At 41.1% G+C, this 288358-nt stretch overlaps 7 protein-coding genes, 1 non-coding gene and 1 pseudogene across 15 annotated transcripts in view; 5 read left to right on the forward strand and 4 right to left on the reverse strand.

Moving 5' to 3' along the window:
- BBS9 (Bardet-Biedl syndrome 9) overlaps positions 1-27541 on the reverse strand; it is a 448772-nt gene extending 421231 nt beyond the window's left edge. Inside the window, exons 1-4 of one of the 3 annotated variants that reach the window (XM_032401801.1) lie at positions 26791-27541; positions 14073-14193; positions 5983-6133; positions 3086-3150 (exon numbers count right to left, since the gene is read on the reverse strand). In XM_032401801.1, the coding sequence (XP_032257692.1) occupies positions 3086-3150; positions 5983-6133; positions 14073-14184 (328 nt within the window). In that variant the 5' untranslated portion in view covers positions 14185-14193; positions 26791-27541. Of the gene's footprint in view, positions 1-1305; positions 1422-3085; positions 3151-5982; positions 6134-14072; positions 14194-26790 lie in introns of those variants that run through there. The other 2 variants (XM_032401802.1, XM_032401803.1) reach the window with 2 other exon arrangements.
- A 4584-nt stretch (positions 27542-32125) lies between these two features.
- LOC116630887 (retinitis pigmentosa 9 protein) lies at positions 32126-48857 on the forward strand. Its single transcript, XM_032401813.1, has 6 exons — positions 32126-32295; positions 41366-41396; positions 42649-42778; positions 45231-45322; positions 47448-47509; positions 48205-48857. Exons 1-6 carry the CDS (start codon positions 32144-32146, stop codon positions 48401-48403), a joined length of 666 nt encoding a protein of 221 aa, XP_032257704.1. The 5' UTR covers positions 32126-32143; the 3' UTR covers positions 48404-48857.
- A 36072-nt stretch (positions 48858-84929) lies between these two features.
- On the forward strand, positions 84930-135343 carry NT5C3A (5'-nucleotidase, cytosolic IIIA). Of its 3 annotated transcripts, none has more exons than XM_032401812.1 (10): positions 85073-85149; positions 119335-119389; positions 125588-125686; positions 126783-126852; positions 127721-127767; positions 128449-128534; positions 129979-130068; positions 131301-131463; positions 132206-132406; positions 132928-135343. In XM_032401812.1, the coding sequence occupies exons 2-10, from the start codon at positions 119354-119356 to the stop codon at positions 133027-133029; spliced, it is 894 nt and encodes a 297-aa protein (XP_032257703.1). In that variant the 5' UTR covers positions 85073-85149; positions 119335-119353; the 3' UTR covers positions 133030-135343. The 3 variants fall into 3 exon arrangements, with proteins under 3 accessions (XP_032257701.1, XP_032257703.1, XP_032257702.1); XM_032401811.1 differs by lacking the exon at positions 85073-85149 and adding an exon at positions 114551-114959 and having other exon boundaries at positions 132928-135342; XM_032401810.1 differs by lacking the exon at positions 119335-119389 and having other exon boundaries at positions 84930-85149.
- Positions 93868-93970, reverse strand: LOC116631224. Its single transcript, XR_004299154.1, has one exon. It is a non-coding gene; the product is annotated as a U6 spliceosomal RNA (small nuclear RNA).
- Positions 135344-139447: 4104 nt separating the features above from the next.
- Positions 139448-177633, reverse strand: FKBP9 (FKBP prolyl isomerase 9). Its single transcript, XM_032401809.1, has 10 exons — positions 177267-177633; positions 165814-165959; positions 165188-165377; positions 164373-164518; positions 160707-160896; positions 153923-154068; positions 149531-149717; positions 145508-145653; positions 143178-143341; positions 139448-140806 (listed from the first exon to the last, which is right to left on the reverse strand). Exons 1-10 carry the CDS (start codon positions 177494-177496, stop codon positions 140630-140632), a joined length of 1722 nt encoding a protein of 573 aa, XP_032257700.1. The 5' UTR covers positions 177497-177633; the 3' UTR covers positions 139448-140629.
- Positions 177634-181904: 4271 nt separating this feature from the next.
- LOC116630633 lies at positions 181905-182818 on the forward strand (annotated as a pseudogene).
- Positions 182819-188276: 5458 nt separating this feature from the next.
- LOC116630888 (retinitis pigmentosa 9 protein-like) lies at positions 188277-203079 on the forward strand. Its single transcript, XM_032401814.1, has 6 exons — positions 188277-188446; positions 192619-192649; positions 193807-193936; positions 198910-199001; positions 202088-202149; positions 202868-203079. The coding sequence occupies exons 1-6, from the start codon at positions 188295-188297 to the stop codon at positions 203061-203063; spliced, it is 663 nt and encodes a 220-aa protein (XP_032257705.1). The 5' UTR covers positions 188277-188294; the 3' UTR covers positions 203064-203079.
- Positions 203080-207676: 4597 nt separating this feature from the next.
- KBTBD2 (kelch repeat and BTB domain containing 2) lies at positions 207677-262551 on the forward strand. 4 transcript variants are annotated; one of them, XM_032401807.1, is made up of 5 exons: positions 239547-239597; positions 239879-240103; positions 251320-251832; positions 255219-255384; positions 257823-262551. In XM_032401807.1, the coding sequence occupies exons 3-5, from the start codon at positions 251663-251665 to the stop codon at positions 259356-259358; spliced, it is 1872 nt and encodes a 623-aa protein (XP_032257698.1). In that variant the 5' UTR covers positions 239547-239597; positions 239879-240103; positions 251320-251662; the 3' UTR covers positions 259359-262551. The 4 variants fall into 4 exon arrangements, with proteins under 4 accessions (XP_032257696.1, XP_032257695.1, XP_032257698.1 ...); XM_032401805.1 differs by lacking the exons at positions 239547-239597; positions 239879-240103 and adding an exon at positions 207677-207720; XM_032401804.1 differs by lacking the exons at positions 239547-239597; positions 239879-240103 and adding an exon at positions 221421-221499.
- A 17257-nt stretch (positions 262552-279808) lies between these two features.
- AVL9 (AVL9 cell migration associated) overlaps positions 279809-288358 on the reverse strand; it is a 63983-nt gene continuing 55433 nt past the window's right edge. The window contains exon 16 of the mRNA XM_032401815.1: positions 279809-286176. Coding sequence (XP_032257706.1) covers positions 286061-286176 — 116 coding nt within the window. The 3' untranslated portion in view covers positions 279809-286060. The remainder of the gene's footprint in view (positions 286177-288358) is intronic.

The following is a 288358-nucleotide window of genomic DNA, read 5'->3' on the forward strand; positions in this document are numbered from 1 at the left end:
TAAAATCTTAAAAAATATATATATATGAAGTTTCATCAATTAGAAAGTAAAATGAATATTAGAACATTGATGCTATTGGCCTTATTTAAACACGATTTGATTTAAACAAAAAATTCTCTGGAAAAATCAAAGGTCCCTTGACAACAGTTTTTGGTGCAATTTTAGATAACTGTAGAGAAATCTAATGAAGTTAAATGAAATAAAAACCATTACAGAGTAAATTAAAAGGTTCATTGTGTTAAATAACCAAATTAGATTATATAAGCCTATCAAAAGTAAAGAACCACATCTTTTTGCCCACTCACAGCAAACATTAAAATTCTATAAATATGTCAAATTCTTAGCAAATGCTTGCTGAAGTACATAATTTTTGGAAAAGAATATTTAAGAGAATATAATCAGTATGGCTTACGCTCACACATCTGTAACCATTTACTCAAAAACTGAAGCCCATCAGAAAGGAATCTGAAATGCCATGTGATGCTTTTCCTTTAGGTATGATAAGGTGGGCTAACTTCATTTCAGCAACACCTTGCTATTTCTCTATATTAAGCATGCAATTGATAATATATCACCCACCAAAAAGAGGTCAGCACAGCAGCCTGACTATGAAGGGTTGTTTGGTGTGTCCAGGAGGTCTCCTCTAGTATGCCTCAAATCTTTTTTTAGAAGCACACAGCATAAAAAGAAACCAAAACATATTTGGGGAGGGAGCAGTCAGAGGTAAGAATGTCAAGTTCAGCTAACACTTTCATCTGTTGACACCAGCGGTTTTACTTAAACTAAAAAATGTTTACGCTTGCCCTGTTACAGTAAAAGCTAGGTAAAAGTTCAGTCTGGAACCTCTAGAAACATATTCAAGAGAACAAAAATATTAACTTCCCTGCTTCTCAATTCAAGCCAAGCCAGAAAAAATATACAAATTGTCAGCCTCCAAATATCATAAGAGGCTGAAGAAAGGAGAGACAGAATAGGGAAGTGAGGTGGGACATAAGGGACTGTAGTTTAGAGAACTCTTCATACCCAGAGAATACAAAGCTTGCAAATGAATACAAAGAATAAAAGAGCAATAAAATCACCATTCCCATGACAAATAACTTTCATTTTCAACACTAATTTGAAGGAAAATACCAACGTCCCATAAACAAGTTGTGACCAAACATGCCAGTTTCTTTCAGCAGGTCTTTTTGATAAACATACACTTTATCACTAATCTATTATGCCCTATGCCCCAGGGAAACCCTAGAGGTTTCTGTCTTTCTGGGCCATCATTCAAATGGGACCAGGGAAGGCCAAGAGTCTTACCTAATTTCTAGTTTGTAGGATTCTTCCCTCTCCTGCCCTCTTAGAACCTCCAGAAGGGACCAATTCTCCAAGAAGTTTTCAGGGGTAACTGTGCACAAGTTCCCCTCCTCCATGTCCTGTGAAACCCAGTTAATAGTATCACCTCACAGTTAACAGCCTTATGATGGAAAACAGGAACAACTAGATGCATGCAGGAAAGTAGCCTATATCACATCTTCTCCATTTATTCTGGAACACTAAATATTTGCCCTATCACTAGGAAAAGCAACATCTTTTACCATGAAACCAGTGGGAGTGTTTACCAATGACAGAGAGGTACTATGTCGGGCTTCTGACTTATAAATGGAAAAGTGAAAAAGAAAATGATAGTGGTAACAAAGGAAAAAAAAAGAAGGAAGAATAAAAATAACACACAGTAATAAAGAGCCACTACCAAATGCCTCAGCACTACCCAAAAATTAGTTCACTCACACAGTCAACATATGCCTACCATATACCATAGGCCAGGTTACCAAGCCTGCCTTCAAAACCTAACAGAACTTCACCCCCAAAAAGAGACTACTTAAGAATATCCAGCTCAGGGGCACCTAGGTTGCTGAGCTGGTTGAGCGTCCGACTCTTGCTCAGCTCAGGTCTTGATCTCAGGGTCATGAGTTCAAGCGCCGCATTGGGCTCCACACTGGGTTGAGGGTATATAAATATACACATATAAATACAGTAAAGACAAATCATTACTCAGACTGAAAGCAAAATACAAAGAAAGCCCAAATAAGAGAATGAGTATGAAAAATTCAAATCCTAGAAGCTAATATTTATAGCAAACTCCAAAGAACACCTCTTGTATAAGGAACAGATCCCCAAACAATTAGCTTTATTGTACCCATAAAAAAATTTCCCCAATATTGACATCCATGAAAATAACTCTCTCAGCTTGAACTAAAATTTATCTAATTACTACAAAATTTTTTAAGTTACCTTTTATATTTAATAAGGATCAAAATGCTGAAACCAAACTATAATTAACTGCTATACTGGTACCTACAGAACAATGTCAGAGAATGACAAGTGCCTTAAGGCAGGCTGAGTAAAAACAACCAAAAGCCAAGAAATTTGAACTGTAAAGAGAAAACGCTTAAGGTTCATCAAAGAAAAAGTACTTTAAACCACCATGACTCTCAGCATCTAATGAATTTTGTTGTTGCTATTAAACATTTCTTAAAACCCAAGTATCCTGGATAAAAGGCACAGCGTAAGGAATATAGTCAATGGTAATGTAATAGCGTTGTATGGTGACTGATGGTAGCCACACTTATGGTGAGCACAGCATAATGTATAGAGAAGTGGAATCACTATGCTGTACACCTGAAACTAATGTAATATCGTGTGTCAGCTATGCTTTAATAAAAAATAAATAAAAATTTTTTAAAACACTCAAGTATCCTAAGTATACAGAATTGGCCACTATTAGTCACAGACAATCCTGGACACAATTCCTCCAGAATCTCCAAGAAGGAGATTACAAGGAATCCTCTACTAGAAATTTAAATATGCATATAAATAGCAAACCAAAAAAAAAAAAAAAAATGTAATAGCCTAAGTACCTGAAAAAATAAATGAACAAGGGAAAATGTTAACCAAGATAAGAAAATCTTCAACCAAATGTTTTGTGTGTTCTCTAGCAAGTGAACATAAGTGAGTATCTATTCTTACATAACATTAAGAGTTTTTATATTAAGGTTTTTTTAATATAAATTTTACATTAGAAAAAAACGTTTCTTACCTGAGATAGAATAGACACAAAGTTTTCTAGAATGCAACACAGCCAAATGAAGCATTTCAGTACCTCTGAAAAATGGGAAAAGTTTTAAGTTTAAATATCAATTTCAGATGTAACAAAAAAAATTATAAAATATTTTTAAAAGAGATTATAACCACAACATACCATCAGTAAACTAAAAGTTTACTACATAACATTCAAAACTGAAAAATAAATGTAACAACACCCACCCACTTTGACAATCCCAGAGGCTCAAGGACTCTGCCTCAAGGAACTAACTGCCTGAAGTCACTGGAGCCTCCCAGGAGAAGTCACATCTAAGGCTGCTTCATGAGGGCTCTCCCGTAATACAGAGATCCAAGTTCTGGCCCTGTCTCTCTGGGTAATTAACCTATGACCTTGGGCAAGTTACTTAATCTCTCTGAGCCTGTTTCCCCCTCCGGAAAATAAGAGGTTTCAATTAAATGAAATAAAATCATGGGACAGCACCTTGTAAAGTATAAAGCACCACAGAATGCTAATCATTATTAGTAAATGGCATATGTCACTTCCAGCTCAGAAATTTTATTAAAGGCACTGAAAAGATTTCAGTTTGGACTAAACTGCCACTATCACCAATACACTTCTCAGCCCCTAACAAGTGGTTTCCAAGACATAACACAGTCTAGAAATCCTAAGTCCAGTCTTCAAGATCAGGTCAGTGGATAGAAATGAGTAAATGGTGTAAATGGCTGTGGTCTGCTGCAGAGTAGGGCCAGACTAGAGGAAGTAACTACTACTCAGTTCTGGGCATGTGGCCAAATCTCTACATTTTTTCAAGAAAACCCAGAAAGCAGGGATTTTATGTGAAATTTCCAGTTCTTAAATACTGGCAACTCTTTTAAATTTAAAACACATCTGCAAGCAGTCCTCCAGTGTACAACATCTGATACAGACTCTGTTTGTTCTAAACTAGAAAGACGATAAATGAAATCCGAAGACCTGGATTGGGGTCCTGACTGTGCACCTTGGTGTCTGTGTAATCATTTAACCTTTCAGAGTGTTAATCTCTCATTTACAAAATAAGAATTATATTAGATAATACCTGCAAAACATCGTTATAATGAATGTAAAAGCTCACCATTCACTCTACTACCAGAAAATGCAAATATATATACAACTATCACATACACAATACTGACTTCAAAAAAATTTTATTGCCCTGCACACTCAAAACAATTTTTCTATCATGCACAGGAAAAGACCATTATGTCGTAGAAAGATAACAGAGTATGGAGTCAGATAGACCTAGGTCTAAATCCTGGCTGTGTGACCTAAAGCTCTGAGCTCTAGCTAGTTTCCTTCTCTTTAAATACAGATCACATCTTATAGATAAGATTAATGAGATAGTACTAGTTAGTTAATACTAGTACACTATCCACTCATTAATGTTAACCCCCTCCCTTCCAACAAGTGACCACATAGATAAAAGCTATACTTAGGACTACTGAACAGAATGATCGTGACAGCACCTCACTCTTTTAAAAAATGAAAAGATAGGGTGCCTGGGCGGCTCAGTTGGTTAAGCGACTACCTTCGGCTCAGGTCATGATCCTGGAGTCCCGGGATCGAGTCCCGCATCGGGCTCCCTGCTCAGAGGGGGGTCTGCTTCTCCCTCTGACCCTCTTCCCTCTCGTGCTCTCTCTCATTCTCTCTCAAATAAATAAAATCTTTAAAAAAATAATGAAAAGATAAAAATGCTTTTTTTAGAGGCAAGAATCCTTCTGTCTCCTTACTTTATAAATCTATCATGCCTAATATATGCTAGGCATACAACAGGCACCTAATCATCATCTACTTTTAGATGGAGTAGATATTTACCAACCACGTCAGACACAAAATCTCTCTGATCCAGCCTATCACAGTGCATCAAAGTCCTACCTCATGCCCTGCCTATAGCATCCATGAAACACCTTCCCATCAGAATAAAACATCACTAGAAGGGGGTTAATGTTCAAGAATTGCTGTTCAGGTTTTTCTAGCAAGAGTCAAGGCCCTGAATAAATGGTAACTGTGGCCAGTAAATTATGACAAACAAATGTAAAGAGTCAAAATCCAGAGCTCAGGGTACTCCCAGACTTAGGAAGGCAAAAGGAACTTTAAAAAAAAAAAAGGTAAGGAATAATAAGACCACCTCTATCTATATAACTTTTCACAATACATACTTTTATAATGATTAAGAAACACAGGCTCAATTTTAAGACAATTCATGTATGAAAATAAGATAAAATCAGCAGTATCATCAGGAAATAAAAAGCAGACATATTACACAAAATGCAAAGTAATAAACAGCTTCCTAAAATAAATTAGTTTTAAAAATAAAGTACTTTGAAACAAAGCTCTTGTAAAAGTTAGACTTACTTCGTGGATTGAGCTGGCTTCTTTTAAGAAACTAAGGACCTTTCTACACCAAATAAGTGCAGTAATTCATTTTAAAGCTTAAAAGTAATTTGTCAAATACCATAACTGCTACTTTGTCTAATTATTTAAACAGACATTTATATAACCTAGGCAATTAGTGCTTTAAGTAAGTGAATACTTTCTATTTCTTTATTTATTTTAAATAAATAAAGCTTTTAAAAGCTTATCTCTTTTCCTTTAAACTTCTGATAAACTTCTGGCATGTTAGGTCTGTTACCATAAAAAAAGTCCTAAATTATTCTCATAAATCGGCAGGTTTCCATATAAAAATGTATATATATTCACCCAGTACATGAGGAACACCCAGGTAACAGTAATCAGAAAATATATTTAACTCATGGATAATCCTTTTTTTATTTAAGCGTCCACAAAAATGACATAGTCAGGGAATGACATCCTCCAAGTAAGATAAAATGTCAGAATTAAGGAGCTATACTTACGAAACAAACTTCCCTACTTCCACTTGCAATATTGGATCTCGTAGATGCACTTCTAGAAGCAAATCTTCAGCTTGAGTTCCATCTCCTGTTTTTACAGGATGGGGGTTAAAGATTCTTAGGTATCCCATAAAGCTACCCACAATTATTTTATCTGTAGAGAGATGTTTTTAAAAGATATAAGAAGAAACAAACATTAGCAACAAAATGTCTTTGGAAATAAACTTTCTAATGTCTAAAAGAAAAATTTAAAAATTAAAACAATCAAGTCTTGCTTCATATACAAAGGCTAATCTGCCAGCGGATGACATAATTAAAATGAACTTATTTTAATGACATAGCTTTTCAAAAACAACTTTTTTTATATCACCAATATTCAAGCATACTAATATATTACGTGTTTTTCCTTTTTTTTTTTTAAAGATTTTATTTATTTATTTGAGAGAGAGAGAATGAGAGAGAGAGAGAGAGAGCACATGAGAGGGGAAGGATCAGAGGGAGAAGCAGACTCCCCACCAAGCAGGGAGCCTGATGCGGGACTCGATCCAGGGACTCCAGGATCATGACCTGAGCCGAAGGCAGTCGCTTAACCAACTGAGCCACCCAGGTGCCCCTATTACGTGTTTTTCCTAAGCCTTGCTTTGGTGTCAGTAGTTATAATTTAACTCAGTCAAAGCAAGTCCTTTCACAAAAGACTAGTATAAGGTTGTACACTGATTTCATCATAGAGTGTCAACTCTACAGCTGTCAAAATCATTGTATTAAAAAGAATTCTGAGCCCTCACTAGACAGAATGCTCTGATGAACAATGTCTGTACTTGGACACAAGAGGGGGAAAGGGTAAGATAGGTGTTGTGGGTTGAATTGTGTCCCCCACGCCAAAAAAAGATATGCTGAAATCTTAACCCCCAGTATCCGTGACTTTATTTGGAAAGAGGGTCTTCACAGATGTAATCAAGTTAAGATGAGGTCACACTCAATTAGGTGTGCGATAAAACTCTCTTATAAGAATAGAAAGCGGGGTGGGGGGTCAGCCTGGGTGGTGCAGTCAGTTGAGTGTCCAACTCTTGGTTTTGGCTCAGGTCATGATCTCAGGGTGGTAGAATCCAGCTCCCAGTCGGGCACCGCACTCAGTGCAGAGTCTGCTTGAGACCTTCTCCCTCTCCCTCTGTCCCTCCTCTCTGCGCTCGCTCTTTCTCTCTCTCTCTCTCAAATAAATAAAATCTTAAAAAAAAAAAAAGAAAGGAAGAAGGAAGGGAGGAAGGGAGGGAGGGAGGGAGGGAGGGGGGTGGGAGGGAGGAGAATGCCATGTGAAGACATTTAAGGAGAAGATGATCATGTGGCAATGGAGACAGTGATTAGAGTGATAAATCCACAAGCCAAAGAATGCCTGGGACTACCAGAAGCTGGAAGAGGCAAAGAGGGATCCTAGAGGCTTCAGGGGTAGGATGGCCCTGCCGACACCTTGATTTTGGACTTCTAGCCTCTAAAAACTGTCAGAGAATAAATTTCTGTTGCTTTAAGCCACTCGATTTGTGGTACTTTGTTATGGCAGCCTTAGGAAACTAATACTTTAGGTGTCAGTTTTGAAATTGCTGTATTAGTATAGAATATTGACTTTTTTCCATCTGCTTAGAAGTAGGAGTTCTACATACTTATTTGCTGAGAGCTTATCGCATGCCAACCAATGGTCTATGTAACTTTTATGTATTAACTCATTAAATCCTCATAAGAACCATATGAGAGAGGTACTATCCTAAGAATTTCAATCCTGAATAGAGACACCAGGAATCTGCTGCTAGATGATCTGACGGCAGACCCCAGGAGTTCTATACAGTCTCTAGAGCCATGCTGTTCCATCCCCTACGAAGGTTTGGCCAATTAAACTCTTCCTGCATTTGGGAGATCTATGCCACTCTCACTCCAATCCCTCTTTTATTTATATTTATCAGAGTTGGAAATTGGCAGAGAATAAACTGCAGGTACCAATTCCTGCAGGAATATTTGGAAATTGGTTCTTGAGTTGAGCTGGGACACAAAGCAGTAAGACTATAGGCAGGGTTAAATAACAATAAAATTGTACACGGTGACAGATGGTTAATCAAGTTAACCCTCCAGGCAAATGGGACCCTGTGCCCACTGCAGGTGACACTCTGGTGGACTGGATAGCTGCTGCCCTAGGCCAACTGAACAGGAAGGAGGAATGCCAAACCATATATAAGATGGCTTTTCTAAGAGCACTGGATAATTTAAAATAAGAGAATGATAAGTTTAAACCTCAAAATTTCCATCTCAGGGTAAAGAATAAAATTCAGGGTCCTTGGGACTCTGCAGAAAGAATTTCTTTCTTCTTATATCCATGAGGCTTAACCACTAAGAAGCTAATTCAGGGACTGATTCTGTAGGTTTTAAATTACACTAACAAATGAGTATGCATAAAAGCAAAGACATTCATCACAAAGAATGGGATTACAATGTTACATAATGAGGTTACTAGCAAAGTCTAGAAGGCTTGGATATACTTAAACCTCCAAACTTTTCTAAAACACTCCTCACTGAGCTTCCTATGTATCCCACCACGCCCTAATCCCTATTTCACTTACTAAATAACCAAGATTCAACTTCAACACAGCCCTTTCTTCAGAGATAAGAGGAAGCCAGGATGGCGAAGTCCACATGGTGACAATTTAACCCCTAGAATCAAAATGTGTATGTATGAGTATTTAAATAGTAGAACTTTTGGGGCGCCTGGGTGGCTCAGTCATTAAGCGTTTGCCTTCGGCTCAGGTCATGATCCCAGGGTCCTGGGATCGAGCCCAGCATCGGACTCCCTGCTCCATGGGAAGCCTGCTTCTCCCTCTCCCACTCCCCCTGCTTGTGTTCCCTCTCTTGCTGTGTCTCTCTCTGTCAAATAAATAAATAAAATCTTAAAAAAAAATAGTAGAACTTTTATAGTAACCAGATCTCAGGTAACTGTCTAATTCTCACGGATTTTAAGCTATGATTAATGGGATCCCCAGGAATGAAATGAATGACTCATTAAGACCCTTTTTTTCCCAGTGGTTCATTTTTGTTGTTGTTGTTAGAGTAGTATTCAATTTTAAGAAGGTCCTATAATGTGTTTATCAAACTCAAGCCTTTTTTGAAATCTATAACCAAAAATATTACAGGTCCCTGAAAAAGACTAACTCAAGCCACCACATAGACAGTCATGGCATCTCACCCATTTCCACACTGAAGTCAATTTACAGACTCAGAGTCCCTTGAATAAAGACAATACAGTGCACAGATGTTGCTGTAACACCACACATGTCTAATATAAAGTTTCCTCAGATCCTTCTCTACAGGACAAGTAGTTATTTATCCAGGTACACTGAGGAAAGGGAAATACCCAAACTTTGTGAGAATACTGAATATTGGCTCTGAGTTACTACTAATTCGGGAAGCCTAGAAATATACTGTTGTTGCTAATTATGGAGACTCAGTGATAAATGAATTTTTTAACTTAGTTCACCCAGTGGGAGAGCAAAGCCAGCCTATGATTTCTCACCCAGTTTCTGAGAGTTTAAAGGAAATGTATTTTCACAGAAAATAGTAGAACATCCTTTTGGTTCCCTAACATGTACATGAAGGATATTATATGGGGAGAGCTATATGGAAGCCAATGGAACTCTATCTCCCCATCAGGGAGAAAAATCAAAATCAATACCATGGGTAGGGGTGCCTGGGTGGTTCAGTTGGTCCGACTCTTGGTTTCAGCTCAGGTCTTGATCTCCAGGTTGTGAGTTCAAGCCCTGTGTTGGGCTCCACGCTGGGCATGGAGCCTACTTAAATACATACATGCATACATACATACACACACACATACATACCACTGCTAGGCCTGATTTGGGGTAGTTTTCAAAATTCGATGCCAAAAAGCGTTAATATGCATATGTGGTGATTCCTACCACATCACTGTTTAATAACCAAATCTGTCAATATTCAAGTTTAATGGGTCTTATAGAGAGAGTTAGGGTTGATCAGTGTAACTTAAAAGGGTAACCCCAAATTCTTCTATTATTCCACATCTTGTCTTTCTTGGAGCCAACTAATACAATCCATCTACTTGAATACAGTTTTAGATCTTAATAATGCATTTCTCCTTTCTAAACAGAAAGAGTTTGCTTTCACAGGACAGGAATAGGCATATATCTTTAAATGTACTGCCACAATCCAATCTGCAGAAACCAGGACTACCTCATCATCATCTCTTAAGAGCCAAATGATGCCGAAAGAAATATGAGTGAAGCCCAGGGATCTCCAAGGATCCTCCCCCACACTGTCTGGATCAGTAGTAAATGAAACTACTACAGTCCTCTTTAGGCAAGCATTAATGTACTACATCCCTCAGGAATACAGGCCTAGACCAATTCTCTGGTCCCTCCATCTCCACTCAAGACCAAGAGCCCTAACCAGACGGAAGGTAGTAAAAAAAAAAAAAAAAAGTAAGTAGCATAGTTACACAGCCCAGTAACCAGATACAAAACAGAAGGTATCCCTCCAATATGACTTCTTTAAGTTACCATACAATTTTTTCTACTCCTCCATCTTAATTTTAAAATTTTTCCTTCTCTCCCTCAGCTATTATATATAAGTTTGGATACAGATTGTATATACCACTGAGTCTAGAGGCAGCAGAATATTGGAACGTGATCATGACTAAATGACAAGGGAAAGGGATATCACCCAAAGATCCTGGACTTGCAGAGCTGGGGCTCCCTGAAAGTGCCTCTGAAGCAGCAGGTGTGCGTGGTTCTTATCTCCCAATGCAGATGAGTAACAGCACGTGCTTGTGGAGCTGTACAAGGGACAGTTGCCCCTTGTGAGACATAAATGCTGAGTAGCTAAAAGATAAACGTAGTAGCTATTTTTCAGTCAGCTTTATGTGTTTTCCACTTAGGATTCTTGTAGTAAACTCTCCTCCAGGCCACAGGCTGGCATGGAATCTAAACTGCACCACTCAGACTCTCCTACTCACTCCCACTTCTTACTATCTGTCTCTCCCACGAATCTGAATCTTAAATTGAGAAGAACAGGAAAGTAAGTACCACTTTAAATTCATGGAGTCTAATTTCAACTGGGATCTCAAGATTAGTAAGGAATCCTTCTATATATCAAGTTGGCTTTGCCTAAAACAATTTCAAGATGCCTAATACCACCTTTCCTCTCTGATCACTCCAAAGAAAAGTAGGGGTCATTATTGTCTCAACTTCCCAAACTGACCTGCAAATTTCTCTTCATCTGTATCTATTCTTACCCTCTTGCCTTCTGTCACGGTGAAAAAAAAGTTCTCACACCTTCCATCTGCACACCTGATCCCATCTCTGACTGTCTTCTCTGGATCCCTGCTCTATTTTTTTTTAAGATTTTATTTTTAAATAACCTCTATACCCAACATGGGGCTCAAACCTACAACCCTGGGATAAAGAGTCACATGCTCCACCAACCAAGCCAGTCAGATGCCCCATCCCTGCTTTAATATATCCTCTATGCTATACATTGAATTTTTCCCACTTCTCTTTACCCTACATTACTGCCAGTCATCATCCTCCATGCTTCCTTTCACAGCTAAGTTTCTTTAAAGGGCCATAAACACTCAGTCTTCCCTACCTCCTACTCCTTCAGTCACTGCAAATCTAGATTTTGTTACCATTGTGCCCACTCATCCACCCTCACGGAGAACACTAATGAATGACTTGTTGCTAAATGGCATGGAAACTTCAGTCTTCGTGTCACTAAACCTTGCCTCCCAGGTACCAGCCCAACTAGTTCTGCCTCTCTGCCTGCCTTTCTCAGAATCTATTACTGTCTACCCTTCCCAAACCTCCCCCTTTAATGCTTGTATTCTTCAGGTTATGGTCTTAAGATTCTTTCCATCTTATTCCACTTTCTTTCCCCGTGCATTTTCACACATTCTCAGGGCTTCAAATACAACCAGTATATGGCTCACTTCAAAATCACTACCACTGGGGGGGGGGAGGGCGGGGGGGCGGGGGGCGCCCGGGTGGCTCAGTCGTTAAGTGTCTGCCTTCAGCTTGGGTCATGATTCCGGGGTCCTGGGATCAAGCCCCATGTCAGGCTCCTTGCTCAGCGGGAAGCCTGCTTCTCCCTCTCCCGCTCCCCCTGCTTGTATTCCCTCTCTCACTATGTCTCTCTCTGTCAAACAAATAAATAAAATCTTAAGAAAAAAAATGTCTAAAAAAAAAATCACTACCACTGGGGCACCTGGGTGCCTCAGTCAGTTAAGCGACTCTTGATTTTGACTCAGGTCAAGATCTCAGGATCATGAGATAGAACCCCACATCGGGCTCTGTGTTAGGCATGGAGCCTGCTTAAGATTTTCTCTCTCCCTCTCCCCCCGCCCCCATCCCCTGCTCCATGTGCACTCTCTAAAAAAATAAAATTAAATTAAAATAAAATAAAATATCGCTACCTCTATTCTGCCTACTAGACATTCCTATCTCAAATAGAGCATGTCCCAAACTGCTCTCATTTACCTTCCATTCTATAAGATCAATGGGAATTATTCTTAAACTGTTATGTGTCATCCTTCAACTTTGGAGCTTATCAAAAATGCAGACACCTAAGCCCACCCTTCCAATCCACCTACCTTTGGGAAATATGGCCTTATAGGAGCTATAAATCTGAGATAGAAAATCTTCATATATAACAATCACCCCAGAATATGATGATACTGCACGGTGGTCCAAGCTTTGAGAAATGATAGGCGATATTTTTTCTATGTGGGACACACATATGAAGTGATTTTTGTATAGTACCCTTGGGAAAATAGAGGAAGTTTCTCACAGCTGGCCACAAATTGGGAGGAAGCAAACCGGTAACTGGTAACCCATTGCTGGCACCCCAGTGAAGAGCTCTAATAGAAATGATGAGTGAACAGTAAGCTATACAGACAATCAATCAGGATAGTTTCTAACCAAACTGAGCTTTAGATAGTTTGGACAAAAATGGGTTTGAAATTGTTCTCTTTGGCATATATTTTTATAGCCTAAGTATTCTGTATTGCCAAATAATAAGGGAATCATAAGTTTTAACAAACAGGCAGGAGACAAAGCTGATAATCTTTGAGGAACCTCTCAGGACACCCTCTGAGTAGAAGACCTTCCCATCTCCTATCAGTGGGAGGGCAGGGCCCAGATTTTCCTTAGAAACAATTTAGGTGCTCAGTACAGCTTAGTACCTCCCATTCTTCTTTGCCAATATAATTTTCTCCTTTCACCTTGCCACCAAGATTCTACTGTTTTTGTTATACACAAGAGAAATAAAATAAAGAAAATGTAAGGAGACAATATTCATACACATTGAATGAAAGAATGATTGTAAGTTTTCTTTTTAAGAGGCCAACGACTATCCGGATTACAAAAAAGAAAAGAAGAAGCTCATGACTATAAATCATTAAAACCAAATATAAGTTTCAAATAGCAATGATACAGAACTACAATGTTTTAGAGACCACTTCAAAAAATATGAAGATGCAAAGAGAAGCAAATATATAAGACAGAATGCTATTTCTAGTATCATAATATGAAAATGAAAGTAATGATTTAATAATTGTTTTCTATCAACAAATAGAGCTAGAATAACTTTTCCATTCTGGTATGAATGGCTTTCAGATTTAAAATTTTTTAAAAATATTATTTTCCTTGAAAATAATTTCTAAAAATACTTCAAAATTAAAAATATTTTAGTAGCTCTACCTAATTTTGCAAAAAAATGAAAACAAATTTTGCAACAAATGAAAACAAATTAAACATTGCCTTGTAATATTTTTCCAGTTCCAAGTCATATGACAGAATCAACGCGAACCAGAAAAACACAAAGAGCGAAACAGAAGTAAGAACTATATTTATCAGTCTGCTACCTAAATATTATAAGGAAAACTACCTTCAAAATTAGGGCATAATTATGACAGTTCACTTAAGTTCTATAAGTACACTTTAAAGTGAATAAGTATACTTTAAAAAACGAAGTCATTTTTATTTTATGTCTGTAAAGCTTTCCTCCAAGAGGCATGGCCATAAGTTGCTTACCTTGTCCATTTCCAGTATTGTCAATGTCAGCCAAACACAAACAGCCTTGATCAAATTCTTCTTTTTCTCCCAGAACAGTAGACCACCAATCACGGGCTTTAAATAAAGACATTTTCGTTCACTATAAAAAGAAAGCATTTATTTATAGTAAAAATCTACTTCACACCATGAATTATAAATCAATTATCTCTTAAAGCATAGCAAATTAAACTTGGACAATGTTAAGAAAAACATTTCTGAATTTAAATTTAATTCTTTATATTTTGCAGAAATGTGTGAAACCACAAATCCAAACAACTGGAAACACGATCAGATATTTTGCAAAGCCATTGGAGAGTCAGTCTGAAAAATTTTATACATAAATGTTGGGCCAATTCTTTCTTCTGGAACATTTGGTAGAGAATGACACAAAGTATCAAAAAATATTCTTTGGAGGATCAAGATTCAAATTCTAACAGCACTAATTAGTACATAATTCCTTAGCAAAATACCTGATTTTCCTTCATTTTGGTCTTTGGAAAGACCACAGCATCTCTTGTCACAATGGATTGCTGAGAAGAGCAAATGAGTTCAAATGACTAACACTGGAACTGATACATTACAGGTACTCAAAAAGCATTCACACACTTTCCCCATTCTAACTGTAGAAAGGCAAAGTGGAAGAGGGAAATTCACACCAAAACACAACCAGGAAAACTGAGTGTACAGGCATTTATACCACTATATCACTAACCACCTGTGACTCAGGCAACCCATAAAATCTCCCTCTACTTTGATTCCTCATCTAGAATGAGGATATGCCAGCCACATCTACCATTGATATTGATATAGTAAATGTGAAAGCCCATTGGACTTCTTGAATTACAACACAAACATCACACACCCTGGGATTCTATGGAAGTTCATTTATCCAACATAAATGAGCCTTTTCTTCATGCTACACTGCTTTAAATAATTGTTAGGAAATGCAGTCAATTTTCCTTATTCAAAGACATTCCATTCTATAAGGCTGCAGCAAACCTTAGCAAATACTGAACTTAGCAAATACTGAACTACTTCTCCTAGGGAAAATAGAAAGTTAGGCTCCTGTGAGCCTCTAGTCACAATATTTTCATGAACCAATCAATACATAACTTTGTTTTTTATGTGTCTCTGTTTAAAGATACTTTATTTAATATACTGTTGATTCACGAACATTCAAGCTCAACAGTCAACAACACTATAACTCTTACTTGAAGGAAGCTTATCTGATACATATATTTCTCTATAAGGTACATAGCAACCTTCTCACACTTAGGAACATTAGACAGCCCTTCACCACTACATTTGGGGACCTTTTTAAGCAACAAAAATTTAAAAAAACAAATAAATAAACCAAAACCACAGAGATGTAGAAAACACGGCACTAAGTAGACCATGAAAAGGATACTTGTATATAATATAAGAGCTGAAACAAGTAGGCAGTTACTGTGGATGACATCTGCTGGAATATGTGCGTCAAGTGACTCAAATTTTTTGCCACTCTGTGCATGATTATGAATGACCCAAAAGCACCATGAGTATTGATTTTGGTATTACAAATAAATTTTAGCAAATAGGTAAACTCACAACTAGGGAATCTGCAAATAATGAGGATCAACTATACATTTAAAAAAATGTAGGGCACCTGAGTGGCTCGGTTGGTTAAGCGTCTGCCTTCGGTTCAGGTCATGATCCCAGGGTCCTGGGATAGAGCCCCACATTGGGCTCCCCTGCTCTGTGGGGAGCCTGCTTCTCCCTCTCCCTCTGCCTGCCACTCCCCCTGCCTGTGCTCTCTCTCTCTCTCTCTCTCTCTGTCAAATACATAAATAAAATCTTTAAAAATAAATTAAAATTAAAATTTAAAAATGTAAATCAATCTGCTTCTTAAAGTAGGCCTTCCACATAGGCTAATCACAGAAAGCAAGACCACTTGCTTTCATTAAGTTGGCCAAGAAATTAGCTGAGAATCATGTGGTGGTGAAAACTGTAGACTCTGGAGAAGGTCAGTGTGAATTTGAATCCGTGTTCCATACAAACCATGAAATCAGTGGAGGGTTACTAAAAGTCAGCTTCCTCATCTATAAAATAATGAAAGATGTTGTGAGGAATAAATAAGAATGCAGTAGAGGCAACCTATGGAATGGAAGAAAATATCTACAAATTATATATCTAATAAAGGGTTAATATACAGAATACATAACGAACTCATACATGTCAACAAAAAAAAATTTTTTTTTAATTTTTTTTATTGTTATGTTAATAACAAAAAAAAATTTTTAATGGGCAAAGGACTTGAACAGACATTTCACCAAAGAAGATATATAAATGGCCAAAATGCATGTGAAACAATGTTCAACATCACTAATTATTAGGGAAATGCAAATCACAAACATAATGAAATACCACCTCACACCCACTAGGGCTACTACAAACAAACAAAAAACCCAGAAAATAACAAGTGTTGGCAAGGATGTGATGTAACTGGAACCCTTGTGCACTGATGGTGAAAATCTAAAAGAGTGCAACCGCTATGGAAACTATATGGTGGTTCCTCAAAAAATTAAAAATACAAATTACCAGGGCTCCTGGGTGGCTCAGTCAGTTAAGCATCTGACTGTTGATTTCAGCTCAGGTCATGACCTCAAGGATGTGAGACAGAGCCCCATGTTGGGCTACGTGCTGAGCATGGAGCCTGCTTAAGATTCTCTCTCTCCCTCTCCTCTACCCATCTCCCCTGCGATCTCTCCCTCTAAAAAAATAAAAATATAAAATAAAAAACAAATAAATAGATAAATAAATAAATAAAAATATAAAAATATAAATTACCATATGATCCACCCATTCCACTTCTGGGTATATATTCAAAGGAAATGAAAACAAGAATTCAAAGAGATATGTACACCCATGTTCATAACAGCACTATTCACAATATCTAAAAGGCAGAGGCAACCCAAGTGTCCATCAATGAATGACTGGATAAACAAAATGTGGTATATACATACAAGGGAGCTCTGACACATGGAACAACATGGATGAACCTTGAGAACATTATGTTAAGTGAAATAAACCAGTCACAAAGACAAATACGGCATGATTCCACTTATATGAGGTATCTAGAGTAGCCAAATTAATAGAGTAGAATGGTGGTTGCCAGGTTTGGAGTGAGAAAGAAGTGGAGAGCTTTTGTTTAATGGGTATAGAGATTCAGTTTTGTAAGGTGAAGAGTTCTGGAGACTGGTTGCACAAAAATGTGAATGTACTTAACACTACTGAACTGTACACTTAAAAATGGTTAAGATGGTAATTTTATGTTATGTATATGTATGTTATATGTATATGTATATGGTAATGTTATGTATACATATGCATTTTATGTTATGTATGTTATGTATATGTATATATGTTATCACAATTCAAAATCAAAAATAAAAACTTTTAGTTTGAAAAAAAGGAACATGGTATTATTAGCACAATACTTCCTACATATAAGCACTCAATAAACCTTAGCCATTGTTATGGTTTTTACCTTTTTATGATATTTTTTTTTAAAACCTACATTGAAGAAAAGAAACAAATGTCCTTCAATGTGTGAATAAACAAACTATGGTAAATCCTTACCATAGAATAAAACTCAGCAATTTTTTTTAAATGAAATAACAACAACAAGGATGGATCTCAAGGGTATTATGCTGAGTGAAAAAAAAGCCCAACCCCCAAAGATCACATATTAAATAATTCCATTTCCATAACATTTTCAAAATGAAAAAATTAAACTGATGGAAAACAGATCAGTGATTGCCAGCGTTGGGGGGGCGGTGAATTTAATGGGCTAGGAGAAGGGAAATTCTTTGGGATGATGGAAAAGTTCTGTACCCTGATTTTAGTGGTGGTTTCATGGGATAAATTTTAATTTCTTTGAGCTATATTCCAAGATGAAAAGTGTATATAATATAAAACATAGTGAAATCTAAGATTTTTTAAAGTAATATTTATAGTTTAGTTATAGTATTATACTAACATCAATTTAGTAGTTTGATAATTGTTCTGCTACCACTGGGAAATCATTACTTTTACAATTTCTATGTGAGTATATTATTTCAGATGATAAGTTTAAAGAAACAAACAATAGGAAAAAAAGAAAAAAGAAAATTCCATCCAAGGCCTCTCTTTCCACTAAAAAAGAAATTAGTCAGATAAAGGCAAAGTGTTGATGGAAGTGAAGGGAAAAAAACATAGGAGGTAAAAAAGCTTATAATGAGTTTTAACATATGTGGGAGAGTTTCTGAAAAACATCTGCATCACTTGTTATTACTAATGCCATTATATAACCATACAGATTGCCAGATGACTAAACTTCAAACCTGGCAGCAAGTATACAAAAAATGTAATAAACACTTTATTACACTTTTACTAGATTTTTTTTATTTGAGAGGGAACTAATAGTACTTAATAAGCGCCACATAGTCTCATTATATACTCCAGATATATATGGAAAGTTGTTATACACCTATATACTATTAGACTACAATATAAAGATACATCATTCTCTTGCAGCCCAGAGCAGAATATTACCCAAATTCAATACCACTCAAAGACTCACTTGGAGGACTCACAGCACTCATCATATAGTTATTATCATGGCCATGATTTATTACAGTGAAAGAATAAAAAGCATAATCCAAAAAGGGAAAAGGTGCATGAGGCTGGGCTGTGGGGGGCTGGGGGGCAGAGTTCTGGAGGAAATCAGACACAAGCTTCCAAGGTAGAAAAACGGGGCTCTGGGGTCAGAGGCCAGGAAAAAAAAGAAAAGAAAACTGAACAGGGGCATCCAATGATACCAAAGGAAAACCAGGAGTGTGCCATCTGGAAGGAAATAGGAAAAAAAAGGTGTATCTAGAAAAAGAGAGTGGCCAGCTCTATGAAATGCTGCTGATATGTCACAAAGAATGAAAGCTTGGGGTCAAAACTCCATTTGGAGACACAGTCAAAAATAGAAATCAACAGGCTAACCAACAATTATGGGATCCTTTGTACACATTCTGCATCAGCCAGTTTAAAAGGAGTCTCAAGGAGAGAAAATAGGAAGAGAAGATCTGTTCAACATCCAAAGGGGTATCTTTCCCCTCATGTAGGCAGAAGAGAAAACCTCATGGGACCTGCCTAGAGAACATATTAAACACCCAAGTAATGGTCACAAAGAAGAGTTTTTTCCATCAATGCTATTAAATAATATATAAAAAATCAAAGTGAGTATAAACACACATGACTGCATCAGGTGAAAATAGCTATTATGTGAAAATGGCCTCAAAAATCTTTGTTAATGAGCAAATTTTTTCAGCTTGCTAAAATAAAAAAGAAAAACCCTCCAATATGAAAAACTAACTCTCCAACATTGTCTGTAAATGGAAATGTCATCAAGCACTAATTTTTCAAAGACTTCAATCATAAAATTTAAGACCTATTCCTATTGACAAAATAACACAGGCAACATTTAGTTCCTTCCTGCTTCTCCTGCTCTCGGTTTCTCCTTAGTCACCCTCCACTTCATTAGCTGCTGAAAGCTCTCCTTTCCTACATTGTTTAGCTCCTTGCTACCCAAAGTGTAGTCCATGGACCAGCATCAGCATCACCCAAGACCTTATGATACAAAACCTCAGCCCCACCTCAAACAATATCCCCAGGTGATTCACATGTACCTTAATGTATAAAAAGCACCAGTTTAACTGATACCTGATAGCCAAAGTAGATGTTTTCTTATAGCATGGCTCTACTTTCCCACTTCCTTTTTCCTGGGACCTGTGCCACCTGTTACCTTTCCAAGCTTGAAAAAGAGACTTTAACATTAACAGTTAGAAGGTACCTAATAATCAGTTAGTCCTCTCCTTCTGTAAGAGAGACCCAGAGAGGTTAGTTACATGATTCCCCTGAGTCACACAGCTAATGGCAGAAACTTGCTTCTGCGTACCCTCTCCCTGGTCTCTAGCTTCTTGTCTTGTTAGACTGCCACTGCCTGCAATTTAATATCAAGAAAAAATGAAAAAGCATGAGTCAGTAGAGTGGGGAGTCTGCTTCTCCCTCTTCCTCTGCCACTCCCCCTACTCATGCTCTCTCTCTCTCTCTCTCAAATTAATAAATAAAATCTTTAGGGGCGCCTGGGTGGCTCAGTCGTTGGGCGTCTGTCTTCGGCTCAGGTCATCATCCCGGGGTCCTGGGATCAAGCCCCACATCAGGTTCCCCGCTCTGCGGGAGGCCTGCTTCTCCCTCTCCTACTACCCCGCTTGTGTTCCCTCTCTCGCTGTGTCTCTCTCTGTCAAATAAATAAATAAAATCTTTAAATAAATAAATAAATAAAATCTTTAAAAAAAAATTCTCTTAGCACACAGCAGTTGTGTTCCTAATAAACTTGTATATAATAACTTTTTAACTTACTCTTAAAAGTTTTACAAACACTAGAGTACTTTGATATCTAATGGAACTCTGACCAAATCTTTTGATAATATATGTCTCCCATAACCATTATGCTATGAAATTTAAAATTTCAGAGGATTTCACTTTCAGAATGACATGTGAGAAGCTCCATGGACCCACTCCCCAGCAAAACTGGTGAAAATTATTTTTTAAAACAACCATTTAAAGTCTCTGGAAATTGTCCTAAGAGTATATAGAAAATAAAGAAACATAAAAAATCTACTAAGACTCAGTAAGAAAATTAAGAGTCTGTAGTATTTAAAAAACCAATAATCACTCCTTCTCTCCTCACTCCTAGCTCAAAACAAGATAGAAACTCCACTCCAGACTGGTACAGCCAAGAACAGAGAGGCACCCTCTCCCCACAGCCCCCGATCAGAGAATTATCTTCCCTGGAGGAGCAGGACCTCAGCATTATTTATCTTGATTCCAGCTATCTGTGGCTGACTAAAGATGAAAAAATCTAAATCAAACAACTACCCACAAAAAAGACCAGGCTCAGATGGTGAATTCTACCAAACACAAAAAAATTAAGACCAATTCTTCACAAACTACTCCAAGAAATAAAAGAGGAGGGAATACTTCCCAACTCATTCTATAAGGCTAGTGTTACATTGATACCAAAATTAAGCAAACACAAGAAAACTACAGACCAATATCTCTAATAAATATGGATGCAAAATCCTCAGCAAAACACTAGCAAAATGAATCAAGCAACATATAAAAAGAACTAGGTACCATGACCAAGTGGGATTTAACCCCAGGAATGCAAGGTTAGTTTAACATCCAAAAATGAATTAAAATACTACACCATATCAATAAAGCAAAAATTAAAAACCACCTTATCATCTCAACTCAGGAAAAGCATCTGACAAAATAAAATCCAACACTCTTCCACTATAAAAACACTTAAAACATTAGGAAATAAAAGGGAACTTCCTCAAACTGATAAAGAACATCTCTATGCAAAGCCCATGGCTTATACCATACTTAATGATGAATGACTAGATGCTCTTTCCCTAAGATCAGACACAAGAATAGGATGTCCATATTCACGACTTTTAGTCAACATTGTACTGGAGGTTTTAGGTCAGGCAATTAGGTAAGAAAAAGAACTAAAAGGCTCCCAGACTGGAAAGGAAGAAGTATAACTATCTTTACTTGCAGATGACATGATCTGGTGTATAGAAAATCCTAAGAAATTCAGTGAAAAACTATTAGAGCTAATAAACAAGTTAAGTAAGGTTGAAGGACACAAAAGAATTAACATACAAAAATCAATTGCATTTCTATGCATTTGCAATGAACAATCCAAAAAAATGAAACTTAAAAAAACAACTGCATTTACAATAGCATCCAAAAGAATAAAATACCTAGGAGTAAATTTAACAAAAGCAGCTGAAAACTATAAAACACAGTCAAAAGAATTAAAGATCTAAATAAACAGGAAGACATCCCATGTCCATGGATATGAAGCCAGAACATTATTAAGATGCAATACTTCCCAAATTGATCTACAGATTCAGTGCAATCCTTATCAGATTCCCATATGGCTTCTTTGAACAAATTGACAAGCTTATTCTGAAATTCATATAGAATTGCCAGCAACTGGGCGCCTGGGTGGCTCAGTTGGTTAAGCGACTGCCTTCGGCTCAGGTCATGATCCTGGAGCCCCGGGATTGAGTCTCGCATCAGGCTCCCTGCTCAGCGGGGAGTCTGCTTCTGCCTCTGACCCTACCCCTCTCATGTGCTCTCTCTCTCATTCTCTCTCTCAAATAAATAAAATCTTAAAAAAAAAAAAAAAAAAAAAGAATTGCCAGCAACTGGGGCACCTAAGTGGCTCAGTCGGTTAAGCGTCTGACTCTTGATTTCAGCTCAGGTCATAATCTCAGGGTCATGAGATCCAGCCCTGCATGGGGGCTCCACACTCAGCCAGGATCTGCTAGAGATTCTCTCTCCCTCTCCCCTCCCCCTGATGTGCGTGCACTCATGCACCCTCTCTCTCTCTCTCTCTCAAATAAATAATTAAATAAACTTCAAAAAAAGAAGAATAAGAAGTGCCAGCAACTCAGAACAGCCAAAACAATCTTAAAAAAGAAGAACAAAGTTGGAGAATTTTCCCATTTCAAAACCTAATTACAAAACAATAGTATTCAGGACAGTATGGTACTGGCATAAGGACAGACATACAGATAAATGGAAAAGAATGGAGAGTCCAGAAATAAATTTATACACCTATGGTAAATGACTTTCAACAAAGATGCTAAGACCATTCAATGAGAAGTTGCAACAAATGGTTCTAGGACAATTAAATAGCCACATGAGAAAGAATGAAGTTAGACCCTTACCTCAAACCATATAAAAAAAACTAACTCAAAATGGATCAAAGACTTTTATGTATGCTAATGCATAGCTAAAACTATAAAACTCTTAGAAGACTTATTAGAAGAAAACTTAAAAGTAAATCTTGATATTAGATATTGTGATAGATTCTTAAACTTGACACCAAAAGCATAAGTAACAAAAGAAAAAATAAAGGGACTTCACCAAAATTTAAAACTTTCGCTTCAAACAACACTAAGAAAGTGAAAAAGACCCACAGAATGGGAGAAAATATTGCAAATCGTATCTCTGATAAAAGACACATCTGGGGGCACCTAGGTGGCTCAACTCGTTGAGCGTCTGCCTTCGGCTCAGGTCATGATCTCAGGGTCCTGGGATCGAGCCCCTCATGGGGCTCCCTGCTCAGTGGGGAGCCTGCTTCTCCCTCTCCCTCTGCCTCTCCCCCAGCTTATTCTCTCTCTCTCTTTCTCTCTCTCTCTCAAATAAATAAAATATTTAAATATATATATATATGTAACATACAAAGAACTCTTATGACTCAATAATACACAGACAGAAACCCAATTTAAAAATGGGCAAAGGATCTGAATATATATTTCTCCAAGTCAGATATACAAGTGGCTGATAAACACATGAAAAGATGTTCAGCATCATTAGCCAACAGGGAAATGAAAATCAAAACTACAATGAGATACCACCTTATACCCACTATGATGAAACAAGTTTGGGCAAAGATGTGGAAAAATCAACATGCTCATACACTGCTGGTGGTAATGTAAAATGGTACAACCACTTTGGAAAGTGATCTGGCAACTCCTCAAACAATTAAACATAGAGTAATCATATGATCCAGCAATTCCAGTCCAAGGTTGCAAGAGAAATGAAAACATATGTCCACATAAAAACTTATACAGGAACATTTATAGCAGCATTATTCATAATATTCAAAAGGTAAAAATGATCCAAACAAAAGGTAGAAATGATCCAAATGTCTATCAACTGATGAATATATAAACACAATGTTGGCATATCCATAAAACGGAATATTATTCAACAATAAAAAAAAGAAGTACTGATATAAAGGAAAATAATAGCTAAGAGTTACTAATCATTCACTAAGTCCCAGGCAGTGCTCTAAGTGCTTTGCAAGTACTCTATTTTAATCTTCAAAACAGAACTACAAAGTAAAAGGTAGGTACTATTACTCAGGTATCCCTGAATACAGAGAGGTTAAGAAACCTGCCCAAGTGGTCACAACTAGTAAGTAGTAGAAGTAGCATCCCAAAGCAGGCTGTCTACTCCAGAACCCTAAACATTCAGTGAAGCCACCCCACAAAGACTAAAAAGATATACTCTGTTGGTATTAATTGTAATCACTGCAAGCTCAAACTGCAAGAAAGTATTTCATACACCTAAATAAATTTTTTGTTAAGATTTTGTTTATTTATTTGAGAGAGAGAGCAGGAGGAGTGGGGAACAGAGGGAGAATCAGACTCCCCATTGAGCAGGGAGCCCCACGAGGGGCTCGATCCCAGTACCCTGGGATCATGACCTGAGCCCAAAGCAGATGCTTAACTGACTGAGCCACCCAGGCGCCCCGACCTAATTAATTTTTTTAAGGATGACTAGAAAACAACAATGTGAAGGTTTTAAAGGGTCCATACCTATAACCACAAAAGATTGATTTCTTATGCTTCATTAGAATAATAAATAGAAGAAAACCTCTTTATCCCCTAACTCCAGAAATACTCTTCCATACTTGACACTTTCTTGTTTTTAATACTTAACATATATACATTATCTTCCATATCAAAATTTACTCAGATTTAGTTCTCATTTAAGATATGGATGTTTTAACACCCCATTGGCCTAGTCCTACAATATGGAAGGATGACTAGAAGAATTGCTGCAACAAAAATAACCCCAAGAATCCTGTGGAAAGAAAATGTGGGGGTGCCTGGGTTGCTCAGTCGGTTAAGCATCTGATCTTGACTTGGGCTCAGGGTTGTGATCTCAGGGTTGTGAGATTGAGCCCCAGGTTTGGTTGCACACTGGGCGTGGAGCCTGCTTAAAATTCTCTCTCCTTCTCTTAAAAAAAAAAAAAAAAGAGAGAGAGAGAATATTTGGATTAGAAGGTAGATCCTGGAATTAGGAGGCTAAGCTGCTGACACTGTTGTTGTTCATATTTGCAGTTTTACTTTCTCCAGGTCATGCTAGTCCTGACTCAAATTTTGGAAAGTAGGTCATCCAGGGCAAGAAAAGTGACAAGTATATGTAGAATTAGAAGAATGTTGCTTTTGAAGACAATATTATAAGGAATCAGTATTGAAATTTTCAATAAAAGACACAGAAGACAAAAGAGCACAGGAGAGGGAGTTAAACAGACCTGGGTTCTCTTTTCCATTTCACACCTCAGCAGAGTGACTTGAAACAAGTCCCTCACCTTCTAATCTCCTAATGGTTCTGGGGGGTGGGAAGATAAAATGGCCTAACACATGTAACTGCTTAACCATAGGATGTACTCAATAAATGTCAGATAAATGTCAGTAGTAACCTAGTAGTAGTAATAGAAGTGGTGGTGGTGGAATGTATTCTGAGCAATGCCAATCTGAACCTCTGGACTGAATATTTAAATGCAACATTTAAAAAATGGGGCACCTGGGTGCCTCAGATGGTTAAGTGTCTGCCTTTGGCTCAGGTCATGATCCCAGGGTCCTGGGATCGAGTCCTGCATCAGGCTCCCTGCTCCTTGGGGAGCCTGTTTCTCCCTCTGCCTCTGCCTCTCTCTCTCTCATCAATAAATAAATAAAATCTTTTAAAAAATAAAAAATAAAAAATGACAGTAATCTTTCACTGAAATGTTAATCAACAGGGATGTTTTATAATAACATCATGTGTTTCAATAATTTTTGAGAAATATTTGAGTCTTTATTCTGAGGGATGAGACTTGCTACATACATCAAAAGATGTAAAACATTAACAACTACTATATACTATTGATACTGGATTTTTCCCCTTCAGTGAATGTTTTCATCAAGAACTTGTACCATAAACATAAGTGTGTGGTTGTAATTTAAGAGCAATTACACACAATTACACAAAACTAAAAATTCCTTAAACTCAAACAGCTTATAAATTATTTGCAAGTTTTTTTTAATTCTCCTAAATAAGGATTTAGTCTATTCACAAAAAAATATATATATATCAGCAATTATTCTCTTTATGTATTTCTAACAAGTTAGAAAATCTATGCCGCTCTAAATGCTGGACAACTTTAGTGAAGACCGATAGTTTTCCTCCTAGCATCTTCAAGTTGTGTATGTGTGTGACGTGGTTTCATGTTTAAAGGAAAAGTGAGGTGGCAAAAAACAAAAACAAAAACAAAACTATGAATTTCTCCATTGAAGTCAATTGTAGGACTTAATTAGGGAAAGGAGATGCTGATAAACATCAGCTCAGTTCATCTAAACTGCTGTGGTCTGCAATACAGAGAGAGAAGGAGAAGCAGTAATCCTATTGCAAGAATTAGAGGGTATTAGTGCATGCATCCTACTGCAATCGTGGGCTGAGAATTGCTTTGACCATTTGCTCACAAGACCTGTTGAAGAGTCATGGGAGGAGGATGCTTGTGCACCACGTGACATTTCTGAATGGAATCTTTAAAAATTCTTATCACCCTTTCTTAAAAATGTTCATAAGATTCCACACACTTTGTGCACCTAGTTGCGTTCTGTTCGATTTTTAATGCAAACATCCTTCCTAAGAAACCTATCATCCAATATCCCCCAAAACCATTCCATGGCATCAGAGGATCAATCTTGCCCACAAAACAAAACACAGAAAGGGCATTCACGCTCCCAATGTTTAATTCCAGACATACGCTTACCTGATGCCGAATCAGGTGGGTCCTGCCCCACCTTTCCTCGAACTCTCCGCAGATTTCCCTTTAAGTACGCCTGCCAGGGTCCCAGGGCTGCAACGACGAGAGCAAGAATGGAGGGTGCAGAGCAAAGCAACCCCTCGCTTCACTACTCCCTGTCGTTCCCCTGCTCCAACTTGTTCCACGTCCCAGATAGAAAGAGCCTCACCAGGGAGCACCACCAGCTCCACAGAGTTGGAGCGACACCCACAAGGAGTAAACCTGCATCCCTTCTGTGTCAACCCCGCAGACACGCAGGGGAAACGGCATCAATCCCTTGGAAGAGACCAGGCAGGCCAGAACAACGGCAAGTCCTGCTTCTCACAAAGAGGAGGAAATGGTGAGGGAGGCAGTCAGTGGGATGTAGCAGATAGAGGACAGCAACGGCGGAAGGGACAACTCCCTACTCCCGCCTAACTCCAAGCCATCTTCGCCCTGTTGTCATAGCACTTTACAACGAACGCCGCTGCGCAAGTCGGATGGCTGAGCTCCGATGCCTTCTGGGGGCTGTAGTCCAGAGTGGCCGAGGAGGGTGGAAAGTGGAAGACTTTTTCTGCTTGGCCTGGCTGGAATCAGATTTCTAAAGGAGGGGGCTGGAGTGAACCACTCCCTGGTCCTTATTAGCACAGAGATAATTAATACCATTCCCTTTCCGGTCCTTGGACAGTTCCTCAGATGTAGGCTCCGAGGAATATCCGCCTCCTGCCTCCGCTGTGGACGCAGGCCACACCCCTCCCACGCCTACCCGTCCCGCGTGTCAGCGCGTGGGGTGGAGCTTCCCGCGGGGGCGGGGCTTGCGCAGGAGGGGCGGAGCGTCTGGGCTTTTCCGCGGGCTCGCGCGTCGCAGACTCCCGGAGCAGTTATTTTCCCCGATCTCAGGCGCAAGAGGCCCCGTATGTGAACCAGGCGGTGGTGGCCAGGGTGGCCTCAGTAGGGAGCGCCAGTGTGGGAGCTCCCGTGGCGGGGGTGGTGCTGGCCCAGTATACATTCACCTTGAAGAGGAAGACGTGGGGAAGACAAACATCGTGGAGGCGGTGGAGCATTTAAACAATTTCCAGGTGCTTATTTTTTCCTAGGAGAAACAGTGCTGCCGTGAGGTTATTTATACGTGGCTTCTGATCCCATGCGCAACGGCTCTCTTTAGCATATACCTTAGAGTGGATTACCTGGTATATAGATATATAAATGTTCAACTTTACAACTGAACATAATAATAAGGCCAGTTTTTTTTTTTATCTTTGTTTTCAAAAGCAAAGGGGTGCCCTTAGAATAAAAAGGGTTTTTTAAATAATAGAATAAAATAGTGTATGAAAATAATAATGTGAAAATTACCTTGAGGGCGCCTGGGTGGCTCAGTTGGTTAAGCAGCTGACTCTAGATCTCAGGTCAGGTCTTGATCTCAGTATCATGAATGAGTTCAAGTCCTATGTTGGCCTCTGCGCTGGGCATGGAACCTACTTAAAAAGAAAAAGAAAAAATTATCTTGAACTACTAATTTATATTTCAACCCGCTAAGATATGTAACTGCTTAATTTAAAAAAAAAAAATACATATTCCCTGTGACAGGAGAAGCTTCTGAAAGCTTGATATCCAAATTCAACCTATTTCAGTGACAGCTTGGGACAGTGCGAAGAATAGTATTTGCTGGGAAACCTAAGGTAATTTATAATTTCTGGCATGAAAAGTTTATTTTCAACAGCTGGTGCCATATTCCTCTTAATGAGTGTGATCGTTTACAAAAATAGCTGTAGTTTTTTTTTTCCATCTTTGTGTGCCCATTTCTTTACAATGTGATTTTGCAGCTCTACCCTTAAATCTGAATTTGACCTGCTTGGTCAATGAAACATTAGTAAATATGATGCAAGCAAAGCTTCAAAAAGTGCTTCTCCCTCTCATGCTTCTCTTGAAAATACTGCAACCACTTCTATGTGAATGACCTGTAGAAGCTTGCTGAATGATGAGAAACATGTTGTCAGGTCATCTCCACTGCCCCTCTAGACACATGAGTGAGGTCATTCTAGACCAACCAAACCCAGCAGAGCCACCAGCTAACTGCAGAGATCCATCTAGCCACGCCAAAGCAGAACTGCCCACCCAACAAATGTTATTTCTTTTAAACCTCATGCATATTAGACACATAAAGGACTATACCCATCATCAAGGCCAATTATTTATTGAGCCAGGCACACAATAAATATATGTGCCAGGCACTATATGAAGCATGTTGGATCATTTAACATTCAGAACACAGCTGTCAATTATTTTTTGCTTTAACTCATAGGACAAAATTAATTTGGAAAGATAATACCTAACTTATTTGCGTATGATGCCCTCTGATATTTCTACTTTCTATTCTTTCCTTTTTTGTTTCATAGTTTACAATGTTGCTGTTGATTTCACAATTCCCTCAGTTGATTTCACAATCCTCTAATGACTCTTGACCCAAAATTTGAACAACGTGAACGTAGCATTTATCAGTCCAAATAAATATTTCTAGAATGAATGAAATGTCATAAAGGCAGATTTGGCACATTAACAGCTGCAGAATATGTGTAGCATCACATAGTGTGGAACCATATGGTAGCTAGAGAAATGTTTAAAATTCAAATATGACTTCTTCCAACTTTATTTTCTTCATTACCTTCCTACCACACTTATTTTGAGATCCAGGTCCTTCACAAGGTCTACAAGATCCTGGACAATCTTGTCCGGTCTGCCTCTCCAGCCTCATTTCGTGGCTCTTCTCCTTTCTCCCCAGGCTCCAGCCCCACACTGACCTTCTCTCTCATTTCTTCTGTACATGAAGCCCCTTTTCCACAGGCTGTTCTGCCTCTTGGGATACTTTCCTTTGCTCCACCAGCTCCTACTCATCCTTTAAGCCTCTGCTTGTATTTCCCTTCCCCCTGGGAAGGCTTCCTGGACCACCACTAGAATAAGTACCCCCATATATCTTCATAGAACTGATCATAACTGAAGTTTTAATATATGGGTAATTGTCAGTTCAACATTTTTCTTATATAAGCTCCACAAAGGTAGAGACTGGTTTCTCCCCTGCACTCAAAACATATTCACATAGCAGGTCTAATTCAGTGTTGGATGAATGAATAAATGAATGTTTTTGAAATTTTTATTAAATCTTTCCTTTATAACCTTACATCTTCTGGCTCTCCCCAGAGTTCAGACGACTCTATGGTGCATACCAGAGATAAATCTGAGTGGCTTACACCAACCAAATGACTGGCATTGTTCCTTCTCTCCTGGGGTGGCTTTTCTGCTGGCCAAGCTTGGGTGCCTGATGCCTATGACCATTAGTGGGTGGGTTCTTGCTCAGGAGACTACATGGGCCCTGAAACTATCAGGATCCAGGAACGCTCACCTCAAACATGGACTAGACGTGCTCAAATATGTGGAACTGCACCAGGAGTGGGGACTTGCACACAAGCTGGGACCAAGGACTTCACCATTCATAAACTGAGCTATTGAGTATCCTCACCTCTCATGTGTGAGAACTGTAAGAGGTTGTTCTAAAGTGTAAGAAGGAAACCTTATGTTTCTAAATAATGAATTATCCTACCATTATATTCCTTTAGTATCAGGACATCCAGGTTGATTTTTTTTTTTTTTTAAGATTTTATTTATTTATTTGACAGAGAGAGAGACAGCAAGAGAGGGAACACAAGCAGGAGGAGTGGGAGAGGGAGAAGCAGGCTTCCCGCTAAGCAGAGAACCCGATCTGGGGCTCGATCCCAGGACCCTGCTGAAGACAGACGCTTAACGACTGAGCCACCCAGGCACCCCCCAGGTTGATTTTAAACACTAACTTTGAGGGGCACATGGATGGCTCAGTTGATTAGGCATCCGCTTGATTTTGGCTCGGGTCATGATCCCAGGGTCCTGGGATGGAGCTCTGCATTAGTGGGGAGTCTGCTTCTGCCTCTCCCCCTCCCTCTGGTCCTACATCCACCCCCACCCCCCTGCTCATGCTGTCTCTCTTGCTTTCAAATAAATAAATAATCTTAATAAAAAAAAAAAACTAACTTTGCAATCAAACATTGTTTCTGACAGAGTTCTTTAGTCACAGATAACAGAATCCATTCTAGCTGGTTAAACAAAAACTAGTTCCAAGGAAATCAGGTAGTTCATCAAACCTCTGGGAGACCCAGAAAACCAGACTTGAACACCTCACAGCCAGGGTATTTATGGGGCACTTACTGGTTCAGGTAACTTGCATCAACTGCTGGATTGGTTTATGCACCAGTTCTCCCTCCAGGGGGAGAACCTGATTTCCAAGCTCTGGGACATACCAGTGTAATACTGTGTTTCTGTTCATAGACCTTGTGCATTCCTTCATTTAGATTTTCTCTAATAAATATGAAGGAGCTCCTCATATATTTTAAGTATTAACCATATTGAATGCCGCATTTGAGGGGAATAGTCCCTGTGCTGTTACTTTTACTTCGTTTGTGCTTTCTTCCATTATGTTAAAGCTAAAACAGTGATCATAACTTCACATATCAGATATAGTTACAAAATGCAACCTAGTTAAGCACTTTAACAATTCGCGGCCTGGCTCCACAACTTCTACTTCTGCATCCTCGGGCATGTTATTTAACTCTCTCCGCCTCCTTCTTATGTATAAAATAAGGGTAATACATACGCGTAATAACAGCACTTAGTAAGTTTTTAACGATTAAATCAATTTTTCTTGCGGGCTTAGCTCAATAACGAGCACATAAAAAGCGCTCAGTGTCTATAGCTTTCAGTCTAGCACCCAAACCTTGTCTAGATACACTGCAGGCTGACTACGTTTTAACGACGTTCTGGAAAAAGAGAATTTCTCTGGGGTGTCTTGCTTTCTTCAAAGCTGGGTGAATCCGAGCACCAGGTAGCAGCAGCCCGCGTCTAGCCAGGGGGGCCACAAAGCCGCCGCGCACGGGTCCCCAGGCCTCCCAGGGGAGGGGCGCGCGCGGGGGGGGCGGGGCTCCCCGGCTGTCCCGCAGGTCTCCCCCACCCCCACCCCGCCCCGCTCGCGGCCGCCGCCAGGGGGCGCGCTCCGATCCCGGCCGGCCTGGTGGCGGGGCCACGGCGCTCTGAGCGCGGACTTGGGGCCACGACGCGGGAGGCGGCGGGGAGGCCTGGCGGGAGGCGGGGACCAGGAGGCCTCGGCGGGGACAGCGGGCCGGGCCGGGCCGGGCCCGGGCGGGCGGCGGGAGGGGGCGCTGCGGGGCCGGCCGGCCGCGGCGCGGAGGAAGTGCCGTCTTCCCGCCGCCTCAGCCGCCTCAGGCACGCCGCGGGGGCCGCCTCAGCCGCGCGGGCCGCGATGTCTTCCCGGCCGGGGCGCGACGACGCGGAGGCCGGGGGCGTGCGGCGGCAGCGGGAGCCGGCCGAGCAGGAGCTGCAGCGGCGCCGGGAGCAGAAGCGGCGGCGGCACGACGCGCAGCAGCTGCAGCAGCTCAAGCACCTGGAGTCCTTGTGAGTCCGCGCCGCTCCCGCTCCTCCGCCAGGCGCGGGGTCTCGCGGGGGCGCGGGAGGCTGGGTCCCCGGGGACCCGTGCGGCCCTGGCACCTGGACTTCCAGTCGCGCCTCCCCGGGGAGGGAAGGGCCGTTGCCCCAGCGCGCCGAGCGGCCTGGGCCGGCAAGGAAGCTCGGGCTTTATTCCCCCCGCCCGAGGTCGGCGTGCGGCCGGGGCTCTGCTTGGCGCTGAGGACCGTGCGGCACTTAGTAGGCGCTCGGTGGGGATTTGGGGACTGAACACGCGGCAGGTGCAGTGAGCGCCGCCGTCCTGCCCTTTCAGGGTTGTCGGCTGACAGGGACCCCGGGAGCCGGATAAAACCCCCATTCTCTTCATCCACTGCTAGGAAGGGAAGAGAACACGCCCTCCCCTACCGTTAGTGCGCTGGGGAGGGGAGGGCTGGAGAATGGGGTGAGGGACTTGTCCTAAAGATCCCAAAGGTGGAAGAGAGTGGAGACTTGTTTAGTCCTGAGGGTTGGTGGTGTGGTGGTGGTTGTTTACCAGCGTGAAGGGTGGGGGCTACAAGGAGGCCAATTCCAGCTCAACAAAAAGAATTAGGACCAGAGTCTCCTGTGGTTGCTGGTCAGCATGGCCTGCCTTAACGGGGCCCCCTGTGCCCCCAGCTCCAGCGGGTTCGGGGAGAGAGCCCAGAACCCGCGGGAGGAGGGCAGGTTGTAAAGGAGATTGCAACATCAGGTGGGAGGTGGATTCATGACCTTCCAGTTCTTTTCTGTGATTCTCTCTTTCTGTAATTAGCTTTAGAAGGCAACCTTGTAAGTTTGGTGCTCACGGAGTTCTTCCGTACATACTTCGTTTCTATTTCAGGCACTTGCATTACCTAAGCTAAGATGATGATGTAAGGAAACGTCCTCAAAGGATTCAGATTCTTTATAATTAACCTGGGAGCTTTGACACAAAATGCATTGCACTGTTGGAGGCTGGCCTCCTCTTTTCAGTGTGACCCTTGAGCTGAATTTCAACTCAGTAAGGCAGTCGTTTCAGGATACAGGTGCTGCATTGCTAGCACCCACAGTCCTGGCCCCTTTGGGCCCTCTGTGGCCCTGTCCTGTGCAATGCAGATGTTCAAATATCTTTCTCTAGATAAGCCTGAGCTTCGCAGAGCCCAGTCTGATCCTCAGTATCTTTAACTGTGGGATACCAGATAGTGGTTAACACTATACATTTATTTTGTAGCTCACAAAGCACTCATAGACATCAGAGAGATTATAACCTCCTTTTGCAGATGAGGAAATGCAGGTTCAGCAGTTAAGTAACCTGATCAAGGATACATTGACCTGTAAACTAGCAAAACTAAAGAGGTGTCTGATTCCCAAACCAGTTGGATTTTTCCACTTCAGGGATTTAAACTTTCTGGGCTGCTGACATATTTGGTTTGGCTAATTCAGGGACTTGTTTGCTTTTAAATCAGAATTTTTATTTTTAGAGTAATACTTTAAACATCAAATAGTACCAAGAGACTAATTTCAAAAAATAGTGGTTCACATCCCTGTTCTATAGTCAACCACACACTCCCTGCAACCCTCCCTCCAACCAAGTTTACAATAAGGAAACCGTTTTTTCTTCTGGGACTTAACTACTTATTCCCAATTATATGTTTATGCTGCTTTTTTAGATTGAACAATAGACATTACCTATATGTATGTCACATACATGAGGGTTTAGTTCTCTTTCCCTACCCTTCTTGCATCCATCCTTCCAGTATAGCTCCATGATAATTTTTGTTAAATCAATAGTTGGTATTAGCATTATTATAACTATTCAGTATTGTTCACTTTTGAGCCAAAGGGTGTTCTGTGATTTGTTTTGCTTTCTAGCACAATTGTTGTTTTTCATCTAGTTAATAAGCACCTCAATTTTTTTCATTTGCTTGAATTTACTATTACCTGCTGCTAATTTTATCTGAAAGACTCTAAAAGCTGAGAGTACTTTTTCTACTTGTTCCTACATATCAGACAGTCTTATAAATTTGTTTGTTTTTAAAACCAAAAATCTTCCTTCTGTTCTCCTCCAGTACATTCTGGTTACTTTCTAGACCTGGTGTACAACTGCCTTCGTCACTCTCCTGTCTTGGATCCCATTTCTGGACCCTGTGTCTTCTCTTTCTCTCTTTATCTCATTTTGTTTAAGTATATTATGTAACTTCCTATAAAAAGTGCATTGGGGTGGGGTCCCTGGGTGGCTCAGTTGGTTAAGTGTCTGCCTTCGGCTCAGGTCATGATCCTGGAGTCCTGGGATCAAGTCCCACATTGGGCTCCTTGCTTGGCGGGGGGGGGGGGGGGAGCCTGCTTCCCCCTCTGCTTGCTGCTCCCCCTGAAATCAAGAGTCAGTTGCTTAACCAACTGAGCCACCCAGCTGCCCCCTTGCAGTTTCATGATGTGAACTTTTTCTCACCAGATTTCATATTTTTTTTAATTTTCTCAATACTTCGTGGGTATTTAATATTCATATATGATCTGTGTTTTAATTTCCTTCCCTCCATTTTGTTTTTTCGTACTCTTAGACTTCTGTGATCCTCTTTTCATTCTACTTTCTAAAAGATTTATCTTCCAATCTTCCCACCATTGCACTTTTAAGTTTTAATTTTTAACTTTGAAGAGCTTCTTGGCCTGAGAATTCTTTTTTTCATAATATCCTATTGTTTCCTCAGTAACAAATCTGTCATCTTTGAGGATACTCATTTTTTTTTCATTTGCTTTCTTCTTTGTTGTCTATTTCTTCTTTGCCTTTTCTTGTGATTTCTTTCACTTAGAGGTTTTTTCCTAATGTGCGGGGATCCTTGGATCTTCCCCATTAAGAGTGAGGCATTATAAAGCTATTTTGAAGGGAGCAGTTGAGAGAGAGAGAATGCAAAGTTGCTGGTTTATTGACTGGTAAGTCTCACTGTAGGGATATCAGACTGCAATGAAAAGGAAGGCAAATAACTAAGTTGTCCAGCCAGCCATGTAAAATGGGAAGCCCCATAGTGGGTTTTCACAAATTGAATTCAAATTCTTTTACCCCCTGGTTGCCCTCATTAGGTCCCCTCACACTCCTCTGGTCAGTTTCTTATACTTGACCTTACCTTTTCTTACCTTTTGACCATACCTGCCAGGACCCCAGAGGCATCTGAATCTTTCACCCTGTGCTCTAACCATGCTCCAACCCTATTCAAGTGTCCCTTGTCTGCTGGACATGACAGAATGGAGATTCTGTATATATGTGGCATTTTCATCTCTGCCTTCCACCCCATAGGAGCAAGCTGTGGGAACAACTGGAATTGACTATGCTTACACGAAGCACTCTTCCAAAAGAAATCCTATGCCAACACTCAGAAATACAAGAGTATTTTTAAGCACTTGGCAAAATAAAGATTTCTTTCCCCATGCCCAGTTGGGAAGATAAGTTTTTCCTCTCTTATCTAAATTTAGTCTTTATACTGCTCAGAGAAACTTATTACAATGTGAATGATATAATAGCAAGGCTTCACAGATGGTACAAAGTAATGGGCCTCCACCAACTTTTTTTTTTTTTTTTTAATTCTAAGGATTAACTACAAAAAGTGCACACTTCTCAACTGTCACAGCGCAGAAACCAACTACACAATAAACACACTCCCATTCTAGGTCTGGTTGGGTTTTGTTTGTTTGTTTAAGTAATCTCTACACCCAGCGTGGGTCTCGAACTCACAACCCTGAGATCAAGAGTCACATGCTCTACCTCCTGAGCCAGCCAGGCACCCCCCAGATATGTTATATTTAATAGTTAAATAATTTTAATAGTTAACTATTACTTTAGACTTTGAGAAATATCTTTTTTAACATGTTACATAAACTAAAGAATTGTCAAGCCCTCGGAAAAAACACCAACCATGTTCCTTTAAATTTGGAGAAACAGTTGTAAAATGGACTTTTTAGGAAAGTCCATTGCTATTTTTTTTTTAAGATTTTATTTATTTATTTGACAGAGAGGTAGCGAGAGCAGGAACACAAGCAGTGGGAGTGGGAGAGGGAGAAGCAGGCTTCCTGCCGAGCAGGAAGCCCAATGTGGGGCTCGATCCCAGGACCCCGGGATCATGACCTGAGCCGAAGGCAGACGCTTAACGACTGAGCCACCCAGGTGCCCCAGTCCATTGCTATTAATAACAGATTTCAAAATGTGTAGTCAGGGGGCACCTGGGTGGCTCAGTCGGTTAAGCGGCTGCCTTCGGCTCAGGTCATGATCCTGGGGTCCTGGGATCGAGCCCCACGTCCGGCTCCCTGCTCAGCGGAGAGCCTGCTTCTCCCTCTCCCTCTGCCTGCCACTCTGCCTACTTGTGCTCTCTCTCTATCTCTCTGTCAAATAAATAAATAAAATCTTAAAAAAAAAAAAAAAATGTGTAGTCCTCATCACATTCCTTTTCCACTTAGGCAAAAGTTTTTACATATTTTTCAGGAAGTGGATTTTAGTTTGGCCATATATTATTTGTACTCCTCCTGTGGCAAAAGAAAGTATTGTTGGATTATTGGGTATTTATGAAGATGTTACCTCCTCCCTTCCAAGTTCCCTTAAGTCCCAATCCATAAAGGATAACATTAATGTTTCTAATGAATGGCTGCTGGTGGACTGTATCACCTTCATAATATAGGCAAATTTCCATTATTCTTGCTAAGAGAGGCCTAGGCATTTGGCATGCCACGGCTTTCTACCTGAAAATAGTGGAAGTATTTGCTCTGGAAATATCATATCTAAAAAGTTAATTCTGTTTATACCCAAAACAACTTCAGGGACTAAGTTCTCCTCTGTCCCTTTAGAAAAACTCTGGATTAATGATGGCGAGGATGAGAGTGGAGAAGCCTCCATCACCATCCTTATTTGGAAGCATCCAGAGATGAAGCTAAAGGGAGTTTTCTTTTCTGTAACGATTCATGGCATTTCTCATCCTTCCTCTGCTAGAAAGGAAAAAAACACTCCTGTTTTTCTTTTCTACACTCATACTACACTCAGAGCACTACTCTAACTGTGTGGGACTTTTCCAACACCACCAAGAAATTCTCCTGTTCTCAGAGGACACCAAGCACATGTCTTACAGATCTAATTCTGACATTGTCCACCTGGAGTCAGCATCAGAATCCACAGGTTAAGGGCTCAGTCTCACAGGACTGCCCCTCCACATGCTTTAGATGCGTCCCAAGGCCAGGTTGCTACCAACCTATTGTCTGTACAGCAGAGGTTTCCCCAGCACCACCCTCCTCTGGTTTGGTTAATTTGCTAGAGCAGCTCATAGAACTCAGGAAAACATTTTATTTACTTGATTATTGATTTATTATAAAAGGTTATAGCTCAGAACAGCCAGATGGAAGAGATACATAGAGTAAGATGTGTGGGAAAGGGCATGGAGCTTCCATGTCCTCTCCAGATACACCACACCTCCACGTGTTCAACCTTGAAGGTCTCTGAAATCCATTTTTGGGTTTTTGGTTTTTGTGGGTTTTTTTTAAGATTTTATTTATTTGACAGATCAAGAAAGAGAGAGAGCACAAGCAGGGGGAGCAGAGGAGGGAGAAGCGTGCTCCCCACTGAGCAAGGAGCCTGATGTGGGACTCGATCCCAGGAGCTTGGGATCATGACCGGAGCCAAAGGAAGTCATTTAACCGACTGAGCCACCCAGGCGCCCCAGTTTTTTGTTGGTTTTTTTTTTAAGATTTTATTTATTTGAGAGCAAGAGAGTGAGAGAGAGAGCAGGAGCAGGGAGGAGGAGAAGCAGGCTCCCTGCTGAGCAGGGAGCCCTACCTAGGGCTCGATCCCAGGACCTTGGGATCATGACCCGAGGCGAAGGCAGACGCTTAACCGACTGAGCCACCCAGGCGCCCTGGGGTTTGTTGTTGTTGTTGTTGTTGTTGTTGTTGTTGTTGTTGTTTTATAGAGGCTTCATTACATAGGCATGATTGATTAATCAGTGGCCATTGGTGATTAATTCAATCTCCCTGGAGGTATGGCTGAAAGTTCCAACCCTCTAATCACAGAATTGGTTCCCCTGGCAACCAGTCCTCATCTTTAGGAGCTTTGCAAAAGTGATCTCATTAACATAAACAGTTTGGTTGAAAGGGGCTTGTTATGAATAACAAACTTTTCACCTTTATAGCTCTGGACTTATTTCAGGACCTGGAACAAAACTAAATATTATAAGAAAAGATGCTCCTATGGCCTTTGTATAGGAAATTACAAGGTTTTAAGAGCTGAGTGTCAGAACAGTGAAGACCAAATACATATTTCTTACTATAAGTTGCAATATCACATCCACTAAAGTTGTTTTCTTTCACATCTTAAGAGAAGGGCCAAAGGAAAGGCATTCCACTTTTCCCTTGGTCAGTTCTCCCTAACCCTGTAACCTCCAATACTTAATCTGTCCTGAAGGGTCTTTAAAGCATAAGAAGAGAGTCAGGATAAAGAAAACATTAAATCATTAAGTGTTTCTATACTTTGCAGCCGTTCTGAAGTATTAAAATGAGTTCTTCCCTGGAGGTTTACAAGGTTAAGGCACAGATCTGAGCTAAAATGCTAATGTATTTCTCCTTATAGAAGAGGAGGACAAATCCCTTTAAGAGTTTGAGACACTGAGTACACAGACACCCAGCCTCAGAATTTGCTTCCTGTCTCTCAGGCTTTTGGGTCTCTCTCAGTTCAGTCCCTGGCTAGAAATAAGGAGGGCCTAGCCAGTCTGGTGCCTGGGTGCTGCTGAGCACAGACAGGGGACATTTTCTGCTTTAACAAAGTGATTCCTGGTCTGCAAACCAGATGATGGAGGTTTATCCTTGCTAAAATTCATGATTAAAAACCCTGTAGCTCTGTTTCCCATTAACTTGGTGAATGTCAGGGCGTGGCTCAGATGCTGACTCCTAGCTTACATTCCCCTCACAGACTCCTTAGAATTATCTGCCACCACATGGATGTTCCCAGCATCAACAACCAAATGTGTATGCATTTAATATGGGCACACACTCAATCCAACCCCTGCCTCAGAGAGGGCATGAGGTCATTGTCCTTGTTACTACCTCCCTCTAGCCTCATAGTATTTTGCTTTAGGTTGAGGAGGGCATTGTCAAAACAGAGGGAAGTATGGTATATAAATTTTATTGCAATAAATAAGTGGGTAATTGAGCAATGTGGGGGGGGGAATTTTAGAGAAAACTGGATTTAGAACAGTATTTGTGCTCAAATCAAATTGTACTCAAGCTCTGAATTTAAAGTGTTCCTAGAGTCTTCTGTTTTCTAGTGACAAACATAGTGCTAGAATAATTACTGGATTCAGCTAGACATGTACTAACAGTCATGTACAAGTGAGCACATGGGCTCTGGCTGTGCGCCCTTGCACAATTTATTTAACCCATGACTAGTTATTAATACAAGAAATGCATTGCTGACTTAGAACAGTGGTTGCAGCTCAATGAAAGAACTCTAGATGTCACGAGATCTGGGTAATAGTCCCAATTCAGCCTCTTAATTGGTATAGCTTCCAGTTATTGGAATCAGTGAGGAAAAATGTTGGAACTGATGTTGGAGAAAAAAGACGTCAGAGTCCCTGGCGTGCCCTACCTTATTCTGAGATAGTAACATGATAATTTAATATCTATAATAAGGCATATTTTATGAGCCGCACAAGAGAATGGGGATAGACTTGGCTGAATGCTGATGTACCATGTACATGGGGGGAAAAGGCAGTGATTCCCACAGCCAGATATGGAAAAGGAGTGTCTGAGTCCCATGGCCTAGAAAGGCAGTAAGCCCAGCTGGGGATGGTGTCTGTGGGAAGTCCACTGCCGAGTCTCTGCCCACCTCCACTTAGGAGCAGCCAGCAAATCCCTGTAAAGCTGCAGATCTATCAAAAGATATGAAGACTGGGTTGGGATGGCCAGGCACTTTTGCTGGTCCACATCTTGGCCTTTGTGATGCTAGTGCTCCAGTCCTGAGCGGCCTCATGAGGCTGCTGAGAGCAATGACTTGCTTTCAGCAGAAGGAGCAGAAGCCAGCATTGTGAAGTGCCTTTTCCAGAGATGGAAGAGATGTTTGCTGTGACATACTCACCAATGAGGAAATTGAGGCTTGGAAGGGTTAAATAACTTGTCCAAAGTACACAGCAGTGAGAATGAATCAGAAGTCAAACCAAATTTTTTATACCTGTGTTAAAGAACAAAAATTCAACCTAGTAGATTTGAAGATCTGATTGGCTTTATTAATTGATTCATGAATCCAGCAGCATCCCATCTAGCAAGTAGAGAGATGCTCTAAGGAGTTGCACAAAATGGAAGATTTCTGTAAGGAGGGTGGTAAATGAAGTTATTAGCAAAAGAAAAGAAAGGATTGTTCCAGGCCAGGTCACTTTCCCTTAGGAAGAGCAGGGAGTCTTATCATGTAGATTACCTCATCTTTTGAGGGAGGATTGAGGGGGCCCATATGACAGATTAGTTTTCTATGCCCTTAGTTCTCTCTTCTGATACTTAGCACTATACCTGGCATAATTGTTGTCTGGATACTTGTGTAACGAGTAAGTTCTCAAGTCGAACCTTCAGTATTTCCTGAGAATTAAGTTTAGTTTCCCCTATTGTACCTGTTCTTTCTTTTTTTAGGAGAAAAATATCAAGTTGGATAAGAATAAGCAGAATCCCTGCTGAGTACAGAGCCCCACATGGGACTCAATCCCAGGACCCTGAGATCATGACCTGAGTCAAAATCAAGAGTCGGGCACTTAACCCACTGAACCCCCCAGTGCCCCTCTGGCTTTCTCTTCTTCAACAATAAAATCCTTGTGCTTAGACACAAAGTTAATTATTACCTCAGTGAATTTCAGTTCTAGATCTCCACAGGATGTGGTGTAGCATCAGTTTATTTATATGGGATCTCTGACTGCTGGGCATATTTTATTAACTGCTTTAGATATAATGTAGTTTTGAGGTTTTACTAAAAATATCCTTTTTATTTTGGTCTGCAGTGCTCACTAAAATGTGTTACGTTCCTGTTAACATGATCGATGATGTTTTTTCTTTTCCTTTCTAGTTATGAAAAACCTCCTCCTGGGCTTATCAAGGTCAGTGTGAAGTTTGTGCCTTTGGTCATTCTCTTAGACATATTTGACTCAGTGCTCAGACTCAGTTACTTGTTATAAAAACCTGTTGCATAAGGTTTTGGACGCCCTTTTATGGTAACCCTGCCTCTCCCTGCAGATGCCAGTCAGTTCATACACTTTGGGCTTTCTGTGTCCAGCCTGTGCCTTTGTAGAAATGTAATCAGCCGTGTGTCTGTTCCCTAAGAAATGGTGGCAGCCCCACATGTTCATCAGCGATCAGTCCCCTTCTCCCGCCCTCTCTCTCTTGCTGTGGCTGCATCTTCTCACAGATGTGCCGCTTCTCTGACTTGGTGCTGGTTTCCTGAGTATCATCAGCTCAGAGAACTGATCTCTGAATCCTTTTTGTTACTGAAATATTACCGAAGAGTGAACTCCAAAGGCAGCTATGGTCTCTGTGGATGACCCCTGCCTTTGGAGTCAGAAGCCCTGGAGCCCTACTTCAGAGAACAGTAGTCTCTGAGGAGACTGGAAGGTCCTCTAGTCCAGCCCCTGGTTCAGGACACCCCCCTAACCACCCCCGCCCCCCCACCCCCCCACCCCTGCTCTGCGGCAGCACCTGGCCCTAGAGTCTAGTATCTCTGTGGGAGGGAGACTTAAAGGGCTCAGTGGAGGCCAGGACAGCTTTCTGCTTGCTCACATTCAATGAAAAGATTACAAACCTTTCATTCCTGGGAACTGAAAACAATCAGACGGTAAAAATAATAATAATAATACCTTAAATATGTAATGAAGTTATTTGGTGGTGAAAGCACACTTCATAAATACAGCAGGTGCGAGATTGTAAAACATGACAGTGGTCTCCAAGAGATAATAATCTTTTTTAATTTAACATGTTATTTTTATTATTTCAGGAAATCTTGTTTAATTCTGTACTTTGCTTCATTCCACAAGGCTTTTAAGGTAGCAGAAAAGTTTGTATCTGAATCTAATTTTTGTGATCTAGAATCAGGATTTGGAGCTCACAAATCATTCCTAAGTAATATTTCTCTCAGAGTAGCTATGACATTTTCATAATATGGTTCTTCTGGTACATTTATTTGTGGTTTTTCTGTCAGGTGTAATTTGTCTTTCTTTCTAGTACTTGAGAGGGTAACTTAGGAGGACATGGCGTGTCCAGCCCATGAGAAAGGCAGGCAGGGCTGTGTCCTGAAGCAGGTGGGAGAGAATGCCGTGCTTTTTTGCCATGTTGTGGACACGTTGTTTCCTTTTTTAGGAAGATGAGACTAAGCCAGAAGACTGTATACCAGATGTACCAGGCAACGAACATGCCAGGGAATTTCTGGCTCACGCACCAACGAAAGGACTCTGGATGCCACTGGGGAAAGAAGTCAAAGTTATGCAGTGTGAGCACGGGAGAGTCGCAAGTAACACTCCTCCATACACGCAAGTTATATACCACGATTTACAAAGCGTGTTTACTTCCTTTTTTTTTAATTTGTTCTCACCGCAGCCCTGTTAAGTCAAGGCAGAATCTCTGTTTCATAGTTAAGGAAGCTGACCCGCATATGTTAGTGAGTGGTCCGAGGTAAGAGGTAGAGAGGAGCTTTGACTCCAGGGCTTCTGACTCCAAAGGCAGGGGTCATCCACAGAGACCATAGCTGCCTTTGGAGTTCACTCTTCGGTAATATTTCAGTAACAAAAAGGATATTCCGTTGTAGAAATGCCATGATGGACAAGGAATGCATTGGAGGGCAGGTCCCTTTGGGTCTTGCATCCTTCGCCCCCCATCAGTGGTGGTAAGGTTTCATCCATGTAACCTGGGAGGAGCTGTGGGTCCAGAACAGGATGCTGTGCATGCACACCCCCACCCCACCCCGGCCGCAACACCTTCATCCAGCTTAATTGGTACTTGGTATTTGCAGAAAGGGTACTGCTGCCTTTTAAAGACATTTGTACAAAGATTTTTCATGCAGGTAATTAAAATAGCAGTTCCTAGTCCCTTTCCCCCATTCGCCTCACCCTAAAGGTAACCATGTAAACCTCTCTTAAGAAGATTATTTTGGGGGCACCTGGCTGGCTCAGTCGGAGGAGTATGCAACTCTTGATCTGGGGGTCATGAGTTGGAGCCCGACATGGGATGTAGAGATTACTTAAATAAAATTTAAAAAAAATTTTTTTTGAAGTTTATCTCCATGTATCTAAATAACAGGGTTATATTCCTGCCTCTTGATTTTTCAGGTTTCTTCATTGTCTGTTGACTTTTTACTGTGGGAAAAGTTTCAGCTCTTTTTTTGTGCCTCAGCCACACCTCATACATACTCTATCTCCCATTTTCTCAATACATTATATCATAATTTAGTTAAATAAATCTTTTGTGTATATTTAATTATGATTATTTTCAGAATTGAATCGTGTACTAAACCAATTGCATTTCCTTTCATACATCCTGCATAATGTTTTGTTTGCCCTGCAATTAATAGTTGTCTTTTTGTTGTTCTTGTTTTTGCTTTTTTCTGTGTACTGATTTCTAATTCAGCTCCTTCAGATGCTTGAGGTATTCTATTAGTTTTTTTCCTCCTAAAGAGAGTTGTTCCCCCTGCTATCACCCAGGGACCTTCCTTCACTATTCACTCTTTGGTTTCCCTTAACATCCCTCTTGTGTTTGATCTCCTATTTGCCATATCTTGCATCTTTTTTGTTACATTCTCTTGCTGTGGTAGAGCACATTCTCCAGTAGCTGAGAAGTGGGTTTATGGGAGATAACATTTTCAAGACTGTATTCTTCTGGAAACATCTCTATATTTTTAATTTGCTATTTAGTTAGAATTTTGTTAAAAACAAACTTCCTTCAGAATTTTGAAGGCACTGCTCCATTGCCTTCTCATCTGTAGAACTGCTGTTGACAAGTCCAAAGCAATTAAGATTGTGGATGCTTTGATGTAACCTGCTTTGTTGTTGCTGTCTTTTTTTATTCTTCCTTCCTAGAAGCTTATGAGATCATCTTATTCCCAGTGTTCTGAAATTTCACAAATTGTTTCATTGATTATTTCCTCCCCTCAGTGTTTGCAATTCTGTTATTCAGATGAAGGACTTCTTAGATTGATTTTCTAATTTCTGATCTTTTCTCTCCTGTTCTTGTTTTCTGCTCTCTAATATATTCCATCAACATAGCTTCCAATCCTTCGATTAAGTTTTTTATTTCAATTCCAAAAGCTTTTTTCTTTCATGATTTTTTAATTCTTTAGTTGTTGCAAAATGTTCTCTAAGGATGCTAATTTTTTCTTCTCCCTAATGTTTTTATTTCTTCCAAATTGTTTTCTATTTATTTTTTCACCTTTTTATTTATGAAGAGGCTTTCAGGTGACTTAAAGAACAGAAATATATTGTCTCACAGTTTTGGAGGCTATCAGTCTGAAATCAGGGTGTGAGCAGGGTTGGCTTCTTCTGAGGACTGTGAGGGAAGAATCTGTCCCAGGCCTCTCCAAAGATCCTTTCTCGCAATGAGGTCACATTCTGAGGTACAAAGGGTTAGGAGCAACACTGGGACGAGACAGGGTAGAGGGGGCAACACTGTTCAAGCCATAACACACTATTTAAAAAAAATCACACTTTGATTTTTGCACAGGATTACTTAGTAACTACTTGGCTTATTTGGAAAACCCAAGATTAAAGGATGCTTGAGGAAGCTATTGATTTCTGTTTTCTGGTGTCTTACATGGTTCATCCACTAATTGCATTTGCTTTGGAAATTGAAATCTAATGAAGAATATCTTTAGTATGATCTACTGATACTTTATCTTGATTAAATAAAACTACATCATCTTACAGAAATATATCCCTTTTCTTTGTTTTTAGGTTGGCGTTGTAAACGGTATGGTCACCGAACAGGCGACAAAGAATGCCCTTTCTTTATCAAAGGCAACCAAAAGTTAGAACAGTTCAGAGTAGTAAGTAAAACCCAGAGTTTCAATTTACATTTGCCAGAGGTGGTGAATGTCAGTGACTCAGGCACTGACCAGTGAAATGGAGGTTAACATGAAATACATTCCCAGGGCCTTTTGGCCAAAGTATCTGGTATTAACTCTGTTAAACTGAATTTGTGTGACAGATTAGCTCATTAGTAAAAAATTAACTTTTATTAAAGTGTTATTTGCTTATGCCTTGGGAACACTGATTTCTTTTTCTGAAAGACATTGTTATATATTCAATCACTTTTTACTTATATTTTAAAAAATCTTGTTTCATAACTAAAATCAGCGTTCTAGTTCCCAGTCTTTATGTAAAGATTAAATATCTATTATAAACTAGATATGTATGTATAAATGATATATCCTCTTTGCATAACCAGTAAGATAGATGTCATTTCCCCACTTTATTTTCACAGTCACCTCCCAGGGTTGTTAACTCACCATTCAGTCACTGTTTCAGTCAGCTTAACTATGTTGTTATCAGAGAGATTGGCACTATCACCATATATCAAACCGGGGTCCACAAACATTTGCCAGGACTTTAAGACATTTTTAAAAATTTGGAGAGAATTGGGGTGTCTGGGTGGCTCAGTCGTTAAGCGTCTGCCTTCGGCTCAGGTCATGATCCCAGGGTCCTGGGATAGAGTCCCACATCGGGCTCCCTGCTCAGTGGGAAGCCTGCTTCTCCCTCTGCCTCTGCTACTCCCCCTGCTTGTGTTCCCTCTCTCGCTGTCTCTCTCTCTCTCTGTCAAAATAAATAAAATCTTTAAAAAAAAAAATGTGGAGAAAATATTCTGGATAAATCAATGCTACCTGGAATGGCAATTTTACAGTATCTAATCTACAGATAAATTGGTGATAACTCTCAAAAAAAATGAACAAATTCATGTATTTTTAATTCAGAAACCTAAATTCTAAGAATAGATCCCAAGGCTATAACAAAAATCAATATATACAATTTTTTATGAATATATAAGGAATTATTCAGAATTACATCTGTGACTGAAAATGAGACTAAAGAAAATAGGAAACAACTTCAATGGCCAGCATACCAGCATAAGGACTGTGACATAGAAGTCATATAGCTTTTAAGAATTATGTTTGGGAGGGTGCCTGGTGGCTCAGTCGTTGAGCGTCTGCCTTCGGCTCAGGTCATGATCCCAGGGTCCTGGGATCGAGTCCCGCATCAGGCTCCCTGCTCGGCGGGAAGCCTGCTTCTCCCTCTCCCATTCCCCCTGCTTGTGTTCCCTCTCTCGCTGTGTATCTCTCTGTCAAATAAATAAATAAAATCTTTAAAAAAAAAAAAAAGAATTATGTTTGGGAAAATGTTCATGAAAACCTAAGTGAAAAAAAGAACAGAATTATATATATAATGATTATAATATTTTTTAAATTATGAATAATGAGTGGAAGAACCACATTAAGATGTTAGCAGTAGATATCTCTGGCGGGTAAATTTTTAACTTTTTTATCTTTAATATGTAAAATTTTTACTAAACATTTTTAAAGATAATTCACATACCATAAAATCCAGTCTATGTGTAGCCATATTCTTTGTAAGTACTTTTAAATTATACAAATATTTCGAGAATACATTTGCTTTATTTTAACAAAATTGACATGTTACAGTAAGGCTTTTCACAGTTGATTTTTTAAGTCCAATACTGCCTCTCTCCAGAGCGAACATGCATTATGTAGCTTGATGAGGACACTTCCATGCTTCTTTCTGGGCACATACATATGTTTTTGTGCACCTATACATGAGTCATTCTTACATACCATTTTCCAACTTGTTTTAATATCTCTTGATCATCTGTCCAAAGAGAATTACCTCAATATTTCTAACCTTGAGTAATATTTAATAATGATTCTGCCATGTTTGATATCCTTAAAAAGGCTATTCAAATTGTATAATTGGAAAATCTTTTTTTTTGTAGCTTCTGTGAGTTTGAAGTGATGGTGACCCTGAGCAAGGATTAGAACATGTTAAATATAAAATTACACCAAACAGGAAAAAAACTGGTTTCAGTGAAATATGGATTTAATTTTTATTTAACTGATAGTGCATGGGCCTAACTCAACCTTAACCTTTCTCATTCTCAAGGCACATGAAGATCCCATGTATGACATCATACGAGAGAATAAAAGACATGAAAAGGATGTAAGGTGAGATGGTCCTGGTGATAACGATACCCTTTTAAAGTCTGAAATTATATAAAGTTGGAAACACCCATTCCAGTATTAGATGAGTGGTCTGGTAACTATGGTACTTCAATTGTGAGCTATTTGGAAGGCAGGACTCATCACAGGAAAGGCCAGTGGGTGGGGAACGGGCAGGCCAGCCTCATTCCACTTGGGTTAGCAGTGGGCTTGGTCCTGCCTGCTCACACCCTGATGGATGATTGCTTAGTTTATCTTTAAGGATCTGAGCTATTATTAAAAATTATTCTTAAGCATGAATAAAGATAGGATGAAGAAAGCAGAGGTTTTTTCTCAAACTGGTTCCACGGAGTTCTAATTGTTAAGGAGGTAGATTACCTAGTATGAACTTGGGTGGTTGTGGGTGGTTGGGGAGGTGATGGAGAGGCAGCATCTATTCGAAGTTATGTAGTAAGGACTGGAGAAACATGCAGAAATACTTCGGACAGTGAAAAGAGTACAGAATGGCTTGTACACTGGGTACAGTCCTGTCAAAGAGGCATGGGTGTGGACAAGAATAGGGAAAACATGCAGAAATAAAAATAAGTACTATCTTAAGTAAGGTGGTTATTCATGATGTTTTTTACCCTCACTGCTGCTCTTATGTCATTTTTATCTACCTTTGTTGTTAAATATGGTTCTTTGGTTAATCTTCTGTTTAGGATACAGCAGTTGAAACAGTTACTGGAGGATTCTACCTCCGATGAGGATGGAAGCAGCTCCAGTTCCTCGGAATGTAAAGAGAAACACAAGAAAAAGAAGAAGAAAGAAAAGCATAAGAAAAGGAAGAAAGAAAAGAAGAAGAAGAAGAAACGAAAGCATAAGTCTTCCAAGTCGAATGAGAGTTCAGACTCAGACTGACAACAACTTGACTTGTTCAACATTCTCTTCTCCCAAATCAGACACTGTGGCCAAAGACCAGAGGATGTGGAATCGGGGAGGACTAGGAGAGAGCCGCCTAGAGAGCAGGGTATTTGGTGTCACGTGTGTGAATTCTCACCTGCCTTCCAGCAAAGATGTGATCCCAGGAGGGTGAGTTGTACCTTCCCAGGCACTAGCTCTGGACAGCGGCTGATTTCAGGCAGAAAAGCTTTGTTCAGTGTCGTCCTCCCGCTGACCCCTACAGTTTGTGATTCCTTCGAGCTGCCTTTGCCAGGGTGGCCCGACCGAGGGAATGAGTCTCTGAGGAAGCTCCAGGTGCTGCTGCAGCCTTCCCCTCCCCAGGGCGCTACTTAATTCCCAGAGACTTCAGGTTCAACTTTTCTCTGTTGTCGAGGATAATAAAAGCTCATGATTTATTTTTTTAATGTATTTCTTTTTTATTTCTGAATAATACATGCATGTGCTCCAAATTTAAAAGGTACACAGGGTTGAATCATGAAAATTCTTCCTTCTTCCTTTCTCCCCTAGCTGCCCATATCCCTTCCCCAGTGGCTACCGGTTTTACCAGGTTCTTGTTTGGTCTTCCAGAAATATTTTATATATCACAATAAATACAGGCTTTTTTTTTTTTTTTTTTAAACAAATGCCGTAAACACTGATACGAACATTGGGAGTTTTTTTAACAGCATAAAACAGATTATTTTAATATCAAGTACATTTAGCATTGTTGCAGCAAAAGGTGTGTGTTTATAATCACCTGAGATGGTTTGTTAATATAAAAGCAATGAAAAATTTTGTGTGGCTACACTGTATTTCACTTGCTTGGATTTTACTGCCTGAGTCCCAAGATTTTTCCCAGAGTCATTGACTCAGAAAATTTTTAAGAATATAGGGGAGGGGCGCCTGGGTGGCTCAGTCATTAAGCATCTGCCTTCGGCTCAGGTCATGATCCCGGGGTCCTGGGATCAAGCCCCGCATCGGGCTCCCTGCTCCGCGGGAAGCCTGCTTCTCCCTCTCCCACTTCCCCTGCTTGTGTTCCCTCTCTCGCTGTGTCTCTTTCTGTCAAATAAATAAATAAAATCTTTTAAAAAATATAGGGGAATTATTATATGGGGTCAGCTACCCACGTCCCAAAATACATCCCTCACTTCCTTCATCTTCCTATTGATTAAACACAGCCCACCTGTGCTCCTCTGTCTTTGTGCCACAGCCCATCAATGTGGTGCCTGCAGCTGAGCGAGAGTAAGTCTTGATCTTGACTGAACCATATAGAGATAGATCATCCTCACAGGTGTCCCTCCCTCTTCAGCAGGGGTATTCCTGTTTTCAGGGCCTCAGTAACTCTTCTCCCATTTCTGTCCTCTTTCCCTGGGGGTTGAATTCCCACCCCCCGGCTTTAAAGAACAGCCAATCCAGTCCCAGAATGGACCCATCTCCTGCTAATCAATAAATGCTCCCAGTCTTGGCCTTGGAATAGTAGTACCTGAGTAACACATTGGTACAGAATGGAATCGGCAGGCTGAGGTTTGTGTTTTCTGAAAATTCTAAGGCCAGTTAATTCAGGTGTCCTTTACATTTATCCTCAGCATCCTAGGTCAGCATGCAAAACATGGGCCATTTGACCTCTCCTGTAGGTCTCAGTGTTTCCTACTCATCTCATAACTCTTCTAGAAATTTCTTACTGTCCTTCTGGAATCTTATTCATGATAAAAGTATTCTTAAATGATATGAAAGTCTGCATCAATGATTCTCAAATCTTTGGGGCATCAATATCAACTACAGTGCTTGTTAAAACAGAGATTCCTGTGCTCCCAGACTTCCAGAATTTCTAATTCAGTAGGTTTGTGGTGAACCTGGGAATTTTCCTAACAAGTCCCCAAACGATGCTAACATTGTTGGTCTGAGAACCACACTTGGAGAACCACTGCTCTGTATCTTTAGCCTCTTAATGGAGCCTTCTTCCACTTCCTGCTTTAACTAGAAATCTGTCCATCTCCTCCAACCCTTGCAAGGTAACTACTGTCCCTACTCCCTCACTCTGGTTTTCTTTATCTTTTGTTTCTGGCTTGATCCCAGAGTCCCATTACTTAAGCCTGTCATCTCCCTTGACCTGTGGTCCTTTTGCCCTGCTTTCTCAGAAAAACCTCAAACCACTTCTGCATCTATAACCAGACACTAGAGAAAAATCACAGGGCACCTGTGTGGCTCAGTCAGTTGAGCAACCAACTCTTGGTTTCTGCTCAGGTCATGGTCTCAGGGTCATGAGATCAAGCCCCGTGTTGGGCTCCATGCTCAGACGTGGAATCTGCTTGGGATTCTCTCTCCCTCTGCCCCTGCCCCCACTTGTACATGCTCTCTCTAAAAAAAAATAAAATCTTTAAAAGAAAAATCACACAGCCATATAGATTGGCATCCCCACAAATTCATCATCTCCAAACTCTACTGAGCCCATAAAGCTGACTAGCAAACCAAAAGTTTGTTAGTCACCTACTCAAACCTTCATTCTCATACATCTCCTCTCGAGTGAAGCATTTTCCACTCCTATTCAGGAAGTCATTACAAGCCCTCAGGCCTCCCTTCACCAAGACATCCTACCAATCAATCATCATAGTCGTCGCAGACAGAATTCTAAAATGGCCCCAAGATTTCCTGCTAATCTCGAGGACTGTTAATATGATGAATTTTACTTTCGTGATTAGATTATTTTATAAGCACAAGGAAAGGGAAATTATCTGGATGTTCCTAATGAAATCAGAACAGCCAGAGTTTTTCTCTGGCTGGGAGCAATATAGGAACTCAGATTCTAGGCCTGTGAAACATTCCTTGTGCCATTGCTGACTTAAAGATGACAGGGCTACAAGGGGCTACAAGGTGAGGAATGCAGCAGACTCTAATTACTACAGCAAACCCTAGTTAGAGGCCCCTGACCCACACCAGCAACGAAACAGGGAACTTTGTCCTACAGCCAAAGGGAACTTAATTTTGCAAACCTCAACGACCTTGGATGCAGAATCTTTACCCAGGGCCTCCAGATAGGAGCCCAACCCTGCTGACATCTTGATTTGGGTCTTGTGGGACACTAAGCAGAAAACCCAATTGAGCCTGCCCAGATTTATGATCTATAGAACTGTAAGATAATAAATGTTTTAAGCCATTAAGTTTGTGGTAATTTGTTATGCAGAAACAGAAAACTAACACAATGGTTTAATCAGGTTTCTCTTCCTGTCAGGCCAATCTCCACCTGTGCCCTGGACCCCAACTCTCAGCCAGCAGTGGAGGGCAGTGATTAAGAGCACTGGCTCTGGAGGATCCACACTGCCTGGTTTTGAAATCCAGCTGCACCATTCGTGAGCTATCAGATTGTGCAAGTTGCCTGACCTCTCTGTGCTGCCATTTCCTTGACAGATAATATTTACCTCATAGAATCATCGAGAATTAAGTGTCTTGATAGTTGTAAAACATCTAGAACACAGTTTGGAACATTTCAATTGCTAAATGAACGTTAGTTGCTCCTGCTCTTACTTATGCTATCATCATTATCTGTTCCTGCTTCCTCAGGGATATTCCTCCTTTCATTATCCCACTGCACTCTCTTTTGCCACTGGCATTTAAAAACTGTTTTGAAATTATAAAAGTAGGGGCACCTGGCTGGCTGAGTCAGTAGAACATGCGACTCTTGATCCCAGGGTTGTGAGTTCAAGCCACATGTTGGGCATGGAGCCTTCTTAAAAAAAATTTTTGTTTCAGTAAAATTTTAAAATACATGATCATAAAAAGTTCCCAATTCAGAGCCATTACAGAGTAAAAAGTGAAAGGAAAATCTACTTTAAATGGTTTTATAGAGCCGTCAAGATCTTTTAAAAAATACATTACCAGTTTTTTTAATTAGTTTGACATAACTGAAAAACACTATGAATACTATTCTATGACTTCATCTCCCTTACTCTATCTTGGCAGTCTTACTGCTTACTATAAGCTTTAAATGGCCACAAAATCCTTGGTGGGAATGTGCTACTTAACCATTTAACCATTCTTCTTTGTGCAATTCAGTTGTTTCTTATTTATCCTTCTGTGGAATGGTGATTTATGAAAAATATGTATTTGGTTGTTGTGGAGGGAGAATGTTCTCTGTCCTTCAAGGTCCTTCTAGCTGGACTAAGAATCAAATTGACATGAAACAATAACAAGAGAAAATCAAAGTTTCCTACGTATGAAATTCCAAAGACAGTGAAGCAATAAGACGCTTATATGAGCTAAGGACAGGAGTAGGGGACTGAGCAAGACACTAGCAGGGAGAGGAGAGATGCTTGGAAAACAAAGCCTGCCCTATTATGCAAATAAGTATCTTAGATAAAGAGGAATCTGTTAATAGCGCTCTTCCTGGTACAGGCAGGCAGTTGAGGGGGAGATAAAGAGCTTTTCCTCAATCGGCTGGGTTTTGATTGCTTTTAACTCAACATTCATGTCAAAGTGACCCATTTGAAGCAACCTGCCCTTGGCCCCCTACATGGTCATTCAGATGACCAAAATATATTTCTCGTATACGTTTGGTCTTTATCCACAGTTTCTGGATCACATCTCCCCAAAACACTTGGAATTTCATGACTGAGGAGAGCAATGGGAGAATTTTTTTTTTTTTTTAATATTTGGTCTCCTGTTCCCGGTTCCTGAAATCACTTCAGAGCCATAAAGGCAAAATGGGTGTTTTGTTACTCATAACAAGCCCCTTTCCACCACAACTGGGTTTATGTTAATGAGGTGAATTTTGGAAAACACCTAAGGATGTATAGCATCAGGAATTTTCAGTCCCACACCCCTGATTTCAGGGGAGGGTAAAAGGGCCGGAGAGTGAATGAATCACCAATAGGCAATCATGCCCATGTAATATGGAGCCTCTAGTATATTTGGAGAGCTTCCAGAAGGGTGAACACATGGAAGTCTTGGAAGAGTGGCACACCAGAACGGGCATAGAAGCTCCTCACCCCTCCCCACATACAAGCATCTGTTATGTCTGGCTGTTCCGGAGTTACATCCTTTTATAGTAAGTAAAATGTGTGTGTTCTCTGAGCTGCTCTAAGCAAATTAATCAAACCCAAAGCAGGGGGCATTGGAACATTCAACCTAGTCTATCAGAATCATAAGTGATAACCTGGGCTTTTGAGTGGCATTTGAAGAGGGGTGGGGCAATCTTGTAGGACTGAGCCCCTTACCTGTGGAATTTGATACTCTCTCCAGGTATTTAGTATCAGAATTAAGTTAAATTGTAGGACACCCTGCTGGTGTCCTGAGAATTCCCACACACACGTTGGAATTGGTTCCAAAATCTTCCATCTTCCCACACTGTAATGAAAACCTATGAGTAAATATCTTACTGTACATGTGTGCGTATTTCAAAAGAATAGCTCTTTAATAGTGGAATTACATATTTTAATTTTCACATATACTACCAAATTGCCCTCCAAGAAAGTCTATATCAATTTTCACAACCTCTTACCTTGTTTAAAGGGGTCCATTTCCCTGCCCAAGAGCAACTAATAACCTCAAGATTCTTTCATCCCTTTAAAAAACAAAATCCTCCCTTGATCCCATATCTGTCTAGCTCTTTCCTCTCCTTTATAGCAGGAATTTTGTTTTGTTTTGGGTTTTTCTTTTAAGATTTTTTTTTAAAGATTTATTTTGGTGGGGGGAATGAGTCGGGGGCGGGGGGCAGAGGGAGAGAACCTTCAAGCAGACTCCCTGCCAAGCGTGGAGCCCGACTTGGGGCTCAATCCCATGAGTCACAAGATCATGACCTGAGGAAAAACCAAGCGTCAGACATTCAATCCACTAAACCACCTAGGAGCCCCTTAAAGATTTTATTTTTAAAGATTTTTTTTTTTTTTATTTGACGGAGAGAGACACAGCGAGAGAGGGAACACAAGCAGGGGGAGCCGGAGAGGGAGAAGCAGGCTTCCCGCTGAGCAGGGAGCCCGATGTGGGACTCGATCCCAGGATACTGGGATCATGACCTGAGCCGAAGGCAGACGCTTAACGACCAAGCCACCCAGGCACCCCAAAGATTTTATTTTTAAAGTAATCTCTATACCCAACGTGGGGCTCAAACTTACAACCCCAAGATCAAGCACTGCATGTTCTACCCACTAAGCCAGCCAGACACCCCTACAGCAGGGTTTTTGAACCTTGGCCCTTTTATTTCAGGGGCTAAATCTTACTTGTGGGGGTCTCTTCTGTGCATTGTAGGATATTCAGCATCATCCCTAGCCTCTACCCACTAGATGCCACTAGCACCACCACTCCTCACTTGTGACAACCAAAAATATCTACATACAAAGGAATAAAACTGGAACCTTATCTTATACCACACACAAAAATCAACTCAAAATGGAGTAAATATTTAAATGTTAAGACCTGAGGGGCACCTGGCTGACTCAGCTGGTAGAGCATGTGACGCTTGATCTCAGGGTCATGAGTTCAAGCCCCATATTGGTCATAGAGTTTACTTAAAAAAAAATAATAGTAATAATAAAAAATAGATAGATAATGTTAAGACCTGAAGCTACAAAACTCCTATAAGAAAACATAGGAAAAAGCTTCTTGACATTAGTCTTGACACTGAGGTCTTGGCTATGACACCAACACATCAAACTAAGAAAGCTTTTGCACAGCAAAGGAACAATCAAAATGAAAAGGCAACCTATTGAATGGGAGAAAATATTTACAAGCCATATCTCTGATAAAGGGTTATTATACAAAATATATAAAGAACTCCTACAACTCAATAGCAAGAAAACAAGCTGATTTTAAAAATAGACAAAGGAATTGAACAGACATTTCTCCAAAGAATAACCATCAAGTACCTTAAAAAAAATAACTGATGAGGGAAATGAAATGCAAATCAAAAGCACAATAAGATATCATCTCATACTTGTTAGGATAGCTATTATGAAAAAAAGATAATGAAAGTTGGTGAGGATGTGATGAAAAGAGAACCCTTGTACACTGTTGGTGGCAATGTAAATAGGTGAAGTTGCTACCAAAAACAGTATGGCAGTTCCTCAAAAACTTAAAAATAGAATTACTTTTTTTACTAACCCCAAGTCTAAGTATATATCCAAAGGTATTAGAATCAGGATCTTAAAGAGGTACTGCACTCCCATGTTTACTGCAGCATGATTCACAATAGCCAAGACATGCAGACAATGAAAATGTCCATCAACAGATAAATGGGTAAACACAATGTAATATTATTTAGCCATAAAAGAGAGGGAAGTCCTACAGTTTGTGACAACACGGATGAAAGAGAAGGACTTTATGCTCACTGAAATAAGCCAGACACAGAGGACAAATACTACATGACACCACCTGAATCTAAAATAGTCAAACCTGGGCGCCTGGGTGGCTCAGTTGGTTAGGCGACTGCCTTTGGCTCAGGTCATGATCCTGGAGTCCCAGGATCGAGTCCCACATCAGGCTCCCTGCTCAGCGGGGTGTCTGCTTCTCCCTCTGACCCTCCCCGCTCTCATGCTTTCTATCTCATTCTCTCTCTCAAATTAAAAAAAAAAAAAAAAAAATCTTAAAATAAAATAAAATAGTCAAACCCACAGAAACAAGAGGGTAGAATGGTGGTTCCCAGGGGCTAGGGTGAGGGGGAAACAAGAAGGTATCAAAGAGTAAAACGTTTTACTTATATAAGATAAATAAATCCTAGAAATTGACTTTATAGCATGGTGCCAACAATTAATAATACTATATCATATACTTAATATTTTATGAAGGAAGATCTTACGTCCTCTATATATAATTTTATATAGAGTTTTACATATATATAAATATATAGAGAGAGTTTTATATATATATATAGAGAGAGAGAGAGGGAGGGAGAGAGGGAAAGAGAGAGCATGCATGCATGCAGGAACAAACGTTTAAAGGTTTATGGCATAGATTGTGGGGAATATTTTCACAGGTATATACTTATCTCCAAACTCATCAAGTTGTATACCAATGTGCAGCAATCATACCTCAATAAAATGGCTTAATAATAAGATAAATAAAATGTATGGAAACAGCCTCAGTTGGGGGTCACTACTTGAGCAGTTTCTTGAAAGAATTACCTATACAGTTGACCCTTGACAGCATGGGTTTGAATTCTGTGGGTTCACTTATACGCAGATTTTTTTTCTACAAATACAGTAAATGTATTTTCTCTTATGATTTTCTTAACACTTTTTCTTTAACTTACTTTATTGTAAGAATACAGTATATAATACAACATACGAAATACGTGTTAACCAATTATGTTACCTGTTTAGGCTTCCAGTCAACAGTAGGCTATTAGAAATTTGGGGGTGGGGGAGTCAAGTTATACTCAGATTTTTACACAGGATGGCTTTCCTCTATGCCCACACAGAGCACTCTGTTCTCTCTTGCTCTTTTATAAGAACAGTTCTTTTGAATCAGGCACCCAGTCTTATGGTCTCATTTAACTTTAATTACTCCTTTAAAGTCCTATTCTCCGAATGTAGTCACACTGGGTGCTAGGACTTCAACGTATGAAGCTTGGGGCATAATTCAGTCCATAACATCTCTGGAAGTGCTCTTGCTAGGACCACCAGTATTGCCATTATCAAATCTAACAAATCCTTTCTAGTCCTTTCTTTTTTTAGCATTTGACACTGTTGACCACTTTTTCATGAAAGATCCTTAGCAACTGGATTTCATGACACCCTTTCAGATGCTCTAACCAAACTATCTCATTAGCTGCTCCTGCTTACCCTCCAGTGTAACTCTTGGTTTCAGTCCTTTAAATAGGAATGCTTCTCACAGTTCTGACTTAGACCTTCTCTTCACTCTTCTGTTCTCAGTGATGCTTATGGCTTAAAGTATCAATACTCTGATGATGACAGCCCTGAACATTCTCGAGAGCCCTAGACTTATTCACTTCGATGTCTGTGGACATTCCACCATTCTATCGGCTTTCAAGCAAGATACCTTCAGCATTTTTTTACTCTAAAGATGGTGCCAACAGTCACCTCAATTCTGAATCAGAGCCTAGCCCAATCCCAGAATCTCTCAGCTGCTCCTCCTGTGTGCTTCTCAATACCAAGGCACCTAGCACACTCTCAAGTGACTATTTCCTTGCCTGACTGCCCACTAATCTGGTAACTTCTTGAGGGCTCAGACTATGCTCCCTGTTATATCCTCAGCCTCCAAAACACTGAATGACATATTAGTGTTCAATACAATTTTACTGAATGGATAGATTCTCCATTGGAAGTACCAGTGCATACCAGTGGATACCATACTGCACCGCTTGTGTCCACCCACTCATGAACCGCAGGCCCAACCCCACACGTGGTGTTAGATGGAGGAGGGACAGTAAATTACCCCTCCAATTGAGAAGGTACTTTGAAACCAGAAAACAAAGCAAGCAACTCCCTACAGTTTACAATTTTATTTAGGGTAACTCACTGACAGGGGATCAGATGGTTTACAATCCAGGCATCCACACAACTATTCTCCATAAAGTCCAGAACCTTAGTCCCCAGATTTTATAGAGCAAGGGGATACAGAGGACATTGTGATGAGGTCAAAGGCTCTAACACACATGTAGCAGAACTCAGAACGCAATCTGTATGTGGTGGGGTGGGGGTGGGCATAGAAAACTGTTATCTCTAGTAGTTATTTAAAAAATTAACTACATAGGGGCACCTGGGTGGCTTAGCTGGTTAAACGTCTGCCTTTGGCTCAGGTCATGATCCCAGGGTCCTGGGATCGAGTCCTGCATCAGGCTCCCTGCTCAGCGGGGAGCCTGCTTCTCCCTCTCCCGCTCCCGCTCCCCCAGCTTGTGGTCGTGCGTGCTCTCTCTCTGTCCAAATAAATAAAATCTTTTTTTAAAAAATTAACTACATAATGGGGATATACCATAGAAGATATAGCAATTATCATTAGCACAAAAAATGTACACCATGGTTCAAAGGTGCGACAAGTACGCTGCTTCATGTGTCAGGTCATGAAAATGAAAACAGTACATTGGGTACAAGCAGATAACCTTCTCCAGCCATAGGTTACATAGGATACAGGCCAGAACTGGAGTTAAAGCAGTCCTGAGCTGGGAATAATGCAAAGTCATACATCTTTATGTAAAACCGGCTTTGTAATACTGTCTTCCTTGCCTCCACAGCATTGCTATCACATTTTACATTTCACTTTGCTATCTACAGAAGTATTAGGTTAATATAAGGAGTTACAAATACAGGAAGTATATGTTCACACAGTTTAACATAGAGACAACACTGGCTGGTCCCATGCATATACTCATATATGCCTCCAGAGAGGCATTGTTGGTCACACAACAATAAAATCCCACATCTGAATGCTACCATGCCTTTTTCTTTCAAATATAGGGAGCCTTCAGCCACATATAAATCTTTTTGGTACCTAGTCAGATTTAAACTCTACCATTTATTGAGACACTGTTGATTACAAGTTGACCATCTAGGTCTTAGGTTTTAAAAGCATAAAAAAATGGTTTCCCTGGGGCGCCTGAATGGCAGTTGGTTAAGTGTCTGCCTTTGGCTCAGGTCATGATCCCAGGGTCCTGGGATCGAGCCCCGCATCAGGCTCCCTGCTCAGCGGGAAGCCTGCTTCTCCCTCTCTCATTCCCCCTGCTTGCGTTCCCTCTCTCACTGTCTCTCTGTCAAATAAATAAATAAAATCTTTAAAAAAAAAAAATTGTTTCCCTAAAGTTTCCTTTGTTTCAAGGAGTACAATGGGTGGAACTACAGAAGACACTACGACAGACTACTCCTGGATGGATCCATCAGTGAACCTACTCTATGCCTGGTTTCCATTTATACAAAATGAGTAAGGTACCTTCACCATTCCCAGAGTAGTTCCTATTTATGGGGAATCCTTCATCTCTATTCCATCCTCAACTCCACCATCCTTTTCGCCATATTTAAAGGTCCCTGGAGATTATAAGACAGTAATACACCTGGCAGAAGTATTCATGAATGACCCAGCTCTACTGGTGGCATTACCAGTGATGTGGCCATTTTGAGACGGGAAAAAATGCTTGAGAATCACACAACCATGCAATTGACTTTATTTGCGGTTTTATACCTTTTAATTCCAAAGGTTTTGCAATGTCACATTTTCTTTTTGTTGGTATAATCACTTTATTAGTTCAAATCAAGGGACTTTAAGCCATCATGATGATATACTATTTAGCTCTTCTATTATGTAGCTGGAACTCAGCAATTTCTTTCCTATGAAATAACAGTGGAATACTACATTTCCTTAAATTGATTGTATAACAGACTCAAGATCTACAGAGAATCATTACTAATGTCATTAGTTTCCATCTTTAGGAGAAGGTTGAAGGTCATGACATTTTTGCCTTGGTTATCGCACTTCCCTTTATAATCACTGCAAGGCAGGATGGCCTTTAAAAGGCCAGGAACTGCTTACTCCCTGATACTCCAGGCCTAGAGGTTGAAGGTGGGGCAGGGATACTTAATGCCAAAACTCAGTCTGAAGGCGAGCCTGTCATGCTACTAAGCCCCTTAAGGGAGACCCTGAACTTCCAGTACCCAGCTCTACCACCTCTAAACTGGGACACTTTAAGTGAAGCCACCAGGATAACTTACAAAACCCCATATAACACACAAGACTACCATTAACAGCCCTGGGAATTAAATGTGGAAAATCAGCATAAAAATGACATTCCACAGGACTGAAAGGCTTTGGCTCCAATCTACTTGTAAGCGAGGATCTATAGATCTACAGGTCTATAACGAAGTCAGAATGCTGCCATTTTTCACTGCCCACAAGCAGTGTTAGTTTTGGAGGGCAGAACACACACTGAGTAGGAAACCCCAAACAAAGCCCTAAAAGCCAATCATGAGACAACCAAATTGGACACAGGGTAGATACCAATCTCTGTACCTGCTGTACAAGTACAGAGCATCTGCCTCGATCTGTTCGAAACTTTGTAAGGTACCTCGGTTTTCCATCTCTCACAGTTACCTGAGGGAAGAAGGGACTCATGCATTAAATTACCCAAGTTGCTTAAAAACAAAAGGGAAAACAGAAATCCAAAAAACATCTTTCAAAGAAAACCACGTCTTTCAAGAAAAATCTATCATTCAAGATACTATTCTGTATGATTCTACAGTCCAGAAAAAAAATCATTTGAAAAAAACAATAATAAGGCACAATCTAGACAATTCAGCCTGAAAATTACAATCTTAACCATGTAACCAAGAGTAAATTGAAGTTATTTTCTTCACAGGGCCGTGAGAGGATGGAAAAAACATCCTATACACTGATGGGAAATGACAGCAGAGGCAAATGAGACTTTGAGAAGACTAAATGTAAGATGGACAGTGTTTTAGTTTAGAAACTAAGACTGGAACTTAATTAAATTTCCTCGGGGACCCTTATGCATCCTATTCATCACTTACCCACTTCATTTCATTTTTGCACCCCAGGTATAATCATCACCCAGGGTCTACTTTGGGCCCTTCCCACTCATTTGAGCCCCCTCCCTAAACATACGGTGGTCTAAACTCAAGCTTCAACCAGGTGTGCAAGATCCTGCTAGTCCAGCCGACAACCACACAGTAAAGCAAAACAATTTCCCTTCCCAAATTTACTTTTCCACGGATGTTATCATTTTCTATAGGTATTCAAGTTCAAACCCTAGCCTTTTTTTCTTTTTCTTTTTTTTTTAAGATTTTATTTATTTACTTGACAGAGACACAGCGAGAGAGGGAACACAAGCAGGGGAAGTAGGAGAGGGAGAAGCAGGCTTCCCGCTGAGCAGGGAGCCCGATGCGGGGCTCGATCCCAGAACCCTGGGATCATGACCTGAGCCGAAGGCAGACACTTAACCACTGAGCCACCCAGGCGCACCCCCCAGCCTTTTTTTCTTAAAGAGTCAATTTTGTTAATGAATTCTCTGAGATGTATATCTTTTACTCCCATGTGAGTTAGGACCTTCATCACTTTATATCCAATGTTCAGTTAAACTGACTTTATACAGGGGTTTCAGCCATACAGACAGGCTTCAAATTCCTCCTACACTCTACCACCAGCTAAAGATGCCTAGAACACATTTCTTCCTGCCTTTCTCTATTCAGTTTTCTTTTGGCGCCTCCTTATTGCCTACAGGACAAAAATCTAAAAAGGAAAATTTCTACTATTTTAGCCTATTCTGCTCAGACCCACTTTCCCAACTCATTACAGGTCTCCCCTCTGGCTGGCTGTTCTCAGGCTCAATCCCTGGAACACACTTGACCTGCCCTGGCTGCCCATTTGAGCCCATGCTACTCTCTCCATTCTCACTCCAAACCACAGCCCCCAAATTTGTATCAAAATTCACCGCCTCCACATGGACTGCCCTTTCTCAGCAACTCCATCTAGATCTATGTCCATGACTCTTTTCTCTCTCAGCCCCCCTGTCCTTTACCACCACCCAGCTCTCCATCATCTCCTACAGCTCTTTGTTTCAAATTACATTAGTTTCCTAGAATGCAGGACCTCAAACCTGGGATCTCTGCCAATCCTACAAACATGGGCACCTACAGTTGTTGAAGAATGTACTTTCAAAATGGAGAAATACTATTGATCTATGATTGCCTTTGCATCCAGGACCCAGGATGGAACCACCACAGACAACCACACAGGACGAGCCCGTTAGTCACTTACATTCCCAGGCCTTGTGAGAGGCTCTCTTGGACTCCAGTCCCTCCTGCATGGCCATGGTATGTTCCCCTCGGAACCTGCCATTCTGTCCTGTCATTTCGCATACCATGGGGATGCTCTCGTATTCTCCAAGCTTTAACCTGTACTTATTTCTGGTGGGCCACACAATAAGTTGGGGAGGGAGAGAGCACTCAGGTGGCAGCCTGATGATCCTGCCAGCCTCACGATAAATCCTTCCTTTGGAAGATGTCACAGGGCCCAGTGGACTAACTTCTTCAAAGAGGCATTCTGTCTCATACATTTCATCTTCAGCTTCCTCTTCCAACTCACAGTCTTCTGAATCCTTGGGAAGTACAGTGTTCAAGGCAGCATTTTTCTTCAATAAGTAGACTGTGTTCCCACTTGAGAAGTTGCTCAGGGATTTCTGCTTCCTGCCTTTCACAGTTTTTTTAATCTTTGCACACTTTTTGAAGTTCTCATGATCCTCCTCCTCAATCTCATCATTCATGGTCATTTCTTCTTCATCTGTTTTCAACTTCCCATTCCTGATGGTCTTCCATGATCCCTTAGTTTTGCAGTCTGGTGATGATTCTTCATCTTTGCAAGGCATTTGCTCAGGGGATTTCTCCAGCTCTGCATCCTGCCACCAGCTCCTATCACACTGAATCCCTTCATCCACCCCCCTGCTGTTCATCTGGGCCAACCAGGCAGGGCGAGGAACATACTTTGAATAGCTGTCCCTCTACCACCTCATCCAGTTCCCCACACCTGACTGCCTCTTCTTCTGTTGGCTTTCTGCTTTCTGGTGAGGACTCAGGGGATTTCCCGTGCTCTGCATCCTGCCAATGGCTCATATCACATTGAATGCCTTCAGTGACCTGGCTGAACTGGGCCAGGGAGGTAGGGGGAAGGACATAATTCTCAGGGTAGCTGTTGCTCTCTACCACTTCACCTTCGTCCACTTTCACAGGGAAGCCAGGGCCCCCACTACCATTGTCTGGCATGCTTTCCCCAAAGCTAATGGGACTCCGGGATTTGGACTCTAGGCTCAGGTCCTCAACGGCTTTATTGCTGGAACAGACTGGCCTTTCCTGCTGGAGCTTATTGCCATCTCCAGAAGACTGGCACAGATTGGAGTTCAGGGTATCCTGGACTTCATCTTTGTCTTTCGCTTCATCTGGAGAGGACAGGAATTGGGGAACAGCTGCATAGCCTTTTTCTTTACCCAAGTTCATGTCCATGATGGAGCCCAACTTTACCACCTCATCACATCTTACATCATGACACTGCTCCGACCAGATAGTGCTTTCTTCATCGTTACACGCAATGCCATCTGCACCCTCGTGACGGTTACGAAGCACACTTGTACTCTCACGAGAACTCTGTGACATCCCACCGTGCTGCACCATGATGTCTGGCATGGCTTTACCATAAGCTAGGTCATACAAACAGACAGTTTCCTTCAAAGTCTCCCAGAACTGTGTTACAGGGGATCCTCTGCTCTGTTCTAGCCTCATTTTCCCTTTCCCAGATGCATAGTTTATTTGAGGTGATGTTCTATACACGGTGCTAGGAGAAGGGCTCTCACCATGTAGCTGCTGCTTCTGGGCAACAGATGAAAAAGCCCCATCTGCTGGTTCAGGAATGTTGTCAGTTTCTGTGTCAATATTAGAAGTCGGGATACTGGTCACCATACCACCTTCTGAGTGGGTGTCTTGTTTCTGAGTCCTGTTTTCAGCCTGATGAGGTCCAGTCTGAGTCTCTTTCGTCTTCGTTTTCTTTCCATAGCCACTACACTGATGGAACTGTGCTGTGTTACAGAACACAGGTCTTCAGTTAAGCGCAGTGGGCAACGGGGACTGAGGGATGAGGAAGCCAGGAGACTCACTGAGTACCACTGAATATGGAAAATACAGACTTCCATTTCTGAAACCTAGGAAGAGAACACAGTAATTAGCCACTCGGTGTCCCGCAGCCAGTCACAACATTCAGCCGGTACGCAGTCACGTGGCCACACCGATTGGTAAAATACGCAGTTTCTTCCATGCCAGTTGGTAGCTACGGGCCCCCACTTCTCCCTGGATATCCTCAGGATCTGAACGGTGGGACCTCCAGAATCCTCCTTCACCACGAGAGCAAGCATCTGTCTGATGGGCTGGTTGCCAGGCCATCAGATAGTCAGCATATTATGAATCACCCCTACTTAGTAGTGACTCAGAGAGACCTAGCACCCCCCAAGCATAATTCAGGATTGTTGTGGCTGAGGAAAGAATATTTGTGTCAGCGCTTATAGAGCAAAGAACAAAAGTACAAGCCTTTCTAAACCTGTTCATTCCGCACTATTCATTCACAGACACAGCTTCCCGTTTCCCAGTCTTCAGAAGTAAACAGTGCAGTGGTGCCAATAACGTCAGACACATTTCCGTCACACAAATTCACGTGGGGAAAGACATTGGATGTCGTACGACCTATTTATACAACTGACAAAGATAAAACTTTTAAGTATATAAAAGCAATAGTTATACTGAGATCGGTGTCAGTAAGCAACTTACTCAATATGGTGAGGTTGATCTTATGAACTCAATTTCACTGTTGGATTGCACCAAAACGCCTCTTGGACCTGGCTAAGGTATTTATACATACAAGCTCATGGATTTTTTCCTTCACTGAAAGGATGCAGACAAGTCTCAGCTTGGAGTTCAACATTGTCTACAGAGGTTAGAAGTCAACAGAATGAAGTTCGTGTAACTACAGAGACAGATAACTTCCCACCATACATGTTGTACTATATCACACAGTGGAACAAAATACCTTAATAGCAGGTCCCTGTCACTAAAATCCACCGCAGGACCCTATCAGGCAACCGCTACAAAAACACGGGTGTTGAGGTTTTCCACCCCCCAATCAGCAATATCTATGGCTACTCTAATGCCTTCCCCCTTCTGCAACCTTGCAAAGGACTTTAAGTCATCTCCCACGTTTTTACCTCAGTAACTCCTACTAATTTCCTTGACCCATCTCCTTGATGTATCATAGGTTAGTGATCCACACCACTACTAGAATTATCTTTCTGACCCAATTCTGATCCCTCACTCCAGAGACAGATCTGAAGGGCTTGTCACTGCCAGTGAGGAAATGAGGAACAAGGACTACATTCCTTAGGATGCCAAAAGGCCCTCATTATCTGATTTGTCACTCTATCATCTCACTCTCCCACTAAGCCTGTAGGCTCTAGCCATATGTGGGTTCCCCCTCAGGGCAACTACTCTTCACTTTTCTGGGACATCCTCTTTCCATACTCCCTTCCAAATGCCACCAAAATCTTTAAGAAAAAAAAAGAAGGAAAGGATAAAAAAAAAAAAATCCCACCATTTGTGACAACAGATGGACCTTGAAGGCATTTTCTTAAGAGAAATCAGTTGGACAGAGAAAGATAAATGCTATATCTCACTTAATGCATAAATTGAGCCCTCTATTTCAATTGCACAGCACTGTGTACTGCATATGTAATTAACATTAAAAGGTAGTAGACACCAGATTCTGGATGTGTAAGAAGCTTGGAAGTCACTTACTCCAAACAAAATAAAAAACCTGAACTGAAAAAAAAAAAAATCAAGAACTCTTTTCAGATCCTTCGCAGCACTAGGTTAGAGGGCAAAGTGCTACCTCCAATGTTGGCGAGATATGTGACTGTAGACAAGCACAATTTACAGGAACACAAATCCAAGAGATAAAAATTCTATGGGAACTAGTTGTAGGGTAGGGAAACCTGAACTGTTATTGACAAATTGCAGGCTCAGGGTCAACACATCTGACAGTTCAAAACTGCAAGGGGAACCTTTGCTTTTTTGAGTTTTATCTTCAATAGCTCAACCCGTTCTCACAGTAAATCTAGGAGAAAAATGCCCTGTGCTTCCCACAGGGAGAGTGGAAACAAGGAGGCATTGTGATATATGCCAGGAAAACTATTTTTGGCAAGGCCATACCTCAGAACAAGCTAGTTAACTAGAGCCTAACTGATGGTGGGGTGGGTAGGCAAATACTTATCTCAAACCAACCCTAACCACCCTTCCCTACCCAATGGGAGGAGGAAAGTTAAGTAGATGTGTAGTTCACAGTCCAAAGGCACAATCTCACTAAAAGACTGAGACCTAAAACTATAGTCCTTCAATAACCATAGGACTATGATCCCTGTCCCACCTCCACAACTTAACACATTACTAAAGGCCTACTTAAAGCAATTCCTTTTATCCAGTACAGAATGCCTGGCAATCAAGAAAACATTACAAGATATACAAAAGCCAAAACCTGTGTTAACAAAAAATTCACTTTAAATATGAAGACGGGGGTGCCTGGGTGAAGCGTCTGCCTTCAGCTCAGGTCATAATTCCAGGGTCCTGGGATCGAGCCCCACATCGGGCTCCCTGCTCTGTGGGGAGCCTGCTTCTCCCTGCTTGTGTTCTTGCACTCTCTCTCTCTGTCAAATAAATAAAATCTTTAAAAATAAATAAAATTTAATAAATAAATATGAAGACAGGAAGGCTGCCTGGGTGGCTCAGTCGGTTAAGCATCCGACTCGTGATTTCAGCTCAGGTCATGATCTCAGGGTCATGGGATTGAATCCCATGTTAGGCTCCCTGCTCAGCGTGGAGTCTGCTTGAGATTCTCTCTTTCTCTCTGTCTCCCTCTGCCCCTCCCCCCCAAATAAATAAATAAATCTTTAAAAATGAATAAATATGAAGACAGGAATGAAATAAATGCATGGAGAAAGATGTACTATGCTAATACTAATCAAAAGAAAGTGGACATGTTTTATTTCTTTCAGACAGAGCAGACTTCAGAGCAAGGGAAATGATCAGGGATAAAAAGTGGCATTACATGAAACATCAATTCTTCACTGAAACATAACAATCCCTAAAGTGTATGCCCTTAACAGAGGGTGAAACTATGGGAGGCAAAAAGTGATAGAACTGCAAGGAGAAATAAAATGATCCACTATTACCATTGGGAGACCTTAACACTCCTCTATCAGGACAGGACAGATGCAGTGGGTAAAAAAAGCAGCAAAGACAATCAAACACAACACCACCCTCAACCAACTAGAAATAACTGACATCCACACAGACTACTTCATCCAACAGAATACATATCTCCTCACACCCACATGGAACATTCACCAAGACAGACTATATTGTGGACCATAAAACACTTTTACAAATTAAAAAGCATATTAATCATACAGGGTCTGCACTTAACCTATAACTGAATATAGAAAACAAAGATCACTGTAAAATCCCAAATACTTGGAGATTAAATACACTACTAAGAAACACTGAATCAATGAAGAAATCTGAGAAGTTCTAAATATTTGGAACTAAGTGAAAATACAATTTGTCAAAATTTGTTGGATGGCACGAAGGCAGTGTTTTTAATTTAAAGCTTTGTAAAGATCTAAAAATCAATTATCTAGCCTCTAACTTAGGAAAGATAAAAGAAATACTATGAACTCTGTTCCAAGATTCCATAACCTAGACAAAATCGACCAATTCCTGGAAAGGCAAAGTTTGCCAGATTCACACAAGTAGTAATGGACATTCGCATATGCCTATACCTATTAAGTTAATCTATTAAGGCCTATATCTATTGTATCAATAACTGATTACCTTCCAGAACAGAAAGCGCCAGGCTCACTGGTGAAATCTACCAAACACATGAGAAATTACAAATAGATCTACAGGATAGAATAGAGAGCTAACACAGAAACCTACATAAAGGTGCTCAACCAATGTTTGACAAAGGAGCAAAGAGAATACAATGGAGCAAAGATAGTCCTCTCAATAAATTGTCCTGGAACAACAGGACATACACGTGGAAGAAGTGATTCTAGACACAGACCTTACAACAAACACCCTTCACAAAAATTAACTCAAAATGGACCACAGACCTCCATGTAAAACGTGGAAACCGTAAGACCTAGAAGATAACACGAGAGAAAACCTAGATGACCTTAGGGATACTGACGACTTAGCTACAATACCAATCCATAATCCATGTAAGAATTGACAAACTGGACTTTATTTTTTTTTTTAACATTTTATTTATTCATTTGACAGAGAGACAGCGAGAGAGGGAACACAAGCTGGAGGAGTGTGAGAGGGAGAAGCAGGCTTCCCCCTGAGCAGGGAGCCTGACGCGGGGCTCGATCCCAGGACTCCGGGATCATGACCCGAGCCAAAGGCAGACACTTAACGACTGAGCCACCCAGGCGCCCCTGGACTTTTTTTTTAATCCCCAACCCCACCACCCCAAGCTGGACTTCTTTAAAATCAAAATCGGCAAAAGACACTGTCAAGTGAAAAGACAAACTACAGACTGGGAGAAAATATTTGTAAAATACATCTGATAAAGGACTGTTATCTAAAACATCCAAAACACTCTTAATACCAAGAAAACAAAACCCCAAATAATAGGCCAGACCTTAAGAGACACCTTAAAGATATACAGATGGCAAATAAACATGAAAATATGCTCCACAATGTCACCATGGAAATGCAAACTAAATTAATGAGATACCACTACATAGGTATTAGAATGGCTAAAGTCCTAAACACTAACACTAAATGCTGGTGAAGATGGGGATCAACAGCAACTCATTCACTGCTGTTGGGAATGCAAAATGATACAGTTACTTTGGAAGGTTTGCTGTTTTCTTCCAAAACCAAAAATACCCTTGCCAAAACCTGAAAAAAACCAAGCTAGCCTTCAGTAGTTGAGAGGATATCTAGTGTCATAAAACCAGATGATGAAATGTTCAGCAGTAAAAACAAATGATTTGCAAAATTATGAAAAGACAAGAAGAAATCTTAAATGCCCATCATGCGAAAGAAGCCAATCTGGAAAACCTACACGCTATATGATTCCAATATAACTTTCAGAAATAAGCAAAGCTATGGAGATAATAAAAAGATTAGTGGCTGCCAAGGGTCAGGGAGGATGGAATCATTAATAGGCAGAGGAAAAAAGATGCTATTACCAACTGGGAGCAATGACCAACTGGGAGCAATGACCAACTGGGTGGCTCGGGTGGTGGCATTGGACTCTTGGTTTTGGCTCAGGTCATGATCTCAGGGTCATGGGATCGAGCTCCGCATCCAGCTGTTAGCTTAGTGTGGAGCTCAGCACTTGAGATTCTCTGCCTCTGCCCCTCCACTCCCTGCCTGCCGCACTCCTTGTCACACCTAGTTTTCTACCTGGAAAACAAGCTGCTTAAGGTACACAACATGTTTTATCTACAAGAGGGTAGCAAAAGAGTAGATTTAACAATCTTTACTAGAGGTGAGAAGGGTGAATCACCCCATGGATCCTCCTGCCCTGCCTATAGCCCCCTCCCACCCCATAATGCATGAAATCCTAGAGGTCTACCTCCCAAACATTTTAAGACTCATCATTCTTCTCCCAAAGTACTTTTTTGACCTCACCATGACAGCTTTTAGAATTTTTAGGCCTTGCTGAAAAAATAGGACTAGGAGCTCTAAGGTACATCTACCAGACTGGTCTCATAACATAAAATTTTGGTTTGACTCCTGTGTAACTCTGGGCAAGTCCGGGACTCTGAGCCTCTGTTCCCTCATTTGTGAAACACAGCAATGTTCCCTAGCTCATGGGGTTGTTGAGGTCAAATGAGAGAGCCTACTTCCAGTATTTGGCAGAGTAAGTGGCATATAGGTAGAATTCAACTTTACCTATTAAGGTGAACTTCAAACACTGCCCCTGTGTGCTGCCATAATCTCTTTTGTGTCAGGACAGGGTGAGGAAAGGGAAGTCGTGGATTAAGGTATTGCTTTAGGGGGAGGGTCCCTAACCCCATGAACTTCTCAGAATTCTTACCTGCACCAGGAACAGAGAATGGATTATAGGTGGGATTCTGGTACCAGGGACTCGGGTAAGGCTGCTGGCCCACGGCATGCACATAAAAAAAGGGTCTGGCGTTACCACCTTCAAAATGTGCGTTGTTTTCTGAAGAGCAGTTCATTTTCTAGGCTGAAAAACAGGTGTTCATATTTAGGAAAGGGCAGTGGCGCTCAGCGCTGCCATGAAGGGAGAAATCGTCCTAGTTCCCTTTCAGAACCCCAAGTCTGGGTGGCAGGGTCCTCACCTTCTCTTCCCGCTCGCTGGGATCGGGGACACAGGGCTGCACTGCACTGCGCACCTGGGCAGCGCTGCCCATGGGCGGGGCCGTATCCTGCCAGAGCAAGTCTCGGCTCCCCGAGCCGCAGCAGCAGCCCCAAAGGAAGACTGAGGCCTGGGAGGCCAAGAGGGAAGCTGTGCGGCGCCTGGAGCGCGTCGGGCTACGCCCAGGAGCTCCACTCGAGGGCGGTGGCTTGGGCCCGGCCTGCAGGCACTGGTCCCCGGCCTGGCCGGCGTGCCTATCCCGCCCCTTCCCGGGTCTGGAGGAGCCCATCCCCTGGGCCCAGTGTCTCCTGACCCACGGCTCACACCTCGCCCCCGTCCCACAAGCCAGTCTACTCCGCTCCCTCGGGACCCGCATCCCCGCACCCCCGCCTGCTCCAAACCTACCTCGGCGACCCGGAGAGTCTCTGGCACCTGGTGCCCTGGCTCCCGCCCTTACATACCCCGGCTAGCACGTGCTGCCTGCCTGTTGCGCAGGCGCCGCCCTCCCGCAGATGGCCGGTGCATGCGCTCTGGACGAGGCCCGCAGCCGGGCTGCTCTGTCCCGAGGCACCTGGAGAAGCTCGAGAGTTTCCCACACCATGCTGGCTCCAGTGCGTGGACGCCCAGGTGTCGGTGCTTCCAGAGGACCGGTCAGTCCCTGCGCCCCCCGCTCTCCCAGACTGTCCCTTCCATTTGAGTGTGTTCAGTTAGGACAGCCTATGTTCCCTCCTCTGAGCTCCTGGTGTCCTTCCTTCCTCGGGCCTAACGCCTCTGACACTTAGGAAGAGGAGCTGACTGAGGACAAGGGGAGAGGAAGGAGGAGGCCAGCCTGGACGGTGCAGGCGTGAGAGGAGGCGACTCACAAAGGAGGGGCGCTCCAGCCTGCTTCCCGCTGAGGCGAGTAAAAAGCAGGGGTGCAGAGGCTCTGGCAGTCAGGGCGCCATTTGGGGCGAGTGAGGGCCAGGGGGCCTGGGGAAGTCGTCTGTGAGCGGGTAGGTAGGCAGTTTGAGGGAGAAGCTGGCGCGCACGGACTCCGCTTTTCTTTTGCACGTGGGAGAAAGGAAAGACTTCTGGGAGAGTAGTTCCCGGGAGTCGTGGGGTGGGAAGGAGGATTGTGAATTTTTTGTTTTGTTTTTTAAAGAGAGAGATTTCGGTAGCTTTATGGCCAGAATGGACAGACGGGGAGATGTTACCTATAGTGGAGAGAGAAGGGATGTTAGGAAGATGTTCTGAGGAAGCACAGGGCAAGGTTAGCTAAACCTGGCTGCAATGCTCTGCCTTGGACAGAAGTTACTGGGATAGGAGGGAAATGAGGTCCTCAAGGCAGGGATTTCAGTGCTTCAGCATCGAATGACCTTGATTTTTTCAATGGAGGGCAGGAATAAGACTTGCAGGGAGCACTGAAAATTTGGAATGGGTGTCCACATTATTTGGGGGAAATTGTGTTTGACGGAATTTGCCATGGGTGAAACAGAATAAAGATTTTCTTTCACATAAAGAACTCTGCAGGTAGACTGCCTGAGTCTGGTTTGGTGGCACCTTGGCATCACAAAGTACCCAATCTCTTCCTTCTTCAACTTGCCTCATGATCCAAGATGCCTGTTGCAAGCACAAAGCAAGGGAAGGGGCTGGGAAAGGATTTAAAAAAAGAGAGCAGAAGGGCGCACAGCAACTTCTGCTCTGTGATCAGTCTTGTTCTTAAGGAGTTATACTAGAAAACCCATGCAATATCAGATTATAATCTCATTGGTTACCCATAGCTGAAAGGAAGTTTGGGAGCTCTTCTCTTTTAGTAGGGTGTCACTTGGAGTAAGATGGGATGCTGTGACTAAGAAAGAGGGGAGAATCGGTGTTAATTGGGCAAATAACTGTTACATTGCTTTAGTTAATGAAAGAAGCAGTATTTTCCCACTTCCCTTTACTTATATAAAGCCCAATCATTCCCTTCACAGCTAATTTTCTTCATAAAAGGTCATAAAGACTCAGTCTTCCCCACCTCCCACTCCTTCAGTCACTGCAAATCTAGATTTTGTTACCATTGTGCCCACTCATCCACCCTCACCAAGGACACTAATGAACCACTTGCTGTTAAATGGCATGGAAACTTCAGTCCTCATGTCACTAAACCTTGCCTCCCAGGTACCAGCCCAACTGGTTCTACATCCTGTCTGCTTGCCCTTCTTTTTTTTTTTTTTTTCCTGCTCGCCCTTCTTAAAATCTTTTACTGGCTTCTCTTCCAAAATTTCTCTCTTTAATGTTCATATTCTCCATGTTGTGGTCCTTAGGTTTATTCTCTCTCATTCCACTTTCCCTCTCTGTATTTTCACCCATTCTCAGGGCTTCAAATACAGCATATTGCTCACTCCTAAATCTCGATCTCCATTGTATCTATCACATTTATATCCCAACAGAAGACTTTTGTTGTCGTTAGGGCATGCACAAACGATGATTTCTGTTCACAACCTTGGGCGAAAGCAACATCCCAGTGTACTGTTAACCTCCACATCTGGCATAGCATTTGGGAAGCTCTATTAGATGTGTGTGGATAGACAATATGTGATCTAGAGAATAAGTTTTCAACCCAGCCAATCAGGTGGAGTTGTTGTAGGTTTGAACTTATTCTCTGGCAGTGTTTTTGTGGTATAACTACTTTATGTTGCCAAATAGTTGAGGAACCATAATATTTAACAATATTTAGGTCTGGGAGCAGGGTACACAATCCTTGAGAAACCCCAAAGTATACTCTCTGAATAGAAGGCCTTTCTACCTTCTCTTGGTGGGACCTCCGGGTCCAGATTATCCTTAGAAATAATGTATTAGGTATTCAGTGCAGTTTAATCTCTCCTACTCTTCTTTCCCTATATAATTTTCTTTTTTCAGTTTTTCCCCTAGATTCTGCTGTTTTCATTATAGGCAAGAGAAATGGTTAAAGAAAAATGGACTGTTTGTATATACATTCAACAATAGAGGTGTTTTTATCACTTTGCTTTTTTAGTAGCCAAAGAGTTACCTGGATTCAACTAACTACTTTGATCGTTTGGGGGGGGGGGGGGGGCTTATGCCTATAAATTATTAAAAGCAAATGCAAAATTTAAATAACAGTGATATGGAACTAAAATATTTTAAAGATCATTTAAAAACATACAAGGATGCAAAGAAGGTGTTATGGCTGAGTTGTGTCCTCTTAAAATTCATATGTTGAAGTCAAACCCCCAGGAGATCACAATGTGACTATATTTAGAGATAGGGCACTTAATGAGGTAATTAAGGTAAAATGAGATCATTTGGGTGGGCCTTTATCCAGTATAACTGGTGGTCCTATAAGAAGATGAAATTAAAGACTCAGACATTTGCAGGCAGAAAGACAATGTGAGGACGTGCTGTGAAGGCAGCAGGTCATGAAGAGGCCATGGAAGAAACCACACCTGCCAAAACTATGATCACACCAGAACTATGAAAAAGTAAATTACTATTATTTAAACCACTCAGCCTATAGTATTCATTATGGCAGCCCTAGCAAACTAATGCAGAAGCAATTAATATAAGAATAGGATAGTGTGTTGTGTGTGTTGTTTTCAGTACCATAATATGAAAAAAGAAACAACTCTTATAGCCAACAAATAAGCCAGCATAATTCATGCATTCTGGTACAACTGGCTTTCATTTCCAACAAAAAGGAATATGATTATTCTTGTACATTATTATTAAATATAACATTTCTTAATTCAGAATATTCCTACTAGCTCCACCTCCACCAAATGTAGGTTTTTAGGAAATTAAGCAAAACCTCAAATTTTTCTTTGAATTCCAACAAATTAATATGTAAGAAGCAACACAAACCTATACCTCTCTCTAGAGAAGGGTAAGGTCCCTAGATAACTACAAGGTGGAAGCTGGTCACCAGAAAGACCAAAAAAGATAGGATGGTTTGAACTTTAAATTCCCTTCTTTACCTTCCCAGAGGGGAAGGTTGCTGAAGATTGAGTGTGGGAAAAAACAAACAAAACAAAACAAACTTGAATGAGGAGATTGAGAGAGATTTGTGTATCCCCTTTCTACTAAATTTGACTCTCTTTGTAACAAGCAAGAGAAATGGAATGAAGAAAAATGGGCTATTTGTATACATACTGATGTGATGGGAAGATGATACACCAAGAGAGGTCCTGGATACTCTGTGCCATCCCCAAGCCGCATACCTTTCTTAGACATGTCTTCCATATGGCTGTGTCCTTTATAGTAAACTGGTTAATATGTTTAAAGTTCTTTATTGAGATCCGTGAGTTCTAGTGAATTTGCGAACCTGAGGAGGAGGTGATGGGAACCCCCCCAAATTGGTAGTTGGCTGGGCAGAAGTTTGGTGGCCTGGCCACCCCATTTGAAGCTGGCATCTAAAGTGGGGGCAGTCTTCTGGGGTCTGTACTAACTCTGGGTGATGTCAGAATTGAATTGTCCAATTGAACGTAGCTGGTGCCAGAGAATTGGTTGTTGTTTCAAAAACATACATTTGGTGTTAAAAACGGTGAGATTCACTAGAACTTCCTTTGCTTAGGTAAACCTATGGTTTGGGAAGAGAATGCATAAAAAGGCAGTGATGAACAATCTTTGATTCCTGACTGACCACATGGTCACCCGTGGTATGGAGCAGCAGCTGTCCTACTAAACTAAAAGGTAACAGTGGGAGTTAGAGATGGACTCAATTCCCAGGGAGTTGGTTCACTTGATGCATAAGGAAATGCAGACTAATAAGAAACATGTGAAATATATAACATCTTGGCTGTTGTCAGTTGTAATAGCTGAAATGAAAATAAAAGAGAGTACTGGATTGGACCTTGATGCTGGACCAAGCTCAAATATTGATTAGTCCCAGCTTAATCCATAGCCTCAAAGCCACCCCCAAAGAGAATAATTATTCTGTGACAACAGAAATTACTTCTAAAACCTCTGGTCACCAGAAAGTAGTGCACAGTGGAGGAGGGCAAAACCAGGAACTTATTGAAACCAGGGGGTTCCAAGTTCTGAAAGTGATGGAAATTGACAAGTGGATTCCTTTTGTGCTTGCTTGTGGTGGCCATCTGGGTGGATTCAATGAGTGGATGTTGAGGGGACTGCAGCAATGCAGAGATGGACTGAATGTAGACATATTTCTTTGCACCCTCTGAGGTATGAAATGTCAATAAGAACTGTCTGCCAACCAAGAGTCAGAGACTGCAGATAGCTGTGTGTCGGATTCCCAGTGGGAAGGCCTTAAGCATGGCTGGCAAGTCAGACTGGTGCCAGTAGCCCCAGGGGGCTACAAATGGGTCTTGATAGCAATGGACATTGTATCAGGGCTGGACTTTTCTTTCCCAGTATTCAAAACAAACACATCAGAGTACTTAAAGAGAATCTGAACAGAGGATATTACACCAAATTTGGACCACTGAATCATATTCCTCAGACCAAGGAAAATACTTTACAGCCCATAATGTCTAAAATGGGCAAAGAGAGGGGCACCTGATTGGCTCAGTCAGGAGAGCATGTGACCCTTGATCTTGGGGTTCTGAGTTCAAGCCCTACGTTGGGCATAGAGCTTACTTACTAAACAAAGAATGAATGAATGAATGAATGAATAAATAAGTAAATAAATAGCAAAGAAATACCCTCCTCAGTAATACATTGATAGAGAATTGGAAAAAGCAATTGAAACATTGGTTGTCTAAATCAGTGGGTATGGGGGCGCCTGGGTGGCTCAGTCGTTGAGCGTCTGCCTTCGGCTCAGGTCATGATCCCAGAGTCCTGGGATTGAGCCCCACATCAGGCTCCCTGCTCCGCAGGAAGCCTGCTTCTCCCTCTCCCACTCCCCCTGCTTGTGTTCCCTCTCTGGCTGTCTTTCTCTCTGTCAAATAAATAAATCCTTTAAAAAAAAAAAAAAAAAAAAAAAACTTTAAAAAAATAAATAAATAAATAAATCAGTGGGTATGAAGGAAGGTAGGCATGAAACACTGGCTTACACACCTTCATGAGTATGTACTTAACTCAAGATGAAGGGGGAGTGTCCCTACTAGACAGATTCCTTTGTTTTTCTGGTAGATCTGGCTATGAGCTTCCGAGGGAGGTTGCTGGTATGACTATGCAATTCTTCCCAAGGAGAGGGAACTCTGATATGAAGTATATACTTTTCTTTCTTCCCCATACCACCTCAACCTTTCTCTTCCTACCTAATGCAGTAGTAACAGGACCAGGGCTGCAACCACAAGTGCTGAAAGCAAGGATAATTCCTCAGCAAGGGACTGTAACTGTATTTTTAAATTATTATGTCTGAATTCCTTAAGGGCCTGACAGGGGAGGATTTCACTCTGTCTGGCAAAATTGAGGTTAACAGTGAATCCAGCTATATTACCTAGTGGTAAAATGGCCCACTAGTTCTGTACCTATGTAACCCTACCTGTTACCAAAACCCAAGTTCAGCTGCCCTTTGCTCAAAAAGCCAATACTCAAGAGACTAGTTTTGATTGGAAAGGAATATGAGCTTTATTCAGGAGGCTGGCCACTTGGAGAGAAGGCAGACTCTGAGGTTTCTGCCCAGCCTAGAGATTTTTTAAAGGGGTTTGGGTCAGTTAATCAGTTAAGGGAGTGCAGTAGTCTGTAACATTTCTCGGGGCACACTACAGATGCCAGCTACAGATTTTATCTCGGTCCTTGGAGGTTATACAAGGGGGGTCTGGTTTCCTAGGTGCCTAGGGGCGTTGTGCAAAAGGGTCTGGTTCCTTGGCGCCCAGGAGTGGTGCAACAGGGTCTGGTGACATGCAGAAGAGCTCTTTCCAGCTCATTCTTTCCTAGGAAAGAATGCATGATCTGTAGATATACAAAGAAGGGTTAATCAATCATGTGGTCTAAGGGTGCTTGCTAAAGCTTGAAGACTAATAGCTTGGGCTGGAGGGGCTGAGGCAGCTTCATACCCTATGTGAATGGGAATGGACTGATGGGGAAATACCTACTAAACTAGTATTGTTGCCTGCAATACAGATCAGGACAGTGACCCAATCTAACACTCCTTCAGAAGGTGGAAAAGTTTAGGTATAAATGGAGAGAAGGGGGAATAGCAGCTGAGGATAAAGGGATGAGTAAACAGGTTGTGTAATGAGGGAAATCCAATATTATGTTAATACCTGGAAAGAGGCTCAGAATAAAAGATAACCTTGTCTCTTAGTTCCATTATAAATACTAGTTGCCTAAAAGGATGAAGCCATTTCTAGTCTTATAACACTTAAGATCTAAAAAGCAAGCCTACAAATCTGAGAAGCCTCACCCTGGGAGATATTTTCATATGAAAAGATAATGGACTGGACTAATTATTAATTATTGAATGGGACTTTAGTTATGTGTCAGTATCTTAACTCTTTTTTGTTAGAGATCCATGGCCTGTGGTATAAGAAAAACATACATGTGGTCTCTGACTCTGGTTTCTGGCACAGAGCTCCTAAATATTCTAGTTATTTCCTTAGTGAAAAGAGTATCTTTTGTAATTCATAACAAGCCCCTTTGAACCACACAAAAATTTATGCTAATAAAGTGACTCAAAATCCAAACCTCTAGATAGTACAGATGAAAGCTGGTCACCAGAAAGACCAAATTGGTAAAATTAGAGGGTTGGAACTACATCTCCAGCCCCACTTCTTCTTCCCTCCCACCCCTCAGCCTCCAGGGAGGGAAGAAGAAGTGGGGCTGGAGATGTAGTTCAATAAATGATTCAACCTGACACTATTTATCAACTACCCAATGAATGCAAAAAAAAAAAAAAAGGGAAGGAAAGAAAGAAAGAAAGAAACCAAATGTCCTTCGATGTGTAATGGGTAAATGGTGAAACTTGTACATCCGTACCATGGAATACAAATCAGCCCTGGAAAAGATGAAGTACACAGAACTTATATGGATCCTAAGGACATTATGCTGAATATATCAGTGATTTCCAGGGGTTAGTTTTGGGTAAGGATGTGACTATAAAGTGGTCATACAAGGCAACTTGTTTGAGATGGTGTTTGAATCCTGTTCCTGGATCCTGTTCTGTATACTAATCCTGATGGTGATTTCATCTGACAAAATTTTTTAGAACTATATACCAACAACAAAAGAAAGTGCTTGTGAAAATGGATGAGATCCAAGTAAGATGTATAATTGCTTTCTATATTTTACCAATGTCAATTTACTTTGTAATTGTGCTGTGGCTATAAGATATAGTTGTAAGATAGTATCACTGGGGGAAGCCTGAGTGAAAGGCACATCGGGAGCACCTGGGTGGCTCAGTAGGTTGGGCATCTGACTTTTGATTTCAGCTTAGATCATGATCTCAGGGTGGTGAGATAGAGCCCCACATCTGGCTCCATGCTCAGTGGGAAGTCTGCTTCTCTCCCTCTCTCTCCTGCTCCCTCTGTCCCTCTCCTCCACCCCTGCTTGGCCTCTCTCCCTCCCTTAAAAAAAAAAGTCTGAAAAAAATGAAGGCACATGGGAGTCCTATGTACTATTTTTGCAACTTCTATGGGAGTCTAAAATTATTTCAAAATGAAAATTAAAAATATATATGTAAAGAAAAAAATGAAGGAAGTTTTTACTTCCAAGATACTTCCAGCCAATGTCTTTTCTTTATGCTAGGAAGAAAGAAATTAGTCAGATTTAAAAAAAAAAAGTCTTGGTGGAACTGAAGAAAATAATATATAGCAAATAAATAAATGTGTAATGAATATTAACATTTATGGGAGAGTTTCTGAAAAACATTTGCATCACTCATTATTGCTAATTGTGTTAATAACCATGTAAACCAGCAGATGATTAAATTTCAAATCTGGCAGTGACTTTTTTTTTTTAAGATTTTATTTATTTGAGAGAGAGAGAGAGAGTAGCGAGAGAGAGAGAACACAAGCCAGGGGGAGAGGCAGAGGGAGAAGCAGGCTCCCCACTGAGCAGGGAGCCCGACGCAGGGCTCGATCCCAGGACCCTGGGATCATGACCTGAGCCGAAGGCAGATGCTTAACCAACTGAGCCACCCAGGAACCCCCAGCAGTGACTCTTTTTTTTTTTTTTTTAAAGATTTTATTTATTTATTTGACAGAGAGAGACACAGCGAGAGAGGGAACACAAGCAGGAGGAGTGGGAGAGGGAGAAGCAGGCTTCCCACAGAGCAGGGAGCCCGATGCGGGGCTCGATCCAAGGACCCTGGGATCATGACCTGAGCCGAAGGCAGACGCTCAACGACTGAGCCACCCAGGCGCCCCCCCAGCAGTGACTCTTAAACAAATGCAGTAAACACTTAAAATGCACCTTTATTGATTTTTTTTAATTTGAGAGAGAAGTAACAGTATTTAATAAATGGCCCATATTCTCATTTATGTTCTCAGATGCATAGAAATATTGTAATATGTGATATTATTGGACCACCCACATCATTCCCTTGAAGCCCAGATCAGAATGTTCCCCAAATTTCCAACCTGAAATATCACCTAGGTCACTCTGAATCTTCTGATGACCCAGAATCAGTGTTGATATTCTCATGTTTTCCCTGGACCTGCTTCAAATCAACTGCGTTCTTTTAGTATAATTTAAAACTGAAATAGAATTACCAAACCCATTCCAAACAATGTTCAAGAATCTTGCAGCAACCAAACTTCCAGTTCAAATGTATTCCATGACATTAGCCAGGGTAGATACAAAGAATCCTAATTAATGAAACCATTACTAAAAAGTAAGACAAGGCAGAAATTAGTGGAACTCAAAAAAAAAAAAAAAAAAGGAGGCATGGGAGATGAAATGTTAAGTCAACGTTCCTATTTATTCTATTTATATCATTATCCATATTCCATCAGGCTACCAAATTACTCTTTTGGTGTACAGTTAACTTACTTTTCTTACATTCAGATGTAAGAAACTAATTCTCTAACCCAATGAAAGACTACAATGGTAATTATAGAAACCACAAAATTTCATTTGTGAAAAGATTTCATTCCATTAATTTCCTTTCCTAAGAAATTGGTAGATTTAAAAATCACAACGGGTCCTTGGCTGCTTCAATCAGTAGAGCAAGTGACTTGATCTCAAGGTCATGAGTTCAAGCCCCATGTTGGGCATAGAGCTTACTTAATTAAAAAAAAATAAAACTTTAAAATATATCACAGCATAGATTTCCCTTTTGGCTTCAAGATGCAACTGATAGTATATCTGAATCACCTTATTGAAGGCTTCTGAATATGTTTGTCTTCAACAGGATTAATAAAGATCATTTGATTTAAACAAAGCAAACACACAAAACATTTTCCTTTTGTACACAGGAGTTGTGTTAATAAAAAGCTTATATATAATTAATTTTCTTAATCTTGGTCTTATAATCAGCTAAATTAATCTAAACTGCTGTGACAAGCAGGGGAAGTGGCATCAATCCCTTGCAAGAGACCCACAAAGTAGAGGGAAATAGAAGCAATAATCCTATTGCAAGAAGGAATTATGAAGTATTGGTATATCCAACTTCAATCATAGGCTGGAATTTGCTTTACCATTTGCTGGGGACCTACTGAAGTGTAGGTCACAGGGAAGGATGCTCAAGCACCACATGACATTGCTGAATGGAATACTTTAAAATTTTTGTCATCTTTTTCTCAGATATATTCACAGGTTCTCACATATATTGTGCTCGTATTAAAACGAACAAAAAAGCTAACGTTAGCTTTTTTTTAGAATTTTTTTAGAATTTTTTTTCCTTCCTAAGAAACTGATCACTCTATATCCCCAAAATCATTTTATGGCATCAGAGGATCAATCTTGTCCACAAAACAAGACACAGAAAGGGCATTCACATACCTGATAGTTTATTCCAGACTTGTTTTCTTACCAGATGCCTAATAAGGTGGGCCCTACTTTATATTTCTAAGAACCACCCCCTCCACAAATTTTCCTTTAAGAATTCCTGCTCGGGTCCCAGGGCTGGAACAACAGGATCAAGAATGGAGGGTGAGAGAAAAGCAACCCCTAGCTTCACTACTACCTCCCGTTTGTTCTCTTCTTCCAACTAGTTCCATATCCCAGGCAAAAAGGGAGTTTCACCAGGCAGCACCACCAACTCCAAAGAGCTTCTCTGGATCCCTTCTGTGTTATCCCTAGAGAAAAGCAAGGGAAATGTCATCAATCCCTTGCAAGAGACAAGACCGGTGAGAACAAGTCCTGATGCTTACAAAGAGGAGGAAATGATGTGGAGATTTTGGGCCAGTTGTATGTCTCTTTTTTTTTTTTTTTAAGATTTTATTTATTTGAGAGAGAGAGAGAACGAGCAGTGGGGAGGGGCAGAGGGAGAGAGAGAAAGAGTGAGAAGCAGACTCCCCGCTGAGCAGGAAGCCTGATGCTGGGCTCTATCGGGAGTCGGAGATCATGACCTGAGCCAGAGGCAGACACCTAACCGACTGAGCCACCCAGGCGCCCCCATTTGTATGTCTTCTTTGGAGAAATGTCTGTTCATGTCTTCTGCCCATTTCTTGATTGGATTTTTTGTTTTTTGGGTATTGAGTTTGATAAGTTCTTCATAGATCTTGGATACTAGCCCTTTATCTGATATGTCATTTGTCAATATCTTCTCCCATTCCGTGGGTTGCCTTTTAGTTTTGCTGACTGTTTCCTTTGCTGTGCAGAAGTTTTTATCTTGAGGAAGTCCCAATAATTCATTTTTGCTTTTGTTTCCCTTGCCTTTGGAGACGTGTCTAGCAAGAAGTTGCTGAGGCCAAGGTCGTTGCTGCCTGTATTCTCTAGAATTTTGATGGATACCTGTCTCACATTTAGGTCTTTCATCCATTTTGAGTGTATCTGTTTATGGTGTAAGAAGATGGTCCAGTTTCATTCTTCTACATGTGGGTGTCCAATTTTCCCAGCACCATTTATTGAAGAGACTGTCCTTTTTCCATTGGATATTCTTCCCTGCTTTGTTGAAGATTAGTTGGCATCAGGGAAATACAAATCAAAACCAGAATGAGATACCACCTCACACCAGTCAGAATGGCTAAAATTAATAAGACAGGAAACAACAAGTGTTGGTGAGGATACGGAGAAGGGGGAACCCTCTTATGCTGTTGGTGGGGATGAACGTTGGTACAGCCACTCTGGAAAACAGTACGGAGGTTCCTCAAGTTAAAAATAGAGCTACCCTACAACCCAGCAATTGCTCTACTAGGTATTTACTCCAAAGATACAAATGTAGTAACCCGAAGGGGCACCTGCACCCCAGTGTCCGTAACAGCAATGTCCACAATAGCCAAACTGTGGAAAGAGCTGAGATATCCATTGACAGATGAATGGATAAAGATGTGGTGTGTGTATACAATGGAATATTACTCAGCCATCAGAAAGGATGAATACTCACCATTTACATCAATGTGGATGGAACTTTAGGGTATTATGCTGAGCGAAATATGTCAATCATAGAAAGACAATTATCATATTGTTTCACTCATGTGGAATATAAGAAACAGAGCAGAAGATCATAGGGAAAATGAGGGAAGACTGAATGGGAAGTCATCAGAGAGGAAGACAAACCATGAGAGACTCTTAACTATAGGAAACAAACTGAGGGTTGCTGGAGGGGAGGTGGGTGGGGGGATGGGGTAATTGGGTGATGGGCATTAAGGAGGGCACGTGATGTGATGAGCACTGGGTATTATATCCAACTGATAAATTATTGAACACTACATCTAAAAGTAATGATGTACTATATGTTGGCTAATTGAATTTAAATAATAAAGAGGAGGAAATGATAGAATAGGCAGTGAGTGGGATATAGCAGAAAAAGGACAGCAGTGGTGAAAGGAACACTGCCTAACTTCATCTTTACCCTTTTGTCATAGCACTTTTTAAAAAAAATTGTGGTATAAAACACATAAAATTTACCAACTTAACCATTTTTAAATGTACAGTACTATTAACTATAGACACATGGTTGTGTAACAGATCTTTAGAACTTTTTCATCTTGCAAAACTAAAACTCAATACTCAATTGAACAACTTCCCCTCTTCCTCTTCCCCCAACTCTCACAACTACCATTCTACTTTCTAAGAGTTTGACTATCTCATGTAAGTAGAATAATGGAAGTATTTGTCTTTTTGTGACTAGCTTATTTCACTTAGCATAATGTGCCCAAGAATCATTAGTGTTGTCAAATACTGCAGAATTTCCTTCTTTTTAAAGGCTGAATAGTATTCCATTCGATGTATATACCACATTTTCTTTATTCATTCATTTGTTGATGGACATTTCAGTTATATCACATTTTGGCTATTATGAATAGTGCTGCAGTGAACATGGAAGTGCTGATATCTTTGAGTACCTGCTTTCAGTTCTTTTGGATATATACCAACATTGCTGGACCATATGGTAAATCTATTTTTAATTTTTGAGGAATTTCTATAGTTTTCTGTTATAGCTGTACCAAATTACGTTTCCAACAACAGTGCCGAAGAGTTTCTATTCCTTCACATCCTCACCAACACTTGTAATTTTTTTTTAATGCCAATAAAGGAAGTTTTATTGTTTAATATTCCCAAAAGGAGTGTATGCCATATCATACAGGGCTTGATCAGGAGGCAGAGAAGTAAAGGAGAAAAGGAGAAAGCTTAGCCCAGAGCCTGCATTATAGTTTTTTTTTTTCTTTTTTATTTTTTATTATGTTAATCACCATACATTACATCATTAGTTTTTGATGTAGTGTTCCATGATTCATTGTTTGCATATAACACCCAGTGCTCCATGCAGTATGTGCCCTCTTTAATACCCATCACCAGGCTAACCCATCCCCCCACCCCTCCCCTCTAGAACCCTCAGTTTGTTTTTCAGTCCATAGTCTCTCATGTTTCGTCTCCCCTTCCGATTTTACCCCCTTCAATCTTCCCTTCCTGCTATCTTCTTCTAATTTTTTTTTTTAAACATATAATGTATTATTTGTTTCAGAGGTACAGGTCGGTGATTCATGTGATTTTTTAAATAATGGTTAGCCTAATGTGTGTGAAGTGGTATCTCATTGTAGTTTTAATTTGCATTTTCCTGATGGTTATTGATGTTGAGCATCTTCTTAGTCTTTTGCCCATTTTTTAAATTGGGGTGTCTTTTTGTTGTTGAGTTGTAGGAGTTCTTTAGGTAATTTGGATAGTAACCCCTTATCAGATATATGGTTTGCAAATATTTTCTCACATTCTGTAAGTGGCCTTTTTACTGTTGGTTGTTTCTTTTGCTGCGCAGCAGTTTGTCATAGCACATACTACTGCTAACGCCTTCTGGGGGCTGTAGTCCAGAGTGGCTGAGGAGGGTGGAAGGCGGAAGACGGAAGACTTTTTCTGCTTGGGTCTGGTTGGAATCAAATTTCTACTGTAGAGAGCTGGAGTGAACCACTCCCTGGTCCTCATCAGCACAGAGATAATTGATACCATTCCCTTTTGGGTCCTTGGACAGTTCCTCAGAGGTAGGCTCCGAGGAAGACCAGCCCCACACCCTCCTCTGCTGCGGACGCAGGCCACGCCCCCCGCCTTCCTTTCCCGCGTGTCAGTGCGTGGGGTGGGGCTTTCTGTGGGGCGGGGCTTGTGCCGGAGGGGCGGGGCGGAGGCGGGGCTCCTGCAGAGCGGCCGCGGGGCAGGGCGTCCAGGCTTATCTGTGGACTGCAGCAGTCCAGCCACCTCTTCTTTGGCGGCCGGGAGGCGCAAGCACCCCATTCATGGACCGGGCTGCTGTGGCGAGGATGGGGGCGGTGGCGAGCGCCAGTGTGTGCGTCCTGGTGGCGGGGGTGGTGCTGGCCCAGTACATATTCACCTTGAAGAGGAAGACAGGGCGGAAGACCAAGATCATCGAGATGGTGAGTGCAGGGCGCCTCGTGCCCGAGCGCTTGATGGGCCGCAGGGCGTTCCATCCGCCTTTACCTTCCCATGCGGGTGCTGCTGGAATGCAAAGGATATACTGGGGACCCGTTCACCCCGCGAGCAGCAACATTGCGGGCCGGTGACCTGGTCTGGACCGTCCATGGTGTCACCCTCTGTCTTTTGTTATGACTTCATTTGAAACAGAAAGACAGCAAGTAGGTGATTCGGAAACCAGGCACCTCCTACAGCAAAACCGTTTCTCAAGAAGTAAACGGAACGTTCGAGACTGGATTGCTACCTAGTTCCTGCAGCCAAACGGTTGTGACTAATCCAATTCGGACAGAGTTGTTTCTGCAACCTGGCTAGAATGAGCTAGATTATGAAAAGGTGTAACTTCTCAGTGGTTGAAAGAATGCCAATTAACCCGGTTGGCGTTCAGAATAGTTTATTTTGTATTTGAATGTTATTTCTTCTTGTCTCAAACTGCCAGGAAGTATCTTTGTGTTCGTTTTTCCCCCAAACCTCTTGCATAACAGTATTTTAGAAATTTATTTCCAATTTTACTGTAAGAAAGAGTGTTTCAAGAATCCTACTTAAGGTATATGATAAGCAATATTTGCTACAAAGTTGGGGATGTTTTTAATTTTGTTTTAGTTTGGTTTTAGTTGTTTTAGTTTAGCTTTTTGTTTTTGTTTTTTAATTAAAATCCACTCATAAAGACTAGTTACTCATGGAGTTGCATTCTAATGTTCCTCCTGGAATGCATAAGCTAATGTTTACTCCTGATAATGTGCTACACACGTGAACATTTGGGGTCAAATATTTATGAAAAATAAGTTGACAGTCTACCACCATACTAAATAATATCATTTTAGGTTCATATACTTAGAATACTCAGCCTCAATTATGTTTTCATTGATCAAAGACACTATCCTCTTGGTTGCTGTTGGCGCCAGGTTCAATACAGAAATACTTTCCCATAACTAATAGTAAAAGAAATGTTAACTCCCATGTGTCATGCCAATAATATTCATAGGTTTTGTTTATTGCTAGAATTAAATTATTCTTAGATTATTATTTTTTTCTCCACTTCTGTGGGTATAGCTGCAAATGTTTTTATCTCAGAAATTTCATTTTGTTTATGTTGCTGTCTTGCTTAGAGAACTTTGTTGGCTTCCTTTTGCCCCAAACCAAAAATTTATAATCTGTATGTGTGGGGGGGAACCAACTAATTGCCATACCTTCCAGCGTGTACTTAAACTGTGGGTTGGTCTGTTAATATCACTTTTCTAAACCAAGTAGAGTTAATAAAATCCCACAGTGATAACATCCCAAAAACAGTTTGCCATCTTTGTGAAAAATAATGAAAGCCCATCAGGCAGGCCAACTTTACTTATTTGTAGTATAGAAATCAGTCAATCTTTACATATATATATGTATACATAATGTTATATTATTCAGATTGTGATATATGTGCAGCCTGCTAGTAGCTTTTAAAAGGAAAAAGATGAAAGAGCTTTACGTTTTTATTTATTTTTATTTTTTAAGATTTATTTATTTATTTTAGAGCGTGGGGAGGGACAGAGGGAGAGGGAGAGAGAGTATTAAGCAGACTTCACACTGAGCATGGAGCCCAGGTTGGGGCTAGATCTCAGGACCCTGAGATCACAACCTGAGCCAAAACCAAGAGACAGGGCTCAACCAACTGTGCCACCCAGGCACCCCGAGCTTTATGTTTTTAGCTTGTAATTTTAATAGGCTGCTTCTTCAAATGGGATAAGCATTTGATTGGGAGTCTGAAGATTTGGGTTCAAATCCTGGTTTTATCTCTTTTAATAACCGTGTGTTAGTGGTCATGTTTTGCCCATCCCCCCCCTTTCTCCAAACCCCCACCTTGGAGAATATGTACAAACCTGTGAATGTCCAGTGGACATAGGTTAAACTGGTGACAAGTAATGGAACCAAGAGTAACTCCCTAAGCAAGATGGGCCTATTCACACTGGCGAGGTAAACAAATGACTTCTGGCACTGGGCTTAGATTATGCACTACTTTAAAAGTTTTGAATTAAAAGACACAGAAGTGTGGCTGGTGGGCTGTGCATGCTACAGGTGAAATGTCCCGTAGGCAGCAAGATAAATATACAGAGGAAGCCTGTCAGAAGACATGGCTTAAGATTTTTAGAGCTCAGAGGCACCTGGGTGGCTCAGTTGGTTGAGTGACGGACTTTTGGTTTCCTCTCCAATCATGATCTCAGGGCCTTGGGATTGAGCCCCTCAGCAGGCTCATGCTCAGTGGGGAGTCTGCTTGAGATTCTCTCCCTTTGCCCCTCACCCCCTTCACGTGCTCCCCCTCTCTTAAATAAATAAATAAATCTTTAAAAAAAAAGGTGTTTAGAGTTCAGAGATAAGCCATTTTTCATAGTCAATATACTGCATTCTTAAATTTTTATTTTAGAACAATTTTAAATTAACAACATAATTAAGCAAATAAGTAGAGTCCCAGCCAGTTTCTCCTATTACTAACATTTCATGTTAGTATGGTACATTTGTTGAAATTAATGAATAAATATTCATACATTTTTAAATATCCCTACTTTGTTCAGATTTCCTTTGTTTTTACCTAATGTCCTTCTCTGTCCTAGAATTCCATCCAGAATACCACATACATTTAGTCATCATGTGTCCTTATTTCATCTTGGCTGTGACAGTTTCTCAGATTTTTTTTGTTTGTTGTATCTGTGATACCATAAGAAATATATATTTGGTGTTTGTCCCAGGTTCCTGCCACACAGCTCCTAAAACACTTGGAGTCTGGGAAGTGTTAACAGTGTCTTTTGTATGCTAATGAGGTGGACTGGTAGCTGGGGACCCCAACATGGCTTCAAGATGTGGGTTGGTTGCCATAAAGATCAAGGCATGATTAGAGGATTAGAACTTTCAGCATGCCCCCCCACTTCCTTTGGAGAAGGGCTGGAGTTCAAGCTGATCACCTAGTCAATAATTTATTTGATCAATCTTACCTACATAACAGACCTCCATAAAGACCTCTAAAGGAGAACTTTCAGGTTTGTGAATACCTTGAGGTGTGGATAGGGTGGTGTGTTCTAGAGAGGACATGGAGGTTCTCCACCCCTTCTTCTATATCTTGCCCTATGCTTCTCTTCCATTTGGCTGTTCTGAATTGTATTCTTTGTATGAAACCTGTCATAGTACGTAAAGCGCTCTCCGGAGTTCTGTGTTATTCTTGCAGATTATGGGACCTGAGGAGGGGGTTGTGGGAATCCCCAAATTTATAACTGGTCCATCTGAAGTATGGGTGACAACCTGGGGCTTGTGAATGGCGTTGGAGAACAGACTTGTGGACTGAGTCCTTACCTCATGGGATCAGCGACTAACTCTAGATAGTGTCAGAATTGTATTGAATTATACAAAGAGTTGGAGCATGGTTGGTGTGAGTTGTGAGAAATGTGTAAAAAAAAAAAAGTTAAATATAGAACATTTAGTAATATCTGGCTCATAGTAACTGCTTATTAAATAGTAGTTGTAATTATTCTATCAAAACACAGACTATCAGCCACTCTCATATCCTACAATCATTTTTCCTTATGAACACTAGTAGGGCATAATTTTTAACCAGTGGTATTATTTTCTCTCAACTTTCTCTCTCCTAAGCCTTCATTGTAAAAACTACTCTATTTATCCTCAGTTAAGGATGGCTTGCAGTTTTTGTAAACTGGACCAAAAAGATCAAGATTGCCAAACGTGTATAGAAGTTGATACACGTACAGTAGAATTTTGCACAAATGAAATTAATATTTGAGATGAACTGTATTTGGGAATGAATTTCCCCAACCTCTCTTAGATTCTTGCAAGTTTCAGGTCCTTCCTCATTGCTGTTGACCATCACTTATCACTTGCTATTCAGTTTAACTCACCATTCTAATCAAACGTGCCTGCTCAGATAGGACTTGTTCCCTCTGTGGCCTTTTTAGTTACTCTTGCTAAAAAAGATTCTGGAACAAAGCTTGAGCACTTATTGCTAGTTTCCTGCCTGACAGAGAAACCCACTCCAACACAAAATTTAGGCTTTGAAGAATGAGGTTCTGAAGGAGGGAAATGTAATCATATATATAGTCTCATACAATTATATTGAGTGATAATGACAACTTTAGTGTTTTTTTACTTGGTTGATTTTTATGCATGGACATTGCTTCAATATTTTATTCTATTCAGACAGCATTTATCTACTTTCAAATTAATTTAGCCAAATATAAAAGCGTTAACAATACAGATCTTCCTTGATTTACAATGGGGTTATGTCCTTATAAACCCATCATTAAGTTGAAAATATGGTAATCTGTAACGCATTTCATACACTTACCAAACATCATAGCTTAGCCCAGCCTACCTTAAATGTGCTCAGAACACTTACATTGGCTTACAGTTGGGCAAAATCATCTAACAAAAAGCCTATTTTATAATCAAGTGTTGAATAATATAATTTATTGACTGTACCGAAAGTGAAAAACAGAATAGTTGTATGGTACAGAATGGGTGTCAGTGTAATGGTTGTTTATTCTCGTGATTGGGTGATTGACCGGGAGCTAAGGCCGCTGCCAGTGCCCAGCATCAGAAGAGAATATTGTACCGTACATTGCTAGCCCAGGAAAAGATAAAAATTCAAAGTATAGTTTCTAGTAATTGCATGTCACTTTCTCATCATCGTAAAGTCAGAGAATTACAAGTCAAACCATCATAAGTTAGGGCCATCTAATAAAAATGTAGGGAAATAGTAGGAACTGTAATTTTTCCTCATAAAAGAAAAACACAGTGCTTGAAACTAAATAAAGCTAAGTGTTAGTGATTAAAAAACAGCGTGTACAAATTTAAGTACAAATGTGGCTTCTAAAGAGGAGAATTAAAAAATATATGTGGTCAACCATCAGGGCATTAGGACAGCACCAGTGAAACTCCTTTCTAGGGGCACCTGGGTGGCTCAGTCGTTAAGCGTCTGCCTTCGGCTCAGGTCATGATCCCAGGGTCCTGGATCAAGCCCCGCATTGGGCTCCCTGCTCAGTGGGGAGCCTGCTTCTCCCTCTGCCACTCCCCCTGCTTGTATTCCCTCTCTTGCTGTGTCTCTCTCTGTCAAATAAAATCTTAAAAAAAAAACAAAAAAAAAAACTCCTTTCTATTTTCTGGATACAAGATGCAGTCACTTTTAAAAAGGAAATTATTTTAAAATAAAAACATTTTATTTTTTTATTTTTTTTTATTTTTAAAGATTTTATTTATTTATTTGACAGAGACACAGAGAGGGAACACAAGCAGTGGGAGTGGGAGAGGGAGAAGCAGGCTTCCCGCAGAGCAGGGAGCCCGATGTGGGGCTCCATCCCAGGACCCTGAGATCATGACCTGAGCCGAAGGCAGACGCTTAACGACTGAGCCACCCAGGCGCCCAAAATAAAAACATTTTAAGTGTGTGTGTATATATGTTTATACACACATATGCTGTTTATAAGAATTTGTCTTATTCTTTCTGGACTATATTAGGAGAAAACTTGCAAGGTTTTTTAAATTTATAAATGAATGCTAGCTTTCCTGTCCTACAGTTATTGGCCACAGAACTTCTCTCCAAGAATCTCAGTTTCCCCCACTGTTCCTCTTTAGTCATCATCCTTGTTAGATAGGTTAGCCAAAAGTGTGGGTTTTATTTGTTTTTATTAAATTTTGCGTTTGGCTCTTCAAATCTACATTGATCTCTTAGTACAGTAACTTAGATTTTCATGTTCTAGTTACGAATCCAGAAATTTTATTTAGTATCTTTTAGGACAGAAAATGTAATGCCCTTAATATATTGATAAAAAATCACCAACTTTTCCAGTTATCAAAATCCCATATGTTTGTTTGTTTTTTAGATTTTATTTATTTATTTGACAGAGAGAGAGAGATAGCAAGAGCAGGAACACAAGCAGGGGGAGTGGGAGAGGGAGAAGCAGGCTTCCTACCGAGCAGGGAGCCCGATGCGGGGCTCGATCCCAGGACCCTGGGATCATGACGTGAGCCGAAGGCAGACGCTTAACGACTGAGCCACCCAGGCGCTCCAAAATCCCATATGTTTAATTTGTGCTTTTGAAGTTGTTTTAGAAAGCAGGCAATATATTTTATTTTTTAATCCAAGGTATTAAAAGATTGAAAACTGACTTTTAAATTTAAGGCCCATCTATGTATGTCACTCTTCTGTTTGCTGTTAAATTAAGTTGAAAATAGACCTTTCTCCGGGGAGTTTAAAAACTTAAATAAATTATGTTCTTGGAAGAAAATGGCTTCATTTAATTAGACTATTTAGTAAACAGAGCTGGCTGAGAAAAACAAACATTTCTAGCCTCACATAGAGAACTAGAATTACAATCTTGAAGCTAGAGAAAGATTAAAGGTCTTATTATGAAAAATGGAGTTTAACTTGATTTCTGTGATCTCTTCTAAAAATGTGATTAGTATGTGGAGTCCCCATGAGGCACGGGATGTAAATAGAACACAACTTTTTTTTTTTTTCTTGTTTCCCCTTTCAAATTTATTCAGTGGTGGTAATCTTTCTTGCTGCTGGTAAAAATTCTGGTAGGCCTGTGACTTTTTGCTCACTCTCAAACTGTAAAAGACAGTCTTTTTTTTTTTTTTTTTTAGATTTTATTTATTTATTTGACGGAGAGAGACACAGCAAGAGAGGGAACACAAGCAAGGGGAGTGGGAGAGGGAGAAGAAGGCTCCAGGCTGAGCAGGGAGCCTGATGTGGGACTCGATCCCAGGACCCTGGGATCATGACCTGAGCCAAAGGCAGACGCTTAATGACTGAGCCACCCAGGCGCCAAAGACAATCACAAGCAGTCAATCTCATTTCTGTAAATACCAGTGCCTAGTCATATATTACGCATGATTTCAATATTAATTCTGTAGTGAGACTTCTAGATGGACATTACTAGTACCCACCAATATTTTTAGCTCTTCTCTCCTTCTTGTATTTGGGCAAGCTTTGCTATTCTGGCCAATAGACTGTCTGGAGATGGTATGGCCACTTCTGGGCCAGTGTAGTTATGAAAAGGGACACAGTTGTCCATAGTCTTTCCTGCTGTTGGAGCAAATCCTGAAGCATCATGATGACATGGAGATGACACAGTATCAAAGCATCCTGGAATATTGAGCCAATCCGTGGAGGACAGCTGCCCTGGAGAGTCATCTGGACCCATATTGGACTTCGTGTGAATGAAAAATAAACTTTTTTTGTGTTAAGGAACTGAGATTTTTGTGTTGTTACTGCCCCATAACTTATCCTGACTAACACAGACTTCTTTACCACCCCAAAGCTACGGCTTACTGCAGGTGGCTCCTCCCCTCCCTAGTTAGTGGTGGCCAGTGATCTGGGATGAGAGAGGAGGATGTAGTCAACCTCTCTCTTTCCCTACTGCTGCTCTTTACCCCACTAGCCACTGCTTCAGATTTTTGGGTTAATAGGGGAGGAGGGAAGGATTTCTTTTACTGAGGAAGTAAAGAAATGAGAGGATTGTTTTTTTTTTTTTAAGTTTAATTTATTTATTTTAGAGAGAGAGAGCATGAGGCAGAGGAGCAGAGGGAGAGGGAGAGAGAGAATCTCAAGCAGACTCCCCACTGAGTAGGGAGCCCAACACAGGGCTCAATCCCAGGACCCTGAAATCATGACCTGAGTCAAAACCAAGAGTCGGACCAACCGAGCCACCCAGGCACCCCTTTTCTTTCTAAGGTTTATTTATTTGGGGGGGAGAGAGAGAGCACGCGTACGTGAGCACATGGCGGGAGGGGCAGAGGGAAGGGGAGAGAGAGTCTTAAGCAGAGTCCATGCTGAGTGAGGAGCCCTATGAGGGGCTCAATCTCAGGACCCCAAGATCACAACCTGAGCCAAAACCAAGAGTCGGATGCTTAACTGACTGTGCCAGCTAGGTGTCCCAAAATGAGAGTTCTTATTTGACTGGTTAGGTTTGTGCTCCCTGGGCCTGCAAGATATTTAAAGTTGACTTTCTCTTCTTTCACTGCAACCCCATATTAATTTTTTTGGGCACCCCACTCCACCTCAGCCTGATTTTTTTTTTTTTTTTTTGAGTGATCCACTCCATACAGGCTCTTGCCTTTGAAGTCCCTCCCTCTCAGGTGGCTCTTGCGGGCTGGACAGAAATACGTTTCTGGCTGGTTCCCTCCTGTGTGGGAGCATTCACTTATCCCTGGCTCTGACAGACTCTAGGAGTACAGGCCATTACAACAAAACCACTTTTTAAAAATTTCATCTTTATGGGACACCTGGGTGGCTCAGTCGTTAAGCATCTGCCTTCGGCTCAGGTCATGGTCCCAGGGTCCTGGGATCGAGCCCCGCATCGGGCTCCCTGCTCGGTAGGAAGCCTGCTTCTCCCTCTCCCATTCCCCCTGCTTGTGTTCCCTCTCTCAGTGTGTTGTCTGTCAAATAAATAAAATCTTTTAAAGAAAATTTCATGTTTATGGTGTTATAACTGGCAAAATTCTAAAATATTTAAAGTGTACATTGTGATTGGATATACATATACGCTGTAAAAGGATTTTCCCCATCTAGTTAGTTAATACACCCATCACCTTACATATTTATCTTTGTGTGTTTGTGAGAACGCTTAAGAACACTTAAGTTCTACTCTCCGAAAACTTCGATTATAAAAACTATAAAAAAGGTGGAACACTTCATGAATTTGCATGTCATTCTTGTACAGGGGTCATGCTAATATCCTTACTGTTCCAATTTTAGTGTATGTGCTGCCGGTGGAGCATAGCAGAGCCACTTCCGTCCCACGGAATATCCTTTGTGGCTTGGATCAGGCCTCAGTCTTCCGCAGAAAACACATTCTCCAGGTGACCCCGTGAAAGGTCCCTCTTGCTTGGTGAGAAGGTAGCGCTCCGCCGTACCCATTCCCTCGGAGGCAGAGGGCACAGCAACAACTCTTCCAGACACCCTCTTCACTCTTTTCACCCTTTTGTATTCTTTAAGTGGGTAAGGGCCCCAGTCATGAAGCCAATTCTCTCTTTTCCTTCCCTCAACTTAGTAGGATACCCATCCCTGAATTGAACTGAAACTGGAAGATTCCTTATTTAACATCTATTATGTACGTTTAACATTCTATGAATTTTTTTTTAGATGTTAATCATTGTTATGAGCTGAACTGTGACCCCTCGAAGGTTCTTTTCGATGGACTGAGAATCAATTAAGAAATCAATTGACAGATTAACAGGAGAAAATCAAATTTAATAGCATACATATGGTAATGCACACAGACATGGAAATTCCAAAGACAGGGAAAATGAGGTTTCTGTGTCATTCTGAACTAAGGAGAAGGGAGTAGGGGTCAGGGACTTGAGAGGAAAGGAATGCAGTTCATAGGGCAGTAAGAAGAGCAGATGTTTGCCCCGCCGTACACATGGGTCACTCAGGTAAAATGGATCTCTCCTTATTCTGGGAAAGACCCCCACTTAAGAGTTCTTCTAAGTGTTTAAAGCATGGGCAAAAGTTTCTCTTGAGCCCGTAGGGTCTTGCCTTCAGCTCAAAATAATCTTCATGCCAGAGTGGCCCATCTTGGGGTGGCCTACCCTCGGCCCCTACATGCTTTTGAATGATAAGCAAGCTTTCCCATCTCTTGAGTCTTGGTCTGTGTGTTCTGTGTCCTCTGTGGCCGGTCCAGCCCTGCCTTGTGGGCGATATGACCTCCATCTAGTATTCAAGATGGACACTGGCTTCGCTCTCACTAGACACTCCCCAACCAGTTAAAATTATCATTTCTTTTTTTTTTTTAAGATTTTATTTATTTATCTGAGAGAGAGCGCGCACAAGGGGAGGGGCAGAAAGAGAGGGAGAGGAAAAAGCAGACTCCCCGCTGAGCAGAGAGCCCAGCGCCCAGCTTGATCCCAGGACTCTGGGATCATGACCCCAGCTGAAGGCAGAGGCTTAACTGACTGAACCACCCAGGTGCCCCCATTTCTAATTTAAACACATCTCAACTTTTTATGGCTTCCTTGTAAACACCAACAATTACTCCTTATAAGCTGGTGCTGTTTTTGAAACTTGAGTGAGTTTCCTTCCTGGAGGTGACTTCTGACAAAAAGTCCTTCCTTTCTTCTATTTTAAGATAACATCAGATGTTCTCTGGGTACTATATGAGTAAGTGGAAAGCCCACTATTGAGTCTATATTTAGAAAAGGGAGGGGGCAGGGAATCAAGATTTAAATACAACTGCTTAAGTGGCTCAATGCTATTACACAGGCTTTTAAAAATATCTCTGTATCCCAACTTTAATTTATATCAGCACTCAGATTTATGACCTTTTAGGACCTGTTTTTAATTCACTTGTTTTGTAAAGCATATTCCCCCGAACTCTTGTGGCATTTCCTGATGATTTTTCATAAAGTAGTAATTTATACACTGTCTTGTATTGTTTACTGTTACGTGTGTTCTTTAAGGGTCTAGATTTGTACATATTTCTTTGTCTTTTATTTTTAAGATTTTATTTATTTGAGAGAGAGAGCATATACATGGCAGGGGTGGAGGGAGTGAGGGGCAGAGGGAGAGGGAGGGAGGGAGGGAGGAAGCCTGTTATGGGGCTGGATCCCAGGACCCTGGGATCATGACCTGTGCCGAAGGCAGACGCTTAACCTACTGAGCCACCCACGTGCCCCCTTTGTCTTTTTTATTAGTTGCACCTAGGAGAGACAGAGACCCAAAATCAGTGTCTTTAATAAACAATAAACATTCTATTTTTCTAATATAAGGAGAGGTCTAAAAAGTAGGCAGTTGCTGGTATTAATTAGGGAGTACAAGGATATCAAGACAGAGGTCTTTGAAATTCTCTTGGCTTTTCTCTTGGTCACAAAATGGCTGTTGCAGTCCTGGCCAACATGTCCATCTTCCAGGGAGGAGGATACTCAATTAAGTAAAGCAGAACTTTCTCCTCACATGTATTTGGAGAGAACAGTGTCATATAGCTACCCTAACTGTGAAGCTGAGGAATTTTTTGGCTGAGCAAATGGCCACCCTCCAACAAAATTGAGATTCTATTAGTAGGAAAGGAAGGAAGGAATTAGGTAATAAGCAGTCTACCATGCTATACCATAGTTCCTATTCCTTTTCCATATCATTTGCCACTCAGTAAATTCATTTACTATTTGATCAAATAAAAGCACATATATATAATCTGGTATTACTGGTGGTCAGTTGGCTGGTAGAAAAATAGAGCATTCCAACTGTTACAAATCTTTGGTAATACAGCAGGACAGAATACAGACTCAGAATAGCTTTGCCCTTCTGTCCACCCCAAGCATGAAGATTTATTCCTTCACACCTAAAATACCTAGGTCTTCAATAATTCTTGAGATATCACCACTGTCTTCATATATACTAATGAGATTTAGAAACTAGTCTCACAATTATGTGTCACAACTATTAAAAGTTAGAGTCCTAATGATGTGAAATGTTGGGGTTCGGAGAGAACGGTCAAGAAAGAATCCTCGAGGGGCACCTGGGTGGCTCAGTCAGTTAAGCAGCTGCCTTCGGCTCAGGTCATGATCTCAGGGTCCTGGGATTGAGCCCCACATCGGGCTCTCTGCTCAGCAGGGAGTCTGCTTCTCCCTCTCATTCTCCCTTTGAGCTCTCCCTCTCTGTGTGTGTCTCTCTAGTAAATAAATGTTAAAAAAAAAAGAATTCTTGAGGCATCTTAAGTGCAAAAAAGGGTGGTTTCATTAAAGCACAGGGACAGAACCCATGGGCAGAAAGAACTTCACTGGGATTGTGAGGAGTGACTAATTATATACTTTCAAATTGGAAGGGGGTTAGGGATAGCATAAGTCTCTAAGGAATTTGGAAGCAAGGTTTCCAGGACCTTGAGGGACTAGCTGTTGTTAGGAAAAGGTCATTTATTACTGTCTTAGTACAACCTTAGTCATGAGACCCTTCAGATGTATATCAGTGGACCATATGCTTGGAGGATGATTGCTAACATATATCTTGGGGGGAAGGGGTAGAGATAAAGGAAGTTTCCAAAAGGATTTTCATATGTTAAAGTAGACTTACAAGATCCTGGATGTTGGGCTAATGTCAATCTAAGGTTGCCTTTTGCCTTTAGCAAAGTATTAACTTTGAGGTAGTTGAGTTCCTGGAGGAAGATCACCCTGCCTGTCCCAAGTACTTGTCAATGGACTGTAAGTTATAAGGAAGCTTAATTTTTTTTTTTCCTTTTGCCTTTGTTCTCCACATCATTAACAGTACTTCTACAATGAATGAATATAAATGTTGGGAGAGAGATCTCAAGGAAAGGCTATGTGAAATTCAAAGGAATAGATTACATTGGGTAATATTTGATGGCTGTGGTGTTTGAAGGATAACAATCATGATTGGTCAGTCTAAATAAAATATATTGTAAAATAAGGGGAATATATTAAACTCTTAACATTGGCAAAGAATATGTTCAAGGTCATCTTGAATCCCCAGATTTGCAAATATGGAGATATTTATACCAGGCGTATGACTTTGTCTTTGCAAATCACATTTGTCATGTTTCCAATGTATTATCCTCACTCAACTTTAATCACATTTTCAGCTTCAACAATTATCTAATGAGCTGTTTTTATGTTAGCCAGAATACTTCCTGAAACAGCTGGAGTTTTTACAAAACTTTTTTAAGCTTTTAGTTGGGAATTCATTTACACAACAGATGGAGCCGCCCCTGAACCAGATGCTATCATATTTTTTGTTTGTTTGTTTTTAAGTAAGCTCTAGGCCCAATGTGGGGCTTGAACTCAAGACTCTGAGATCAAGAGTAGCATGCTCTACCGACTGAGTCAGCCAGGGACCCGATAGTATTTTTAATTTATCTAGAAAGTCTCTTTTCTAGGTAAAAATCATCATATCCTTAGATCCTTTACTTTAAGCCCTCCAGGTGATTCCCAGTGAAGGCTAAAATTTGAGAACCGTAGAAGTAAAGAATTGAAATTCTTGCCCCCAGCAAAATTACAAAGTTTACAAAATGTATTTTATTTTATTTTTTTTATTTTTTAAAGATTTTATCTATTTATTTGACAGAGAGAGACATGGCGAGAGAAGGAGCACAAGCAGGGGGAGCGGGAGAGGGAGAAGCAGGCTTCTCGCGGAGCAGGGAGCCCGATGCGGGGCTCGATCCCAGGACCCTGGGATCATGACCTGAGCCGAAGGCAGACGCTTAACGACTGAGCCACCCAGGCACCCCTACAAAATGTATTTTAAAAAAATCCAGTTTAATTGCTCACAAATAGGCAAAACTGGGGACTGCCAAGCACTGTGTGGAGAGAGAAATCCGAGTGATGAGGATATAGAAAAATGGGCACTTTTGTTTACTCTGTTGGAGGCGGTATATACATCGGTTAAATAAATTATAGTGCATTGGTTACACTGTGGTGCATTTGTATAATAAAACATTGTGCAGCTTTAAAAACAAGAAAGTAGGGGCACCTGGGTGGCTCAGTCAGTTAAGTGTCTGACTTCGGCTCAGATCATGATTGATGTAGGAAAGACATCAGGGTTCCAAGCTGACAGCCAAGAAAGAATTCTTGAGGCGTCTTTGGTGCAAAAAGGTGGTTTTATTAAAGCACGAGGACAGGACCCGTGGGCAGAAAGAGCAGCACTGGGGTCATGAGGAGTGGCCCATTATACACTTTCAAGTTGGGAGAGGGGTAGGGATAGCGTTAAGTCTCTAAGGAATTTTGGAAGGAAGGTTTCCAGGACCTTGAGGAGCTAGCTATTGTTGGGATAAGGTCATTTATTACTGTCTAATAAAACCTGAGTCATGAGACCCTTCGGATGTATATTGGTGGGTCATATGCTTGGGGGATGATTGCCAACATGTATCTTGGTATGTTAAAGTAGACTTACAGGGTCCTGGGGGTTGGGCTAAGATTGCCTTTGCCCTTTACAAGGTATTAACATCGAGGCAGCTGAGTCCCTAGAGGAATGTCACTCTGCCTGTTTTAAGGACTTGTCAATGGGCTGTACGTTATAAGGAAATTTAATAATTTTTCTTCTGCCTTTGTTTCCCATGTCAGTGATCTCAGGGTGCTGGGATTGAGTGCTGCCTCAGGCTCCCCACTAAGTGGGGAGTCCGCTTGTCCCTCTCTCTCTGCCCTTCCCCCCGCTTGTGCTCACATGTGTGCTCTCTCTCTCTCAAATAAATAAATCTTTTATAAATAAATACATACATACATACAAGAAAGTAAATCTGAGTTAACATTTTAAAAAGTTCAAAAGATAGTAACTAGGGGGAAAAAGCACATTGTAGAACAGTTGTGGCTCCAGGGAGATACACATGTATGTGCTTTTATGTCATTGGAAATTCTTGAAAAACTGCGCTAGTTGTTTGTAGTTGTTCCTAGTAATGATAGAACTTGAGAGGATGAGAATGAGGAAGGAGACTTGTACTTTTTCATCCTTCAATGTTCCGCACTGTTTGAAATAGCATGAACATGTATATTTTTTTAAAAAACGGTTAATTGAAAGCAACATTTTAAAAAAATGTTGGGGGGCGCCTGGGTGGCTCAGTCGTTAAGCGTCTGCCTTCGGCTCAGGTCACGATCCCAGGACCCTGGGATCGAGCCCCGCATCGGGCTCCCTGCTCCGCGGGAAGCCTGCTTCTCCCTCTCCCACTCCCCCCTGCTTGTGTCCCCTCTCTTGCTGTGTCTCTGTCAAATAAATAAATAAAATCTTTAAAAAAAAAAAAAGTGTTGGGACCACATTGTAGAAACGTTTGTATTATCAGTAGTGAGGTGTTTGTAATTAACTTGCTGAAGAGTCTTTGAGAGTTAAATTCATTTTCAAAAAGTGATAAGATCTGGAATGCATTTTAATTGCTTAATCTGGTAGCTGAAGTACACTAAATTAGCATAACTAGAATCAAGAGGCAAGGAGTGTGAGGAAAAAATAATTTTCCATCTACCTTTCTAAGGTCTGTGCTGGGGACCCTATAACCAAAGATAGAATTAACAAGAGAAAAAGTTTTATTAACACATATACACGAGGGGCGCCTGGGTGGCTCAGATGGTTAAGCGTCTGCCTTCGGCTCGGGTCATGATCCCAGGGTCCTGGGATCGAGCCCCACATCGGGCTCCTGGCTAAGCAGGGAGCCTGCTTCTCCCTCTGCCTCTGCCTCTCCCCCTGCTCATGCTCTCTCTCTATCTCTGTGTCTCAAATGAATAAATAAAATCTTTAAAAAAAAAAACACATAGACACGAGAGATGCCTTGGGAATAGTGAGTAACTCTCTTAGATGGTTTAAAATTATACCATCTACAGCTATAAGCAAAAAGAAGGGCATGGAAGAGGCCTGTTGTTGGGTGGAAGGAGGAAAAAAATGGTAAACCAGAGTAAGGGTTGATAATGCAGATTTTAAGTGCACTCTCTCCATTGATTTGAGTTTGCCGTGCTTTCTTCATCTTTTTCTTCCTTCTCTTTTGGTACAGAGTGGAGACACACATAGAAATGGGGATTTCCTTTATAAATATAAATTTCCCTTGCAAAAGGGAACTTCTCTTTTCAGAGCTTCACCTGTGTCTCCTATTTCTCTGAAATAATCAGCTCAAAATAGTCGTCATGCCAAAGAGGCATATGTTGGGACAGCATTCTGTCACTGGAGAAGCAGGAATTGAAATAAGCCTGGATTAAAGAGAATGAACCCTAGCCTGCTATGGGAGCCAGAGAAAGAGGACAGAACATTGACTGATCGCAGAGGTGAAATCTGTAGGATTTGAAAGGGAACAGGATTTGTAACCCCAGGATATGCCATCTTCTTTTTTCTTTAGCTAGAGATGGTACTTAAGATGATAACCTGACCCATTTCAGGGAGTGACTCCATTTTCCTGGGTATCTCCCATGTATTCAGGAGGGATGCATGTTATTAAATTCGTGTTTGTTTTTCTCCTATTAATCTGTCTTTTATTATAGGAAGGTTTCAGCCAAGAACCTAGAAAGGTAGAGGAAAAATTATTTTTCCTCTCCCACAGATTTTCTAATTTTTGCAAAGTGTCTTAGATTATCCTTAATTCATCATAGCAGTTTGAATGTTCCCTACAGTTTATGTTAAATCATTTCCATAGATTTCTCTTTTGTTTGCTTTTAAAGTAATTCGGACATCACATTATTTAGAGTTACTGAATTAATAAGCCTATAAAGAATCTTAAATCCCATTTTAATCCTTATTGTCTTTTGAATTAGCGGTTGTAATTTATCTCTTCAGTACAGTGACTTAATTGAAATCTAATGTCATAAGCCTTACCTGAGGTTCCCACTGCTTTAAAAACAGCCATCAGGGAAATCTATACGATTCCATTTTTGTGTCAGCAGATGGCAGACTTCTCTGTGCTATGGCTTGGTGCTAGCTTTCTAAATTACCTTTCTTGTTTTATTTTTATGTTTACTCTCTCACTGTTGCTTCAACCTGAGGGGAGCAGAATTTGTCACCCCAAAGTCTGCCACTTTGGTATGGGGATTATTGTGAACTGAAGGCAGTCAAGACCCAGAGCGGTCAGGAAGAGCTTTTTAACTCCCTTTTACCTGCCTAAAAGAATTTGGAAAGGGGGCCTGTACCAGGAAGAGAGCTATTACCAGAGATTACTCTTTTATCTGAGATACTTACCTGCATGAAGGCAAACATTGCTTTTCTCATTTTCCTGGAATTGCCTTCCTCCCCTTTGAAGCCCCAAGCCTCTCCTTTCTCCTGAGCTCAAGATGGTTTATAAGCCTCAATTGCCTGACTGCCTTTGGGTCTCGAATCTTTGTGGGTTCCCATATGTGTGAAATTAAGGATTTCTTTTTCTGTTAATCTGTCTTTTTATTATGGGATGGATGGCCTCAGCAAAGAACATAGAAGGGTACAGGGAAAATTATTTTTCCTCCCCTAAAACCATTAATCTATAAAATCTAAACCAACTTTGACAGTCTTCTGCTGTTACAGATTTAAATGCCATGGTCTATTTTTTCACATGTGTTGTTTATCTTCCTCATATTTCAAGGTGCTAATAGATTACAGAGTTGTTTGTTGGTTGATTGGAAGGTTGCTTAATGGAAGGTTGTGTGGCAAGTTCCTGCTTGTGAGTGGGTGGAAGTAGATAGTCACATGTGGGTTGTGGTGAGATCCTTCCTGTCCCCACTTTATCTCTGAAGCTTTGTCATGGCACAGCCCTCTCATTTATTTTACTTCAAATGCCCTACCCAGGACCGGGGTTCAGAACACCATCATCCAAAAAAAAAAAAAAAAAATCATTATCTTCTTATACAGTCTTCCCCCGAACAGTTTATGTTTATCTAGATTTCTCTGTCACAGTGTTCTAAGGGAATGAGGCACTCGATCAATTTTGATGGAGATAGGAAAAGTTTGAGAACCTAAGCATTACAGCATAGTGAAATGTTACAAAAAAGAAACCTACAGAAGTCACATTAAGATAATAGGGGGGGAAAGAAAACAGGGGGCTACACTGGGACTAGAACTAGAAAACAATTAGAAACTGATTCCCATTTGGGTTAGTTGGGCACTGCCCTATTATCTGTTGTTTTTTTTTTTAAGATTGATTTATTTATTTGAGAGAGAGAGAGAGAGAGCACGAGAGGGGGGAGGGTCAGAGGGAGAAGCAGACCCCCGCCAAGCAGGGAGCCTGATGCAGGACTTGACCCTGGGACTCCAGGATCATGACCTGAGCCAAAGGCAGTCGCTTAACCAACTAAGCCACCCAGGCACCCCCCCTTTTTTTTTTAAAGATTGATTTATTTATTTGAGAGAGAGAGAGAGCATGAGAGGAGGGAGGGTCAGAGGGAGAAGCCCCTATTATCTGTTAACCAGGGGAAGGGAACTAAAATTTTGGGGTGTCTACTTATGGCCACATTCACAGTGCATGACCTTATTTAATCCTTAAAAACACAGTCCAGCTGGTAAATTGTCATAATTTTTATTAATTTGCTTAGGATGTAGCTTAGTAAGTAGCAGAGCCAGCACTCAGTCCGACTTTAGCTCTCTCTGAAGCTTTTAAAGAAAGCATGCTTCTCAGTTGGGAACACCAATTGCGTTAATGAAGTGTTCCTGTGTTGCTGATCTTTAAAAATTTTTCTCTCTTGAGGCGCCTGGGTGGCTCAGTGGGTCAAGTCTGCCTTTGGCTTAGGTAATGATCCCGGAGTCCCAGGATCGAGCCCCACAACGCATCTGTGCTCCCCACTCAGTGGGGAGTCTGCTTCTCCCTCTGCCCTTCCCTGCTCTCATGCTCTCTCTCTCACTCTCTCAAATAAATAAATAAAACCTTTAAAAAATAATAAAATAAAAATTAAGAAAATAAAAATTTTATCTCTTTCCAAGCTAATTAAATATTTTATTCTATTTCATTCTTTGTGCAGAACTATGTACCATATATATGTATGTATGTGTATATATATAATATGATGTATAGAGAGAGAGATATCCATGTGTATGTACATGGTTTTGTCACATAGGCCTAGTTTTTGTAGGATGGGGAAATCTATCTGGTGTTCCATAATTATTCAGTTATTCTGTGCTTTTTAAGTATTGTAGCTTATATAGTAAAGATAAAGTAACTTCTTTAATAAGTTACGTAATTGATGATTTGAACTTTAGAGTATCTTGTTAGGGAATGAAGTCATAAATATATAATGTTTGAGAGTTTAGTAGTTGGCGAATCCTTGGTTCTGACTCAGCCCTGCCACATTCCGATGGTTTAACTTTGGACAATTTCTAAGTCTCAATTTCCAGTTCTCCAGAATGGAGAAGATTCACCTAAAAAATCTTCTGCCCCCTTGTTTCTTTCAGGGTATTATATTAGGAATATGTTCTGTCTTTGCGTTTGTATTTTTTATTTCACTTAGTGTTTTAAATAATTATACTTTCGGAGAATTCCAACAGTATATTCTAAATATCTATGTGGGTTGTTAAGATTAAAAAAGAGATGATATGCATACAGTCTCAAACTGTTTACCACATAGTATTCAATAAATGTTAATTCTCTTTTCAGCTCCTTTCGTGAAACAAAGCTATTCTTTTCCCAACTTTCTTTTATTTATTTCTTAAATTTATTTATTTTTATTTAAATTCAGTTAACATACAACGTATTATTGCTTTCAGAGGTAGAGGTCAGTGATTCATCAGTCTTATATAATACCCAGTGCTCATTACATCACGTGCCCTCCTTAATGTCCATCACCCAGTTACCCCATCCCCCAACCCCCGCTCCTCCAGCAACCCTCAGTTTCTTTCCTATGCTTAAGAGTCTCTTATGGTTTGTCTCCCTCTCTGATTTTGTCTTGTTTTATTTTTTCCTCTGTTCCCCTATGATCTTTTTTGTTTCTTAAATTCCGCATATCAGCGAGATCATATGATAATTGTCTTTCTCTGATTGACTTATTTCGCTTAGCATAACACCCTCTAGTTCCATCCACATTGTTGCCAATGGCAATATTTTATTTTATTTTTTGATGGCTGAGTGGTATTCCATTATATATATATATACCAGATCTTCTTTATCCATTCATCTGTCGATGGACATCTGGGCTCTTTCTATAGTTTGGCTATTGTGGATGTTGCTGCTATGAACATTGGGGTGCACGTGCCCCTTTGGATCACTACATTTGCATCTTTGGGGTAAATACCCAGTAGTGCAATTGCTGGGTCATAGGTTAGCTTTATTTTCAACCTTTTGAGGAACCTCCATACTGTTTTCCAGACCGACTTTCTTTTAGACAGGATGTTGTCTTGTAAGAGATTCAGATTAAGTAATGATTTAACAACTGTCTCTAAACAATATTCTCTTTGAGCTCTCAGGTTTGGAAAAGAAGAATGTCTAGTTAGAGCATCATACATCCTTGAAGTTAAAAGATTGGGAATAGAAAGATATCCAGCGTTATCCCAAATGTTGAGTAATGGTTTTGTCTTTTTATTTATTTATTTATTTTTAAAGATTTTATTTATTTATTTGACAGAGAGAGACACAGCAAGAGAGGGAATGAACACAAGCAGGGGGAGTGGGTAGAGGGAGAAGCAGGCCCCCTGCCGAGTAGGGAGCCCGATGTGGGGCTCAATCCCAGGACCCTGGGATCATGACCTGAGCCGAAGGCAGATGCTTAACGACTGAGCCACCCAGGTGCCCTGGTTTTGTCTTTTTTTTTTTTTTTTAATTTTATTTATATGAGAGTGAGAGCATGAGCAGAGGGAGAGGGAGGAGCAGGCGCCCCGCTGAGCACAGAGCCCAACATAAGGCTCCATTCCAGGACCCTGAGATCATAACCCCAGCCGGAGTCATGCTTAATTGACTAAGCCACCCAGGCGCCCCTGAATAACGGTTTTTAACCTGAGGACCTCGCAGTCTGGGGCCTAATCCCTGCCTGCCTGCTATAATAATTTGTAGAGGGGTAAATTGACCTGAGTAGCATACTTACAAGCTTGGCATATATAATTATATCATTTTCAGTTACTGAAATTTAATTTTGCTAAAGTCGTATGGGAAACATGTTTTTTTGTAAAGGATAAAGCTTCTATGCATTCGATTCATTTATATATAACTATTAAGTATCATTTTTCCCAACCTGAGATCATACTGTAACATTGTTTTTAATAAGATTACTCACTTATTTTTTTTTAAGATTTTTTTTTTTTTTTAAGATTTTCTTTATTTGAGAGAGCAAGACAGAGCAGAGAGAGAGCACAAACAGTAGGGAGGGGCAGAGGGAGAGGGAGACGCAGGCTTCCCGCTGAGCAGGGAGCCCGATGCGGGGCTTGATCCCAGGACCCTGGGATCATGACCTGAGCCGAAGGCAGACGCTTAACCGACTGAGCTACCCAGGCGCCCAAGATTTTTATTTATTTATGAGAGAGAGAGAAAAAGAGAGAGAGAGCACAAGGGTGGGAGGGGCAGAGGGAGAAGCGGGCTCCCTGCTGAGCAGAGCAGGAGGCGGGACTCCTTTCCAGGACGCTGGGATCAGGACCTGAGCCAAAGGCAGACACTTAACCAACTGAGCAGCCCAGGCGCCCCAAGATTATTCACTTATTAATTTATTCCTTCCTAATTTTATATTTATTTTAGTGACTATATTATATTCCTTTATATCATATATGTGTTATAATTTCTTCAGCAAGTTCTTCACTGTTGAACATTTAGATTGTTTACCATTTTTCATTATAATAAATAATGAGTCAGTAAACATTTGTGTTGCATCTGTGCAAGTCCATGACTGTTTAAGTGGGATGCTGGATCAAAGGGCATGTACAAATCTAAGGCTTTTGAATGTGCTTCCAGGTTACCTTCTGAAAAGGTTGTACCGATTTACATTTCCACTAGCAGTACATACAAGTACCTAGCTCCCTGTTTTCCTGGGAATAGGTGTCTTTTTTTTTTTCTTATTTTTGCCAAATGATAGTTGTTTTTTCTTAAGTATTCATTACTTTTGAAATTGAACTGTTAAAAATAATTGGCCATTTATTTTCTTCTTTTCTGAATTGTCTTAGGTTCTTTTTCTTGATTTGCAAGGGCTTTTATAAAATGTTTTTAACTGTAGAAATATGTTAGAAATGTATTTTTCCAAGTTTTTTTTTTGTTTTCACTTTCATTTTTGCGTAGTCTATGTATGACCCTCCTCTCAAATCTTTAAGTGGCTGCTGTTGGTGCTGCTGCTTTTTATTGAGGTACAGCTGACATGCAGTGTTCCATTAGTTTCAGGTGTACAACATAGTGACTCAAGAATTCTACACGTTACTTGCCTTGACAAGTTTAGTCACCATACGAAGTTATTACAATTGACCATATTCCCTGTGCTCTACTTTTTGTCTCCGTGATTTTATTTCATAACTGGAAGTTTGTACTTCTTAATCCCTTTTTATCTTTTTAGCCCATTTCCCCACCCACCTAAATGGCTTCTTTAAACCATGTCCTACTACTTCATAATGTTTTACAGAGCTTTATTTGTATATGACTCCTCATTTACACATTATGACTTCATTCGATATCCAGAGTGGGAGGAGAATATAGCATATTGTTTAAGTAGTTTGTGTAGCTTACTCATTAGTTTATCCTCACAGGCAAAGAATGAGGAAGGCTACTCCAGAAAACGTAGTAAGGTGGAGGGGCGCCTGGGTGGCTCAGTCGTTAAGCGTCTGCCTTCAGCTCAGGTCATGATCCCAGGGTCCTGGGATCGAGCCCCGCATCAGGCTCCCTGCTCGGCGGGAAGCCTGCTTCTCTCTCTCCCACTTACCCTGCTTGTGTTCTCTCTCTGGCTGTCTCTCCCCGTCAAATAAATAAATAAAATTAAAAAAAAAAAAAAAAAAACGTAGTAAGGTGGAATTTTGCCTCAAGAGATAATTTTCATTTTACCTTCCATAAACATGACTTAACATATGCCATGTCTATTTTGTCAAAAGATATAGTAGCATTATATACACTTCTGCTTTCTTATATTTTGGGACATGTAACCTTTTAAAAATATTATTTGTTTCCTTCTGGGTATAATATAGATTTATTACAGAAAATTTAGAAAATACCAAGGAGCATGAAGAAGAAAATAGAGACACCTGTGACCCTTTTATTCCTCTGTGATGAATGTTAATTGATTTTTATAATATATTTGATTCAGCCATGTTCAATGATTATCTGTGCTATTGAATTTAGTTTTTTACTGGTTTATTACTTAGGACTTTTATATCTATATTCATAAGTGAACTTAGGTTATGTTTCCTCTTTTTGTACTATTTTTGACAGGCTTTGTTTCAGGATTTTATACTAGTTAGTTTCATAAATGGAATTGGATAGCTTAACCTTTTTTTATGTGCTGTTAAACAGTTTATCTAGCATGGGGCCATCTGTTCTTTAAAAGTTTGAAAGAGTTCACCAGCATGACACTTGACCATAAAAAGCACTTTGAAGGCCATTCTCTGATAAACCTATTTTTATAAGGTCTATTCTGATGAGCACATATTCCCTTGTTGGACATAATATACGTTACCAAGAGTTTGCATAGGTTAAATTAAGTACTTTGGTTTAACATACTGAGTTTATTAATATTGAAAGATGTTTCAAAAGGACTATATTTTGTGGTTTCTTCTATTTACATACTTTTAAAACTCAAGTTATCACTTATCATCCATGTAATTTCAAGTAATTCTTTGCTACAAGTTACTCGTTTATGAACTTGAATCTCTCCAAATAATTTACTTCATCATTTTCTTACCTTACTATTTTTTTTAAAAAGATTTTATTTATTTATTTGACAGAGAAAGACACAGTGAGAGAGGGAACGCAAGCAGGGGGAGTGAGAGAGGGAGAAGCAGGCTTCCCGCTGAGCAGGGAGCCCGATGTGGGGCTTGATCCCAGGACCCTGGCATCATGACCTGAGCCGAAGGCAGACGCTTAATGACTGAGCCATCCAGGCGCCCCTCTTACCGTACTATTTTTTTAAAGATTTTATTTAATTATTTGAGAGAGCGAGAGCGTGCAAGAGAGAGCATGAGCAGGGGGGAGAGGGAGTGGGAGAAGCAGACTCCCTGCTGAGCAGAGAGCCTATGTGGGGCTCTATCCCAGGACCCTGGGATCATGACCTGAACTGAAGGCAGACACTTAACCTACTGAGCCACCCAGATGCCCCATTTACCTTACTATTTTTTAAATGCGTTTATCCGGCATAGCAAAAAGAGGATAGTAAGTTAAGTCTTTGTACTCTCCATTTAGAGGTAGCAGATATAATACACCAATAACATAACCATTTTTGCCATTTTTAATATGACCCATACCCAAATAGCAATCCTAAACAATACTGTTTCTTTTCAACAGACAGAATACCAACTGTGTGTTATGGAAGGAGTCCAAAATTAAAACAAAGTTTTTCTTATTCCATTTCAGGCACAGAGATCCAGATATAATAAAATGGAAACAATTTCAGTGCTAAGCGTCTTGAAATATTAGAACATAGTTCCTTTGAGAGGAGAGCTAGGAAAGACTCCCTTGTTTATGATATTTTCTTACATCCAAGTTTCTTGAACTTGACCTACCTATTGCAACATAAATGTCATTGCCTCTAAAGGAGTTTAAACTACAGAATTTATTACTTTTTAAGTTAAAAAGATATAAACTATGTTCAAGAACTTCGAGTTTCTGAAAATTAAGTCAATCCTAGATTGTTGCAGAGTTTTTAAGAAATGCATTGAGATTAGAACCATAGGTTTTCCTCCGTTTGCATATATGTATACAAATTCATAAATGCAGCAATCAACTTCACTAACAGTCACCTAATGGGATAAGTTTTTGGAATGATTTTAAATGTAAGAAGAAACTTACAGAAAATCTTTACTTCCTGTTCATTTCCCCAAAATGTAATAATTCATTGTTTCATCTCTGTTTTTGCTCCTTAAACATTTAAAATCATATTCATATAACTATAGGAAACAAAATGAGGGTTCCTGGAGGGGAGATGGGTGGGGGAGATGGGGGTAATTGGGTGATGGGCATTTAAGGAGAGCATATGATATGATGAGCACTGGGTGTTATATGCAACTGATGAATTCCTGAACTCTACATCTGAAACTAATGATGTACTATATGTTGGCTAATTGAATTTAAATAAAAAAATAATAAATTAAAAAATAAAATCACACTCATATAAACATTAATAGCATCTGTTTCAATTCTGTTTTGAATAGTCACAGTGCTGAAGTTCATTGACTGTTGTCTTCTTTAGAGAAGTTTTAAGAGAAGTCAGATGCCTAGATGGATGTTTTGCATGTTTAAAAAATAATCTTTTATTTATACAGCAATTACAGCAATTAGCAGGAACAAGTTTTGCAAGAGTCCTTATAGAGGACTCACCTGAATGGTTTCCTTATATGATTTTATTGTTTTGTTTGGAATAATTTCCTAGAGTGTCAGTCAAGTTCAGATTGAAGTTTAAAAATACATTCCATAGCCAAATAATAATTGGATTGTGGTAAGCTAAGTGAGTTAGTAGTTAAGTCTTAGATTGGATAATTGAGAAATAAATTATCCTTACTACAGGTTTTATGTAGAATTATGAAGTGATTTCTTTCACATTCAACTATTAATTAATGTAATACTTTTATTCCCTTTACTTCCCTGCCCCCAGATTAAAGGCAAAATGAATGAATCAATCAATAAGTTACTAAGGTTTAAGATTTGATTTTCTGTGGGCTTTTTGTTTTTTCAGTATTTCAAAATTTTGAGAAACTCTTTAATGGCAAAATATGAAGTGGTCATTTTTAGCTTTTCAAGTTGATTGAATAATTGACAGTATCTAAAACGTTGTAACTCGTTCCTCAGAAGTACAAATGGGTATCTCTTTCTCCATTGATAAAAGACAGCCAGTTACAGTATTATAAGGGGAGAAAAAGCTTCCAAAGATGTGAGTCCTGTAGGAGAACTTCTCTGCTCTTTGGCATGTCAGTTGCAGGTGTAGCTTTTCCTTTCAGAGCTTTATGAGTGATTTCTGTTTGTATGACCAAGAGTAAAGAAACTCCCAAGGCAAACAGGAGCCTGTCAGAGTCCAGAGATCACAGTTCATTGTGCTGCTAAAAAAGCCTCCCTTTACATCTTCTTACTTCTAAATCCTTTATATTCCCTTTCAAAAACAAAACAGAACACAGTAGCTTAGAGCTATTTGAAACAAAATTCATTTTCTTTTACTCAGTACTTTGCTTGTATTTGTGTCCTTGTTCTTTTTTCTTGGCACAGTTTCAAAACATTATTCTTATTCACAGACATTTCTGGCCCTCTCATGTAAGTAATGTGTATATTATTGTCTAGAAGCAGCATGATATAATAAGAAGAAAAGTCACATAAGTAGTAAGTAACTTCTCCAGACCTTAGGTTCCTTACCAGTAATAAGGGGAGAAGTATTATATTTCTCATAAGGCTTTATGGAATAAATAGAATGTATTGTCGGGGAGTAAGAATATCCTGTCCCCTCAGGGTCCTTCTTGCTAGAATAAGAATCAAATTGCCATGAGACAGATTAACAGGAGAAAAATCAAACTTACTAGCATACATATGGGGAATGCACAAAGAAATTCCAAACACTGTCAGGCAAAATGAGGTATATGTCATTCTGAACTAAGGAGAAGGGGGTGTAGGGGTCTGGGTCTTCAAAGGGAAGGAATGTATTCCTCAGAAAGAATGAAAAAGTAAATGTTTGGTAAACAGATACTTGTTAGGTCACTTGGAAATGGTGGGACAAAGAGAGGACTTTGATCAAAGAGGCCTTGCTAGGTTCTTCTCCACGCACTATACCTAATTCATAGCATAATGTAGTTATCTCTGGGGTTAGCTCTCTTCCTGGAGCAGGACCTTTATCTAAATTCTTTTTACGCAGTTGTGGAGGGTGGGAGAGTGGGGGTAAGGAGCTTTTCCTAAATCTGCTGGATCTTGCTTGCTTTTAACTCAAAATAATCTTTATGCTAAAGTGAGCCATCTTGGGGCGCCTGGATGGCTCAGTCGGTTAAGCGTCTGCCTTCAGCTCAGGTCATGATCTCAGGGTCCTGGGATCAAGCCCCTCATTGGGCTCCCTCCTCAGCGGGGAGTCTGCTTCTCCCTCTCCCCCCTACCCCACCCCACCCCCGCTCCTGCGCTCTTTCTCAAATAAATAAATAAAATCTTTAAAAAATAAAAATAAAAAAGTGAGCCACCTTAGGGCAGCGTGCCCTTGGTCCCATAGTGTATAAAAGGCCATTGCATGCTTCTGAGATTCTGACAAGTTAAGAAAGTGCTTGAAAAATGTTAGTCCTTCCTGGAGGGACAGCCCACCAGGCATCCCATCCCACCCCATGCATTTATACACACTGGGTGGAACTGATCTTGTGGGAAAAGTTCCCTGTAAGCAGGGAGCAATGCTCCTATTTCCTCTCTTCTCTCCTTAGGCTAGCAGAGCAGAACACCAGCAGAGCCAAAGCCATCCTCCACCCCCTTGATAACATACTAGCCATCTTTCTTTTCATGCTGTATTTTGTTTTGCTTTAGGGCCAACTGGATTAATTCCTTGTTCTGTCTCCACTGTAGAAATCCTGTTTCAAGTAATCCACCCATGATATTGACCAGCTCCGGTTGTACTTTTTTTTTTTTTTTAATTTTCTTTTCTGATTATGGACATGGTTGATGCTACTGCTGTAACATTTGTAATAAGCCATTTTTTGTTTCCCAAGGAACTCATTTTATAAAACTCAGAAAATAAAAATGGCCCCTTAATCCCATCTGATACTATATTATATATTCTATTTTAGACTTTCCTATGCTTGTATAAAGAATTTTGCCCAAAAATTGGACTCTTGCTGTAGATACTCTCTTTCATTCAGTTGTAGATCATGTACACCTGAGTATATCTGTAAATATCGGTCTCACAGAGCCGTAGTGTCCAGTGATTTACAGGCATGGATTCTGAAGTCAGAGAGACCTGAGTTTGAATCCAGTTCTGCCACTTCTCAGCTACCGCCTTAATTTCTTCACCTGAAAAATGAGGATAATAATAGCACATACCTTCTGGGGTTATGAGTGTTATATGAGATGAAGTATGTCAAGTGTTTGAAGTACCTAACACACAGTAAACATACAATAAATTTTAGCTATTTATAATAATCATTTTTGGGAACTGTGTAATCTTATATTTTATGTGTATACCACAATGTATTCACTTCTCTTATGTTAATGAACATTTAGATATTGGGCATTTAGGTTGTTTACAGTTTCCCAGTATTATAAAACAAGTCTATGGGGCGCCTCGGTGGCTCAGTCGGTTGACCATCCCACTCTTGATCTCAGCTCAGGTCTTGATCTCAGGGTCATGAGTTCGAGCTCCATGTTGGGCTCCACTCTGGGCGTAGAGCCTACTTAAAACAAAAACAAAAACAAAAAAACAAGTCTATAGAAGTCTATAGTATATATCTTTGCAACTAAATCTTTGTGTACTGCCTTATTTCCTTAGGTTAAAATCTTTAGGATATAAAATTGGTGTGTCAAGGGAAATGTATATTTCTGAAGCTTTTAATAGGATCTCTAAATATTAGCCCTCCAAGAAAGAACTCTGACTCCAGCATCCTTTGTTGTTGTTGAGAATGACTTAAATCTTAAGTCATCTCTCTAAGTGATATCTTTAAAATTCTTACCATTGCTACCTATATTCATATATTACAGGACAGTTAAGTCATCATATTCATATGTAATACAGGAATATTTTCAAAAAGGATCACTTGGTAGCCCTTGAGCCTCCATTAGTCAAATATAAAAGATTTTCCTCATAGAGGAATGTTTTATTGTGAATCTTCTCATCTTATTAAAATAAGATAGCAGTGCCATTTTAACCTTTGGTAGATACCAAGTTTGGATAATTTGTTAGTGGCCTTTTAAAGAATCATTTAAACAGGGACGCCTGGGTGGCTCAGTCGGTTAGGCATCTGCCTTCAGCTCGGGTCATGATCCCAGGGTCCTGGGATGGAGCCCCACATCAGGCTCCTTGCTCAGCGGGGAGCCTGCTTCTCCCTCCGCCTGTGCTTGTGCTCTCTCTCTCTCTCTCTGACAAATGAATGAATAAAATCTTTAAAAAAAATCATTTAAAAAATTTTTTTATTGTTTTTAATAGAGCATGCTACTTCACAGTTTGATTACTGAAATGCTATGTGGGTTTGATTTCTCTTGAGCATAGAAGAGAGAAGGCAGATATAAAAGTTTATTTACGTAAGTGTAGCTTCCTCCTGTTCCTAATGATAAAGCTTCCCAGAGGGCCCGTAGCATAACTTATCTATCAGGCCCTGACATGTGGTATTAGCATATTGCAATCCTGCTACTCGGGTTAAAAGCAAGCCTGGTTCTCTTTAAAGGTTAAAAATATTTTTCTTCATAACAATTTGACTTTTTATTTCTAACAGGAGAATTACTTTTTTTCAATTTTTAACCTTATAAATGAGTTTTCATCGTTTATGTTCAGATTTTTTTAGCAAATAAATTTTACAGTCTAGGCAATATGAAGAAAAACATAAAAATCACTTAAATCCCAGTGCCCTGCAGTAAAGGCTCTTAACATTCTAGTGACCACACTTACATGCATCATGTCTTTTCTCCTGTGTCTTAAATGAGGTAATCTTTTTAAAATTGTGATAAAATACACACAACATAAAATTTGCCATTTTAACTATTTTTAAGTGTATGGTTTGGTGGCTTTGAATACACTGACATTGTGCAACCCATCCATCCACCCATCCATCTCCAGAACTCTTCATTTTCCAAACTGAAACTTTGTACCCATTGAGCAGTGGCTCCCCATTCTCCTCTCCCCCAGCTCCTAGCAACCGTGACCTACTTTTTTTTAACTTTGTATTGAAATATAATATTCATACAGAAAAATGCACATACCACAAGTACACTGACAGCCAAAAAACAGGATGAGGAAGGGAGTATTTTTAAGTGTTAATATGGAGGTTCCGTTTTTCTTCGCAGAGCAAGTTGCCAGCCCTAATAGTGCAGATTTACCTTCTCTTAACTGTCACATTTTTTCAATTGATCATTTTCTGTAGACTGGCTGGTGACTGTTAGCTCAGAGCTAGCAAGTGTCACCCGGAGCATAATAAAGCACTGTGTAGTAATGCGTCACAAGACCATTTTTGCATAGAGCTTAGCCAAGGCTTTTGGAACCGCCCTCAGTTGCACCTTGTGCTATATTAGTACTTCTCAGACAGGAAGAATTTTCTTTTGCTGGCGTAGCTTGTCCGGTTACCTTCAGGGTAAGTGTGTACAGTTCATGTAAACCAATTAGTTTCTCTGGCTTAACTTTATCTATAGACTCTTATTTGGTTCAGTATCTTGTTGAAATTGTAAGCATTTAAAAATACAGATTAAGGAAATAAAAATAGAATAAAGCAGTATAATGTAAAACTTTACAGTTTGCAAAGATATGAATATGTAAAACTTTGCAGTATCTTGGGTCTCCGAAATAACAATTTAAAACATCTAATTTTAAGAGCTTCTTGTTTCACATGTACATGTTGAGAAAAAGCAATGTATCCTCAAAAATCTCTTTTCAAAGGAAAAAAAGGCACTGTAAGATCCAATTTTGTTGTTCATTTAGTGCTCTGTGACTCAATTTTGCTAATTGCCACATGCTTTGTGTCCCTAGGTCTAGGAACCATATATTATGCCTAGTAATAAAGATAATGAATTTTTATTTTGTGCTTGTTTTACCTAAGATATTATGGAATAGGATTATATTGGTATGTTTTATGAATTGATAAAAGCTGGATTTACAGTCTCTAAGGTTTATAACAAATTGTATATTGAGAATTAAGATTCAAGCATATATTGCTATAAAACCCTAGAATGTTGTGGCTAACTTAGTTTTAAATAATTGGATTTACCTTATTTTTTATAATTGTTTTTTGTTTTTGTTTTTTTTAATCAGGAGAATTAGATAATGCAGCAGACCATTTCTTAAAGCAGTTTACTTGGTTTTTATTGGCAGTCTATATCCAAGCCCCTGCATCTCTGGATATTGCTTACCACCTATGCTGTTGTTCTAGGACAAATTCAAGGACAGAACTCAGAGTGTGCTAAGGGTAATCAGTATAAATAACTTAATTTCCATGTGCCTTGGTTTACTCAGCTTGAAAAATGCTATTAGATATTAAGGCCATGGGGAGTGAGGAGCATATATGAATAAATTCTGAGCTCTGAAATTATGTATTTTCTTAAGTATCCATAAAATTCTGACTGAGAAGCCAAGTTTTACTATTTAAGAAAATTGGTATAAATTGCCAATTTTTAAATAACTAGCCTTTGAAATTTATTTTTCCTCTCTTCTATCTCCTTCTCTTCCCTTCCCACCTCAGTTTGTTTTCTCTTTCCCCCAACAGGCTCAGGAAAGACCTGAGAATATTCAGTTTCATTTTTGTCTCATATCTGTATCAAGAAAGTTTCACTTTCCAGTTTGTATATTTTTTTTCACTGCTGCCTTGAAAATCGAATTAGGGAGAATTATTTAAATGATCCAAGAAACTGATGTACAATGCTACTGAAATAACAAACTTATGTTTGATTTTTCTTGTGCCAATCACCCAAGTGTCATTATTAAAAACATAAGTAAGCTTAAGACCAGTAATTACAGGTTGCTGGAAAAGTGCAGCAAAAAATGGATTCATTTGGAAGTTTAGTACTGTTGCTGATACTCTGTCCATATTATAGTAATGCGTGCCTTTTCTTATGTAAGTAGTACACAGTTGACCATTCAAAATTTCATTACTTTATTGTTGTGTCCTGTAAATGTTTCTGCAAGTATCACAACTGAAGCAGGATCACAACTTTTTAAGCCAATGATATTGATGAACTTAATCTTTTTCACTTTCCCAAAAGACAAAGTCAAGTGGGCCTTTAAAAATATTCAATTGGCATTCAGATACTTTAAAACTTGTATAAAGGCAAGTAAAATTTTTTCATGTAGACATAGGAATTTTCAGTCATTGATTTGTCACTGTCTTTTCAAGGTAAAGTTAATGATCTCAGAAGGAAATAATCACAATCACTAGAACTTTTCAGTTATCAAGTTTGTGCTATTCCAATGAAGTTCTTACCTCTTGCTTCAGTCTTTAGCTTTGTCCTACATATTCTGTGAATGAACACTGTTAGAGCAGAGACCCTAACCTCATAGTGAAAGCACACAGAGTAATTATTTTCCAATTTCCACACTTTCTAGTCGACATTAAAAATTCAAAAGACTTTAGAACTTCAAAACTTCCTATGAAGAGGGTTCATACTTCCAGGCTAGTATTTTCTATTTTTGAACGTGTCTTCTACACTTGATGTGTTTTTTCCAACAGCTCTTCTCTTGAAGCATCTGCAACAGATGACTGCTGGCAAAGTGAGCCAGAACATTATATACCAAGTATAGGTTTACAAGCCGATTGGTTTAAAAATACCCTGCCCTAATTTTCAGTGTCTTCCTTAGAATAGTGCCAGAATGCTGGCATTTATGCCTTACTCTTGACACTTCTGTAATTATAGAGACAATGGGGTGATTTTTACATTGGGACAACAGTATCACTTTATGTGATATTATCTCTGAACAAGGATACATTCTGGTCAGATTGCCAGTGAGGATCGGGAAGAATGAAGGACCTTCAGTTGAAATTTGCATAGAATCCATGAACTAGTAGGTTTATCTATCAAAAATAATGTCCTAAAATTGGCCATTATCAAATTTCTGATGACTCTGTTTTTGTTTGTGTTTTGTTTAAATAAAATATGTAGAGACCATGAGAAAGACAATTATTTTTTACTTACTGACACTGGCTTTTTTCCCCTTATCTTTTTTTTTTTACATCAATGAGCCAAACTTGGTGGTGGGGGGAACAGGAATTGTGCTGCCTGGCTCTGTGCGACAAGAAGAGCTGAGATTCCCAGATATTAAAATGTATTCTGCACTGCTTGAATTCTGTGTTCCTTTGGGCTTTTAAAATGTTTTATAAACTCTACGGTACTTTTCCACATTCTCCTTCCTCTTTTTCAGGCTAATAAAATGGTTTTGTTTAAAATAGTGCTTTCCGAGAAATATAGAACCCTGTTCAGATATTAAACATCAAAGGAAAACCATAAGCATATTGTATGCTTTGGTTTCTATAAATGAAGAAAGAGATTTGCAGGCAACTTCTGTGGCATCTTCTTTATTTAAGATCAAGGATCAGCAGAAAGGAAGGGTTACTTAAATTTGACTACAATCATCTAAAGATTACTAACCCTCAAACTACCATTACAGTTACATTTTGGGGGTAGTGATCAAAGTGTTTATGAGTTATATAGAGTGTATAGATAGATAAATAGATACTTCTGCAGGTACTATATTATTTTTTGGATGTGAAAAATTGGAGGTATCTTACTATTTGGAAATACTGTTTACTCAGCTTGAAGATGCCATCAATTATAAGACCATTAACTTACTAACAGCTTTTCTGAGGTGGGGGGGGAATACCTTTTTATAAGACATTTCCCAATTTTATGCATTTAAAATGGAAGGAGGGAGGAATGAATTTTAGAATTGAGAAAATTTTATGTATCTGCTACAATACATTTTAATTATAAAGAACACAGATATAATGTCCAACTTTTTTAAGATTATTTATTTTAGAGAGAGAGCAGGGGAAGGGGCAGGGAAAGTCTTAAGCAGACTCCACACTGATCGCAGAGCCTGTTAAGGGGTTCAAACTCATAACCCAGAGATCCCGACCTGAGCCAAAACCAAGAGTCAGTCGCTTAATTGACTGCACCACCCAGGTACCCCTATGATGACCAAATTTTAAGAAAAGTCAGATTTTTTCCCTTTGATAAAGTTGCCCTTTTTAAATACTGCTTTTGTTAAAAAAATTTTACTTACTTAGTGTGAAGTAAAAGTAAAGTCATTGAGGAACAAAAGTAAGTAATTTTCCCTAAGATTGATACTGTAAAAATGAAAAAAAAAAAGATAGAATAATGATAAGAGGTATTTTATTTTATTAGGAGATAGTATAAAAACTATTTCTTTTAGCTTAACAAATTGATATGTATAAATTCCACCCTAACCCATAAAATTATCATTTAGTTAACACTATCACATACTTATTCTGGGCCAGACACTAACTCAGATAGTAGTTGCCTCATTTCACAAAATTAGAGTTTAATATGGGAAAATTGAAGAATAAACTTGACTTTTGTGTATTATGTTTCTCCTTATGTTCAATTCATATCTTCCTCCATTGATTCAGTAATAGCAATGCATGATTTTCCCACAAACTTCATCCTTATATGTAGAAAATATTGATAAAATATTCTTGTAATAAAGCATTTTCTTGCAAATATAAACTTTATTCAAATCTTACTGACACTATATAAATTCTTATAGGAGAGCTGCAAACTTTTCATACAAAATTTTTAACTCCAACCTTTGTAAGATAGAGAAAATCTTTGCTGAGCTTCTTAGGAAAGAGGAAAAGGTGCCTTCAGTAACTTGGTATTTAAGTCAAACCAAAAGTACCACCTTACTATGTCATTAACCTACAGGAACAGCCTGAAATATATGTATGTCACGTGTACCTTTTTTCTCTCTCTTTTACTGTGACATCACCTGGGGAAATCCAGAAGATTGGATAACCAAGAAATGCCTAATCAAGATTCTGCTGTACATGTGAAAATGGTGGGTATTTGAGTATTTCCAGTTCCATTTATTAATGGTGAATCTTCACCACTTTTACCTCTGTCTCTAACCAGATCATTAATTATGGGACTGTAACTTTATGCAGGTCTTTCTTCACAGTGTTTGATACACAATAGAACCTCAACTATTTGTTGAATTGGATTTCAACTTACCTTAGAAAATTTTTTTTGCTTGAAATATAATGTGTATTATAGTGTTTCTCAGCATATAAAATGGTTATCCCATTCCTTTTTGTGCTAAATTTTCCTTGCTCAGCAATAACACACTTAAATTATACAGCATGAGATGTTTTAAGCTTCTGAATTAAAATGACAAGTCTTTAAATAAAAAACTTCTTGTATAACAGTAGAGCTCATTGCATTATAGACATTAGATTGAGGAAGAAAAAATATAGGCCTTGGAGTCAGAGCTGGCTTCAGATGTTAATTTAGTCCTTAAGAGCTATGATACCCTTGAATGAGGGTAATAATCTCACCTTTAAGAAATTGTATGAAACCACCAAACTCTTGTTTTATTCAGATTTTTCCCAGCTTTATTGAGATATAATTGACAAAATTGCGAGATATTTAAAGTGTACAATGTGATGATTTGAGATTTGATATACATTGTGAATCATCTTCCCCATCTGGTTAACACATCTATCACCTCACATATTTACCCTTTTTTTGGCGGGGGAAGGAGTTGGGGGGTGGAAAACATTTAAGTTCTACTCTTAGCAGATTATATAATAGAGTATTATAACCTGTAGTCACTATAACATACATTGGATTTTCAGACCTTATTCATCTTATAAATGAATGTTCTTATTCATATTTAATGCAAAAGTATGTAAAGTGCCTAATAGAACATAGTAAGCACTCAGTAAATGTTAATTCCCTGTTATGTTAGTGTTTTCACTATGTAAGTAGCATTTGTATGTGTGGGAAAAAATTATATCCATTTCCCATATTCATAGTGGTAAAATTGTAAAAAATCACAGTTTCTCACTCTCTTTTAAAGAGGACAACTGCCCCATGATCACCTTATATCTTCTCTTTCTGTTGTTTTGTTGTCATTCTTCCTCTTCTCTTGTATTTTTTTCTTCCTCTCTCTAGTTTTTTTTTTTTTTTCATTTGAGCCTATAAACCAGAACATGACTTAGCATGAAAACAGCTTTGTGTCACAGTTAATAAACCTCTTGTTCAGCTTAGCTGTCCTCATCCAGCGTGGGACAGGAGGTGAAGGCTGCCTCAAAGTGCTGATTAAGCTGCTGTTGGTGTAGTTACTGCTGTTAGGATGGAGCATGTGAAATTGCTGTGTTTTTGTATGTTGAATAGTCCAACATTGGCAGTTTCATTTGGTTCAGCCTACTACATCGGCATGACCTTTGCTTCTATTGCATGATTAGCATTGAAATTTGTCTCTGATATGTAACATTAAGTCAATCTAAAACTTTTTTTCTTTTTTTGCTTGAGTTGATTTTTTTTTAACCAAAATTAATACAAGTGATGTAGGAATGTCCTACCATATAAATTGTTGTTACCTGGGTCCCAGAACTCTCTAGCATGTCTTCTTTGGAAGTAAGTAGCACTGTAGTCAACCCACAAAGAGACTGTTGAAGGAAAACCAGCCAAAAAATTATACATACTTATATATATATTTTTTTACTATCATTGCATTAAGTTGCACAATTTTTACCTTGGGGTTTGCTTTTCTAAAAATGTTGATACATCTTTTAAGTTGGCAGCTCCTTAGAATGTTGTTCTTAACTCCTCATGACCTGGCTCCAAATCTCTTTCCACACTTTACACACACAAACTCTCTCTCTCCCTCCCTCCCTGCCCCCCTCTCTCTGTCTCTCCCACACACAGTAAAGTTCTAGACAGAGCTATTTATCTTTTCCCCCCACATTAGACCCTGCAGTTTGGCTCATGATTTCAGCATATACAAATCCTACTTCTCTTTGAAAGCCTAGCTCAGTTGGCTCTTCCTCTTTTGGCCCCAGCAGAGGTAATCACAGTCTCTTATGTTCCTCTTGTATTTTATCTGGACGTCTGAGCAATGTATTACTTATTCGGGCTCCTGTATTACAATCCATGTTAGAGAACATGCACCTTGAGTTTAAGATGTTTATCTTACTAAAACTTTTGTATCTCTTACAGAGCTGCCTTACACTTAATGACTATATGTTGAATGAATGAATTTGGCCTACACTCCCTTAATGTGGAGATAGGCCAAAAATGTGGTAGACAGGGGGAACTGGCTATCACTACACTTTAGTAATGCGTAGTCTTCCAAATAAGCCATAGAATGATCCATGTATGTGAATGAATATACCAGTCTGAATAGGTGGCTTTGGATCTATACTTTTTATGTAGTTACATGAAAATTGTAGTGCCCACTCCTTTGTACCAAAGTAGTAATGAAGTCTTTTGCTTGTACCAAATATGAACATTGAAAAAAAAAATATTTCCCCTGAGAACTTCAGACAAAGATCCTTAAGTCATTTAAACTAATTTTTATGTGGTCCATTTTCAGAGAAATACAGCTAAAACATCATTAGGACAATTTTGTGACTATGCCATGCAGATACTCTGTTATATCTTGTCTCAGTGTATCTGCAAAATAATATCAAATTATCAAATATTGCTCTAGAGTTGTGAATAAAACTGTATAACTTTGAAATCAACTTCTCCAAAAATTATTGCTTTTCGATTATGGAAATAGACTAATGATTGGTCTGTACAAATTTCATTTCATCTGTACAAATTCATTTTACAGCCAGAATACATGTATTTTAGGTTTTTGTTAGTCATCTTTAGCATTAAGTCAGATTTGGCTCCAGTCAACGAAAATGCCCTGATTCTTGTCAGGAAAACTACTCCTTCAGCATTTTACATTATGCCTTATAAAATGAATTTGTTTTCTTTTGTTTGCAAATGATGGACATTTTTATCCCCTTATTTTTTTACCATAAAATTATATCATAAGTTGAAAAGTTTTTGGACAGTTCAAAATAACTTGCCCTTCAGACTTGAAGCATCATTATTTTAAGTGCTACCAAACAGGTGTAGTTTTGTCCAAGAAGAATTATGGAAGAAGGGATTTGAGGAGGTAATGAAAGTATGTGATGTATGATGAATGTATATTCCTGCAGTATACTTCTTAATATTCTGATATTCTGACATTCTTTGACATATTTCATGTAGTATTTTAAAAATATATTTCTTAGGTTGCATTCTAAAATATTTGAGTAAAATGCCCAATATCTCAAGTTTCTGAGAAGTATTTATGATATGCTTTGGTGACATTGTATGTGTATCATGGGGGGGGTATAAGTATATTATCATATAACCCAAAGCAGATATAATTATCATTTTTAAATTTCTTACACTTGTGTCCTCTTTCCTATTGTGTTCTCTGCTGCTCTTTCATCTGTTCTCATCACTGTGATTTCACCCTGGTGCTATTTGGGTATTCACTGCTTATGTATCTGAAAATGAATGGCTGTTGTACAGAAGCAGGGATATCAATTCCTCCAGCTTCTGGTTGTCTTTCAGGCCCTAAGTGATATTATAATCCAATCTATTAGTTGTTAACCTAGCAGAAACCAGCCTACTTTGAAGTGGCTTTGGTACTATTTTCCTATTCATTATCTGAAAGAGGTTATCCTATCCTATTTAAATATGGGTGTTGGGTGGTGGTGGTGGTGGTGTTTTTTTTAATTGAATGTATTATAGGATGTGATTTGCCTGAGGCAGGACATCTTTGTCAGTATGGACACACTGATATAAAATGTTTAATTTTCTTGGTGAAAATATAGTTAGTGACGTTTATCTTCTGTTGCTTTCAGTAGTGGGTTAGTTATTAAGTCAAACATATGCTGATTACTGTGCATCTGCCAATTAAGGCAGAGGTAAGAGCAGAATATAGTTGTTAGGAGATGAACTTACTAGTTAAGGTATTTGTAGGGGAGCTATAGAAGTGATATTCCAAAACAGCAACGGTTTCTAAAACTCAACAGGAAAATGGTGTAAGTACTGCTAATCATCATATCCCTGGCATCTAGCGTCTGACACAAAGTAGATACAGGTAAATATTTGTTAAGCAAATTAATGGATTAATGAATGAAGAAAAGGAATGTAGGAATAAGTGCCTATTTGCTTTTCTCATCTATTGAAAAATCGCTGTAAAATAAATATTTAGATAACCATTATTCTGTTGACACCTCTACAGTCCAGTTAAGTTAAAAGAATCACTGTTTGAAAGTTAGTTGCATTGCAGGTTATCCTATGCTATTTAAATATGGCTTTTTAAAATTAGGCGTATTGTAGCATCTTTCATTAGTGGAGAAAATTTTAATGTTAGCATTTCTCTTTCCTGTATGTATCTTTCAGTCTTAGGAAAACAGTTTAGCCTTTTTCCGATTTTCTAATTTTGTCTATTATGCAGAGACAGCATAGAACTTGAGAGACTCAGCTGGTTGTATGCTCTTGGAGCAGAGCTATAAGGTCTAGGGAATTTTCCATAATCATGTCTGTGATGCACATGAAATATGTTAATATTGTTGGTAACATACCCAGAATAATAGCATATAAAGTAAATAAAGGTTACTGGGTACAAACCAGTATAGAACCTTGATTTGAAGTTCTCTTACTGCCCTTTTATACTGTGGAGCTATTATATGCCCTCTAATCTCCTGCCCACCCCCACCGTCTTCTTGTACACATGCTCTAAGAACACTGTGCCTGTGATCAGTTTCATTTTCTCTGTGATGGGGTAGAAGAAAGAAACAATATTTAACATTAAATTGTTGAGCAACACTAAATCCTGAATAAACCAGCCTAGTAGCTGCCTAAGCCCAGGTGTTGTAATACGTTTGTTTGTTTGTTTGTTTGTTTGTTTTTAAAAGTAGGCTCCATGCCCAACATGGGTCTTGAACTCATGATCCTGAGATCAAGAGTCTTATGCTGATGGTCTCATACTTTTTAGTAGTTGTCTTAAACTGAAATAAATCTGTTGTAACATTTATGCCAAGAGCAATGAAATTATTTGGGATTATTGGTATTATGTATAGTATGATAAAGGAACAAAGATCTTGAAGCACCTTTTCAAGTTAAATATATTTAAAATATATTTTAATTACCTGCACAAAGGTACACTTGTGGGGAATAATCATGTAACATTTGTTACCTTTCTGCTAAGATTTTTTTAAATGTAAATATAAATGTAAGCTAAATCTTAAGCAGAAAGTTTTTTTGTTGGTTGGTTTTTTTTTTAAGTAGGCTCCATGCCTAGTGTGGAGCCCAGTGCGGGGCTTGAACTCACAACCTGAGATCAAGACCTGACCTGAAATCAGGAGTCGGATGCTTGACCGACTGAGCCACCCAGGCACCCCTTAAGCAGAAAGATCTTATAAGAAAACTCTTTATCACGAAGTTCAGATATTCCCCATTCCACTCTAAGGTTTTATTTTGATTAATGAATTCTGCTAAAAACATTTTTATATGAAGTAATAATTAATTTTAAAAAGCCAGATGAAAAAATATATGAGAATGAGATAAACTATGTGCATAAACAGGCATGTTTGTAATCATAGAAATGAAAATAATGGAAAATAGGGGCGACTGGGTGGCTCAGTCATTAAGCGTCTGCCTTCAGCTCAGGTCACGAACCCAGGTCCTGGGATCGAGCCCCGCATCGGGCTCCCTGCTTGCTGGGAAGCCTGCTTCTCCCTGTCCTACTCCCCCTGCTTGTGTTTCCTCTCTCGCTATCTCTCTCTGTGTCAAATAAATAAATAAAATCTTAAAAAAAGAAAAGAAAAGAATGGAAAATAAATTTAAATGTTTACTTGTTTATCTTTCGGTAGTAGAATTCCAAGCCATGTTTATTTTCTTTTTTATATTTTTTCTGTTATTTCTGTGATAACCATGCGTGACTTTTATAATTAGGAGAATTATACTTTTTGATAATATATTACAAATAGAATTTTGTCTTAATCTTTGAGATAGAAACTGTTAATGTGCTTCAAAAAATGTTATATGTATAAATGGTAATTTGATATGATTTGCTTTTTTTTTTTTAAATAATGCCTCAACATTTTTACATCTTAAAATAATATAAGCTTCTGCTTGGTATCAAAAGAACCTGGGGAAAGAGGAATTAAAAATAGTTAATTAACTTCCGTTTATTTTTTAGATGCCTGAATTCCAGAGAAGTTCAGTTCGGATTAAGAACCCTGCAAGAGTAGAAGAAATTATCTGTGGTCTTATTAAGGGTGGAGCTGCCAAACTTCAGGTGAATAATTATCAAGAAGTCTTTATTATTAAGTCTTTATTTTTAATGCTCAGGTGGACTCATCTCATGTTTTGTTCAAATCTGAGTAATACTAAATTCCAAGCTAACTAATGCAAGTGCCTAAGTATTAAACCATTTTAAGAATAATATTCAAATTTGGGGCGCCTGGGTGGCTCAGTCAGGTGAGCATCCGACTCTTGATCTCAGCTCAGGCCTTGATCTCAGGGTTGTGATTTCAAGCCCCGCAGTAGACATATGTTTTTTTAATTATGGTAAAAAACACGTAATAATGAATCTATTCTCTTAATAAATGTTTAAGTGTACAGTACAGTGTTGTTAACTCTGTGTGAATTGTTATACAGCAGATTCCTAGAATTTCTTTATCCTGCATGACTGAAACTCTATACCCATAGAAGAGCAACCCCACATTTCCTTCTCCCCCCACCCCCAGCCACTGACAACCACCATTCTATTTTCTGCTTCTATGAGTTTGACTGATTTAAATACCTCACTTAAGTGGAATCATGCAGAATTTGTCCATCTCTAAGTGGCTTATTTCACTAGCATAATGTCCCCTCAAGGTTCATCCATGTTGTAGTATATGACAGGATGTCCTTCTTTGCAATTGAGAGCTTCATATAGTTTAATTGTCTCCACTGCATTTTTGTACATTGACCAGGTGGGTTGAAATTGTGCGACATTTTATCTCTATCAAGAATAGTAGCCCAGTCACCTGCAACTGCAAATTTTTATACCGATTAATCAGATTTTATTTGGTGACAATGCTGGGGCACTTAAGGTATCACTGTGTACTTTAGGTGATTCCCAGGACTTAACTACAAGGCGATACCCTAAGTGCCCCAGCATTGCCACCAAATAAAATCTGGTTAATCAGTACAGGAATTTGCAGTTGGAGGAGATAGGCTGCTGTTCCCAATAGAGAGCTACATTAGAACACAGAATGCAGAGAGAATAACCTGTGGGGGTGGGGGCAGGTCAGGGACTGAGCACAGTCCCATACCTCTAGGAAGGGTGCAGTATGTGTCTGCCCTTAGTGCCTGTATGGTCCATAATGCTTTTCCCCCTTTCTTTACAGATAATAACAGACTTTGATATGACACTGAGTCGATTTTCCTATGAAGGGAAAAGATGCCCAACATGTCATTGTAAGTGTGGCATTCATAAACAAATTCATGAAAGTAATTCTTATTTTAAGATCTTTTCTTACCTATATGATCTATGAGATTGACTGGGTTTTTTTTTTTTTTTCTTCTTTTTGGACATTGAAAGTGAGAAAACTTGCCTTTTTCTTCTTATATTTTGAGGATTCGTTTTTTTCACCCATGTTATATACATGACTATTTTCAAGTGTGGTTTTGGTTGCAAGAGGAATGAAGACTTCTGAAATTTTTCTCCAGATGTGGTCTGTTCATTATCTATTGAAGAAATATTTACATGGATTTTAAACTTTGGATTAACTTAAAGAAACAGCATTTATCAACCACTCTGGTTTTCTAAGAACGTTACTGAATTTTTTTGTTGTTGATAATATAAATTAAGTAAAAGAGTAATTAAATAAATACCAGTTAAAATATGTTGCTAGGATAATACACCTTTTTTGTTTTCCAAACTTGGCAGTGAGTTTTAAAAAAATAATACTCTTCAACCTGACAAAGAAGCAGTGATATAAGGCCTCTCATTTACTGGAGGTGCATGTGGAATTTGAGAATTCATTTTGATACTTTATATTAAAACCACTAGAAATCATACCCTTTGGCCCAGTAATTCTTTGGAGAATTTCTAATGAAGTACTCCCAAATGTAGGAAAAAAGCTTTAGATCCAAAGTTTAGATTTTAAAACAATTAGGTTCTCTAGCAATGCCATATGTACTATAGAACTAAGTCCAAAAGTTGTAATGACCATGCTTGGTGGACTTGGCATTTAAACTTAAAAGAAAAGTCGTAAGTTATTTAAAGTAGTGGTAGCATCAGTCAGAATGTTTCTTTTAATGCTAGTTTGCTTTCACTCTTCAGATGTCATTGACAACAGTAAGCTGGTTACAGATGAATGTCGAAAAAAGGTAAACGCTAACGGTAATCCAGAGTTACTCAAAGTCTTCCTTTTGCCTGAGAATTTCTTCAGGTTCATTCACACAAACAATGGATATAAAGTGCTTCTAACCATACCTAGCACCTAGTAAACACTGAATAAATGTTACTTTTATTGTGTGGGTTATACACTCTCAATATTATTTTAAAGAAAAAATTAACTTTTTAACAAAAACAAAATTTACATAAAAAACTTTTAATTGGTTATCAAAATATTCTGCTATTCTTACATTAGCTGTACATTAAAACAAAAGTACTTTGGTTTTGTGTAGGTTTTGCTCCTTTAAATTGACCAGGAAATTGCCTCAGTTCTCTGCTTGAGTATGTATCTGTCTGTGTCTATGTTAACAACATAGACTCCAAAGATGAATCAAATTTAATACTTTCATATGAGAATGAAAGGGTTTTTTGTAGTAATAATTTGATTATTAGTCGGTTTCACTGAATTGCTGACCTGAAAGTACTTTGTTACATATAAACTAGATCAACAAAGATCTCTTCAGTTGATATATGCATTAGCCAAGTACTCATGATCTAATCTTTAACAGCAGTTTATGGAAACCATTTGTTTGTATTGTTTTGCTTTCTGTAAAACTCAGCAGCTTAATGACAACTCTGTCATCCTCATGATTAAGTTATTCATTTATTTCTAGTTACTACAACTAAAGGAAAAATATTATGCTATTGAAATTGATCCTGTTCTTACCATAGAAGAGAAGTACCCCTACATGGTAGAATGGTAAGTGTGTATCAGACAATGGGAGGGTTAAAAATATAACTTTGCAGTTACAACTAATGGCTTATTTTTTCCCTTTTAGTGTATATAATAGATTCATAAAGTATCCGATGAGCTAGAGCAGTGATGAAATATAACAAAATGAACTATAATTTTCTCATCATTCTAACAGTCTAGAATTTGTTTTGTTCTGTTTTTTTTTTTTTTAAGATGAAGGTCAGTGAAGATAAATTTAAAATCCTGCGCTTAAGCCTTAAATTAAAAACAAGCATTTTTTTTAAAGTATATGGACAAAATGTGGCTGAAAGTGTGAAGAAAAAGAATTGGGATTTAAATTGACTCTGAACTGAGCTAGAGCCAGCAGGTTGACATAGTTGCTGAGAAATGGACCCCTAGCGTTGGCTGCATTAATGGAAATACAGCCTTCCAAGCAGACCACACTGAAAGCATTGTGCTGAGTCCAGAGAGAATGCTGTTATTAAGAGAAAGTTGACAGCTCTGTAGAGTGTGTCAGAGGAATCCACAAAGAAAATCACAGGAACTGGAGCCATCCCACTTGGGGAAGATTTCACAGAATAGGGAAAGCTGCGATTTGAGAAGCAACAACTGTGGTTTTAGAATCTTAAGAGACCAGGAGTGATGTTACTTATCTTCATTATCCTATGACCTAACCTGAATACCTTGCACACTTAATTAATGTGTATGGTACGAAATGTTGAAAAGTTGGACCTGGGCCACATACCTGTGGAAGCAGAACTCGAATCAGACTTGGAAGTTTTAAGAAGACTGATATCAGCGTGATGAAAGAAAGGACTGTCTAGTAATTAGAATTTTCTAGCAATAATATAAGCTTCCCTGGCAGAAGGAGCTCACTAACATGATGGGAGCTGACCCAGAGTGGAGGGTCACTTAGGAGGGTCACAGGGCTTCTGCGTATCAGGTAGAGAGGTTCTAAAGGTCTGTGACTGAGATGTAGTGATTATAGGTGCTTTGATGTAATTATAACAAGGATTTTCTCTCGCGCACTAGGTAGCACCTTCACTACTAAGGTATTTCACGACAATTTAGACTACACACAGGTGAAACAAATGGCTTTGCTCTAATTCTTGTAATCAGAGAAGTGATTATTCCTCCCCAGGTTGGATTCAGCTCTTATCTGTAGACTGAGGAAAGGTTTACACGTCGTATCTTTTCATTATCTTATTAACACATTTAAACTAAGAGGTTTTGGGGAGAACTGGGAAATGCAGTGAGAACATGTTCTATTTTATTTTGAGACATTAGGATATACATTCATTAGTGATGAATTTAAATTTCTAAAATTTAAGTCCAAATTATGATGAATGAAACACTGCATTATCTATTACTGAAGAATGCTTTTTAATGAAGATGATAGTTTTAATTTGCTTTAATTGATATTCTCTTTGTCTTTGTACATAAACTCCAGGTATACTAAATCACATGGTTTGCTTGTTGAACAAGCTTTACCAAAAGCTAAACTTAAAGAAATTGTGGCAGAATCTGATGTTATGCTCAAGTAAGTTTCTTGGGTGTGTTTGCTGTTAATTGTCTACAGACTTACATATGTATTCAAGTGTGTGTTTTTATTAAAACAATATATAACTATGTTGCATATAAAAACAAAGCCAAAATATGCCACCTATCACAGAATAGGGTGAGGTAAGGAATTTAGAATTAGAATATTACATCTTGGTATAGGGAATAAGAGCCTTATGAGATTTAAGTTTGTTTTCTCTCTTTCTTTCTTTCTTTCTCTCTTTCTCTCTCTTTCTCTCTTTCTAGAAGTTTATGAAACCAGGACAATTTTGAAATTTTTTAACAGAATACTTTTGAAAAGACATGAAATATAAAAGGAATGTTTATAAATCAAGTTGAAAAAAAAAATTTTTGCTCAAAGTGTATAAAGTTACATGAATCTACTTTCTGAATTCTCAGACTTCCTTGAAAACTATCTCTAGGAAAAGTGACTATGATTTAGCAAATAATAAAAATATTTGTAATACACAAATGATAAGATAAAAATTTTTAAGCTTCTTTTCAATACGGTTTACCACCTCTAACAATTTTCAACTCATTAGGTAAATATGATGATGCCTTTTTTTTTTTTGATGATGCTACATTTTAAGGTGATCTACCTCTAAGGAGGAAAGCATTAAGTGTCAGAAAGAGTGTAAGGACAGCTAGTAAGTATTTCATTCCTTTGTAGGCAGCTTAGCCTGTAGCCCAGGAAGAGTAGAAAAGGGAGAAACTTAGATTAAGAACATGACCAACAGCTGTTAAACCTTAGGTAGGAGAGATGCCAGATGTAAAGAGAATGCAGCTCAGTTCCTGCCCACCCCCCTCCAGTTTTCTAAGAGGAAGTAGTTGAGCAGGATGACCAGCAGGAGGTGCTCCAGCTCACCCTAAATGGGTTTCCCAGGGTGAAGCTTTTCAAGATGTGGTTAACTATTTGCTGTTAAATGGTGTAGATTGTGAACTGTAGGCTTATATCCATATTTAATTTGAGTCTAAAAGCATCTAATTTGTACTATTAGAATTTATTAACAGGAAGGCAAAGAGTTAACTGTTGTTTGAAAAACTTGTACTACTATTGTCATAGACATCAATCACCACACTCTTGGGCAGTATTCTGAAAAGGGAATACGAATGAGCTATGGAATTAGGTAGAAATGTTTTGCTTTTTTCTTTCTAGGTGAAAAGGAGATATATCTTGCTCTTTAACAATCAGTTCCTACCTCCATCTTTCAGGGAAGGGTATGAGAATTTCTTTGATAAGCTCCAAGAATATGGTATCCCTGTGTTCATATTTTCGGCTGGTATTGGTGATATACTAGAGGAGGTAATCCATCAAGCTGGGGTTTATCACCCGAACATCACTGTAGTGTCCAACTTCATGGATTTTGATGACAATGTAAGTACAGCAAATCATTCTTCATAATTACTTTTAAAATCCGAATATATTTTAATCATATAAATGCAATTGTTTTTTATTTAATGTATATTCATTAAATTAGGTCACTCAATAGGCCTATTATGGGACTTATCAACTCCCAGTGTTATACCTTTCTTAAGCTTTTTTTTTTTTTTTAAGATTTTATTTATTTATTTGACAGAGAGAGAGAGGTCACAAGTAGGCAGACAGGCAGGCAGAGGGAGAGGGAGAAGCAGGCTCCACGCTGAGCAGGGAGCCTGATGTGGGACTCAATCCCAGGACCCTGGGATCATGATCTGAGCCAAAGGCAGTCGCTTAACCAACTGAGCCACCCAGGTGCCCCCTTTCTTAAATTTTGTATCCCAAGCTACAGACCAATATTAAAATTAGGAAAAGTTCTTTTAACATAATTTAATGCAGCAACTCTGAAGACTCAATATCCATAGGTAGAAAAAAAGAAGTGAATTAGAACTGTCGTTATTTGAACAAACTCTTCTAATCAAAACAGTACATTATGACATACAGAAAATGGGACCTCCAGTTAGGAAACAAATGAAAAGTAAAAATTGGATTTTCAGCTCATTGTGTTTGACATTTAAAGTAGTCTCTAGAAAGTCATTAACTTCTCAGAGCCCTTCTTACCTATCATGAATGTGAAAATAGAACAAACAGAATTTGCAGTTTGAAACCTATTTGTTTCAAAGGATTTATATTTTTATAGGGAGTGCTGAAAGGATTTAAAGGCGAACTAATTCATGTATTTAACAAACATGATGGTGCCTTGAAGAACACAGAATATTTCAATCGACTAAAAGACAATAGCAACATCATTCTGTTGGGAGATTCCCAAGGGGACATAAGAATGGCAGATGGAGTAGCCAATGTTGAACACATCCTGAAAATTGGATATCTAAATGATAGAGTAAGTATATAGATCTGTCATTTAATTTTCTTGTAAGAAAAATAAGGATGGAGCTTAATGGGAGCTTGTTATTAAACATGTGTGAGAAAGTAGTTAGAGACATTTTGATTGCTCTTTAACCCTATACTTTGGTGTGGTTAAGGGATTTAGGATTCCTATGTGTGCCGTCAGTACTGGGGTGGCTTCTCTGGCCTTTCCCCACTAAAAACCTGAAGCACTCCTTAGTCATGAGAGTCAGAAATGTCCCCAATGTTGCCAGGTGTTGCTTGGGCACAGTCTCCCCAGTTGAGAACCCCTGGACTAGAGAGAAATGACTTTAGGAGTAAAGCCACCATGTGGGATGATTTCTATGTCCATGAGTCTTCAAAGTTTGAAAGTATTTCTTCATTTCAAAGGTTTTATGAAGGTAAATTTAATTTGCTACATTTTGCCCAAAAGATTAAACCTAACAATGAGATTCACACTGAAACTATTTGCTTCTTCCTGCACATCCATGTAATTTTTTGTTGTTGTTGATTTAGGTGGATGAGCTTTTAGAAAAGTACATGGACTCTTATGACATTGTTCTAGTAAAAGACGAATCATTGGATGTAGCCAACTCTATCTTACAGAAGATTCTGTAAACAAGCATTCTTCAAGAAGACCTCTCTCCTGTGGGTGCAACTGATGCAAGAACTGCTCACCTATTCATCTTGCTGAAAGACTTCTATTTATAATGCGTTCTTGCTCTTGAAGTTTTTTTCTCTCCATCACTGAGGTATTTTTGGACATATTGAATCCAGCAACTGGAAGCTCCTTTTTTTTCCCACCTCTCTCAACACACTCCTCAACTCTATTTTTTAACAGATTGAAAAAGAAAATCGTAAAGCCAAAATTTGAAAAATAACTCCCTGCATTTCCAGAGTGAATTTTTTAGTGTAATGTTATCATGAGGTTTTTGAGGAAACTTTTTACTCTGGGAAAGTTTGTATAAGTTTAAAAAGAAGTTTTATGAAATGGTGAAATAATGTGCATGACTTTAACTGTTGCCATTTTTGTAATTGGGGTGAATTATGCTGATAATATCACCGTCTCCTGAAATTGTATTATATTTGGTTATTCTGTTCCGTGAAAGTATTTGCCAGAAAATATTGGCACTCAGTGTTGGAAAAAAACCATTTGTATCCACATGTCACTAGTCATTACAAAATGTTCTATATTGAAGCACTGATAATACATATGAAATGAAAAGCCTTTTTAAATTATACTGTCCAGACAATTATTATTCATTTATTCAACTAATACCTGTTAAGCACCTGCTATGTTTTTCCTGTGTGTTTGAGAGAGAGAGGGAAAGAGGGAGAGATAAATCCTAGTGTCATTGTCATAGTGTCTATTCAGATTGAATATTTTTAAACTTACACATTATAAGTTTAAGGATAAAAAGATAGTTGCAGAGGAAATTTAATCAGCCCTTCAGAAAATACTGGGGACTGGGAAAATTTGTTTTCCCTCATTGAAAGTATCAGTAAAAGAGGGTACTTTGTTGTAAGTCTAAGAGTTTCAGAAATAGCCACCGGCAGGGAACAAAGTGTAGCTGGATCTCCTGTTAACTAAAACTGAGTACTGCTAAATTAGGAACTGGCATTCCTCTCTGCAGTCTGACTTCCCATTCCAAATTTCTGCTGCCCCATAATTGGTTTCCACAAGGTTTAGACTTGCCATGGTGATAAATGTGACCCTGACTGTAACCATTTTCACTCCAGAGTCTCCGAGCCACTAATTCCATAAAGCATCTGAGCTGTGACACAGAGCCTGTTCCAGCTGGCTCTGGACATCCAGCGTGGTCGGCAGTCTCTAGTCCAATCTGATGTGGCAGGTAGGCAAGGCATTGCAGTAAAAACCTTTTCCCTGGGGCAGCCCATCCTTATCCTCTACCACTACCTCTGCTTTTTATAATAAACAATGAAACAAACTTTGTAGTGGCCAAAAGTAGACTATTCCCTGCTTAAGTTGGGGATTTCTGATCTAATGGTAGCTTTTTATCCCGTATTGCTATTAGAGTTGGCCATATTGACTGTTTTCCAAAAGACCTTATAATATGCTTCTAAAGAGAAGCATGGTGCATGGTGTAAATGTAAAGAATACTGAAGTTATGACCTCCATTCTAGTCATGGCTCAGCCCTGTACTAAGACTATAGGTCAGGCACCTCCCTTTAAAATGAGGGCCTGGAGGGCATGCAGGTTCTCCAGCCCCTTCCGGCCATGCCCTAACTGGATTACCAAACCAAGGCCCCTGCCTCTTCTACAATCTGCCTGTCACCCTATCACCTCTCACTGCCCGTTTCTACTGATATTTAAAATAATTTGTTTTCAAGTTCAGCTTTCGGAGAAGTTTAGTGTAGCCATTAAGAAATGGGCTATAGAGTCAAACTGTCTGGATTTGAATCCTCTTTCTACCATTTAGTAGCTGTGTGACCAAGACACATTATTTAACCCGTGTCCCAGCTTGCTCATCTGTAAAGTGAAGGTAATGATACATCCTCTAGATGTAACATTGTGAGGATGACATGCGCTCATCAACACCGATGTGTGCTTTTAAGTTTTGTATTTGCATTTAGAATAGCTTAGCACCAGTATTCAATATGGTTAGCTCTTACCCATCCACGAAGCAGTTTGGATGGATGGAGGAGATGGAAATCTCTTTCATAGCCCTAGTGAATATTGGCAGTGTGTAGTCACTACCATGTTCTCTAAAGGGTCTAGCATTAGCTGTTAGGGTTTTTTGGGTTTTGTGGGTTTTTTTTTTTTTTTCCAATTTTGAATTTTACTTTAGGAGGTAAAGCAGTTTTGGGTGCTGAGATGAACGATTTTGATGAAACTGAAAAACAAAAACAACTATCAGAGATACTAGTTTGTTCCAGAGTGATTTTACAAGAACTCTGCATTCCATGGTATGTTTAATAGACACCAGAGTTGATTAGGTAGATTATTAAAGGGTTTTGTGGGTTTTTTTTAAGATTTTATTTATTTGTCAGAGAGAGAGCACAAGCAGGGGGAGTGGCAGGCAGAGGGAGAAGCAGGCTCCCAGCTGAGCAGGGAGCCTGATTCGGGACTCGATCCCAGGACCCTGGGATCATGACCTGAGCTGAAAGCAGACGCTTAACTGACTGAGCCACCCACAGGCCCCATTAAAGGTTTTTTTAACCACACTTTAGGTTCAAGGTTTTCTCTTTGGTGTACCCCATGGAGCATCAGGAAGGAAAAGATATGTGGGATCTTGAATAACTAATCCTGGAACTTGTCCAAGGTTACCTCAAGATTCACCAATCCTGCTGTGTTTTATACTTACTCTGGTATTTCAGTACAGGTTTAATAGATAAGATAAAATGTGCCCAAGTTGTAAGGGGCACAGGCCTTCAAGTCAGTCAAACCTGGATCTGAGTCTTAGATTCTCTCTAGGATATTTAGTAAGTTTCTAACTTTTCTAAGCCTTGGTTTCCTCATCTCTAAATTGGGGTATGAACTTGAGGTGAGGATTGAGTAAATGAACAGTTACTTGTCCAACAAATACTGAAGTCCTGGCTGTGGGCTAGGTTCTAGAGAAACAGTAATTAACACATCCCACATGCCTCCTGCCCTCCTGTAGCTTCCATCCTAGCAGATGTGACAGAAATAAGATACTATGAAGAAACCAACACAAATATTTTAGACAAGGCAGCCAGAGAAAGCTCTGAAGAGATAGTATTTCAGCCAAAGCCTGAAGGATAGGGAGCCAGCCATGTGAGGAATCGAGGGAGAAACATTCCAGGGAGAGAGAATGGCAGGTGCAAAGGTCCTGAGTAAGAAAATTGAAGGTGTTCAAAGAACTGAGAACTGGCTTAACAGTGTTATGAGCAAAGGGAAGAACGGAATCATGAATGGGAGGTGAGGGTGCCAGATTACACAGGGCTTTGTAAATCATGAGTTTGGTTTTACTCTCCCTGCAAAGGAGTGCCATGATCACGCTGACATGCAGAAAATGGACTGGTGGGGCAGATCTACCCCAGCGAATCAGTGAGGGGGCTGCTGCAGAAGTCTGCACTAAAAATTACAGTAGGGCTCAGGGAGAAGTGGATCATTTTCACTAGTTTAGATTTAGAAATGACAAGACTTGCTTTTGGGTTAAACGTGTGGGGTGAGAGAGGAGGAATGGTCTCGAAGATGTCTGGTTTAAGCAAGTGGAGGTGGGGGAGGAAAGAACAGGCTTGGGTGGAGGGTGTTGGGAAGGCAGGGGGAACGCACATTCTCTTTTGGACATGCAAAGTTTGAGGTACCTGTGAGGTACACAAGGGAAGATACCAACTAGACTAGAGCTCAAAGGAGAAATTTTGGCTGGGACCAGGCATTAATTGTCTGGGTTTAAATGAGATACGAATATGGCCAGTGTAAGCTGGAAGGACTCCCTTGACCTATTAAAATTCCAACATTAAGGAGAAAGACCACACAGAATCAAACACTATTTCAATAACCATGCAAGTTTTATATCTGCAACTAGCAATAAATAATTGGGAGCAGTATTCTTACTTTATAAAAAGATGCAGATCCCCAAGAAAGCCATCTTGGGGCGCCTGGGTAGCTCAGGTTAAGTGTCTGACTCTTGGTTTTGGCTCAGGTCATGATCTCAGGGTCCTGGGATCAAGCCCCACATCGGGCTCTGTGCTAGGCCCAGAGTCTGCCTGAGATTCTCTCTCTCCCTCTTCCCCTCCCACTCGTGCTCTCTCTCTCTAAAATAAACACACACACACATACATACATAACATACAAAAAGAGAGCAACCTTGTTCCTCGAAACCTAAGACGTTGGAGTGCAGTGTATCAGCACTTACGTAGAATCTTGCAGTCAGGTCAACTCTCCTGCCAAAATGAAATGTTTTTTTCTGTCTTTTAAGTAATAATTTTGAAAGGTATTATAAATTCCTAAGTAATCAGAGATCAAAACTCACCGGGTTTTAACAAAATAATGCAGATAGCTTATGCTTGCAAGGTTAGCCTAGTGGTGTTTCAAGGACACAGATCACATGCATACTCAGATGTCATGTTCACTGAGATGCTCTAATCTCCCACTGGGCATCAATGACCTACTTCATCTTTAGGGCCCAGAGTTCAAAATCTGCATAAGTCAGAAGTTAGGTGGTCCCAATCTAGAGCCTGTGATAGCTGTCCTATCAAGAAATCCAAGCTGCCTCAAGCAGCAACACAAAAACTGTGTATAAAATATGATTAAGAAAAATGCCCCGTGGCATCTGTACCCCATATTTGGCTCCCTAATGAGTACTCACATTCCTGCCGGCGGAGCTGTCACCCAAATTAAATAATGCAAATGTAAACACGTGTTGCATCAGCATTATAAAGTGAGGCCATCTGAGCAGTTGGTCCTTCCAGAGATTAAAGCCCCCGACACAATCACAGATAACTGAATGCCCTCCTTAGCAACAGGAAGAACGGAAGTGCCCACGGAGCATTCAACAACAAGCCAAAGGTTTAGAACGATAAATACCACACAGTATTATTTATATGTGGCATGAAAAAAAATTTAAGCTGAAGTCATAGAAACAGAGTACAAAAGTGGTTACGGGGGGGCGGGGGGAGAGAAATAGAGATTGGTAAAAGGGTACAGACTTTCAGCTGTAAGATAAACAAGGTCTGAGGATTAACTACGTAACATGGTGACCTGTACTGTATAGTTTTAAAATTTGCTAAGTAAGAGTATAAAACATAAATGTTCACACACACACACACACACAAAGTGAGGTGCTAGGTGGGGGAGAGATCCTTTCACAAGTAAACATATATACATATATCAAATCGTCACATACACTTTAAATATCTTACAGTTTTATTTGTTCATTATACCTCAGTAAGGCTTGGGAAGGAAAACAAAACAAAACAAAACAGGTGGCAGGCTGGAGACTCAAGAAGAGCCAGCATTTCAGTCTGAGTCTGAAGGCCAGAGAAGACCAAGGTTCCAGCTCAGCCATTGGGCAGGCAGAGTTTAAACACAAAAACAAGCTAAGGGTTCCCTCTATTCTGGAAGCTCTGAGGCCCACAGTCCTTAATTTCCCCAGAGAAACGTGTCTTTTATTCAGCCAACCTGTCTCCACCACCAAAGAAAACCGCCAGTGAAGAAATTCAATCAGAACCGACTAAAAACGGGGGCAGAGAATAAGCACAGGTTTTTTTTTATCTTCATGAAGATGTGTAAGGATAGTGAGGTGTTACAGGTCAGATGCATTCCAAAGGACAAATTAATTTAGCAAGATTATTAACCTATGTAGTGCACTTAAGGAATTCTGTTAAATAGGAAATCAGGAGTGAAGGTGCGCTCTGTAGAAGGCAGATGGAAGAATGCCAGTTACCATGACAACAGCAGCCAGGAAGGCCGCGGCAGGCGTCTTCTCTGCCTTCCAAACCGTACAGAGTCCCCGAAGTTGCTTCTGCAAACAGTAGCATTTGCTTTTAAAAAACATACATTTTCCTCTATACATGTGCCAGTCATTCCCCCATTTGCTCCCACTCCAATCCCTGCAGTCAGTCTCTCTGCGCCCCCAAAAGCTGACCTCTAAGACTACCAGCCCCTAGCCTCCTCCTCCTCTGGCTTCAGCTAGTGGGAACCAGGGACAGGACAGAGAAGCAGGGGTCTCTGCCCTCACTCCTCTGCTGCAGTACCAGCCACAGTTCTGGGCATGTCTGTGGCTCCCCTTCACCTTTCAGGCCCAGGGGTAGAACGGCCTCCTACTGGTGCTCCCCAACCGTTGTCATGGTACTTGACATCCTTACTAGGTCTCTGGGCCCTGCCCCCACTCCGTAAAGTCCTTTATGCAGCTTCTCCTCAGAAGTGCCACGTGAGGGTGTGTTTGCTGCGAGGACTCTGACACACCGCTGTATACTGGACCTCACACTCCTGCAAATTCAGAGGCAGTCCTTGAGTGTTTATCAAGGGGACTGTCAATGGATAATCAAGGTGTATTCTCATGGGATCCTCTCAGCCCTCAAGTAAAACTCCACAAAACCTGATGTTATAATTCAATTTTTTATATACGAAACGATGAGTCTTCCAACATTTATTCCACTGAATGAGTGCACAGCATTTTCATGAACTATCTCAGAGCTACATCAGTACAAAACAGTTTAAATTAGTAAAATAAAGCAGTTTCCAAAGGAAAATCATTGATTACTTCAGGGTGGATGCCACCACCACTTGGGAACAGAGCATGTAAGGCAGCAAGGCGGTTACTGCGTAACATGGGGACAGGCTAGAAGATAACCATGTCCTTGTTTCCCTACACAGAGGCCCCTGGGCTTTCGGGCACCTCCCTCTCCAGGACACGAATGAGTGGAAATATGTCACCTTGTTTATGCTCATCTGTTGGGGTGACATTTCCATCTTGGTCACAGTGAGATACTCTGGAGCATGGCTTAGCCACCAGCCCTGTGCGTATCTATCTGACCGGAAGATTCAGGGACGACAGAGCAATGGGAGTAAGAAAGGGTGAAGCAGATAATCTTGCACGGCAAACACAGAATCAAATGCTCTACTCGTGGTCCAAGATGCCTTTTGTTGGTCACTGATTTTCTTCTTAACTTCCAAGTTACCCAGCCAATCAGAAGACCACAACAGGTAGGGCCTGATTACCTACAAAAGCACACATGTACGAGTTGTACGCGTGTGTGTGTGGCAGGAAGTGGAAGCTGGGCATTACAGAACCTGTACAGGCCACTGACAGAGTTTTCTGGGGCTTTCGGGGAATGCTGCTGGGACATGCCCTTTGTCTTTTCTGCTCATCTGGAGAACACTTTTAAAACACCAGCAAGTTAAAAAACAAAAAAATGTGAATCCTCTTTATGTGGATATCCTGGACACTTTCTCTTCTGTTCCCACCAAGATGGTTGTAACTTCTGTATGACACTATTTTCCTTTAATAACAAAACTACCCGGAAGGCTCACAAAACAATGGCTGACAGGGCAGCCTTTTCAATATTCTACACAGCCCCTGCTAAGGCACCTCGAACCAATTTTGTTTCGTATCACTGGCATGTAGCCTAAAGTTCTCACCATGTTTATCAACCCATCCCTGACGTGCCCCAGGTACTGTGTGACCATCTACTGCTTGTGGACCATTCCCCTTCTGAGAGACCCTTACGCCTCACTTCATGTTCTGCCACGACAGGGGGCTTGGTGTCACACAAGTGGCCTGAGTCAGGTTTAGAGTTCATCATGTTTGGCCTCCTGGTCTTTGAGTTTGAATTCTTCTGCCGTGACCTTCCCGTCTCCATTCCGGTCCTGGTTGGTGAACATATTCTTCACGATCACCTCAGCATCAAAACCAGGAGCGAGTTTCCCTTTGCCAGATGCCACCTGGGCATGAATGTACTCTGAGAACTGGAGAGAGGGAACAAGATAGGACATGAGATACAGCAGCTGAGCCTGGGCCTGAACAGAGCCTGAACAGAGCATCCCGAGGGCGATGGGGCTGGAATTGGAGGCTGAGCTCACAAAACAGACACAATTTTATGAGCTACACAACCTGTTTGGTTTTTTTTTACCCCTCCAGATGCAGGTTAAAAACCCCTGACTAAGGACTCCAGGAGCCCCTAGGTTCCAGGCACCCAAAACACAGCTATCCTTTCTTCCCTAATCAACACTTAGTTCTCCACCAAAGGCTAATTCCCTAACCACCCTAGCCCCTGAGAACACTGCTGCCTGCGCCCATTCATTCATTCGTTCATTCATACAATAAAAACTTGTCTACTGTGTGCTGAGCACCATCCAAGATCCTAGAGAGACATCAATTTAAAAAAAGTCTGCCCTTGTAATTCTAGCATATCCTAGTAGGAAAGATACAATTAGAAAGGAACATTTAAAAAAAAATAAAGAAATCACATATTAAGTTAGAAAGTGAAGTGCTCTAGAAAACAAAAGAGTAGAGCCAAGCAAGGAAGATCAAGAGCACAGGTAGGGGAGGAGGTTGAGGTCCCGATCCAGCGGTCAGGGTAAAACCAGAGTGAAAAATGGAGACCTGTGCAAAGGGTTGAAGGAAGGGCGGGAAGGAGCCAAACAGTTATCCAGGGAAGTGTCTTCTGAGAGGAGAGACAACTGGTGCAAAGGCCCAAGGGGGGTGCATGCCTGGTGGTGGTGGGAAGGAGCAGCTGGAGAGGAAGTTACAGTGACCAGGTCAGGGAGAACCTTTGTGGGGGCCTTTCCAGGCCACTGTGAAAACTTTGGAAATGGGGGTCTTTTTCAGGGTTCTGAGACAAGGCGAGCCATGATCCACTTTAAGTTTTAGAAGGCTCACTCTGGCTGCTGTGAGGGGCAAGGGTGAAAGCAGGAAGACCTTCGTGGAGGTCCAAGCCAGACACAGCAGGCACTGGACCACAATGCTATAGAGTGGAGATGGTGAGAAGTGGTCAGGCTCTGGATAAATTTTCAAGATAGAGCTAGAACGATTTCCTGCTGGATTAATTATAGCCTATGTGAGAAAGAGGGGAGTCGAAGATGACTGAGTGCTCTTGCCTGAGAGTTGCCATCAGAGGAGATGAGGAAGGCTTTGGGTGAAGCAAGACCAGAGGAGGGACGTAGCAGGAGTTCAGAAAGTGAAGATATCCGGTGGGTAGTTAGATGTAGGAGTCTGAAGTAGAGAGAGAAGACTGGACTGGAGCTACAAGTTTGGATGTCACGGGGCTATGGATGGCAAAGCCACGGGACTGAGATCACCCAGGAAGTGATGTTAAGGTGGAGAAGGTAACAAGCTCAGGACTTCAGGCTGGGGCACTCTGACATGAAGAGATCAGGGAGAAGATTCCTGAGAAGGACGGACTCGTGAAGGCGAAGGAAAACCAAGAAAGTGTGGTCTGGAAGCCAGGGAAAGAAGGCATCCTGCGAAGCAGTTGGCTTTGTCCAAGTTCGAGGAGAGTGAAACGTGACCACTGGTTGCGGCAACATGAAAGGCACCAGTCACCTTAGCAAGACCAGGTTCAGTGACATGGAGGGACAAATGTCTAACAGGAGTGGGTTTAAAAGAGTTTTGCCATTTTTGCTGTGAAGGGAGCAAAGAAATAAAAGAAATGGAAAGATGCACCAAGAGAAGGGAAAAGAAGAGCATGTGAACCACCCAATAGCCAGGAAAATGCGACTGATGTCAGAAAGTGGAGAAGGCTGGAGCCCTGTCCTTGAATAAGCAGATACAGAATGGGCAGAGCAGTGGAATTTAGCAGGGTGTGACAAGACAGACCAGTCTACTGCCCAGCGCCACGAAGGGGCATTCGCTACAGGAGAAACCACCCAGCACCTAGGTGATCAAGACCAGGATATGTATCCTGGCTCAAACCACTGGGTAGCTGTGTGACCCTGGGCAAACCATTTACCTTCTCTGTGCTCAGCTGCTTCTTCTGAAACAGGGATGATGACTACATGGCTGCCACAAGGGCCAGGCAAGATAATATATGTGAAAAACTCTTAGCATAATGCAGGCACACAGTGAGCACCCAGGAACTGAGAGTTGAATTGTGAGCCCTGGAATCAAGCCCCATACCCCTCAGGGCTTCAGTTTCTTCAAAGAGGAATTGCGAGCTTCAACTTAGAGCATGTGTACAGAAGTGCTTGGTACACAAGCGTGTGCAGGTTACCATCATGGCAAGAAAGAGGCACAGGTGTCCTCCTCACTCTAGGAAGGCTTCACATTCAGAATGGATCCCCTGCCCCAATAAGGCTCCCCTGGCTCCTTTAGTCCCGCTTTCCTTCAAAGGTCAGTTACCTCTTCGAGGAGGACTTCTCCATTACCATCCTTGTCGATTTCTTCAAAGAGATTGGGTGACACCTCGCCATTCCATATGAACATGTACCCCTCAGGCAGACCGGCCACGAGCTCCAGCAGCTCAATGTCAAACACCAGGACGGCGCTGCCGGGCACTTCTCCATCTGCCTCACCGACAGGGGAAGAGACAGTGTTAGTGCCACCAGACAGCGGGCATGCCCATCTCAACCTCCTTCCCCTCACCCAGGGTTCCAACTGCCTCATGGGTGGCAAGCATTTCTTGTGAGAGCAAGAAAGTTCCACACCAGCAAGAGGTTTTTTCCAAACTGTAGGTAGTGACCATTAGTGGGTCATGAAATCCATTTACAGGATGGTGACCAGCATTTTTTTTAATTAAGAATAGAATAGATAAGGATACACTACACCTAGAAAGGATAGGTATGCTTTTATGAAACTTGAGTTCAATTTTATATATAAAACTAAATGTATATGTATATATGTATAAATTGCATGCTTATGTGTACTACAGATGGGGAGATAAAATGTATTTTTTTTTTTAAGAAGTTTTTATTTATTTGAGAGAGAGAGAGAGGAAGACAGAGAAGGAGTGCGTGTGCACACATGCAGGGGGAGGGGCAGAGGAAGAAGAAGAGAATCTCAAGCCGACTCCCCACCGAGTGCAGAGCCCAAAGTGGGGCTCGATCCCATGACTCATGAGATCATGACCCGAGCTGAAACCAGGAGTCAGATGCTTAACCGACTAAGCCACCCAGGTACCCCCATGAAATTTATTTCTTACTGTATGTCTTGGTGAAAAAGTTTGAAAGCCACTAGTAGAGACTATAGTTGTAGAACTTTTGAATAAATCCTACAGCAGAACCTTCAGAATATTACAGTATGCCTTAAAATCCTGATCTAAAGTATGACTATAAAAACAAATTTATGAACAGTATATACAGTATGAACCCAAAAGAAATTACATAAGCATGTGAATATATATACACATATATAATATGTCTTATTTGAAATTATTATATATTACAAATACTTATTATATATCCCATGGTCTGATAGGGTACACATTTTTTTTTAAGTGTTTCTTCTTGGATTGGGGAGACTAGCAGGCAGTTGCGGGGGTTTTTTTGTTTTGTTTTTTTTAAATAAGCTCTACACCCAACATGGGGCTCAAACTCACGACCCTGAGAACAAGAGTCACATGCTCCTTGGGCTGAGCCAAAAAAAAAAAAATTGTGAAAAAGAGAAAATCAACCCAAAGTGTATCTTTTATAAGTTGGCACTTCCCATCTCCAGAAAGTAGGAACATAAAACATTGAAGAAGATGGGGTTCCCAAATCCCCTATGTGTAGGACTCATTTTGGCCCAAATCATGAAGTCAACCATACCAGCTGTGAGGGCAAGGTAAAGCTAGTATTTCCGAACTTGACACTCATCTCTTCCTAAAGGAAATCTTCATGGATAGCTTACAGGTTCAGGAGAAGTGAAAAGCAAAGGCCTGTAGCATTCCACTGTCCCAGGAACCTGTTCCAGAAGGAAGCCTCAGCTTCACTTAACACAAATCACTGGGAAAACTCCTTTTAGGGACATTTCCCACACATGGGTTTAAAGACCGAAGGCGTTTTTTCACAGAAACTCCTGCTTTCTTAAGGAGGTGTGGGGCATTAACACTGAATTCACAGGACTCTTTAAACAAAGATGCTAAATTTAAGTATTAACTCATGACATTATTATATTATCATGTGTTATAGTATTAATATTATATTAGATATACAATAAACACATTTTAATTATATATAAAATGTATAACATGATTATATATTATAATATTAACTGATTAATAATATTAATTCTAAACCCAAAGATTCTTTGGGGTTTTTTTTGTTTCTTTTTTTTTATGATTTTATTTTTAAATAATCTCTACACCCAATGTGGGGCTCGAACTCACAACCCCAAGATCAAGAGTTGTATGTCTACCAACAGAGCCAGCCAGGCAGCCCTGATTCTTTGGTTTGTTTGTTTTTTTTAATTTTATTTATTTAACACAAGTAGGCAGAGCAGTAGGCAGAGGGAGAGGGAGAAGCAGACTCCCCGCTGAGCAGGGAGCCCGATGCGGGGCTCGATCCCAGGACCCTGGGATCATGACCTGAGCCGAAGGCAGCCGCTTAACCGACTGAGCCACCCAGGCGCCCTGTCTTTGGGTTTTAAATGGAAGAAGCATACCGTGGTTCTAAATATGGCGCCTCCCAAAAGCACAACATTCAGACTGTGAACATGCCCCAAACACCCTGTAATGCTGTTTGTTGCTTACTCACCCACACCAGCCTCCCCATAGCCCAGGTGGGGTGGAATGACCACTGTCCGTTTCTCTCCAACGCACATCTCTCTGAGACCCATATCCATTCCCAACACAACTTGTCCAGATCCCAAAACAATATTATATGTCTTGCCTAAATTCCACCTGAAAAGGAAACAGAAGAGTCCCCGGTTAGGTCAGCAACCCACTGGTAGTTGAGAGTGTATTCATGAGAACACATCTACATCTCTTCTGTGATCTTTCTGCCAAAAATAAAAAACCCCTGTCTAATCAGGAGAAAACATCAGACAAGCCCAAATTGAGAAACATTCTGCAAAATAATGAAAGTATAATCTTCGAAAGTGTCAAGAAAATCAAGGGAAGTCCAAGGAGCCATTCCAGAGCACTGGAGCATATTGAATGGGATCCTTTTGCTATAAAAGACCTTATGGGAACAACTGGCAAAACCTAGGTGGGGTCTGAGGATTAAAAGACAGTAACATACCAGTGTTAACTCTGTGGCTATAAAGTGTGTGTTGAATTATGCAGGAGCATGTCCACATTTGTAGGAAAGGTGCACGAATGTACTCAGGGGTGATGAGACATCATGGTGGCAACCTACTTCTCAATGATTCCAGGGAAAAGGAAGTCCTTTGGACTGCTCTTATGACTAATCAATACCCCAGTAAGGAATTTTCATGAGAATTTGAAAAACATGTAATAAAGACCCTGGGTTTCGGATTTAGCAAGACCTGAGTTTGAATCTTGCTTCTGCCACTTAACTGGACCTTGAGAAATAAAATCCCTCCATTTCCTCATCTAGAAACCGGAGACAGTGAGAGCCATCTCACAGGGGTGTTCTTAAGAGTAAATAAAATAAGTCTGCTGGCAGCCAGGAGAACAAGCATAAAGAGCTCAGTAAGGGGATGGCCTTGAGGGTGTGAAGTGCTTATGTCTGTAATAGTTCTTGACTTTAGAAAAGTAACTGAAAGTTTAACTTGAGCCATGGTTGAAATTATCCTTGATGTCCACCATCCCGGGGAAATCCACATAAATAAAAGTTGGGGCTCCATCACCTCGGTTGCTACTGAAAATAAATCTCTTCCCAAACGCATGGCACTCCTGCTTTCTACCACTCCCTAAAGACGAACAATGGAGCTATTCTTCAATAGCAAGGAGGAAAAGCCTCCCCAGTATCTGCCCGTTACCAGGTGGCGACAGCGCCCCTTTGGGTCACTTCTCCTTCTCAGGCTTCCCAGCCTCCCCTGGGGGCAGGGCTACCGCCACCTTCCCTTCTGAAACTGGTTCCCAGGGCCAGGCTGGTTGTCAGGCACCCACAAACCGAAACAGAGTTTGCATCTGTCCTACCTGGGACGAAACCAAAACAAAGCCAACTCGGGCATAGGCTGCCTTGGCCCAAGGCCTATGGGAGGGAGCAGGATGTCCTCTGTCCCGCCTCCCACACAATTCGTCCTTTGTCAGCAGCACAGAGACACCCTCACACTGCCTTCCTCCAGGGACCCCTGGGGACCTCCCATGGGACTACTCTGTTTCAAAGTCTTACAGAATAGTCAAAATCTTATTTAGTCGTCAAATAACAAAGGCTTATTCTTCTTCTCTGAGGCCAATATAAACACACATTAAGAAAATCCTCCCAGCAAACATTTTGCTTTCATGTATCACCTCCAATGCCCCACTAATTCTTCCTCCTCAGATCAACCTTTTATTTATTTATTTATTTAGCCAGTTTTTCTCTGACATTCTCCTCATTCCTTCTGTGCATTCCCGGCTTCCCATCCACTGCAAGCTTCCTGCTGCCCACTTGCAGGCCACCCTCTCTGGCTCTTCGCCCACATTTCCCCTCCATCCTCTCGGCAGCCAGCTTCTCTTATGCTGATGAAAAGTGCCCACAGCATCACCGGCCTCCTTGTTTACAGAGCCCGTGGAAGGTGGAAGGCTCGGGGTGGGAGCAGTCTCATCTTCCTCTCCCACACACAGGAGGCAAACACCCACCATACATCCTATTTTCCCATTATTCTGAAGCTCACACCCAGAACAGACCAGCAGGGATGCCAGATATTACTCTTCGGTGTAGATTTACATGGAACACAAATGACTCCCATGGTCTAGAATGGAGTCTGATAAGAGGAAGGAACAGCACGTGGCTCCTGGAGACTCTGCAGGAATGTTATGAATCCACCAAACATTAGAAGGCAGGAAGGCTGATTCTCCCCACCCTCCACAAGAAGCATATCCTGAACCCATTGAGAAGGAATTCCTTTGTTCATTTTCCACCCCCACTTCCCCTCACCCCCGCCCCAGAGTAAGAGCACCAGACAAGAATATGAACATTAGCAAGAGCAGTGACAGCAAGCCATTGACCTTACAGACTATTCTAAACTTGTGGACCCTAAGCTCACTTGATCCCCCAAGCAACAAGCCATGTTTCTTCTCCGCTGCCCTCCAAAGGCTTCTAATATTAATGCAAGGAGGTTTGTTGTAAAGCAGGTCCTTGTAAATCTGAGCTCCGGAAGCTAGTACATATTTCATTGATTCTATAATGCACATAGTTTCACATTTTAACATCTCTGTAATTGTGATACACTTTATGATTAGCAGCATGTTAATTTGGGGGCAGCGTTTTTACTTTCTTAGAGATACATAAAGTAATGCTTCTAATAATCAACACATTTTAGATCTGATGAAAAACACTAAATGCATTAATATACAGGATCTCGTAGCACCAGAGAGAATGCTCTGAAGAGCATGTCCCTAGGGCTCCGTCTCCATGTCTGGCTCTTGCCAGCCCCTCCCCAACAATGTCACCTGAAGCTGGAAGGCAGAGGGGCAGGTGGGAGGGAGAGAAGGCCCTCCTCATGCAGCATAAATGCAGCAACACATATTTATATGAAGCCCTTCTTTCTCCCCAGCCCAAACTTAGGAATCTAAGTCAGGCTCAGTACGAAAATGGATATACTTATATAGACATATAAAGGAAGGCTGAAAATGTTTCTTTCCCAGAGAAGAGAATATTTTACTTACAATTACATTTAAAGATTCAGAAACATAAGAAGCTCCTTTTTACCAAAATTGACCAATGATACCCATTTATACTGTTGATTCCTACTAATAAAATTTCAGATTCATCTCAATCAATTAACATTTATAAAATACTCCCTAGGGGCGCCTGGGTGGCTCAGTCATTAAGCCTTCAGCTCAGGTCATGATCTCGGGGTCCTGGGATTGAGCCCCACATCAGGCTCCCTGCTCGGCAGGAGGCCTGCTTCTCCCTCTCCCACTCCCCCTGCCTGTGTTCCCTCTCTTGCCGTGTCTCTCTCTGTCAAATAAATAAATAAAAATAAAATCTTTAAAATAATAGTAATAATAAATAAATAAAAATAAAATGCTCCCTTTGTGCTATGCTCTGGGCTAGGTGTAAGGAATGAAAATATGAATAAACATGTTGGGTTTCTCTAAGGTATTCAGACCAGCAACAGAGATAGAAACAAAAATAACTATGTTTTGCTAATAAAAATAATAACTTAAAACATTATGAGACACAGAAGTGGGAGCAGCTGATTCTTCCTAGGAATTAAGGAAAGACTTTGCAAAAAGGGAGGACATTTTAGCCTGAGCAGAAGTTGGCCAGAAGGAAGGGTTTAAACAGTGCACATCTTGCACCACTGCACATGGCAGCTCTATGAGGGAAAAAAATGGGCCCTAACAGAAGATGAGATCAGTCAAGCAGATCGGAGCTGACAAATACAGCCTGATGTGCCAGATTGTGGAGCTTGTAATGTAGCTGTGGGTTAATTTTTAAAGACAGCAGTTAGAAGATGACATCTGTTTTTCAGAAAGACAATTTCACAGGAGCAAGGTGAGACCATTCATAGGGAACTTTTAGAATAATGCACCTGAGCAGTGAGGAAGCATGGAGAGAAAAGCTCTCAACCAGGATCTGATGAAAAGCAAAGGAGAATCCTGGGAACCTATGGCTGTTATCCTCCAGGTTTACGCCCCTACTGTCCCCAGTGGCCCTTACGTGGAATCCAGCAGAGTCCCATCCAGAAGCGAGGCATTGTAGTGATACTTGAGGTAATCCCCCTTCTTACTCAGCACGGAGCAGTCAGGAGGCTTGTAGTGGGAGGTGATGCTGATGGAGTCGGAAGGGTTGTGGAAGTCAATCACATGGATGTCAAACACCAGCACGGCCGAACCAGGGATATTCCCTAAAGGTCAGACATAGGAAATTAACGAGTGAGTCCTCCAAGCGGTAGCATGCGTCTCTCCCCAGTGTCACCAGGGATGTCCCCGCAGACCTCCAGTGAGAAACACGGAGACCTAGACAGGAAAACCTACAGAATACTGGGAAACTGAAGCTGGAAGAGCCGTTAGAAGTAACCTGACCCTCATGAGGAAACTGAGGCACAGATTTGCCCAGGGTCACACAGTCAGTTAAGAACACAGTTTGGACTACAATTCAAGAGGATAGCTATTGCCCATGGGATCAATGAGCTTGAAAGATGTATGGCTGAGTTCCTCACAGATGAGGAAACTAAACTCAGCCACATTAAGGCTCACCTGGCTCCTACAGAAGAGGTAAGATGAGAAAATCTGCTGCAGAGTGAAAAATCACTCCAGTCCCCCATCACTGTGCAAGAGAAACTAAACTAACAGAAACTTCACAGGGGAGAAACTCCTAGCCAAAGCTGGCCCATATACACCCCTTATGATATAGTACACCTAACAGTTGATAAAAGTACTTTTACAACACACCCTATCTCTTCTACACTAAATTATTAGTATACTTTTCTTTTCCATCATCTCCACGTTTGAAAACATTACCTCACATCTGAATAACGTTTTACAGTTTACAAAGGTATTTTTCACATACACTCTCATTTTTTTAAAGATTTTATTTTTAAGTAATCTCCACACCCAACGGGGGCTTGAACTCCTGACCCCAAGATCAAGAGCCGCATGCTCTGCCAACTGAGCCAGCCAGGCACCCCTACACTCTCTCATTAAATCCCTGCAGCAACCTTGTGGGGGATTACCATAAATCCAGGATTAGCAGATGCTCCTCCATGAATTTAATGACCGCTTCTCAGGGGGCTGGAGAGGGGCAGGGGGACACCTTAAACATATGCATCTGTGGTTAAATACACCCCTAGACCATTTCAGAGAAGCTTAAATGTAAAAGCTTTGTAAATAGTATTACTTAGGGGGTGCCTAGGTGGCTTGGTCAGTTAAGCATTTGACTCGGTTTTAGCACAGGTCATGCTTTCATGGGTTGTAGGACTGAGCCCCGCTTAGGGCTCCACGTTCAGCGGGGAGTCTGCTTGAGATTCTCTCTCTCTCTCTGCCCCTCCCCCCCCCCCCGCTTGCAGGTGTGCTCTCCAAAATAAGTAAATAAATCATTTTTTAAAAATTAGTGTTTCTTAGGGGCGCCTGCGTGGCTCAGTCAGTTAAGCAGCTGCCTTCGGCTCAGGTCATGATCTCAGGGTCCTGGGATCGAGCCCCATGTCCGGCTCCCTGCTCAGCAGAGAACCTGCTTCTCCCTCTGCCTGCCACTCCCCCTGCTTGTGCTCTCTATCTGTCAAATAAACAAATAAAATCTTTAAAATAAATAAATAAAGATTAGTGTTACTTAGAATCAAGGATGTATAATACTTTCATTAGCATTTTACAAATAAGAAAACCAATTCAGATAGACCTTGTTCAAGAAAACAGCACAGCTATAGAAAGAATTCAGATGTGTGAAAACCAACAGCCCCCCCCATCCCTGCCACATATTTTTCTGTGTCTATTTCTTGGCTGCTCTCTCTAACATACACACACATACACACAATGGATGCTTATTAAGTACCAAGCACACTTCTAAGTGCTTTCTATGTATTGATTTATTTAATTCTCATGATAATCCTATATTCCCAATCTAACAGTGTTTAGAAGGTAATTTGGAAATTGGGGAACAGAAAATGAGGAAGCAATGCTTCCACAACCCCTCGGACAGAATCCATTCTCCCCTTCAGGGCTACAAACACAGCCACGCATCCGAATTTCAGAGCGGACCCTGTGGAACAGAGTAGATAGCGGAGGGCCAGAGCCTTTCCAGAAGGCCTACTCACTCCCTTCCACTAACCCCACAGGGGAAAAATGGCCTCAACAAAATGAAATGCCAAGAATGGAGCTGGAGAACCCAATGGAGAGCCCAGCATCTCATTCCTTCCACAAATATTTATTGAATGTTTACTATGTGCTTGGCCCTGTGGTATGTCCTCCATGTCCTGACACCCTTCTGGGGTCAGTCCCTGAGGGATTAGCATTAAGTCCTATGCAAAACCCACAAAGAGGCCAGGGAGACACTAATCCAAAGAAGAAAGAGGTGCCCCCCCCCGCCCCTGTGCAAGAGCACCTGGGTGGTACCTGTCAGAGTGTCCCAGCCCCCACAACAACATATGATTTGGGATAAAGCAGCCTCATACCTACAGAATTTATGAGCCTTTGGATGTTTCCCAGAGCCTTATATAATTCTTTGCAGAGCTCTGTCTCATACTTGGTAGAAAGCCAAAAGGAAAAAAATAATTTAAGCAAATGTTTTCCATTAATATGTTATTTTTAGAGAAACGAAGGATTAATCCTGAGGGCTTAGCAAAACACGAACACTCAGAAAGTATTTGTCTATTTCTGTATGTATTTGAGTAGAAGTTTACAGGATACAAAACAATGGAGCATCAAGACACAAACAGGACATGAAGCAAGGCCTGTTGAATATGTCTTAAGCTGTGAACTGGTGTGGCTTTTACAAATCAAAAATTTAATGGGGCACCTGGCTGGCTCAGTCAGTAGACCATGCGATTCTTGATCTCGGGGTGGTAAGTTTGAGCCCCACACTGGGGGCAGAGTTTACTTAAAAGAAAAAGAAAAAGAATTTATTGTATTTATTAGTGTAGGTGGATGTGTATTTTCACTTCATGGTTGTATTAGTTTCCTATTGTTACTATAACAAATTTCCACAAATTTGGTGGCTTAAAGCAATGCAGATTTATTCTCATAACTCTGGAGGGTCAAAAGTCTGAATTCAAGGTGTTGGCAGGGATGCATTCCTTTTGGAGGCTTCGGGGGAGAATCTGTTTCCTCACCTTTTCCAGCTCCCTATAGCTGCCCTCATTCCTTAACCTGTAGCCCCTTCCTCCAACTTCCAAGCCAGCAGCTTAGCATTTTCTCCTCTCTCTGACCTCCTGCTTCCCTCTTACAAAAGCTCTTGTAAGTACATCAAGGCCACCTGAATGATCCAGAATAATCTCCCCCTCTCAAGATCCTCACATTAATCACATCTGCAAAATCCCCTCCACTATGTAAGGTAACATATTCACAGGTTCTGGGGATAGGACGGGGACATCTTTTGGGGCGGCTATTCCGCCCACCACATTACAATGTTTATTCCTGCATGATGGGATTATGGGAGATTTTTGTTTTCTTTCATTATCTGTATTTTCTTTTTTCTAAAGTCAACATGTATCATTTGTATAATATTTAAAAGGGGATTTGCTGGGACACCTGGGTGGCTCAGTCGGTTAAGCATCTGCCTTCAGCTCAGGTCATGATCCCAGGGTCCTGGGATCGAGTCCCACATCAGGCTCCTTGCTCAGCGGGGAGCCTGCTTCTCCTTCTGCCTGCCGCTCCCCTGCTTGTGCTCTGACAAATAAATAAAATCTTTTAAAAATAAATAAACAAAATAAAAGGGGGTTTGCTATTAGAGTAACAAAAGTGTTCTAAAATCGGGTTAGGGTGATGGTTACCCAACTCACTACATTTACTAAAAGTCACTGAATTGGGGATGCCTGGGTGGTGCAGTTGGTTAAGAATCCGACTCTTGGTTTCGGCTCAGGTCACGATCTGAGGGTCGTGGGATCAAGCCCTGTGTCGGGCTCTGTGCCCAGCATGGAGTCTGCTTGAGATTCTCTCTCCCTCTCCCTCTGCCCCTCCAGCTCATGCTCTCTCTCTTTAAAATAAATAAATAAATCTTTAAAAGTCACTGAATTGTACACTTAAAATGGATAAATTTTATGGCATATAAATTATACCTCAATAAAACTGTTAAAAAACAAAAAACAAAAAGGGGGAGGTTTGCAATATACATTCAAATGGCTCAACAACAACAGCAACAAACAAAAAAACGTAATTAGAGAAAATAAACACAGCAAGATGTTAACAGTTGATGAATCTAAGAGTTCATCTCACAGTTCTTTCAAATTTGGCGTAGGTCTAAGAATTTCCAAATAGGAAAACAGGCAGTGGAGACAAGAGGAAAGAATAGACCATTTCTAGAAACCAAAGCTATTTGGACATTCAAGTCTTTAGTGGGACTTCAGCTTCCACATTTTGGCCCTCAAGAAGCCCTGACTGCTTGGAAGCAGCCAGCACTCACCTCTTCCTTCCTCTCCATAGCCGAGGTGAGGGGGAACCACAATCCTCCGCTTCTCGCCGATGCAAACACCCAGTAGACCTTCATCCATGCCAGCAATCACGTAGCCCTGCCCAATGTACGTGTCAAAGGTGCGGTTCCGTGAGTAGCTAGAAAGAAGGAAAGAAAGAGGTTCCTCACAACCAACACCACAGCAGCTGGGTACGTTAGTTGGCACCACGAGGCAACAGGAAGGCAGAGCACTCCAGACCCTGGAATAGGCTGAAACTTAGAACGTGAGGACACAGCCTGGAAACAGGCTCCCCTGAGAACCCACATTCCCAAGAACTCACACACACAGAGTGGGAGCAGCTGTGTACAAAAACACTCCCAGAAACAAGCCCTCCCTCCCTCTGGCTTGGTCAGGTTATGGATGGGAAGCACATGACAAGAAGCAACCACACAGAAATGCAGCTACTATACATTGGACTGTGCTTGGTAACCGGGTCAAGTTAATGCAAAAAGCATCCAGGGTGGCCCTTATTAGAAACTAAGAATCTGTCACAAGGACAATGTCTCCAGTATCTAAAGAAGAGAATATCTGGGGACGCCTGGGTGGCTCAGATGGTTAAGCATCTGCCTTCGGCTCAGGTCATGATCCCAGGGTCCTGGGATCAAGCCCCACATCAGGCTTTGTGCTCAGCAGAGAGCCTGCTTCTCCCTCTCCCTCTGCCTGCCTGTCTGCCTCCTTGTGATCTCTCTCTCTCTCTCTCTGTCAAATAAATAAATAAAATCTTTAAAAAAAAAAAGAAGAGAATATCTGTATATATGAGATAGAATATTTGGATTGCCATAAAAGTAACACAAATACGAGAGCAGTTCAACTCTGCAGTCCCTACCAGAGCCTGGATGGCTCTTCCTAATGTAATCCCCGCTCACCAAGCGACCTTCTGGTGAGTTACTTGGGTTTCCCAAGTGCCACTGGCAGGAGGCCCAAGCATTCTGCTCAGGGGAGAGATCCAGCCTTTGTATAAACTGCCAATTGAATCCGATTCCTGAGAGTTTGGTGAGGACAGCAATCAATTCCCCAAAGCCAGATGTTTCTAGAATAAAATAATAAAACTTAATATGCCACGTCTACTACCAAAGTCTGAACCACAGTGATCTGCACTCATGTGGCAAAAAGCCTGTCCTGAAAGAGCCAGTCCGTTCCACCATTACCTCAAACACAGCCAAAGGATGACTGCCTCAGAGACGATGGCCAGCCGAGTGGGGCCAGGGGGATGAAAAGACTGAGCTGTGAGGGGTTCTCCCTCCTCAGTAGCCCTCAGACACCAAACACAAAGCCAAGGGCCGTGAAAAATGACAATAACTGATGATTCTCCTCACCCAGGAAGCCGATCATCTACATAGCCCCCCAGAAGAGGCTATGGAGAAATACCCTTTCCCCCACATTGTGGAGTTCCAGCCCTCAGCCCCTCACATGGGCCAGGAAGGCCAGGATGAGAACACAGCCAAGGAAGGCAGGCTTGGCCCCCTAACATTCTCTCACCTACCCCTGGTTACTAGCTCTCTGGCCAGTACTTGGAGATCATCAGCATTCAGGAAAGAGGAGGACACCTCCCAGATGGGGTTCCTTATAAAGGGACACTAAGCAGTGGGAGATGGCAGGTGCCTCAGAGAAGGTTGAGCCACTGGGTGAAACAGCAAAGGTTCCATGGGGTTGGGGGAGACAGCGGACACTGAGGAGGCGGGATCTGCACAGGGGAAAGCACTGGGGTAACAGTGAGGCCAAGGCCAAGAGGCAGGAAAGAGCCTCAGAAGACGAGAACAAAGGAGCAGAGTGGCCATGAAATGTAGAGAACTTCGAATAACTTTAAAAGAGGGCTTAAATGGGAATCCATCATGTTCCCCAGGGGGTGCTCCCCCAAACTAACTTATGAATTTTGAAACAATTCCAATCAAAATCCGAGTGGTGTGTATGGGGGAGGAGAGGAACTCAAAAATTAATCTGGAAAAAAAAAACAATTTAAAATGATGTTTTGAGGGGCGCCTGGGTGGCTCAGTCTGTTGAGTGTCCTACTCTTGATTTCACCTCAGGTAATAGCCTCGAGGTCATGAGATAGAGCCCCCATCAGGCTCCATGCTCAGCAGGGAGTCTGCTTCTCTTTCTCCCTCTGCCCCTCCCCCTACTTGTGTTCGCTCTCTCTAAAATAAATAAATAAATTTTTTAAATGAATGAATGAATGAATAAAAATTATGTTTTGGGGGCACCTGGTTGACTCAGTCAGGACAGCATGCAACTCTTGATCTCAGGGTCATGGGTTTGAGCCCCACATTGTGGGTAGAGATTACTTAAAAAAAACAAAAAGCCACAAAACTTAAAAATGCTGTTTGGAAGGTACAGGATATAGCAAGCTCTCATTCCTGTAAAAAATTAAACTGAGAGAATGTAAGTATTTCACTGTATATGTGTGGAAGACCTATGAAATTAAAAACACTGGCTTCCTGTGGAGAGAGAAGTACTTGAGTTTGAGCCTCACAATGGGTATAGAGATTATTTTAAAAAAACTAAAATCTTGGGACGCCTGGGTGGCTCAGTCGGTTAAGTGTCTGCCTTCGGCTCAGGTCATGATCCCGGGGTCCTGGGATCGAGCCCCGCATTAGGTTCCCTGCTCAGCGGGGGGCCTGCTTCTCCCTCTGCTGCTCTGCCTGCCCCTTCCCATTTGTGTGCGCGCGCTCTCTGACAAATAAATAAATAATCTTAAAAAAAAAATTTTTAAATCTTCCAAAAAAAAAAAAGTCACATTTTAGACAAGGGAAAAATAGTTTTCAGTAAAGGGTGTTTGAAAAACTAGCTAGCCATCTGGAAAAACATAAAATTAGATCCTTATTGTCACACTGAATACCACAATAAATTCCAGATGGATTGAAGATTTAAACATGAAAGATTTATGAACATGGAGAGACATTGTGGAAGGTTATTAATATTTACCTCAGGGGACTAAAGGGGCTAATGGGAAATTATTACATTTTATTACACATCTTTGTATTGTTTCACTTATACAATAAGAACCTACTACTTTTCTTTAAGTAGGCTCTATGCCCAACATGGGGCTTGAACTCACAACCCCGAGATCAAGAGTCACATGCTCTACCAACTGAGCCAGCCAGGCACCCAACAACATAATACTTTTTATTTTTTTTTATTTATTTTTTTTTTTTTTTAAAGATTTTTTATTTATTTATTTGACAGAGAGAGACAGTGAGAGAGGGAACACAAGCAGGGGGAGTGGGAGAGGGAGAAGCAGGCTTCCCGCAGAGCAGGGAGCCCGATGCGGGGCTCGATCCCAGGACCCTGGGATCATGACCTGAGCCGAAGGCAGACGCTTAACGACTGAGCCCCCCAGGCGCCCCCATAATACTTTTTAAAATAGAAATTTTAATAAAGAATATTTTAAAGGATAAAAATATAAAACCATTAAAGGGGCTTGAGGAAAATATAGACAAATGTTTATATACTCTAGAGGAACAGATTTTTTATTTCTAGCAAGTCCCCAAAGACAGAATATGTAATAATTTATATAAGAATAGAGGACACCATAAAGGAGAAGGTAAATGTATTTAACAACATAAAAAGTTTACATTTAAATAGGTCCAAAATCACAATAACCAAAATAAAAATGCGAATAAACACAGAATATGCTTTTGACAATACACAGTCATCAATGGGTTACTATCTTTAATGTACAGAGGTCTTCTATCTTCAAATCAATAAGGAAAGGACAAATACTAATACCTTCAACATAAAAACAGGCAAAAGATACAAACAGATAAATCACAAAAGAAGATATACAAATGGTCTAGTAATAAACATTTGAAACAATTTCAACCTCAACAGCAATCAAGAAATTCAGATTAAAACTATAAGGTTCCATTTTTCTCCTACAAATTGGCAAAGATAATTTAAAAATGATTCTCAGTGTTACCAAGTTTGAGGAAATGGAGCACTTTTAGACAGTGATGGGGTTTAAAACCTTCCTTGAGGACAACTTCGTTGTGTATATCAAAAACTATAAAAATACATGAAACCTTTGACCCAGAGATTCTTCTAGAAATCTATCCCAAGGAAACAATCTTACGTAGATTTAGCTGCCAAAATAATTACCGCAGCCCTACTTAGAATGTCGAAAGGTAGAAAACAACAGATGGTGACTCTACGTATCATGATAAGCACTGAGCAATGTGTATAATTGTTGAATCACTAGGTTGTACACCTGAAGCTAATATAACTCTGTATGTCAACTACGCTTCAATAACAAAGGGTAGAAAACAGTTGGGATTGATTACCTAAATTAAGGCAAATCCATATAATAGGATATTACACAGCTATCAGGATGGATTAGATCCCAATGCACTAAAATGGAAAGCTTTTTTAAAACCTAATAAAATTGTGGTTCCTGGGGCACCTGGGTAGCTCAGTCGTTAAGCGTCTGCCTTCGGCTCAGGTCATGATCCCAGGGTCCTGGGATCGAGCCCCGCATCGGGCTCCCTGCTCTTTGGGAAGCCTGCTTCTGTGTCTCCCACTCCCCCTGCTTGTGTTCCCTCTCTCGCTGTGTCTCTCTCTGTCAAATAAATAAATAAAATCTTAAAAAAAAAAAATTGTGGTTCCTTTATTTTTTTTTTAAGATTTATTTATTTATTTGACAGAGAGAGAGAAGGCAGAAGGAGGGGCAGAGGGAGAAGGAAAGAGAGAATCTCAAGCAGACTCCCCGCTGAGCACAGAGCCCAAGTTGGGCCTTGATCTCACGACCCTGAGATCATGACCTGAGCTGAAATCAAGAGTCAGGACACTCAACCGACTGAGCCACTTGGGCACCCTGTGGTTCCTTTAATATGGAAAAAAATCTGGTGTACACTAGAAAAAATGGTCTTTTAATTAGATTTTTTCATTTTAATTAATTAATTTAATAGAATTAATAGAATTCCAAGGGAATAATGGACAGAAGCAAGCTCACCAAGTAACAAGTAATAACACACACACACTGAATGTTTTCTGTAATAGAAAAAGAGTAAAGACAACTCAAATGTTTATCAGTAGGGGAAGAGTTAAATTTGGAATACTCACCCAATGAAACACTATGCAGACAGAAAAAATAAATAATTTCTCCCTCTGTATATATATGTATGTATGTATGTAGACATACAGGTTTGTAGGTATGTATGTATTTTTTTATTAAGTAGGCTCCATGCCCAGCACGGAGCCCAATGGGGGGCTTGAACTCACAACCCTGAGATCAAGACCTGAGCTGTGTCTTTATATACTAATATGGAAAAATCCCAAGGTGAAAAAAAAAGCAAGAGGCAGAGTAGTGTATTCTATATACTATATACTGCTATAAAGGGGAGAAAATAAGATAACATCTGTAGTTGTTTATATCTGCATTAGAAAAAAAATCTACACAGTGGAAGAATAAAAAAGAAACTTATTAAGAAAAGTGGTTAATTTTAGGGGTGCCTAGCTGGCTCAGTCAGCGGAGTGTGCAACTCTTGATCTCAGGGTCGTGAGTTCAGGCTCCACATTGGGTGTAAAGCTTACATACATACATAAATGAAAGTAGTTAATTCCAAGTGGCTAGGAGAGAGGGAGATGTGAGGTAGGAAGGGGTGGGTAATAGGACATATCTTAATACACACTTAGTTTTAATTTTGAATCATGTGACTATTACTTTTTCCCCCCAAATCAAATGAAAATTGTAAAAGAACACACCCTAAGAATAGGAAAGATACATCATTCAAACAAAATAATACCATATAAAAATTCTTCTGTACTGTTTTTGGATGACAGAAGAAATCAGAAGTCTACAACCTCAGAGAGACAGGTAGATTGCTGTCACTACCTGTTTGCTCCACAGGAAGCTGCAGAGGTGGTTTCCAAAGAGCTCACGCCACTTGAAAGAGCAAGACAGAGCAAGCTGTCTCTTCAGCCACCTGCACAAGGGCAAGCGAAGCCTCAGAAGCAAAACAGGACTGTGAATAACAACAGAGGCACAGTAATTCGCCTCTGCAGCATCGGGAAGGAAGCTGAAAGCACACAACCCATCTCCTCCAGTAGCCTTTGAAGTTCACAGAGCACTCTTTACGTACCTTCTCTCTTTAACCATCTCTGAGAAAGGTACCAATTACGGGGAGAAAACACTGGTTAAGCATCTGCCTTCGATTCAGGTCATGATCCCAGAGTCCTGGGATCGAGTACCGCATCGGGCTCCCTGCTCCGCAGGAAGCCTGCTTCTCCCTCTCCCCCTCCCCCTGCTTGTGTTCCCTCTCTCGCTGTCTCTCTGTCAAATAAATAAATAAAATATTAAACACACACACACACACACACACTTAAGTTCAGGGAGGTCAAACACTGTCCAAAGTCACCATACACCGGGACGAGAACCCAGGTTTCCTGGTACCAAGTCTGTTCTGTTCTCATACTACCACCCGGACCTCAGTTCTGGCCACTTCCCATCCCGGATGCCATAGCTGGCTTCATTACTTGGATAGTGGAGCACAGCTGTAGGGGACGGTGGGGGGAGGCTGAGTCTCTCCTGTTTTCCTGTAGACTTATATCCCACAGACCCCAAGAAGGAGACCGTTCTAACAGCCTCTGAAGGAATTCAATGTCAGAAAACAAAGCTATGTTGGAGATGAAAATACTAACTACAAATCAGCATTGACAGAGTATTCAGATAATGGTCCAGCCAGAAGTAGACTGTATTTAATAAGACGCTCTGATGAGTGAAGGCTCCAGTTGTTTCCTTACCTGGAATCAAAGAAGGTGCCATCCAGAAGGGTGCCATTGTAATGATACCTGAGAAAGTCCCCACTTTGACTTCGCCGCTCACAGTTTTCTGGGACTACCTTATTCTCAATGGAAATGCCATCCTTGGGGTTATGGAGGTCCAGTAACGCAACATCAAACACCAGGGATGCCTGTCCAGGAATGTCTTTCCCTAGAGGAGAATGAAGGAAGATGATGAAATCAGGACACAAGATTTAGGAAGTACTTTTTTTTTTTTTAAGATTTTATTTGTTTATTTGTCAGAGAGAGAGAGAGAGAGCACAAGCAGGGGGAGCCGGCAGGCAAAGGGAGAAGCAGGCTCCCTGCTGAGCAGGAAGCCTGATGCGGGGCTCGATCCCAGAACCCCAGGATCATGACCTGAGCAGAAGGCAGATGCTTAATGGACTGAGCCACCCCGGTGCCCCCCTAGGAAGTACTTTTAACAACAACTCAACTCCCACTGTGTTGGTGTTACTCATTCCTTGAAGTTTCCAAGTCAAGGAAATAAATGTTCTTTCCCATGCTGGGTGGTCCCCCCTGGTGTCCAACTATGTTCTGTCACCATTGTGTCCATGGTGCCCAACCATGAGCTGGCGGATATGATCTGAACCCTGACTTCTTCAGAAAAAGGAGCAAACTAGTATTAATGACATGCGAGAGACTACTACAACCATATTTTCTATGCTTGTGCTGACAAATCAAGGCTCTATGTGGGTGGTTATGCGCCCACATGCAAACCCAAATACATGCCTCTGTGGGTTCCTGTTTGTGTACAAATGCAAATCAGACATTTAAAGGCATAAATTCTAAACCTTGGACCTGGTTCTACAGAATACTACACAGATTTGTTCTTTGGAACCAACAGCCCAATTTTTCTGAAAAGGCAAAATGCAAAATTCAATTTATTAAGTACATCCAAAACAAGATATAAATAAAATTAAAGCTAGCTAAGAGGGGAAAAAATGGCACCCACAATGCAAAATATAAGTCCTCAAACTGCTTCCATCTCACTTCTAGATGGTACTGCTTCTTTTGGATGCTCCCAACAGTGGGGACTTCGTGAATATCCGCAAAATGATCATCTACATGAAGAGATTATTGGGTACTAGCTCCTCAAGCAAAGATCAACATCAAGCAAAAATAATTCAATCCAGTCCTTTGAGATAAAGGAAGTTAACTGACAAACCACCTACCTCAACACTCTTACCTGCCATTTGTTATACCTTGCAAAGGAGGAGGCCTGGGCAAGTGAGTGACACAGCACATCAAGCCTGAGTTCCTTCAATTGGCTCCTTGGCAGAGCTCCCCCCCCTTTCCCCTCAGGGGAATAACACAATCTGCTGAAAGTGGCTGCTGAGTCAGCCTCTGGAATGTAAGGTGTGGTCAATCCCCAAAGTGTGTGTATGGGTGTGTGTGTAACAGAATATGAATCTTTTATACTTTTCTGTAGTTTTTAATTTAGGAGAAAAAAGAAAGCCTTAAAAGTAACTCCAGAGTTGAAATTTTTCTAGCATTATCATGTACTAATTGAATATTTGGTTTTTAAATAACAACTTTATCATGATATAATTTCTATACCATACATATTCACCTATTTAAAGTTATACCTGGGGCGCCTGGGTGGCTCAGTAGGTTAAATGTCTGACTCTTGATTTTGGCTCAGGTCACGATCTCAGAGTTGTGAGATCGAGCCCCTCGTCAGACTCGTGCTGGGTGTGGAGCCTGCTTAAGATTCTCTGTCTCCCTCTCCCTCTGCCCCTCCCCACCCTCTCTTAAATAAATAAACAAACACAGTTACACCTGGATAGCTGAGCACAGTATTAAATAATAGATATTTCAAATAAGCTATTTTAAATATTCCTCAAATTAGGCCAGACATCTAGTTTTATTATGTATGATGTATGCATCTGGATGACATCAGAAGAATTTAAGAGCCAAGGGAAATGAACTTCTACTGGCTAAGGATGAGACCACCAGAGTATCAATCAGAATAACAACATGTCTTGGGGAGGGGCGAATTAAGACATATTTACAGCAGTTGTTTTCAAATTTTATTTTTCTTTTAGCAAGGAATCCCCACCCCTGCTTTTTGAAGGACTGTCTGCAGATCCTCAGCAATAAAAGGGGAGGTGGACAGGGGAGAAGACTGAGCCCCATTTCCTCCTCTCTCCTCCTGCTCTGTAGACATACACGGCCAGGAAACATAGCTTGGAAAACATTATGTTAGGGTTATTCTAAGTCCGGTATCACAGTCAGTAAACTTAAACGCATCATGTTTCCATTTTAATTCTTAACTACATATACCTGCTTGTTTAAATGCCAGGAGGTTCTCCTTGTTGTGTTAGCCTGTCAGTGTGATTAAATATGCCTGAAATTAAAATATGAGTAACTGCAAAGTTCCATTTACCAGCCAATATTCTGTTTTCTCCCTTCAAAAAGGACACTAGTTCGAATTCATGTTTTTCTTCCAACATGATGCTTTGCATCTGTCCAGAGGGAACAAATGTCACAGGTAGAACCCACTGTGGAGGTACAAATCGGGGGGCAGGGGGATGGCAATTCTGGCATCATATACTAAATTTCTACCTTGAGATCTATAACCTTTGGACTTTCTAGTTCAAATCTCATTTCACAGATGGGAAAATGCAGGCGGGAGAGGCTGGTGCCCAAGGTTACAGCTTATGAGGCAGTGGCAGATGCTTTACTTATGAATGCCAATGACCATGAATAAGTGGAAGTTTCCACAATTCAGTGATGAGACGGTAGATGATTTAGACTAGCACTGCCCAACGGAACTTTCTACAGTGATGGAAATGCTCTGTATCTGCACTGCCCAGGATAGTAGCCCTCAGCAACATGTGGCTCTTAAGTACAAGAAATGTGGCAGTGTGGCTAAGGCACAGAATTTTAGATTTTACTTAATTTTAGTTTATTTTAAATTTAACTATAAAGAGCCCTATGTCATTAGTGGCTACTCTATTGGACAGTGCAAGTCGAGACCAAAAGGTCTGGTAGGTTTCATGTGGTAAGTTGAATTCATCACAGCAATAAAAATAAGGACAGATGAGGGGCGACTGGCTGGCTTAGTCGGCAGAGCATGTGACTCTTGATCTTAGGGTAGTGAGTGGGGACCCCACATTGGGTATAGAGATTACTAAAAAATAAAATCTTTAGGGGTGCCTGGGTGGCTCAGTCGTTAGGCGTCTGCCTTCGGCTCAGATCATGATCCCGGGGTCCTGGGATCGAGCCCCGCGTCGGGCTCCCTACTCAGTAGGGAGCCTGCTTCTCCCTCTCCTCCCTGCTCATGCTCTCTGTCACTATTTGTCTCTCTCTCTCTCAAATAAATAAATAAAATCTTAAAAAATAAAATAAAATAAAATCTTTAGGGGTGCCTGGGTGGCTCAGTGGGTTAAGCGTCTGCCTTCAGCTCAGGTCATGATCCCAGGGTCCTGGGATCGAGCCCTGAGTCAGGCTTCCTGCTTAGCAGGGAGTCTGCTGCTCCCTCTCCCTCTGCAGCACCCCCTGCTTGTGGTCTCACCCTCGCTCTCTCTTAAATAAACACATAAAATATTTTAAAATAAATAAATAAAATATTTTTTAAAAAAATAAGGACAGACGAGAGTAGCTTGAAGAATGAGAAAGACTTACCATCTCCATCTTCTCCATAGGCCAGGAAAGGAGGTATGGTGATGATGCGCTTTTCCCCCACACACATCCCCAACAGCCCTTTATCCATTCCAGGAATCAGCCAGCCAATGCCCACATATGTGTCATATGTTTTCATGCGATTATGACTGAAAACCAATGAGAGAGGGGGAAAGTTCCATGCTACTGAGGGTGTTTCCAACTCATTCCTCAATAAGGCTTTAAGTACCCACTTATCAGCTAAATAGTGAAACTATACCCATCCCTGACGACAGGCATTTTTGGATCTTTGTTCCCAAAGACAGCAGAAGTCCTCAAAGTTAGAAGAAATGAAAATCGTGTAATTAAATCACAGTGACTCAGAAAACCAGGCCTGCTACTCTATCTAACCAAATACGCTATAACAACAGGAAAGCCCTAAGGGTTCACTGTTCTCTAGCTTAGCACCTTACTCCTAGCACTTGTCCATAGCTTCATAAACATTCAGGCTTCCCCTCTTCCTTCCATGGGAAAACTATAAAAATGGACCCAAAAAATGCATCAACCGTCTTGGAAATAGGGCCCTTCGCTTAATGATGAGCTCCCAAAACAGTTAATTTAGATAAACACTGTTCCTACGTTTCTGTAAAATGTATTAAAATTTTGATTCTGGCTTTATGGAGCATGACACATTAACCAAAAGCCATGAGTGAAGGAGTTGACATTAATGGAAATTGGGAAGAGTCTCTCTTCTGGTTTCTCCACGGGCATAAAAAGCAGGGGAGACAGAAGGAACTAAGGGGCATTTCACCGATACTACTTGGAATGGCGGCACTTACCTTGAATCAAACAGTGTCCCATCCAAGAACGTTCCATTGTAGTGGTACCTTACGAAATCAGACACCTGGATGGTCCGAGGGCAACTGGGAGGGGTGAAATAAGTGTGAACCTGAACTTGATCTTCAGAATTCCAAATGTCCATCAGGAGTACATCAAAATGAAGAACTGAATCTGGGGGGATCACACCAGCTAAAAATTAAAGAGAATTTGCACTGAGAAGCTGCTGCCTTTCAGGCCAGACGAATAAACACCTAGGATGCTGCCCAGGTGTTCAAGGGAGTCACTGAACAATTCCAAAATGGGTCATGCTCCCTCTCCCTCTTTCCTCCAAATAAAATGGAAAGAAATGAGAAAAAAATGGTCTTCCTCTCAACAAGGGTGACATTCAATTCACCTGTGTTAATAACAACTTCTTTTATATCTAGAAGAAATGAACCAAAGATGAAATTTTAGCTCTGTGTGTGTGTGTGTGTGTGTGTGTGTGTGTGTGTGTGTGTGTGTTCACTGCTTCTCACTGTCCTCGATTTAAAGCTTCTGAAGATTCTCTGATCTGCCTGACTGAATACCCTTCAAATGTTCTGGTTGTTTCTGCAAATGTGTTTACAAACATGGAACAAAAACTTACAAACTCCTTCACTTCCATAGGCAAGCTTTGGGGGGATCTTCACAAAGCGCCTCTCATTTACACACATCCCAACCAGAGCGTGGTCCATGCCTGCAATCAGTTGTCCTTTTCCCACAAACACGTTGAAAGTGGAGTCTCTGTCATAGCTGAAGACCCAAGAGGTACAGAAAAAGAAAAGTGTAAGTTAATCCTTCCCTTAGTGAAACCAAACAGTGAAAATGTACCCATGGACAGAGTGAGGTCACTGTAAAGCAAAAACAGCCTGGAGAGGAGTTACCGACATAGGAAATGTCTTCACTAACGGTACTTCATTGGCTGGAATTTTTTAATTACTTTGAACATTGTCAGCAAATCTAGTTAGATAAGCAACCCTCCTTATATATATCATTTTGCAAAGTAGCTACCAATACTTCCACAAAAGTTTATTCCATTTCTATGTAATCGGTATTTAAAAGCAACAACATAAGATACTAACGCTCCAGTTAACATATATATCTGATTGTTCTTTTTTTTCCTTAAGTCTGTAAGTTAAAGACGCAGCATGGTGTAGCATAAAGGATACTTAAACTCTCTTAAACTGTTTCCTCCACCGCAAAATGGGAATAACAATAAGAGCCATCCCAAGATCTATACAATATCACTGTGCTCGTTTTGGCAGCACATATACCAAGATCTATACAATATTACAATCTGAAAAGTGCTCAGAAAACCTCAGAGTTATGTCAATATTACTATAATTATTACAGGTAATGGGAAGTCTGATACAGTCTTGAAATCACAAACATATGTGATTTAAAGGCTGGCTGGTGATGGCCTTAGGTTGGAAGATAAATAATGGAACTGTGGCCAACATCCATGCTCTCATCCTTTTTAATGTCAAATTCTGCATCCAACAAGTGTTTGCCTATTAGGAGACTGTGCTAGGTGCTTTGGAGGATATAAAAAAGTCCAAGGCATGGCTCTTGCCTATTAAAAAAAAAAACCTAGCAGAGATACCCAGAGTTTCAAATACTGTGTTTAAGAAAATAACTACAGGGCTTGGTTTATAATAATGAAACACTGGAAATAACTTAGAAATTTCAAAGGTATGGCACTGATTGCATTTAAGGCAAGGTCATATAATAAAACACTCAGTGGCCATTTAAAAATACCAGATTTATATCCATTGGCACAGAAGGACATATATAGTAACAGAAGTGCAGATTACAGAGCCACAGTATCAAATAATTCTATTTTTTTTTTTTAAAGATTTTATTTATTTGAGAGAGAGAGAATGAGAGAGAGAAAGCACATGAGACGGGGGAGGGTCAGAGGGAGAAGCAGACCCCCCGCCGAGCAGGGAGCCCGATGTGGGACTCGATCCCAGGACTCCAGGATCATGACCTGAGCTGAAGGCAGTCGCCTAACCAACTGAGCCACCCAGGCGCCCAAATAATTCTATTTTGAATTTATATATATAGATGCATATGAAAAAATCCACTAGGTGATACATAAAAACATTAATAATGGTAATCTATAAGTAGGGGATTTCGGGTGGTTTAATTCTCTCTTACTTTTCAAAATGATCATGTAATATTCATGTAAGAAAATATTAAGAACTGTTGGGGGGCGCCTGGGTGGCTCAGTCGATTAAGTGTCGCACTCTTTTTTTTTTTTTTTTAAAGATTTTATTTATTTGACAGAGAGAGCACAAGCAGAGGGAGAGGGAGAAGCAGGCTCCCTGCTGAGCAAGGAGCCCAATGTGGGACTCGATCCCAGGACCCTGGGATCATGACCTGGGCCGAAGGCAGCCGCTTAACCAACTGAGCCACCCAGGCGTCCCAAGTGTCGCACTCTTAATTCTGGCTCAGGTCATGGTCTCAGGGTCGTGGGATGGAGGACCGCATCAGGCTCCGCGCCCAGCATGGAGTCTTCTTGAGATTCTTTCCCTACCTCTCCCTCTGCCCCGCCTGCCACGCTCTCTCTCTGTCTCTCTCAAATAAAAAAATAATAATAAAATAAAATAAAAAGAGCTGTTGGAATTTACCTTGCAGCCCTTCATTTGGTAAAATACTTCCTCATTTTCCCTAATGAACAGCTTGGAAGAGCAGCACATTCTACTTCACCACCCATCAGGGCAGCTTCCTCAGACCTGCCCCTTTTTTTCTTCCTCCTCCTAGTTTTACAACTCATTTTAATAGCCTTCCGTTCGCAGGGTCAGGGAGAAGAAAGCAAGACTCCAAGTTCAGGTCAGCAAGCCAGAGGACAAAAACACATGCTCAGCTTTGTGCCCAAGACAGCTTTACACCTCCACCCTCCATCTCCAGGGAGCAACACCCCGCCCCCAGGAATGCCAGCTCTTTAATTTCACTTGGCTGGGGACTTGCCATGCCCCGAACCACCATCCAACTGCTGCGTTTATATTAATAATGAACCAGAACTGGAAGCTTCAAAGCCATCCCGGGTACAGAACATATGCAAACAGCTACGTTTGTTCCAGGATGGAGCACCCCCCCTTTATAAATAAAGGCTGGAAACCACTTTATAAATAAATCTTTCATCCATGGAACCTGAATACAGTTCCCAAATTTAATAAGAGTTTTTAATAATAACTACCACTTAGAGAGTGTTTATTATGTGTGGGGCACGGTGGCAAACTAAGCTTTTCCACATGCTATTCCCATTTAATCATCACACAACACTTCAAGGTGGGTGCTGATACTCAGGCACCTTGGAGGTGACAGGCTAACAATGTTAGCCAAGTGGGGGGAAAGCTAGAACCCAGGTCTATCTGACCCTTAACCTCCTAGCGCAGGGCCTGCCCCCTAGGTGGTATATAAAAACTGTTGTTGCCTTGCAGTATTCATATCTTCATTTGACTGCCTAAGCAGAGTGCTAAAAACAAAAATACACCTTTCTGAAAGAAGAGTTATAATTTACATATGTGAGAAACTAACAATGCAAGACTAGTCTTATCTCCTGCTTAAAACTGACCATCTGGAAAAATAAAGTTCTGAGTAAATCTGTGCTGATCAGCACAACTGGCACAAATTAATATGCAGTGTCAAGCCCAGAACTGGTTATGAAAATTATTTCTGCAAGCGCTGGAATGAGCACTTAATATAGCCTGTCCCCGTATCTGGCTGATTTATACCTTTTGCAGACGTCCCAGTTGAGGTCCTGCAAGAAACAGATGATACACCCGAAACTAGGCAGCTCCAGGAAAGTTTAATGAAGGGGCTGTGTGCAAAGGAGTGTGCAGGGTACAGAGAACACAGGAACAATGTGGTTATCTCTGGGGACAAGTAGAGAGTGCATTGTCAGACCTGGGCTTGAAGGATCCAGGGACAGAGAAGGTTCAGGGCCAGCTGACAGAGGCTTAGCTAGGCCCTCTAGTCTAAGGACACAAATGGTGGAGACTCAGGGAGTCAAGGGAATAAATATCCCCACCTCACTCTCCTCCCTCTGATCTCCCGCTGCTACCCCACTGGCTGAACCCAACCAGGAGCCAGATGACGAGGGGGTCATTGATATAACCCATACTAAGTACATGTAGTTCATACAGCCTCATAGAGCAAAAAGCAAGTAGATCAGAAGGAGAGGGAACCTAGAAAGGCAAATGGAAATCACCTAGCACATCCAACACCCCCCTTTCCTCCCCATCAGCTTGTTTTTCTCCCCTGTTCATTCACTGCTGTAAACCCTTCGATTGCTTCTACTTTCTCTTGCCCCAAGGGGGTGATGAGAGGTGGCTGCAGCATCCTCTGATGATGCCCTTCCCGTTCACTGGCCCAAGGATCACTAAGACAGGAGACATCACATAAAACCCATCATATGCAAGTCATTAAACCGTCTACACATGAGCACGCATGATCGTGCAGCATATTCCTCAGGATGAGTAACTACCTCTGTGGCTGCATTCTTGAAGCGTAAATACTGTGGCTCTATTTCTAAACATAGGTTTCAATCTGCAGTGATGGTGAACTTTTAAAAGAATATATGTCTGGGCACCTGGGTGGCTCAGTTGGTTAAGCGTCTGCCTTCGGCTCAGGTCACGATCCCAGGGTCCTGGAATCGAGTTCCGTGTCAGGCTCCCTACTTGTGTGCCTCTCCCTCTGCCTCTCACCCCTCACTCGTGCTCTCTTGCTCATTCTCTCTCTCTTAAATAAATAAAATCTTTAAAAAAAAGAAGAAGAAGAAGAAGAAGAACATATGTCATGGGGAGCCTGGCTGGCTCAGTCAGAAAAGCACACAACTCTTGATCTTGGGGTCATGAGTTCGAGCCCCACATTGGGTGTAGAGATTACTTAAATAAATAAATATTAAAAATAGATAAATAAAAATAAAAGAACATATGTCAAACTGAACATACTTCCTCCCTAGAGTCCCCAAAGCCCATTCCTTCCCCCAAGTTCCTACGCTCCTCTTCGTGAAAAAACAAAACAAAACAAAAAACAACTTAGGAAAACAGAGAGAAGACCGTTGCTGTCAAGAGCTGGCAACAAAATTTTGGAAGATGGAATGGGAACAGAAGTGTAGGATCTGACGTAGTAGGGAAGAAACAGAATCTAGGGGAAGCAGAGAGGACCTGGCCGAGGGGACCTGGCCGTGTGCCACCCTGAGTCTGCAGAGGTGCAGGGTGGAAGGTGGCAGCACAGAGGGAAGCCTGGAGCTTGCAAGTCTGCCTCCATAACAGCTACACCCCACTCCCAGCCCCTGCCCCTCCTAGCAGCTTGGCAACTATAGTTTTAAGCTTTATGGAATTACTCACCTGATTTTAAAAACTCTGTATGTATGCAAAAGTAATATAGGATACTACGTTTAAAAATTAAATTAACTGTTAAAACTTTTGACAAAAATTCATATATGCTTATACTACTTGTTGCTGAGATTATTTTGATCTCAGATCCAGAAACAAAGGAAAAATGGCCATTACAGAAGGGAGGGAAAGCTGCCTTGAGGTTAGAACTGAAGTCCTGCTCAGCTACGAGAGGACATGTCAGCTTGCTCTATATGCCAATTTTAGAATCAGTTTAGACAAATAAAGGCTGAATACGATACTTTCCCCCCATCTTTACTGAGGTATAATTGACAAATAAAAATTGCATCTATTTAAAGTGTATGATCTGATGTTTTGATGATATATGTATACAGTGTGAAATAATCACCACAATCAAGCTAATTCACATATCTCACATAGTTACCATTGTCTTTCTTTTCTGTGGTGAGAACACTTTAGGTTTACCCTGTCAGTAAATTTCAAGTATAAATAAAGTATGCTTAAATTTCAAGTATACAGTACAATATCATTAATTATATTCACCATGCTATCAATTAGACTGAATTCATTTCTTTGAACATTAAAGAGACTGCCATATGGGGCGCCTGGGTGGCTCAGTCATTAAGCGTCTGCCTTCAGCTCAGGTCATGATCCCAGGGTGCTGGGATCGAGCCCCACGTTGGGCTCCCTGCTCAGCGGGGAGTCTGCTTCTCCCTCTGCCACTCCCCCTGCTTGTGTTCCCTCTCTCACTGTGTCTCTCTCTGTCAAATAAATAAATAAAAATCTTAAAAATAAAAATAAAAAAATAAAGAGACTGCCATATTTTGAGAATTCATAACAGGAGGGAAGCAAGATAATAAAGATCCAGCCACTGGGCATGGGAACCATGTTTGGGGTGCCTGAAAGTTGGTCTAGTCTCAGGCCAACTCAGATGACTGGCTCGCCTGGGACCTACCTGACAGGAGGACTATGGTTCTGGCAGAGCCATCCCTGAACGGGGCTGAAACATGCATGAAATGTACGAAAGCAGAAACTTACCTCCTAGCTGTTAGTCTCCCTCTGAGATGACCCAGGTAAGATGCAACACCTTCCCCTGGCTGAGTTCCACCACTGAGCCCACATGCAAACTTGAAAAATCTGACTTTTCTGCCTCCCACCTCTCTCCCCACACCACATGCTCTCAAAGGTGACTCTGGGCTCCCAGACTCTTTGCCCAAGATTATTTCCCCCAAACAACCACCTCTACCAGCTGCTAACAAGCCGTGGCAGGGGAAAAGGCAAGCCGTTAATGAACTGGCTAACTATCAGCCGTTAATGAACTGACTATCGGCCACCAAATGGAAAAATGAAGAACGCTGCAATAGAGGAAAAGAGAGAAGGTGAGGGAGGAGAGACGAAGGAGTAAGAGTGAAGAGGAGGGAAAGAACACATCCATTCTTGCCTCCAAAGAGGATCACACCCTAAAATGCGAGCAGTTGGCACGTTAAAATATCATTAAGAGAAAAACTGTGCAAAGCAAAGTGAAATCATTCCACAGCTATTGTGGATTTTTGTTTTTCAGCAACTGCACAAGTTAAAATATTAGATCTCTATAAATCTTATTCTACACAAGTTCTCAGCGAGTAAAATATAGCCTAATTAAATAATCAATATCAATGCACAGTCGCTCGCAATGACCCACAAATGAAAATTAAAAGCTATAACATTAAGTCTTCACAGGGTGTTTTTGTTTTTGTTTTTTTTAAAGACAGCCGGCTTCAAGGTTTTATTTATTTGAGAGAGAGAGAGAGCAAGTGCAAGCAGGGGGCAGGTGGAAGAGAGGGGAAAAAAACCCCAAGCAACCACAGGGCTCCATCTCACGACCCATGAGATCATGACCTGAGCTAAAACCAAGAGTCGGATGTTTAACCAACTGAGCCACCCAGGCGCCCCTGCAGGTGAATGGCCTCAAGAGACCCTAGTAAGTACTGCCTGGAGGCTAGGCTCTTTCCCTAAAGTAGGCAGAGACACACTGGGCTAAAGCGCATCCATAGGAGGAGCTGCTATTCAGATTCACACTTTAAAAGCTCCCTGCCTAAGTGAGCCTTGTCATGACCTGATCCGTCGCCCCATCACCACTTAGCTTCTCCAGTCCACCCTGACACCATCTGCGGTGCTGCCCAGCTCCCTGGCTCTTCTCAGAACCCATCCTCCAGAAGGGGTGAGGCTTAACACCCCTTTCACTCAATACCCACCAGGTATTAACGGTAGGTACTCAACAAATACTTGTTGAATGAATAAATATATAAAATTAAGCAGACCTCTGTTTATAAGTCTTTGATAGGTACTCAACAAATATTTGTTGAATGAATAAATATATAAAATTAAGCAAACCTCTGTTAATAAGTCTTTGATTCTTTTAGAGCAAGAGTTCTCAAAGTGTAGTCCTCAGACCGGCAGCCAAAGAATCATCGGGGAACTTAGAAATGCAAATAAATTCTCAGGCCCCACCCAGACCTACCGATTCAGGAACTGGGTAGAACAAGCTCTCCGGGTGATTGTGATGCGTGTACAGTTTGAGCACCACTGTGTTAGAGCATCCCACCCAACAGGGCATGTGGTAGGCACACAAAAATATTTACTGCATATCGGGACCTTGAGGGTCCGCACACAAGCCTGGAGGCTGTGAAGGCACTGACCAGATGCTAGGTTTGCCTGCTAAGGATAACAGGAACATGTTTAATTTCAGTCACCAGAAGGAAATCAGAGCAAGCGAAGAGGCCGTCCCCCTCACCCTTATTGCTAGGAAGGCTATGGAACTCCTAAAAAAGCTGAATCAGGAGTAGCTGACAAGGAGCTCCCAAGAGCTGGAGAGTGTGAGCAGGAGCCCCCCGGAAACTCTAGCCTGGAAGCTGCTGTCTTCCTCGGTCTAGAGCAGTAGCCACATGAACAAGCCCACGGAAGCTCCGGAATAAAATGAAACCGCGTCCAAACCAGTGGCCAAGGGCTATAGGGTTGGCAAGTGCAAATGCTCAAAAACTGAAAAGATACTAACTGCCCCCAAGTGCCAGGCAGAGAGGCAGGAAGAAAGCTCGATGAAAAGAGAAGCCCTTTGTGGCTTATGACTCTGGTCAGGGTGACAGGCGTTTTCTTCCGAGCAAAACCTCCAAATCAGCAGCCAGAATGCCAGATACCTCAGATTTCTCCTCCTCTAAGCTCTTTGGGCAGGAATAGCAAAGTTGTGCCTTAATGCTTCATAAATTCCCAAAGGAACGGAGGCCCTAGAGAAAAACTCACTCTACTGAAACACCTACTGTGTGTCCTGCCCTTTCCACACCACTGTCCACACTGCAGCCACAGAAACCTCTGATCCCTCAACACCCCTGATTAAAATTCTTCAATGGCTTTCCATTGTCCTAGACAAAGTCCAAATTCCATAGCCGGGCAGAAAAGATCTCTCAAAGTCGGGCCCAGCCTTCCTTCCTCTCCAGCCTCCTCCTTTTCCCTGGCCTTTCCCTGTCCATCACTCCCCCACCCCCGCTCCAAACTCAGGCCGTGGTGAACAGCTTTCACAGCCCCCCACACAAGGTTCCCACCGCCAGGCCTCTGCATCGGCTCTGCCCTCCACCAGCCACATCCTTTCTTCCCTCCACAGCCCTCACCCCTCCGCTCAGCCCTGGTCAATTTTTGTTGCTGTTGTTTGTTTATTTTTTTTAAGATTTATGTTTATTTTAGAGAGACAGAGAGAGCATGAGCGAGAGGGGCAGAGGGAGAGGGAGAGAGAATCTCAAGCCGACTCCACGCTGAGCACTGTAGGGTCCCATCTCATGACCCTGACTGAGATCAGGACTTGAGCCGAAACCAAGAGTCAGCCGCTCAACCGCTTGCACCACCCAGGCGCCCCAGCCCTGGTCAGTTTTAATCATCTTCAGGTCTTATCCTTGCAAACCTGGAATTCCATCCCGACCACTCTCTCTCTCTCTTTCTCTCTGACCCCATGCAACATACAGTTGAGCTTTCTGTGTGTTTCCACAGCTTCTTGCCTTTCTTTCATTATATATATGCATAGACTATGGACCACATATAGACTCTGGCCCTACGCTGCTTAAGTTCAAAACCTCACTCGAAGACTTAGAGGCCAAGTCCCTTGAGCAAATTACTTGAACTTACTGAGCCTCGGTTTCTTCATCTGTTGTCGAGGTACCTACTTCATTGTCTTGTGACGTTAATGAATTTATTTGAGATTAAATGAATTCATACATTGAAAGGTATATAGTAAGAACTGCCTGAACTCTACATGTGAGACAAAAGTGTATGCTATTATTCTTTCTGTACATTTCACACTACGTAATTGCCCGGACTATAAGCTGTAGGGACAGGGAAGGACACTGTCTTCAGGGGCAGACACACACACTTGCTGATTGGATGGTAGTACCTCTTTCTCATGTCTTCTGTTGTCCCACACTGCCTCACAGTGGCTGCTGTGCCTAGAGGGTAGAAAGTATCAGACAACTTGTTCTACTGGGAATTATTAATTACCATCAGCACAAGCAGGAAATTGTTCCTTATTTTCTAACTAAGGAAGCAAATGAGAGAAGATACACAAATGGCCAATAAACACATAAAAAGATGCTCGGCATCATTAGTCATTAGGGAAAGGTGAACCAAAAGCACAATGAGATACCACTTCATACCCCCCAGGATAGCTAGAATAAAAAAGAAAATTACAGTTGTTGGGGGAGAATGTGGAGAACTAGAACCACTCATACATTGCCGGTGGGAGTATAAAATGGTGAAGCCACGTTGGGAAACAATTTGGCAGTTCCTCAAAAAGTTAAACACAGTTGCCAAAGGACCCAGCAATTCCACTCCTAGGTATATATCCAAAAGAAAGAAGCACATAACCACACAGAACTCTGTACACAAATGTTCATTGGCCAAAAAGTATAAGCAATACAAATGACCATCAACTGATGAATGGATAAACAAAATATGGTACAGCCACACTGTGGAATATTATACATCCATTAAAAAGGAATGGAGTATTGGTCCATGCTACAACATGGATGAACCCTGAAAATATTATACTAACTGAAAGAAGCCAGATACGATTTACCACAAATTATATGATTACACATAGAGATAGAAAGTAGATTAGTGGTTGCCTAGGGCTGGAGGGGAGGGGAGTGACTGCCAATGGGTTCAGCCTTTCTTTTTTGGAGTGGTGAGAATGTTCTAGAATTAGATAGCTGTGATGGTTGCATAAATCTATAAATATACTAAAACCACCAAACTGTATGCCTTAAATGGGTGAACTGTATGGTATGTGAATTATAGCTCAGTAAAGCTGTTAAAAATAAAAAGAAGCAACTGAAACAACAGAAAGAACGACCATTTCTAAGCACTTGCCTATGTACCACTTTGCATGCTAAACAGCTTTTGTATATTCATTGTCTGAAATTTCAAAAAAGGCAAGAGAGTCTACAAGTATTTTTTTTAAAAGATAACTTCTGGAATGAGCCTGCACAGCCTCGGGCAGATGCTCTTTGCCTAGTCTGGTGATTCACTGAGAGACCTGGGTTTGTAACAAAGCCTTGGGGAGGAGAGCAGACTGTAGCTGGAGGAAGAGGTCTCTTAACCCTAAAGCTCAACTGGAGAGAAGGTGGGGACAGGTATTGTGACCGTGGGGCGGAGATGAGCGAAGGAATCCTGGGCATGATCCAGGGCCCCAGAGCAAAGCTGAGTGACCTGCTCTGGACTACCCCACACCCAGTGGCCGAAAAGGAAGGGCTGTAGTTCCTTCAAGCACAGACCCAAGCCTTGGACTGTCAGGGTTTTCAGTCGGACTCCACTTAAACAAGTTTCTTTCTTTCTTTTTTTTTTTTTAGGTTTTATTTATTTATTTGACAGAGAGAGACACAGCGAGAGAGGGAACACAAGCAGGGGGAGTGGGAGAGGGAGAAGCAGGCTTCCCGCTGAGCAGGGAGCCCGATGCAGGGCTCGATTCCAGGACCCTGGGATCATGACCTGAGCCAAAGGCAGACGCTTAAAGACTGAGCCACCCAGGCGCCCCCACTTAAACAGTTTCTTAGCCTCGGTGGCCTCAAGTAACCTCACTGGCAAGATAATGGTACCTACCTAAGAGATCTGTTGTAAGAAATGAATGAGTTCATTGTAGGGAAAGCACTTAGAACTACCCTGGCACATTGTAATAGCTCTATAAATGTTAACGGCTGCTACCATCAGCTCATCATCACCATCATCATCATCTACTGCGAAAGGCATCATATGACTCAAGGGGCCTGTCCAAAGGCCAGTAAAGGGAGGTGGCAGACAGACATCAACATTTACTCTTGGGGTGGAGGTCTATTTGCAGAGTGGCCATTTTACACAGATTTCGCGTTGTGTGAATGCGCTGGGAGGACAGGAAGGACGGGATTTGTTCCAACGCCTCTGTGCCAGGTCCTATCCAAGACTCCAGTCCCGGGCGGTCGGACCAGGGGAGCGTAAGAACCGCCTGGTAGGCTCACCCCACCGCGGAGAGATTTAGGGTCGCTGAGCTTTTGGGTAGGAGGAGGGAGAGGGAGGGGCGCGGGGTTCGCGGGGCGGAGCTGGGGGAGGTCCGTCGGGAGGGAAAGGCCTGTCGGGAGAGAGGGAAGCGGGGGAGCGGGCGCTGCTGCCTGGGAGGCCCGGCCGGGCGTCCGAGGCGCGGTACCTGGAGTCGAACTTCTGGCCGTCGGAGAACGTCCCCACGTAGTGGTAGCGCACGAAGTCGCCGCTGCGCACGGTCCGCGGGCACTCGTCGGGCACGAAGCGCCGCTCGATCTGCAGCTCCGTGTCGAGGCCCAGGCCCGCCACGGGCGCCGCCTGCCCCGTCACCCAGAGCAGCAGTAGCAGCAGCGGCGGCGGCGGTGGGGACCGCCAGCCCCGGGCCCTGAACGCCATCGGGGGGGGAGGGGTGGCGACGAGGAGAGCAGCGAGGGGTGGGCGTGGGGCGCGACGCGGAGCCGGCGAGGGCGTGCGGAGCTCGGGCGGCGCGGGTCGGAGCTGGGCGCGCTGCGGCGTTTGCAAACGTGGAAAAGAGTCCCGGCCCTCCCCGGGCGGCAGCCGCCGCCCCCTCTCCCACCCCCCGCCCCCCGGCCACATCCGAGCGAGGGGAGGAGCCGCAGCCGCGCGCCAGGGCTGGCCTGCCGCGCCCCGTGCCGCCCGGCCCTGCCCTGCCCTGCCCTGCGAGATGCCCGCCCCGGGATGAGGGCTGGCAACTTCAGAGGGAACCTGTCCCCGAGGGAGAAATCGTGAACTTCTCCGGACGGGGCTTCGGCCCAAAGTTGGAAAAGAAAAGCGTTTACTGCCCAGGCTGACTCGCGGGTCTCCGCCTGTCCCTGGAGACTCTCCAGATTTAGCACCACCAGAGGCTCCTACGTGGCCGCGGATCCAATTACTTCTGGCTGCTTTGAGAAGGGAGAGAAACTTAGATTATTATGTTTTTTTTAACTTAGTTACAAGAATGGATTCTACATGAAAAAGACTGAAACCATTCTTCGGTTTTGGGTTTTTGTTTTTGGTGTTTTGGTTTTTTTTTTCAGGATAATACTTAAAGAGAAAAGGGAGAGGCGTGTATTTTCAAACTCCCCCGATAGCTGTCCAGAGAAGGTTTTAAGTTACTGTGAATGTTCCCCAAGCCATTCGTGGATGGACTGTGAGCTGGTACTTAATAGCAAACATCTCACATGGTCCCACATACGTGACTAAGCTAGGTAGGACTTCACAATACAGACCCCAAAGCCCCAAGAAGTTCTTTAGAGTACTTAAATGAATTCTTAGCTTAGAATTGGTTGTTCTTATTTATTAAAATTTTGAACTAATGAAAGCAAATCACCAAGGGTTTCTCAGGGTCTTTTGGAAGCAAACTATCCTGATACCAAAGCCTGGTAAACACAGGGAGAGAGAGAGAAACTGGGCACCAATCTAATTTATAAATATAACTACAAAAATAATAAAATGTGAGCAAATTGAATTCAACGATTTATTAAGGGAATAATACACCATTATGTGGACTAGTTCCTAAGTAGGTGACCTTCTGCAAATTAATAAACAGTCTCAGTGTGCTTTGTAAGATGAAAACATGGTAATTATAATTTTAGATTTCATTAGATCCCAGGATCTAATGAGAAACTACATGTAGCACTAAATAAATGTCCGTTGTTCCTAATAGAACTAATTCTATGAAAATAGAAAACCTATTAAAATAATTCATCTTATTAGCACTGGCTATTTATAGGCGGTTGAATTTGGGGTAATGATTTGCTTTCTTCTTTGTATTTTTCAGTGTTCCTTTATGGTTTTTAATGACTGTGTCACATGTTTATTAAAACGATCCAGTTTTACACAGAAACAAACAAGTCAACCTGGTTCCAGTCAGAAATCTTCCACCCCCTTACTGAGACTGTGGATGACACACACCACCTGTCTGGGCCTCAGTGTCTTCTGTAAAATGAAGCGGTTGATTTCTAAGACTTCCACCAATTCTAAGATCCTATGATACTGCGAGAGAGAAAACACTCTAGGACAGCAAGGAAGACATGTAGGAAGAGAGGCTGAGTAGTGACTGCCACTTCCGTTTTGCCTTTTAGGGTTTCCTAGTGCTTTGATTTCTTGTCATTCTTTAAAAATGTTAATTAGCTGATCAAACAGTACGTGTGCTCTTCAACATCTCTAAATCCCAACAGACTTCTTTGCATTGGATTTCTGTAGCAATCTACCAAAGAGAAAATTTACCTCTTGGCTTTAGTGACAGCATTATCCTAAGAACTAATTAAGGGGACCCTGAGTGGCTCAGTTGCTTAACTGTCTGATTCTTGATTTTGGCTCAGGTCATGATCTTGGGTCGTGAGATTGAGCCCTGTGTCTGGCTTTTGCTGAGCTGAGTGTGGAGTCTGCTTGAGGTTCTCTCCCCCTTTCTCTCTGCCCCTCCCCCCTTACGTGCACACCCTCTCCCCACTCCAAAAAAAAAAAAAGAACTAATTAAAATCAAGTTGAAACTTTTTTTTTTTTTGAAGATTTATTTATTTATTTATTTATTTATTTTAGAGAGAGACAGAAAGGGGCGGGAGAGGGGCAAAGGAAGAGGGAGAGAGAGAATCCTCAAGCGGACTCCCTGACAAGCATGGAGCCTAACGCAGGGCTCAATCCCAAGACCCTGAGATTATGACCTGAGCCAAAACCAAGAGTGGATGCTTAACCGACTGAGCCACTCAGGCACCCCTGAAACTTTATATTTTTTTAAAGGTTTATTTATTTAAGTAATCTCTACACCCAATATGGGGCTTGAGATCAAGAGTCACATGCTTCTCTGACTGAGCCAGCCAAACGCCCCCAAGCTGAAATTTTAAAAATGATTTCTGGGGTGCCTGGGTGACTCAGTTCATTAAGTATCTGCCTTCAGCTCAGGTCATGATCCGGAGTCCTGGGATCAAGTCCCCCATGGGGCTCCCTGCTCAGCCGGGAGTCTGCTTCTCTCTCTCCTTCTGACCCTCCCCCCTGTTCATGTTCTTGCTCGCTCTCTCCCTCTCTTTCTCAAATGAGTAAATAAGAAATCTTTTTTAAAAGTGATTTCCACTGAGTTTTGGGGGCTGACTTTGTAAGGACTTCCCAAATCTAAAAACTGAATCTGTAGTCAAGAAGAGTCATCAAGTAGACTAAAAGCTCAGAAAGATAAAGATGAGGGGGAAGAGGTGAGTGGGCGTGAGACAGGGAGGAGAAAGAAAGGGAGGGTATTGGGTTTAAAAAGTAGGGCTTGGGTAAAATCTTTAAAAAAAAAAAAAAAAGGTGCCTGGGTGGCTCAGCTGTTAAGCGTCTGCCTTCGGCTCAGGTCATGATCCTGGGGTCTTGGGATCGAGCCCCGCATCGGGCTCCCTGCTCCGCGGGAAGCCTGCTTCTCCCTTTCCTGCTCCCCCTGCTTGTGTTCCCTCTCTCGCTGTCTCTCTGTCAAATAAATAAAATCTTAAAAAAAAAAAAAAAGTAGGGCTTGGGGTGGAGGCTGGTGGTGAGACAGAAAGTAAGAAGGGAAAAGTAGAAGATGAGAATCAATGAGAAAATAGCCAGCAAGCAAGAAATGTGACACAATAAAGAAAAGGACAGAATAAGAGAAACATCCAAAAGGTGTGAGGCCAATGGAGGTGTGAAGCAGCATGGAGGAGGAGGAGAAGGGAAATCTGGAAAAGGGTAGATCTAGATGAAAGTCAGAAAACTAGGTTCTGTCCTATCCCCTCTATACAGGAAGTTGAAATGTTATCGGTAAAATCAAACAAGCTGGGCAGTAAAGAAAGAATTCCACTTTTCATTGAGCCTGAAATAAAGGAAGTCCCATGAATCAGATCTTCCAAGAGCAGTAAACCCTGGAGGCTAAGCTAAGTAAGTTGTTAATTTTAGCTTGGCACACACTGAGCAGGGATAAAGAAAAGGCCAGCATTAAGGAAAACATCCCTGGAAAGTCCATCGGAACTGGCCTGAGGCAAATGTGAAGCGAGAGACATTTGCTTCAAGCAGCGTCCTCTTTCCTTCCCTCCCCAGGAGTTTCTAACGAAGTATCCCACTTGCCCTATTTGACAACACTCCTGGAATTACCATGTGCTCTGATGAAAAACCCTAGACGAGAAATCAGACCACCTTGATTGTAGGGTCACCCATCCCCGTACTCTCCAGCACTCATCAGCGTTCTCATCTGTAAAATGCCTTGCCTACCTCCAGGGAATTTCTGTGAAGGTCAACTGAAGCAATATATGAGGGATGGAAATCTGCAAAATACTATGTAAATGTGAGGAATCGCATTTATCTATGAGTAATAGAAGACCCAACACAAAATCTTTTAACACAAAAAGAAATATACTATCTCTTAGAATAGGAAGTCTGGATGGGAAGCAGCTCCAGGACTGGATTGATCAAGTGTCTCTAGAACATCCTCAAGAGCTCAAGTGTCTCCCCTCCTCAGTCATCCTCGGATTTCACTGTTGCCCCCTCATGGCTGCCCCAGATCCAGGTACCACATGCAAGGAGAGCCATCCTGAAGGAGAAAGTATCATTTATTAAGATCGTGGAGCTTTCTATAAAGCTCTCTCCTCAGATGAGACCTCCCATCATGTCTCATTGACTAAAATTGTATCATGTATCCATTGCTAAACCAATCAATGGAAAAGGAATAGGATTACTATGATTGCCTTAAGACTAACCAAGACTCACCTCCAGAGAGGATGGAAGGAGGTCTCTACTCTCCAACCAGCATCCTCCGAAGCGGACAGCTACCTTAGACTCCTGAACAAAATCAGAGTGTTGTTGGCAAGGAAGAGAAGGGGGGATGACAACTCGGTTGGCCACCAACCAGGTTTGCCACAGATTAGCAATTACATTTGGTGTCCCAGCTTCTTCCCTCGGTCTTCTCTACCTGTAAGCCTCCAATTAAGCACATTGTCTGCCCTTTTCCTTCCAATCCTACTAGCTACTAAACTATTAATGGAATACCAGTTAAAATTATTAGAAATAGGGGCACCTGGGTGGCTCAGTCATTAAGCGTCTGCCTTCAGCTCAGGTCATGATCTCAGGGTCCTAGGATCGAGCCCCGCATCGGGCTCCCTGCTCGGCGAGAAGCCTGCTTCTCCCTCTCCCACTCCCCTTGCTTGTGTTCCCTCTCTCGCTGTCTCTCTCTGTCAAATAAATAAATAAAATCTTTAAAAAAAATTGTTAGAAATAATACAGGGTCTCTCACATGTTTCCACTGTGCTGCAGAGAATTGCGAACTTGTACCCCTGGGGGCTTCCTGCCTACTTTACTATGAGAATTCTTTGAAATCTGGTTTTTGGTTTAAAAAAAAAAAAAGCAGGTTTGCATTCTACCCTCTAAGCTAGCCGTGTTTCTTTAATATATGATAGAATGTGATCTTTCCCTTTTACTCAACTTTTTCCTTCCTCCATCTTCCTAGTGGAGAAAAAGTCACCGGTAAGATAAAAGCCAGTGAAATATATCTTGTGCACCACCACAGCTCCAGCCAGCCCAAGTGCCCTCTTCACCACTTGCGTTGGACCCCAAAATACATCCCAGTTGCTTCTGCTCCACTAGTGCATCGTGCACCTGCACCAGTTCCTGGAAATACAAAGAGTGCAAATGCTCCTCCTGTAAGAAGAGCTACTGCACTTGCTGCCCGTGGACTGGGCCAAGTGTGCCCAGGGCTGCACCTGCAAAGGGGCATCCAACAGGTGCAGCAGCCATGCCTAGTGTCAGGGAGAGCCTGCTCCCTGATGTAAATAGAGCAAAGTGTACAAACCTGCAGGGTTTTGTTTTTTTTTTTTTTTTTTATGTTACCCTGAACCTATTGCTACATTCTTTTTTTTCTATGAAATATTTGAATGACAATAAACTCATGCTGATTTTTTTCTGGCAAAAAATAAATAGGTACGTAAAATACTATACCTTGTGAGCAAAATAATGGCATCAAAGCTGTGCTGTGAAAGGTGGCCAATATAAGCAAGTCTAGTCTCTTTTAAATTGTTCCATTCTGAAGGCTTAAAATCTACCCGGTAAAACAGAGCCAGGACCAACTGCAGCCACCCCTCTAAACTGGGCCAACACCAAGGCCCTATGGCTGGCCTTGACAATGAATCTGGTACCTTAGGATGGGGTAGAGGGGTATAAGAGACTGAGGCAGGGGGTACAGCAAGGAGGGAGTACAAATAAAGCATCTCTCACCTGGTCTAGGTGCCTTGGTACAAAGTAAAGGCTGACTCCCTGTGTATTCATGGTTGGGTAATAGTCACTTCACTCTCTTTCTGGAAAGGAGCTATCCCTGCACACCCCTCCAGATGCTACGGGCATAAATAAAGGGGGACAGGTAAGAATAGTGTTTTAGAATGATAACCAGCAGGGGAAGAATTCCTGTTTGTTTCATTGGTTAGTGGGTGAGATGTTACTACATTGAGTCGATCACAACCAGAAAACTGGACTGAATCTGAGAGATGGCCCTGTGTCATAAAGCATCTGACTCCAGCTTTGAGGCTGACCACTGATAATTTTCAAGTCTCACCTCCACTTTTCCTTTTCATCCCACATTTGGGCAAGCTGATAGGAAAGTCCATGTGGCACCAGGGGAGAAGTTCAAACTACACAAAATCTTGGCCTGTGTGTGGGAACACTCACCCAGTTCCACCCCCTAAACACAATGAAAGTCAGGGCCACTCACCTTTGTTTTGCTGAAGTCATTTTTGGACTAGCTGGTGTCTGAACTGCTCTTCTAGAAAGAATCAATATGTGGATAATAAATTTCTTCCTACCTTCTTGGTGCATATGTGGCGTCATCAGTCTTGACAGTGAACCAGTTTGGGGTGGATGGGGGTCCATCATGCCTCTGTGAAGTGAACACAACACTTTGCCTTTCACACTGGTTGGTGACCAGGAAATTTCTCAGTCTGGTGTCAAAATCCACAAAGAACCCAGACTCGCATAAAGAGGTAGATAAAAGTAGCAGAAGATTTTCACTGCTTTATAAGCTCTAACATGCTAATCATCAAGGAGAGATGAGAGGTGGTACTAGGAGAGTCTATCAGATTACTAAACTGGACATCTGCTATTTTTCCCTGCCCAGAATCCCTTTCCCCCCCCAGCTCTGTCTCTGTCTCTCTCTCTCTCTGTTAACAGAACCTTGATTTCACTCTGAGGAACTACCCCTCCCACACTGTTAATCCCACCCCTGCGAATTAAGGTGGGTGTATGATATTGGTTTGGCCCGTCAGAGTACTGCACTTCCTTGATCACAGTGATTTTTTCCATGACAGCTACATAATCCTTACCAAGCTAATGAGTATAATACATGGATACCTTACTGGAACTGAGAAAGAGGTTTCTTCCAGCTGGGGCTGCTAAATTGGTGGCCATCTTTGCTCCCACAATGAGAGAAACAACATGAGAATGAAGCGATACAAAAGAAGGTGAAGTAAAGAGAGAGAAGTTGTTGTTGTTGTTTTTAAGATGTTATTTATTTATTTGAGAGAGATGGGGGGAAGCACACAAGCAGTGGGGAGGGGCAGAGGGAGAAACAGACTCCCCACTGAGCAGGGTGTCTGAGGCGGCTCCATCTCAGGACCCTGAGATCAGGACCTGAGCTGAAGGCAGAGGCTTAATCGACTGAGCCACCAAGGTGCCCCAAGAGAAGTTGTTAACGATAATATTTCAGCACCCACACCCAGCCATTCCTGAATTTCTACCCCATGACATTACACTTATGTGAACCAATAAATTCCTTTATTTATTTATTTATTTATTTATTTATTTATTTATTTTCTTAAAACAGCTTTATTTGGATTTTGGTCTGTTGTTTTTCAAAAAGTCTTGACTAGTACTTGCTGAAGTGGAATTATCCATTGCTGGATCTTCTTGCATCCATTTCCCCCAGGACCACCTCGCAGGGAGAGACCAAATCATTGTGTTAGGCAAATATTTGCATCGGTCAAGATTCTTTCTTTCTGTTTTTTGTTAGTTTGTTTTTGTGCAAAAAGGTTTTTATTATAGTACAGGGACAGGACCCCTGGGGGAGAAAGAGCTGCTGTCAAGATTCTTTCAACTGCAAGTGAGAGAAACCCAACCCAGTTGTTTTCTGCATAGAAGTACATCCTAAGGTTTTCAGATTATTTGCTGGCTTGCTATAAGGTCACTGGTTATGGCTGGAGAACATCTGGTGTTTTTTCCTTTTATCTTTTCCTTCTTCTTTCTTCTTTCTTCTTCCTTCTTTACTTTTACTTTAAGGGCATAGCTCGGCCAGCAACAAAGCCTCTTGAGGAGGGGAGGAACAATTCTGGCTCAGCTTGGTTGATAAGAGACACTTAGATTTACTCTGGTATGCACTGTGGAGTCGTCTGACTAGGGTTTGGGGTGGTTAGGCACTGGGGTCTGGCCAGGCAACCCTGTTTATTGAATCTCAAGGTCTCTTCATGTGATCTCTCCTCGTGAGTTAATTTGGGCTTCCTCACAGCATGGTGGCTTCAGAGCAATGGAACAGTTTACATTCCTGAAGGCTTTAGGAGGAAATATTTCAAGAGAACCAAGTGGAAGCTATATGATCTTTTCTGACCTAATTTAAAAAATGATGAGGCATCGGGGCACCTGGGTGGCTCAATCGTTGGGCGTCTGCCTTCGGCTCAGGTCATGGTCCCAGGGTCCTGGGATCGAGCCCCACATCGGGCTCCCTGCTCAGCGGGAAGCCTGCTTCTCCCTCTCCCACTCCCCCTGCTTGTGTTCCCTCTCTCTTTCTCTCTCTCTGACAAATAAATGAAATCTTAAAAAAAATAAAAATAAATAAAATTTTAAAAATTAAAAAAAAAAGATGAGGCATCACTTCCACTACTTTCTACTGGTTACAATCAAATCACTAAGGTTGGTCTAGATTCAAGGAAAGGGGCATAGACTCCACCTCTCCATGGGAGGAGTATCAAGGTCATTTGTAGAAAACAAGTGAGACGAGAGAGATTATTGCAGGCAACTTGGATAATACCATTTGCCACAATAACTAAAGTCATAAGATATTAGATTACAAATTACAATGTCAAGTTACTAATTTACAGTAGGATACCTAACTTTCCACTCACCCCAATACTCATATCTGACAAAAACACCATTCTCCTCATATTAGGATCTGGTATAATACGCTGTCAGGATGGTGCTCGGTGAGAATGGAATCAGAGCACAGAGGCTTGGCTAGTCTTGAAAGGTATTTCCGTTAAGATGGGGCTGAATTTTGCAGCATTATTTACAACAACCAAGATATGGAAACAACCAGTGTCCATCCATAGATGAATGGATAAAGATGTGGTATATGTATATATATATATGTATGTGGTGTATATATATATATATATATATAAAATATTACTCAGCCATAAAAAGGAATGAAATCTTGCCATTTTTGACAACATGAATGGGCAGAGAAGGTATTATGCTAAGTGAAATAAGTCAGACAGAAAAAGACAACATGATTTCACTAACATGTGGAATCTAGAACACAAAAAACAAAACAGAAACAGTTTCATAGAGAAAAAAAATGGTGGTTGCTAGAGGGGAGGGGTGGGGGGGAGGGTGAGATAGGTGAAGAGGATTAAGAGGCACAAACGTCCAGCTATAAAATAAATAAGTCACAGGGAAGAAAAGTCCAGCACAGGAAAAACAGTCAATCATATTGTCATGACTTTGCATGGTGACAGATGGTAACTACGTATCAAGATAAACATTTCTTGATGTATATAAATGTTGAATCATTATGTTGTACACCTGAGACTAGTATAATATTGTATGTCAACTACACTTCAATTAAAAAAGAAAAGATGGGGCTAAGGTTGGTCAAATTTATGCCTTATTCCAAATGGTGCATATTTCTCTAATAATCAGAACACTCGTGTGTTTATATAATTTGTGTCTTCAGCGGACAATGCTGGACAAACACCATCTGATATTTTTCTTTGGTTCTCCTTTTTTAGATTCTATAGACCATCTTCCTTCTGTAACACAATTAAGTTACACTTTCTTTGTTTCTCAATTATATCTTCCTTAGACTGTATTCTCCTAGATGAAAACACCTTGCAAGATATTTACAGGCTACTTATTGACCAAGTAACTTACATCAACAACTGGATTGGTTCATGCAACAGTTCTCTCTCAGAGGGAAACCTGATTTCCAAGCTCTGGCACATACCAGTGTAATACTGTGTTTCTGTTCATAGACCTTGTGCATTCCTTCATTTGGATTTTCTCTAATAAATATGAAGGAGCTCCTCATTTTAAGTATTAACCATATTGAATGCCACATTTGAGGGGAATAGTCCCTGTGCTGTTACTTTTACTTCGTTTGTGCTTTCTTCCATTATGTTAAAGCTAAAACAGTGAACATGACTTCACATATCAGATACAGTTACAAAATGCAACCTAGTTAAGCACTTTAACAATTCGCGGCCTGGCTCCACAACTTCTACTTCTGCATCCTCGGGCATGTTATTTAACTCTCTCCGCCTCCTTCTTATGTATAAAATAAGGGTAATACATACGCGTAATAACAGCACTTAGTAAGTTTTTAACGATTAAATCAATTTTTCTTGCGGGCTTAGCTCAATAACGAGCACATAAAAAGCGCTCAGTGTCTATAGCTTTCGGTCTAGCACCCAAACCTTGTCTAGATACACTGCAGGCTGACTACGTTTTAACGACGTTCTGGAAAAAGAGAATTTCTCTGGGGTGTCTTGCTTTCTTCAAAGCTGGGTGAATCCGAGCACCAGGTAGCAGCAGCCCGCGTCTAGCCAGGGGGGCCACAAAGCCGCCGCGCACGGGTCCCCAGGCCTCCCAGGGGAGGGGCGCGCGCGGGGGGGGCGGGGCTCCCCGGCTGTCCCGCAGGTCTCCCCCACCCCCACCCCGCCCCGCTCGCGGCCGCCGCCAGGGGGCGCGCTCCGATCCCGGCCGGCCTGGTGGCGGGGCCACGGCGCTCTGAGCGCGGACTTGGGGCCACGACGCGGGAGGCGGCGGGGAGGCCTGGCGGGAGGCGGGGACCAGGAGGCCTCGGCGGGGACAGCGGGCCGGGCCGGGCCGGGCCGGGCCCGGGCGGGCGGCGGGAGGGGGCGCTGCGGGGCCGGCCGGCCGCGGCGCGGAGGAAGTGCCGTCTTCCCGCCGCCTCAGCCGCCTCAGGCACGCCGCGGGGGCCGCCTCAGCCGCGCGGGCCGCGATGTCTTCCCGGCCGGGGCGCGACGACGCGGAGGCCGGGGGCGTGCGGCGGCAGCGGGAGCCGGCCGAGCAGGAGCTGCAGCGGCGCCGGGAGCAGAAGCGGCGGCGGCACGACGCGCAGCAGCTGCAGCAGCTCAAGCACCTGGAGTCCTTGTGAGTCCGCGCCGCTCCCGCTCCTCCGCCAGGCGCGGGGTCTCGCGGGGGCGCGGGAGGCTGGGTCCCCGGGGACCCGTGCGGCCCTGGCACCTGGACTTCCAGTCGCGCCTCCCCGGGGAGGGAAGGGCCGTTGCCCCAGCGCGCCGAGCGGCCTGGGCCGGCAAGGAAGCTCGGGCTTTATTCCCCCCGCCCGAGGTCGGCGTGCGGCCGGGGCTCTGCTTGGCGCTGAGGACCGTGCGGCACTTAGTAGGCGCTCGGTGGGGATTTGGGGACTGAACACGCGGCAGGTGCAGTGAGCGCCGCCGTCCTGCCCTTTCAGGGTTGTCGGCTGACAGGGACCCCGGGAGCCGGATAAAACCCCCATTCTCTTCATCCACTGCTAGGAAGGGAAGAGAACACGCCCTCCCCTACCGTTAGTGCGCTGGGGAGGGGAGGGCTGGAGAATGGGGTGAGGGACTTGTCCTAAAGATCCCAAAGGTGGAAGAGAGTGGAGACTTGTTTAGTCCTGAGGGTTGGTGGTGTGGTGGTGGTTGTTTACCAGCGTGAAGGGTGGGGGCTACAAGGAGGCCAATTCCAGCTCAACAAAAAGAATTAGGACCAGAGTCTCCTGTGGTTGCTGGTCAGCATGGCCTGCCTTAACGGGGCCCCCTGTGCCCCCAGCTCCAGCGGGTTCGGGGAGAGAGCCCAGAACCCGCGGGAGGAGGGCAGGTTGTAAAGGAGATTGCAACATCAGGTGGGAGGTGGATTCATGACCTTCCAGTTCTTTTCTGTGATTCTCTCTTTCTGTAATTAGCTTTAGAAGGCAACCTTGTAAGTTTGGTGCTCACGGAGTTCTTCCGTACATACTTCGTTTCTATTTCAGGCACTTGCATTACCTAAGCTAAGATGATGATGTAAGGAAACGTCCTCAAAGGATTCAGATTCTTTATAATTAACCTGGGAGCTTTGACACAAAATGCATTGCACTGTTGGAGGCTGGCCTGCTCTTTTCAGTGTGACCCTTGCGCCATCAACTACCTTACGTTTGAAAACAGTTGTAGATGGACTTTTTTAGGGAATGCCATTGCTAATAATAGATTTCACAATGTGTAGTTCCATCACACTCCTTTTCATCTTGGCAATAACAATTACATATTTTTCAGGAATTTGGATTTCTATTTGGCCATATGTTGTTTTTGTACAACTCTTGTAGCTCAAAGGATGTATTACTGGATTATTGGATTCATAGACTGTACTACCAAACTCCCCTTGGTCTCTGTGCATAAGCCATGGCATCAGTATTTTAAATGAATGTCTGCAGATGAACTGTATCATTACCCCAATTTGTGCAGATTTCCATTGTTCTGCTAGGTTATGCCACCACTTTGTGTTAGAAAATATTTTACGCATTTGCTTTGGAAAATCACTGTACCACACCTAAGAAGCTAAGTCTATTCATGCTTAGGTGTTTACTATGTAATCTTCATGGGGCAGATCCTCTTCTGTCTGCTCAGAAAAGCTCTAGATTAGAGACTCATGGCATTGTCATTTACTACCACCTGGCAAGTTGTTTTCTTCCACCTCTGTTGCTCCAGATCTTGGCCTCTGTGATGCTAGTGCTCCAGTCTTGAGGTGCCTCATGAGGTTCTTGAGAGCGTGGACTTGTCTTCAACAAGGGACAGAAGCCAGCATTGTGAAGTGTGTGGTGTGACATATTCACTCACCCATGGGGAAATCGAGGCACTGGGGGATTAAGTAAATTGCCCAAAGTACACAGTGAGAATGAATCATAATTCAAACCAAAGGTTTTTACATCCAAAGCCCATGAGGTTTCTACTCTGCCTTGCTTCCCCTCTGTAGGATTCACATTAACACTGATTTAGAACTGAAAATACTCCTGCTAGAATTCTATCTACTCAAAAAAGAACATCTCCTTTTATCAGGACAGTTATAAAGACTTATTGTCACTTCTGAGAGCAGTTTTCTTTCTTTCTTTTTTCTTTTTTTTTTTAGATTTTATTTATTTGTCAGAGAAAGAGAATGAGCACAAGCAGGGGGAGCACAAGCAGGGGGAGCAGCAGGCAGAAGGAGAAGTAGACTCCCCACTGAGCAGGGAGCCCGATGCGGGACTCGATCCCAGGACCCTGGGATCATGACCTGAGTCAAAGGCAGATGCTTAACCGACTGAGCCACAGGTGTCCTAATAGCAGTTTTCGTTTTTTGGATTTAACTAGTTATATCCTTATGCCCTTAGTTCTCCCTTCCAGTACCTAGCAACATGCCCGGCATGATAATTGACTGATTACTTCTGCAAGGAATAAATTTTTATGTGGAGTCTTTAATATTACCTGAATATCAAATTTAGTTTTGCCTATTGTACCTGCTCCTTTTTTCTGGGAGGAAAATATCAAGTTAATCAGGGCTAGAATGGAGGTTATATTCCTGAAACTATTACAGAAATAGCATTGATTGTTAAAACAGAAATCCAGCATATATAACTCTATAGCAGATATGAACTCCTAATAGCATATTTTTGGCTCCATTTTTCTTTCTTGGTCCCAAGTTATCTTTGGTTTTTCTTTCAGAGATATATTAACCTGGGTTTATACTGACAGAGCTGTAATGTAGTTACCATTGATTTCATTTTTCTTTTGCAATTAAAAAGCATTTTGCAAGCTAATGCATGTAGATGTGAATAGAATGAAAAACAAAGCTCTCTCCTATTTATGATCCTTTGTTCCTATCCCTAGAGGCAAGCATGTAAGTGGTTTCTTTACTATCCTTTAGAGGTCCCTAAAAGGTGTGTGTGGATGTGGCCGTATATAGTCTCCTTCTTCCCATACACACAAATAGAAGCTTACCAAATACAGTTTTGCTCCCTATTCCCTCCCCCCACCCTTTTTTTTTGATTTAAACTGTTATGGAGATTGTCCCATATCAATATATAACTCATTTTTTAAAGATTTATTAATGTTTATCTGTTGATAAAAGTAATACATTTTCATTGTAGAACACCTAATTACTCACCCTTGCTTCACCATCTGGGTGCAGCAATGTTGAAGCTCTCACATTTCCAAGTTTCTGGAGTCTTTTCACAATTTTAAGCCAGCTGCTATGCCCAGATGTCCTCAGTAAAATGTTCTTTGTGGGGGTGTTGAATGGACCCAGGATGTCTGGTTATCATGTTTCTTTTTTACATTCTTATTTTCCTTTATGGTCCCATAGGCATTCACAGTTAAAAGCCAAATAAACACCCACGTGGTATATGTTATAGCTAGAAGTGGGTCAGTACTGAAAAGTGAACATGAGCATTTGGTACTAATTATCCAGATTTGGAATCCAGAAGCCTTTTGGGGCAGTTCCGGCAGAGTAATGGGAAGTGAAAATGAATTGGGAGCATAGGCATGATGTATATGTTCCCTTGGGGGGGGCGGTCTGAGAGCTCAAAGGGAAAGAACATTCCTACACATCATCCCTCTGCTTGTTCTGTCAGCATTCTTACTGAATGCTGCCTGTCATCTGGGCACCGTGCAGGGGTCCCGGACCCTGGGTCCAGCGAGGTCAGTACAGGCACAGAGGGCTGTCAGAGAGCTGAGGAGCAGATGGCTCACTCTGCAGGCAGGGTGGGTGAGCAGGATTTGAACCAGGAGCTGCAGGGAAACGGGAGAGGAAGGCTCTAGGACAGATCACCTCCACTTCCTTCCCCTGCAACAGGCCTTTCCCTCTAGCTTTGCTCCTGCTCCCCTGTGCTGCCCCAAACCAAGTTAGAAAAGATTTCTCAACCTTCCCCCACCATGTGCCTCTTCAGTGTTGAGTAAGTGGAGGTTATACTAGGTAAATAACCTGAAAACTGTGACACTTTGGAACCATGATTAGCTCACAGGTCTTCTTCCTTCACATTTCCCCTGCAATTTCTTGCTTTCTCTTCTTCAACAATAAAATCACTGTGCTCAGACACCTAGTAATTACCTCAGTGAATTTCAGTTCTAGATCTCCACAGGATGTGGCGTAGCATCAGTTTATTTATGTGGGATCTCTGACTGCTGGGCATATTTTATTAACTGCTTTAGACATAATGTAGTTTTGAGGTTTTACTAAAAATATCCTTTTTATTTTGGTCTGCAGTACTCACTAAAATGTGTTACGTTCCTGTTAACGTGATCGATGATGTTTTTTCTTTTCCTTTCTAGTTATGAAAAACCTCCTCCTGGGCTTATCAAGGTCAGTGTGAAGTTTGTGCCTTTGGTCATTCTCTTAGACATATTTGACTCAGTGCTCAGACTCAGTTACTTGTTATAAAAACCTGTTGCATAAGGTTTTGGACGCCCTTTTATGGTAACCCTGCTTCTCCCTGCAGATGCCAGTCAGTTCATACACTTTGGGCTTTCTGTGTCCAGCCTGTGCCTTTGTAGAAATGTAATCAGCCGTGTGTCTGTTCCCTAAGAAACAGTGGCAGCCCCACATGTTCATCAGCGATCAGTCCCCTTCTCCCGCCCTCTCTCTCTTGCTGTGGCTGCATCTTTTCACGGCTGTGCCCCTTCTCTGACTTGGTGCTGGTTTCCTGAATATCATCAGCTCAGAGAACAGTAGTCTCTGAGGAGACTGGAAGGTCCTCTAGTCCAGCCCCTGGTGCAGGACACCCCCCTAACTACCCCCCCCCCCCCAACCCCCCACCCCCGCTCTGCGGCAGCACCTGGCCCTAGAGTCCAGTATCTCTGTGGGAGGGAGACTTAGAGGGCTCAGTGGAGGCCAGGACAGCTTTCTGCTTGCTCACATTCAATGAAAAGAAAAGATTACAAAACCTTCTTTCATTATAAATGTAATATTCATGGGAACTGAAAACAATCAGACGGTAAAAAAAAAAAAATAATAATAATACCTTAATTGTGTAATGAAGTTATTTGGTGGTGAAAGCACACTTCATAAATACAGCAGGTGCAAGATTGTAAAACATGACAGTGGTCTCCGAGGGATAATAATCTTTTTTAATTTAACATGTTATTTTTATTATTTCAGGAAATCTTGTTTAATTCTGTACTTTGCTTCATTCCACAAGGCTTTTAAGGGAGCAGAAAAGTTTGTATCTGAATCTAATTTTTGTGATCTAGAATCAGGATTTGGAGCTCACAAATCATTCCTAAGTAATATTTCTCTCAGAGTAGCTATGACATTTTCATAATATGGTTCTTCTGGTACATTTATTTGTGGTTTTTCTGTCAGGTGTAATTTGTCTTTCTTTCTAGTACTTGAGAGGGTAACTTAGGAGGACATGGCGTGTCCAGCCCATGAGAAAGGCAGGCAGGGCTGTGTCCTGAAGCAGGTGGGAGAGAATGCCGTGCTTTTTTGCCATGTTGTGGACACGTTGTTTCCTTTTTTAGGAAGATGAGACTAAGCCAGAAGACTGTATACCAGATGTACCAGGCAACGAACATGCCAGGGAATTTCTGGCTCACGCACCAACGAAAGGACTCTGGATGCCACTGGGGAAAGAAGTCAAAGTTATGCAGTGTGAGCACGGGAGAGTCGCAAGTAACACTCCTCCATACACGCAAGTTATATACCACGATTTACAAAGCGCGTTTACTTCCTTTTTTTTTCATTTGTTCTCACCGCAGCCCTGTTAAGTCAAGGCACAATCTCTGTTTCATAGTTAAGGAAGCTGACCCGCATATGTTAGTGAGTGGTCCGAGGTAAGAGGTAGAGAGGAGCTTTGACTCCAGGGCTTCTGACTCCAAAGGCAGGGGTCATCCACAGAGACCATAGCTGCCTTTGGAGTTCACTCTTCGGTAATATTTCAGTAACAAAAAGGATATTCCGTTGTAGAAATGCCATGAGGGACAAGGAATGCATTGGAGGGCAGGTCCCTTTGGGTCTTGCATCGTTCGCCCCTCATCAGTGGTGGTAAGATTTCATCCATGTAACCTGGGAGGAGCTGTGGGTCCAGAGGGTGGGTCCAGAACAGGTGTGCTGTGCATGCACACCCCCAACCCACCCCAGCCGCAACACTTTTCATCTAGCATAAGATAGTATTTGAAGAAAGGGTACTGCTTCAAATACTGCTTCTGTTTGTACAGAGATTCTTCATACACATAATTAAAATAGTTCCAGTCTTTTTTTCTCCATTTCCACTTACAGCTCTTTTAACTTGGTTATTTTGATATTTATCTTCATATGTCTAAGATCATATATTGTATTGATTTTTCAGGTTTAGGTGTTATTTGTTGACACTGTACAATGGAAGAGGAGAATTTAGCTCTCTCCTGGTCCTACCACACACATGTACCCTTACTATATCACATCTTCCCCAAAATGTTTTTTTCATAATTTTGGTTAGATAAGTCTTTAATGTTTATTTTATTATGATTATATACAGAGCTGAGTCATATAGTAAACTGATTACTTTTCCTTTCATGCATCCTGAAGAGTTCCCTCCTTTCCCCTGATTAATGGTGGTCTTGTTTTTGGTATTTGTGTGTGTGTGTGTTTTGTTCTGTTGTTATTGTTTTTGGTTTCCACATACTGATTTCTTACTCAACCTCAAATTGTTCAAAGGCTGAATCTTAAGACCTTCAAGTGCCTTTTTTTAAATTAAATATTTTATTTATTTAACAGAGAGAAAGAGAAAGAGAGAGCACAAGCAGGGAGAGCTGCAGAGGGAGAGGGAGAAGCAGCCTCCCCGCTGAGCAAGGAGCCAGATGTGGGGCTGGATCCCAGGACCCCGGGATCACAACCCGAGCCAAAGGCAGATGCTTAACCGACTGAGCCACCCAGGTGCCCCAAGACCTTCAAATGCTTGAGGCGTTCTATTAATTTCATCCTCTGAAAATGGTTGCTCCCATGCTTATCATCCAGGGATCTCCCTTCACTTTGTGTTTTGAATTGAATGTTTGTGTCCCTCAACAAATTCATATGTTGAAGCCCTAATATCCAATGGGATAATATTTGGAGATGGGGTCTTTGGATTGTGATTAGGATTAGATGAAGTAATGAGGGTGGCTCTGATGATGTGATTAGTTCCTTTTAAGAAGAGACAAGAGAGCATGCTCTCTCTCCACTGTGTGAGGACACACTGTGAAAGGACACAGATGTCTGTCAGCCAGGAGAGTAATCATCAGAAAACAACGCTGTTGGCACCCAGATCGTAGATTTCCAGTGTCCAGCACTGTGAGAAAATAAATTCCTGTTGTGTAAGTGACCCAGTCTATATTTTGTTAGGGGGGCCCTGAACTGAGACACAATCATTCTGCAGTTTCCCTTAGTTTCTTTCCTATGTTGAATCTCCTGTTTCCTGTATGTTGAGTCATCTTCTTTGTTGTTATAATCTCTTGTTATGGTGGAGCCAAGACCATTAAATGGGGAAAGGACAGTCTTTAAAAAAAAAAAAACCAGATATCCCCATGCAAAAGAATGAAGTTGGACCTTTATCTAATACCATTTACAAAATTTAACTCTAAGTGGGTCAAAGACTTAAATGTTAAGACCTAAAACTATGAAATCTCTTAGAAGAAAATATATGGCAAAGCTGTACAGAATTGGATTTGGCAGTGATTTCTTGGATCAAACACCAAAGGCACAGGCAACAAAAAAATTGACAAATTTGACTTCATGAAAATTTCAAAATTTTGTGAATAAGAAATCAGTAGAGTTAAAAGGCAGCTTTCAGAATGGGAGAAAATATTTGTAAATCATATCTGAAAAGGGATTCTATCTAGAATATATAGAGAACTCCTAAAAACAATGAAGAAACAAACAACCTGATTAAAATTTGGTAAAGGACTTGAATAGACATTTCTCTAAAGAAGATATATAGATACCCAGTAAGCCCATGAAATGATTCTCAGTGTCAGTAATCATTAGGGAAATACAAATCAAATCTACAGTGAAATACCACCTCAGACAACAGTTAAGATGACTACTATCAAAAAAACAGAATATAACAAATGTGGGCACATGTGCACAGCCTTCTAGCTTCCCAGGATTATGTCAGAATTTTTGAAAGCCCTCTGTGGACATCTCATTCCCCGGATCTTTTACATTTTTAGTTGGGCTCCTGTTTATCCAATGATATCACAGTCATTGGCAACTGTGATGTTAAACAGTTGCAGGTGATTGTTTTCAACAAATATCCTGAGGGATTGGGCTTTTCTTGTAAAGGAAACTATATGACTGGTTACACAGAAACAACACCCTGTCACTGTGGCTCTATCCTCTGAGATTAGGGTTTTTTGGGGGGCTCAAAACCTGGTCTTATCCCTATTGAGGTTGCAGGACTGTTGCTTTTCATAGCTATCATGGTTGCAAGGCTGTTGGTTTTTAAGATTATTATGGAAATCAGGAGAGAGGGCTGGGAGTAGGTCTGGTTAAAATGACAGGAATCCTGCCGTTCTTACCAAGCTTCACTAGCTTTTCTTGAATTAATGCTCCTCAGATTGTGGCAAACCTTTGGTTAATTTCTAGAGTTTCAAATAAGTTGATTTGGGCAAGTTTACAACTATTTTCAGTGCTTTTTATGAAGGTTGTCACTTGGCCATTCTTGAAGAGCTTCCTGGCTTATTCCTTTTGAAAAGAATCCTCTTCATTGTCATTTTTATGGGATGTCAGGAAGGGAATGAAAGCAAGTAAATGTGTTTAGTAGTCTGTCATCTTTACTCAGAAGTCTACAGCTTTTCTTTTTTTTTTTTAAGTTTGAAGACCACTGCTCTGTTTTATGAGGTGGTTACTTACATTTCAATTACCATTTTTTAAAAAATATTCATTTATTTGTTTTAGAGAATGGGAGTGAGCATGCTCAAGTTGGGGAAGAGGCAGAGGGAGAGACTCTTGAAGCAGACTACCTGCTGAGCCTGGAGCCCTACCTGGGGATTGATCTCATGACCCATGAGTTCATGACCTGAGCCAAAACCAGGGGTTGGACGCTTAACAGACTGTGCCACCCAAGTGCCCCCATTTCAATTACCATTTTATAGTTATTTGCATTGACTTGGAAAATAAGTGTCTGGGTTGGGACCAGAGCCAGTTTTACTCATGATTTTCAAGGGCCTGCAGGGGAAACAATGATGTGTTGATAATGGTCATATGATTTTGTGAAATTTGCCAAGGCAAAATATTTTTTTTTTCCTAAAGAGCCCCCCACCCCCACAATTTAAACTCAGGCCCCACAAAATTTTGACTCATCCCAAATGGGATAAAAGACACATGTACATCCTTTCATTGATTTTATTGATTGTAGTGTTATCTAGAACAGTGGTTCCAAACTTTAATATGTTTATAAATCACCAATTAATCTTTTAAAATTTTGGTATGTTTCAGTATTTCTGCGATGGGTCTAACACTATGCATTTCTAACAATCTCCCATGTGTTGCTGATTTTGCTTGCCCATGACCATATTTTGAATAGCAAGAATCACCTTTCCTTTAACGGTAACAGAATTTTGAACACAAAGAACTTCGGTTTGAAGGCATATAATCCTTCTTTCCTGAACTTTAAATGTTTGGGGAGTTCAAGACAGGGACAGCTCAGAGGCAGTCAATAAAGAATCTCCAAACTTCATTCTTTTTCAGTGGTTTCCTGCATCCAACCCTCAAAATTAAAAAGGAAAGCATCCCTTCTCTTTCACTTCATACTTTGAGTAGCTGCCAGCATGGGGCAATCCTGGCTGATCTTACCCACTCTTCCTGCTTCCTGACTTTCTTGGTTGGAGTTCCTTAATATTCAAGCACAGGGTCTCACTTAGCTCACCACTCATTTGACTTCCTGATTTGCCTCAAATCCAAATGGTTCTGAGAGGATGAAAGCAGGTGAGAGAAGTGACTAGGGTCTCACCCATTCCTGCTTTGTTCACCACTTCATTTTTCCCACGTCAGCACCTGATGCCAAGTCTGTGGGTCACTGAAATTCCACGAAGGTGCATGTTTCCCTCTTTTGCCCTGGAATGTGTGTATGCATTTTCCTGTTATGTCTCCTCCCAGTTCCTCATCAGGGCCATCTGCTGCTAAAAATAAACCTTTTTACAAAGGACAGTTTCCCTACTGAGCAGGTGAGGCTATTTTAGAGTGCTAATAGAATTAACATTTTAAGATAATTTGTGATTTGTTTTAATTAAAGGTGAGGGATTTTTTGCAGTAGTTGACTCAATCAGAGAAAGAAGCTATTTGCTCTAGTGTCTAAAATTGTAAATGAGAATCACAGTCTCTTGATGAATAGAAGAGACCTCCTCTTTGAAAAATACAATAAGCTACAGCCTAAAAACAATTTCACTTTTTATAGTACTTTTACATTGGATTGCTTAATACCTATTGCTTGGGGAAGCAGTTAGTTTCCCTTTATTTTCTAGGATCTTACATGGTTTATCCACTCATTGCATTTGCTTTTAGAATTGGAGTTTAATGAAGAAAAACTTTAGTATGATCTACTGATTCTTCATCTTCATTAAATGAAATTGTTATCTTACAGAGATATTTCCTTTTTTCTTTGTCTTTAGGTTGGCGTTGTAAACGGTATGGTCACCGAACAGGCGACAAAGAATGCCCTTTTTTTATCAAAGGCAACCAAAAGTTAGAACAGTTCAGAGTAGTAAGTAGAACCCCACCTTGCCAATTTACATTTTTCAGAAATAGTGAATATTAATGAAACAGGCAGTAATCAGTGAACTGGAAGTTCACATAAAATATATTCCCAGATGCTTTTTGGCCAGAGTATCTGGTGTTGACTACATCTCTTCTTAAATTACATTTGTGTGACAGTTAACAAAAAACTAACTTTTTATTAAAGTGTTCTTTGTTTATACCTTGGGAATAATGATTCTTTTTCTAAAGCAGACTTTGTTATTTATTCAGTCACTTGTTTTAACTTATATAAAAAATCATGTTTCATAACTAAAATTAGGGTTTTAGTTTCCCAGTCTTTATTTTTTTATTTATTTTTAAAAGATTTTATTTATTTATTTGACATAGAGAGACACAGCAAGAGAGGGAACACAGCAGGGGGGAGTGGGAGAGGGAGAAGCAGGCTTCCCGCGGAGCGCCACCTAGGCACCCCAGTTTCCCAGTCTTTAAAGACTGTCTTTAAATTATAAGCTAGAGGTATGTATATAAATTATATGTGGTCTTCAGTTGACAGTAAAATAGATATATCATTCCCTCACTTTATTTTAATAGAGTCTTCTCCTAAAGGTGTTAATTTACCACTCAGTAACTTCTGCCAAGTGAAATATGCCACTGTCTAGATGTACTGAGGTTATCAGCGTATATGAAACTGGGGCCAACATTCACTAAAGGTTTTAAGACATTTAAAACATTGTGGGGCGCCTGGGTGTTTCAGTCCATTAAGCGTATGCCTTCGGCCCAGGTCATGATCCCAGGGTCCTGGGATTGAGCCCCACATCCAGCTCCCTGCTCAGCGGGGAGTCTGCTTCTCCCTCTCCTTCTGCCTCTCCCCCTGCTCATGCTCTCTCTCTCTCAAATAAATAAATAAAATCTTTTTTAAAAAAGACATTTAAAACATTGTGGCTTTATTTTAATAATCTGAATTAATATTTTTGATCACTCATTCCACTTCTAGGTGGAATGTCAGTTTTTACAGATATTATATAAAATATAGTTTGGTGATAAATCTCAAAAAGTTTGAAGATATTCATTTTTTTTTTGGCTCAGAAATCCCACTTAAGGAATTTAAGGATATAAGAGAACATCAATATATACACAACTATTTATGAATAAGGATATGTATATGTAAGGATAACTCTTATATCCAGAAACAATGGAAACTAAAGAAAAATGGGAAACTCAATAGTCCAACATATCAACATAAATTTCTGTAGCATGCAAATTATTTAGTCATTAGAAATTATTATTTATATTTTTTGAGATTTTATTTTTAAGTAATCTCTACACCCAACAAGGGGCTTGAACTCACAACCCTGAGATCAAGAGTCTCATGCTGTACTGACTGAGCCAGCCAGGCACCCCAGGAATTATGTGTTAGAAGACATTATGTCAGGCGCCTGGGTGGCTCAGTTGGTTAAGCAACTGCCTTGGGCTCAGGTCATGATCCTGGAGTCCCGGGATCAATTCCAGCATTGGGCTCCCTGCTCAGTGGGGAGTCTGCTACTCCCTCCGCCCTTCACCCCGCTTGTGCTCTCTCTCGCTCTCTCTCAAATAAATAAAATCTTAAAAAAAAAAAAGACCTAATGTCATGGGAAAATGTTCACAAAGACATAAGTGAAAAACAATAGAGTTGTGTATATAGGAGGATTATAGTTTTTCATAAATTTTTTTTTTTTTTTTTTTTTTAAAGATTTTATTTATTTATTTGACGGAGAGAGACACAGTGAGAGCAGGAACACAAGCGGGGGGAGTGGGAGAGGGAGAAGCAGGCTTCCCGCTGAGCAGGGAGCCCGATGCGGGGCTCGATCCCAGGACCCTGGGATCCTGACCTGAGCCGAAGGCAGACGCTTAACGACTGAGCCACCCAGGCGCCCCTATAGTTTTTCATAAATTACTAATAATGATTGAAAGAAAGAGATCGAATGTTAATAGTAATTATCCCCGGGTAGGGAGGTAATAGGGCTTTTTCAAAGATTTATTTTCGAGAGAGAGAGAGAAAGAGAGTGTGTGCATGTGCACACAAGTTGGGGGAGGGACAGGGAGAGAATCTTCAAGCAGACTCCCTGCTGAGTGCGGAGCCCAATGTGGGGCTCAGTCTCATAACCCATGAGATCATGACCTGAGTGGAAACCAAGAGTTGGACACCCAACTGACTGAGCCACCCAAGTGTCCCGGTAGGTTTTTGTTTGTTTTGCAGGGCTTGAACTCAAAACCTTGAGATCAAGACCTGAGCTGAGATCTAGAGTTGGACACTTAACCAGCTGAGCCCCCCCAGGTACCCCACTTGTTTTTCTTTTTTTTTTTTTTTTTAAGATTTTTTTAATTCATTTATTTGACAGAGAGAGACACAGCGAGAGAGGGAACACAAGCGGGGGAGCGGGAGAGGGAGAAGCAGGTTTCCTGCTGAGCAGGGAGCCCGATGTGGGGCTTGATCCCAGGGCCCTGGGATCATGACCTGAGCCAAAGGCAGACACTTAACCACTGAGCCACCCAGGCGCACCCCCACTTGTTTTTCTTTTTTTTTTTTTTTTTTTAAAAGATTTTTTATTTATTTATTTGAGAGAGAGCACATGAGAGGGGGGAGGGTCAGAGGGAGAAGCAGACTCCCTGCCAAGCAGGGAGCCCGATGCGGGACTCGATCCCGGGACTCCAGGATCATGACCTGAGCCGAAGGCAGTCGCTCAACCAACTGAGCCACCCAGGCGCCCCCCACTTGTTTTTCTTAATACTGTCTCTTGGTCATCCTTCCAAATAGAACAAAGAAAATTACCTCAATATTTCTACCTTGAATAGTATTTCATGATTCTGCCATGGTTTATGTTCTTACAAAGGATATTTAAATTATAATCTATATTTTTCTAATTAGAAAATCCTTTGTTACAGCCTCAATGGGTTTGCAGTGATGGTAACCCTTAGGAAGGATTAGAACATGCTAAATATGAAATTATACCAAATAGGAAAAAAAAACTGGTTTCAGTGAAATATGGATTTAATTTTTATTTAACTGATAGTCCGTGGAGCCTAACACAACCTTAACCTTTTCTCATTCTCAAGGCACATGAAGATCCCATGTATGACATCATACGAGAGAATAAAAGACATGAAAAGGATGTAAGGTGAGATGGTCCTGGTGATAACGATACCCTTTTAAAGTCTGAAATTATATAAAGTTGGAAACACCCGTTCCAGTATAGATGAGTGGTTTGGTAACTATGGTACTTCAATTGTGAACTGTTTGGAAGGCAGGAGTCCTCACAGGAAAGGCCAGTGGGTGGCAGGCCAGCCTCATTCCACTTGGGTTAGCAGTGGGCTTGGTCCTGCCTGCTCACACCACTGATAGTTGATGTTGGCAAGTGTAACTTAGTTTATTTTCTCCAGTGTCTTTATGGATCTGAGCTATTCTTAAAAATTATCCTTAGACATGAATAAAGATAGCATGAAGAAAGAGGAGGTTTTGTTTTTCTCAAACTGGTTCCACGGAGTTCTAATTGTTAAGGAGGTAGATTACCTAGTATGAACTTGGGTGGTTGTGGGTGGTTGGGGAGGTGATGAAGGAGAGGCAGCATCTATTCGAAGTTATGTAGTAAGGACTGGAGAAACATGCAGAAATACTTCGGACAGTGAAAAGAGTACAGAATGGCTTGTACACTGGGTACAGTCCTGTCAAAGAGGCATGGGTGTGGACAAGAATGGGGAAAACATGCAGAAATAAAAATAAGTACTGTCTGTAGTAAGGTGGTTGTGATGTTTTTTACGCTCGCTGCTTTTATATCATTTTTATCTACCTTTTTTTTTGAGTTAAATATGGTTCTTTGGTTAATCTTCTATGTTTAGGATACAGCAGTTGAAACAGTTACTGGAGGATTCTACATCCGATGAGAATGGGAGCAGCTCCAGTTCCTCGGAATGTAAAGAGAAACACAAGAAAAAGAAGAAGAAAGAAAAGCATAAGAAAAGGAAGAAAGAAAAGAAGAAGAAGAAACGAAAGTATAAGTCTTCCAAGTCGAATGAGAGTTCAGACTCGGACTGACAACGACTTGACTTGTTCAACATTCTCTTCTCCCAAATCAGACACTGTGGCCAAAGACCAGAGGATGTGGAATCGGGGAGGACTAGGAGAGAGCCGCCTAGAGAGCAGGGTATTTGGTGTCACGTGTGTGAATTCTCACCTGCCTTCCAGCAAAGATGTGATCCCAGGAGGGTGAGTTGTACCTTCCCAGGCACTAGCTCTGGACAGCGGCTGATTTCAGGCAGGAAAGCTTTGTTCAATGACAATATGCAAGAATAATACAGATGATTCTCAAACTTACGGAGCAACAAAATCACCTGGGGTGGTTGTTAAAACAGATTCCTGTGTCTTAACTCCTAGAATTTTAGAATTCGATTTACTAGGTCTAGAGTGGACTGGAGAATTTGCAGTTGTGACAACTGTCCAAATGATGCTGACACTGTTGGTCTGGGGGCCAGTCTTGGAGAACCACTGCTCTAAATGTTAAACCTCTTCCTGAAGCCTTCCTCCGCTTTCTGCTTTAATTGACATCTTGTGGAGTGCCTGGGTGGTTCAGTCGATTAAGTGTCTGCCTTCGGCTCAGTTCATGATCTCAGGGTTTTGGGATCAAGTCCCTCATCAGGCTCCCTGCTTAGCGGGGAGCCTGCTTCTCCCTCTCCCTCTCCCCTGCTCATGCTCTCTCACTCACTCTCTCTCTCTCAAATAAATAAAATCTTTAAAAAAAAGAAAGAAAAATCCTGCCATCCACTGCAACCCTTGCAAGTTAATTCTTGTCTCTTCTCTCTCACTCCAGGTTTCTCTGTCTACTGTCTGGCCTAGGTTCCGTGGTCCTTTATTTCAGTCTGTCATATCACTTGACCTGTAGTCCTTTTGCCCAGTTTACCCAGAAGAACCTCAAACTAACCTCTTCCTCCTCTGCTCCAACTCCCAGACCGCTGAGCCTATAAAGCTGATCAAAGTTCTTTATCCTAAAATCTCTCCTTTCAGACTCAGTACTCTCCAGTCCTATTTAGGAAAGGAGAAGTCACCAGACCTCCTTCTACCAAGGTATCTTATCAACCTGTCACTGTGGTTGTGGTAGGCAGAGTTATAAAATAGCCTCTAAGACTTTTGTCCGAATCTGTAGAACTGTTACTATAATGGATTTTACTCCCATGATTAGATTATAATACACAGTTGACCTTTTCAAAGGGTGCAGGGGTGTAAGGCGTGGCCTCTTACCCCAGTTGAGACAACTCTTCAGGATCATTGCAGCTCAGGAGCTCCTGGTGGGATTTTGGCTAAGGTCTTTGTTGTTACTGTATCACATCCATACTTCTTCCCTATGCTTAATCATGCTTTCTTTGCCCCTTCAGAGATTTTATTCCCTGTAGCACTCCCCACTAAATTTCCTGCACACAAATCTTCATGTCAGAGTCTGACCCTGAGGAACTCAGTGTTGCCAGGGGGTACAATAACTGCTTGGCAAAATGAAAGGGAAGGTGTTGTTGGGATGTACCCTTCATCTTGGACTTATTTCCAAACTTATGCTTGACTTCTTATCTAGCCTCTAGAATAAAAGTAAGACTTTGGGAAGGATTACAAAGCAGGCACAGTGTTCATTGGACCAGTCCTCTTTTTGTGCTTGCTCTTCCATATACCGGCATTACCATCTTCCCTACCTTCTAGGGTCCAACATCTTCCCAGTAGCCAGAAAGCCCCAGTTATGGTCCATTTAAGTGCCTTGAGTTAGTTCACCCACAACACTTGAAACTCATTTCACAGGTGTAAAAAAAGTGATCAGATTCAACTCATACTAACACATTAATGAAAAGCCACACTCTTTAATCTTCTCATGGGGATTTATAGGTAAATGAATCAGATTGTTGGAATTTGAATGAATCAGACTTGTTAGTGGGGAGTTAGAGTAGTGGAATGCCTTCCTGGTTCCCAGATAAGCAAGGAAGTTGGATTATATGGACTCAAGTCTTCCTTATTGTTCAGTTACTCCAGCTAATGCATTCCTACCTCAGCCTTCCCACTGCAATTATGTTCTGGGCTTGGAATGATGGTGGGAATAGTGACAAGGCCAAAACTGTTAATCTAAATTGACACTAAGCCATTCATTCACAAATATTTGAGTGCATATGATGTGCTAGGCTCTATACTAACTATTCCATGGAGCTACTATAGCCCTAAGGAATACATGGTCTCAAGGGTGAAAACGTTGTAAGTCTGCTGTTACGTCATGTCATGTCATGGGCTACGAAAGTGAAAATGCAGGTGTTACTAAAACACACAGGAGAGTCCCATACTCCAGCCATGGATGGGGATAGGCATCACAGATGTTTTCCTAGATTATCTACCCGATCTTTTAGGTAGGGGTTAGGAGGGAGATAAGTCACAAACCTTATCATAAGACCAGCTTTAGAAACCCTATTACCTTTTGCTTAACTTTTTGCATCTCATCCGAAAACGTACAGTGCTATCACTTTGTACCATCTCCTTAACCCATCTGGAGAGTCAACTTTGTTACCACAGGAAGTTAAAAATACAGTTAAAAAATATAAAAATAGAGTAAACAAATACAGTTAATTCATCACTGGGCAACTCAGAAGCAACACTGAGTGAACCCATCCATAGCTATCAAAATATTGTTCATACGATCACCCAGAAAGCCCTTCCAGGAAGCAACCCTAGCCTTTCCACATCTGCCCTGTTCTTACAAATACCCTTAAACAGCCTTCATCCACATATAAACATTTTGGCACCTAGTCACAGACTTAACCTGTACCATTTATTGGGAAAACACTGGTTCCACAAATTGACCATATAGGTTGTAGGTTCTGAGTATAAGGAGCTCTTGTCTCCCTTGTTTCTATGGGTGTACACTGGAAGTAAGTAACATATACTACAACCCACAAATGGACATACTGATCAGTGGAGCTACTATAAGGCTCATTTCCATTTATAAAAAAATAAATAAGGTACCATCTCTATCATCAGGGTAGTTCCTGTTTATGGAGAATCCTTCATCTCTTTATTCTGTCCTCAACTCACCATCCTTTTCCCCATATCTAAAGGTCCCCTGGAGATTACAAGACAGTAATATACATGGCAGAAGTATTCATGAATGACCCAAATCTATTGGTGGTGTTACCAGTGATGTGGCCATTTTGAGAGGGGAAGAAAATGCTTGAGAATCACACACTTATGCAATTCAATTTATTTGCTGTTTTAGTTCTTTTAATTCCTAAGGCTTTACAATGTCACATTTTCTTTTTGTTGGTATAATCGCTTTCTTAGTTCAAATCAAGGGATGATCCTGTGTTCTAAGCCACCATGATGATGTACTATTTAGCTCTTCTATGTAGCTGGAACACAGCAATTTGTTTCCTGTGAAATAACAACAAAATAAAAGAGTTCCTTAAATTAGCTGTATAACAAACTGAAGATATACAGAGAATCATGACTAATATCTTTAGCTTTCATCTTTAGGATAAAGTTAAAGGTCTTAACATTTTGTCTGAGCATGATAATCTGTCTTTTCTTATGACCACTATAGGGCAGGAATGGCCTTGAAAGGGCCAAAAACCATTTGCTCCCTGACACCCCAGGCCTAGGGGGTTGTAGGTGCGGCAGGGATACTCAATCCCAAGACTCAGTGTGAAGAGAAGCCTGTCATGCTACTAAGCCCCTTAAGGGAGACCCTGAACTTCCAGTACCCAGCTCTCCCAGCTCTAAACTGGGACACTTTTTTTTTTTTTAATATTTTATTTATTTGACAGAGACACAGCAAGAGAGGGAACACAAGCAGGGGGAGTGGGAGAGGGAGAAGCAGGCTTCCCGCCGAGCAGGGAGCCCAATGTGGGGCTCGATCCCAGGACCCTGAGATCATGACCTGAGCCGAAGACAGACGCTTAACGACTGAGCCACCCAGGCGCCCCTAAACTGGGACACTTTGATAAGCCACCAGGATAAGTCACAAAATCCCATATAACCCACAACAGACTACCATTAACAGCCCTGGGAATTAAATGTGGAAAATCAGCATAAAAATGACATTCCACAGGACTGAAAGGCTTTGGCTCCAATCTACTTGTAAGCGGGGATCTATAGATCTACAGGTCTATAACGTAGTCAGAATGCTGCCATTTTTCACTGCCCACAAGCAGTGTTAGTTCTGGAGGGCAGAACACACACTGAGTAGGAAACCCCAAACAAAGCCCTAAAAGCTGAGACACCCAAATTGGACACAGGGTAGATACCAACCTCTGTACCTGCTGTCTGTTTCCTAAACTTTACAGCATCTGCCCTCAATCTGTTTGAAACTTTGTAAGGTACCTCGGTTTTCCATCTCTCACAGTTACCTGAGGGAAGAAGTGATTCATACATTAAATAACCCAAGTTACTTAAAAACCAAAGGGAAAAACAAAGCAAGAACACACCCTTCATGAAAAAAATCTCTTGTTCAAGATACTATTCTGTATCATTCTACAGTCCTTGGCAGAAAAAAAAAAAAATCAAAATAATGGACACAGTGAGACAATTCGGCCTGAAAATTATCATCTTAACTGTGTAACCAAGAATAAATTAAAGTTATCTTCTTCACAGGGCTGTGATAGGGTGGAAAAAACTGATTCCTACACACTGATGGGAAATGACAGCAGAGGCAAATGAGACTTTGAGAAGACTAAAGGTAAGATGGACAGTGTTTTGGTTTAGAAACTAAGACTGGAACTTAATTGAAGTTCCCCGGGGGTCGTTATGCATCCCATTCATCACTTACCCGCTTCATTTCATTTTTGCACCCCAGGTCTAATCTTCCCCTGGGCTGTACTTTGGGCCCATCCAACTCATTTGAGCCCCCTCCCTAAACATAGGGTGGTCCAAACTCAAGCTTCAACCAGGTGTACATGACCTGTTAGTCCAGTCCTCCCACTGACAACCACACAGTAAAGCAAAAACAATTTCCCTTCCCAAGTTTAATTTTCCATGGATGTTATCATTTTCTCTAGGTATTCAAGTTCAACCCCAGCCTTTTTTTCTTAAAGAGTCCATTTTGTTAATGGATTCTCTGAGATGCATATCTTTTACTCCCATGTGAGTTAGGACCCTCATCACTTTATATCCAATGTTCAATTAAACTGACTTTATACAGGGATTTCATCCATACAGACAGACTTCAAATTCTTCCTACACTGTACCGCTAGCTGAAGATGCCTAGTACACATTTCTTCCTGCCTTTCTCTATTCAGTTTTCTTTTGGCACCTCCTTATTGCCTACAGGACAAAAATCTAAAAAGGAAAATTTCTACTATTTTAGCCTATTCTGCTCAGACCCACTTTCCCAACTCATCACAGGTCTCCCCTCTGGCTGGCTGTTCTCAGGCTCAATCCCTGGAACACACTTGACCTGCCCTGGCTGCCCATTTGAGCCCATGCTACTCTCTCCATTCTCACTCCAAACCACAGCCCCCAAATTTGTATCAAAATTCACCGCCTCCACATGGACTGCCCTTTCTCAGCAACTCCATCTAGATCTATGTCCATGACTCTTTTCTCTCTCAGCCCCCCTGTCCTTTACCACCACCCAGCTCTCCATCATCTCCTACAGTTCTTTGTTTCAAATTACATTACAGTTTCCTAGAATGCAGGACCTCAAACCTGGGATCTCTGCCAATCCTACAAACATGGGCACCTACAGTTGTTGAAGAACATACTTTCAAAATGGAGAAATACTATTGATCTATGATTGCCTTTGCATCCAGGACCCAGGATGGAACCACCACAGACAACCACACAGGACGAGCCCGTTAGTCACTTACATTCCCAGGCCTTGTGAGAGGCTCTCTTGGACTCCAGTCCCTCCCCTCGGAACCTGCCATTCTGTCCTGTCACTTCGCATACCATGGGGATGCTCTCGTATTCGCCAAGCTTTAACCTGTACTTATTTCTGGTGGGCCACACAATAAGTTGGGGAGGGAGAGAGCACTCAGGTGGCAGCCTGATGATCCTGCCAGCCTCACGATAAATCCTTCCTTTGGAAGATGTCACAGGGCCCAGTGGACTAACTTCTTCAAAGAGGCATTCTGTCTCATACATTTCATCTTCAGCTTCCTCTTCCAACTCACAGTCTTCTGAATCCTTGGGAAGTACAGTGTTCAAGGCAGCATTTTTCTTCAATAAGTAGACTGTGTTCCCACTTGAGAAGTTGCTCAGGGATTTCTGCTTCCTGCCTTTCACAGTTTTTTTAATCTTTGCACACTTTTTGAAGTTCTCATGATCCTCCTTCTCAATCTCATCATTCATGGTCATTTCTTCTTCATCTGTTTTCAACTTCCCATTCCTGATGGTCTTCCATGATCCCTTAGTTTTGCAGTCTGGTGATGATTCTTCATCTTTGCAAGGCATTTGCTCAGGGGATTTCTCCAGCTCTGCATCCTGCCACCAGCTCCTATCACACTGAATCCCTTCATCCACCCCCCTGCTGTTCATCTGGGCCAACCAGGCAGGGCGAGGAACATACTTTGAATAGCTGTCCCTCTCTACCACCTCATCCAGTTCCCCACACCTGACTGCCTCTTCTTCTGTTGGCTTTCTGCTTTCTGGTGAGGACTCAGGGGATTTCCCGTGCTCTGCATCCTGCCAATGGCTCATATCACATTGAATGCCTTCAGTGACCTGGCTGAACTGGGCCAGGGAGGTAGGGGGAAGGACATAATTCTCAGGGTAGCTGTTGCTCTCTACCACTTCACCTTCGTCCACTTTCACAGGGAAGCCAGGGCCCCCACTACCATTGTCTGGCATGCTTTTCCCAAAGCTAATGGGACTCCGGGATTTGGACTCTAGGCTCAGGTCCTCAACGGCTTTATTGCTGGAACAGACTGGCCTTTCCTGCTGGAGCTTATTGCCATCTCCAGAAGACTGGCACAGATTGGAGTTCAGGGTATCCTGGACTTCATCTTTGTCTTTCGCTTCATCTGGAGAGGACAGGAATTGGGGAACAGCTGCATAGCCTTTTTCTTTACCCAAGTTCATGTCCATGATGGAGCCCAACTTTACCACCTCATCACATCTTACATCATGACACTGCTCCGACCAGATAGTGCTTTCTTCATCGTTACACGCAATGCCATCTGCACCCTCGTGACGGTTACGAAGCACACTTGTACTCTCACGAGAACTCTGTGACATCCCACCGTGCTGCACCATGATGTCTGGCATGGCTTTACCATAAGCTAGGTCATACAAACGGACAGTTTCCTTCAAAGTCTCCCAGAACTGTGTTACAGGGGATCCTCTGCTCTGTTCTAGCCTCATTTTCCCTTTCCCAGATGCATAGTTTACTTGAGGTGATGTTCTATACACGGTGCTAGGAGAAGGGCTCTCACCATGTAGCTGCTGCTTCTGGGCAACAGATGAAAAAGCCCCATCTGTTGGTTCAGGAATGTTGTCAGTTTCTGTGTCAATATTAGAAGTCGGGATACTGGTCACCATACCACCTTCTGAGTGGGTGTCTTGTTTCTGAGTCCTGTTTTCAGCCTGATGAGGTTCAGTCTGAGTCTCTTTCGTCTTCGTTTTCTTTCCATAGCCACTACACTGACGGAACTGTGCTGTGTTATAGAACACAGGTCTTCGGTTAAGCGCAGTGGGCAACGGGGACTGAGGGATGAGGAAGCCAGGAGACTCACTGAGTACCACTGAATATGGAAAATACAGACTTCCATTTCTAAAACCTAGGAAGAGAACACAGTAGTTAGCCACTCGGTCTCCCGCAGCCAGTCACAACATTCAGCCGGTACGCAGTCACGTGGCCACACCGATTGGTAAAATACGCAGTTTCTTCCATGCCAGTTGGTAGCTACTGGCCCCCACTTCTCCCTGGATATCCTTAAGGATTCGAGAAGGGAATGTGCAGTGCCCAGAATGGTGGGACCTCCAGAATCCTCCCTCACCACGAGAGCAAGCATCTGTCTGATGGGTTGGTTGCCAGGCCATCAGATAGTCAGCATATTATGAATCACCCCTACTTAGTAGTGACTTTTTCAGAGAGACCTAGCACCCACCAAGCATGATTCAGGATTGTTGTGGCTGAGGAAAGAATAATTGTGTCAGCTCTGATAGAGCAAAATTCTTTGTACGTACAAGCCTTTCTAAACCTGTTCATTCAGCACTATTCATTCATTCTCTCACACACACACACACACACACACACACCCCTCCCGTTTTCTTCTCTTTAGGGGTAAACAGGACAATGGTGCCAATAATGCCGAAACATGACTGTCATACATATTCACATGGGGAAAGGCATTTGATTTTGCAAGACAGATTTATACAACTGACAAATGAAGTTAAAACTTCTACCTTGCATATAAAAGCAATAATTATATTCAGATCAGTGTTCATCAGGCAGTTTACTCAATATTGAGGTTGATCTTATGAACTCAATTTCACTGTTTAAGACTGCATCATAATGCCTCTTGGGCCTGGCCTAATGTATTTATACATAAAAGTATATGGGTTTCTTTCTTTATAGAAAGGAAGCAGACAAGTCTCAGCTTGGACTTCAACATTGTCTGCAAAGGTTAGAAGCCAACAGAATGAAGTTCATGAGTCAGATAACTTCCTACCATACATGTTGTACTGTATCATACAATGGACCAAAATACCTTAATGTAGCTCCCTGCCACTAGCATCCATCCCAGGTCCCTGTTCAACTACCCACTGCAAAAACATAGGTGTTAGAGTTGTTATTTTGTCCCTCACTAATCAGCAAAATCTATGGCTACTCTTTGTAATACCTTCCCTCTTGTGCTACCATGCACAGGACTTTAAGTCATCTCCACGTTTTTACCTCAGTAACTACTACTAGTAACTTCCTTGACCCATCTCCCTGACATTCACAGGTCTGTCCATACTAGTTACAGAATTTTCCTTTCTTCCTTCCTTCCTTTCTTCATTCCTTCCTCCCTCCCTCCCTCCTTTTGTTGGACGTAATCTCTACACCCAATATGGGGCTCGAACTCGCAACCCTAAGATCAAGTCGGATGCTCTCCCACCTGAGCCAGCCAGGCACTCCCAGAATTATCTTTCTGACTCAAATGTGACCCCTCACTCGAGAGACAGTATTTGAAGTATTGTCACTGCCAGTCAGGAAATGAGGAACAATGACCACATTCCTTAGGATGCCATAGAAGCCCTCATTATTCTGATTTGTCACCGTATCATCTCACTTTCCCACTAAGCCTATATGCTCTAGCCATATGTGGGTTCCTTCACAGGCTAACTTCTCTTCACTTTTCTGGGACATTCTCCTTCCCTCCTTCTTCCACTGCTACCAAAACCTTTTGTTTTTTAAGTGGAAATCTTGCCATTTATGACAATAGATGGACCTTGAGGGCATAGTCCTAAGAGAAGCTGGACAGAGAAAGACAAATACCATATCATCCCACTTCTATGTAAAATCTACAAAAGATGAACTAAGAAACAGTAGAATAGTGGTATTTCAGGGGCTGGGTGGTAGGGTTAATGGGGAAATGTTGGCCAAAGGCAAAAGAAAACTAATTCATCTTGTTATACAAAAGAGGGTACTGAGGCAAAGAGAATTTAATATTGATTCAAAATCAGCCGATTTAGGGGCGCCTGGGTGGCTCAGTCAGTTAAGCATCTGCCTTGGGCTCAGGTCATGATGCCAGGGTCCTGGGTTCGAGCCCCACATCAGGCTCCTTGCTCCGTAGGGAGCCTGCTTCTCCCTCTGCCTGCTGCTCCCCCTGCTTGTGCTCTCTCTCTCTCTTTCTCAAATAAATAAATGAATTAATAAATCTAAAAAAATTAAAAAACAAACCCCCCCCCCAAAATCAGCCTATTTATAAAAGCATGAATTGGCCCTCTATTTCAATTGTACAACTATGTGTACTGCATGTCTAATTAATGTTTAAAGCTGGTAGAGTTTCTAATTGTATGTAAGAAGAATATGGAAGAAGTTTGGAAGTCACTTACTCTGAACAAAGTAAAAAGCTCAACTGAAAAATCAAGAATTTTTCCCAGATACTTCCCAGCAGTAGGTTACAGGGCAAAGTGCTATCCCTAGTGTTGGAGAGATATGTGAATGTAGACAAGCACAACTTACAGGAGCAGAAACCCAAGAGATAAAAATTCCATGGGAACTAGTAGTAGGGTAGGGAAACCTGAACTGTTATTGACAAATTGCAGGCTCAGGATGAATAAATCTGAGAGTTAAAAACTTCAAGGGGACCCATTCATAAGGAACCCTCCCCCCCACTTTGTTTTGAGTTTTATCTATAGTAGCTCAACCAGTTTCTTACAGGAAATCTAGGAAAGAAATCCCAAAGGAAGAGTGGGGAAGAGAAACCACTGTGACATACACAAGGAGCACTCTATTCCTACCAACACTGGACCTCAGGACAAGCTAGTTAAACAGAGCCTAATTGATAAGGAGGTAGGCAAATACTTATCTCAAACCCACCCTAACCACCCTTCCCTATCCAGTGGGAGGAGGAAGATGAAGTACATGCATAGTTCATAGTCCAGAGGCACAATCTCACTAAAAGACTGAGACCTAAAATCACAGTCCTTCAAGAACCATATGACTATGATCCCTGTCCCACCTCCACAACTTAACAAGTCACTAACGGCCTATATAGAGCAGTTCCTTTTATCCAGTACAGAATGCCTGGCAATCAAGGAAACGTTACAAGATATACTAAAAGGCAAAACCTGTGTTGTCTGCAAAAAAATTCACTTTCAATATAAGACAGGGATGAAAAGTAAATGCATGGAGAAAGATGTTCTGTGCTAATACTAATCAAAAAACAGTGGACAAGCTGTATTTCAGACAGAGCAGACTTCAGAGCTAGGAAAGTGATCAGGGATAAAGAGTGGCATTACATGAAACACCAGTGTTCTTCAGTGAAGCATAACAGCCCCTAAAGTGTATGCCCTTAACAGAGGGTGAAACTATGTGAGGCAAAAAGTGATAGAACTGCAAGAAGAAACAGAATGACCCACTATTCCTATTGGGAGACTTTACACTCCTCTGTCAGAATAGGACAGATGCAGTGGGTAAAAAAAAATCAGTAAGAGTGGTTGAACTAAACAGCACCTTTAACCAACTGTAAGTAACTGACATCCACAGACTGCTTCATTAAACAGAATAGGCATCTCATACCCATATGGAACATGCACCAAGACAGTCCATACCATGGGCCAGAAAACATTTCTACAAATTAAAAAGTATATTAATCATATAGTGTCTGCTCGGGGCACCTGGGTGGCTCAGTCGTTAAGCGTCTGCCTTCGGCTCAGGTCATGATCCCAGGGTCCTGGGATCGAGCCCCGCATCGGGCTCCCTGCTCCGCGGGAGGCCTGCTTCTCCCTCTCCCACTCCCCCTGCTTGTGTTCCCTCTCTCGCTGTGTCTCCTCTGTCAAATAAATAAATAAAATCTTTAAAAAAAAAAAAAAAATCATATAGTGTCTGCTCTTAGCCTACAACTGAGTTTAGAAAACAAAGATAGCTGTAAAATCCCCAAATACTTTGAGATTAAATACACTACTAAATAACACTGAATCAATGAAGAATTCTCAGGAGAAATTTAAAAAGATTTTGAATTAAATAAAATAGTACTTCTCAAAATTGAAGCAGTGCTTAGAGGGAAATTTATAAAATTAAAAAGTTCTGAAAATCAATCATACAGCCTCTAATTTAGGAAACTAGAAAATGAAGTGGAAATTAAATCCGAAGAAAATAAAAATTAAAGCAGAATTAATGAAATTGACAACAGAAAATCAATAGGAAAAAAACCCCAAAAAGCTGGTTCATTGAAAAGATCAATAAAGTTGATAAGCCTCCAGCCAGTTTACTGAGTAAAAAAAAGAAAAGGAAGACACAAATTACTAATACCAGAAATGAAAGAGGGTACATCACTACAGATCCTATGGACAGTAAAAAGATGGAAAGAATACTATGAACTCTATTATCACAACTTTCAAAACCTAAAAAAATGGACCATTTCCTTGAAAGATAAAGTTGGCCAGACTCATACAAGTAGAAATGGACATCTGAATAGATCTTTATGTATTAAAGAAAATGAATCAATTAACTGATAACCTTCCAGAACAGAAAGTGCCAGGTCCAGAAAGGCTCACTGGTGAAGTCTACCAAACACTTAAGAAATTACAAATAGATCAATGTAGGATAGAAAAGAGAGCCCACACACAGACCCATATAAATATAATCAACCAATGTTTGACAAAGGAGCAAAGACAATACAATGGAGCAAAGGTAGTTTTTTCAACAAATCGTCCTGGAACTGGACATACACGTGCAAAAAGTGATCCTAGACACAGCCCTCGCAACAAACACCCTTCACAAAAATAAACTCAAAATGGACCACAGACCTCCATGTAAAATACAGAAACTGTTAAGACCTAGAAGAGAACACAAGAGAAAAACCTAGATGTCCTTGGGTATGGTGAAGACTTCTTAGACGGAATACCACTGGCATACATGATTCATGCAAGAAAGAACTGATAAGCTGACCTTCATTAAAATTTAAAACTCTGCAAAAGATACTGTCAACTAAATGAAAAGTCACAGATTGGGAGAAAATATTTATAAATACATACCTGATAAAGGACTGTTATCCAAAATATACAAAGAACCCTTAAGACATTAATAACCCGATTTAAAAAGAGACTGTAGACCTTAACAGGCACCTCATCAAAGAAAATACACAGACAAACCCTGCCAAATAAACATATGAAAACATGCTCCACATCATATGTCATCAGGGAAATGCAAATTAGAGCAATGAGATACTATACAAGTACTAGAATGGCTGAAATCCTGAACACTGACAACATCCAATGCTGGTGAGGATGTGCAGCAACAGGAACTTGGATTGCTAGTGGAAATGAAAGATGGAACAAATGCAAAATGATATAAGATAGTGTGAAAAGAAGAAAGTTTGGCAGTTTCTTGCAAAACTAAACATACTCCAAAACTTGGGAGAAACCAAGATATCCTTCAATAGATGAGTGGATGTATGTCATAATTCAGACAATGGAATATTATTCCGCAGTAAAAACAAATGAGTTACGAAGTAACAAAAAGATATAAGGAAACTTAAAATGCATATTACTATGTAGAAGAATCCAATCAAAAAACTACATACTATATGATTCCAACGATACAATGTTCTGGAATAGGCAAAGCTATGGAGCCAGTAAAAAGATAAGTGGTTGGGGGCGCCTGGGTGGCTCAGTCATTAAGTGTATGCCTTCAGCTCAGGTTGTGATCCCAAGGGTCCTGGGATCGAGCCCCACATCGGGCTCCCTGCTCGGCGGGAAGCCTGCTTCTCCCATTCCCCCTGCTTGTGTTCCCTCTCTTGCTGTGTCTCTCTCTGTCAAATAAATAAAATCTTAAAAAAAAAAAGGCTTAGGGAAAATGGAGTCGTGAACAGGCAAAGGATTTTTAGGGCAATGAAACTATTCAATACAATATTATAATGGTGGAGAGCTTTCATGATGTATTTATCCCAAACCACAGAACATACAGCTCAAAGAGCACACCCTAATGTAAGCTTTGGGTGAAATGAAACATTATAGGTTCACTGATTATAACAAATATACCATGCTGGTGAGGGATGTTGATAATGGGAGAGGTTATGCATGATGGAGGGTATATGGGAAATCTTTCTGCCTTCTGCTTCATTTTGTTGTGAACCGAAAGTTGCTCTACAAAATAAAGCCTACAAAATACAGGTTTAGAGATCTTTGAATATGCATAGAATATATCCAGAAAGATACCCAAATCACTGGCAATATTTTCTGCCTCGGGGAGGGTACTGGGAAACTGGGAAAAGAAATTAAGAGGGAATGATTTCATTCCTTGTTTGTATACTATTTTAATTTTTAGCCCATGTATTTGGTTAGTTTTTCAATAAAAAAATGGTTTAAGCCAGTTTCAAGTGAAGAGATGTTCTGTTATTCATAAAATAGTTACATCTCTCATTCTGAATAATTCCTAGTCAAAATGACTAGGTACAAAATAAACCACAATAATCTGCCCTGTAGGTTAATACAACCAGGATGCTTTGAGTCTACTTGCTCAACTGAACTCATGTTATATTCCCTGAAGGAACATCTTTACGTCCTTGGCTATGACAGACACGCTGTTTAATACATAATTTCATCAAGCCATTTAACAAGTTATAATACATTACTCTCATTTCCTACTTAACTAACTCTATCCAAAAATGATGTAAATTATCTTCAATCAACATCTTTCTGTACTGGCATCCATTCTTCTCTTGGCAATAGGTCCTTCAAGCTCCTTTGAAAAAGGAGAGACCTTCGCTGTCCAAATGGAATCTGACAGCCTCATACCACCTTCAACATGGGGCATATAACCTAGGCTGGTCAAGGAGACTAGTCCATCTTCCTGGATTGGTAAGTAGAACAAGGATGACATGTGACAAAGCCAAACCACCAGGAGTCAGCTTTGGAACTCTTGTTGAAACTGCTGGAAGAGAAGGCTCTTTCTTCTATGGGATCCCTGCCATGAAATCATTACAGGCCCACAAACGCTGTAACCATCTTTGCCACTTTGAAATGACTGAGAATGAGGTCAATACAGAGAAAGTCAAAACCTAGGAAAAAACAAAACTAGAAATAAAGGGATATAGATTCTAATATGGATTATGTCTTTGGAGTCCCTATTTAGCCAGCCTGTAGTGGCTTCTTTCTTGGAATTCTTGGTTGCACAAGACAGTGAATCGTATAAACTTTTTTTTCTTCACTAAAATCCCTGAGTTAGGTTGCAGTTAAACAAGCAAACAAACAATACAGATCTGATTCCTACTCCCAGTACTCATCACTTTAATTTTCTTAAACCACAACTCTCAGGACAAATATCTTAAACCTTAAGGTGAATTACATGAAAAAAGTGCACAAGTACAGAATCTCAGCCTTTTAATTCAAGTTTAAGATACAATATGCATTTCTTTCTCTCAGGAATTTCCCACCCTCTGACCTCAAGAGTCTTCCTTCATCTGAACCATTCCAAAATCACATTTCAACATCTGTATTAATTAGGGGTCACCAGAGAAACAAAGCTAATGGAATGTTTATATATAAAAATTTCTTTAAGAACTAGCTCATGTGGAGGTACAAGTCCAAAATATGTTAGGTAGGCAGTCTTGCTGGAGACACAGTGAGGAGCTGAAGTCCACAGGTCATATGCTGGCAAAATTCCTTATTGCTCAGACTGCAATTTTAAAATGGCTGCCACTAGGAGCTCCTTGGACTAAAGATTCTACTACTTAGGTGGGATCAGTGATTGATGGACTCAAAAGCAGTCCTTATCACACCTAGTTTTCTCCTTGGAAAACAGTTGCATAAGATACACAAAATACTTTATCTACAGCAGGGTACACTGAAGAATAGATTTAACATTATCTTTGCTACCAGAGGCATGAGAAGGGCCAATCACTCCATGGATCCTCCTGCCCTGCCTAAAGCCCCCTCCCACTCTGTAATGCATGAAATCCTAGATGTCTACCTCCCAAACATTTAAGCCTCATCATTCTTCTCCCAAAGTACTTTTTTGACCTCCCCAGGACAGCTTTTAGAATCTTTAGGCCTTGTTGAAAAAATTATAGGGACTAGGAGCTCTAAGGTACTTCTACCAGACTGGTTTCATAAAATTTTGGTTTGACTCCTGTGTAACTCTGGGCAAGTCCGGGACTCTGAGCCTCTGTTGCCTCACTTGTGAAACACAGACAGCAATATTCCCTAGCTCATGGCGGTTGTTGAGGTCAAATGAGAGAGCCTACTTAAGTATTTGGCAGAATAAGTGGCATATAGGTAGAATTCCAACTTTACCTATTAAGGTGAACTTCAAACACTGCCCGTGTGCTGCCATAATCTCTTTTGTGTCAGGACAGGGTGAGGAAAGGGAAGTCGTGGATTAAGGTATTGCTTTAGGGGGAGGGTCCCTAACCCCATGAACTTCTCAGAATTCTTACCTGCACCAGGAACAGAGAATGGATTACAGGTGGGATTCTGGTACCAGGGACTCGGGTAAGGCTGCTGGCCCAAGGCATGCACATAAAAAAAGGGTCTGGCGTTACCACCCTCAAAATGTGCGTTGTTTTCTGAAGAGCAGTTCATTTTCTAGGCTGAAAAACAGGTGTTCATATTTAGGAAAGGGCAGTGGCGCTCAGCGCTGCCATGAAGGGAGAAATCGTCCTAGTTCCCTTTCAGAACCCCAAGTCTGGGTGGCAGGGTCCTCACCTTCTCTTCCCGCTCGCTGGGATCGGGGACACAGGGCTGCACTGCACTGCGCACCTGGGCAGCGCTGCCCATGGGCGGGGCCGTATCCTGCCAGAGCAAGTCTCGGCTCCCCGAGCCGCAGCAGCAGCCCCAAAGGAAGACTGAGGCCTGGGAGGCCAAGAGGGAAGCTGTGCGGCGCCTGGAGCGCGTCGGGCTACGCCCAGGAGCTCCACTCGAGGGCGGTGGCTTGGGCCCGGCCTGCAGGCACTGGTCCCCTGCCTGGCCGGCGTGCCTATCCCGCCCCTTCCCGGGTCTGGAGGAGCCCATCCCCTGGGCCCAGTGTCTCCTGACCCACGGCTCACACCTCGCCCCCGTCCCACAAGCCAGTCTACTCCGCTCCCTCGGGACCCGCATCCCCGCACCCCCGCCTGCTCCAAACCTACCTCGGCGACCCGGAGAGTCTCTGGCACCTGGTGCCCTGGCTCCCGCCCTCACATACCCCGGCTAGCACGTGCTGCCTGCCTGTTGCGCAGGCGCCGCCCTCCCGCAGATGGCCGGTGCATGCGCTCTGGACGAGGCCCGCAGCCGGGCTGCTCTGTCCCGAGGCACCTGGAGAAGCTCGAGAGTTTCCCACACCATGCTGGCTCCAGTGCGTGGACGCCCAGGTGTCGGTGCTTCCAGAGGACCGGTCAGTCCCTGCGCCCCCCGCTCTCCCAGACTGTCCCTTCCATTTGAGTGTGTTCAGTTAGGACAGCCTATGTTCCCTCCTCTGAGCTCCTGGTGTCCTTCCTTCCTCGGGCCTAACGCCTCTGACACTTAGGAAGAGGAGCTGACTGAGGACAAGGGGAGAGGAAGGAGGAGGCCAGCCTGGACGGTGCAGGCGTGAGAGGAGGCGACTCACAAAGGAGGGGCGCTCCAGCCTGCTTCCCGCTGAGGCGAGTAAAAAGCAGGGGTGCAGAGGCTCTGGCAGTCAGGGCGCCATTTGGGGCGAGTGAGGGCCAGGGGGCCTGGGGAAGTCGTCTGTGAGCGGGTAGGTAGGCAGTTTGAGGGAGAAGCTGGCGCGCACGGACTCTGCTTTTCTTTTGCACGTGGGAGAAAGGAAAGACTTCTGGGAGAGTAGTTCCCGGGAGTCGTGGGGTGGGAAGGAGGATTGTGAATTTTTTGTTTTGTTTTTTAAAGAGAGAGATTTCGGTAGCTTTATGGCCAGAATGGACAGACGGGGAGATGTTACCTATAGTGGAGAGAGAAGGGATGTTAGGAAGATGTTCTGAGGAAGCACAGGGCAAGGTTAGCTAAACCTGGCTGCAATGCTCTGCCTTGGACAGAAGTTACTGGGATAGGAGGGAAGTGAGGTCCTCAAGGCAGGGATTTCAGTGCTTTAGCATCGAATGACCTTGATTTTTTCAATGGAGGGCAGGAATAAGACTTGCAGGGAGCACTGAAAATTTGGGACGATTTTTTGTATTACCAGGTAAAAATTGTGTTTGAGCCGAAAGAGTGGTGCCTGACACTGGATAAAAGTTTTTCTTTCACATGGAGAAGTCTGGAGGTATGCCACCCATCCAGTGCTGGTCTGGAAGCTCCTTGCTATCACAAAGAACCCAATCTCCTCTTTCTGCTCTGCCATCCTTAGCAATGGTTTCCATCTTCAATTTGCCACGTGTTTCAAGATGCCTGTACCAGGCAGAAAGCAGGGAGTTGAGAGGACAAAGGGTAAAAAAGAGCACAAGGTTACACAGACGCTTCTCTCTGTCATCAGTTTTGCTTTTAAGGAGCTTTACTAGAAGACCTACCCAACTTCAGATTATACCACTTTGGCTTCTCATGGCTGAAATGTAGTTATCTCTTAGCTGGGCATATTGCTACTTGAAATAAATTGAGATGCTGTGACTAAGGAAGAAAATGGGTATTAATTGAGTTGACAACTAACAATGTCTACCATACTGCTGCAGGGAAGAGAAAAAGCATTCATCTACAGATGTGCAAAAGGATTGCTGGTAGAGTTGAGGGCTGATCTAGAATGAGGATTAGTAATTTGTATTGTCCCTCATCTGCAGGTCTGTCACTTGCTCAGGCATATTCAGTTGCTTGGGAGAGACATTGAACAACTGGATGGATCAAGGACTGGTTTTGCAAGGCTTGTGGAAAGAAGAGCAAGGGTTCAAGAAAGTTCAGTGTAATGGTGAGAAATTAAAGTAATGCATCATGGCACATAATATATACCCTGCACTTGCATGACCCTGAACATGAGTGCTTCCTTAAATTTTCACCCTAGGGTGCACCCTACTTAGTAGCTAGTATACAGTCAGGAAGAAAAAGGAAGTGATGTTGGAGAGGAGCTGAACAAATGGAGAAAAAAATTAATGGGGATCTTTTACATGAGAGTAAAAGAGCTAGAGGGAGGGGGGTTGCGGTCAGAGAATGGAAATTTTAAATTTAGGATTTTAGAGTTGGAGCAGTTGCAAATTATAACAAGGTCCATAGGGTGGCCAAGCAGTGGTTTGCTGAAATGCTGTGGGGTAAAAATCATTGACACTGAAGAAGAAAAAGATCAGGGAAGCTGGAGTTTTGGATGATTCACCCCCTCCTTCATATCATAGTCATTTAGAGTTTCCTATGTCCTCAATGAATGTGGTAGAGTGACCCACAAAACAAAAGAGAAAAGTATCAGATGTTTGTATTTATAGTTTTATAATATTTTTCTTAAAGAGAGCTCCCCAAATTTTATAATAGTCCCCAGAAAACTTGGATTTTCCACAAGCTGGTGGCCATGTCTCAGCCCTGGAGTACATGAAGAGTGGGAGAAAGAAGAACCCCCTCATGAGGGCAGCTCAGAATAGGAGTGACCTTGGGAGAAAGCAAAGTTCAGCAACTATTCAGTAAATAGATTGAGAGATATGTTGGGATGTGTTTAGCCAAGCAGGACTTCCAAGTCACATAATTGAGAGGGTTGGTAGATAGATCATTAGGGAGCAGAACTGGAATGAGAGTGTCCCAGAAATGCCAGCTAACTGGAAACTTTGGGTTTGGAGCAGTGCTGGAAGATGTCAAGGATGAAACTACCTGGTTTTGTACTACTTGGCCCATAGTGGTACTATCTGGTCCATAGATACCAACTTGACCTCTGATAGAAGAATGTTTTGTGCCATCTGTGGCATTTTGTGTGGGGTGGAATGTCTGAAGTTAGGTGATGGTTGCTATTTTTGTGTTAAGGTCCAATTAATGAACTCTGTGTTCTCTGCTTAGGATTCCAAATGGGTATTATTATCATCTTCTCTATTTTAAGATGATGACACCTGAGATTCAGGAAGGTTAAGTAATCTGCCCATACATATGAAGTTGCAGTCCTAAATTGGAAGGAGATTGGGTTAAGGTCTTTGGATCCCCAGGCCCAGTGCCTTTTCTGTTGCTTGGGTGGTCCCTTGACAGTCTGATAGTCTCTGTCTCTCATTAAAGGAAAGTGATTTATACTTTCCCCCTCAGTTGACACACTGGATTTTAGATTGAAATTTTAAACACAAGTGTAATAATAATAGTCTTGCTTTCCACACCTTGAGGGCTCCTCTTTAACATATCAGTTATAAACACAGCAAGGATGCTCAGCCTTACCAGTGAACCTTCATTCACTTGTTTCCTCCACAAATATTTGAGTATCTACAAAAGGACCAGCACAACTGTAGCTCTAAGGAAACAGCAGGGAAGAAAAACAAAGTTATAATTCCTAGGGAGCCTACATTTGCAATGAGGTGACACTTACAACTTTCAGATTGGGGGAAAAAAATGTAACAAGTCTGGCAACACCAAGGGTTAAGGGGGAAGAAGTGGAGTGGTAGGAATATGTGTACACAGCTGGTGACAGTGTAAATTGGTAAAGTCACTTTGGAGAGCAAGTCGACAATATCAAAAAGTTGGAAATGTATCATACTCCATAAACCAGCAATTCTACTTCTAGAAATATTCTAGAAAAAAATCCTACGTATAAACAGAAGGAGCCATCTATTAAAATTGTTTCTTGCAGTAGCTTTGCTTGTAACATAAAAGAATTGAAAACCACCTAAATGTCCATGAAACGAGAATAGATAAGTAAATTATTATATAGATAGATTATGGGGTACTGCATAGGAGTTAAATGAATGAACAAGGATCACATCTGTCTCCATGGATAAATCTTATATACAAGGTTCTAATTTATAATTTCCTTTATAAATATCTTTTTTTTTTTTTTTTTAGATTTTTTCTTTATTTATTTGACAGAGAGAGGCACAGTGAGAAAGGGAACACAAGCAGTGGGAGTGGGAGAGGGAGAAGCAGGCTTCCTGCTGAGCAGGGAGCCCGATGCAGGGCTCGATCCCAGGACCCTGGGATCATGACCTGAGCCGAAGGCAGACACTTAACCACTGAGCCACCTAGGCGCCCCTATAAATATCTTTTACAGCTATAGTTTTTCTTATTACTGAAAGTTATTTCTTTCACTTAAATTACATTTTCTAACTGTGTTGGTGGTGTATAGGAATACTATTGACTTTTTTTTTTTAATTTGTGTATAGTTGGGGTGCCTGGGTGGCTCAGTTGGTTAAGCATCTGCCTAAGGTCATGATCCCAGGGTCCTCCCTGCTTCTCCTTATCCCTCTGCTGCTCCCTCTGCTTGTGCTCTCTCTCTCTGTCAAATGAATAAATAAAACCTCTAAAAAAAATAATTTGTGGGGGCGCCTGGGTGGCTCAGTCGTTAAGCATCTGCCTTCGGCTCAGGTCGTGGTCCCAGGGTCCTGGGATCAAGCCCCGCATCGGGCTCCCTGCTCAATTAGGAGCCTGCTTCTCCCTCTCCCACTCCCCCTGCTTGTGTTCTCTCTCTCGCTGTGTCTCTCTCTGTCAAATAAATAAATAAAATCTTTATAAAAAAATAATAATTTGTGTATAGTTGACATGCTATGTTATGTTAATTTCAGGTGTAAAACCTAGTGATTTGACAAGTTTATACATTGTGCTTATGTTCACCACGAGTATAGCTCCCATCTGTCCCATTACGTTGCTGTTACAATACCACTGATTGTATTCCTTATACTCTGTTTTTATTCCGGTGATTCAGTCATTCCATTACTCAAGTCCTGTATTGCCTTCTCCCCTTCACCTGTTTTGCCCAACTTCCCACCCCCCTCCCCTCTGGCAACCATCAGTTTGTATTTATAGTTCTGATTCTGCTTGTTTATTCCTATTTTTTAATTTTTTTTTACATTCCATTTATGAATGGAATCATAAGGTATTTGTCTTTCTCAGTCCGACTTGTTCACTTAGCATAATACCCTCTAGGTCTGTGTATTGATATTTTTATTCCAGCAACTTTGCTGAACTCCCATTAGTTTCAATTTTTGATAGATTTGACCAGATTTTTTATGTGGACACTCAAATCTTCTACAAATAATGATGGTTTTGTTTCTTCCTTTTCAATGAATATCTTCTCACATTTGTTTTAGCCTTCTAAGACCTTCAGCACAATATTCAATTAAAAAAAACTGATAGGAGATACTTTCGTATTTCATTTCTGATGATTTACCATAAAGAACTATTATGGGAGGGACCCCTGGGTGGCTCAGTCAGTTAAGCATCTGTCTTCAGCTCAGGTCATGATCCCAGAGTCCTGGGATCGAGTCCCACATTGGGCTCCCTGCTCAGCGGGGAGCCTGCTTCTCCCTCTGCCTGCCGCTCCCCCTGCTTGTGCTCTCTCTCTCTCTAACAAATAAAATCTTAAAAAAAAAAAAAAAAAAAACTATTGTGGGCTATTTTCTAGATATCCTTTATCAAGTTAGGAGAGTCTCTTTTACTCCAAATTGGCTGAAAAATTTTATGTTTTAAAATTTTCAATGAATGTTGAGTTTCATTAAATGGTTTTTCTGAATCTGTTGAAATATATTTTTTCTCCTTCACCTTGCTAGTAAGGTAGATTCCTTAAAAGATTTTTCTTTCATTAAACAATTTTTGTATTACTGGGATATATTCAACTTAGTTTTGATATTTCAATATACATTGTAGGATTCTATTTGGTATTTTATTTAGAATTTTGTAATCTAAGATTGTAAATGGAATTGTTTTATACTTTTCAATTCTTATATTGTCTTTTATTGGTTTCAAGATATCCCAGCCTTACAAAATAAGTTAGATAATTTGTTATCTTTTTTATTCTCTAGAGCAGTTTGTGTAAGAGAAATATTATTTACCTATTTCTTGAAAGTTAGGTGGAACTTCTCTGAAAGAGTATGTTGTGTATTTTGTTTTGTAGGTAGACTTGCTACTGACACACTTTATCTACTGTTCATAAGTCTGTTTTTTTTCCATTTCTTGATTTAGTTTTGATAACTTGAATTTTTCAAGGAAATTGTCCTTTTTGTCTGAGTTTCCCAAGTCATAAATATAAAATTTTTCATAATTTTTGTTGTGTAAAAATGCTTGTGAGGGGCGCCTGGGTGGCTCAGCTGGCTAACCGTCTGCGTTCGACTCAGGTCATGATTTTGGGATCCTGGGATTGAGCCCCACATCGTGGTCCCTGCTCAGCGAAGAGTCCACTTCTCCCTCTCCCTCTGTGCCTCCCCCCGCTCGTGCTGGTGCATTCTCTCTCCAGTGTGCTCTCTCTCAAATAAATGAATAAAATCTTTTAAAAAAATGCTTCTGATATCTGTAAGTATGTCCTAATTTTGATTCTTTTTTTATTCCTTATGTAACCTCTACTCACAGTGTGGGACTCAAACTCATGACCCCAAGACCAAGAGTGGCATGCTCTATCAACTGAGCTGCCAGGCGCCCCATCATTTTGATTCTTTTTTTTTTTTATAACGTTTTTTTAAATTTCCTTAAGTAATTTATTTTTTTTAAAGATTTTTATTTATTTATTGAGAGAGAGAGAGAATGATAGAGAGCATGAGAGGGAGGAGGGTCAGAGGGAGAAGCATACTCCCTGCTGAGCAGGGAGCCCTGGGCGGGACTTGATCCTGGACTCCAGGGACTTGATCCTGGGACTCCAGGATCATGACCTGAGGCGAAGGCAGTCACTTAACCAACTGAGCCACCCAGGTGCCCCCCTTAAGTAATTTCTATACCCAACATGGGGCTCAAACTCATGACCCCAAGATCAACAGTCGTGCGTTCCACCAACTGAGCCAGCCAGGCACCCCATATTTTGATTCTTAATATTGTTTCTCTTCTATATTTTTTCTTGATCAGTGTGCTCAAAAGTATATCTATTTAATTAGTCTTTCAAAGAATGAGTCTTTTGTTAAAATTCTCTTGTATTTCCTATGTAATAAATTACTATTCTTTTATTCCTATCTTTAAATATTTTTGAGTTTTCTCTGTTTGCTTTTCTAGCTTCTTGAGTTGGACATTTAACTAATTAATTTTCCATATCCATAAATATGTTTAAAACTATAAATTTCCTTTTAAATACTTGAGTTGCATTTCACAAGTTTATTTGCTAATTATTAGATGTTCTTTATTTATAAATGTCCTTTAGGTCAAATTTTTGTTCTGTTCAAATTCTCTAGACCCTTATTAATTTTTGGTCTACTTAATTAATTGAGTGACATGTGCTTGAAATCTCCCATTATGGGGATGCCTGGGTGGCTTAGTCGGTTGGGCGGCTGCCTTCGGCTCAGGTCATGATCCCAGGGTCCTGGGATCGAGTCCCTCATCGGGCTCCTTGCTCAGGGAAGAGCCTGCTTCTCCCTCTCTCTCTGCCTGCTACTCCCCCTGCTTGTGCTCTCTCTCTCTCTGTCAAATAAATAAATAAAAATTCTAAAAAAAAAAAAAGGGAAGAAAGAAAGAAAGAAATCTCCCATTATGAAACAGATTTTTCACTAGAGGAGAGAGTTGCAAATATGGAAAGGGGAAATGAACCCAGTGGTGTTAGATTGGAATTAGAGATATTAGTGTGAACTCATGGTTTCCATATATATGTAGATGGATATAGATATATATGTAAATAAATGTATACCTGCATGCATGTATATATGTATATGTGTGTGTATGTGTGTGTGTGAATATACTTACATATGTTTCCTGGTTGTGTTTGCTGAGAGGGCCTAAAGCTACAATACCTCAGGAATACAGAGCACACCTAGCCCTCAGACCTTGGTTTCTAAATACCATTCTCAGAGTGCCTAGGTTGCTCAGTTGGTTAAGCATCTGCCTTCAGCTCGGGTCATAACCCCAGGGTCCTGGGATTCAGCACTGACTCACGCTCCTGTCTCTCTCTCTCTCTCAAATAAATAAAATCTTAAAAAAAAAAAAAATACCATTCTTGGAGCACCTGGGTGGCTCAGATGGTTAAGCGTCTGCCTTCGGCTCAGGTCATGATCCCAGCGTCCTGGGATCGAGCCCCACATCGAGCTCCCTGCTGAGCAGGGAGCCTGCTTCTCCCTCTCCCTCTGCCTACTGCTTCCCCTGCTTGTGCTCTCTCTGTGTCAAAAATAAATAAAATCTTTAAAAAAAAAAATACCATTCTCCACTGAAAGGAATCAGAGCCTGGAGAAATGATTGAATCTGAGACAGGCTAATACAGAGAATTAAAATTTACTGGAGCAGAAACACAAGTAGCAACCTCTGTGGGAACCAGTGCCAAGTAGGGAAACCTGAATTGTAATCGACAAATTGCTGGAGGCTAAGGATTGACACATCTGAGAACTAAGAACTCCAGGGAGACCCAGTCTTTGGCAGGGCCCCCCACCCTTTTGTTAGTTTTACCTTCTGGAGCTCTACCAGCTTCTCAGGGTGTTTATTAGAGAATAATCACTAGGTGCTTTTGGCAGGGGAAAAGGAACCATTTTTAAATATACCTGATCATTTTGAGGTTTTTGTTTGTTTGCTTGTTTGTTTTGGCAATGTCTGCCCTCAGGAGAAACTAACCAGTGCCTAACGTGCTGGGGTTTTATCAGAGCTTAAAGTACCTCTGGGAAGGAAAATTCTCAGCTCCAGCATGTTCTAGTTGTCCTATTCCACCCAAAGGTGGGGGAGGGGGGCAGGGCGCGTAAGACAAAGAAGGATGTGTGAAGTTCACTAGTGTTGCAGGCTCACTAAAAGACAGACCTAATCATAGGGCTATAGAATTCTTGCCCTGCCCCCACATTTTACACTACATGCTAATGGCCTACTTACAGCGGTTTTTTTTACCCAGTATCCATGATGTATTTTACCAGTACATTTTGCCCAACTATCAAGAAAAAATTATAAGACACACTAAAAGGCAGAAAACAGTTTGAAGAGACAGAACGAGCATCCAAATCTGAATCAGATACGGCGGAGATGTTGGAATTACCAAACCAAGAATTTAAAACAACTAGATTAATATTCTAAGGACTCTAATAGATGAAGTAGACAGCATACAAGAACAGGTAGGTAATGTCAACAGAGAGTTGGAAATTCTAAGAAAGAGAAATGCTAGAGATAAAAAAGCATTAACAAAATGAAGATTGCCTTTGATGAACTCAATAGACTGGACATGGCTGAGGAATGGATCTCTGAGCTTAAGGATATAACAAAAGAGATTTCAAAAAGTGAAAAGCAAAGAGAAGAAAGAATGAAAAAGAACAAAATATTCAAAAACTGTGGGAAAACTACATGTAATGGGAATACCAGAGGAAGAAAGCAAAAAGAACAAAACCAATATTTGAAGCAATAATGACTGAGAGTTTTCCCCAAATTAATGCCAGACGCCAAACCACAGATCCAGGAAGCTCAGAGAACATTAAGCATGATAAATGCCAAAACCAACCAACCAACCAACCAACAAGAATACTACACCTAGGCATATCATTTTCTAACAGTTTTTTTTTTTTTAAGATTTATTTATTTATTTTAGAGAGAGAGAGTTAGCACGTGAGGGGGGGAGGGTAGAGGGAGAGAATCTCAAGCAGATTCCCCACTGAGCAAGGAGCCTGAGGGGCTCAATCTCATGACCCTGAGATCATGACCTGAACCGAAACCAAGAGTCAGACGCTCAACCAACTGAGCGACCCAGGTGCCCCTAGGCATATCATTTTCTTTTTTAAAAAAATGTTTTATTTATTTGAGAGAGAGTGAGAGAGAGAGAGTGTGTATGCGCAAGCTGGGGGAGAGGCAGAGGGAGAGAGAGAGAAGCAGTCTCCCTGCTGAGCAGGGAGCCCAATGCAAGGCTCGATCCGAGGACCCTGGGTATCATGACCTGAAAACCAGCAGAAAAGATTGGAAGACAAAAATAGGAACAAAGAACAAGGGCAAGAAGTAGAAAACAGTGGACGCCTGGGTGGCTCAGTTGGTTAATCGTCTGCCTTCGGCTCAGGTCATGATCCTAGAGTCCTGGGATCAAGTCCCACATTGGGCTCCTTGCTCAGCGAGGAGCCTGCTTCTCCCTCTGCCTGCCACTCACCCTGCTTGTGCTCTTTTTCTGTCTCTCTCTCCGACAAATAAATAAATAAAATCTTAAAAAAAAAAAAAAGAAGTAGAAAACAGTAATGTATATAGTAGGTATTCAACTATATCAGTAATCACTTTGTCAGTGATCTCAATTAAAAGATGCAAGTTTGGTATAGTGGACCAAAAAAATAAGACTCAACTATGTGTTGTCTACAAGAAACTAACTCTAAATATAAAGACAAATAGAGATTAAGAGTAAATGGATGGAGAAAAGATGTACCATGCTAACGCCAATCAAAAGCAAGTGGGAATAGCCATATTTATTTCAGAGAGAGCAGACTTCAGAGCAAGAAAAATGATGAGGGATACAGAGGGGCATTACATGATGATAAAAGACAAACCATCCTTAATGTGTATGTGTGTAACAGCAAAATATCAAACTGTGTGAGGCAAAAACTAATAGAACTGCAAGGAGAAATATATGAATCCACTATTATAATTGGAGACTTCAATACACCTCTATCAGAAATGGACAAATCCAGCAGACAGAAAATCAGTAAGGACAAAGATGAACTTAACAACACCATCAATCACCTGAATAAAATGGGTAACTATAGACTACTTTATTCAACAACAGCAGGATCCACAGTCTGTTCAAGCTTACATGGAACATTATACATAATGGTGAGAAACTTGAAGCTTTCCCACTAATACCTGTTTTAAGGCAAGGATATCCCCTCTCACCACCACTTTTCTTTACTTGTTTTTTTAAGATTTATTATTTATTCGAGAGAGAGAGAGAGAGTGCGTGCATGCACACAGCGTGGGGAGGGGCAAAGAGCGAATCCCAAGCAGACGCCCCACTGAGCCTGACAAGGGGCTTGATCTGAAGACCCTGAGACCATGACCTAAGACAAAATCAAGAGTCACCCACTTAGCCACCCAGGTGTCCCTCACCACCACTTCTCAATGTCATGCTGGAAGTCCTAGCTAAGCAATAAAATAAGAAAAGGAAATTTAAAATATACTAAATTGGAAGGAAGAAACACAACTGTCTTTGTAGATGACATGATCTTCCATGTAGAAAATATGAAAGAATGGATATGGAAACTCCTGAAACTAATAAGTGATTATAGCAAGCTTGCAGAATACAAGGTTGTTATACAAGAGCCAACCACTTTCACATTTGCCAGCAATGAAAAAGTTCACTTTGAAATTAAAAACACATTACCACATATATGGGCAGTTCCCCAAAATGAAATACTTAAATGTATAAATCTGACAAAATATGTACAAAACTACAAAACTCTAATGAAAGATATCAAAGAACTAAATTAATGGAAAAATGTTCTATGTTTATGGATTGGACTCAATATTGTCAAGATGTCAATTTTCTCAAACTTGATCTATAGATCCAGTCAAAATCCCAACAAGTTATTTCATGGATATCTACAAACTGATCCTTAAGTTCATATGGAAAGGGAAAAAGACCCAGAATAGTCAGCCCAATATTGAAGGAAGACAACAAAGTTAGAGAACTGACATTACCTTACTCCAAGATTTATTTATAAAGCTACAGTAGTCAGGACACTGGTGTTGGCAAACAAATAGATGAAAAGATCAATGGAACAGAATAGAGAACCCGCAAATATACCCAGATAAATATAGTTAACTAATCTTTGACAAAGGAGGAAAGACAATACAATGGAGCAAAAATAGTCTTTTCAACAAATGATTCTGGAACAACTTGATATCTACATGCAAAAAAATGAATCTAGACACAGACCTTACAGCCTTCACAAACATTAACTTAAAATAGACCATAGACTTAAATGTAAAATGCAAAAACTATAAAACTCCTAGAAGATAGCACGAAAAGGTATGGTGATGACTTCTTAGATATAACACCAGTGACACAACCCATGTAAGAAGGATTTAATAAGCTGGACTTCATTAAAATTAAAAACTCTGTGAAAGACACTATCAAGTGAATGAAAAGACAACCAGACTGGGAGAAAATATTTGCAAAAGTTTTATCTGATTAAGGACTGTTATCAAATATACCAAGAACTCTTAACACCAAGAAAACAAACCTCCCAGTTAAAAAATAGGCTACAGTGTTTCACAAGTACCCCACCAAAGAAGATATACAGATGGAAAATAAATGTGAAAATAGCTTTACATTGTTTTGTCATTAGGGAATTACAAATTACGACAATGAGATACCACTACACACCTATTGGAATGGTCAAAAGCCTGAACACTGACAACACCAAAGGCTGGAGAGAATGTGGAACAACAGGAACTCTTGTTCATTACTGGTGGGAATGCAAAATGGTACAGCTGCTTTGGAGGACACTTGTGGCAGCTTCTTATAAAATTAAACATACTCCTACCATATGATCCAGCCAAATTAAAAATGTACATTTTGTCTCTACCACAGTGATAGTAACAATTTTGCTAAATAAAGTACTAAGGACTCCCATGAGTTTTAGGATTAGAATATTTCCCTTTTAAGCTAGGAAGAATCAAACAAGACATAGTAGTACTTTATCAAGTTATCTTGGTTTGTTTTTTGTTGTTGTTGCTTTTTTTGTTTTTTGTGTTTTTTTTAGATTTTATTTATTTATTTGACAGAGAGAGACACAGTGAGAGAGGGAACACAAGCAGGGGGAGTGGGAGAGGGAGAAGCAGGCTTTCCGCTGAACAGGGAGCCTGATGTGGGGCTCGATCCCAGGACCCTGGGATCATGACCTGAGCCGAAGGCAGATGCCCAACGACTGAGTCACCCAAGCGCCCCAAGTTATCTTGTTTTAACCACACAATAGACCCAGGGAATAGATACTATTATTATTTTTCCCATTCTGTATATGAAGAAACTGAGGCTTGAGTAAGTTAGGTAATTTGCCTCAGATCACGGATCTAGTAAGTGACAAAGCCAGGCCTCTTTTCAGTGTTTTCTTTTTAACTTTTTTTGGAGTAAAAATGCATAACATGAAATTTGTTATTTTTACCTTTTTAAGCATACAATCCTGTGGCATTAAGTACCTTCACAGTGTGGTGCAACCACCACCACTATCCATATCCAGAACTTTTTATCATCCCAAACGGAAACTCTCTATCCATTAAATAAGAACCTCACTCTTTCCTCCCACCAGCCCCTGACAACCATCATTCTACTTTTCTGTTTCTGGAATTTGCTCTATATACCTCATGTAAGTGGGATTATATAATGTTTGCCCTTTTGTGTCTAGCTTATTTCACTGAGCATGATGTCTTCTAGGTTCTTCCATATTGTAGCATGTGTCAGAGTTTCCTTTTTTTTTTAAGGCTGAATAATATTCTATTCCATTGCAATAATATTCCAATGTTATACGTATGAATAATATTCCAGTGTAACTATGACATTTTGTTTATTCATCCATCGATGGACATTTGTTTCTACCTTTTGGCTATTGTGAATAATGCTTTTCTGTACATGGGTGTACAAATATTTGCTTGAGTCCCTGCTTTCAGTTCTTGTGGGTATGTACCTGGGAGTGCAATTGGCGGATCATGTGGTAATTTTATATTTAACATGTGGAAAATAACATAATTTTAACAACTGTTACTTATTAAATGATAGTGTGCTAGGCACTTTATTTATGTTGTCTTGAATCCTTGTACAATATTAAGGTATAGTATGCGCAAGTTTTATGTGAAGAAATAGGTTCAGAGAGGTTAAATAACTTGCCAAGATGACATAGCTACTAAATGGCAGATTAAAGATAGAATCCAGTCCAGTGCTCTTCCTGAAGGACACTCTCATTGACTACTTTGGTCTCATGGGTTGATTGTATTTGTGGCAGGCATTGGTGGTGGTCTTACCAGTGGGCTCAAACAATTTTTCCTAGCTAAGTGAACCCTGATTTTGTCCAGATAAGGAAAAGCAATGTGTTCAGAGAAAGTGGGACTTTTCCCCTTCTAACCCAACCAATGACTGGAAACCAATTACAGCAATCTCATTTTCCTGCCAAGAAGATGTGAGAGGAACTTTGCTGAGCATTGTGGGAAATATTTTCATCTGATAACCGAAGAGAAGGGAAAAGAAAGATCACCTCTTCTTCCTTCCTGTTCATACTGCTTAAACCACGTTGCTGAGATAATGTGGTAGTTCCTAATAATTGAAGTGATACAAGGATGCAATTGGCTAGGAGGAAAGAAGGCTTTTCAAAAAACAGGGTAAAGATCATAGACTCTGGAGACAGCCTAGATTTTTTTTAAAATTTTAAAAAATATTTTATTTATTTGAGACAGAGAGAGAGAGAGAGAGAGAGAGAGAAAGCACAAGGGGGGTAGGGGCAGAGGGCGAGGGAGAAGCAGACTCCCTCCTGAGCAGGGAGCCCTATATGGGGCTCCACACAGGGCTCCATCCCAGGACCCTGAGATCATGACCTGAGCTGAATTCAGATGCTTAACCTACTGAGCCATCCAGGCGCCCCCAGACAGCCTAGATTTTAATCCTAACTCTGCTAATTTATTAGTAGTATGATCTAGAGTGAGTTAATTAACCTCTCTGTGCCTCGGTCACTTCAACTGTAAAGTGGAGACAATAGCAAACGCATAGAGTTGTTGTAAGGACTAAATGAGTTAATATGTAAAAAGTACTCACCCAGCAAGTGTTAGCTGTTGTTATTATTATTCTTATTGGTGCAAAACAAAGTCCTTGGACACTCAGGGGCTGGTAGACATATAATCCCTGGAGTGGAACTTGCAATTATTAACAGCCTTGCTTGCTTTCCTCTGGTAATAAACTACTCAGGTTGCATTTTGACTTTTTGGAACATTGCTACATTTTGCATTGTCTATACTTCATATTATCTTTATATTATCTTTCTATAACACAAAAGAAATCATCCTCTGCTGATAGTTTTCCATTACCTTTAGGATATAGAGTCCAAATGTAACATATAAGACCCTTCATGGTCTGTATCTATCTCTTGCTTTTCTCTCTAGATATCCTGTTATTCCCCCACATTTACTCCATGTTTCAGTCATGGCCAATGACCTCATTCATTTAACAAATAGTTATACATGCCTAGACAAGAACTGTGTAAGGCACTGGAGAGAAAACAAGATATAAAAGTACTTTCTGCCTTCATGGAGCTCACATTATAAAAACATTTAGTTACGGGGCACCTGGGTGGCTCAGTTGGTTAAGCATCTGCCTTTGGCTCAGGTCATGATCCCAGGGTCCTGGGATAGAGCACCCGAGTCTGGCTCCTTGCTCAGCGGGGAGTCTGCTTCTCCCTCTCCCTCTGCATGCCGTTCTCCCTGCTTGTGCTCACACACACACACACACACACACACACACACACACTCTCTCTCTCTCTCTGTCAAATGAATGAATAAAATCTTAAAAAAAAAAAAGTTAGTTACAATCATCATAAGGGCTATGAGATAAAAAGTGCTATGTGTAATGAAAATATATAATAGTGAAACCTATCAGAGCTCATTTAAGCCTCTATGCCTTGACCCATGCTGTGTTCCTCTGCTTGATCCTTTCTTTTTCTATCTGCCCTGCTCCACTTTTTCTGAGAAGCCTTTTTTGACCTGCTTGTTCTTCTGATGGACTCTCATAATACACATTGCTTTCACATATTGAAAGCATATTGCTTTCACAGAATTTATCCCACTGTTGGTTTGCTTGGGTCTTTTCGCCCAGCATTCCTCTTCCTCTATGAGTCTTTTATCTCTATACCCCAGGCCACTAAAATAAATCTTTGTTGAATGAATGGTATCCACCTTTAAAAACTTTTTATCTTGAAATAATTATAGACTCAGAAGAAGTTGTAGAAATAATACAGAGAGTTCCTTGTGTGCTAATCACCTAGCTTCCCCCACTGGTAACATTTTATATAACTATGTACATTATCAAAAGAAGGAGATTGACATTGGCACAATGAAATTAACTAGACTACAGACCTTACTCAGATTTTATCACCTTTGTGTGCACTTAGTTTTAAATAGGTGTTATTTATAGTCCTATTAAATGTTATCATATATATCGATTTGTGATTATACCACAATCAAGATATAGAACTGTTCTGTTACCACAGAGAGCTCCCTTGTGCTACCCCATAATAATGATGTCCATTTTAACTAGATTTTCTCTGTATTATTACAGGGAAGCAAGATGGAGAGGATATATTGCATATTAGCTCTAGAATGCACTGTCCCCTTCAGAGATGGCCCTGGGAACTTCCTCCCCCAAATCCAAGATTTTAAAATAGGTTACAATGTTAAAATTAACAATAATGTTTTAGATTATTTTACCATCTTAAATGATTATAACATTCAGAAATGGTTAAGCACAGAAAAGACTCACATTTAGAAAATTTGTAGTTGCATCTTTACTTTTTCCAAGAATTATTTGTTTTCTTTTCTAGAATCACGACAATGTTTCAAATGCAGTCTTAGGAAGATACTGTTTCATGGCTTTTGGCATTTAATTAAAAGAAAATGCCTTGTTAACTAAAAAGGAGAGCTTGAAATAATGTCATATGCCTAGTTTTGGATATAGATCATGTGGGAACTGCTGTACATTCCAGAAAAGTTAATGTAATTGCTAGAAAATATTGATTTATGGTCTCCCTAAACTAGACAGTGTTAACTAGTTGTGATTGCTCAGCTTCCAAGCTGAGGGGCAGGATCTGTAAGAAAAAATGAAGGTGGTGTTGATGCTAATAATGTCAAGCACATTACAACTGTTCTATGATAGCAGCTATAGACAGAAAGCTAAACGAAGGGTCAGCCTCCTCTGACTGTATAGCAAGCCCCCGCCTTTAAGATTTATTTATTTATTTTAGAGTGTGTGAGAGAGTGGTGGTGGAGGCCTGCTGTGGGGCTCTTCTCAAGACCCCTAGATCATGACCTGAGCGGAAATCAAGAGTTAGACTCTTAACCAACTGAGCCACCCAGGTGCCCCTGCCCCTTCTTGCTCAAATCCCGTCTGAGACTTTTAAAGGGGATGGCAACCTTTAGGGAAAAATGGCAAACAAGTAGAAATATTTAAGGATGAAATGTTCAACCTGTTCTTTTTCTAGTTAAAACAACAAAAAGAATGGATGTCTTTGAAACTCTAGAAGCCTCATTCCAGCCTGCTAGCTCTCAGTGTTTGTTTTTTTAAAAAATAATTTTATTTATTTATTAAGTAGGCTCCATGCCCAACATGGGGCTTGAACTCATGACCCTGAGATCAAGGGTCACATGTTCTACCAACTTAGCCAGCCAGGGGCCCCAGCTCTCAGTGTTTTAAATGTTAAAACTTATGCTTTAAGTATTAATGAACTAACAGACTGGTATTTGTCTGACCCAGCATCCATTCCCAATGCTTTTCTGCCTTATAACTTTGTATTAGAGCTTGGAAAAACTTGTTTTCACAGCTGCATTTGGCCAAATTATAGTTCTAGAAATTGAGATGCATATGGAAGTCTGCTGAGTTGGGGGTATGAGGTACTGTCTTGAGAAGGCTTCTACTCTTTGAAAAAATAAAAAATAATTTGAAAAAATAAAAAAAAATTAAAAAAAGCTGGATGGCTGAGGCCCCTCCTTTCCCCATCTTCCTGCCTTCAATAAAGGTATGAAGGCTAAAACTGCTGTGGCCATCCTGCAACCATGAGAAATGTCAAAAGAATCACAGAAATTGTGGCTCTGCTGTTGAAACCAGGGTAACTGACTACCTACAGACTTATGTGACCAAATAGACCCTTAAGTCATTGCAATAGGATTTTTTTTTACTTGCAGTCAAATGCATTCCTAACTGTACAGCTATTAAAATGCATCTTTTTAGTCCTCTTTCATCCTCACAATTAGCTACTCTTCCTATAGTTACTGATATTACTGTCCAATCACCCCAACTAGAAAACTCAGCCATCCCTCACTTATTTTTCCTTATCCTTAGTAACCAAGTCTTGTTTATTTTATCTAGCTAGTTTCTCTCTTTTTCCTTTCTTTTTCTTTTTAAAGATTTTATTTATTTATCTGAGAGAGAGAGAGTGTGTGCACGGGGGGGGGGGGGGTAGGGGCAGAGGGAGAGAAAGAGGCAGACTCCCTGCTGAGCAGGGAACTGGATGTGGGGCTCAAAACAGGACCCCGAGATCGTGACCTGAGCCGAAGGCAGATGCATAACTGACTGAGCCACCCAGGGGCCCCATCTAGCTAGTTTCAAATCCATCTCTGCTTCACTATTCTCACAGCCACTAAATTAGTTTGGACACTCCATCTCCTATCTGGGCTATTTTAACAGCTTCCTAACTAGTTTACTCACTTCACCTGATTATCCACCATGCTTCAGAATTATTTTTCTAAAATCTTATGAAGATATTCTTCTCCTTAAAAATCATAAATGGCTCTCTTTTGTCTACAGGATGAAACACAAACTCTTTTTTTCTTTTTTAAAGATTTTATTTATTTTAGAGAGCGAGCGAGCACAGGCAGGAGGGGCAGAGGGAGAGGGAGAGAGAATCTCATGCTGACTCCCGGCTCAGCACATCCATCTCAAAACCCTGAGATCATGACCTGAGCCCAAACAAAGAGTCGGTCAGTTAACCCACTGCACCTTGCAGGCGCCACAACACAAACTCTTACCAAGGGTATCATTTGTGGTTTGTGCCTTCTTGTTCAGACTTTGCATCTCCAGGGTCCAATCTGGCACAGAGTAGGTGCTCAAGTGTGTTAAATGACTGAATCTTTTATATGGCTTCTTTGTTGTTTAATATCAAAACACTTAAGCATTTAACCAGACTAAGCAGAATGATAGCATACCTGGCACTCAATAAAGATTTGCTGAATTAATCTATTTTCTAAACTCTACTGTAAAATTCCCAAATACACACATCTTGGCGTGCATTCAGTTGATCTAACCTAGCCTACAGGAAGAGGCTCTTTGGTAACGTAAAGGCTTTTAGTTTATAATTAGTCATGTACATATTCCAGATTGGGTTTGTGCCGAGAGTGTAAATTACAAAGGTAGGTGAAGTCTGTGTGGGCATTCCTGACAATTTTGCATCCATGAATAACTTCTATCAAATGAGAGAGCAAATCTACAACTTTCTGCTTGCTAGCAAGCTGTACCAAGTTAACCAAACCAGCGTGGGCCACAGCCATCTGCTGCTACAAAGGCTTAGCTTGTGAAGCTGAAGGCACTCCTCTGGAACTTGCTGGGGGTGAGGTGGGGGGGAGCAGGTAGCCGCCGCAATGCAGTACAAACCTATCTGAGGGATTCATATACAGCTGCTCCCCCCGCACCCTGACAACTGTTCCCTCTCCCGAAATGCGGGCCCTTTCAGGTGCCGCTTTGAGGTTTTCCTTGGCCTTGAAAGACCGGGACAGAAGCCTTTCCAGATGAGACTGGGAAAGCCGAACATGTTCTGAGAGTGGAAGGCGCGTTTTGGAGAGCAGGGACTGAGGAGACAAAGCCCACTCAGTCAGCCACCCATCATCTCCCCTCCTTCCCGTGGTCTGATGTTGTCCAGCCCTTCTCAATCCCAATTCCTTACCCAGCCCGAACATTTCTGTATTTCAAGGGGGAAGAAAACAGCCTACGGCATAAGATTTGGTGCTTTGGTGTCTGGGTTTCCTAGCATTGAATTTCTAAAGGCTCTCCCTTCGCCAGGCTAAGCCTGAACCCTCCGGCGCCCCAGGCCCGCTCGTCTCGCGGTGGCGACCACCTCGCCGCGCACGCGCCCTCCGCGGGCTATCTGCTGACCTTCTCCGGGAAACCCCTCCAAAAGCGCCTCCCCGTCACCTCGCGCCGCCCCCTCCCTTCCTCCTCTTTCCGCTTCGTTTTTCGCGCTTGCGCGGACCCAATTGTTTTGGCTTTCCGGTGGGATCCAGCAAAGGAAAAGGGCGGGGGAAGCTAGGGTAAGGGCGGGAGAAGGAGGGGGGGGGTCTCAAGAACCCGGGAAACTGCAAAACTGCCGCTTGTTCCGCTAGGCGGGCGCGAGCGGCGGGAATTGAAACCTGGCGAAGGCTGGCCCACGGTCCGCTGCCCGCGCGTTCCCGGGCCGCGGAAGGGGGCGAGCGCGCGCCGCAGGGGCGGGGCGGGAGCGGCGAGCCGGGCGTCTCGCGGCCCGGCGGCGCGGCTCCCGGGGGAGGAGTCTGACGGTGGTCGGGCCCTGAGGAACGTGCGGCGGCGCCCGCAGAGGACGCTGCTTTCCGCGCAGGACGGACCGACCGAGGGAGGGCGCGAGGGGAAGCCGGAAGGAAGACGAGGCGGCGGCGCCAGGCTTCCTCGGGGGAGGCGGAGGCGAGACCCCGGCCCTGGCCTCGGCGGGAGGGCCACGCCCCCGCCGCCGCGCCCGAGGGGCCCAGTGTTTCCGGGGGCCGCCGGCCGCGCCGGATCCCAATCCTCGGGACCTGGGGACACGGTGAGCAGGCGTCGCCAGCGCCGGGCGAGAGGGAGGGGCGGGCGGGGGGAGCCCGCGAGGACCTGTGGAGGAATAGGGGAAAGAGGGCAGCGGTGGGAGGGGGCTCGGCCCTTTGGGGCCCCGGGGGGGGGGGGGGGGGGGGGGGGGGGGCGGTGGCGGCGGCATCTTTCAAACCCGAGACGCTTCCGCCACGGACGGGGGAGGGGCGAGGGCAGCCGGCGCCGCCCTCCGGACCCTGCGGCGGCCCCTCCGCAGCCCGGCGTCGGGCTGGTGTGTGGGGCAGGGGCGGCGGGGTACGCCGCTCGCGGGGTCGTTTCCGGCCCCGGCCCCCCGGGCGCCTCCGCGGCCGTGGGTTTCCCGGGCGGCGCCCTGGCCCCTGCTGGCGCCCGCTCTTGCTAAAATAAAGCCTTTTCCCTTAACGCCTCGCGACGGGTTCGCGAGATGGTGGGCCGGAGAAGGGCAAGCCCTTCCTTGCATTTTTTTTTTTTCTTTTTCTTTCCCGGTACATTTGAAGTAAGCAGGAGATGTGTAGATGAACAGAGATCCCATTATGATCTAACGATTTTAAAAAGAAAGCAGAAGCTACCCTTTGAAACAAAATTGTGTACGTGTTTACTTTAGACTGTGAAATCGTTAACTTATTTGAACTCGACCACCTCCCTCTCTCCATGAATTGACAAACCGTGAAGTTATAAGAATATCTCTTGGTTTGATTTGGAGCAGTTATTCTGAGTTAACGTCCTTCCCCCCCCCCCCCCAATTTTAGCGATCTAAGGTCTTGTTTTACAGCGACCTCAAAGGGAGAGGAATACACACTTCATGGGCTACAGATCCCTAGAATTGTCCGCTACCACTCTGGTCCCTTCAAGTGAAAACAGAAAATCCAGAATGTAAAATTAACTTTAAAAGGGCATGTTTGTATGTAGTGTTTATCTTCTATATCATTTAGCCTTATAAAAATTGTAGGGTACAGGACTGGTCACGTGTTGTTTATACATGAATCTGTACGTCTGGCTCACTGAGCATTCAGGCATTCAGAAACAAAACCCTATCAGCAATGTGGTCTAACCAAAATTATATTTTCTTCTATTGAGGCAACTAGTTAACAGGGTGGATTTTTTTTTTCTCCTTCCCTTTGAGTTGTGAATTTTTGCTTGAATTTGGGTAATATGGATCCAGTCTCTTGCGATTGTGACTTACTTTAGTTAACCTTTGGTAACGTTTTTTCAGAAGGGTTTTTTTTTTTTCTCCTGACCTAAAGTAAATTGAAAAGTCAAACCCATCCGTTTTTTTCTAGTCTTGATGATGTGGAATTTTGCTGTTCTTTTCATCTGGCTGCTAACTAATGTTAAGCTTACTTCTTCACTTTGATCTTTCTCGTTGGTCTAGTGCTAATTGAGATCCTTTTAGTTTGGGTCCTGAAATCCTCAAGAAGTCTGTCGGTAAACTATACCAGGACTATGACGTTTCTGTTGAGCATGCCTTATAGTCCACACTTTTTCACCTAGTGCTGTTTTCTCTACACGGAGTTTTGTAAGAAGAGTTCAAAGTGTTACAACTCTTCTCCCCTTTTTTGTTTGCTCTCATAGGATGCATAAAATCTGTTAACTTTAGTTATTCATGGGACCCTATAAAGAAGTGGGTGGGAATAGCAATGTCATAGTTCCTTAAGTCCACACAATAATGTAGATTTTCTTTCTCCTGGTTAATGGAAATAATGAGCTATCCCATAAGATTCAAACATTGAACATTGAATTCCTAGAAATTTGAATGTAGTCTGAAAAGCCAAAAGATTTTACACGTTTATTTAGACAAGAGTTGTTTTTCTCATTGCCCACCTTCCTAAGACCAGGAAAAAGGATTTGTCCTACAGTCATGAATGAAAATGTTGAACAACTTCATTATATCTCAGTCTTACCATTTTCAGTTTTGTGGAGTTTGAATAGAGCAAGTAATATTTAAGTAACTCAGTATTAGAAATGACAGGTTGATTGCAAGTAATTTTTTAAATATTTGGAGATTACTCTTGGTTCCCTTGCCAGGAATTTGCAGTACCTAGATTTCCTCAGTGTGGGGAGAAGGGATTGTTGTAGATTTGGAGAAAATGTAATTTAATGAGAGAAGCTTTTAAAATTCTTGGCTTTCTTTGCTCCACTTCCATACCTCTGGCAAGTGGTGACATGCAGTAGCTTCCATGGTAGGCAAAGGATTCTAAATATTCCTCAGTTTACTTTTCCTTTTTGGAAGAAACTGAAAAACTTCAGTAGTCGTAATCATTGTTAACTGGCTGTGCCCTTAATGACCATATGTTTGAATGTCTGGGAAATATTTTCTTCTGCTATTGTGATTGAAAAAATCATTGACTTGGTGGAAAATGAAGTCCCAGTGAGAACCTTAACGTGAGTTTTGCTTTAGCGTATATTTCTCCAGCTTTCTTTCCTTTTTTTTTTTTTTTTAAAGATTTTATTTATTTATTTGACAGAGAGACACAGGGAGAGAGGGAACAGGGGCACGGGGAGTGGGAGAGGGAGAAGCAGGCTTCCCGCTGAGCAGAGAGCCCGACGTGGGGCTCGATCCCAGGACGCTGGGACTCGATCCCAGGACGCTGGGATCATGACCTGGGCCAAAGGCAGACGCTTAACGACTGAGCCCCCCAGGCACCCCCCTCCAGCTTTCTTAAGTCACTGCAGAGCTGAGAGGAAAAAACGAAAAGTAATATCCAAAATAAAAGGACATACTATACTCATAGGATTATTCTGTCACAGGTGGCATTTCCTTTATAGTCGTTTAGTATTTTGTTGTTCCTGTTTATTTTGTTTTAAAGTGAAATAACTTACTAATCATAATGTAGTACAGAAGCTTATATTTGTGATCTGAATTTACTTGATGGAGCCCTGTAGACTTTTCAGTGTGGTTGGAAATGAACAGCATAGGAATAGACCTGAGGTCTGAATTTGGTTAGAGTAGGGGAAGGTATACTGAAATTATCAAACTTGATAAATTCTTCAAAAGGCAAGGTGTTTGTTTTTTAATTGATGTTTGTCACAACTCCAAAAAATTCTGTTTGTGTACTGGTTGGCAGTCAATCTAAAGACCGTAGTTTTCCAAACATTCTCAACTGTCAGGATGGTTTTGATAACTTGAAAGCAAACTCACTGGCACCAATATTTTGTCCCTACGGAGAAACCTATCACTTCATTGATATGAACAGTGTTTGTTTTGTCACTGGTGCTTCCTGGTTCTCCTTTAGTGTTTTTTTTTTTTTTTTTTTTTTTTGCACTGGCATCAGCCCTTTCAAGATTAGTCTTTGTTGAGCCGGTTTGTTTCATTGATTTGTACCATCAAAATACTCCCTAAATCTTTGAATGAATGTCTAAGATCCGTTTCACCCAGGGTAAAGAGAACTGTGTTTGAGTGCTGAGACCTTGTAATTGGGACGCCTGGACCTGGTACAGGTGTGGAGATTCAGGAGTTGGGAAAGTGCCACAAAAAGCCTGGCCAGTGAGTGCATTAATAAATCCAACTGCAGATGTTTAGGTAGCAGTGTGATGTGTCAGGCACTGGTCCTAAGATCTTTATGAAATTCATTTAATCAACTCATTGAGAAGAGTTCTATTTTTATCTTCCATTTTACAGATTAGCATACTGTAGCACAGAAAGTAAATAACTTACAAAAGGTCACACATTTAGTAAGTTGAAGGATTGGGCTTTCACAGCTCCACAGTTCATGCTCTTAATTTTTTGGCAATAACTTGACATTCTGAATGCCTTGGATCCTTTCCAAGAAAAGTTTTCTAGCTTCTGTATTGGCGTTTGTGGCATTGAAAGATGCAGCACTGTATCAAAAACTAATGATGTAATGTATGGTGATTAACATAACATAGTAAAAAAAAAGATACAGCACTATCTAAGTTAATAATATGCAACTGGGAAGTGCTTCGTGCAGGTGATGACCTACTGTCCACTGCCCTTCCTATCATTACTTCATCCTTTATGTAATTTCTGTGCAGTCCTTGTTGGCAACCTCCTTCCCATCTTTTTATTTCATTTAACATACACAGCTCAGTTAATTGCTAATCAATCTCATTTTTACATTCAGTGGTTATTTAATACTTCATTCTTTCCTTGATCTTCTAGGTTTTGCCTGGTTAACATTGGAAAAGCTTGCTTTGCTTCTATTTGTGTTTCTGTAGCTACTCAGTGGAAGGGTACTACAAATGACACACCTGTGGGATTAAAAACCAAGTTTCAAAGTGAAATTAGACACCTCCCCCCCAATAAAATCCACTGCCATCAACCTCTGAAATCTTTAAGAGTGTTTGGAATTATTTTTTAACATTTCAGCCTTTTTTTTTTTTAAAGATTTTATTTATTTACTTGACAGAGAGAGACACAGCAAGAGAGGGAGCACAAGCAGGGGGAGTGGGAGAGGGAGAAGCAGGCTTCCCGCAGAGCAGGGAGCCCGATGCGGGGCGCGATCCCGGGACCCTGGGATCGTGACCTGAGCTGAAGACAGTCGCTTAATGACTGAGCCACCCAGGTGCCCCTAAAATTTCAACCTTTCATGCCTTTCTCCAGTTAATCTTGGTTTCTTTTTAATATCAATGTTCAGAATCTATAAAATAAATATACAATTTATTGTTACTATTCTTTAATTGTGTCTATTAACAGTATTTGCTTTGTGTAGATTTTTTTTGTAGACACAGTTTTGGTCATATTTTGGCTTGCGAAGCCTGGGGACTTAAGCACCTTTTTTGTAGTATTGCTATTGATTATTTGAGGAAAACCTGTTGGAATAAGTTCCCATAAGAGGTGTTTCAGATTTTTAAATAGAATTGTATATATTAATCTGGATTGCTGACTGATTTAATCCTGATCACTCAATAGCATCATTTGTTTTGAAACTATTTTGTGTGGTAGAACTCAATAGAGAACAAAATGTATTAAAATCAAAATTTTTGCTTTTTTTTTCTTTCAATCATAATTTATAAATTATGGGCCAAAGGCAGACGCTTAACGACTGAGCCCCCCAGGGTAGCCTTCTTTTACCATAAGTAGCCCTTAGATTTAAAAATAAGTTGGACAGGGGCGCCTGGGTGGCTCAGTTGGTTAAGCGGCTGCCTTCGGCTCAGGTCATGATCCCAGGGTCCTGGGATAGAGCACCCGAGTCTGGCTCCCTGCTCAGCGGGGAGTCTGCTTCTCCCTCTCCCTCTGCCTGCCTCTCTGCCTACTTGTTCTCTCTCTCTCTCTCTCTGTCAAATAAATAAATAAAAATCTTTAAAAAAATAAAAATAAGTTGGACATTGTCCCCTAATATTTTACAGAAAGTCAGTGGGTATAGAAGAAAGGATCTCATCCTGTATATGGCATTCTAACCTTATCAATGCTGTTATTCTCTGCCATCAAGCAGATCAGTAGAAAACATTGACTTGAGCTCATAACTTAGAAGAAGTTAGAATATCCATAGTTTTTATATCAAAGTACATTGCACTTTATTAGATTCTGAATTTCATTATATCGTGTTTGTACAACTCCCATTTAATTATTACTCTAGTTGTCATTTTTCATTGTGGAATATGTTCTAATATTTTAATGACCAGCTTTAAAATACAGCATTTTTTTTTTTTTAAAGATTTTATTTATTTACTTGAGAGAGAGAGAATGAGAGAGAGCACATGAGAGGGGGGAGGGTCAGAGGGAGAAGCAGACTCCCTGCCGAGCAGGGAGCCCGATGCGAGACTCGATCCAGGGACTCCAGGATCATGACCTGAGCCGAAGGCAGTTGTTTAACCAACTGAGCCACCCAGACACCCTAAAATACAGCATTTTAAAGCCTATCTCTTTACACAAAAATTGTCTCTTATACATCTTGTGTTTTTCAGATGTATGTAGTTATTGTTGGAGTTGATAAAATGGAAAATAGGTTGTGTTTTGGTTTTAGTTTTTTTTTAAGATTTTTTATTTATTTGACAGAGCGAGAGAGAGAGCGCGCGCGCGCAGGCAGAGTGAGAGGGAGAAGCAGGCTCCCTGCTGAGCAGGGAGCCCAATGCGGGGCTCAATCCTGGGACCCTGAGATCATGACCTGAGCCGAAGGCAGCCGCTTAACCAACTGAGCCACCCAGGTGCCCCAATAGGTTGTGTTTTTGATTCTTTTTTTTTTTTTCCTTTAATTATTTTATTTATTTATTTGACAGGGAGAGAGAGAGAGAGCACAAGCAGGGGGAGCAGCAGGCAGAGGGAGAGGGAGAAGCAGGCTCCCTGCTGAGCAGAGAGCCTGACTTGGGACTCTATCCCAGGACCCTGGGATCATGACCTGAGCAGAAGGCAGACGCTTAATGACTGAGCCACCCAGGTGCCCCTGTGTTTTTGATTCTATAATAGTTTTTTCTCATTTTTTTTTCAACAGATTATCTTGTAGAGGAATGTCCTTTGTGTTTTTAACCTTAATAAAGGGTACTCACGCTACATAAAAGAGAAAGTGTTTCAGAAATCCACTGAACCTGCAGTCGGTGGGGAAAGCAGTTAGTTGTGTGATTAGTTAACAGTTGTTAAAATATTTTAGTTGAAAAGAAAAGTGGAATATATACAGGTTAGATTAAGATCAACTTTTAAGCATTTAAGGCTTATGCTTTTCCTCTGTTTTTGTGATCTAAAGGGAAAATATTCTTCTAGGAAAAACAACTTGAGTTATGCATTTTAATCACAGACTTAATATTTGATCAAGAAGCAGTCTGAAGCAGAGATTGGTGCATGTGGCCTGCAGCCTGTTTTTGGAAATAAGTTTTACTGAAACACAGTATGTCCATTTGTTTACATACTGTCTTGTTGCTCTGAGGCTACAACAGAGTTAAGCATTTGGGACAGAGACTTTATAGCTTGCAAAGCCTCTGGAATATATATATTTTTAAAAGATTTTATTTATTTGACAGAGACACAGCGAGAGAGGGAACACAAGCAGGGGGAGTGGGAGAGGGAGAAGCAGGCTTCCCGCTGAGCAGGGAGCCCGATGTGGGGCTCGATCCCAGGACGTGGGGCTCGATCCCAGGACCTGGGATCATGACCTGAGCAGAAGGCAGACGCTTAACTACTGAGCCTCCCAGGCGCCCCGCCTTTAGAATATTTTGTCTTTGTGATAAGAAAAGAAAGTAGTATACTCTTTAAAAGTTTATTTTTTTAAATTAGATAATCACTGCATATGTTAATAAAATTCAGAAGGCTTAAAAAGGTCTTCAGTAAGTTTTTCCTCTTTCTGCAGCGTGAACCGCTGTTTGGAGTGGAGCCAAGTGCCAGCTACGTCCTTTGCTCATTTTACTTGTATCACAGTTTTTCTTATGATAAGGAATAAAATTTCTTGTTGTTCTTGTGTTATCAGAGGCTTGGAAATGAAAGACCAAGACAGCTAGGTTTGTTTGGTTTTTCTTTTTTCAGATTTTATTTATTTGATAGCACACAAGCAGGGGGAGCGGCAGAGGCAGAGGGAGAAGCAGGCTTCCCGCCGAGCAAGAGGCCCGATGCGGGATTCGAGCCAGGACCCTGGGATCACGACCTGAGCCGAAGGCAGATGCTCAACCGACTGAGCCACCCAGGAGTCCCAAGACAGCTAGATTTTAAGAAAAACGTTTCTTATACCCAAATTATTTCACCTATTTGCTGCCGCCTTTTTAGCTTTTGTCTAGAATAACTGGTTTTTAAAACTTTTTAAATGATAATCATGGTTTGGGCTGTAGTCTATAGTAATAAATGCATATGGTGTTTTGGAGCTCTAGTGGTTGGCAACTCTCAGTCTGAGTACTTACAGTACAATGACCAGCATTTAATGAATACTCAGTAAACATTTGTTGAGTTAAATTTAAGTAGCCATTAATTTGTGATAGAAAATTAAATAATTTCTTGATACCTGGGAATTAGTCTGTAGGTGCTAACTTTTGCAGATAACAGGATGTGTGACTTATTTTGAAGCTAATTTTAGGTATGACATAGAATGGTATGTGATTAATGTGTTTATTAAAAAGAGAAAATTCATAAAGTATGTCAGATCACTGGTGATTAAGTAATACGGTACAGACTTTGAAATATTCTTAGGATATTTCAAGTTGTTTTTGGGAGAGAAGGAATCTTGTTACAGTAAATGTTCATGTTACGGGCATTTGAAGGTTGTTGATCATTTTAAACTTTGCACCTTTTCACGTTTTTAGTTAATATATTTTGAAGTCTATACTCTTAGAAGTGACAGCTTTATTTTGAATTGTACTAGATACAGATCTGTTTAAATTATTAAGCTGAGTTACTTGATATCTAAATGACTTACTTTTATGCCTATTTTAGTATTCAGATATCGTAAATAAAAATTACCTTATCAGGAAGAGGATGAACCCTAGATTACAAAGTAAGGAGTGGGAAATAGGGGTGCATAAAGCAATCATAATGAGTATTACATAAAGTTGGCTCACTGTGTAATTTTGTAAAAGCAGACTTCACTTGTTTTAGTATGGTTTCATGGGTATGATTAAAAAAAAAGTCTAGCAAAACCCCGACATAACAGATTAAATGGGGCCTTAAAAAGTCACAGCAAAAAGTCAAGTCACTACAGAAAAATCAAGTCATAGTATGAAGTTAAAGAAATGACCAGAGGGAGCCTGTACAGCTAGTCTGCAAGGAATTCTGGGGTCTAGCAGTGTGATCCAAATCAGTCCTGGCTCTAGCTGCCAGTTCCTGTCACCTGGTTTAAATATGGATGACAATTTGGGGTCTTACAGCTAGGGTTAGGACTTTCAGTTTATCAATGCATGCATTTCTGTAAGATAAATTTCTAGAGGTAGAATTGATAGATTGAGATATTCAATATTTACAATGCCAGATACTATGCTTTCTGTAGTAGTTCATTTGCAATTCTGAAATTCAGAAAGCTCTTAAAATCAAGTTTTAAGAAAAAACAACAAAACTCAACCTGAAGTAACATGAGGCTATTTCCAGTATTATTTTCACACTGTTCATATTTCCCACAGCAAAGATAGTAATATGTTCAATTATGGAGTGCTGCTCCTGACTTCTTGAGAGAGTCCTGTAATACCTGATATATATACCACATTACCTCTATAAAACCTGAAAATTTCTAAATTCCAGAACATATCTAGCTCTAAGGGTTTTGAGTAAGGGCTTGTAGGTATGAATTGGCTTACACTCCTGTGTAAGAATACTCATTTTCCCACACCCTTATTAACACTGGATCTTGCATCATTGATAAGTGAAAATAGCCAGTGATTTTAGGTATTACTAGCCTTAGAGGTCGTAGTAGTGGATTAGATTTATAGTGTAACTTTGAGATCTGGAAGAGCAAAGTCATTACCTTAAATGACCCAAAGTCTCACTCTGCCTTTGCACCTGTTTTAGTTACATTCAGAGTTAAGTTGGCTGGAAATTTGACAGTGTATATCAAGTTAGCAGTTTGTGTAATAGTATAGTTTGGCAGGAAGTACAATGTGATCTTCTCTTTGACATATGGGAGATACTTTGTGAGAAAAAGTGTTAATGGTTCCAATCATGGTATTATTTATAGGTTTCATGTGAGTAGTACTTGATTTTCTGATCATGGGAACTAAGAGTCATCTAATTAGAAAAGAAGTGATAGTTTTTAGCTGTTTAGTAATTCTGTATGGGTTTTACCTCTTTTCCTGATTTGTAACTCCTTTGCCTTATGTTGTAATTACTGATTTCCAAATAAAATTTAAATTTTAATTCAACTGGAATTTCTTTTAATGAATGGTATGCAATATAGCTAAAACCTAGGGGTTTTTTTTCCCTCTCAAGTGGTTAGCGAGTTGTTCCAACATTATTTGTTGAAATAAGCCAGTCTTCCATTTTAAAATGCCAGTGTTTATCATATCTAATTTCTTATATTTACTTGGGCTTATTGTAGATTTGTAATACATTTTAATATTTGATAAGAGTCATGAGGAAAAACTTGCCCTCCCTTCCCTTCAAATATCCTGGCAACTTCTGTGCATTCTTCTAGATGAATCTTCTGCAAATAGGGTTTAGGTTGGATTGGTATTAAATTTACACATTTTGGAGAGCATTCATATTTGTATAATATGGAGTCTTCCATATAGGAACACATGTCTCTATCATGTTTAGTTTAAAAAAGTTTTTCCTGGGGCGCCTGGGTGGCTCAGTTGGTTAAGCGACTGCCTTCAGCTCAGGTCATGATCCTGGAGTCCCGGGATCGAGTCCCGCATCAGGCTCCCTGCTCGGTGGGGAGTGTGCTTCTCCCTCTCCCACTACCCCCTGTTGTGCTCGCTCTCTCTCTCATTCTCTCTCTCAAATAAATCTTTAAAAAAAAAAAAAAAAGTTTTTCCTTTTTCCAGTAAAATTGTATACTCAAAACGATTTCTAGGAAGGAACCACTGTACAAAGATATATTGCATATACTTCCCTTACTGGACTGAACTACACATATAAAAAACATAGTGTATACTTTGGAAATAAACTAATGGAACCTATTTACCATATGGTTTAAGTAATTTAAATTAAATATAAAACCTTTGTAAGTACATTTAGAATATATCCCCAAAATGAGATTCTCTATGCAAGAGAAAGGGTTTTTTTGTTTTTTATCCCCCCCTCTTAAATTATGGTCCTGTATTGCCACTAAACAAAGAACTTGTTTGGCTTTGCTGGTAATTTAAATTCCTTATTTTTATTTTTATTTTTATTTTTTTTTAAATTTTTTTTTTAAAGATTTTATTTATTTATTTGAGAGAGAGAGAGAAACAGCATGAGAGGGGAGAGGGTCAGAGCGAGAAGCAGACTCCCCACTGAGCCGGGAGCCCGATGTGGGACTCGATCCCAGGACCCTGGGATCATGACCTGAGCTGAAGGCAGTCGCTTAACCAACTGAGCCACCCAGGCGCCCTAAATTCCTTATTTTTAAATAACTAAAAATATATGCTTATTGATGTGCTCCTTATTTTCTAGAATGTTTATATTTTGAAGAGAAGGCAAAAAGTTAATTTGTTAAATGTTAATTTTCTTCAATCTTTTTTGTTTTAAATGTAACAGACTTTAAAATGTCCCTTTTCTCATGTTTCATTTTTATGGTAATGTCTGTAGTTTAACTTCAAATAAATATAATTTATATTTAAATTTGCCATTTTAAGCACTGTATCCTAAAAATGTACTGGCTTAGATACTCTGACCTTTTTTTTTTTTTTTTTTAGTTACTCCAGAGGATTCACAGAACATAGGATGTCACCACAAAATCTACCTCGTGTGTTACTCTCTTTAACTCATGAGCTGCACAACAATTGCAAATTTGAGCAAGACGGCTGTAGACCGTGTTGAAGAACTGAAGAACCTAATTAACACAGGATGACCTAGGAGTGATTCTAAGCATATAACAAGATACTATTCATTAGCGAATGTGTCAGTCTTGCTTCTGAATGCTGCAGATAATAGCACGCAGAGTTTCTCCTTTTTTTATTTCTGAAGCATTCACTTGACCTTCCATCAGAAAGACTGACTTTTCCAATCTGTTCTGGGAGATATTAATGGAATACAGTCATGTCCACTCCAGACGAGAGGCAGATCAATACTGAATATGCTGTGTCCTTGTTGGAACAGTTAAAACTGTTTTATGAACAGCAGTTGTTTACTGACATAGTGTTAATTGTTGAGGGCACTGAATTCCCTTGTCATAAGATGGTTCTTGCAACATGTAGCTCTTATTTTAGGTAAGTACTTTGATCTTGCTTGATTTGTAATTTCAAATGCAGAATGTTAGCTTATTTTATTTTTTTTAAGATTTTATTTATTTGACAGAGAGATAGCAAGAGCAGGAACACAAGCAGGGGGAGTGGGAGAGGGAGAAGCAGGCTTCCCGCCGAGCAGGGAGCCCAATGTGGGGCTCAATCCCAGGACCCTGGGACCATGACCCGAGCCAAAGGCAGACGCCCAACGACTGAGCCACCGAGGTGCCCCTATTTTAATGTCTTAATAGGAATTCTTTTGAACATTTAAGTTAAAAAAAATAGATGTCTTAATGTTTTGCTTAACTTTTCTATTCCAGTGGCGTAGTGCTTGCCAAATCACTTCCTTGCATGTAAAGGACAGGTGAAAGACGTTTTTATAAAGGTTTAAATATAAGAAATTTGTTGAAATTAACTCAGGTAAAGTTTTAATTATGGGGAGGCAAAAAGATTAAAAGAGAAAATAATTTTTATTTACCGTTTATTTTAAAATACTACATTTAGAAAAGTAGTCATTGTTGACAGATGGAATTAGGCTCAATAATAACTTTCAGAGGATCATGATTGCTATTCAGACATGTTAAGGACTTTATTTCCTTTGCAAAAATGTTTTTCTCATTCTTGGTTATTGTTATCATTTATACCTTTTAGCCTTGCCAGATTTCATTATTTAGTAATTAATAACATTGTTCTCTGTGCCTTAGAATTCAGAAGCTGACTTATTTGTAATAACAAATAAATAAAGTGTAACTTTACATTTTTATGATCTGCAACTTTGAATCTTTTTAGGTAGGTTTCTCTTTATTCGTTTCATAAGAGGAATAGAAGCAAAGCATAGAAATTCTTTTATTTGTGGTCTGCCCTTAGGTTGAATTTTTACTTAATATCTGAAAGGGACGGGGTGAATAAAGATGAGTTAAATGTGGATCAGTATAATCCTACCACAAATATTAGTGGCCGTAAGTAGAGATCAGCAGTGAAAGTTAATTTCTGCTGTTCTTTAGTGACAACTGTAGACAGGACAGGTTTAATGTTGACTTTTTAAGGTTAACATACATGAAGGTTGTAGAAATGTTGCATTTCTTAATGTAACACATCTCGTGATGATTGTAGCAGCTGAGGCCCAAATGCTAATTATCTTTGCTCTGCCTGCAATTGTTTCAGGTTAAGCTGTGGATTTTTCATGCAATTTCAGACATTGATTTTCTTAGAAAGCTTAGCATATTTGCAAACAGTGGTTCTAAAACTTGGTTGATCATCAGACTCCTCAAGTGCTTCCACAGAGAGTCTTGGATTTCAAACCTAGAAATTCTGATTCAGTGGGTCTGGGTTAGAGTTGCAGAATTTTTATGTTTAAGAGCTTCCCAAATGATTGTGATGGTCAGTTTCTTTTTCAGATCTATTAGAAATTGGAGGTTATAGATTCAGTCAATACCTAGGCTTACTAGCTCTTCCCTTTTAAAGATTTTTATTTATTAGAGCACGCGCGTGCGCGAGCATGAAGGGGGGAGGGGCAGAGAGAATCTCCAGCAGACTCCCTGCTGAGCGCGGAGCCCAGTGTGGGGGCTCAATCCCAGGATCATGATCTGAGCAAAAATCAAGAAAGATTCATCAGAGAAGTAAGAAGCAACAGTCCAGTACCATGCTACTTAGGACAAGAGAGGTGGGGTGTCAAAAACTGTGGAATCAAGGATAACAAACACCACAAAAGCAATTAGGTAGCAGTTAGGTAGTCACTGGTGTAGCTCAGAATGAGGAATAAGGACAACCTTCTCTTTTCTTTTTTTATCCTAATTGAACTTTGCCTCAGGTTGGTCATTGGGATTCTGGGTGCATTTGAGTTTTTTAGTCCCCCTCAGATAACTTACTCACCTTTAACACGTCACTTTGTAAATAATTCATAGCCTACTGTATTAACGCTTGACCTTCTCTCGAGTTTCAGTAATATTAAATACTTAATTGATTATTGTATTATTTTTTTGTCTTAAATATATCCAAAATTTAACTCCCCCTTTTTCCAGGATTAACTTGACCTTGCAGTTCCTTGACCTTACTTTCTCTCAATGACTAGCAGTATTTTTTCAGGCACTTAACTTGAAAATAAACAATGTGGCTTTATTTTCCTATCTACTTTCTTCCATTTCCTATGTTCAGAAAATCACCAGATCTTGATTCATTGTGATAGCTTTTGTATCCATTTCTGCCGCCCTGGGGCAGGTTGTTGTTATTCCTGCTGTAGATGATTGCAGTAGACTCATAGTCTGTTTCCCCATCTCCAGCCTTTGGCCCTTGAAGTCTGTCAGTAGAGTAGTCATCCTAGAATACATGTTATCATGCTGATAAATCCATACACAAACCCTTCAGTGTTCTGCACCATAAGAAAAAGCTCAGACTCCTAGGTCTCTTTCAAAGCCTCTGTGATCTGACTGCCACTCACCTTTCCAGTCTCCTGTATGAGCCCTTATGCCCTGGAAAAAATGGTCATGTTCTGCCCTGATTCCTTAGTTGATCCCTGTTGATGGCTTTCCTCGTCTTGTCCCAGAGGGGCCTAAGCTAGTGTTGTTGTGATACCCACTTTTGATCCCATACAGATCTTTCTCTTGTATGCATGCAGTCATATTCTTTGCATTGTTTTTTTTGTCTCTCACCTGTACATGGGTGTTCTACTTTGTATTCTGTACACCACCAATTGCCGCCTTTGGCATGTAATAGACTTTTAGGAAACTACCCTGTATAGTTTTAGGAAATCATTTGAGCAAATGACATTTTTAATACCTTTATTGAGTTACAATTTACATATCACAAAGTCTACCCATCTTAAATGTATAATTAAGTGAATTTTAGTATATTTACAGAGATGCATAACCATTTCTACCATCTAATTTGAAACATTTCACTCACCTTTGTGCCCTTTTACAGACACTCACCATTCTTACCCACAGTCCTGGGTAGCTTCTAATCTCTCTTCTGTCTCTATATTTGTTTTTTGGGGGGGGACATTTCATACAGATGGAATCCTACAATAGGTGGTCTTTGTTTCTGGCTTCTTTCACAGAGCGTGTTTTGGAGGTTCATCTGTGTTGTAGTACGCATCAATACTTAGTTCCTTTTTATTGCTGAATAGTATTCTATTGTATGAATATAAAGAGTAATGAATTTTGATGTTTTCACTCAGAATGGCATAATGGAATAGTTTGGTATATCTTTGGCACTGAATTATGCTTTTTTGTGTCTCCCTCAAAAGCTTTCCCTATAACATGTTCTTCAGCAAATCCTCTAAATAAACATCCATGTTGTCTAGTTTTCTTTCTTACATCTACGTTGGTTTTACACTAAACCCATAAGCTTTGTTTTTTCTCTCTCTCCGGTAGGGCCATGTTCATGAGTGGACTCAGTGAAAGCAAACAGACACACGTACACCTGAGGAATGTGGATGCAGCCACCTTACAGATAATAATAGCTTACGCATACACGGGTAACTTGGCAATAAATGACAGCACTGTAGAACAGCTTTATGAAACCGCTTGCTTCCTGCAGGTAAGCAGCTTTTCTTGTTATATACATAAACTGTGGTTTATTGTTTCAAGAGACATGGTTTATGAAACCATGTTGTCTTACATCTATATAATTTTCTTACTGCAAAATTTAGAAGGTAAGTTTTCTTAAAATGTACAGGGGAGGGCGCCTGGCTGGCTCAGTTGGAAGCACGGGCAGCTCTTGATGTTGGGGTCCTGGGTTCAGGCCCCATGTTGGTGTAAAGATTCCTTAAATAAATAAATTTTAAAATAATGTATAAGGGAAAAACAGTAGGATTTGATCAGTCAGTAAACTACTTTAGTTTTACGATGGGAACTTAATTAAAAGATGGGTGAAAATTTCATACTGGTTTCATATTCTAATAAACCTGAGAATTTGGATTTCAAGTAAAAGTAATTTTTAAGTGTTTATTAAATTTAAGTGCTTCAGTTTTTTTTTTTTTTGCTAGAGCCTGAGATACATTAATATTTGATGGTATTACTTTTCACAAAAAATTTGAAGATTCTTATGGAAATTATCAAACTTTAACTATTTATAATAGCCATGTGACCATATTGAGCTACTAATATTAAGGAGAACTATTTAAACTAAAAAAGTGATCATTGATCCATTTACAGATAAACTATTTTACTCTATTTTCCCCTCACCATTTAAAAAAAATTTTAAGAGGAATATAAAAAATATTTTCCTCATTCCTTTCTCTTGTTTTGAAATAACAATGTGTATTTCAGAAACAAAATTTCTCTGAGGGGAGAACCTTGAGACTAAAGGTTATATTTGGGGAGAATAGGTCATGATACCTAGTTAGGTGCTTCATAAATGTGTGCTGCATTGAGTATGAATGACACTGAATGCCAACACCTGGGTGAAATTCTGGGAATCAGAACTCAGTCCATGCTTTATATAGCTTTCTTCCTTTTATTCTGTACCCTCTTTTTCCCTATAAAATTATACAGTGTCCTACTGTACCTACAACTATGGGGAAATTGAGGGTCATAGTAGCTTCCTGGTGCTTTAGAATTAAAGGCATTCATAACTTAAATCCAAACGTGAAAGGAGGAAATGCCTACAGTATGCACTGTCTTTCCGTAGTTTAAGTTTTCAGTATGTTTTTTAGAGCCAGAAACTCAAAGCAGGTATTTTTTAGAATTCCTTAAAAAATTGAGGAATTTTAAGAAATTTGGATTCCAGAGTACTTTATTACTGTAAATAGTGATACTGTTCCTTAGAACTCTTTTCCTACCATGTTAATGAACTCTGTATGCATATACTTACCAAATGCAAAACAGGACTCTCTTGGACTGGGCTGTCCTGACAAGCCTGGGATGACAAGCCAGGTTTTTTGTGACTACCAACATAATTTTCCTTATTAACCACTGAAAATGATAAATGTTTTTATATGCCCGATACTATTCTCATATATTATTTAGGTTAGGTGTAATACTTTATATCTACAGATATATAGATATCATCTAATTCTTATTATAATCCTTGGTAAGGATCTCCCCATTGTATACAAGAGAAAGCTGAGGCTTAGAGAAGTGAAGCTGCCTAAGGCTGTCTACTTACTGACCATCCAGTCTAAGCACCCTGACTTCTCACTGTAAACTGCTTCTAGTTAGCTTGCTGTGGTGTTGAATAAGTAGAGTAGGGAGCACTTCTGATTTCAGCCGAGATCTACTTTTCCTTCGTAAGAAAAAAATCTAGGAAACAGAATGGCTAAGGTGGGTCATTTAAATGTAGGTAATTTATAACTGCATTATAAATGTATTTATTCCTTTGGTGACATTATTTCTCTAGATAAGAAAGGCACGTAAGTAGTCATTGTACCTGGTTTTCTTGTTTTATAGTACTATCTTGTCGATGTTGAGAAAACCAGATTCCAGCTACTCAACAGTAATCATTTATGATAAAAAATTTATAATGATAATGACTGAGCCACCCAGGTGCCCCCTAAGCATCTGCCATCGGGCTCCCTGCTCGGCGGGAAGCCTGCTTCTCCCACTCCCCCTGCTTGTATTCCCTCTCTCGCTGTGTCTCTGTCAAATAAATAAAATATTAATAAAAAAAAAAGATAAATGGTAATCATTTATGTACTGTGATTTACCATGTTTCCATTTTTTTAATTACATATTTTTTAAAGCCTAGAAAGTGTAGAACTTATGCATAAATTTCCACACTTTTCCTTTAAGACCATTTATTTTTAAGAGCCTATTTGATGTTACGCTATTAGCTCCTAAATAGGGCACTTAAGTAGGCCACTGGACAAGTAGTAGATATGCAAAACTATGCATAGTCTTCTAATTATTACTGGAAGGCATTATCTCTTTGCCAAAGCATATATATCTAAAAATAGAAACTATAGGGGGATCTGATTAATAATACTTGTATTTTACATAAAAGTAAAATTTGTCTTTATCAACCTTTCCCCATTTTAGGTAGAAGATGTATTACAACGTTGTCGAGAATACTTAATTAAAAAAATAAATGCAGAGAACTGCGTGCGATTGTTGAGTTTTGCCGATCTGTTCAGTTGTGAGGAATTAAAGCAAAGTGCTAAAAGAATGGTAGAGCACAAGTTCACTGCTGTGTATCACCAGGAAGCTTTCATGCAGCTGTCACATGACCTACTGATAGACATCCTCAGTAGTGACAATTTAAATGTTGAAAAGGAGGAGACGGTTCGAGAAGCTGCTATGCTGTGGCTAGAGTACAACACGGAATCACGATCCCAGTATTTGTCTTCAGTTCTTAGCCAAATCCGAATTGATGCACTTTCCGAAGTAACACAGAGAGCTTGGTTTCAAGGCCTGCCGCCCAATGACAAGTCTGTCGTGGTTCAAGGTCTGTATAAGTCTATGCCCAAGTTTTTCAAACCAAGACTTGGAATGACTAAAGAGGAGATGATGATTTTCATTGAAGCATCTTCAGAAAATCCTTGTAGTCTTTACTCTTCTGTCTGTTACAGCCCCCAAGCAGAAAAAGTTTACAAGCTGTGCAGCCCACCAGCCGATTTGCATAAGGTTGGGACTGTTGTAACTCCCGATAACGACATCTATATAGCAGGGGGTCAGGTTCCTCTGAAAAACACAAAAACAAATCACAGTAAAACAAGCAAACTTCAGACTGCCTTCAGAACTGTGAACTGCTTTTACTGGTTTGATGCACAGCAAAATACCTGGTTTCCAAAGACCCCGATGCTTTTTGTCCGCATAAAGCCATCCTTGGTTTGCTGTGAAGGCTATATCTATGCAATTGGGGGCGACAGTGTAGGTGGAGAACTGAATCGGAGGACCGTGGAAAGATACGACACGGAGAAGGATGAGTGGACAATGGTAAGCCCTCTGCCTTGTGCTTGGCAGTGGAGCGCGGCAGTCGTGGTTCACGACTGCATTTATGTGATGACACTGAACCTCATGTACTGTTACTTTCCCAGGTCTGATTCATGGGTAGAAATGGCCATGAGACAGACCAGCAGGTCTTTTGCCTCGGCTGCGGCTTTTGGTGATAAAATCTTCTATATTGGAGGGTTGCACATCGCTACCAATTCTGGCATAAGACTCCCCTCTGGCACTGTAGACGGGTCTTCGGTAACTGTGGAGATTTACGATGTGAATAAAAATGAGTGGAAAATGGCAGCCAACATCCCTGCCAAGAGGTACTCAGACCCCTGTGTTAGAGCTGTTGTGATCTCAAATTCTCTGTGTGTGTTTATGCGAGAAACCCACTTAAACGAGAGAGCGAAATATGTCACCTACCAGTATGATCTGGAACTTGACCGGTGGTCTTTGCGGCAGCATATATCCGAACGTGTGCTGTGGGACTTAGGCAGAGATTTTCGGTGCACTGTGGGGAAACTTTATCCATCCTGCCTGGAAGAGTCTCCCTGGAAGCCACCAACTTACCTTTTTTCACCGGATGGGACCGAGGAGTTTGAACTGGATGGCGAGATGGTCGCACTACCGCCTGTATAGTCGCCGACTTGGCGGGGGGGGGGGCGCCTGGTTGATGTGCTTTGTCGTTTTCTTTGCTAAACGAGAGAGGCTATGAGAGGACTAAATACGAGTACATAAAAATCTATCTTTGATAAATTTTATTTTTATGCCCTACTTAATATTTGCATCAGTATAATATATATCAGTGAGTCTTACAGAAAGATATGCTTCCATAATATGAAATAGATTATCCAATAATTGAGAAACTTTTACGTGTATCATGAGAGCATAAGAATCTGGATTATCTAATAACATTGTTAGCCCTGTGTTATGTACAGTTCAAAAAGTTCACTTATTAAAAGTAGTTTCCTGTTCCTAGTGTGGTATATCGCAAATTGTGCCGAGGTTATTTTAGTATATGTATTTCATTCCCGTGCTTCTGTTCCGAAGTCCTGGAATATGGTTTTTTTTCAGTGTAATTAATTCAGCTGCACTTAACACTAGTGTCCATGTTGGTATAGAAATGTTGTCAAAATCCTATAGTTGAGGAAGATCTTCCATTTTATGGTATTGCACAGGGAAAGCTATGACTGCAGGATCAGTCTAACTATACTATTAGGTGCATGTATTCTCTCTTCACTAACTTATACTTGTCTATCTAGAATACAGGTCTTCCAATCAGCTGGTCATTTACCAGGTGTGGACTTAAGTTGCTGGGCTTGCAATAAGAATTGCTGGTCCCTTGTTGTGCGGGTCCGTGTGGAGCTTTAATCCGTAAATGCCTCCACTTTCTGTATTACATTAACATTGGCTCATGCATATAACTACCTGCTGCTGTTGTATTTCTCCATCGTAAAGATTTAGAGTGGGTTAACCAGGTCATTACATCTTAATTTAATAACAAGCATTACTGTAGAGTGATTGTGTATAGATATCCATTAGCTGTCAGGGTGTGTTTTTTTCAGTTTTGTTTTTTTCACCTGTTGTGTGCGTGTGGGGGTAGGAGTAGGAAGGTGAACTGTTCAGGAATTCTCTGCACTAGCCGTGCACACGAGCAGATCATTAGTGCTGCTCTGGCATTAATCCCAGGAACCACTAGCAGTAGCGGGGCGCCGCCCATCTAACATGAGCACAGGTGCTTCATGACCAACATTACTAGCATGTTCAACTGCATAATGTTCTGGCACTGTATTTTGAATGACATTAATTTATTAAATAAATTGTATATATTCAGTATCTGTTTTCTTTTGTGATGAGGATGGTGTAATGGTGTGCTTTTTTAATTTTACTGGGTCAGTTTAGCTTGTTACAGGTGTTTGTTTTCCCAGAATTTGACACACATATATATTTGGCTTTCCTTTATTACTTACTGTCTGGTTTGAGCCTTTCTGTATCAGCATCAACTACACAGAAGAGACAGTACCTTTCAACCCTAGCCCCAGATTAAGATCCTCTGGAGTACTCTGAAATGCCGGAGCCTCATCCCAGACACAATGAACCACACTTTCTGGTGGGTGGACCCATCGAGTGTCTTTCAGAGCACTACAGGTGGTTCTTCTGTGCAGTCCCGTTGGGAGCCGTTGGGTTAGGCATTTCCTTCTGGTTTGCCAGTCTTCCTGGAGCACGTCTCAGTCACGTTCACAAACTTCAACTGCCTCTCACCGCCTACTGAATCAAGTCCCAAATTCTTTAGCACATTTAAGGCTCTCTGTAATTTGACTTTAAATTACTTTTACAGCCTTAGCTTATACTATTTTCCTATGAACTTTAACTACTAATCAGGCTTTTGCCATACTTTGCTGTCCTTGCCTGTGCTACTGCTCTACTCACAGTGGTCTTTTTGTCCCTGTTCTACCCTTAGCTGTCTTTTGTATTTAAGATCTACTTGGGGGAGTTTTTAAATGAATGCTTCCCTGATAGCCACCTCTTACCCTGTGCTGAAGAGAGTGCCTTCTCACACATCTTTAGTACCTTTGACCTTGATCTGTTTGTTGGTTGTACCGATCATTCTACTCCGTGATCTTACTGGCGCTCTCTTCTACAAAATGATCGATGTTTTTGAGGGCAGGGATTTTCTTATATACAGCTGCATCCCCCTACAGTGTAGCATAGCTGGTGATAAAAATCAACAAAAGCTGGTCTTACATAAAGGCCTTGAGTTTGAAGTACTCAAACCCAATATACCAAACTCTTTGTTCTCATTAGGAGTTCCACTAGGAGTCACCTTTTTTCTTCACTTAGCTCTCCGTCCAGCTTAGATCTGCCCTCTTAATACTTCTGCCACTTTCTTGGCAAGATCCTAGACTCCTTTATTGTCATTATTTTATAACTGTGTGGCCAAACCCGAATCTCGGCTGAGTTCAGCTCGATCTGCCTCTGACCGTGTTGGGCTGCTGAGCACAGCTACGGAAAACCATACGAGGGCACAGGTTGGCGCCACTACAGAATTGGCGGTCCCCGTCCTCAACTACGTCCTCAACAGGAGCAAGCTATCCTTCGTTGTTCAAGGCAATTTGAACAGTCTTACGAAATCTTCACCTTCCCCAACTCTATTAGCAGATTATTTCACAGGGAAAAATGACAGGGAAAACTTCCTGAACTGCATCACCAAATCTGTACCTGCCCCCACTACAAGTTTCTTCCTCCTGCTCAGAGAGAAAATACAAGACTCCAGGATCTGTATTTAAGATAGCATCCTTTCCAAGCTCCTTACAAAGTCTGCTCTGTGATTACCCTGGCTCCCAAACTGGCTTGTGCACCAGCATCCTGTCAAGAACTGAAATACAGACTCCCGGACTCTACCCAAACCTTGAACTTGAAGCAGTCCTCCCTGATTCTTACACAGCCTTCACGTTCCTTCACTATCTTCAACTTCTCTAAATGGGTCCTTTCCTTTCTTTAGATATGACCAAACCGTTTTTTTTTAAAAAACAGTCTTTTTCTCCTCAACCCCCTTCCTTCTTTTCCCCTTCAAAAGCTAATTCCTTGCCTGAAGTGTCGGACAAACCGCATCTCAACATTTACCAATGAACCCATGTGAGATTGGTTATCACTCCACTGCAACTTTTAAGTTCAGAATCCACTTTGTCTCGACACAATAGTACGTTACACTGCTGAATACTTCATTTGAAAGACTCTAAACTGGACTTGTGACATTACGCTCCCCTGGTTTTTTTCCCTACCTCTGGGGTCTTTACTCAGATGCTGATTTCACCTCTAAGCGTCTCTTAAATTTTTTTTTTTTTTAGATTTTTTTTTTTATTTATATGACAGAGAGAGACACAGCGAGAGAAGGAACACAAGCAGGGGGAGTGGGAGAGGGAGAAGCAGGCCTCCCGCGGAGCAGGGAGCCCGACGCGGGACTCGATCCCAGGACCCTGGGACCATGACCCGAGCCGAAGGCAGACACTCAACGACTGAGCCACCCAGGCGCCCAGCATCTCTTAAATCTTGATCTTGTATTCACATGCCTTAAACGATGCTGTTTACTTCAATGACTTAAATTGATTTCCTTTGGTCTAGACCTTCACCTGAGAGCCAGACTTGGATGTTATCTTAGCTTGGGTCGCTAAAACAACATGCCATTGACTAGGTGGCTTATAAAGAACAGAAATTTGTTTCTCACAGTCTGGAGACTGGAAGTCTTGAGATCAGCGTGCCAGCATGGTCGCGTTCTGGTGAGACTCTCTTCTGGGCTATATAGGCTGCTGGCTGCTTGTATCCTCATGTGGCAGAAAAAGATTGAGCAAGCTCTCTGGCCTCCTCTTAGAAGGATATTCATGAGATCATGAGGGCTCCATCCTCATGACCGAGTTACTTCCCAATACCATCACATTGAGATGAGAGTTTCAGCAAATGAATCTGGGGAGTGGGGGAGGGGACACAGTCCAAAACAGATAATCCAACTTAAATGTCTCAAAGTTATCTCAGATTCAACATGTCTTAAGATCTTCCCCACCCCCATCTCACACGTGTCTGGTTCAGGTTCTGTCAGTAAACAGCACTGTCACCCATCCTGCAGCTTAAGCCAGAATCTTGGAAGTTATTTTGATTTTTCCCCTCTCCCTCACCTCCATACCCTGTGAGTCACAAGGCCTTACAGATTCTCTTAAATATCTCTTGAACTCCTCCTTTCTAACATTAATCCAGGGCCCCTATCATCTCACCTGGAGAACTTAATTTCCTAAATCTCCTTAAAACAAAACAAAACAAAAAATAGCTTCATTGAGCTGTAATTCACATACCAAACAATTCAGTGGTCTTTATATTCATAGTCATGCAGTCACACTATCAGAGAACATCTCATGACTCCAAAAACCCATACCCAACTCTCCATTTCTCCCCTAAATCATCTCTGCTTGATACCCTTTTTTGCTCACACTGCAATCAACATAATCTTTTTCTAACAATTATGTCATGTTTTTGCTTAGAACTTTTATTGTCCTTGGAATGGGAGTCCAAGGTCCTTTCTGATTTACAGGGCTTTTAGAATCTGATTTCTCCTTACTTTTCTGGCTTCCTTTTCTTCCTTACAAACTCACTAAATGGAGATTTTTAGTTATTTTAATAGACCTAGTCCTCTTTCACATATGTTTTTATCTGTCTCAAACACTCCTCTCCTTTGATTAGATCTAAGGTAACCATACATCCTATTTTATACTTGTTTTCCCTTTGACTTTTAAAAATGTTCCTGTTTGGATGGTAAATGCTATGGTAACCCTGGCTAAATTCAATTTACATGTCAAGTAATTTCCTTTAGGTGGCTTAAAAAATTCTACCTTGGGTTCCCTTTATTTAAATCACAGTTTGCACCCAATATTGTCTAACACTCCTCAAATTCTTATAGTTACTTGTTTTGATTGTCTTCACCACTGCTGTGAGGGCAAGGGCTTACACAAAATAAAATCTATATGGAAGAGTGTATAGGCACAAAGGGAATTTGCATTCACGCCACTATTTTGGAATTGTAGTAATTAGTAGTGGAGTATCTCTGACACTACAGAGAAAGGATTTATCAAATAAATTAACATCAAATGAGCTGGCATTTAAAGAAGAAAAAAAAGAAGAAAACACTTACCAACATATAAAAAGGATTTGACCAAGTAGGTGTTATCCCAGGAATGAAAGGTTGGTTTTACATCTGAAAATCACATAATATAACCATATTAGCAGAATAAAGGAGAAGAATCATATCATCTCAGGAAACACAAAAATTATTTGATAAAATCCAATATCCATTTACGATAAAAACTCAGCAAATTAGAGAAGGAAATTTGCTCAACCTGATAAAGAACATCTATGAAAAATGCAGAGCTAATATACTTAATGGTGAAAGACTGAAAACTTTCCCCCTAAGATCAGGAACTAGGGGTGCCTGGGTGGCTCAGTCATTGGGCTTCTGCCTTCGGCTCAGGTCATGATCCCGGGGTCCTGGGATCTGCTCTGCGGGAAGCCTGCTTCTCCCTCTCCCACTCCCCCTGCTTGTGTTTGTTCCCTCTCTCGCTGTATCTCTGTCAAATAAATAAATAAATAAATAATCTTAAAAAAGAAAAAAAAGATCAGGAACTAGACAAGAATGCCTGCTTTCATCACTTCTATGTGGAATTGTACCAGTCAAGACAATAAGGCAAGAAATGGAAAAGGCATACAGCTTAGAATGAAAAACAACAATTAGAATAATGTAGCAAGTATCCTTAAGCAAGGTTACAAGATCAATACATAAAAACAAAAATCAGCTGTATTTTATGTACTATCAACTATAAAAATTCATTAGCAATGACATAACAAAATCAGGAATAAATTTAACAAAAGGTGTGTAAGATATACACTGATAACTACACAACATTGCTGAGATTGAAGAAGACCTAAAATGGAGAGAGAGAGAGCGCATGTTCATGGATTGAAAGAATCAATATTGTTAAGATGGCAATTTTCTCCGAATTGATCTACAGATTCAGTGCAATCCCTATCAAAATACCAGTACACTTTTTTTCTCTCACAAAAATTGAAGAGCTGATTTTAAAATTTTTTCCAGAAAAGCAAATGGCCTGCAATAGCCAAAACCATTTTTACAAAAAGAACAAAGTTAGAAACACTTACACAAAAAATCTCAGGTGTGCCTGGCTGGCTCAGTTGATAGGGTATGTGAATATTGATCTCAGAGTTGTAGGTTCAAGCCCCACATTGGGTGTAGAGATTAGTTAAAATCTTAAATTCAAAATTGTACTATAATGAAGACAGTGTGGTACCGCATGAGGACATAGAATATAACAACCCAGAAATATATTTTCATGTGTTCATGGTCAACTTTTAAAAAAGATTTTATTTATTAGAGAGAGAACATGAGTCAGGGGAGGGGGAGGGTCATTGGAAGAGGAAGAAGCAGACTCCCCGCTGAGCAGGGAGCCTGATGCCGGACTCAATCCCAGGACCGTGAGATCATGACCTGAGCTGAAGGCAGATGCTTAACCGACTGGGCCACCCAGGCGCCCCTATGGTCAAAATTTTTTTTTCTTTTAAAGATTTTATTTATTTGACAGAGTGAGAGAGAGTGTGCACACAAGTAGGCAGAGCAGGAGGCAAAGGGAGAGGGAGAAGCAGGCTTCCCAATGAGCAGGGAGCTCGACGTGGGGCTCGATCCCAAGACCCTGAGATCGTGACCTGAGCTGAAGGCAGACGCTTAACTAATGAGCCACCCAGGCGCCCCATTCTATTGTCAATTTTTTGACCAAAGTGCCAAGATAATTCAATAGGGAAAGGTAGTCTTTTCAACAAATGGTGTTTGAACAATTTGTTCCTTTATATTTTTATATATAGGAATATTCATAGAATTACTAGAACATGGATGAATTCCTCTATGTGATATTGTGACACCTGCTGGTATACAAGAATATTTCAAATTGGCAGTATTTCTAATATCCTTAAAGAGCTTTTATTTATTTATGTATTTATTTTTAAGATTTTATTTATTTGAGAGAGAGAGAGCACGCATGAATGGGAAGGGGCAGGCAGAGGGAGAGGGAGAAGCAGGCTTCCCACTGAGCAGGGAGCCTGACGCGGGGCTCGATTCCAGGACCCTGGGATCATGACCTGAGCTGAAGGCAGACGATTAACTGACTGAGCCACCCAGGCATCCCAAAATTTTTTAAATTTAAAAATATATATATTTAGGGGGACACCTGGGTGGCTCAGTCGGTTAAGCATCTGCCTTCGGCTCACGTCATGATCCCAGGGTTCAGGGATGGAGCCCCACGTTGGGCTCCCTGCTTGGAGGAGAGCCTGCTTCTCCCTCTGCCTGCCGCTCCCCCTGCTTGTGCTCTCTCTCTCTGACAAATAAATAAAATCTTTAAAAAAATAATTTAAAAAATTTAAAAAGACCAAGGACTCTACAGGAAATTAATCCTGTGAAATAAACAATGAACAGGAAAAGAAATGGCTAACGATAAAAAACATGCTTACCTCATTCATGTTAAGCGAAACACAGATAAAACTAACACTGAGATACTATTTCTCATATATTAAATTGGCAAAAAACCAAAAGTTTGACATACTGTTGGTAAAGAAACACACACACTCATACATTGCTAATGGTCCTGCAAATTACCATTGTGGTTGTTGAGAATTTGGCAATACTGGTAAAATTACTAATCCTCTTGACTAGCAATCCCATATCTAGTGATCTCTCCCCAAAACAAACTGGCAAAAAATATTTTTTAAAATGTAAATATGCACAAGGCTGTTATCCCTTACAACATTATTTGCAACAGCAAAAGGACCAGGAACAACCCAAATGTCTATCAGAAGAGGATTGGTTAAATAATGTCAAACCCATACAGATCTCCAGATTAAAAAGCAAAATGGAGAATGTGTGTGTGGTAAAAAATATCCTATTTTATCTGTATTTGCTTATGTGTTTAAAGCAGAAAGATAAATTATAAACATTTTTAAATGGTTAACTAGAGGGAAAAGGAAGGAACAAAACAAGGGACAAAAATTAAAAGTCTTCTTTGACTATATCTAGTTTGGTAAATTTGACTTTAGAACTAGGTAAATATGTTACATAATTATAAAACAAAATTAAATTTAAAAACTTGAGGATGAAGCTAATGAGCTGCCAGCGGGTGGCATAACCACACAAAAAGGAACTCTTAAAACAGTAATTTATGCATCCCTAGTGGAATAAACCCTAAGGAAAAAATCTTTGGGGTACCTGGGTGGCTCAGTGGGTAACCGTCTGAACCTTGATCTCAGCTCAGGTCTTGATCTCAGGGTTTTGAGTTCAAGGCCCGGGTCGGGCCCCATGCTGGCTGTAGAGCCTACATTAAAAATAAATAAAAATCTTTACCTGTCGTTAGTCACACTATCTATCAGTGGTAGTGTTAGTATTAGTATCCTGAGACTGCTGTGTACATACCATGTGTTAAAGTAAATGAGTAATAATCTAGTTTGTTATTACTAGAATCTCTTTAGAAGTAGGATTCTCTGCACGGGAGAAAGGAAATACAGATGTACAATAGAGGGAAAGCAAAATCCTTGTGGCCTGAGTTTGCAGTGCAAGTATTTATATGTACTCACAACACATCTTAAAATAAACCAAATTTTCCTCCTTTCTGCTGAATAGGCCTGCAAACAACTACCAGTCATGGCAGTGAGCATCCGACTCGCCCCTGGACTGTAGTTTTGTGGTTATATTTCCTACTAAACGGAACCAAAGATTCTTGGAGAAAAGGCTGATTCTAGATAAGGGGCAAGAAATGTACGAAGGAAGCTAGAAACACCTTACACCAGCCATCCAGGAAGCCATCAAAGAATGTTGCAGTCATGTCAAAAGACTTGGGAACCAAGTAGCCAACAGGAACCACTGGCCAGGCCTGACGGCGGCTCCACAGGAAGGGAAACACCTCGGATTCAGGATTGCTGGAAAGGCCCCGAGGGCCCAGCAGGGCAGCAGGGGCATTTGGGGTCTGCCAGCATTCACCACGCAAACCTCCTCCTCAACGGCACAGGGCCGGGGGGACTGCGGGCCACAGGAATATGACCAGATGGGTAGGGCAGGCCTCACCCCACAGGCCGGAAGGGCGGATGCCTGAGGGAAGGTGCGGGGCACCAACTGCCTGCGGGAGGCGCTGAGTCAGCACCCAGGCTCCCTGCGACCAGCCCCGGTCCGGCTTGTAGGGAGAGCCAGGGGCCACAGAATTTCCTAAAAAACAAAACAAAACAAAACAAAAAACAACAAAAAAACCCCACTGGCCAAAGAGAGGACAATGTGAGCAACAACAGTAAGAATAATAACTCCAATAAGAGGAAGATAAAGACGTTAAGAATTTTTTGAAAATTAAAGCTTCTGAATCGTAACACATTTCCCCTTCACTTACTGTGGTTAATTTTCTTGGCCTTTTATCATTGTACCAGTAGCATTATTTGTGGGGCGGGGGGGGAGGTGGCAGTAAAATGCACACATTAATGTATGTATTTGAAAGCAGACATTTTTCCAATACCAACCACATGCTGTGTCCTGTATCTTCTGTGTTCAAAATACTCCTCTGGGACACCTGGGTGGCTCACTCAGCTAAGCGTCTGCCTTCGGCTCGGTCACGGTCCCAGTGTCCTGGGACCGAGTCCTGCATGGGGCTCCCTGCTCAGCGGGAAGCCTGCTTCTCCCTCTTCCTCTGCTCCTCCCCCCACTCTCTCTCTCAAAATCTTAAAAAAAAAAAAAAATTCCTCTCTGTGAGGATGTCAGCTGCCTAATGGTACATAAAGAGACCTACTTTACCCTTAATCTACTGAACCTCCTAGGGGATTCCACACTATAGGTCAGCGCTTTTTTCCTACTAAATGGTCCACTAAATACTTAACCTCTTTATCTTCAGAAATTAAAACATTAGCATGAAAATTTTCAAACATTTTGTCTTACTTTTATTTGGAAAAAGTATACCCATATTTGAATTATTAAGCACTAAATGACTTTATATCAAAAGAAAAGTATCATTAATCATCTAATAATAATGAATGTCAAAGTCTATTCATGTGTTCCTGCCAAAATGTGGCATTTTAAAAAATAGAACTATTATGTAAAACAAAAAAACAACAAAAAACCCCACTCCAGTGGAATATATTAAATATGTTTAATCTAATTCATTTTCAAAACCCACAAATAGTTGATCATTATTAGAGGATAAAACAAAGGGAAAAATTGAAGCATTTTATCCTTCCTTTTATATACAAACTGAATCATGCAGCAATAGAGGAATTGAGGGCAAATTTTTTCCTTATATCAGATTCCAGCTAATAGGTAAGAAATGACAGCATGGGACTATCATTACATTTTATGCCAAAATGTACCTGGGCAATGATTATCAATGGCTGCTAATATAAAAAAAAAAGAGAGACAATTAGGTTGGTAGGATAACAGCCTACCTATAGTCACCTTGCCCCTTTTCCATCAAGACTGAATCTGATCAAGTTTCTACACACAAGTACCAGTTTATGAAAGTACAGATGTTAGAAGAACATGTTAAATTATGCCAAGAGGATGCAATCAACTAAATCCAGATTTTGGAAAACTGCAGGACAAATGACTCAAATTTCTTAACAAATTGAAAAAAATATATAAAGTTGTGAAAGGAGGAACCTATAATAGAAACTTAAAAGATTTATCTGCCAATAGCATTGTGTAGACTTTACTTTGGTCCTGATTCAAACAAAAAATAAATATGGCTTCACACAAAAACTTGTACACAATGTTCATAGCAACATTATTTATAATAGCCAAAAAGTGGGTAAATAAAATGTGGTATATCCATACACTGGTATTCAGCAAAAAAAAAAAAAAAGTAGGGGCACCTGGGTGGCTCAGTTGGTTAAGCGTCCAACTCTTGATTTCAGTTTAGGTCTTAATCTCAGGGTTGTGAGTTCAAGCCCTGCATTGGGCTCCACACTGGGTGTGGAGCCTACTTGAAAAAAAAAAAAGTATTTCATGCTATAACATGGATCAGCCTTAAAAACTTTATGCTAAGTGAAGGAAGTCAGACAGAAAAGGCCATATAGTATTATACCATTTATACAAAATGTCCATAATAGGTGAATCCATAGAATGTATCTTAGTGGATGCCAGGGGCTGAGTGGGAAATGGGAAGTGACTGCTAATGGATACAGGGTTTCTATTTGGGGTGATGGAATTAAGATAGTGATGATGATCATGCAACTCTGTGAAAATACTATAAGCCACTGAATTGTATACTTTAAATGGGTGAATTTTATGGCATGTGAATTGAATTCCAATAAAAAAATATGGCATTCATGAGACATATGGAAATTTAAATACTGATTTGCTACTTGATAACACTGTTATCAACTTATAACATTAAAACATTTATCTTTTAGAGATATATCTTAAATATTTACAGATTAAATATAATGCTGGGGTTTGCTTCAAAAATAATACAGGGTAGTTGGAAAACCAATATTTTGCAGCTGTCAGAGTTGAATCAGGCAAGAATCATCAATGGATGCTGTGATGATCCTAAAATATGTCCACAAATTCTTTGATGTTCTCCCTTCTAGAGTTGGTAAAGTTGGAGCTTAATTTTTTCTTTTTGTTTTTTTTTAAGATTTCATTTATTTATTTGAGAGAGAGAATGAGAGAGAGAGAGCACATGAGAGGGGGGAGGGTCAGAGGGAGAAGCAGACTCCCTGCTGAGCAGGGAGCCTTATGTGGGACTCGATCCCGGGACTCGAGGATCATGACCTGAGCCGAAGGCAGTCGCTTAACCAACTGAGCCACCCAGGTGCCCGGAGCTTAATTCTTTCTTGAATGTGGGTTGGACTTAGTAATTTCTAATGAGTAGACTGTAGCGGAAGTGATAGTGTACGACCCCCAGAGTAGGTCACAAAAGGCATTGCTCTCTCCGGGATCACTTGCTTTAGAGGAAGCCAGTCCGTGCCATGAGGGCACAGAAGTAACTCTAGGGAGAGGTCCGTGTGGCAAGGAGGTGACAGTTCCAGCACTAAATTGCCAGGCATGTGAATGAACCATCTTGGAAATGGATTCTCCAGCCCCAGGCAAGCCTTCAGATGATGGTAACTTCTCGCCAACAACGAAATGTAATCTCACCAGAGATCCTGAGGCAGAACCATCCAACCAAGCCAATTTCCTGACCCACAGACACTGAGATCACAAATATTTGTTTTAAACAAGTAAGTTTTGACATATGTATTATGCAGCAATAGGAAGTAAATACAGATGCTGAATCTAAGGGAAATTTTGATAAGCGGATTAGCTGCATGATCTTAAAGCATCTCCAGAGATTATTTGCCGGGGATGGGGGTGGGGGTGAGAGGAGGCAGGGCAGTAACTGCACGGTGATGCAACTGGGCAACACCCCTGACCAGTGATCAAGATCAACATCACCAATAAGGGGCAGATAGACATATGCCTCCACATGTAAAACCCTGAAAGGGACACATCATCATCTAGGCAGTGCTCTGGTCAAGAATGCCTATTTTGAATCTAATCCTAAGAAAATGGTAGGCAAACACCCCAATGAGGACCATCTTATTAAAAAAAGGAAGAGGGATTTATATTTCCAAAATATCAATGTCATAAAAGAGAAAGGCTCTGGAAATGGAGGCTGACAACTGAATATAATACCTGGCCCTGACCTGGATCCTCTACTGGAGGGGAAAGCAATGCTATAAAGAACACAACTGACAAAACTGGGATACGGGGGCGCCTGGGGGCTCAGGCGGTTAAGCGTCTGCCTTCGGCTCAGGTCATGATCCCAGCGGCCTGGGATGGAGCCCTGCATCGGGCTCCCTGCTCCACGGGGAGCCTGCCTCTCCCTCTGCCTCTCTCTCATGAATAAATAAAAAATCTTAAAAAAAAAAGAAAAGAAAAGAAACTGGGATACAAATGGTGTAGAGATAAAATTGAGTCAGTGTTAAATTTACTGAAAATGGTAACTGTACTCAATGGTATGTAAGAGACTATCCTTATTTTAAGGAAAAACACAATGAAGTAGTTCAAGGTAAAGGGCCAGGATATATGTAACTTACCCCCAGTAGGTGGAAAAAAATGTTTGGGGGAGAGGCGTGTGTGTATGTGAGAGAGGGTGAGAAAGAACATATTAAAAAAGCAAATGAAATAAGATGTTAGTAACAGATGAATCTGAGTAAAGGGTAATAGGTGTTTGGTTTTGCCTTACTGTTTCATTTTTGTTAACTTACCTGTATCCTTGAAATTACTTCCAAATATAAAGTTTTAAAAATAATTCTATGGGACGGAGGGAAAAAGTGAGGGTAAAGATGAATTTACATTGGTTATAAACTGACAACTATTGAAGCTGAATGGCATATTGCAAAAGGAGGTTTATTAAACTCTTCTGACTACTTATGTATTTGAAATCTGCCATGGTAAAAGGTAAACAATAAGAGAACTGAACTTGGAAGATCCCAAGTGTCTCTTCCAGTGGTTCCATGGTCTTTCTAAGGGCATTAAAGTTTTTTTGCACATTCACAGCGTTGTGTAACCGTCAGCACCACCCATCTCCAGAACTTATCTTGCAAAACGGAATCTCTGTACTCAGCCAGCAGTGACTCCCCGCTGCCCCTGCCCCACAGCCTCTGGCAAGCACCCTTCTGCTTTCTGTCTCCAGGGCTGTGACTACTCTAGGTATGCTACACAAGCAGAATCATACAGTATTTGTCCTTTTGTGACTGGCTTATTTTACTTAGCATCATGTCTCCAAGGTTCATCCATGTAGCAGCACGTGCCAGAATTTCCTTCCTTTTAAAGGCTGAATAATATTCCATTGCGTGTATATCGCACATGGTGTTTATCCATTCGTCGGTGGCTGGACACTGCTTGCTTCCACCCCTTGACTATCATGGAAAATGCTGCCGTAAACACGGTGTATGTGGACCTCTTGGAGTCCCCGCTTTCAATTTTAAGCCTGGATTTTTACAAATTGTTAGAGAAAGAAAGTTATGTTTTAAATTCCTCTTACCACCTGGGATTTAGTCTGTTTGATGTTTTTAAGTGATCTTTAAAGGGGCAGTGACAATGCTTTTCCTGATAAAACACCAACACGGATGGTCTTGACACTGAAGCTGAGCTTCGGTTTCATTTCAAGTGAACTCTTCACGTGCAGTGCTATTCACATGACTGTTTGAAAGTTATTTCTGTTGGAGCGATTCGATAATAGAAACCTTGTTGTAGGCTTTGGACACTGGGTAAGCAGGGGGAAAAATGAGCGAGGTTGGTCAAGTTCATGAGAAAGGGCATGTGAGCCTGGCTTCTCAGCAGCACAGTCCTCTTCGGGGCCCGAGAACTATTCTCCCCATGTCCCTCAGCACGTTGGCACTTCTTCCCACTCTCCTCAAGGGTTACATAATTACACAGACCAGCACCGTGGGCCTTTTCCCACTTGGACGGTACTTTCTGGAACTGCTAGATTTCCAGATGAGAACTGTTTATTCTGGATCAGACTTAATTTGGTCAGCTGAATTCTCTTGGGTATGGAGAGTTTTTCTTACCCTTGGCCTACTTTCTGTGGTACTAAATACCCTTTTACAGTTTCACCAAGCACTTTGTAAAATAGAAATAGTTGAAAGCACTGCTTTATTTTGCTTCCTTAGCTCCTTTTGCTCTTTCAGTGCATCAGTTACACTGTGCTTGGTAAGCTGTAACCACAGAGCCTGGCACCGGGAAGGAAGGTTTTGTTCATGTTAGTCATCAAGTGCCTACTACGTGCGAGGCCTCCCACCCTCACTGTCCATTCTAACACTAGATCATTAGCCCCAGAACAGTAGGAATGGCGATGGAGACGTGTTCAGGGCCCGAGAGGCTTCTACTCACAGGCAGTGTCTTCTCGACCTCCATTTGTGCTTGGATTGTCCCCTCCCTCCAGTACAGTAGCCAACTTCTCACACCGGAGTGGGAGAAACTGAGAGAAGACACACGAAGGAGGAAGAGGAAATGCAGAGGGAAGCAAGTCGGATTCCTGCCCGCCCCCCCCCATGAACCACCTGTCTTTGGATACGTTTTTTGTTTTTGTCTCTGTATTTTCCTCTTCTCCGCATTACCCCACTTTTCAGGGACTAACAGCTGTCTAACGTAACAGTGAGCATCAGAGTTCCTAGTCCTGCTCTTCAGTATCACGGCAGTCCTGTTGGTTGGTCTCAAGTTTTCGTTATTTGTTATAATGACACAGAACTCCATACACATACCTTTTTCCCCCACTTTTGGATTATTTCTTTGATATAAACCCTTAGGAATGAATGTTGACCAGCTTTAGGATAAGATTAAGTCCATTCAAAATGAGTTAGATGCTCTCTTAACTAAGGTACAGGGCCATAAAAATGTTCACTCCAGCTTTAACGACTGATCCTGCTTCTTAGAAGGGTTTTTTTGTTTTTTGTTTTTTTTTTAAAAGTAGACTCCACACCCAGCGTGGAGCCCAACGTGGGGCTTGAACTCACAACCCTGAGATCAAGGGTTTAACGGACTGAGCCACCCAGGCTTAAAAGGACATTTCTTTCAAAGCAAATGAAACAAGTGTTAGCTTAACGTTCAAACACACTCAGAAAAGAACTCTTCTGGAGTGTGGGAGCCTGGCACACCTCACAAAGGAAGGAAGAAATGGTCAAGTGCTGTGGGAAGGTGTCCACTTCAGTCAGAGTGGCCTTACTCATCATTCATCCGAGACTTCGAGCAGTTTCCCACCGGAGAGAGTAAGTTGGCCCCTGAACAACATGAGTTTGAATTGCATGGGTCTACTTATACATGGAGTTTTTTGATATAGTACAGAACTGTAATGTATTTTCTCTTCCTTATGATTTTTTTAATAACATTTTCTTTTCCCTAGCTTACTTTATTCTAAGTATACAATACATATAACTTACAAAATATACATTGATCGACTGTTTACATTATCGGTAAGGCTAGTGGTCAACAGTAGGCTATAAGTGAAGTTTTGGGGGAGTTGAAAGTTACAAATTTTTGACTGCATGGCGGGGGTAAGTGCCCCTAATCCCTACTTTGTTCAGGGGTCAACTGTACTTTTTTCCTTCCTTTATCTGCTACTTAGGGGATTTCCTCCTCCTCACTCTCTTTTCCTTAGTCCTGTAGTGTCACCAACTCGGGTGGTTTTTATGCGTCTCAGTCTTCTTCTGGCTTTAGCATCTCCAGAGACTGATTTCTTCCTTAGCTCTCCTCCATCATCACTCCTTAACCCCTTCCTAAAGCTTTACTCACTCTGACCTGCTCCTTTTCTGCGTCACAGGCCATGGGCCCCCCTGAGGGTGGGCTAAAAATCTGCTCTTACCTTTATTGCCTCTATTCAGAATCTTACCTTCTTCAGTCACTCAAGGAACAGAGCCAATGCCACTTCCTCCAGGAAGCCTTCTCTGATTGTCCCAGCAGAAAGGACTGCCATGGCACTTTACTGGACCTTTTAAGATACTCATCACTTTGGCGCCTGGGTGGCTCAGTCGTTAAGCGTCTGCCTTCGGCTCAGGTCATGATCTCAGGGTCCTGGGATCGAGCCCCACATTGGGCTCCCTGCTCGGCGGGAAGCCTGCTTCTCCCTCTCCCACTCCCTCTGCTTGTGTTCCCTCTCTCGCTGTGTTTTCTGTCAAATAAATAAATAAAATCTTAAAAAAAAAAAAAAGATACTCATCACTTTATATCAAATTTTTGAGCAAGTCTCCTCTCATCTTCTGAACTCCAGACAGGATGATACTAAGTCCTGGGGCCGAGCAGAGGGGAGCTATGTTTTTAGCTGTCAGGTTCTAAGTTAACACATTTTTTTGGACTGTGGTACAGAGCATTTCAGTTTTAAACTTTGAGTCTTAAAACGGAGCTGTCACTAATGGAAAAACATACTTCAAAGGTGGGAAAACATGAGGGATTTAAAAATTCTAGTCCTGCTGGCCCCTGTGACTTTAAATAACAATAAAGTGGGTGACACAAAGAAATACTCATTCATCTTTATCTGTTAAAACTTTACCTGGGCATTTACACTTCAAAGGCATTTAGTGGGAGTGAATGATCTATTGAGGCCACGGAGGAGGCACCAGCGTCTCGTGGATGAGCTTGCACAGAGGGCCAGCTCAGGATCACTGCAGCCGTAAGAAGACAATGTGGTTTAACTTTGGTCTCAGTGGTTTCTAGTAAGTGCTGCTGAGGGACCATCTTCTAGGGCACGGCCAGGAGGAGCAGGTGGAAAGGCTACTTTTCAAGTTCTCTGCTATCCTACTTTGACCTAATCATCCCCCAGAGCAAAGCACGTGGTTCATCTGGGAAAGCTGATGAGAAAAAAAATTCCATGGATTGGAGCAAATATGAATGAAAATCCAGATGGTGACTGCAGATGGACTTTTTGAATATACAAAGCACTCCCTTCCTGCTTGTAAACCGTGTAGAGGAAAAGTGAGTTTTACCCAAGTTTAAACCTATCCACACAGAGCTGGTGAGGCATGTCTCCTGGGTCTCCACTTGGCCAAGAAGAGTAAGTTAGATGCTGGAGTGTCCCCTGCACTCCCCGAATCACTCAGACTTGCTTTCCACTAACAAGCCCCACTAAACTCTGGCTAAATCAAAGAAAAACGCATGTTCTCACAGTGACTGCTTTTTGATGGAGGGCGGCATCACAGGGGTTTTGTTCTTAGGCCTATTGTTTGGGGCACATGTGATTTGAAGTCAGTGGAAAGCTGTGAGACTGGCTGCTGGGGAAGGGAAAGGAAAGGGTGCTGCTGGTTCAGAGAAACATCCCTGACTTTAGGGCCACGGGCAGTGCGATGGCAGTGGTAACCCCTCCTCGACCAAGGTTCTAAAATGCAGCACCCAACCTGCCTCTGGCCTGCAAGGAAGCCCTTCCAGGTTTTCCCCCTGCCTTCCAGAACAAGCCTATACCCCTTCTCCTGGCTCACAAAGTTCCCCCCCTCCTGACCTAGCCATTTAGGTCCCAGCCACACCAAAGAACATTCACTGCTTCCAAGTCTGCCTATGCTGTCTTCTGAGCACCAGAGCCCCCTGCAGCTTACCACCTCTTCCCTCAGCCCCACAACTATCACATAGCCTTCAGGTCTCAACTTAGGCTCCCGGGGAGGAGACTTCTACTTGTCCCCGTCGGACAGCAGCTGGCCACCATGATGTGCTCGAACACACTCTGGCTTACCTCTGACCTGGCCTTCTTTGTCCCCTGTGGTAACTGCTCACCTGCCCTGATGAACAGCAAGCTCCAAGAAGGCCTGGAACCACGTGTGGGGCATGTGCTATGTGCGTGCAGAGTAGGCACTCAAATACTGGATCGGGAGAAGGCAGGGTTTAAAATGCAGTATGAGTATGAGGGACTTGGGTTCGTCTTAAGAGTGGCTTCCCAGTGCAAGTAGCCAAAGATGTGCAAATCTTGGGTCTCTGGAGGCCAGTGTGCCTAGGATCTGTGGCTGCCCAGGACAGTTCTGGAAAACACTGGACCACACTATGTGATTGTTAGACTTGGGGAATGTCAGCCCTTCGGAGGAAATAAAGTTTCTTCATCCATCTCCATGAACTGGTGCACAGAACCTGTAATAAAATGAGAAAAATGAAGACAAATTAAATTAGTACACCTCAAACAGTTAATATTTGATTTAAAGGATTCTCCTTTACTCTGACCCTATGCTCTTCCCATGTTTTGGTATTAAAATGTCTTTGTATGGAGTGATAATGATAAGATAAAGTAGTTTTATAGAGTCCTTAGTTGGCAAAAGAAGAAATGCCAAAACTTTCTAGCCACACTGGGAAGTTGGGGTGGTGGGAGGGATTGGACCTCTACTCTAGATTACTCTAAAAAAAGAAAATTCCAGGTGTCCAGGTGAATAAATATGAAAGGCAAAATTTAAAAGCTTCTAGAAGATTATAGAAAATATCATGACCTTGAGGTAGAGTAGGGTTTCTTAAATAAGATACAAGAAGATATAATTTCCTCTAATCATAAGAAGAAAGAGATTTAACTACATTAAGAATTCTAGTCATCAAAACATATCATAAAGAATGAAGACGCAGAACAAGATATTTGTAACACACATAACTGACAAAGAAATAGTATCCAGAATACATACATATATATACATATAAAAAATCATAGAACACTCAAGCAAATAAGAAACTGACAACCTAATAGACAAATGGGTAAAAGACTTGAACAGGCATTTAACAAACGTAGAAATCTATATGGTTAATAAATAAATGAAAAAGTACTCAACCTTATTAGTACTCAGGAAAATGCAAATTAAAACCCACAATGAGATATCATTTCACACCCACCAGATCGGCAAAATTTTAAATTCCTTGTGATACCAAAGCACTGGAGACAATGTGAAAAAATACCCAGCAGTTTCACTCCCACGTGTATACCCTGGAGAAACACGTGCAGGTGCTCTGGGACACGCAAACCAGGACGGTCAGAGCAGCGCCGCCGTTCGCATCAGCCCCAAACAGGAAACTTGGAGCCAAGCCCACCAGTGGCCGGCTGGATGAACTGTGGGACGGCCACACAATGGCACAGTGTTATCGAACAATGAAAGAGAAAAATCTAAAACCAAAATTAAGCAGAAAAAGACCTAATTCAAAGGGTTGATTCTATTTATACAAGTTCAAGAACAGATAAAAAATAGAATATGCTGTTTGGGATACATACATAGGAGGAAGGAGGTAAAATTATAAAAAAATTATCTCAAAAGTGAGAGTACAAAATACTTCTGGAGGAGGAGGAATTATCACTGAGGAGACACAGGGAGCAGGGTTTTTAGGTGCTGCTAATACACTGTTTCTTACGTGGGTCGTGGTTACATGAATGGTCGCTTTAGATTTATTTTAATGTATGTTCCTTACTCTTTTCTGTATGTGTATTTCACTTAAGTTGCCCATCTCCTTTTTAAAAAGTGTTTTACTAATTGCCAATCTCCAAGCCTCGGAAGCACCTTTTTTTTTAAGATTTTATTTATATATTTGACAGAGAGAGATAGTGAGAGCAGGAACACAAGCAGGAGGAGTGGGAGAGGGAGAAGCAGGCTTCCCGCCGAGCAGGGAGCCCGATGTTGGGCTCGATCCCAGGACCCCGGGATCACGACCCGAGCTGAAGGCAGATGCTTAACGACTGAGCCACCCAGGCGTCCCCCGGGAAGCACCTCTTTATGTAGTGCTCAATAAATGCTGAATCCGCGTGTTTCAGAAAGGATTCAAAGTAGCCCCGGGGGAGACTTTAAGAAGGAAGAGAGGCTGGAGCTGGGCCTTCAATGTGGGTTCTCTCAATAATGCTTCTCTAACAATTAGGAGGTGGGAAAGGGATACGCAGCAAAGGTTTCCGTTGGTCGGCGGGCTTGCGGAGACTAGGGCGGCAGTGGAGGATCTAGCAGGGCATGGGTTACCGTGTGCTGGACTCTGTGTGCCTCACTTAGGAATCTGCAGACAGTTAAGGAGACAGTGAGGGTTACCATGTAACAATTAAAAATACTATGTTTTAGGAAGATGTCTCTGGGTATGGAGGTAGGACTGCAAACAGGGAAACCAGTTAAGGGTCAGACCCTACCCACTGGGAATGTGGAAGTAGAGTTAGAAAGAGATGGGACTGAGACATGTGACTCAGGAAGAACAGTGAGAACTTAGTGACTGAGTAACTGACTTTTCCAAAAACTGCTTTTCTGTTCTTTTCCATTCTAAAGCTAACTCTAGGGGTACAAAGAGGAACTGAAGGTAGATTCTGCTTTACAAGGACAAGTGGCTGAATCACGGAAGGTCAGAGCAGGACTAACAGACACCGATTTGATGCTGAGGACCTGACCTAAGTCTTTAAATTCCCTACAGCTACTGAAGAGAAGTGCTTGGGCAGGAAGAAGCAGGAAAAGTAAAGGACGGCGGTCATAACCCAAACCAGAACGAGCGATCTAACGAACCCCAACATACTCATCACCTGGCTTCGACAATGATCCGTATTTCATCATGTGGCTTTCGTCATTCTCCCACAGTTCCAGTCCACATCTATGTGCTCCGGGAGTGTGGCCGGGTCCAGTGAAAGATCAAACACATACATTTAAATGACCTGAATCTTGGTTCTGCTGTTGTGTTGGGACGTCAGCAGTTCCAAACGCAGGTGTTCACAGGAAGAGCAAAGAGCATAACCATTCTAATCTCCTGCCCCGGGCTGTTCCCTGGCTTCGGACTCCAGGATCACACAAAGTGTGTTCACGTGCGGCCCCCCAACCCTGTGGAGATGAAGCCTAGGCAGAGAAGTCCTTCAGGAAGGGTTGTTCCTTGGAAAAAAAACTGGCTCCACAATCACAGTCCTTCTAGATGTTACCAGATTCAATAATTGCCACTCCCATCCTGTGGGCGTAAAGAACAGGCAGTTGTGACCTCGGAGGTGAGGGGGCACTGTCTACCTCACCGTGGCAGAGCCTGACGCCCAGATGGCAGAGGTCCTTGGAGAAGGGGAGATGCCGGCGGTGCCTGGCTCCACTGTCCCCAAATACCTCGTCATCTCGGGGGTGCTAATGGTCCATGTCAGAGAACACTGGGACCTTAAACTTAACCCCGCACTCAAGGAAGTACACCCTCCCCCAGGGCAAAGTAACTTGTCTGCTTCTGTGAAGCGCATCACCAAGCTCCTCTTTTGTAGAACAGCCGTAAGAAAATCACAGGACATGGAAATAAATATGAAAATATGCCAGGAGCCCTCAGTAGAAATGCCAAGTGCTATTTTGAAGCTTACCAGTCCAGGTGGGAAAATAGGCTGCTCGAGACAATGTTCTATTCCCCTGGGGGTTTCTGTCAGTGAGCATGTGATGAGATATTATCGCACGACCAATCTCTGTTTGGTTGTACTTTGTGCACTTAGCATTCCAGAGAAACTAAGGGGTTCTTCCTGCAGGGGCCATCACCTTAAAAACAGAGGCACCACCATAAGCAATATCAAAATGAGACATTAAATGAGCAACGAGTCCTCTAGTTCCATCTGTGTGCTGGTTTCTTACATCAGCTGGCACTGCTGTCCAACCGTGAAGCAGGCCAGAGACCACACTGACAACGTGAAGTGGACTTCTAGAAAGACAGTACGACTATATGCAGGACAAACAAGATACTTTTATTCTTATTTTTCCTTAAAATAAAGATACATAAGTTTTACAATTCACTATGATTAGACGTGATTTATAATCTTGACATTTTTTTTTTTAAACAAATGACAACAGAAACCAAAGAACTAGTACAAATTATAAAACTACTGGAGCAAAGAGGAACTATCTTTCTGATCAAAACATGTGCCACAGCTAAACCTCCTCAGAAAACTTTCTAAGATCTCTTAGCTAAACTTCCTTAGAGAGGGTTTGTGGGAAGCCTTTAATCTCAAATGTTTAAACTATTTTTGTGACCACTAAATGCATTCACCAACTTGTTATTAATCGAATGCTTCCTAAATTTAGGAACCAATGACCAAGTGGCCTGAAACACATTAAGTCTTGATCCCATTTTTCCAGCTATAAATTATTAATATTTCAAGAAAACAAAGATTTTCTAGCACAGAAGCTTTCTAAAAAACTTCAATTACCTTTTCTGGCTCAGTACCTGACTGAAATGTTCAAATGTTTATATTGCACACAAAATAATTTGAGCAGCATACTATGTGTGTGTGAGAAGCTGATGAAAAATAAGACTGGAAAAAAACCCCTAAATTGTGTCCCATTTACATGATTTAAATATATAGTTTCTATATCTTTAATTAATATAAGTAAAAAGGTAAACTTTAGAACAGCACAGAAATACAAATCATTAGAGTTTTACAAAATATACTCAACCCCTCTACATGCACAATCGTTTAATTCTGGAGTTACCACACAAGGGAGGAGCTAATTTCTTCCCCTTCATATGAAAGCAGGAAGTCATGTGTACAAAGTTATTTATACAAAAAGAATAAAGATCCACATTCCTTTTCTTTGTCGTTGACAAATATTTATGGAATGTTAGAAATTATGACAAAACAATTCCAATGTCATGAAGTCCAAAGACCTGGAATGAAAAACTCCTAGTGGCACGCTGTGTCGCATGAAATGATGATCATCTTCTAGAAGCTGGGGCTGCGTTCCCTGTCAGCCCCAGAGGCTACCACTGATCTGGGTGGAAAGGCCACGAATGCTGTGCCACCTCTGGTCAAAGAATCAGAGCGTACAGATGTTGATGCCATTTCAAGAGTCCCAGCCAAGCCCCTGATAAAACACGGGTGATATTTAGCAGCTACCTTCCTACCTAAAAGGCTACTTTCCCAAACTGCTGACATAGATAAAAGTTCATGCGGTTCAAGATCAGCTCCCTGCCCCTCACAGAGCTGAGGGCTCCCCAACTCCTCACCAGGCCCAGAGGGGAAAAAAAACCACCGGTTGGCTGTAACTTCCAGAAAACAAAGAACAAAACCTGCCTGTCAGGGAGATAATGTTATAGCTTCATTTTAAAACTTGTAATTGGTAGATTAAAATTCTAACTTCTTTGTAAAAGAATTCTTATAACCTTTAGCACATTAAATACTGCTCTCAAAATACCTTCATTCAGATTTTAAGTACCTTGTTCTTCAGCCTTGCAACTTCTAACTTGTCTACTTGTCTCCCTTCCTAATTTGCTTTCTCCTTGCCTTTCTGAAGTAAATTATTCTAAAAAAAAAAAAAAGAAAAAAAAAGGGCAATGCTTAATATAGAACTCAGAAAGCAAGATAAGATTGAGGAAATCACGTCGTATGCTCTGGTTTGCTGCCTGAGGATAGTTCTGCTGTTTCTTAAAGCAAAAAGTAGATGAGGATTGTTTTAGAGCTTGGGCGCTAGCACATCACTAGTGGATCTGGGGACAGGCTATTCATCCTGGTTACAAGAGTCAAATGCATACACACGATAACTAAGCCTCACTCTGACATGCAACTTTTTCTATTCACTTAGCCCAGGACAGGTGGTTGGTAGCCTTAACTCTTTTCCTTCTCTATGTAAATTGTCATTACAGTGCCTTAGTAGGAACTAAATAATGCCAGGGACTTCTTCCCAGCACTACTTTTAAGTTACTAGATGGCAGTGAGGCCACCGCCAAGCTACAGAGGCAGTCCATGTGCCTGGCACACCCTGGAAAAGCCTGGCTGACCCTAGCTCCCTCAGGCCTACTTACAAATACTCAGTTCTTAGACAGAAAAGCACTGGAGCAAGCATGGCCCAACAAAATATCCCCCTTTACTAGTGAGATGTCCAAAGATGGCCTAAGGTTGGCTCCCATCACTCACAGAACCAAGGAGGCTACAGCCTCTGGGGCTGGCCACTCAGCTGACACCTGGAATCCAAGTGACAAGCATGTAGGCTCATGGGACAAAAGGCCAGGCTTCCTGCTGTCAAGTGCGCTGGCTGTCCCCAGGCCCCTGCCAACAACATATTAGCTTATGCTCCCTGAAAACTCCAACGCCTCCCAGAACCTGAAGGAAATATAGTTACGGTCTTTTGACTACTTCTCCAACAAAAGTTCTATCTTTTGAGATATTCACTTTATGTTGAAAGCCAGTTAAATGACCACCTTAAGAGTTGACCTCTTAACTAGAAAGTTCATGTAAAAGTGTATATTAAAATGGGGAATAAGTGATCCTAAAGTAAAGTTTAACTATTTTTATTTCAGTGGGATATCAAAGTGTGGACTGGCCTGCTTCTGAACAGTGACAGATGGGAGTTTACCCTAAGCCCACAAACCATACAAACTGGAGCATGGACCAGTAGCGTGCTGGCTGGCCTGTCACGGGGCTCTCAGCACTGTGAACTTCGGGCAGGTGAGAGGTAACAATTGCACACTAACACTACGACACTCTAATGATGTGGCCTCATGAAACAAGATGTTAGAATGAATTCTTTATAGTCTCAGTGCAACACTGATTAAAGTACCTTTTAAAGGTTTTGTTTGGTATTACTTTCTGCTCTTCAAATAATATTTCCTGAGAAGGCTGTTTCCCAGCAGAAGTGGAATTAAGAGAGTTCTCACGATAAGCCCTTTCATTGATCATCACTGAATTTTTGAGTTATTGTGCTCAAAATGGAAGTACACTTTCAGATTTGCTGGACTTGTGTTAAAACAAATTGGAAAATTTAGAGATATTTAGAATTATATCCCTATGTCCATTTCACATGCCCTAGAAAAATTTACTTGTTACATAAACATTTCTTAATTTTTAAAAAAGACTTTATTTTATTTTTTTAAGTAGGCTCCACACCCAATGTGGGGCTTGAACTCATGATCCTGAGATCAAGAGTCACATGCTCTACCGACTGAGCCAGCCAGGTGCCCCATTCTTAAGGGATAAATCAAATATAATCAAGTGTTCTCCTTAATTAGATCTTGTTTTCCCAATACTCTATCATATGTAGATCATACAATGTATTTTCCAAGTGTCTTTTATTACTGAAAAAGCAGTCTGTCCCCTGTAAGTACTCCCTGAGAACACCCATCCAAAGTCCCCTTGAAAAGCAAATGAGAGCTGAGCATAACAGATACATGAGGTCCAGTTGTGTAAAAATCTTCAGTAGATAGCACACACGTGCATGTGTCTAAAGTGAAACCAGAGGTCCTTTGTGAAAACTGTGGCTGTTTTTCTCCTCTTGCCTCTTGCTTTTCTAAATGTGAGCAAAGATGACATTTCTACTTAATATTTATGGGTCATCTTGTTTTTGTTTTTGTTTTTTTTATAAATACTTTTATAAGGGGGTAGGGACTGATTACAGGAGGATTTTCCATCAGGGAAGTGGGAAGGCCAAACACCTTGAAAAGCTGTATGAAGAATAAGACTAAGAAAAAAACCTGTACATCTGTAAACACCCGATGGAAAATGGTTCAAAAGAAACAGAAGGCACAAACTGCGGGTTAAAAAATGCTTGGAAAAGACTGCAACATAACTAGAGTTGACAGAACTAACACCGAGGTCTTCTAGAGTCTCGCCCTAAATACATTCACGTTAAGCTGCTTGAAACCATTATAACCGGCACCATGCTATTTCTCTGCACACCTACTTGCACAGTTGGGAAGAAGAAGAAAGCACAGTGACACTCCTTGACGCCTCAGAGCAAGTGTTTAGGACTGGGAAAGAACAAAGTAAAAACATGAAACCAAACACTCCATCCTCAGAACTACCACCTCTGGCTTTCATGTTTCTGGGAGGAAGTGAATTGATAAATGTGTTTTGTGGGTAGAAAACCAACCAACAAACAAAAATCATCATATAACTCGGCAAATAACAAAGGACTGGACTGTATGGCCCCTTAACTTTATAAGCACATTTTAGGGCCAACTTGAGAGAAATTAGTAATATAACTTAATTTTAGCCCATATAAATTACAGTGGCCATCTGGATATTCAAACAGGAAAAGAGAACAAAATTTACAGAAGTAAAAACTTTTCTAAAGTAAACAAATGTATACTATCAGAACTGAAAATTCATTATAAGTTTCACTGTTTTTTAATCAGGCTCAGATGGAAATAAAAGTAGTCAATTTAAACCCCAACCTGGAAAGCCATCCCCGCTACGGCTGCGATTTCATCTTTCCAGCATCCTGCGACATTCATTTAGACAGAGGGCAACCGTCCATGTAAACAGTTCGACGTCCTGGTCCCCTGCTGTGGACCTGTGGCCGATGAAGATGGGAGCAGACGGACGGGAGACATTTAAACCTAAGGAAGCGACAGCAGCCTCTGGACACCTTGCTCAGGGCTTCCCATCGGGCAGCTCAGTGAGACTCTGGGGGGCAGGACTGGTGAAAGTAGAAAGCCATGAAGACATAGCTGTCTTTGCACTGGAAAAAGCTCCTCCAACAGACTGGCCTGGATGGAGAGGAGGGGAAAAACAAAAGCAAGAATGTCTTCACTTTTGTTAACAGACCATGAAAGACCAATGCTAATTAATGAACGTTAATTGACTGTAACATCAATATGTTAATAGTTACTAAAATACCATTTAAATTTCTAGTTTCAAAACAACCCCTTTCTCTGCGTGTGTCTAGAAGGAAACTGGGTAACTTCTGGGAAAAGAGCCTCCTCTCCTAACCATTCTGAAGGTGCTCAGCCGACTCTTCCCTTACTACCCACCCACCATGCTAGGCCATCGGTTCTCAGCACTGGCTGTGCATCAGAATCACTTGGGAGAGCCGAGAAGGAACTCTGTGCTCTCGGTAGCTTAAATCCAAGTTGGTAACTGATGACCACCTACACAGGTAATAGTGGTTAGGCTACTTTCAGGAACTGTGCTTTTGTCATCTGAAACATGATATTGCAATAAATGAAGATGCCAACTGCTCTATCTGCTTCAGGGCAGTTTTGTTTTAAAAAACCTCATCTCCAAAGTTGATGCTTAAGTGAAATTATTTAAGTTGAATCATATATTCCCACTATTCTTAGAGGGAGGGAGGGTGGAAAAGAACTGGCCTTAGAATGTAAATAGCAGCATCACTAAAAATGGAGTAACGATTGACCACATATACTTATAATGAAGGAGAATTTTTCTATTAAAAAATAAGAAGTCAAAAGAAGTTAAATGCATAATATTGTATGGAAATAAATGCTTACATATTAAATTCCATTCCCTGTAATGAAAGGAACCCACTGATGGGGCTATGTGCTCTATGTTTGTCTTCTAAAGTGACAGGTCTGTAGACTACATATGTAGTTCACTCACCCTGTCTATCTCTAGCTACACAGAATGGTAGAACTAGGAGGCCTGCACAGAGATTCCCGAGGTCCAGGGCTTTTGAATTGTGTTCAGTAAGGGTTAGTCAACCTTTCTCAAAACCTAAGGAAGGAGATGGCTCCTATTTTTACATACTGATATGACAAAGCAAATGTGGCAAAATGTATATAATTGGCAAATCTGAGATAATTGGGAGTTCCTTGCACACTGTTGCACCATTCAAGTTTGAAATTACGTAAAAAAAGTTAAAAATATAGAAAAGGAATGAGACTTTTTTTTAGAATTGATATGGAACACACTTCAAAGTTTTTCTTTTTTCAAAGATTTTATTTATTTATTTGACAGAGAGAGACACAGTGAGAGAGGGAACACAAGCAGGGGGAGTGGGAGAGGGAGAAGCAGCCTCCCCACTTAGCAGGAAGCCCGATGTGAGGCTTGATCCCAGGACCCGGGGATCATGACCTGAGCCACCCAGGTGCCCCAACTTCAAAGTATTTTAACTGAAGAAAGCTAAGGGCAGAAGAACATATACAACAGCATGGTACCATTTCTGGCTTTGGTTCTCAGGGTAATACTGGCCACATTAAAAGAATTGGGGAGGGATACCTGGATGACTCAGCCGGTTAAGTGGCTGCCTTTGGCTCAGGTCACGATCCTAAGGTCCTGGGATCGAGTCCTGCATTGGCTCCTTGCTCAGCGGGGAGCCTGCTTCTCCCTCTGCCTGCCACTCCCCTGCTTGTGCTCACTCTCGCTAATTAAAAATAATAATAATAATAAATAAATAAAAGAACTGGGGAGGGTTACACCTCATCCACTACTTTCTGAAAGAGTTTGTATAAAATTGGTATTATTCCTTAAATATTTGATAAAATTCATAACTGAAGACATCTTGGCTTGGATTAAATTAAAAACCTGTGGCATGATTTTTAATTCAATTTATTTAGTAGATATAGGGCTATTTAAATTTTGCATCAGTTTTGGCAATTTGAGTCTTTCAGAGAACCTGCATATTTCATCCAAATTGTCAAAAAATTGGCATAAAGTTATTCACAATATTCCCTATAATACTTTTAATTTCTGTAAGATCTAGAGTGATGTCCCCTCTTCCATTCCTGATACTGGTAATTTGTATCTTTTATTAGCCTATAAAGGTTTTATTGATATTGTTAATCTTTTATTTTTTTTATTTTTATTTATTTTTTTTAAAGATTTTATTTATTTGAGAGAGAGGGAACACAAGCAGGGGGAGTGGGAGAGGGAGAAGCAGGCTTCCCGCAGAGCAGGGAGCCCGATGCGGGGCTCGATCCCAGGACCCTGAGA

This window comes from Phoca vitulina, unplaced genomic scaffold, assembly GCF_004348235.1.
Source record: "Phoca vitulina isolate PV1807 unplaced genomic scaffold, GSC_HSeal_1.0 scaffold4, whole genome shotgun sequence".
NCBI classification, from domain to species: domain Eukaryota; kingdom Metazoa; phylum Chordata; class Mammalia; order Carnivora; family Phocidae; genus Phoca; species Phoca vitulina.

Excerpts from the sequence above, each read along its gene's own strand:
- LOC116630887 (XM_032401813.1), top strand. The coding sequence starts at position 32,144 with ATGTCTTCCCGGCCGGGGCGCGACGACGCGGAGGCCGGGGGCGTGCGG. Across the intron at positions 41,397-42,648 it reads CTCCTCCTGGGCTTATCAAG|GAAGATGAGACTAAGCCAGA; the intron begins GTCAGTGTGAAG and ends TTCCTTTTTTAG. Across the intron at positions 42,779-45,230 it reads AGAAGTCAAAGTTATGCAGT|GTTGGCGTTGTAAACGGTAT; the intron begins GTGAGCACGGGA and ends CTTTGTTTTTAG.
- FKBP9 (XM_032401809.1), bottom strand. The coding sequence starts at position 177,496 with ATGGCGTTCAGGGCCCGGGGCTGGCGGTCCCCACCGCCGCCGCCGCTG. Across the intron at positions 160,897-164,372 it reads CTATGGAGAAGATGGAGATG|GGAAAGACATTCCTGGACAG; the intron begins GTAAGTCTTTCT and ends ATTCTCCTCTAG. Across the intron at positions 149,718-153,922 it reads CTATGGAGAGGAAGGAAGAG|GGAATATCCCTGGTTCGGCC; the intron begins GTGAGTGCTGGC and ends TCTGACCTTTAG.
- NT5C3A (XM_032401810.1), top strand. The coding sequence starts at position 85,012 with ATGGACCGGGCTGCTGTGGCGAGGATGGGGGCGGTGGCGAGCGCCAGT. Across the intron at positions 127,768-128,448 it reads CAGATGAATGTCGAAAAAAG|TTACTACAACTAAAGGAAAA; the intron begins GTAAACGCTAAC and ends ATTTATTTCTAG. Across the intron at positions 128,535-129,978 it reads TACCCCTACATGGTAGAATG|GTATACTAAATCACATGGTT; the intron begins GTAAGTGTGTAT and ends CATAAACTCCAG.
- LOC116630888 (XM_032401814.1), top strand. The coding sequence starts at position 188,295 with ATGTCTTCCCGGCCGGGGCGCGACGACGCGGAGGCCGGGGGCGTGCGG. Across the intron at positions 192,650-193,806 it reads CTCCTCCTGGGCTTATCAAG|GAAGATGAGACTAAGCCAGA; the intron begins GTCAGTGTGAAG and ends TTCCTTTTTTAG. Across the intron at positions 202,150-202,867 it reads AGACATGAAAAGGATGTAAG|GATACAGCAGTTGAAACAGT; the intron begins GTGAGATGGTCC and ends TTCTATGTTTAG.
- KBTBD2 (XM_032401805.1), top strand. The coding sequence starts at position 251,663 with ATGTCCACTCCAGACGAGAGGCAGATCAATACTGAATATGCTGTGTCC. Across the intron at positions 251,833-255,218 it reads ACATGTAGCTCTTATTTTAG|GGCCATGTTCATGAGTGGAC; the intron begins GTAAGTACTTTG and ends TCTCTCCGGTAG. Across the intron at positions 255,385-257,822 it reads AAACCGCTTGCTTCCTGCAG|GTAGAAGATGTATTACAACG; the intron begins GTAAGCAGCTTT and ends TCCCCATTTTAG.